The 224,853-nt window shown below is 41.9% G+C and overlaps 1 protein-coding gene and 2 long non-coding RNA genes across 7 annotated transcripts; all 3 read left to right on the top strand.

Annotated features, from left to right (window-relative positions):
* The first annotated feature begins 917 nt into the window (after window positions 1-917).
* On the top strand, window positions 918-151,116 carry CHCHD3 (coiled-coil-helix-coiled-coil-helix domain containing 3). Of its 5 annotated transcripts, none has more exons than XM_040546108.1 (9): window positions 918-1,100; window positions 3,367-3,442; window positions 27,023-27,107; window positions 49,369-49,513; window positions 94,220-94,234; window positions 95,570-95,653; window positions 122,953-123,023; window positions 144,950-145,085; window positions 150,394-151,116. In XM_040546108.1, exons 1-9 carry the CDS (start codon window positions 1,020-1,022, stop codon window positions 150,418-150,420), a joined length of 720 nt encoding a protein of 239 aa, XP_040402042.1. In that variant the 5' UTR covers window positions 918-1,019; the 3' UTR covers window positions 150,421-151,116. The 5 variants fall into 5 exon arrangements, with proteins under 5 accessions (XP_040402042.1, XP_040402050.1, XP_040402058.1 ...); XM_040546116.1 differs by having other exon boundaries at window positions 150,397-151,116; XM_040546124.1 differs by lacking the exon at window positions 94,220-94,234.
* Window positions 14,675-19,182, top strand: LOC121064518. Its single transcript, XR_005816531.1, has 2 exons — window positions 14,675-17,927; window positions 18,934-19,182. It is a non-coding gene; the product is annotated as an uncharacterized LOC121064518 (long non-coding RNA).
* A 24,468-nt stretch (window positions 151,117-175,584) lies between the features above and the next one.
* Window positions 175,585-179,429, top strand: LOC121064521. Its single transcript, XR_005816532.1, has 3 exons — window positions 175,585-175,630; window positions 176,580-176,928; window positions 179,286-179,429. It is a non-coding gene; the product is annotated as an uncharacterized LOC121064521 (long non-coding RNA).
* Window positions 179,430-224,853: the final 45,424 nt, after the last annotated feature.

A 224,853-nucleotide genomic window follows, 5' to 3' on the forward strand; every position in this document is an offset into this window, starting at 1 on the left:
TAACAAGATGTGGTAAGTGGGTAAAATAAGTGAAGAGGCCAGACGGTATGAAAGGAAAAACAATGTATATTCATATATATCAGCTGCGTAATGGTATTTCTTGTCTCATACCTAGGGACTCAGAGATGTCTCTGACACCACTGGGATCCAGAATGCGTTTCTTTTTCTAATGTCACCCACTAGAGAATACCTCTTTTCGGACCTCTGCCCAGCGCATACCTCTGCAACTCTGACAATTGGTAAAGGTAAGACATCGGACTCCCCCAACCTACAGAGCAGATTTTATCTGAACAGTTACATCCCAATGCAGTTTATCTTGTGGGCTGAAAAGAAAATGTATTCTGTGTTATTGACATTATTCAGCTCTTGGAAAAGAGACTACTCGACCACAGGTGCAATGTGAAGGGTAATTTTATGGCGTTATAAAGTGGAAAAGGGGCGGGGGTGTCAGCTCAGCCCCACATCCCCAGCTCAGCCCTGAGGCACCAACCCCACAGGGGCCCACTGATGCGCCATTACAGGGGCCTGGCTTTGCGAGGGCAGGAGCACAACCACGCTCCTCCACGCCCCCGGGAGAGGCTGTGAGGGGTCCAGAAGGCACCGGGAGGGCCCCAGCGGCATTTCTCCACACACTCAGCCCGGCCCCATAGCTAAAGGACGGCTCCTCCAGCGCGGGACTGCAGAGGACTACACTACCCAGCAGGTACTGCGCGGACGCCCCGCCCCCCGCCAGCCGCTCTTGGCGCTAAGCGTCTTGGGAATTGTAGTCTGCCCCCCTCGGGAAGTTTAAACCGCAAAAGTTTCCTCACTCTTTCCGGGTACCTCGCCCGCTCTTTCCCTGGTTTCCATGGCTACCACCGCGCAGCCAATGGCGTGCAGGCTTCAAAGCTCGGAGGGCGGGGCGAGGCGAGCGGCGGGCCAACGAGGGGCGGCCTTGTTGCGGGGCCGGCTGGCAGCGGGCACGGGCAGTCTCCTTGGGGCCGTCCCTTGGGCCGCGGCCTGGTGGCAGCCGGGCGAAGATGGGCGGCGGCGGCAGCACCCGGCGGGTCACCTTCGAGGCGGATGAGAACGAGAACATCACGGTGGTGAAGGGCGTGCGGGTGAGAGCGGGGCTCCCTGGGCACGGGGACCCTCTGAGGGGCCGCTGCGACCCGGCCCGGCCCGGCCCGGCCCTGCCCTGCCCTGCCCGGTCCTTCTCTCGTCACTGCCCCTTGGCGGTCGCTCCCCTCCCCCCCCGCCCCGTTAATTAGGGGTTTTGTCACTTAGGGCGCTCAGGGAACGGCTCTGCTTCCCCCGCCGGGCAGTGAGAGGCCTGCCCTGGCTGGCTGGCTGCTCTGGCCCCTCTCTGGTTTCCTGCAGGCAGGGAGCGTGAGGGTGGTGGGAGGGCTGGAGGAGCTGCTTGGAGTCCTACAGTCATTAAGGTTGGAAAAGGCCTCCAAGATCATCTGGTCCAACCATCCCCCTACCAATGTCACCCACTAAACCATGTCCCTAAGCACCACGTCCAACCTCTCCTTGAACACCCCTGGGGATGGTGACTCCACCACCTCCCTGGGCAACCCGTCCCAATGCCTGACTGCTCTTGCTGAGAAGAAATGTCTCCTCATTTCCAACCTGAACCTCCCCTGGCGCAACTTGAGGCCATTTCCTCTAGTCCTATCACTGGTTACCTGTGAGAAGAGGCCGACCCCCACCTCCCCACGCCTTCCTTTCAGGTAGCTGCAGAGAGCAATGAAGTCTCCCCTGAGCCTCCTCTTCTCCAGACCAAACATCCCCAGTTCCCTCAGCCGCACCTCCTAGGACTTGCTTTCATCTCCCCTGGTCTCTGCGTATCACAGCTCCTCCTGTCCCCGTGTTCTCTTACACACAGTGTATTCTGTGGTGTCCCAGCCTGTGGCAGTGGGTTGGAACTAGATGGTCTTTGAGGTCCCTTCCATCCCAAGCCATTCTGTGATTGTGCACCTACAGAAGCATTCCTGTTCTGTCCCTACGTAGGGCACGCTGTTACCTGTAACGTACCAGAAAGCTCCTGACACCGCACCACAAAACCTTGTGGCATAGAAATTTATCAGTGGCACGGCGCAGTTCCCAGCAGGAACGATAAGCAGCTGCCCTTTGTTGCTGCTCACAGGGAGAAGCGGTGAACAGCAGAGGACGGCAGTAACTCCTGCTTTTTTCAGCACGCTAATGTTTCCCTGTTCTGGTCATCAAAGGGTCTTGGGCAAATAGGTGACAGTAACATAGTGTGCACAGCAGAGTGAGTCCTCTTTGACACCTTGTGTTCTGTGATTCCTGCACAATATTTGCTACTTCATTGCTGGCTCCAGTTGCTTGAGTACTAGGAAGTGCTATTGAGATTTCTGTAAGGTATCCTAGCTCTTGAAATAGTGGGAGTGTAACCTGAATGATGTCACAGGTCCTAGGAAGATTTAGCTTCATTTAAATAACTGATGTTAATCAGTAGGGCATCTGTAAATGGGTCCGTTTACATACATAAAGCTGTGTCATGTTAAGTTCGGAGTTTTAGGATGGAGGTAAGGAACCTTACACTGGAGGAATTTTACACTAGAAGTTGTATGTTAGCCCGCAAATGTTAGCAAAATTTTTCTAAGGCGCATTTCTACCAGCGAGAGACATCATGCTGTAGTTTTAGTAAAGAATTCTCTAATGAAAATTAATTTTCATGGGCAGTGAAAAGCATATTTTTATAGAGTTGATGTTTGAAGAAACCAAAAGCAGGTTCAAAGTTGGAAAACAAGAAGTCTCATGTTATTCTTTTAACTTCTCTTATTTTTTATTGTGGGCAACGGTAGATCTGATACGGGCATGACTCGAATTCCCAGTTCGAGTCCCCATAATCAGCGCCAGAGCTTTAGGGTGTGCGTGTGTCAGCGTTAGGACAAGCTTAGTGGATGGCCTCCGTGCCGTGACCTGTATCGGGATGAAGCTCCTCTGCAACTGCACAGCGTGCTGGTCCTCTGGTACCCAGATAACAGAGGAGGGCAAAAAAGCTGATTTCTTACAAGCAGCGTGTCAAGGGGATGCTGTTTCCTTTACCGTTCCCTGTATCCTCTGTTTGGTCATAGCAGTTTCTTGTGGTACGAGAGCCAAAATGACCTTGTTCAGTCTCATTCTTTGCTCTCAGAGATAAGTGCTCACCCTACAAAGAAGAGGAAGGATGGTTGAAATAGTTTATTGCGTGTTGCTGATAACATTTTAGCTGCTGCCATATCTCATTTTGTGGCTTTATGCTCTCTTCTGTTTTTATTTTTAAGTTTTACTTCATTTTTGTGGGGGGAGAGGGGTAACGGAGTTGAAGGAAAGGTGCGGTCTGACTCAGTTTGGGCTGGGGGTTGTATTTTTCAGCTCTCTGACAGTGTCATTGATCGTATGAAGGAACCTTCTTCACCCAGTGGAAGACAGCACCGATCATCCAGTGCAGGTATGTCTGTATTTTCTGTGTTTTGGCGAGGGGAAGGAAATTTAATTTACCTTTCAGAGCCTTGTGACAAACCCGTCGCCATTTCACTGAGAGGATTTTTTTAACGTTAACTTTTGCTGATCCCTTTTTGAAGAAGGAAGCAGTTTCAGATGAGTTATATTACTCTTCCTTTTCTTCTGACAATAAAACGCGCAGCACAACTGCTTATTAGACTCGATTTTTTGAGTTATCATCTATAACTTATTATCTAAAGGCCTTTCTTTTCTAAAATTAGAAAAAAACAAATATGGAAGTAGTGCATTGAGTCCTGAAGTGAAAATTCTCGCGTATTTAATCGACGCTGAAGTTTAGCACAGTAAGCTCCAGCTGAAATATGGTTAACCCGAAGGTAAAAGAATGATGCGCTATTTCCCCATTATGGAATAGCGGAAACAAGTTGCGTGCAGTTCACACAGCTCGCCGGCTCAAAACGATGGCTTTCTTGCCTCTTTGTGTTTTCGTTCTTGAGGTCCGTTCGAATGCATCGAGTGGGCTCCGTGCCAGGCAGGCGCTGGGCTAATTTAAAATAGTTCAGCAGAGTGAACGTGACGCAGCTACCGAAGGAGTGAAAACGAATGGCAGGGCTCGGAGCTCGTGATTTATGGCTGTGGACTGGGTGAAACCTGAAAGGTTCGAGGAAGGCTTCTTTTCTTATCGGTGCTTCAGAAATATTCACGGTAACGATATTCCCAAGGGGCCTTCTGCATTGCTGTTTAAAACAAACAAACAAACAAAAACCCACGCTAAAATCCAGCCTCCTGATGCGAACTGTGGCAACAGTGGGCCTTGTAGCAGGATCTGAACGAGCAGAACATCTTTTTTTTATCTGAAGCATAGAAGGGTGGTTTCCTGCTGCATGGCTGAAGATGTTTATGGTGTAGGTGGCTGTGTCTGAGCTGGGTTCCCTGTGCAGTCCATGGGAAGAAAAAGATGTTCTGGGGGGACGATTCGTGCAGCTTACCTGGGAATTGTACTTGAGGAAGTGACAAATTGGGCTCCAGGAGAGCCAGGGTGAAGAGTTCAGATGCCAGTGTCTAAGGGGGCCAGGTGAATCCACCCCAGAATGTTTCACAAATATTCCAGCTCCCAAGTGCTGCTGCTTCAGAGGTTTGGCTCTCCCCTTTATGAAAGGGAAGACTGTGACACAGCGAAGACAAGGAAAACACCCGTGCTAAAATGGAGTCAAACTGGCTTGTAAACTTAGTTTGCCCGATAAAACTGCCTAGAATTTGGTGCTTGCTTAAGTAAAATGTGGATAGAGTAGGGCTGGCACACAAACTGCCAGATTGTCCATCTTTGCTTGTTGTTTAAGTAGTGTCCATCTGACAATGTACGTGCGTTTTGGTGTGGTGAAGAAATTATTCTAGGTAGAAGAAATTATTCTAGGTAAAGAATTTAAATTATTCTAGGTAAAGGATTTATATGAAACCGTACTTGTGCATTCTATCAGCTTTTATGGTGGTGCTCATTGCTTTTTCATCCTTAAACCTGGGTTATGGAAATTGCCTGGTGAACATCAACTGGGGTTTTGGGGATGCGGTCACCGGAGACGAAGGCTGCGATATCTCAAATTCTTTACTAATTCACAGTTTGCACATATGGGCCTAGTGAATCGCTCGACCCTTTGCAAGCTCGGGAAAGGTTACACATATTTTTGCTCTAAGAACTAGTAATTTAGGTGAAGTGCTTGTGTTTACACAGGATAATCAGGGTTATACGCCCGTTGCTCAATGATTTGTATTTAAGAAGATTAAATTATACCTAAGTACACGCTACCACTGCCATCCAGTTCTCTGCTGGATGTTTTTTGATGAAGAGTTGCAAACTAGTGAATTTCTTTGCTGTGAGAGCAGCCAACCTGCTGGTTTATTTTGTAGCTACACCTTAGCTTGTCAGGAGTCTGAATTTGGCTGATAAGGTGGCGTTGCAGGAGCGGCACTCGCGTCAAAGCTAGTGCTCTGATGACTAAACGTTCAACTTCTCTGCTGATGGCTGTGGGGGAGACTCGTTCTGCTGTGATGCAGGTGTGCTTGGTGTTGTTTCTTTTTCATTAAGCCTCTTGCACTGATAATAAGAGACCTGTTTCCAGGTGGCTCCTCCCCTCCCGCGTGTGAATCTGGGGACGGTGAGTTGTTTTTGGGACAGAGTGGATCTCTCGCTGCTTCTGAAGAGAGTTTTCCGAGGGTGGTGGTGTTTGGAGGCTGGTTCTGGCTTCTGGACCACCAGTTGGCCAACTTCAGAACTTGACAGTTTATCGGCCTGCATTTATATCTTTGTACATTCTAGACAAATAACGCTTGTCTACATAAAAAAAAAAGTCTAGAGGGAGAAAAGTTAAAGCTATTAAAAACAATCCTTTCCTTAAGTCTTTGATAGCTTTTGTTTGAGGAATAATGGATTAGATTACACGTGAAAGTGTGTGTCTTGTTGCTTGCTGATACATGATGTATTTATTGACTTCAGTTTGGGGTGGGAAAATGAAATTATATACACTTAGAACGAAATCTGGCATCTAAATACTGCATCTTAAAACATCCTAGCTTGCTTGGATCATTTTATGACTTTCGAGTAATATTAAACGCACTAAAATATTTAACAAGTGTAAAATCTTTAAAGCATGTCTGTAATTCGTAAAGCAATATTGAGGAAAAGTAATTTGGTTAGATGAGAGCTTTTTTTTTTTTTTTTTTTGAGGGTATATTCTACCTAAAGCTTCAGCTGTAGCAGACAAAGGGAATGGTTTAATTCATTTTAGCTTAGTGCATGTCAGGAAGGCTAATAGTCTGTCGTGGAGGCGGGGGGGAGAACAAATGCTTAAGTTATCAAGCTTCTGCATCTCAGCCAGACATTCTTTCTTCCTTTGCAGAAGCAGATTACACTGGGGATACAGAGGATTTTTTTTTTTAAACTGTGTTATTTATTATTGTTACTGTACCGTCCTCAAGAAAACAAATCAGTAGAGGACCTGTGTCACCCACTCCTACATGACACCTAATAGCAGCATCCCCATACCAGCGAGGGGCTTACTGAGAAGCTGGCAACAGGCACCTGGTGGTGCATTGTGTGAAGATGAGACAGCAGACACGAAAGCAGGAGAGATTCAGGCTGGAAACGAGGAATAACCGTGTCATGATGAGATGAGTAAAGCGTTGCTAGATGTTAGTGCGCTGGAAGCACCAGTGCAGTGCGCTCTGTCCATCCCTGGAGGTCTTCGAAGTGCCAGTTGATAAACCTCTGAGCAGCCTGCTCTGATCTCTAGGCTGACCCTGCTTTGAGCAGAGCATTTGGCAAAATCACCTCCTGAGCCCTCTTCCAATCCGAATGACTCTGCAGTCCTAAGATTTGGAGATAGCAAACTTATTTTCACACCCTAAATGCAACCAAGCATTTTATTCTTTAAAATGCAAGTGGGAGCCATTATGATCACCTGGGCAATGTGCAGCCCAGGGCATCGTATCTGAGGACTTTTTTACTTGGATCATTGCCCTTGTTCTTTGTCCAGCTTTTAGGAATATTTTTTTCCTCACTATTTGAAGAATTACAGCACGTATATATTCTCATTACTCCTACTGCTGGTACTAGTACTTCTGGAGAGTCAGATGCCGCATGAATAAAACTAGAACTGGAGAACCTCATGATAAATGTTGTGGGAGGCTCTGCTTTATTTCTTGTGACTTTGAATTGATTTGGATTTGCACTTTTTATGAGTATCTGGAAGTTTACAGGGTTTTGCTAAATTTATGCTAGTTAAGCAAGAACCCTCTGCAATAAATCCTGTTAGATCTGTGCCCTTTAATGTATTATTTTCATCCGCTTTTTTGTTGCAACAACACTTTTTCTATATATAAATTGAAAGATGAAGTAAAGTGACATTTCTGTGACGCTATTTTGTAAAATTCCTCTTATTTTTAGAAAAGGAAAAACAAACAAACAAGAAAACAGTAACAAAGCTTTAGCAAGACATTTTGGTGCCTGGGCTGATTGCCTGTTTTTTGTCTTGCTGTGAGACACCTGTACATCTCAGGCTGTTCCTTTTAGCCAGTAGCATGAATTTGCAACCTTTCCTCCTGCAGCAGCAACCAGGAGAGCATGGTCTCTCTGTTTGATAATGTTTATTTTCCCTTATTCTAGGTACAGGTCTGGGTACTGTTTAGTAGAAGTTCTTAAACTTAACTGGCACTGGAAGCCTCTGTGAAATCAGTCAAGTAGGAATCCCCAGCCAACAAACTGAGCTGGTCTGTGGACAGCTGGTAGCCTGGAAGGCCCCGGTTTGGATCTCCTAAAAACTGCTGTGTTTGTAGGTTTGGTTTAGTTTCTGACTTCTACAAAAGAAGCTTTTTGAAGGGGTTTAGAGAGGTTTGGGAGGAATACTTAAGACTTGGCTTTCAGTCTGAAAATCGTGGAAGCCTCTAAACTTCCCATCGTGGCAAGATAATATTGCAAACAACATTCAGCAGTTTTATTAAGGTACATCCTGCTGCCCTTGATGAGGTAAGTGGCTATACGGTGTAAAATATTGACACGTAGAGGGAGGGTAGCTTCATCAGAACATCTTTGCTTCTGATACCCAGGCTATAGTTTGCTCAGGGCATGTGTTTTTTGACACATGATCTAAATCTGAGCAGGCTGTCTTGGGTGTTCTTACATGTGGTGCTGCAGCGCTCACTCCTGCTCTCATGTGGCTTGCTATATTGCCACTTAGTTGTCACCGAGTTTCTTGGAGATAACTTTATTTTCAGTGATGTATATTGATATTCTTTGGGTTAAAGGTTCACTATTGATGGAAGTATTTTATTATCAAAAGGTGAAACGTCTTGTAACTCACTCGACTGCTAAAGATGCCTAACTTTTAGTGCTGTCACTCTAACAGCAAATCTTTACTCGAGCCTGACATTCATGTCACTGGATTGCAGGAGTATAGGGAATCTGGAATTATGCATGGGAGATGAAGTAAGTTTTGCATAAATTAAAGTTCTCACTGTCTGTGTGACATGCAAGGTGTTCTGTGAATGCTTTCAGATGGCTGGGTACGTCCTTTTAAAATTGGGCTAAAATTAGAAGGAAAAACTAGCAACTAATGCAGCTGGCACTTCTGGTTTCCTTTTTGCCCGTGGAAATTGGACAGGAGAGCTGTGGGAGGGCTTAGCTCACTCTGCATCCTGAAAGTACAGTATGAACCTCATCAGAAAGGTGGCACGTAGTTGGGGGAGGGTTGGGGAGGTGTGGTGGAGTGTTAGAGAGTAGGGGAAAAGTCCTAATGTAGTTGTTTAAAAGACTTGGGTTGTTGAATGCAGAAAAGTTACACAATTGTACACCTAGAGCCTTACAAATGTTGGTCTTGGTAACAGAATTTTTTAAGGTGGGAATGCAAAAAGCTGTCTGTGCTCAAAGTACTCTTGTGTACTATACTCCCTGTGTTTGTCCAGTTCAAACATGCTTTGATTCTTCACTGAAATACCATCTTTGAGATTTCATCGCGGCTGCGCCTTTGGGCTGCCCGCTGTAATTGCGTTGTGCGTGCTGATAAACCCGGGGAGCAGCAGACTTCTCAAGTGCCCAAAGGTAGAGCAAGAACTAACGGCAGAAGTTGTTGGAACTTCGCAAGCAAATTCCAGATATTTGAAGGTACGGTCTTACAGCTAACCTCATCTAATGGTCTCACGTCTGATCATGTCTCATCCTATAAGGTGGTGTGCAGGGACCTAAGCCATCAGGAAATGCCTACAAGAAGAGTTTTGTGCCAGTTTAGCTCCCTGAATTGAACCTCGTGTGCTCTGAGAAGTGTCTGCGGGAGGAGCAGGAGCACACGAAGGACCACCAGCGTCACTCTTCCTTCTTGGTGACAGCTGGCTTTTGGAACAGCTTTGCAGATCTTGTCAAACTTGGGTTTCTTTCCTAAATCAGCTGCTTAAGCAACTTCACCATTCGTGGCTTAAGTGCAAGTGGGAGGAAACAAGCATGAGCACACCTCTGGGAAATACACCGTCAGTTTAGGGAAAAGCAGGACGGGTGATTTGTAGCACAGGTTAGGATATGGAAATATTACATAGAAATTCTTCAGATGTCACTATTGAGTGGCACAAACATTATAATTGCTATATTCAGTACAACAGTCCTTATATTTTCAGGTATTAACTTTGATGGTGTTATCTCAGAAGTACGCTTAGTCCATTGCATGATAGTGCAAAAAATGGTTTGGATTATGTTTCAATGAAAAGCAACACAAATTATTTTAATGAAAAGAAAAATCTTCAAGTTTTCATAGACTAGATTTGTATTTTTTCCCTAAAACTGAAATAATACTGTTCAAGGGAAGATTCATTTTTTTAAATTAAAAAATAACCTTTAGTGGTAAAGTAATAATAACAATTTAAAAACAACCAAACAAAACCCAAGTAAGCCCCTAAAAAAAACTTACTCATCTCTCAGTATTGAAGTAGACTGCATGAAATGTGTGCTCTTAAATGTGCCCCGAGAAATGGCATTTGTGTTAGCATTAGCCCAGAGTTTGTCACGGTGCAGATTTGGATTCAGTTTGTGCTTGCAGTAGAAGGATGGGCCAAATGGAGATGTCTCTCCGCATCTCTTTCTCTCCCTGTTTCTTTGTTTCTCTCCCTGTAATGTAACAATCATGTTTAAGTTTGTATGGAAAAAGTGGCCGGTGTGTGGGAGGCATTTATGGCTGGAATTGAAGTAATTGATTCCCAGCCCCCCTTTCTCCTTCTGCTCCTGCTATTGCTTTATTTGTTGTTGCTCAGAGTTGTAAAGGGAGCTAAAGAAACGAATTCTGAAGCTTTCAGGGGTTCCGCAAATGGAAGAATTGAATTTTTGAGAGCTTGTGGAATTGAGTTTTTTTTTTTTCCTTCTTGTCTCCTACATGCAGGTCGGAGTGAGAAAGCAAATATATCCCATGGATATTGTCACGTTTCAGGTGGACATCTGATTGATGTAATTAGGGGATCTCATTTTGAAACCGATAGAGAACTTTTGATATGCCACATGAAATTTAAGGAAAGAGCAGTCCCTCAAATCCTGTCCCACTTGGAAGCATAATTAACTAGGTCTTAGGCTGAGTTAGATTCATTTGATGATGGCCAGCTTCTTTTATAGTTTTTCCTTTCACAAGTGGTTTTGTGTGTGTGCATCTCTTAGCGGATAGGCAGAATTTAGCTTTCAATGGCACTCATTTAGAAGTGTCATTTTTGTTTCCATATATTCTTTGAAACAGGTAATTCTTATGTACCGCATACTGTGTGCTTTTCTGGTCTCAAGTGGATTTGTCAAAATTAAATTTCATGCTATTCTGCTTTAGGCTGCGTGTGCTCTGTTAGGGTTTACTGAGTGCAGATGTTTGCTCTAAAAATCTTTGAGTAGTTGTGCGGTGCGCACACAAAGCAATTTTTGTCATAGCTAGTATAACAAGCATAGCCAAAGAATTTGCTTAGAAATGGCTTCTAAGTTAGAACTGCCTGCTTTTTGATGTGGAAGCACAAGATTTGTGCGTGCTAAAATACAATCTTCTAGTAGGTAGGAGAAAATCAGGCTTAAAGACAACTATTAGTTGTGGCGTGGGATTCTTGTATTAATTTCTAGTACTGCAACAAGCTGAATTAAGAAAGCCAGTGAAATTGTTCCTGAAAATATAGGAAAAAAATAACCTGGGAAAAAGAGATTGTAGGCATTTCATGGAGCTCTTCGCCAAATGCACGTAATAATGAATTTTAAGGACTAAATGCTTTTGCATTTATGCATGGAGTTGTTGCCATCGCCTTTTACTAGCTCTGAGCACTGAATGGTTTTACAGTTAAATCCTGGCAAAGTTTTAGGCCTCTGAGCATAGACGGTTGGAGCTCAGCCTTGGGATAAGCTTATGGAAAATGCAGCTAGAATCCATCGTATGGTTACAGGGCAAATTTGGGAAGAGGCAGAAATCACAGTTGATGTACGCTGAAGTTCTTGGTTCATACTGAGAGTTAAATGTGCTGGAGATTGCCGGCAGTGGATGTGCTCTGTACAATTGGATATTTCCTGTGAAATTTCAGCCTTTGACTTCTCTAGTCCGTGCTGTGTCAAGACACCGGAACAAAACCCAGGTCTTTCTCCTTCGGAGACCTTCCTGGGATTATAGGTTGAAAAGTCGAGATAGCTGACTGAGATAAAGGGGTATGTAATTTAAAGGACGGTTAGAATGAAAGTCATTTGAAGCAGCTTGAATAGTTCTGCTGTCTTAAAGAATACAATCAAAAATATTGATGGTTTTAATGAAGTAAAGCTGATAAGTAAATGGGAATTGTTTGCCTGTACCAGTATTTGTCTTGATAGCACTGTGCGAGGGAATTGTCATCCTGCCATAGAACATCCTCTCCAGTTTGAGAGTAAAATGTGTTCTTATCCAAGTTCTCTCTCCACTGACTACAACTGTCGCTAAAATGAAATGAGTGGGGACTGTTACGAGGGAAGGACATCTCCAAATGGTTCTAAACCAAGCCTCCAGTGAACTGGTAAGAGACCATTTCCAATCACACGAAGTGGGAGGGGGTTCTAAGTGCATTTTTTTTTCTTAGCATTACTTAAAAACACCGCTTGTTAGGTGTAATGTTACTCGGAGGTCTTGTTACCCTGCTGAAGTAATAAAACTTCGTGGGTTTAATAGATAATGCTACTTCGCTTTCCATCATGCTTTATATACAGGTTAGGGAATCTTCAGTGTGATATTAAAGAATGCTTTAGAGGCATGGTTTATCACATTAAGATGAAAAGAAAAGCTTTGTTTTATTCCTTCATCTTCAGGCTGCAACTGAGTGTTACTAAACCTCTTCATCACTTGTCAGATCAGACAGGTTAAGTATATTGTAAAGTGCTGCTTCTCGAAAGGTTTCCACCGCTTGTTTTTTTAGTTAAACAGGAGGTAACCATTCAGTCTTTTTTCTTTATGTTCCCTCCTACCTCGGGGAACCATTATGCACTTTCAGCTCCTGCTACAATTTTATTTTTTCCTGAGACTTTTGCGTGTTTGCATGTATACCAAATTCCTCCATTTTAAATGATCTCATGTGCAGATCTACTAGTAAAGTTTGAGGAACACCAGCCTGGAAATGGCAGCTTTCAGGTATTACTACCTGTTGTTTGAAGTCTAAATTTAAAACCGGAGGCAGGACATTCTTCTCTTCGCCCTCGAGGTTTTTTGTGTGTCTGTTGCAACAGCTGTGTATTTGTTGTAACACCTGACAGTGCTTCTTGAAGCCAGTTTATTGGATTCTCAATTTTAGCTTCATAACAACGTTTAATTTCCCCTACTGTAAATCATCTAAAAAATAAGCATCTAGTCTAAGCTAGTCGTTTAGACTAGGGGTGAGATACTGTGTTTCATCCAAGATGATTGGCTTTTTCTTCCTATTTTTCTTTTTCTTTCTGGTGAGAAGGGAACAGCTTAACTGAAGGGAAAGGACTCACTTATCCCTGATGTTGCCAAGTGGCATTGCTCAACAGGCAGAGATGGGACTGGATATTCTGAAATTTAAGCAGAAAAAGTAATATCTGCAGGAATCATTAGAATTACAAAGGCAGTGATTATTATTTAAGAGTGGCTTTAATGCTAATCAGAAACTTAAGGAAACTGATTTTTGAAGCAGCAGCACTGGATGTTGCCGTCGTGTCTCGTGGTCAGTTAAGTTTCGACTGAGGACCAACCTGGTTTTATGCCAAGCTGTTGAGGAGGGGGCTGAACACCGGCTCCTTTTAATCTTCACTGGCATTTGCACAGGAGGGGAGAGAGCGATTTACTCAAAGAAAAAGTGAGCCTCGTGTTCCTGGATTAAGGGGAAGCATCTGCTGACCAGCTACTCTTTGTCCTTAGGTTTTTTGTTTCTGACCTTTCGCCTGGCAGAACAGCCTTTTATTTATTTGTCCTCCCCTCCAACTTTTATTAGATTCCTGCCCTGTCTTTCTGGGATCTGAGGAGCAGCTAGCCCGTGAGTTTGCTCTTTCATGCTGGGCTAACCAGTGCTTGGTGACCAATAAAGGCAGCTCGATCTAGAATGGGACCCCATCTGCTTTTTTTTTTTTTTTGGCACTGCTGCTGTTCACTGCACCCTTCTGTAGGGTCTTGGTTTTTCTTCCAGCTAACAACTTCCTCCATTAAAAAGCTATCAGCGGTGGAGGCGGTACATCAATTTAGAGACCGGTCATTTAGAAAAGTTTTTTCTTGTTGCTGTATCTCATTAACACTGACATTTTTCATAATGAGTAGATTATGACTGCAAGAATTTTACACATTTCAGCATTTTTTCCTTTGCGATCGTTTCTGAATAATCAAAATAGTTATAAATGTCATGGCTTTGTCTTTAATTTTCATTTCTTATTAGAAGCAGTGATGTGGTGCAAAATACTGGGCTGAGAATACCTCAGCTCCCACATCTCAGAATTAACAATACCATAGCTGTCTGACGGTTAAATATAAAGCCAGATTTGCTGAAGCTGGAGGAAGACACACTACAGTGCTTGGGAGGAAACTGGAAGGGAACTCAACAGAAACAAGTCCTTGCTCCTGTGCACAACCTGGGCGTCCTCCATACCTTTGCAGTGCATATACTTGAAACATTAGCTATTTCTAATCTGGCTTCTCATGCCCTCTCATTGATATTACATGAAATAAGTGTTCTGTCACTTTTTTGTTATTAAAACTTATGTTTCAGACTATTCTTCAGACTAAACATGCTGCCGTGTGGGATGTAGGAAACTGGAAACGTTACCCTTGAGACCTAAGAAGATACTTAAGACGCTTGGTACTTCCACGCTTCCTTTTGTGAATCAGTGATTCTGATCTGTAGGACCTGGTTACAAACGCTGATTAAAGGTCCTTGTGCTTCGGATTTGGATTTAGATTCTTTCTAAATCCTAGTGATCTTCATCAGATTCTAGCCTCCTCACACTAGTGATGAGACCGAGTGCTGTAGTTTGCATCTGAGCTGAATAAACAAATTCTGGAATTACTGTTTTCTTTACGCTGATACAAAACATCCTTGTATCAGCCTGTTGTAACTTGAATGAATCAACTGGAGATTAGGTTTGAGAGCGCGACAACAGCTGTTAAAGATCCACTTATTTATCACTGCAGGCTTCTCTTTGTACCTAATTTTAAGTGAAGTGATTGCTTTCAGACTTTGTGCACAGTTTCAGCGCCCATGTCATTGATAAATAAAATCATGACTCGATGTGGAGATGGTTCCACTTTTTTTTTTTTTCTGAGTAGTCAGCTTCTGGAAAATTTTCCTACTCTTTAAAGTTTAGTGATAAATGCTAGATTGCTTTAATTGCACAAAGCAGAAGTTTGGCATCTTGATTTATTTTTGCACGCAGCTCCAACCACTGAGAAATTAGGTTAACTGGGTCAGCAGATGTATTGATGAATGATATCTCTGGGTGAAACGCTTTTCCTTTTTTTTTTTTCCCCTCTCCTTTCATTAACCTTTACAGGGTAAAGACCTACTTTTTCTGCAGTGTGATTGCATTATGGCCGCTTATGTAACTTGTTTTTATCCTCTCTCTTTCCCACAATAACTTTCAAGGTTGTGAACCAGTTTTATCCAAACTTGACAGGTAAACTTCTTGAGGGTGATTAACTTCTGTGCATGTTTTCTGAGCATTTACAAATGGGTGACAAGTGGTACTGTCAGAGTGTTTCCTGATAAGATGTCCTGATCAGGACATATATTATATATCATAGATTGTCTTCACGCTGCTGAACAGATTTGCAAAATGAAGATAACTACTTCTCTTTCCCACAAGCAGCATATTGTGACTTCCTTTATTTGACCATTAAGCCTTTTGTTGTGCTTCTAGAAATTTCCTCAAGAGGACACGTTCAGGACAGATGCTTCTTAATGAGCGATGTTGATCTGTGGTACAGCTGCTACAATGAAGATCTCTCTTATCAGCAAGCAGCCATACCTCACAAATAGTCTTTTTCTTTCACTAGTTTAATTATAGATTTCCCCCTGAATCCCATATCCCTTTCCTTCCACCTTATCAGTGCTTTGAAATTTCTTTTTCCTTTATTCATCTTTTTTTCTTTTTTTTTTTTCTTTTTTTTTAGAGGTCTTTAAAAATGTGTAGATGTAGAGCATAGTGACGTGGATTAATGGTGGGCATGGCAGTGCCAGGTTAAAGGCTACCAGATGATCTTAGAGGCCTTTTCCAACCTAACTGATTCTATGATACTGTGATCTTTCATCCTGCATCTTGCTGGACTTCTTCTCTTGCCCCTTCCCTTCAAAAGGACTAGTCTCAGTGGCTGGGAAGGGTAACTCTGCTGGGTTCACCGCTGTGGAACCCTGGCTAGAAAAATTCAGAGCATCACTGGCAAGAAAGGAAAGATGTTTCGATGCTAGGGATGTGCTTGGAGATGAGGCTCAGAGATGACGCGGAACGGAGGCTTGCTGATTCATAATGAAAGGCAGAGCCAGGGAAATCCTGGGGAGTTGCAAGGCTGCAGAAAAGCCTCGGCATCAGTGAGCTGAATAAACAAATTTGTTTGTTTATTGCTTTTTTTAATTGGGGTTGGGAGAGTGTGGGTAAAGATGAAGGGGGAGGATCCTCCTTTTTGGAAGGCCACAGAGTCTGGTGCTGCTCTTGGTGTGCTCTCTGATGCTCGGCTGTCGCACACATTTGAAATTCAGAAGCTGAAGGAACAAACTGGGTGCAGGAAGCTGCCATTTTTCAAAACCAGCACTGGGGTGGGACAAGCAAGCAGTTGCTTGCTCTGCTCTGTACCAAAATTCAAAGGTGACTTGTTAAATTTGACGTCTGGTGGTAGCTTTAGGTAACAGTAGCTGCAAGTTAGTGATGGATGCTCGTATCAGTGTGATCGTTTAAGTACAGGAGGGTCACTTGGAACCAGTTTTATGGCACTGCTTACCATGTGGCCCCTCGGAAGTCTGGGGGAATCTGTGAATTATGACCTAATACAGGAGAGGAGGCCAAACTCTTCAATAACACTGCATCTGATGAGTCAATACAGGCGTGCTGATGGGCAGTCAGCGTGTGTGAAGCTTTGGACGAGCCACAGAATTCATCTTCTTGGTTCAAACAGTATGGTGACGTTAGAGAAGGCAGGGTTATTGTGTATATAAGAGGAGTAGAACCTAAATCCACAAGAAGCCATGGCATCATTAATTTCGTTGCTCATGGAAAGGAAAATGCTGTGGGTTTTAAATTTTGCAAACCATAGGGAATTTCCTTTGGCATTTGGAGCTGTGATTGTGCAGCCAGGTTTGGAAATAGCGTAAGCAATAGCAAAGCGGTTGGAGGTCAGAAGGCTGGTGAAGCATCGTCGTCATGGAGTTGTATCCGCCAGCAAATATCGGTCTGTGGCTATCTTTCGTTTTGTTTGTTTGCCTCGTCCTCTTTCTCCTGATTGCTTGTTCAGATTGGTTTGGTTTGGAATCTCTTTGTGGCTGTTACAAAAAGCCAGACTATGTTACAGGGCGTGTTAAGATCATTGAAAGTTATCAATGCACGAGTATGAATGGAACACAAAAATACAGGGAACGTGTCAAGTTTAGGTTGGAAAGCTGAATGAATCTAAATTTATATCTTGCAGGCATTTATTTGAAGAAGAAAAATTCGGTTTCTTATTAATATATATAGTCACTTGTGCTGTGTATATGGGATGCACAACAACAGAAAATAACATTAGGCTTTCTTTATCCCCTTACGTATCCATGCTAACTCATCCTGTTCACTCACTAAAAGCCATCACTTAACCTTGTTTTGGCAGCAGTGCCCATTCCCAGCGCTTTCGTCCACATAGATATAAAAACAGGGGCTCCCCTGCCCCACAAACAGCTGGCACGTGGACATTTGACAATAAAATCCCATACCTGGAGCTGCGGGGAACTGCTGTTCCACCAGCGGAGAGGAACGTGAAATATTCTCAACAGCGGGCTTTTTGTCTGAATGATGAGCGGCTTTGTGAATCTTGTTGGGAGCTAGGGCAATCCAGAGCTGGAATTGGGGAAAATTGACTTTGCAGTGCCACGGATAGCGTGCAGTCACAGCTGGAGAGCCTTCCTAAAGGTGATGGCAGTAGATGGACTGAGCATCAAAATTCGCTGTTTGTGTAGCCTTGTCGATACAGAGAGTCCTAGTACGGAGAGCTGCCCTGTGCAATAGTCTAACTAATCCTTTGCAATTAGTGGTGGCTTCTAAATATAAAACTAAAGAATTGTTTTAGTTTAGAAACCTTTTTGACTGTTACACAGAAATAACTGGTAGTGCTCTGTCCCAGGTACAGGTAGAAGTCGCTTACTGAAGTATGCACAGTGAAATAATTTTTTTAATAGCAGGTGTTTTGTTTTCCCCAGCCTGCCCAAGTGAGAATTCAGGTGAGGCCGCCTATCACAGCTTCTATATCACGGACTTGATTGCATCTTATTACTTCTATGAAGTGAGCTTTTTTTTAAAATATAAGTTCGTTTGACATTGTGCGGATTCTGTACCACTTAAGCCATAATTTTCTAGTTTATTCTTTGTATGAAAACAGAAATTGTGGGTTCAGTTGTGCAAGTTTTGTAATATTAGAGTTATATTCAGACAGCATTGAATTTTACTGAAGAGGATCAGAATATCTTCAAGACAAGGAATTTGTTACGTCAAAAGGATATGTGTTTTTGCAAATAATTCAAAGTTTGTTTAGGAAAACTGTAAGCACAAACAACATCCGCTGACAGATTTTTTGGGGGTTCACTATACTGCATTGAAATTCTTGTAGCACATATATGTATATACATATAGCACATACATATACATATACACACACAGATATTCCTATATATATATATATATATATATATTTGAAATACCATGAAGTCTGATCGAAGAGCTGCAGCACCGCAGTTTTAACTGTGCTATAAGCACATCCGTCTGTTCAGCCATCACGATCATTGCCACTCAGTCCGAGCTGAGTTTGGGGAGAATTCAAGGAGTTTTCTGTGCGATGTGAAACCCCAGGTGGAGAACCAGACACGCATCTCGTGGTGGAAGAGCTCTTGCTCCTGCTGCCCCGCCGGCAGTGGGCAGAAGGGTGCTGCGTGCGCAGGCTGCGCGCTGCCGCACGGTAGCCCGCTTTCCTGTGCTCAATTTCTCCTTTGTGTGTCGGTTGAAAGATCTAATTTTTGCCTCAGGATTTTGTGATTTTAAATTTCTGGCTTTCTGTGGTCTTGATACATCCATTTTTGATTTGATTTTTCACTTGGCTTATTAGAAAGCAACCCTCAACCTGTTGGAAGTAATGGAAATTTTCGTCTTTTTTTCCCCATTACAGAATGAATCTCAGGAATGAGTTATTGTTAATTAAAGCTGTTAAGCACAGGCAGGTAGGGCCCAATTCAAAGAAATGTGAGGCAAAGCCTGGTAATCCCCCTCCCTCCTGTTTTTCCAGACCCCCTTTATAGGTCCGTATTAATTCAGTGTTGGGATTCTCTGCTGAAGTTACAGCAGTAGTGGGATACTGAGAAGATGATGTTCCAAATATAATATAACTAACTTTGCTTTCTTATTTCTAGCTCGTGTACCAGCTTATTGCTAACTTAAATTAGTATAAATTGATTGATATCCACATTTACATTGTAAAATAGATACTGTAATATATGCAAGAGCGCCTTCGGAAAGTAAAATATTAAATAATTTTAAATTATGCACACTTAATTGCATTGTTTTTGTATTTAATTATCCGATGAGCTTGCTTAAGTATCGCTGCGCATTACCAATATTTACCGGTTAATACCGAATCCTGTCCTTGGAGGCGCGCTGTGTGTTCATACCGAATCCGTGACTGCTGGAAGCGGCTGTAAATCTGAACTGAAGTGGAGGAGTCGCTCTCTGTGCTCCTAGTTAAAATCGTGTGAGGCTGAGAATTTATGCGTAAGGATGCTGTTGGAAAAAAAAATCATAAATAAAAGAAAAATCAGGTCAAGTGGTGACCGTACGCTGCTCCGTGGCTGATATTACGCGTTTCCTAAATGTTTTATTAAGGTCGCCCACCGAAGCGATGGCTCCTGCACCCTTCCCACCTCGGTTCTTGTTCCTGGCAGTTCACCTGGGCACACACCAGTGGCTTCCCAAGGGCCTCGCAGGCGTTCCTTTGTTGGGGAGGAAACAGACATCCTGTTCTTTAAGGCGAATAATTTATTTCTGCAGGTTTTCTAGCCCTGGTGGAACGAAGGGATAGTTATGTGTCGTCCCCCCCTCCCTGTGTAAGGCTAATTTGTACAATTATGGGGTTAAAGACTGGATATAGCAGTGTTGGAAAACCATTAATTTTTTAAGAAAGCGTCGTATGATGGGAATACTAATGCACTAACTGTTTACAGCACTGCCTTGTTTCCTCTCGTGTGCTGCCACCGGCAAATCCAGGCTCTTGCAAAAATAATAATAATTAAACATACTTTTTTTTCTTTAAACATTGCCATTGTTGTACCACCAAATTTAAGCACACTAAATAGATTTGCTGCTGCTTTAATCAGCATGGAAATCCTACAGGCTGGTTTTAAAACCAGCAGTCTTTCTATTTTCTTTAGTGTACAATGAATATCCGTATGGCTTTCTTAACAACTTACGTTTTTAGGAGGCCGAGATAAGAGTTCCTTGACAGCATCACTGACACCCAAACCAAGTGGGAGTGGATAATTTGGCCCCAATTTCACACTTGTAAGAAATGGACAGCTCTGATGGGCTGATGCTTCTGGGCACACACGGGCAGTGCGTGGAGGTGGAGCTGCCTCACACCAGTTCACCGGGGCTCTGCAACCTGGGTCAAAGCCCCTGAGACAACTTTGAGAGTACCGGTAAAGGAAGCGATATTTTCTTATTGTTTAATTGCACAAGAAATCCAGTATGTACTCTTCTTTTTTTTGTCTGGTCCAGCAAAAGTTGTTGTATGCTCCTCGAGTGCCTGCTTATGGCTCCCCTTTCGAAGTGGAGTCACAGATTAAATATTTCATCTTTGCCGTTCAACTTAAATCCCTGCTGTTGATATCGAAGGTTTATGTTTGGAATTTAGATATGGCCCAAACTGGCGTGTTTATTAAGTGGAAAGAATAATTTGAGGGGTTGTGCATAGTGTAATACTTGCACGTTATGAATTTGATGGGAGCGTGAGTGGGAAAATATTTTTTTAATTGTGAAGGACTCATGACATATTTATAACCCCATATCTTGACTCTGTGAGCCTACCAGGTTGCTACTGCTCTGCTTCCTGATTCAATACTTCTCGCTGTTAGTGTGCAGTTAGGGATTTTCCTTGTGACATCTTCATTAACTTCAATGTCCGCAAAGCTGCGGTTGTCCTGCTGGTTCCCGAGGCAGACGATGGGGCTGGAGGGAGCCCCGAGGTGCGTGGCCCCAAGGGTTGGTGTTGCTACCGAGGGAATTGCCCCGTTGGGTCAGATCGATGGCTTGCAGGGCCCGATGCTCTCTCTGTTGTCAATACCAGATGCTAGAGGTAAATGCAAGAAGCTCTGTAGTAATTGGGGAATATTTTTTCTAGGGGAAAAAAGTCTTGCTGTCTGTGGCAGTGGTTGGTACATGCATGTCCTCCCACTCCACTTCGTGCATTTTGTAGCCTGTGGTGCTCTTTAGTCTTCCCCCCCCTTGATTTTACTTGCTTTTGGCTTCAAGAATCATAGAATGGCTGAGGAAAGCGGTGCCCGTGGTGCATTTCAAATAATCCAAATAAAATCTTCTAAACGCTGCCCTGTCAGCTTTGCTGTATGGATGTATTTTTTGTAAAAGCAAATATTCCTCTCTGTAAGGAGGCCACTCGAATGACCTGGAGGACACCTGTATGATTCCGTTCTGGGCTTTGAGAGCTTGCTCTCCGAAGGACGTCCTGTTCTCTGCCTAACTTTTTGTTTTTAGCAGGGCTGAATGAAACAACAGCAGATCTGCTTACTCTCCTCTTTATGTAAATTCATTCTCTGAATATTGTTTAGCTAAGTACTGCCTAAAAGACGTTTGATTATATCGAACCTAAGTGTCTCTTCGTTAATAACTTAATGCACCTGCCCTTTCAAGAGGGATTGGTTAAGGTGCCTCCTAGTAAATGCTGTTTCCATTAATGATATTTGGCAATCCCAAGACTAATGAGCGGGCTTCCAGCTCTGCAGGCTCGAGGCTATTTCATTAATTTGTCCATACCTTATTTCTCATTTCTCACGCTAAACCTTTTGAGGCTGCAGGTGTCTGCTTTACCTAACGTATGTTGTTTTTAGCTTTGGGTGCTCCGTTGCCATCATTTTAGTAATTTGCTGAATGTTTTTTCGATAAAGCAGCTGCTTCAGAGTGACAACAAGTTCAGGATTTACATCTTGCGACTAGCGTGGACAGCAAGGGCAAAGAAAATTGGAGAAAATACGATCAAAGTAGCTGAATTGCATGTATCCTTATGTGCCAACCTGCAGTAGATACAGGAGATGTGGTTGTTGTTTTCTTCTCAAGAATTGTTGCTGTCACAAAGGTCTTGGCTTTGCATCCATCCTGCTGGTGTTTGGCTTTTGTGTGTTCCACAATGAAGCACGGGTTGCATCTCTGAAACCTCCACGGCTGTTGGTGACTGCTGAAGCTCTCCCGTACCCCTAATTCCTCGGTCCTCATTGCTTCCTCCCGTGATTATTCAAAGTCTTTTGGACCCTGGAAAACATATCAGCTGTATGCTTTCTTTTTCATCTGATTCTGAAGGATCAATACTGAGGGTTAATTAAATGGCTTTGCATGCTCTTTTAAATTTTTTTTTTTTAAGCAATTGCGTTAGTATTTATGGTGTGGATTACAAAAAACAGTTTCTGTATATGAATGGTTTCCCAAACCATTTAGATAGGTTTTGTGGCCTTTAAAAAAAAAAAAAAAATACAAAAAATCTGAGTGTCTTCCTTGCCTGGAAAGGCATTGAAATACAGCAGTGTGGAGGATGCTGTCACACTTGTGTAACTGCTGATCTGATCTGTGCTCTTTTCAAACTAAAACGCTGTTCCAGCGCAATGTGCCCTCACACCCTTTCCCTCCTGTTGTCTCCGTACCCATCTGAAGGTACGAAGTCAACTGGAACGATCTGATAGAAAATGTGAGCAACTGTGCCACAGCTTTTGTGTTGGAAGTTGCCTCCACTTCCCATTGGGCTTGCCTAGAGATTTTGGCCATTAGATAGGTATTGGATGTAATTTGTGGTTTCTTCAGATTTCTTAAAGCTTTGTTTAAAATGTTAAAGAAGCTGAATGTGTGTGGGGGGGTGTTACTTACCCAAATATACATGTATGTCCTTGGAGTAAATGGAAGTGGTTTAAATAAAAACTGGTTAACTTACCTGTACCTGTATTAAAGTTACATTTTCTACAAGAAGGGTAGAAAATGCCTTGTGCATTTGTGCTGTAACATTAGACATAAATATCCATATCTTGTATCTTTCAAACCTTTCCAGAAAAGTAGGTGGATGCGGAGGAAAGGTCACGTTCCTCCTCCTGCCGGCCATCCAAGTGGCAAAGTGTCCTTGTCCGCTGACACTCAGGGCTTGGTCTGTCAAGCTCCAGACAAGAGCTTTGGGTATTTTTTTATTTTATTTTTTTAAACAGGTATTCTCTGTCTGTGGTGGCATTAAAGGAACAGTTTGGTCGGTCCTTTAAGCAGCGTGTGACCTGCTGCTAGAGCCGGAGCTAGGTGTGAGCGGGGTAATGAGCCCATTGGCAATGCAGCCGGTGGCCCTCGATTTCCATTCTCCTGCAGAGAATGCTGCTTAGCAGACACCTATCAGCGTGCAGATGCTAAGAGGACGGAGTTATTTCTGGCTACAGCGCTGTGGCTTTTGGAGTGCAGTTGCCATTACTGACCATCTATCTAAATTGTCTTGTGATGTGAACTGTGCATTAACACATTCAGACTTGGGGAAAGGTAGAGCTGCATTTTATGCTCTAAGAAAGCACTGGGGTGCAAGTGTGGCCTTCCTCAGTGCAGTTGTCTGAAAATCTTCCAAGTTTCTCTGCTCTGAGATGCACTTCAAATGAGCTTGACGCTGATTTACAGGATCCTGAAGAACTTTTAAAATCCTTAGAGGGGTTGTGGGAACGGCTAAGTAATGTTTGGCAGCTGCCGTGTGCTTATTGTTTCCCGATCGCGCTTATTTCTGCAGTCATCCACCCACCAGGTTCTGATACTCTCTAGTAGTTTAATTGTCCGCTGTTTTTAACGCCCTGTTGTCTGAGCAGAGTTTGTCATCACAGGGAAATGCTATTGAGTTTTACCTAGAACAGTTCCATTTTTTCCGATCCTCTTTCTAATAAATTAACTTTCCTCATTTTAAATGCTTCTTCCCCCAGAACAAACCCCTCCTACTTATAGAACTGCAATTTTTTACTGAAACATCATAAACTTCCCATCTGGGAGCTACCTAATTATATCCTACAATAATTCTATTGAATGATCTATAGCTCCACTTGTATTCCCTATTAGTATCTGCCTGATCGATGCCTAACCTAATCGATTGTTAAGGTCAAACGTCTTTATTGGCTGATGCCTGAATCTCTTCTTATTATGACTTAAAAGACCATTCTCTGCTCTGTTAAACTTCTTGTATTTGTTTTTGCACGGCAGAATAATAAAACTCAAGGTAGAGCTGCTGGTGAACAATATCCTTACGCAACATTTCGTCTGTTCTCAGGTGCAGTATTAAAAGGACATGAAATATTGAGGTATCTGGGTTGAACAGAATGGCAGTAAGAAACACTTGATCATGGCTTTTCAGATTTGTTCTGTGAATAAGGTAGCTGTGATGTGAAATAAATTCCTTGCTTTTACGACAGCTTAATCGTTTCTAAGTGTACAAATGCAGAACCTTAACTGCTTTCATTTTGGCTTATGATGCTTACTGAGGTGTGGGGGAGATTAATGTGTGCTGCCGCACAAAGCCGGGATCCTTGTGCTTGCCTGGTATTTTGCTAAACTTTTTGTCTCCCTTTGACAAGGGAGTTGACTGTGGCTATCTGATCCTTGTTTGGGAACATACAGGTGTGATACAACAGCTCAGTGTCTGTGCAAACGGAGGGTGTGGGCATATCCTCGTGTAGCCTCGGATCCGAAAATGGTGGAAGAGTGATGGCAGTAAGAAGAGAATCCCAATAAATGAGTACTTGCTTTTTTCCTCCGGGGTTTGTGGTAGCAGTCTGTTAGAAGATCCGTGTTTACCTCTGGATTTTCACGCATGCAAGTCTGATTGCAGACTGGCTTCTCACTTGCCGCTCACAAGTGTCCCCTCACCCTTTCCCAGTGCAGCTCCCTCCTCCGAGCATGTGCTGCGTCTGGCAGGGTGGCTGTCGATTCGTCCTGCTTTCCTTGAGATGCCTCTAACTGAATTAGTTGCCCAAGATTCCCTTACAGCCGATGGAGCCGCTTCATTCATTCATAAAGCTCGCTGTTATAAAAGTCTACTTTAGATGGGAAGAATTGCACGCCGGGCTCTATTTAAAGGGAAGGGGCTAGTGATGCTGGGTGGGTAATGTTTGCAGATAAAGCCAGCTCCTGGGGACCAGGTCACTGAGATACGTGGCTGTTTGTCATTGGCTTTTTTTTGTGCATCTCCTTGTTTTATGAAATCGGATCGCTGCCGAATGCGAAATGATTAGCTGGCCCCACAGAGGGGATACAGGAGTGGGAGACTGCCCCGCTTTGTGGTGTGGTCATTAGGCACCTTCTAAAGCACTTCTTTAGATGAAAAGTTGTCCCCCCCCAAAACCCAACAGCGAAGTTGTCTCTGTGAAATGAGGCACCAGCTTGGTGATGGGGGCACTGGAGCATTTATGGCACAGGGGCTCAACCTGCCCATCCCAGGAGGTTAAAATCCCGATGTTCCACTTCTGGGCAAGAGCTTTAAGTATTAGCTTGCAATGGAAGAGGAGAGGCAGTCTCATTCTCCTTGGCCCCACTTTCTGGCTGCTGACAACTGAATGCCACCTCGGTGCCCAAACAATACAAATGCAACCTGTAAGCGGAGTGCTTTGCTAACTGCTTGCTGTCTCGCTGCTCGTTTTACGCTGTCTTAAAATGCAGTTGCTGTTTTTTCCGTACCAAAACAAGTGGTTTTGTTCCTGCTTCTGAGGGCAGATGAAAGGGTTGTATTACTTTTGTGAGTTTAACATCTATACCCTACCGAAATGATGGGCATTTTGGTGTGAGATTGCCTGTCCTGTAGCTCTGTGGTTCCATGAGTGGGATTGGAGCCAGATGCTTTGCAGAAATAATGAAGTTATCCTTGTGCCTGTACTGGAATACAAGAGGATGGCAGAGTTAGAGGTGTAGGTGACCTGGTATTCCGGAGATTTAAGATTAAGGTTTATATTGGTAAGAAACCTGGATACAATTTGATTTCTAATCTTGTTCTACAGCTCTACTGTATAGGAGCAGAACAAAACAACTACAGGAGAAGTCACTCTTATTTAATGCTACAAGTTGACATTTTATGCAAAGTTAGCAGCTGTTCTACTAAAGTTTGTGTAACTTTTACCAATCAAACACAGTTTCCCAAAATGGATGATATAGTTCTTTATTAGTGAGTAACTGGGATTTTGTCTGTTTTATTTCTGCTAGGTATGTGTCAGGTCGCGTTTGGATGGAGATAAAATGTAGGAAACCATTTCCGAAGTGTGCATTTGTGGTTTTTTTTTTTTGTTTGTCTTGGCTGCCACAACCTTTTGGTGTGGTTTCATCTGGAAGTCCAGTGAAACTTGCATGACTGAGAGCTTAAATATCGAAGAGTTACGTGTTCGTAAACAAAATCCTCATGGAAGGCTTTTGGTAGTCTTAGGTATCTTTCAAGCTTCTAAAACTTGGTGGATCTCCTTTCTACCTTTGCGTGGGAAAGTTTATTCATAGACTTGAAGAAGTTGCTTACCTGCTTAAGTCAGTTCTTAACCAGCCTTCTAACTAATTCATCTGATGGAGTCTAAATGAAGAAAATGTATTTTCCGTGTCTGCCAGCTTAGACGAAATTAGGAGAAATTTAGGTAAAAGCTTTTTCCAACAATAGGAACTAAAATATCAATATCTAGGGTGTTGTAAATGCTCTGTTGGGTGGAATATGCATGTGAAAATACTTGATTCATTACATGGGAAGATGTTTCCCTGGTTCCGTATGAATAAAAGCCATCGGTTTGATTTTACTCTTTAGGTCTAAGATTTTTTAGTTACCCCAGATTTTACTTTATAGCAGCATATTTCTTAAGAAAAATGTATTTAATTTAACATTTACCGTATGGTGCTGAATGTTTTTTTTTTAAATTTTCAGAAGGTACTGTTAATTGAAATGTTGTTTAATAAGGCTTAATAAAGCTTTCTAGTGTTGTATATTAAAATTTGAAAGGTGGTTAAACCACAAGAAAATGCTCTAACTGCTTTATAGGAGAAAAAGAAAATAAAATGGTGCACTGTATTCTGCTGTTGTTTCTGTAAGTAGGAATATATTGTGTTCTGTTAACACTTCATTTAATTTTCTTTTAATTGTAGTTAATGATGAAGAACTAAAGAAAAGAATAGCTGAAGAATTGGCGTTAGAACGAGCCAGGAGAGACTCGGAAGCTCAAAAGAGAAGGTTTGTTTGTTAATAACAGTATTTAAAGCAAACATGTACTTAAAGCTTTTATGACTGCTCTTTATCCGTTTATTATAAGCAGTTGAATTCTGTGCCTCAGGACAAAATGGTTGAGAAGACCTGTAGGCTATATTGCTAATTTTGATAGTAAATATATGTTAAAATCAACATATTTTAAAAATATATGTTAAAATAACTGAAATTCCCTGTAAAAGCTGATATAAAATGCTGATCTGAATCCCTTTTGGCCTTATGATCTGGACTTTTTTCTTCCCTAGTCTTTTAAGCTCAATTTTCATTGATTTCTCTTGAGTCCAAAAAGTCACTTTGCTATGTAGAGATAGAAATAGCTCAGGAGCGTTGTAGAGGTGGGTCACTTACAACCCCTCTGTTATATCAAAAGGTAAATTTTAACAGCAGTAGAAATAGTAATTCCTGTTATATCTGTGCATTTTAGATATTTCTCTGTGCTGCAGTGTTTTCAACTGCTTTAATACTCAATATTGCTTAGTGCTTTGAAGATGCAAAGTGCGGTAATAAAACAGTTTATTAGCAGAAAACCTTTTTGGTATCATTCTTGTATATCAATACTTTTTTTATGTGTGTTTTTTCAGAGCGTAGTTATTGCGAAAGAGTCGTGCAGAATGCAGCTGCAGAGCTTGGATGCAGCATTTTAAAAATATTCTCTGTGACGTTAAACGTGGTACTGTGTTAACATTGGCAATTACAAAGTTCCTGTTTGAATTTGACATCCTTTGGCTGGACAGTGAACTTGGTGGACTGGTGTGATAATTCATACTTTCTTTTAGCACTTTTCCTATAAAGGTAGTGTAACACGTAGGATATAAATATTAACCTACGCATTGGCCTGCCCTCTGAGAATGGGAAGAAAGGCTCATTATGATGGATTTTAAAAATTAGAATGTAATTAGTGCTGCTTAAACTGTCTGCATATAGATCAGTTGTTTCCTACACATCATTATATTATTATTTAATTGTGTTAGGTTGATGGAGTATATAATAAATAGGACTATATAAATGTCCCAGAAAATGAGTCAGGCTTTTTTAAAATCAGCAATAAAGGAAATCAATGGAATAGTGAAATCTCTCCTCTTTTGAACTGGGCTTTGACAGGGAAACTTGTGTTGTATCCGAACTGAATGTCAACTGCTCAGATTTCATCTAAACACGTTTACAGTGTGGAATTATTTGTTTTGTAACTTCACTGTTTTGTCACTTGACACTAAATTAATTTAAATTAATAATTCCATAATTTGGTTTTCATTGGATGTGCGTTGGTCTACAAAAGGAAGGAAGCAGGTTGACTTGTCATATACCTGATCTTCTATTTTGTTGTGACTTTGTTGGCTAAGGAAGATGTTACATATGAAAAGGATCGTGTAAAATCTTCCTGTTGTCCTAAAATTAGTTTGAAGAATCTGTGCTTTTGAAATACAAACTATCAAAATAAATTTAAAATAAAAATGCCAACAATAAAATGACAAAAAGTCTTGTTAGCAGCTTTTAAATCATTTCTAGTTTTGATTTTTAGAAATAACTTTACTTTCTACACAGTATACATAATTAAAAATACGCTTTAGCTGAAACGTAGAGGCTCTTTTTATGTTGGATAAAACAGTTTTAAAAGACGCAGGTGTTTACTTACCTATTACTTGGTGTTTTAAAGGTTGAATTCTGTTTGAGGTTTGTGTTTTAAAAGCATTTGAGAAGCATTGCAGCTCCTGCAGACCGTGTTGTTCTGAGAAGGAAGCGAGTGCTGCTCTGTCGACCACTTTAAGAACAGATTTATGTTTTTCAGGATCAGAAATATACCTACCCCTCCTGTTTTCTTCCAGTTCAGAAAGCAGTCTCTCCGTAATTCAGGCGCATGAGGAATGTCTGTGCAATGTTCCTCTTAAAGTCAGGATCCATGCTTTTAGGCCTGCAATTTTCTGTACACCTTCATGTCTCAGTCTTGTGGACGCTCATGTACTTTTAGAGTCAGTCTAATTTGTCATCATTACTGGACTTCAGTTTTGAAGCAAACACTTAAGAGCTAGGTGCATGTTGTTCAGGTGGGATGTTTTGTATCTTGCGTGTCTGCCCAATGCAGAGTACTCTAGGTATATAAACAAGACAAGGTAAAAAGACTACTTTAAATTGTAGTTACTTGTTGAAAGCATGCAAGCATATTGATGCAGTGTTGGAAAACAGAACAAAATCCAAGTTCTCAGCTATACTGTGCTTAAAACATGTATCAGAATAAAGCTATTAACAGAGAACAGTTGATAACATTTATATGTCAATAGTTACACATGAAAAAAGGAAGTAAACGTAGGTTCCATAACCTATATGGAGGATGCAGTGTACAAATGCACCGGTGTTGTTTAAGGCTGGCTGGACTGGGGAGTGGCGGTGTCCCATATCTGTGTTGATAGCATCTCGTAGAACTGTAATTCACAAGCTCTGTGGGTTTGTATTTCAGGCCCTTTGATAGGGAAATGAGGATAATGAAGTCTGACCCCTGAACCTTGACAAGAGATTTGTAACTTTTATCTGGGGAAAACCAAGTCAGAGTGCTCTACTTGTAGTTGAAGACTAGACCTTGCACTTCTGATCTGTTAAAAATGCAATTTGCTGACCTACTGCTTTTCTTTGTAGACTGTCTTTTAAATCCCTTACTGATGATATGTGACACTGAGATCCATAATTAAAGCTTCTGTGGTTCTGCATCCATTTATGATTTTTTTTTACCAAAGATGGTGCATTTTGAATGTTTGTTTTCATTCCTTTCTTGAAAACATTTTTTCTTATCTTTAAGTGTAAAGACATTTAAGCGTAAATATCTGAAACTTGCAACTGTTTGTCGTCTGATTGCAACTGCCTAATGGCTAATTTCAATACTGTTTGTATGCAGAGTATGACCACGTTTTGATCTGATTGCAAAGTGTGTTCTTCTCGTTTAAGGGAGAATTTTGTAACTTTAACTTTCTTTATAATTTATTTATTCACACATACATATATAGTAAGAGTACTTCAGCTCTACTTTTTAAAGTTAAGATCTGTCCTTATTTCTGGGATTAGAACCGAAGGCTGACTGTTCAGCTTGCATTATTGGTGGCATTAAAATACATTCATAATACATCAATTCCACAGTTCTTGTTCAAGGGGACTTTGAATAATAATAATTTAGACCCAACTTTAGACTATGTGCCTAAATGGCATGCCCACTGATCTTTCAGGTATTTGAGAATGCTGCTTCGTCTTTTTAATCTCTTTTGTGTGATTGAATATGGTTATAAACCTGTATGCTTCTTTGCTAGGGATATGGAGCTTGATGAAACCTTTGGCTCTGTGAGAATCGGATGAAAACCAGGAGGCACCTTAGGAACTTAAATTTCCCCACAAATAATGATGAATCTTTCCAGGATTTTCTTCCCTCAATTTGGAAGTTCAAATTAGCAGCAGTGGAAACATAACATAAAGGTTAATAACCACCATCAAGGTAATGTGTGGGGCTTTTGGTCTGTTGGTGGAAATTTGAGCACTACCAATGGCAGAACTTCCGTATATCTAACTTTACTGAGCCAGGACACCACCTCATCTCACTTACTGTTTATACAGTCCTGCTAATGGACGAACATTCCTGGAAGTGCTTTAATAAATCTGCCTTTTGGCAGAATTTCCCCAGGGAATACATCCACTTATTCTGATAGACTGGATGAGTACAGTCACTGTCCATAGAAGTCTCTTTTCTTTCCATCTTCTTAAGTGAAAACAATGTTTATCTTCTCAGAAATGAGCAGAGTTGTATGTGAAGGAATGATCTGCTGGGTGGTGTTGGAGAAGGGGTATTGGGATCTTTGGTTGGACTAGTAGGTTCTTGTGCTCTCTGGGCAGTTAGGACCATTCAGTCCTGAATTTCACTGCTCAGTCCTGAATTTCACAATAAAACCATATTAACTGCAAACCCTGCTGAAGAGTCAAAGTTGATGCTAATTTATTCGTTCTTTTACACAGCCTAGCTATTGTTTCTCACTTCAGTTTTTGAACATTAAAGAAGTTTTATCTTGAGTCTTTTCATTTCAAAAAGTTAAATTGATAATTATTCAAATGCAACAGAATTTGCAGTGACTGCATTAGTAGATGTGGCCAGTTAATGTGTCAGAGCTTCAATCTTATGATAATATTCAAGGTAGTTTACAGGTTGTAATACTTTGAGTATTAGAACAAAAGTAGAGTAATATTATTATTATAGTTGGAAATGATAGAGAACTTACATTCTGAACAGAAGAGGGAAGAGTAATGTGCCTTTTCCTCCTAGAGAAAATATATTCTCAGTCTGTTTTCCATTTTATGTCAATACCTACCAATACTATGTCCTATCCCTGTAGTGTTACAGAGAAACTCTGCTCTTTATAAGGTTTCTTATTCCTGAAATCAGAGTCCAGAGTCCAAGTCGGTACCTTAATGATGTGTGTGTGGCTTACTGGGCAATTACTTTTGGCACTTTAAAAAGGCTTTTTGGGTGTGATTTTTGTTGCTACCTCTGTTGTGTATGGATCCTTCAGACCAAATGAAAAAGCAGGCTTTTGGCCCCTGTGAAATACATGCCACAACCTCTGTTACACAGCTCTGGAAGAAAAGATTCCTAAAAATGAGAGAATAGGCACAAGAACCTGAGTTTGACATTCGTGACAGGTAAGAAAAGATAATTGTTGACATAGTTTCTTTTCCACTAAGTTCTTAACTTCTTTTCTCAAGTGTCATAATAGAAAGAGATGCCAAATTTGTGAAACTAGTTATTTGCCATGACACGAAATCATACAAAATATGACAACGAAACTTCCGAATCCTTTAGCTGTTTGGATTTCTTCCTGGGGTGTAGTCTTACAGACATGGATCATTATGCTATGTCTTGTCACAGCTGTTGTGCTTTATTTGAATCATTTTGTTAATGAGAGAGTCTTAAATAGCTTTGCCGTGTCAAAAGAGAAGTAATTAAGAGCATTTAGAGTAGAATAGCAGAGTTCAGTTGGAAGGGATCTACAAAGATCATTGAGTCCAATGGCCTGACCACTTCAGCAGGGCTGACAGAAAGTTAAAGAATGTTATTGAGGGCATTGTCCAAATGCCTCTTGAGTGCTGACAGGCACGGGGCATCAACCACTTCACTAGGAAGCCTCTTCCAGTGCTTGAGACTGAACGAGATGGTGCCGTGGCTCATGGACTTCAGCTACAAGAAGCTGCTTCTGGTCAGCAGATGCACCTGCTCCATCGAGATCTGCAGAGGGGTTTGCACAACTTACTGGGCCGGTAGATAGGGGACAACGTGACAGTAGTAAGTGAGCCCTAGGGATCACAAAATGCACATTTGCAATACAAAAAAAAAAGTGTTAGGATAAAGGCATTTATTTTATCAATCTTTATCAATCAAACTTTATCAATCATGAGATCTCCAGTTTTCACTGTTGTTGTGCCTCAGCCTTTGTGGCTTGCTCTGTTTGCCTTACTGCTAGAATGTGGTACTGCAACTGTTGGACTTTCCCTGTTAACCTAAGTATCTGAATCTAAATTAGATATATTACTATAATATAGATATTATAGATGGTATATATTATAGTAATATATAGTAACATATGTAGTATACATAGTAATATTATAGTAATAATAGGTTGCTTTTTGCCTTTTCTCTGCTTAATCTGGACAAGCTCAGCAAATATGTAGTATGTTTCCTAATTTCCCAAGAGGTCAATTTGTATGAGTAAAATATGAGTAAAAACTGTAAATGTTGTGGCTCTGGAGAACAAGCGTGGGGGAGGTAGCTGACTTTTTCTCCTCTGATCTTTAATGTGCAAATTGAAGTTTATCTGCCACATACTTTGTTCTTGAATATAGAACTAGAACTACTCATTTATCAGAATGTATGATGCCATGCTGATGGTGCCTGATAATTTTTTTATAAAGAGTTTGCATTACGAAAGGCGGAAGAAAAGATACCTTGAAAAAATGTTGTTCACTTTTACTATCATCAACATAATGATAAAAATTTTAGCTACTGTCAACCTTGTTAGACTACTAGATGCCTCCATTGAGATGTACATAAAAATACTTAAATAAGAGGCAAATGAAGTATGTGATTTCCCACAGAAACTTTTCATAAATGAATACTTAGCATTTTTCCCCCCTGAAAATCAAGGAGAATTCAGCCTTATTTATTTTGCAACTCATTTAGCGTGGGCTGATTATATTTGCGAGCTTTCAGTAGCTTTTGCTTGAGAAGTGTTTCCGGGCTTCCACTCTTTCTATATAATTTTGCACATGGTAAATATAGTTATATGTAGATCGAGGTGTTTTTGCAAAATGCTGGTGCTTGACAGTCCGTTTAGTATTGCAGAAAGTTTATTTTGTTCAGGTCTTCGATATATATCTGCATATAATTTTGTTATCATGCTAAGTGTATGTTCCTGTGCAGTTTGCTGATGTACGAGTGTCCCAAGAGCCCTTCCCTATGTTTAGTTGTGCTTGAATTGTCCTACATTAATCTCCCATGATTCCAGCATTTGTTTCATAGAGTAACAGTACCTGCTGTAAGTAGGAATTTTCAGGTAGGGAAGGGCTTAAAGTAGGCTTTTGTTTGGTCAGTGGCCCTTCAGTAACTGTTTCTAGGTCAGCTCTAAAATTGTTTATAAGACACGACGAAGATAGAAATTTAAAGGAACCAGCACTGAGCATTATGTAAACGTTGCTCAGAATCTTATTTAAAAGGATCCGATGTTTGTAGAAGTTACAGTAGTATATGAAATACCTTTTAAAATCTCTGTTTAGATGGTCTCAACCCTGAAAGCTCAGTTCTATTTAAATAAGGGTCATGGCCAGGGGAGTTCTACAGACAAACGTTTCTGGTGTAGCCTCCACCAAAGCCAGCTGCTCAGCAGGGATGAAGGTGGAAGTTCTTCAGCTAAGGTCCAACGGGGTTGACCTAAAGATCTGAAGCACATACTTGAGCTTCTCCATGGGACTTCATCTGAAACAGAGCAAGAAACGGTCCCCTGATCCCTTGTGGAGGGAATTGGGTGGGTGGTAGCTGTCAGCAGATGGGAAGTGGTGGTTGGAGACCAACAGTTCTCTGTCTGCAGTATGGAGAGTGTTTCAGTATCTCCTAACTACCTCGTACTATAGCTACAAGCCTGTATTCTGTTTTGTAGTCTTATTCAGTCTTTGCCCAGCTTCCTGGGCTTTCTAGTGAGTGCTTATTGCAATCCCTGTTCTCACTTCCCTGGAATGGCTTCTGCTTACTTTAGGTGAGGTCAAAAAAGCAATTAGTTGGTAATGGCTTTTTTAAAGTTTTGCTATGCTTTGACTATCTCATCTCCTATGACTTCTTTGGAAAGCTTTTGTCTTGAAAGCCACTTGAAAAATGTTTTTTGTTTCTTTTTTTTTTTTTTGAATAAAACAGATCATAGATTTTCAAACATTCCCTGGTAATGAATTGTTGGAGTCTGTTCTACTTGGCTAGCTGGGCTCCATATGGTGTGGTATTTTATCTGTCATTAGCCAGATAACTTATTGCAGCCTCTGTATTTCTAAACATCCTCATCTGTTTAAAGAAAATCTTTCTAAACTCTAAATCAGCTTTTAAAAATATGTACACAGTGGTGCACAAAGGTGGCTCTCAGTGGTAGGTTATCAGATTGCAGCCATTAGTTTCTTTTTTTTTTCTTTCTGTGCTTGGGGAGGGTCTCTGTAACTGCGATTCACTTACGGTTTAATTGATACTCTGATGTGTCTGAGTGCTTCCCCCCCGACCTTGTTTTGTCATGTCTCAGCAGTGCGTTGCATATATGACAGGCTCTTAGTAAACTTCATGGAGTGGACAGCTTTTGCAGAAAAGAACAACAAATCCTCCAGTGCAAATGCAAAGTGAAAGAAGGATGAAGAACAATATTAGAGGAGAACCCTTTGGGAAACTACTCACCAAAATGTTATATTAAAATCAATACTGGGGCTCGACCTTTTTGTGGTACTGTGTATTTTAAAGCTTACTATTGATTTCTGTTTTAATAACATGCTTATTATAGTTTACTGGCACAGGTCTGCAGAACATAAAGGAAAATAAAATGGTTTATTTAGAATATTCATTTTATATTTTACTGAGATTTTAATTTATGAAGAACACATTAATTTATTTTCAGTTCATATGGATAGTGCATTAAATGTGATGAAAAATTTTTGAAGTAGGTTTTTTTTTCTTCCTAAACGATTCTATTTTCTGAGGTAATTAGCTATGTCAAATTGGGAGAGTGGCTTTTTCTCCCAGTATTCTTCCCACAGGGGACAAAAAGCTACTTTGTTAGTCAGAAAATAGTTATAATCTAGTATTCTGCCACAGGGGCCTCTTGATAGTGTGAAAGTGTGAAAACAGTCAGGAAAATTGTCATATCCCTACTGCTGACAGTAGGATAGAAAGCTGGAAATACTTACATGAAACTGCAAAAGTGAATACAATTGTTTCAACTTCTGCTAGGTCAGGGATAAGAATTTTATATCGTCTGACATGAGTGACCATACTGTTTTTAAAAAGAGGCTAAAGTTGGTAATTGGGTTTAGGAACACAGGCGTCGTCACAACAGGGCCGTGCTGGAGGCTTGCCTCCTGTGGTAGGCCTTTCTCTGACAGGGTCTCCATGAAGTACTGCAGAGGTTCAAGAACTGTCTGAAAATACTGTTGAGAGAAATTATTTGTAGACCAAAGTTTCTTCATTACTGTTGTCATTCCTGGAGGAAAAAATAAAATTAAATTGCACACTAGTATAAGAAGGTCTACGTGTGAAGTAAAGCTCGGCTGTCAGCACTGCCACATTTATGTAGCCTATGGAAAATTGTTCTTTGTTCGTACACCTTCATACAGTGTGACTTGTCTTCCATGGATGCTTAGCCGTTTTCTAATATAATATTCAGTGTATTAGGAAAAAAAAACTGGCTACTGATTTGAGAGGACAAAACTTGGTCATTTATAGTTACAAACAGGACTTTGGAAGAGAAGCCCTAAATTGCATATAAACTGGAAAGGGAGACTAATGTGACAGCTAGAAGGGGCCTTCCGTCTCTGAATGCGACATGCACGTATGTGCGACTCACGTTCCACATTTGAAGGTGTATAGTTCGTTGCACACTAGAGAGAGGACTTAAAATAGCAGTTGGATAGAATTATCGAGTAAGCTTTTATGGAGCGGGACATCTGATAACACAGCGATGTGGTGAGGGCTGTTCACTTACCAGAACAAAATATACAAGTTTGATGTGTGTGGCTGTTTACAAAACAAAACAAAACAACAAACTGAACCAAAAAAATATTTGCTTTGACTGTCCAAAGGGGCAGTTCAGCCTCAGGGCTGGGAAGCATTCAAGGAAAAAGGGACAAATTTTGGCATTGCTTCCACAGGTTCAGTTTCTCCTATTCTCCCTTCCTGGCCATGCCCTTCACCCCTCTCACAGCAGAAGTATCCCACGTCCTGTCTGACACCCAGCAAAAGATTAAGATGTGAATTTATTCTTCGATGGCTGTAATGTTACTGAGGTCTGGAGGGTTATGGGATAACACTGCTATGCCAGAGGAAAAAAAGGAATGGGCAAGGTCAGGCTGGGTCAAGATCCTTTGCATGTGAGGGAAGTAACTAAAATTAAATGTGAAGATGTTTGAAGTTCTGGCACAGATTTTCCTGTAAAACACTACTACGGTCAGGTGAGGTATTGTAACTGATCCCTCTTCCAACAGCCAACTGTTGAAGAGAGAATTTTATAATGGGGGTGAAGTCACCTGAATGGGATCGCATTGCACCTTTTGTTTTTCATAATCTTAAAAGCGTAACACAATATCTTACCTGCAAAATGCTTAGGAAACAAAGATGTTTGCAGGCATGCTGCTTAGGAGGATGAAGGTTTGGAGATACCAGACTGTCAGAGGAGCCCGTATTGTTTTCTTTGTTGTTTTCTGGGAAGAAAAAACAATATTTGGCAATGGTCAGGTTACTCTCCAAGATTCTGTTATTGGTCTCGCTCCCTTTATACTGTTACGTCTGGTGCTCAGTATATGCAGGGATGAATCTTGGAGACAGGAAGTAGAAATTGGAGAAAGCAGTGCTATAATTCACTCCTACCTTTATAAACCCCCCATTTTCAAGGGATTATTTTTCACTTTGATTTTAAAACTTGGCATCTCAGCTGACAATGGTATACGAAGCTTCATCTTGATAAGTTTATTTCTCAGGGAGATTGGAAAATGACTTGAAGCCAGTGAGTTTATTTGGAGAGAGCATCAACAAAAATAACACTGCTTCATAGTTTTATAGTTTTAGATTCAAGGAGGGAGGAGGGAAACTATTCCCCCATGGCAATTTAAAACAAATCTTTGCTTTCAAACTGCTGAGCTCTTTCATTTTGAAAAGTAGCAAATAAGTAGACATAGCAGAGAAACACTTAAAAAAAAAAAAAAAAAAAAAAGGTAACTACCCCTTCACTTTAATGGAGAATTAATGTTGTCATAATTTCATGAGGGCTTTGCAGATCCCAAGAGGAGTGATATTAAATTGGAAAGTAATTTCAACTGGAGTTATGAGAATATCAAGAAAAGTCTCAACTAAATACTTACACAAATTATGTAAAACAGTTTTACTATTCTGGTTTAGGTTGTCTGCATGCCTCTGGCATAAAGGTAGAAATTTGTTCATCTATTCTGTCTTTACATAATACTGATTTATATGCACATATTTTAAAAAACAGTGGCCATATGAAGTATAATTACAACCCCCCTGTTTAAACAGCCTTCCCTTGTTCCTGCTTACTCTTCTTCTGCTCAACCACCTCTATCCTACCCTAGAAAAGGAAGACAACCGACAAAACACCAAGCACCCCAGAAAGAAAGTTAACCCAGCCAACTTCAGTAAGGTATCAGCACACCGACAGGAGTTAGTGTCCATTTTGCACTAGGTATTAAGAAGCTGTCTGTGGAAGTCTTGTTGATAAATTGAAGAGCTGTATATAATTACAAGTCTTGAAATTAGTGTCTTTGATCTCTTGATCAAGCACTGGCACGTAAAATAACATGGCCATTAGCAAAGATTTTCAATTGACAGATGTTATGCTGGGGCTGGAGGGCAGGGAAAATGAAATGAATGAAATGTTCAGCTGAATGTTATTGCTTGAACCTCATTGTTACGGGTGATTTTAGAAGTACAGCATTTGAAGCAGAGGATGATCGAGAGAACAGAGAAATGGTTAAGCAGGTAGGGTGGAACATAGTTTTGCTTTTACCAAGATAAATTGGGCAGAGTAGGTTGGTGTGTTCTCTTGGGTTGTATAACAGGCTAAAGAAGGACAGCAAACCAGACTTCCTACTGTAAAGCAAAACCCTTAGTATCTTGCTGTCTTGCATATTAATACCAGACACAAAAATCCCCCAAACTAATGCCAGAACTGTAAAATGATTTGGGACTGACCAAAGATGAGATTGTAATGGAATGTATTTGAGGGAGGAATTGGCATTGTATTGAAAGTTTGTGTTGCTTAGGGATCAGTTTTGTAATTACCGCCACTTTCCTACTTTCAGTATATTTTCTATATATTTTTTGAAAATGTATTTTCAATATATTTTCCAATGAGTGATCCACAAATCTCATGTTTGTGTATTGCCAGCATTAAGGAGGGACAGGTCATTGTGAGGAAGAAATGCCTATAGACTAGAGTAGTGGAGTTCTTGTTAAATATAATAATATGAAGTACAAGCACAGGAAAGTAACAGTAATTACTACAAGACCATGCTAAAATCTCCAAAAAGAAAAAGATGCGTGAAACAGATGATGATCACATTTGTTTTTGTTATATTAATTCCCAAGATCCAGAGCGGCTGCCAGCTCTCTTCGGAGGACAAAAAGACCTCCTAGTCCATATCCTGAGTGTGTAACGTGGCCTCTCTCATTTTCTCTTCTTCATTCTGTTTCTGCATTTTAACTTGGCTCTGAGCTATTGGAAGTTGCCTGGCTTCTATGGCCAGTCAGCTGGTATGGTTTCAGTGGTACTGGCAAGTGCCCGGATACCCTTTGCTTGTGTAGTCCAGGGGGAAGCCAGACACCAGGTCTGGAATATGTCGGGTTAGATGCAAAGGGCTCAAATTTTGCACCCTGCTGGTGTGTAGCACAAAGTGCCTTACTCAAAATTGTTTGGTGGGACAGGGAAGGGGAGCACTGCTGGCACCTTGGATCTCTCCTATCTCCCTCCACACACCGTCACCATTAGAGCTTTTGATGATTTGCAGCGAATTTGTGATAAGAATTTTGATTGTGAATATTGTGGTCTATAGAGAGTATAGCAATTCTGATCCACGTGTTCCCACTTGGATAGTTTTGGACTAAGCAGCCATCAAGTGATTGCAGATTGGGATTTGATGACCTGCATGTTTGCTTTCTTTGATTTTTATAATGCTGTGTTTTTTTAAAGCTTTAGCATTTTCACTTTGCCGTGCTTCATTTCTATTTTACCGGTCCTAATTGTCTCCTATTTAATAAAATCTGTTTAGTATGGAGAGGTCTCAAAAACCACTTGGGTGGAACATAATTTTGGGGAAGATGTATTCCAATCTTAAATTTAGAAGAGGTTTCTGTTCTCCTATGGATGTTTTTTAGTAATGGTTTCGGTTCTCCTCCCTTCCCACAACAGGGCAGTGCATAATTTATAATACAAGTCACTTGTAATGTCACCAAAAGAACACAGTCAAATAGAGAAAAAAACACTACATTTTGCCTATCTGTTACAAGTGGACAGTAGATAATGCAAAAATTGAAGGTAAAAGGTTTGCTTTATATAACATGGATGTGTGGTGCAGAGGAACGATGTTTTCTGTTAACTTTTGCATAAACTGAAATAGAGATGAGTTTTTTAAACTTGCAAATAATGCTGGGAAATCTCTTCAATTCAGCAGAACTTTTTTGTATTGTCATTCTGAGACTTTGCTAGAGAAAGAAGCATTGCCAGTGATTCTGTGATTCAGGTAATTTATTTTTCATATCTCTGGCCTTAACCATGTTTTGTAGAAGCAGATAAGCATTGGATAAGTAATGTATCTGAATTTGCAGCCTGATGAATTTGAGTAAGAGAAATATCCATTTCACACTTCCCAGTTTAAGTTTAGGTTAAAGGTTTTCCTGATTTCTCGAGCATCTTTTCAAATCCCTTGTCAGCAACAGTGATTTTCAACAACATTCGTATAGCACATTCAGTATGCATTCATTAAATATTGAAAGTCAGTACTGGGAAACATTATTCATTCATTAATACTGCATCGTGGCCTAAACAGCATTGTTCAAAACATTTTTGGATGTTATGCAAGTCTGTCAGAATGCATTAACATTCTTGGTTGCGTCAAACTAGGCAAAAAAAAAAAAAGATGAACGGTTTCCACTGTAAATACATTGTACTCTTATTTTTAGTCAGTGTAAGCTTTCTGAATTCTCAGTGTAAGGAATTATACAGATATACTTTTTCAATGATGAAGTGTTGGAGTTTTATATCTTTTTACATGGACTTCGTACGTCAGGATTGTTTCCAGCTTTTAAGACCAATACCTCTTTAGATTTTTCTACATTCTGTAGAGAAAAGGAGGGGATGACTCTGATTTTCCCAGTAGTGGACTTTGAAACAGGAAATATTTTGATTTTGGTTGGCTGGAGGTAATGAAAAATGACACGGGTCATGCTTTGGACTTGAGTGAGTTTATCTTGGATCACCACAAATCCATCAGATTGTGTAACTTGGAGCTGTAATAAAGATATAACAACTGGCAAGTAATCATTTCCCTGAAAAGTAACAAAAAGAAAATATTTAATCTTTGATAGCGTAATAAATTTTCAATATCTGGAAATAAGAAGGGCTGAAAATGATACATCGCTGTATTTGCTTTTAATATTGTATTGTTTGCCGGTTTTGGATTTCCCGTGCATTGTAGATTAGTTTGGATTAAAGCACGTAGTGGCCATCGAAGCTCAAGACTCACAAAGCTGTTGGTGTTTTTCTTTTCTTGTTTTGCTCTTTAGCATTTTCTCAGTGTTGTTGTTGTCCATGAATTAAAAGGTGCTTTTTCATTAGTGATAATGTTTAATGTCTGCAGGTGTTTTTCAAGAATGACAGAAATGGATATTTCGAAGTAAACAATTGAGCAAATTCTTCTGGATTGAGGCTTAAATTATTCATCTTATTAGTGTGGCTAACGTGGTTCATGCTGTGCAAGATTACAGTACCATGTCGTAAATTCAGATGGTATAATGAACAATTTTATTTTCCTGAACCCATTTTAAAAATGGATCTGAAAAGGATAAAAGGACGGAAGTTTTATTTCTTCTCAGAGTTTCTGTTTCTTAAAAAGAGATTACAGGAAATGTACCACTGGTCCCGTTAGAGAGGCTTTGGGCTTTGTTGTTTGTTTCTTAAATTCCTGATTCTGCTTCACAGTGACTGGAGAGTGGAGCTGGTTGGGAATTTTGACCTCATCTTTTTTTTTTTTTTTTTTTGGACTCTGTATGATAGCTGCCAGTTACTCATTTTAAGTCATTACTCAATTCTGTATTTTTTTTGCCAGTATACACCCACGAAATAGTTGCATTTAACCCTAGTTCCATCTGAGCACAAATAGCTAAGCTGATCTTTAAGGTCCCTTTCTATCCAAACCATTCTATGATACGTACAGGAAGTTTAAAAGTATGAGAACTAAAATAGCTGGTTTCTACATAAGATTTTAAATATACATTTATTCTATTTATTTCTTAATATGCCTCAATTTAGGCAAATTTGCTTTCCCTCTACTGTCAACTTCAGTAAATGGCCGAGATGCACAAAGCATTTGACATTTTATGTCCCGTGGTAGCTGTGATGGTCACCGATAACTGATGGTGTGGTTGGGTGCTAGCTGGGTGGTCCCACCTGCGGCCTGTTCTGGTGACAGAGTGGGACAGCATCACTGCCATGATATTCCAGTGGTTCTTCCTTAAGTTCTGGACAAGTCAGAACCTCTAGAAAGAGATTTTCCTTCTGGAGGAGTGAGGTAAGCGTTTCAGGCTGTCTTACTGTGCTCTGACAAGTCTGGTGTATTCACATGTGGGTTTTGTTACTTGCATGTAGCGTGTTCATAATTAGTTCAAAAGCCACATAATAAATGCCAGCCACCTGGAATATTACAATCACTGCTTTTATAGAAAACACTAAAGATTAATAAAAAAAGAGGAACGCAGAAGCCAGAAGATTATTCTGCTAAAACCAAGTATTTCCACTTTGGCTTTGGTCTGAAGATCTACTCAAAGGAGAGGGTTAGGACGGATGTTTTGGCCATGCGCAACTTTTGTTTTTTTCCCTCAATCCCTCCCGCCCAGCCCCACAAAATCTAAATGTAAGAACAAATTGGCTTGCATGTAGGTGAGCAGCTGTCAGATATCTTATTTATCTGTTGCCTGGTGGGTGCAAGATCGCTCCTTGAGAATAATGTGATAGGTTTAATGTTGGGCTTGAACAGAATCTGATTTAGATGGAGTGTCCTGTAAACAATGTTTTGATTAAAAAGACCTCAGGAATAAAGCAGTCAAAAATTATGGTAAGACCTAAATATGATAACTAAAAATATCCAAATTCTTATTATGCTTCTGTTTGTTCCATAAATCCATAAATCTTTGGTGAATGTTATATCACAACTTACCTAGCCTCCTGCAGTTTCTTCCATTTCTTTTCTTTTCATGTGTGTTTTTTCCCTTGTGTCAGGAATGCTCAATCATCCTCCTGTCTGTTTTTTGAGGAAAACCCAAACTTCACCTATTCAGGTCTGCTTCTTGTGTTCAGTAATTTTGATGCAGCGGTGTCCTGCTCAGAGTGGCTATGAGCGGTATTGTCTCCAATGAGATGGGAATTACTTGAATTTAGGAATTTACTCTAAAGGGATCTCAAATCAAGTGTTTCATTCAGATGGGTAAGCTTCGTAGCTGCCACAGTATTCATTTGCAAAGGAAATTCAATCATTTTTTCTCATCTAGCTAAGCTCCTAAGTCCAGTCTTTAAAAGCAATAAGAGCCTCAGGCAGAGCAGAGAATTTTTATTTTCTGCTTTGGGATAAGCAGGATGTTAGCAGCGCTGTCCATTGGTACAAAGGTGTGCCCAATTTTAGCCAGTACAGCTCCTTTTCTTCTGACAAAAGCTTTAGTTCATGGGGTTACGTAATTAAATACTTTATCTATCAGCAGATCTCTGGACAGATGGAAAAGTCTCTCTGATGGATACCAAAATGCAGTGTGAAAATCACCAGCAAAAGGAAGGCTAGGGGAAATGTGTACCCACTCACAGCTAAGTGGGGCAGAGTCCCGGTGACAAAGGACAGAGAATAGGCTGAGATACTCTGTGCTGCCTTCATCCTTCTGAAAGCCAGCTTCCAGGAATCCCAGCACCCTGAGACCAGTGGGAAGGGAGCACTGACGACTTACGTGAGAAGGAGGATCAGGTTAGGACACTTACTGGAAAGAAATACTGGACATAGATAAGTTCATGGGGGCTGGCAAGTTGCACCCACGGGTGTGAGGGAGCTGACTTACATCATTGCGAGGCCAGTTATTTTTGAAAGGTCGTGGTGGTCAGAAGAGGTTCCTGAAGAAGGTAGGAAAGCAAATGGCACTCCGATTTTCAAGAAGGATGAGCAAGGAGATCTGAGGACCATGCCAAAAGGCAATGGAAACAAACTGAAAAGCATGAAATTCCATCTAAACACAGGAAAATACAGGGCCAGTGGTCAAACTGTGGAGCAGGTTACCCAAAAACAATGTGAAGTCTCCATCTGTGGAGATAACCGAAACCCAACTGGAGTGTTCCTGGGCATCCTGCTCTGTCTGACCCTACTTGAGCAGGGAGTGTGGACAAGATGATTACAAAGGTCTGTCTGCCGTATTAAGGCAGGAACTTCTGGTTTCTGTGTATATAATCGTATGCAAGGAAATAGTTCAGAACATGAAATACTGCGAAGTGTTAATCCAAACCTTAGTATTTAGAGGTTCTTGTTAATACTCTACATACTTTCCGAAGCCCTATGGAAAAGAGCTAGCATTGCGTCCTTTATTTGATTAAATCAGTTACTGTAACTAGATAGCTGTACACTTGAAACAGTATTTCATAATTAGAGTATTTTGTTCAAACTATCAACTTCGCAGAAAAATGTATAGCAAGCAACCTCTGCTGTTTCAGCAGCTTTTTTTAAAGTACTTTCTGTGTAAATGATCAGTGTAATGCATAATGTCTTTTGTCTGTTAACTAGAGCTTTCCGCTTAAATGTGAGAACCATTATATTGAGCCTTTAATTTTGTTGTAATTAAAAATGTCATTTTAAGTGGTCTATTTATGTGGAATTCTTGGAATAGTGGACTGTACTGACAAGTTGTGCTATTTAATTGCTTATAAATTGCAGATATGGATTTATTTATTTATTTATTTATTTTTACTTTTGGCTAGGTAATAATATAATTTATTATTGTAGATTTAGCTGATGTTTGCCTTCACTCAGCAGCAGTACTTGCTGAATGCCAGCAAAATGAATTTGTAATGTCAAGGAAGGAAACTACTGTAAGTTGATGCAAGCAAATGTTTGAGATCAGAAGATAGCTGCCTTGTGTTTGTTTCATTAAGCTCCTATGAGCCACCCAATTATGTAACTCAAATAAATGAAAATTACTTCAAAATCCTACTTCTTCTTTTAAAACTCTGGTGAATTTAAATCAGTTGTGATGGGCATATAGGACATTTTTGTGGATAAAAGTTGCTCTAAGTGGAAAAAGTCTAGTGGGTGCTTCAGGAAGTTAACTAGTTATATTTTATTCTGTAGGTACAGTGAGATACATTTCAGATCACATGAATGAGGATTTGAGTAAATAGGAAGGACTTAATGTTTTTGCTTTAAGGTGCAGTTACGTGCAAGTCAGCCTTGGATGTTTTTGAAGAACATAAAATTAGTACCTTTTTGGCCTAAACTGTATAAAATTTCACCATGAAATACTATGTATTTCTTTTATAGTAGAGTGCCACCCCAACTAGGAAAAAATAATGGCAAAATATTTGCTGTGCTTCTTTCTTTCTCTGAGATAACTTGAGTGTCTTGATCTTAAAAACTAGATAGAACTCCTCCTAAATATGCAGAGGGGGTCATAATGAGAACTGCTAATTATCAAGTGGAAGTTTCTTTACTCTGGTATGTCTTAAACTAAATAGATTGTGTTTTTTTTTTTTTTTCTCCCCATTTGCAAAGAAAGGTGTTTTGGGGAGACCAGGAGGTAATCCAGACAGCTCTGGAACTGTTGAAGTAAAATTAGTGGCAAAGATATCACAAAGGTGGAAGAGAAGACCTGTTATTGATTGAGAAAGGAATGGAAAGTGAGACAAAGTCGTCTTTACTTAAGCGAAAAATTAATGATACATCATTTGATTTTTATTTTTTCCCCCCCTGTAACAGCATAGCTACAACATAGCTTTTAAACAACAGATTAAAAAGTAGGCATAATCTCTTCAATGCCTTAATTGTCAGTTTTAGAAAATTACTAGTTAAACTGGAGAAGGTGGAGGCTTGTGGACAATGACAGATAGAGATTATTAGGCTAGAAGGTGGTTTGTAATGGGATTTCTCAGAAAGCAGTCTAGGAACTGATGTTAATATTTTTATTTCTCAGATATGTTTATGGTACTACATTTAGCGATAATATTACAAAAGAAAGATTAAAGGATCATGTTGGGAAATAAATGACTGACAACTACTAACTAATAAGTGTTATGAAAGTGCAAGGTAGATCTGCTAACAAACTAACAAAGACGTTGGCATTGTAAATCTGCTAACTAGAAATAGCAGAGAGTAAAAAGCCTGCAAAGTATTAGTTAATCACCAAAGTGACTGTGCAATTTACGAAGCAAATAATTTGTCTAACACATTTCTGCTTTTGTACAGTAGGAGATGGAGAGAGAAATATCCTTGCCAGTGTAAGAGCCGTGCTGAGGTCTCCTCTGGAAATATAGCATGATGTTCTGGACCAGCTGCAGGGCTGATCAAGGAAGCTACATTTCTTATATAAGGCTAAAACGTGGACTTTATTTTCAGGGAACAGCAAGCCAAACTGTTGTCTTAAAAAGATCTTTGGTAAAACCTTGTTGGCCCCAAAATGAATGTGTTTAAATGGGGCAACCGTAAAGTCAGCTGGGAAATTGCAAAAATGTTCCTAGTCTCTGGAATCTGCAACAGTCTTTTAGGTGCAATAGGGGCAGTAATAAGTTTTTTTTATTATTATATTTTATTTTTTGATGAAGTTGATCAGCTTATGCAAAGCATTTCTGTGACTTAGCTGTAAAACTGGAAACTACCCGATTACCCAAGAAATACTTAGAGTTTTTTGCTTGGATATTTACCCTGATCATGTTAAACTTTTACAGCATTACGAGTGCATTTTTAAAGACATGAAGAAATTGCATTTCTAAGGAAAAAGGGTGGTCTGTAAATAACAAAACTGCATTTGTGTGAACTGTTAACAACCACCACAGAAAAGATCTTCACTTTTTGGTGTAGATATTTCATATCCTCGTTATTGGTATTAATGAGGTAGGCGATGTTTAATGTTCTTTTAATCTTCAGGTACTTGCAAAGAACACATCACTTATCTGTTTAGTAATAATGTCTTCACTTTACATGCCTAGTGGTGGAAAAGGAGGCAAGGGGGATAGTAATCTGTTGAAATCCTATAATGCATTACTGCTGGAGGTAGGAGTTGGAAGTCAGGGTCTCTCCCTATACTCCCACCACTTACCTTATTGCAGTAGGTTCCATGGCAGGTTGGTCTATTAATGATGGTGAGACATGATTGACAGCAAAGGATGGCACGGAATCCGTTTTTTGAGTTTCTAGTATGCTGTGGGCTTGGAAACCAGCAACTTGTGAGATCAGGTGGGTTGTACAGCTTTGGCAGGCATTTTTCTGGGAGCCAACTTTGGGTGTCCTGTCCCCAGCCATTCCAGCTATTCATGCCCAAGACTATTTTCAAGATGGAAATGGCTATGATACAGGATGAGATACCTGAACCGATTTTAAATTGGCTAGCTCAGGTCAAAGCAGTAAGTCTTGCAGTGAGTTCTCTGCTCGCATGAAACCAGCGTTACATATCCATCCCTCCTGTCTCTCGTGTGGACGTACCCACAGCTGTGTCATTGTCTGTTAATTCTGTGGGATGTCCGTTTCTGATGAAAAGCTCCTTAACAGCTCACGGTAAGGTGGGGAATCAGATGACATGTGTACATAGGCGAGATTCTGGGTCACCATCGTGGAGCAAGTGTGCAGCAAAGGGCGTGCGGAGTTTGGGCAAAAGCAGAAAAGAACAGCCCGTCCCTCTGTAGTGTACTTAGCAGGGAAGCTGAATGTAACAGCAGTCAGGTTAAGCCATCAAAGGGTTTATCTTGACATGGGGAACCTGTTATTTTTGAGTGTTAGGAAAGCTGACTTTCTTCTTTTTGCAAGGGAGGTTGAGAGGAGACCTCGCTGAGGTTCGTAAGGGCAAGACTCAATGAGCTCCTGAAAAAACAGGAATAATTTCTAAGAATTAGATGTAACCATCTAAGCACTTTAATTTTGGAGAGTTTGTAATGTGGAAGCCTCCAGCAGCTTTTTCAGATATTATCTGATTTCATATACTTTAATTACTCTGCTAGGTACAATATACATAAAGAAGAGATGGATTTTTAGGGGGAAAGCATCCGTGGGAAGTAAAATCCATAAAGGATGAGGAAGGAGCTTACTGCAGTCTCTGGAAACACAGAGTGCTTTCTCTGTTGTCTCTCACAAGAAAAAGCTGCCGAGACTTCTATTTTGACACTTTTTTCTTTTTAGACAAAACATTATTTCTCCAATGGAAAAGACAACCAGAATGTTTTGACTGCAGCATTGATTGTGTGAATGATTTGATATACCAATGCTGCTGGAATAATTTGGGGGACCTTGGGAAATCACTTAATGGAATTTGGTCCATGGCTGCATAATCTGACTTTTTGCTGGAGTAATTGAAGATGCTGCTTAATAAACTTTTTATAAAGACTCCCAGTTGGTTGCTGCATTTCAGAGGGTTGTGTCTGAGCACAGAAGTAATACATCTTGTAATTGTCTTTTTCCTCCCCACCCCACTCAAATATTTTCCCTGGGGAAGAATCTAATGTACTGTAATGCTAGTACCTTTTACAAAGTGACCCTACTCATTATGATTTGTTCTCTGAAGCTCCCTTGACAATGTATAAATGCACCGAGAATCCTTAAGCTTCCTTTCTTCCACTCTTTTGAAAGTGTATTTGAAAACCTGTGTGATAGTGCCATTACTATTCCGAGTTCCCTAATGCTGACGCTGTGCTCGATGTCACAACATGTGCTCAGTAGAAATGTTTTATTAGCTAACCAAGTTATGTCTATACATTTTCATGAAAATTGGATATGGTGTGCTTACATAGAGTGATCTAGTAAGGATTTACCTGCTCTAGGGAACCTGCTTTGGCAGGGGGGTTGGACCCAATGATCTCCTGAGGTCCCTTCCAACCCCTACAATTCTGTGATTTCTAATAAATTTGTGGTTTTGTGACATGCAAATGGTGAGAATTTTCTGCTTTAGCTGTGTTAACTCTGTTGCAACAAGTTCAGTAGCTCTTTCCATCTCATCCTCTCAAATTTCTGGGGAAGGTTTATTATGGTTGTTGGGTCTTTTTGCATCTTGGTAAATAGATGCAGTGTTTGGGTTTATGGTGTGGCCTGAGATCAAAAAACATTATCACGTTGCAGAAAAGAATGGAGATTTTACCTGGAAGTTAGGTGGTGGGGCGGGGAGAAGGAGTTTCCTTGAAAAAAAAATTCCTTAAAACAAACAAGACCAATACCCTCCTACAAACAGAGCTCTGTGCATATCCTTGGTACTTAAGAGAGAAATTTTCATAAACTTTTAAATGAGTTGTATTTTATATGATTTAATAAATAGTGATACTAAGATGTGTTGAATTTACATATTCTGTTTTTAACACTAATCTGAAATGAACTTCTGAAATTTTTACTGAATTCATATTCAGCTGTCTTAAGACTCCTGTAGTAACTTCAGTGACTACTTTTGAAGTGACTGTGCTTATATCCTTTTAAAATGCAATTGGAAAATAACCTTTCAATCTAAATTTCCCTCCCCCTCCTGTAGGTTGAAGCAAGAACAAGCATATGTACGTGATGAGTTTGGCAAAATTCTGGAACGAGAAAGGATTTCTTCAAATGAGCATTTGACTCGAGCCATTCTTCGAGAGAGAGCTGCGACAGAAGAGGAGCGTCAGAAGGCACAACGCTTTGTAAGTTCAAAAAGTTATGTAGAAAACTTACGTAGAAGTCTTGGATTTTTAAACAATCATAACTTCAGGCTCGTTTCAGACTATTAGTAGAAGAAGAAAGCGTATCTCATCTTGTGATTTTTTTTTCTTTTCCTTACTACTAAATTCTATCATTTTATTTTATTGTTCGCAAATTTCCCTATCTTAAGAACAGATGAGTAAAAAGAACCAAACGTTTCTGAAGGTTGCAAGTATAATACATCTCCTTGTTTTGAGGGGTAATATTAAAGCCTTCTTCTGTTTTCAGATGAAGAGTAATATGATTGTCTAGGTCTATTAGGTTATTGTATGTTAATATTAGGTTATTGTATGTTAATATTAGGTTATTGTATGTTAATGTATCTATTAGGTTATTGTATGTTAAGAAGTTACAACATATGAGATGCTCTTCTAGAAATTAATTACTTCACATTGGAAGGGAATCCACAATATTCCTGGCTAGAAGGCTGGCTAACAATAGGGATTGAAAAACTATAACTTTGAAGTCTCTTTTGTTCTAGAAAACAAAAAGAATTGCCTAACTTTTGATTGTCTCAAATCTTGGAACCAGCTTAGTGAAAAAATCTGTATCAAAGACTCCTATTTCATTAGAGCTGATGTATAAAGACTTGGTGACAAGGAAGTTGTAAAATGCAGCTGGCTGTTTTCTTTTTAAAATTGACAATATATATTTCAGCCCATTTCAAATGTCTGGCAGATTTATAGCTTCCTATATAACAGTTGCTTGGTGTATTGAGTCGTCTTTGTAAGAAGAATCATTCTCTGAGGTATGAATATCACTTCTTAGAAATTTTTTATTTATTTCTTTTTTTTTTTTAGAAATTAGCGGAGTGTAAATGGTAAACAAACTGATCTTCCCAAGAAAAGAGTTTCAAGTCACTTATGTGAGCATTCCTTTTAAAATAAATGGGGTTATTTATGACAACATCTATATAAATATGTTTGACCCTCTGTATCTGAAATGAACTCAAACCTTTCTAAGACTTACTGGTTGGTAACACAGCAAAGCAGTCCCTTCAGTAGCTTTATCTATGCTATGTAAATACAAATCGATTGCCTGCATTGTCACAGAATTGCAGAATGATTGAGATTGGAAGGGACCTCTGGAGATCATCTGGTCCAACCCCCTGCTCCAGCAGGGCCACCCAGAGCGTATCACTCAGGATTGCATCCAGATGGCTTTTGGGTATCTCCAGGGATGGAGAGTCAACAGCCTCTCTGGGCAACTTGTTCCAGTGCTCAATAAAATCATTTAGGTATACCTGAGTCTAAGTGTCTTCTGCAGACATTTCTCAATGGTTTTTCAGACTTCTACTGGTGGTGTTGTTGAAGAATAACTATGTGGCAGACAAATAGTTACTATTTTCTCATGTTTAAATATAGGAACAAAGGAAAACGGAGAGCAGTTATGACCAAGATACAGTCTTAGTCTTATGCCTTAAACCCTTGGCTTGTTAATGTCATGCAGTACGGATGAGGATTTTGTGGCCTCAGCCTAATGAAGTACTGAAGATTTATACTGGAGAATATTATTTGCATGAGTTACCAGGGTTTTTCCATCTTTCATTTACTACTGGGGCTAGCACTATGCTTTTGAGAATGTGTGATGCCTTTCTCATCAGCCAAATGCTCGATTTCCTATCGATATCAATATCATATTCATATCAATATCAATAGATTTCATATTATGACTATGAAACTGGTATATTTAGCCTTTAAATCAATTTTATTGATAATTCTCACGTATTCCAGAATATTTAAGCTAGAACTGTCTAAGTGAAGCAATCAGGAATTGCTGTTAACTAATTTTGGGCCTTATCTGCTTGTTTCAAGGTATGTGCTGTTAATGCATATGGAGGTGTGCTTGGAAAAAAGAACATACAAATGTTGCTAATGAAATGAAGCAAATGCCTTAAAATCTTACAGGATGTCCTCTTGCATGGAATTGTAGAGTGACTGGCTGCCTTTCAAGGTAGAAACACCACAGCCTGGCGTTTTAGGGAGCTGCCTGCCAAGACCGTGAATTTTCAATCTATGAAATTGTCTTGAGATTCTTTCATGAAGATCCCTATGTTCTTTTGCCTTTGTTACTGCATTTTTTTTTGTTTCTACCATAATTTATAAACAATAGTATATATTTTTTTCAATGTATCAGGCTTGAATTTATAAAATTTGTAACATGGGGATGTATCTGTGTGCACCATTTGTCAGGTAGGGTGAATAATCCCGTGTGCTGGTTAACTGCTGGAGTAGGTTGATATTTTATGTAGCCCGGATTTGACTGCGTCTGTCAGAGAAAAAGTATTGGAGAAAAAAGTAGTGTTTCGGAAATGTCAATAGCATTATCTACAGAGTTAATTCCTTTGCCACTAAATTGTTTAAACAGTGCACAGGAATATATATTATGGTTATAAAGGAAGAATATTTTTTTATAAGGGCTGCTAATTCAGTTTTAATAAACAGACATGACATTGTTAGATTGAAGGAATATTTCCCATTCTAAAACCATTTTAATACCAGCTGCTGCTTATAGGTTTGGACAGAGGAAACTTTTAAGTGTCAGCACACCAAAAGTTAATACTAACTTTTCATACAAATGAAGAAAATTGATACAAATGAAGCTAAAATGGACAGCTAAGACAGTAAAAGCTTTGCAGGTGACAAGAAGTAGAGAGAAATGTCATTTGTCTCTTTAAGCAAAAGTATTCCACTTGTCAAGAGAAAGAAATCTAAAGGAAGTCAGCAGAGCTTGAACAGCAAGGTAAGGCAAGGGAGTGCACCCTTAAGCAATCTGAAACAATTTTTAAGCGAGCAGAATGAGGAAGATCATGACATTTGCTAAGCTAAGTGTTAAAAAGCAACCCCCCAAACCCAAGTATGACAGGTAAGATTTTAAAGAACGCTTAAGAAAAGGTTTAAAAATTAACATGCACGTGTGTGTGTGCGCAATCCCACAGCCTCCGTGGAACAGAAATCCTACCAAAGACTGTAGGGCCAAGAGATGACTGGGCAATACTTGTAGTGATCAGAAGAGATGAAACCACAGCAGCAAAATACCATGAATTAATTCTTTCATGTGTCTCTTGAAAGTGGAGGAACATCGAAAAGTTCCCATGCTGGAACTTTTCTTTGCAGAGATCTCCTCAGATGAGGTCTCAGATCTGAAGATTCAGTAGAAAATGTTAAGGGAAGTTGACAGTTTTACCAATAACAGCTCTTCAGGCTTGGGTGATAGTCATAAAGGCTTTGAAAGAAACTCGGTGATGATAGATGAGCTAATGATAGCTGAACTGCTTATGTGCTGTGTAAGCTCTTACAGAGAGCTCCCTCAGTACAAGCGGACTGGAAAGTGGCTGATGGGATGTCAGCTTCTTTAAAAATGATTCTGGGGGAGATCCAGAGGTATACAAAACAGTATTTCTGATGTTTGTACTGACCAAGGTAGAAATTAAAATTTAGAGTAGAATTTCCAGACCCTCAAGTGCACCGTGTGCTTGAAGGTGTGCTTGAGAACTGTCTGTAGCAGTGTAGCACATCAAAAAATACTTCTTTCTTCCATACCCTTAACATGTATACTTACCGTGTGATATTTTTCTGGCCCATCCTTCTTGAAGGAGGACTTTATAATGACTTAAGGCTTTTATTTCAGTCTGACCATAAAGAATTTTGGTACCGGCGTGATCCTCTCTGGCAAGGATTGATGCAGCCAAGGGTCACATTCTTCTGAGTGCTCCAAGAGTACTGGTATTAAGTTTTACTCGTCCAGGCAGCAGACCAATCCTCCTTTACACTATTTATGATTGGAGATCTTTGCTGCACACCTGAAAGTTGTGGGTGGTTGAGCCGGGCAGAGTCTTGCTGAGTGGCTTTAAATGTGGGAGCTTTGCCATAAATAGCTTATTGATGTTCCATCACTTGAGTCATTATGAGAGTTGGGGTGAGACACAGAGAACACGGAGTGAAAAATCAATAGTTATCCAAAGTGCAGAGGACCTGTTGTATTTCCATCTCCTTATAATGACCTGGAGTTTACTGTTAACATGTTTACTTCACTGTCTGGACTGAAACGAGCTGTCATTAAGACCCTATATGTTAGAAAATGGTTTTATTGAGCTGCCAATGACATTAAAGTCTCATTTCCCTTTGAAGAGGCACAGAAATATCGTTCTGTTCATTTGCTGTAACCATAACATTAAAATTTGATTATTGCTATCATTAGAAATCTGTATCCATACTAATATAATTACATACACTTCCCCATGTATTGTTCCAGGCTTTCATTGAAAAGTACCTGTTAGAGAATGAAGTCTGTTGTTGCAGAGGTATTTTTTTGTTTTGTAAATCATTTTCTATACAAGAAAGTCTATTAATAAATTCTGTGATCAAAAAATCAATTTAGCAGAAGTATCCTTATATTAAAAAGCAGTTTTTGCACCTTAGGTGAATGTGGTAATCAGGTTATTGGAAATTTGAGATGTATAATTCTTCTTTTACTTTTCTGAGCACTGAGATCAATAGACAAAATACATTCCTTGATATATTAGAGCTGAAACATGTTGAGTTATGTTAGGAGTGAATTTGACCTATTGTCATAATTGAATACATATTGTTAAAATAGAGTGTTTCACTCTTCTGTGTCTCAACTGTTTAGATGTTTTCCCTATCACCCTTGGGTGGCTGGTCCAAATCACCAGGTACATGTGCTATGCACTGACCTTTCCTTTAGTGTTGCATTTATTTTTCCTGTCCTCAATTCATTAGCTTTGTCAAGAGGAGGTCCTCTGTTTTCCATAAGCAGATTATATACTGACCCTTCCTGCTCTTTCCAAACAGTCCTGTGCTAACCATATTTTAAGGATGACTTCACTAGAAAATACCAGGGGGAAAAATTACTAAACGAGTTAAGGCATTAGTTCTCAAGAGAAAAGAAGTCTGTTTACAAACCTGCAGTATTTATTACATACCTCATTTAGCTCATTCATCATTTTAATAGAAAAATGAATCTTTTTAGATGATTCTGAAATAATTTGAGGTAAACTACATAGCCTGAGGCAAAACATGATTGCTTACTGTAGAGAGGACCAAGCTGTTTCTGAAAAATACAGTATGATTGGTGACTCTAACTTACAATTTATCATTGTGAAAATATTAAAGGCTCACATTTGAAAATTAGACGTAAGGTTTGGAAACAACATGGTACAAAATTAAATCTAGCAGTAGTTCTTTTGTAGTTCTTTTGTTCTTCAGTTTTTATAATGTAGAAGTATCTGTACTCCTTGAAAGCAGGTATCTTTGCAGGTTTACTCATAAGGTTTCTTTCGGGTTTATGTACGTGGTTCTTTGTTGCCAAGTGCTGTTCTCCTTGCCATTTAGAAATCATTGTTTTGTTGCAGTAAATGGTCTTTTCGCATTAGTACTCTGTGGGCAAAAGTCATCTGTTCCGCTTTGTTCTTTCCTGCTGTAGAGGACAGGGTAAAATTAAAACAAGGAGGAAGAAGTTACTTGTGAATGTTGAGGGTGAGGTCCATTGGGTTTTGTTTGGCTTTGTTTTGGGGGAGAGGGGCTTGGTGGCTTTTTTGCAGAAGGAAGTGGGATACATTGAAAAAGTCATTTGCATTTTAAAAATATTAAACTCCGTTGCACTGTATGTGCTTACCTTCATTTGAATAAACATAACGTTGTGAATATGGCTTACATCTCTCTTGGCACACATTTATTCTCCCTCTCTTTCTGGCATTTCTACTGCAGCAGTAAGGTGTTTGGAATCTGGCTTTCTAACTGTTTTGGGATGTCAAACAGGTGATGTGAAACTGCTGTACGAACAAGAAGGTGTTGCTGTGCAAATACAGATCAATAGTGTTTGTTTCCAGTGATGCAGGAAATGGGACTTCCTGCCAAGTATTTGCAAACCATGAGTGATTTTCTTAGCTGGACAGATGTATGTGCCTGGAGGAAATGGTAAAGACCCATTTGCATGTCTAAAATTATTTTATTAATGAGAGAACAATCTTTTCCCCCTTGATTTAGTTAAACAGTAAAAAATAATTTAAAATAGCCTGTGGGTGATAGTACTGTTCTTGCTCTAGGTTGTAATCCCAGTATGACCTCTGTCACATCAACAGTTAAGCAATGTTTTATTTCATCTCTGAAACTGCCATTAAGTGCCTGCAAACTAGAATAAGAAATTGCTCACCTGTATCTCTCTTCTGTTCCTTTATAACATCCATTCTGACATTTAAAATAGTTGTTTTAATGGAACAATACAAATAATTTTCTCCTTCCTCCTGTTTTTGACTTGATGACATGTCGTAGACCTGTAATTTTTTATTTTTATAGCTAATGATCAATTGTTTTTTCTCAAAGTGAGGCATATAAGAAGAAAAATGCAGTAAAAATAGAAAATGTAAGGTACATAAAATGAATACTTATTCTCTTTAAAAGTTTCTTTTTGAGTGGTTAGAGGAATGTGTTTTGTTAGTCAAACAGCATTTAAAAGCATGCTGGTTTTTTAATTCTTATATAGCAAACCCCAAGATATTTGACAGAAGCAAAATTAATCACTGTGTTATCTCAGCATCCAGATGAAGATCTAGTGCTTTACAAAGCCTGCTGCTCCATCAATTTGTTCTTTTGGTTGAATTCAAATTGAGTTCATTTTTATAGATTCACTGCATAATACTCTCCTCTCTCCTCCCTCATTCATTAACCAATTTGTTCTTGCTACTCCCTTTTTATTGAATGGCTAACAAAATTGCTATGCTATCTTTTCAAATGAATATCATCATTCCTTGTCATGCATGGACAAAAAGTAAGCATATTCATTCTTTTTACATATACGTTTGCTTCTTCCAGAGAGAAGACCCATTTCTGCCCTCAAGATACTGTGAAAAGGATGCTTTAAATAACCTTCTCTTGAAGCTTTTGGCACAATGCTTGTGTATAAGTATTCCTATCCAGACTCCATTTGATTTCTTCTGGGCCTTTAGAGCATGTACGCCCTGCTGGTTGTATGGCACAACAAAAGCCGAATCAAAGAGTCGTCAAGACTTGTTGTTGTACACGATGTGGTACAAATGCATGCAGTGGATTAAAATGTGCTCCTTTGACAGAAGTCTTAAAAACGTAGCACACAGTCTCCCCATTTCTTCAAAACAATTTTTCTGGACTCTCATTCTGACTTCTATTTAATATTTATTTACTCTCAGGCTAGGTTAATTTTGACTGGGCAGATAGTCCTCATGTCTCTCCTTTCTAATACTTAGGTTGTCTAACTCCCTTTGGTTGAATTAGAGGACTTAAGAGAAGAAAGTTTAGGAGGTGGGGGGAATTAAGAGTAATTTGTTTTTACTAATGACCACTACCTTTAAGTCTTCCTGGGACTCTTCACTGCATAACATGGATATGTTGTTGGGGAAAAGAAGAAGAGAAGGGGACCGAACCATTGAAAGAGTATAGATTGAAGGTATCCAGCCACCTATCTTAAAAACGTTCATGAGACTGATCAGCGGTCTTTACGTTGCTGTTCCATGGTGTTTGGTCTGTGTGCTGGTGTAGTGTTTGCTGTAATCAGGACTCTGCATATCCTGTGGAAAGCAGGCTCTGAGACAAGAGCCATTCCTTTTAAAGAATGAAGCTACAAAAAGCCAAGGGGTTGTTGTGAATAGCAGTAAAATGAGAAACTGCTACATATAATATTCTTTATGGCTTAATTGGGTAGTTTTATTTAATGTAGCTCCCATCAATTTTGTATGGCTCCCCTTTTACTGAGAACAGTTGAAAATCTGGATACTGAGTTTTGTGGTAGAGCTTGGTTAGAAATATGTGAGATGTGTGCTTCTTACAAAATCTTGGATTTTGTGATATTTAAGGAGATTAAGAGACTACGTCATACTAATATTTATATTCACAACTATGCCCGAGACTGGGTTTCAAAATTGAGAGTAAATAAGGGTGAGAGACTGGTAGGTAAATAGTGAACTACATTTGTGTCCTCCTATTTTGAAGGAGCTGGCTTCCTTGGGGAACTCCAGTGGTAGATGTCCACTTTCATCTGTGGTCTACTCTTGGAGCTCTTTTTGTATTCAGGAGACCTGTTACTGCTTTATGTTACATCTATTTCCCATTTTGAAAATTACTTTCTTTACTATAAGGAGAAAAGGGTTTTCTTTTTCTTTTTTTTTTCCCTCTCCCCACTGAATGCTCATTTTGTAGTACCCTTAATTAGGCAATGGACCCAGCTGCGGTTTCCTCTGCCTCGAGTGCTATAAGGCATGGAGGTGACCTTCCAGCCTTAGTACCAAAAAGACAGTATTATCAAAGTATCATTCCTCAGACATTTCTGAAAGTTTAAGTCTGGTGCTGTATCAGGGAGAGAGAGAAGATATATTTTCGGAAAGCTCTGTTAAATATCTTCAAACAAACAAACAAGCTTGGATGTTTGGAAAGGCCAAAGTGAGCAGGAGAACTGTCTACATATCAGCATTTTCAACAGAGATGTCATATTCTGCTTAAACCAAAACGCAAACAGAAGTGATGCCTGGGATGTTTTTATTGGTTTTGCTCTTTAATATTTTCTCTGCTCTTTGTGCACTTTGACATATTCTTTATTTATTAGTACAAAATTGGATGACTTTTATTTCTGCTATGAGTTATTGAAGTAGTGAAACTTCAGTGTCTCCAGAGCAGAACTAAATGACGACTGTGAAATGCTGTTGAATGCCGTACTTATTTTATATTTTGGAGTTCAAATCCAGTTTTTAAGATTGAAAAGTTCTGTTGCTTCTCCTTGTCCATGAGTTTATGGTTTAGGTTCCCACATTTGGTTAGAAAGAAGGCTGCAATAGATGATGACTACTCTTCTTCAGGAATAAAAGACTTCACATCTCGTCAAAATAACACTTGTAATTTTATCAAAAGTTAGAATAAATCATAGAATCAATAAAATGTGATCAAAAAGTGCCATATAATACAATTGCTATTGGCATTATCATAATCATTGCCACAGATTCCCTTACACAATGCCCCCAGAATATGCTGGGTGATTTAAGGCAACTAATGTGAGCTAGGACTTATCCTGGTAGACCTGATGATAACAAAAGTTCTAGAAAACACATGGTGATAGGGAACGGTATTTGGGGAAGAAAGGAGAGAATTGACAAATTCCAAATATTCTCACTTTTTGATGTAATTTTAAGTTTCCAAGTCTTTTCACTGGATATCTAAAATATGTTGGGATATTTAGGTATTGAAGCAATAGGTGCAAATGTACCTAAAGTAAGTGTATGCAAATCCAATTTAAAAGGATCTGTCAGAGAGTGGGTGAGGAAAGAAAATGACAGGTCACAGTTAAATTTGATTTTTTTTATAAAGATATTCAAATAATTTTTGTCATATCCAGGTATTACTTGTATGAGATATTCTGCAACAGGTGCGCTAGCGTGTGCATGGAGAGAAATAGTCTGCCTCCTTTTTTTAAAGGAGGGAAGAGTTTTAAGTGTATGGGTTGATGAATTGGGAATGTTAATGCACCATTTTATTTTGGTAATAAAAATTATTCTCTTGATAGTACTGTCCTCTGAAGACTGGGGACTGTTTAATTTCCCTGCTCCCAATAGCATAGTGTGTCACTGCTGTCCAGCAAAGTGCAGTGGGGTTTGTAGCTGGGAATCTAGCCTCCTTCCAAGAAATGTATGGAGCGTGGTCTTCGTATGGGTGTGTTTCGGCCTCTTTTGCTCAAAAGCTGCGTATTTGGAGAATGTGACGTACAGGTGGCTGTGCTGCTCCCGACTAAAATCAAACATTGCTTTGTGCAAGTGATGTAGCGAGTTGAAGCCAAGCCATCCTCTGTTCAGGAAGTCCCTGCTATATGAGTTTGGAAAGCAAAAACTATTTTTAGTTGTAAAGTCTGCTGTTTAAGCAATTTCTTAAGAGCGTTATAGTAAAAGTGTGTCAACGCTCATTTTTGGGAAGCCGCGGCAAGAGGTGATACTACGTGCTTGTCACACTACTTTTTGATTCATATGGCTGATGCTTCTAACTTAGTTGTGAGCTTGGAAGATCCATCCACCTGTCTGCTCGCGTCGTAAGATGCTGCATTGTCTTTTTCTTACATGGTTGAATTCAAATCACGTCTGTAAATAAATAAATAACAAAATTTCATTACTTCTCATTTTCCTAATTATCATGCAGATAAACAGTGGGGATCGTGACATTAGGATAAGTAAGTGGCTTATGATTTTGCCTCGGAGAAAGAAACTCGTGCTGTTTCCCCTTTTCCCCCCTTGGGCTACGCAGGAGTAATAAACGAGCAAGTCCAGAGTACTTTATGATAGATAGTTAATGGTGCTGCGCCTGAGCCAACAGGCTTGTTTCCTCAGCAGCTGTCACAATTTATAGTCATTAGCATACCTTTAATGGTTGCATTTCAAAATAATTTCTACTAGGGCATTCAGCATACATAAAGGAAAAAAGCCATGACATTGAAAAAGGAGTTCGAGGTGTAGGTGGATGGTTTTGGCTGAGCCTGCTGTTGGAGCGCGTACATGTAGAGGGTGTGAGAGTGAACTGAAAATTGTTTAAAGCAATTTTGAAGGTGAATACAGGTTGACTGTATTTGGATGGTTGGACGAGATGATCTTGTAGGTCCTTTCCAACCTTGTGTTTCTATGATTCTGTGACTCTCAGTACCCGCTTCTGATCAGGTCTCTGCCTTTAAGCCTGTGAATAGCCCAACCAGGAGCCTTCTGCACTGTGTTGTGGGGTGGTTCTTGCATTTACATCTGCAGGAAGACTGATCTGCAGTCTTTTCAAAGGGAAAGGGTAGTTCTGTAGTAACACCAAGTCATTTCTAGTGTGTAAGGCAAAACTGAAGGGCTGCCAGATTTTCAAAATGAAGTCGTGATGGCGGACGTCACAGCGATGGCTTGGTATTCACGCTAATTTGGTGTAAAAGAAGAAATACTTGTGCATAGTATCTATCAAATTTTCTTTTAATGGTTTTGAAGGCAAGCAGGAGGGATGTTGGGAGGAAGGATGAGTGGGTGCCATGCCTACCGTAGTAACTGGGGACCTCAAAAAGCCATCGGATAAGTAGGTCAGTCGGATCTTTGTTTTACATTGTAGTAACTCTTGTAATACTTTCATTTGCCTTTGCATTTTTATCTGCCTGATGGGGAAGAAAAAATCCCAAAACATGTTGTTGTTTTTTTTTTTTGAAAGTAATGGTGTTGGAAGAAGATACTGAACTTGAGAAAATCTTTCTTTGAACATATTACCTGCAAGTGAGCTGTTGTACAGCAGAAACGTAGTGCCTGTCATTTTCCCTTGTGGTTTGCAATGCCTGAAAATTCATTTAAAATTTGAATATGGACAGATTTGACCTTAATGAACAGAAGGGGGTGGGGGGCATCAAGGCAAACCTTCGTTTTCCTTAAACAGATTTTCTATTTTACTTGCTGTTTTCCAGTGCTGCCAGTTTTACTCCCATATTCCTGCTAATTTTGGAGGCTCAAGGGAAAATTAAGCTGTCCTGTCTAGAAGCCTTGTTTTCCTGCAGTAAACCATTAAAAAGCTGGTGGTCAAGACCCATCAAGTATAAATGCCATTAATTAGTTGTAGCAGGAAGGGAGGGGGACTGCGTAATTACTGAGAGCTGTTGTGGCAGGGGTGTGAATTTGCCTCGAAGTGAGAGGGAGGTCGCAACCCTTGACAGATCTTTCAAAGTCTGCCGTGTGTTTGACTTCCCAATTTTGTTGATTTTTTTTTTTTTTGATGGTCAGTCCTCATATGGCAGGAGAGCAGCTCCACATAGCCTCGAGAGTACCGAGATACGCTGTCGAAGATGAGCACGAAGCATCCTGCAGGTACAGGAATCTGTGGCAATACAGACTATCAGATAGCGCTGATTCTGATCAACATTTCATTTCATGTACTATCACACAAAGCAGATTTTGAACAAATTTCAGTGCCTATTGCGGACAGCGGCTAAATTGTTGCTAGGGCAGATGCAATGCGATTCTGTCTTGTCATTATTACCCTGTTTGAAAAGTTGCTCATTGTAGTGTGCTCAGCCACTTGATAACTTTTAATTGGCTCTATGAATTTTGCAGTGTTTCTTGCAGTATTTTATTTTTTTACATTTATGACAGCGATTCTGGCTGCCCCAACAAGCAAATCTGTCGGTCTGCTAGGGACTATTAAGATGGCAAAATTAGTGCCATTGAAGTTAAGAAATGTTTTGCTCTCTTAGTGTTTTATTTTTTCATGTGCTTTTTAAGTAACAATAAAAAAGGAAAGAAAAAAAGACACGAGTATTGTTAAAAATTAGGCTCCAAGCAACTTTCAGTGAGGTCCCCAGACCCTATGAACTTGTACATGTTGATCTTGATTTCTTCACTCTGATGTCTCTTTCTAGGGATGTGATATGAAGCGGTAACTTACCTGAAAGCACTATAAATTCTCTGTTAATTCCGTATGTCATTTGGGTTGGTGTGTTTCTTTTTAGAGGCCTGTAGTAGCCCTTGCATGTGGAATATAATGGAAAAAGCAGTGTATAAGTACTAACTCAGAGAGTACTGACTGCCTGGTGCCCCAGAAAGGTAGTAAATATCTTGGATGTAAAGATTGTGTAAGCCCAGCACTTGGAACTGATGTTCAACAGACAAGGAACACGACATAAGATAGCTTCTGAAATCCTGATTTTGCTGTGTTACTCATGTCTTGATGTAGCTTATGAAACTGTAATTTTCTCTGTTTATTATTTAAAAGATAATAATAATAAGGTCTTCCTTCTCATCTTCATCTTTCCAAAGTCCCAAGACAGGAGAGATGTTTAAATTCACCTGAGACTTGTGTACTGGGGAGAGTGATATAACTGTATTATTGCATGTGAACTACATTGATTTTATCTTGGCTGCAAAAACCAACAAGTAGTCTTGACGATTGGGAATTCTGGGTTAATCCATATCTTGTGTAGGTTCGTATTCAGGTTTTTATTTCTTCCATTTTCTTTTTTCTTTTGGCTGTGCGTATTTTTTGATCAAATTCTTTTTCTGTTCAATTTTTCTCAGACATCTTTTTCTGTCTAATCCTTTCCCAATACGCCATTTCTTTCTCAAGTCTTCTGCTTCTTGCCCTTAGCCGCTCCAGTTCTTCAGTTCTTCTTTTCATTCTACTTTGTCATCTTCTTTCACTTCCTTCTCTCTCCCTTTCTACTTTCCCTCCGCAAGAACCTCCGAGTCCTTCAGTTCTTACCTTCAGGACAAACTACCGCTTCTCCTCTGTGATGCCTGGGAGCGAGTAGCCCTCTTCGCTTCTCTTGCCTGACGCTGCAGTGCCTTGGAGCTGCTGGAAGGAATAATTGCAGGAGAAATCTCCAGTAACCCCTGCAGTCCCGGGAGGGCACGTGTTCAGTGAGGCTGTGCAGGTAGCCAGGCTGCACGAAGTGGCCCGTGGGGGCTCTCGGGGATGGAGCCTGCATACGGCGCTGAAATCGTACAGAACCCTGTTGCCAGGCTCTGACAAAAATGTACTGAACTGGGGCTGTGGGTTGTTTTCTCTTTTTTTTTTTTTCTTTTTATCCCAGAGGCTTATGGACATGGCGAAGTTTAATTTGGTTTTATTGGAGGTGGAAGAAGGATGTGCCTTGAAATTGGTGTGATCGGCGCTGTTCCCCTGGCAGATATCAGATTCCTTTGGAAGCTCCGTGAATGCTGAAACTTCTCAGCAGAACAAAAAGAAATTTCATTTATTGTTAGCGGACAGTTTTCTCTCTCTTTAAACGGATGAAATGAATTTGGCTTAGGCCCTCAGAAAAGTTGGAGATGAAGTGTAACATCTTTAAATCTTTTCTTTCTCTTGCTTCTGACAGTCTGCAGCTTGAGGCTGTATGGAGTGGGAAATGGATGGAAAGCAATCTTCCTTTGTGGAGGGGATGACACAAGGCTTTTGTACAGGTGGTGGAACAGTAAGGAGAAAACTTTTTTTCCTGATAGCTTTCAGTGTAAGTCTGATCTGTAAGTTGGAAGAAGAATACAGGGAGGTTATTCACAATTATTCACAAAACAAGTTTTATGGTGAGTTCGGGTTTATTTTTGTGTGTGTGATGGTTAATGAAGCAGAGGATGACCCAACTGAAATAGGGGCATCGCCAAGCTGTGCTACCTTAGATGCTGAGTGTTTAGATTTTCCAGTGTGTAGTCGTCTTACCGTCGGCTGTCATCCAAGGTATTACTGCACAGGTCATTTGCAAGCAGAGGTTCGTTTTCTCTGCCTACATTTTCAGCTAGTTACAGGTCTAATCAGGTGTGCCAGAACTTGGCACCCTAGGATCTCTTCATAATTGAGGAGAAATAGGTTCTGTGAGTATTTGATTCTGATCTATTCAGATGTCAGCTTTATGATGATGAGGATTACCTTGTAGAAGTGTCTCTTCCACTGCACATGACCTTCTGGGGCTCAACATTAAGTGTGGATGTCTTCTTGTGTAAATTCCTTAAGTAAGGAAGGTGATTTGGACAAGAAATATATAAATATCGTAATGGTGCCTGCACCCATGTCATGCTAAATACACTGATAATAAATTAGAAAATGAGTCATAATGAAAATTATTCCCATGGCATGTGTTTTGTTATGACCTCTTCCTTGTCCTTAAATTGTTTTGGAAAACTTTGCCTAATGCACACGGAATTCTTCTGTTCTTCACAATCGTTTGTGAAGAATTGGTGGGAGCCACTGTTTTTTATTGGCTTCCCTTTTCCTTTGTGATGCACTGTATATTCTGCAGTTGTAGCTTTTTAAGGTTTTAACTATTTGGTGTTTAAATCCCTTTGGGTTTTGCCCATGAATGAGCACAAATTCCTACTCATTCACGCATTCCTGGAGACTTGAGCATGCTCCACAAGCTTGCAGAGTGAGTGACTGGGGTCACAGAGGGAAATGAAAATTGATCTTAGTGTATCTTCCCATCTTCCCACAACGATGATTTTGATGTTACAAAGTCAGGCCCTATGCAGGTTTTGATGCCAGGATTTCCCTAAAGTTCTGGAGGAACTGAGAACAGTCCTGTGATTTACTTGAAGTCCGTGCAGCTCAACAGTGCGTTCCCCGTAGGGTACTATGATAACACTTTAAGGTAATAATAAATAGGTGGGATAAGTATTTCCTCTAAGTTAGAGTTTATGTAGAAGAATTTTTAAAATTGTTGTGTCTGTCAAAATTGTAAATGGGTAGAGTATGTTGCTCAGTGTGGAGCTGACAACAACAACAAAAAAAAATCAGAACTTGTACTACTAGTGAGGAGAAAAAAAACATTTTATACTCCATTAAACTGTTACACATCATAAATAATTTATGCTCGGCTTGCTCTGTTCTGCAGCAAAGATGATAAACTAGTCATTTTAGGAGCATTTTAATGAATATAATAGTTTTCCCAACTTTCTCTGTAACAGCAACCATGTGCTTTCTGTATTCTCCTGGCCATTATATGTATGTGAGTGCATTAAATAAGAATACATTTAGAAATGAGTCCTTCGGTCTGAATTCCACAGGTACCTAGGATGGATCAAAATTATATGTAGTTTTCTTTTCATGTTGCTTACAATAATATGTTTATATTGGTTATTTCTGTCATTTCCAGAAGCGTGTTAGCACTTCATGCAACCTAATGAGGTTGCCTGAATTCCCAGACTGCAATATTAGTAATTTTTCTGGTTTGTACTAAACTTATAGATAATGCATACTTTTTCTCATATATTTTTCATGTTTCATTGCAGACAACCTTAGTTTTTTGAACTAATTTGTGTTTTTTGATGTTATTTGTCAGTGAAAGCTTCCTGCTTTTTAATTAAATAAAAAAATCAAATTAGCATTGAAAAAATAGAAATTGCTGTTAGATCTTGGAGATAAAAATCTTTTAGACTACAGCATTTTCTAATGTGGAATTTTAAAATCAGGTTTGACCGAATTTTTCAGAATTATAGACACTTAACTCTATATTCATAAAAGCTCCACATTCATAAAGTTACGTTCATCTTGTGTATGATATTTGGTGCTTCTGAACAGGCAACTTGTCTATTTTAGTGGAATGAGCTTGATGTTCTGAAAATCTAAATAGCTGAAATTGTATTTCACTTAGCATTGCCTCATTTCCTTTTGATAATGAAAGTATAAAATGTGATATTCCTAGCAGGTAACAATCTATTCAGGTGAGTGATTCAGGAGAAGGGACTTGTGCTTGGCTTTCAGTGTCACTCCTGGATGTAAGCATGAATCCAGAGAGTGTCGTTAGTAGAAATTACTGTTCGGGTTCACATTTCAATAGTATGAAGTCCTCCTTATACTTTGTAATGAAATAGTCTCAACTTTTTCCTCATTTTTGCATGATATGCAGTGCCCTCAAATCTCCTTCCCGAAGCTCTTGAATGTAATAACTGAAATCTCTTTGGAAAGAATATTCTTTCTGACAATTAATTTATATTGTTGTTTATACACCTACACAAATACAGTGCCTGAAACTTCATGGGTACTACTGATAGAACAACTGATGCTGTTCTAGTGTTCTCGAATTTGAAATAATGGCACAGATTGTCTGTGCTCTTCAAAATATTTCTGAATGGGGATTAATTGCTCTTGGTCTTAAAAGTATCACCTTAACCTGATTTAACATTAAAAGACAAATCAAGTGGTTTTGTCTCTTTGAGAAAGAATAGGTATGTAATTGTTTCTTTTTTTTTTTTTTTTGCTTTTATTTCCTGTTCCTTTAAAGCATTTTAAACTTTGCGGATTGGATAAACTATTGCAGAAAATAGTTTATGGAGAATTAAATTCATGGTACTCTGCCAGTAGATTACTTTGACTAGAAACTGTCCTCTGACAAATTAGTGATCGTTCTCTTTATATAGTACATTGCAGAAACAGCAACCTCCATATTAAATCTTAATCAATAACAATGCTTCGCTAATTACAGGAGCGAGTTTATATATTGGATAAATTGCTGTTTGTAAATGTTGTATTATATTAACTAAAACAGCTAATTACCAGCAGCAGAATAAACATAAGGTTTGCTAAAAGCTTCCATCCGTAGCTTGGAGCAGTCGCTGCTGCCTAATATTTCAGTCAATGTGGAAAATAAGGTAATGACATTATAAATACATTTATAATGCAGGACAATTTCTTCTAAAATGCATGTAAGTATTATTGCTTTACTATGAAATATGATTTATTTAATGCATTTCAGCCCCCATAATATTAAGATATAATTGAGATGGGGGAAAAAAATTGCATGCAGTCAGAGACTGCATGAAAGTGAATCATGGTCTAAATTGCTTGTAATTTTAACGGCACTTAGGGGAATCATGAAATTTATATAATGCTGTCTTTGGTTTAAAAAATGTGAAGAAAATAGTTGTCCGGTCTTTCAAGTTTTATTTGACTTTAAATATTTTTGTGTGCTAATCAAAGTCTGGAGCAGAGTGAATAAACAGAAATTCTAAAAGTGGTATCACGATTAAGAAATGGGTCCGGATCTGCTGAGAAGGGGGACCTTTATAGTGACGGTTGAGTAAAATAGCCAACAGTAGAGTGCAATTTGGGTAAAGCCATTAATACAGGCATATGAAGGGAATGAATGATAATGCAAATGTTACCAGTGATCTTAAATGGAAATCATTTAAATGGGGCTGGGAATTCTGCTGATTAGTGCTTTCAAAAGACTGAAAATCACAGGTCTCAGCTTTATAGTTTAATTACCTGCTAAACAATTGCTAGTGACTTCGCTAAATCACAAAGCTCCCAAACAAGTAACATCAGTAACTGCAGCTATGCCTGAGCAATTCCAATTTCCTTGATAAAGGCCACCAGCCTGTGTTTAGTCTAACATAAATTGTCAGTTTGAAAGAAACAGTAGTGTACTTTATCTTCAAGCATGTATTTTGGTCTAAAGATGTGATACAGAATTCTCAGTAACCCATACTTCTGTGGCAAGTTTCACTATATCTCAGTAGATGATAAAATTAGTACACGTAAAAATTAAGCTTTTTTATGATATGCAAGAATTAAACTTCTTTTGAAGAAATGACTTCATGCTTTTAAGACGTGTAATTTCTCCTTGTGTCAAATATTTTAATAACCCTGTGGAATATAAATCATATACCATTACACATCATTTCAGTTGGCAGCTAGAACGTCACAGGGCTGAAGTTGAAATGGGAGCTGTGTGTTCATCTCATCCGTATCATTTTCTGCCTACAAAGACTCTGGTCTCTTTGGCAAGCATCGTCTTCTAGATCCAGTAGTATTAAAAGAGGAAGTTAGAGGCTTCGGCAGCTCCTCATCATTTCCCCTTGCTAGAGGTGAGTGTCCCTCACCAACTGGCCTAGTAGCAGTTCACCTGAACTCTTCCCTAATTTGCTTTGGGCAAAATCTATTTGCTGAAATAGTTTAAATGAGTGTCTTGAGCTGAACTAATTCCCCCACCACCAGATTCACTTGCACAACTCTGCAGGCACGTCAGTGGGATCAGTAACCTTTTCAGTGGGAGCAGCTGCAACCTGGAAGATGATGTTGAGTTTCATTTGACCCAAATTAATTTAAATCTCTTTGAATGATTAGTTACGTTGTTAGTAGTACAGCCTGGAAAATTCTATGAGGCTTTTTAATATTACCTCCAAATTACTGGATGTAATCACTTTTTTAATAAATGAGAACTTTGAGGCTGGCAAGCCACATTTGGTTTTATTTTGTTTCATTAATTAAAAACCATGGTGGGGTTGAATAATAAACATAAAGAATTGGTAGCTTGACTGAAACGCCACAACTCCCTTGCCTCTGTATACTTCCTGCACGCTGTTGCCAAGAGATTTGGTGAGGATTGATTAAAAGAGTTTGAAATAAGGCACTGTCTGCAGAAGTTCAAAGTAATTGCTCTAAGTACTTTTATTAATAAAGAGAGCTTGCATAGAATGAATTCTATCTTGGGGGCTCTCTAAGGGCTTTTACAAGTTAAATATATAATTAACTATATTATCTCGCACTATTCATAGAAATATTTTTTGTATGATAGAACATACAGTAGCCATTTACTGTGTGTAGACCCACTATGGGAAGTTTCCTTTAAATGTGAATAATATAATACTTGTATTGTTGAAATTCAATGATACTAAGCTGACTTATGTGCTAGACAGACAGAAAGAGTAAGATGAATTTAAGCTCAGCCTAAAATGAATCAGCAACATGAGTTCAGACAGGCAAGGCAAATATTGGACAGGACATTATGGTCTGCGAGTTTGCATGGAGTTTTAATGCTGTCTAGCTAGGGCCTTAACTTTATTTAGAAGTAGTAATTGCAAGCCTACTGCTTTTTAACAAATGCCATACTTTTGTGCCATATTTGATCTGGGTTAGCAGTAGATAACTGCATTTATTTATTTATTTCAGACCAACTTTGTGCAGAAGCACCGTACTGAACACAGTCATTGTGTAGCCACAGAGTTCTTAACTTTAAGTTACTGGAAACAGCCGGAGCAGTGCATTAATGGTGGATGAAACAGAAAGTGGAGCCGCTTCTGGCAGCGAGCTGAGGTTGCAGCAGAAGAATCACAAAATGAAGTGTCCCTCAAAAATGCTCTGCTCTGACTTTGAGTGTTCAAATGTAGTGTTCAGGGCTGATATATGATGGGTAACACAGTACAGAAGCCCAAAAAGATGCATGTTTTTTTAGTCCATGGAATAAATAAAAGAACATGGATCGGCTTTAGTACTGTTACACAAGCATGTTGTAGAAGGCGATAATATTTTTTTTTGGATAGACTGATTTGGTTCTTTTTTCCATATTTTCTCTTTTTTCCACATTCTCTCCTTTTTCTCCTGTATCAGTGGCTTTTCCCTCTTTTGTTTGTCCTGGGGACACCAGGTTCTTCAGTAAGCAGCAGAAGCGATTGCCGCTGGCTGCTTCCCTCGCAGCCCTGCTGGGACCTGTCACTGCCTGGAGTAGTCTTGGGCTTTGTGATGCACTCAACGACATCATGATGCCTACCTGCCAGTGACAGAAGTGACCTCACTTAAGATGTCAGCAGTGGCACCTTTCTCTGCTTCCTCTCCTTCCCCCCGAGGTGCTGCAGCACATAATGGGGATGGTCCAGGGACGGCAGCGGGAGGCAGCAAATGCTGCAGGAGAACTGCAGTCGTGTGGTGCCAAGGCAGTTTTTCTTGGAAATTCCACCTAACGAAGCAAAGGTAGAGCCTATTTAAAAAGCATTGAAGACATGGTGTGTATCTCTACAGTGAAACAATTTTACTGGTAACTCTAATTTGAAAACTAAAGCTCTGTAGCTCAAAGATTTTTGTGCTCTTGAAACCTTCAGCAGGTTGTTTTCATGACTCCTTACATAGTGGGAAATGAGCTTCTTTTCTCACAACACCTACTCGCTCAGTAGGAATCTTGTTTTTGGAACCTACGAAAGCAGTTTAACGTGATGTGCCTTAGTGTATGGGTGTCTGTGTCTGAGCTTCTCACTTCGCCATCATTGATGCGATGCCTGAGTACACTGAGAAAACAGATTCCTCTTTGCTGAGAGGATTATGCTGGGTGAAAATGGTTTCTAAAAACAGGAGGTAGTTCTTACGCAAGTGCTAGGTTGTTACTACAGATAATTTGTTATATTCTCAGGCTTGGATCTAAAATGCTTTTTAGAATAACATTTATAGAAGCACATACTTTATAAAATTGTGGCCTTCAGAAAGTTCAATGTATCTTTATAACTGGTAAAATAGTAAAATGCCACTGATACGTGTGGTTTTACCCTGCTGGGCAGCTGAGCTCCACCACAACCACTCTCTTACTCCCTTTCCTCAAAGGAAAAAGGGGAGAAAATGCAATGAAAAGGGATCAAGGGTACAATTATCCACAATTATCATGATGGACAAAACAAACTCGGCATAGGGAGAACAGCTCCCCCCAGCCCCCCTGCTCCTGCGTGGGCTCCTCTCCACAGGCTGCAGCTCCGGCCCGGGGCCTGCTCCTGCGGGGGCTCTCCATGGGCCGCAGCCTCCTCCAGGCCACATCCACCTGCTCCACCGGGGGCTCCTCCACGGGCTGCAGCGTGGAGATCTGCTCCGTGTGGGACCCATGGGCTGCAGGGGGACAGCCTGCTCCACCAGGGGCCTCTCCACAGGCCGCAGGGGAACTGCTGCTGCGTGCCTGGAGCACCTCCTGCCCTCCTGCTGCGCTCACCTTGGGGCTGCAGGGCTGGTGCTCACTCCTCACTCACCCAGCTGCTGTAACACAGCATTTTTTTTTTCTCCTTAAATCTGCTCTCACAGAGGTGCAAACAACATTGCTTATTGACTTGGCTCTGGCCAGCAGCGGGTCCTTTTGGAGCAGCTGGATCTGGCTCTGATCTGCCATGGGGCAGCTGCTGGGCTCTGCTCACAGAGGCCACCCTTGTAGCCCCACTGCTACCAAAGCCTTGCCACGTAAACCCAATACAATATATAAAGATTTAAAAAATGATGGTTTTATCAGTGTCCTCTATCACTTACCATGTTCAATAAATGGTTTTGAACATTGCCATTTTGTTTATTGAATGGTTTGTCTTTTTCTCTCTGAGAAGCTGACACCTGCATGCTGAGCTCTGCTAAAATAGTAGTGGAAGTTAAAGGAATTGGGACAACAAAAAGCACAAATTAATAACCAAATTCCTAATGCTAATGGCAATTATGTAGAAACAAAAAAGTTATCCCCCAGCACTAGACAATCCCTAGCAGTAGTCAGTGAAAGAAATTTTAATTTGCTTAAAACATGAGGTCACTCATAATTTAGACCTCAGACTTAACTGCTAGGTGTGGCAGATGTGAGTTCTTGGATAATGCCAGAAATACTAAATGTGAGATAGGGATTTGTAATGTATGCTAACATGCATGTAAATGTATGTGCAGGGGTGTACTTACATGTATGTATTTTTTTTGCCAGTCGACATCTCTGTAAAATAGAAGTCTCAAAATACTGAAAATAGATTAGATTAACGCTTTATCATTTTACCCTTCTAGAAGCAATATGTAAATACAGATCTAGGTTCAGGGGAAAGAAAGGACAGTCTTATTTTATAGAGGAGAAAGTGAGAAATACACAGGGCATCTTTATAAATGCATGTAGTTTGAGCTGTCATTTTAAAGAGTAAAGGCTGTATTTTCTACCTTTTCTGTATCATCATCTCTTTTTATTTTTTTTTCTGACTTTTCTATGCAGCTCCTGTCAGTTTGGAATCCCCCATGTGGCAATTCCCTGCAGTGCAGCAACCTTACTGCTTTAATTTTCAGAATTCAGCACTAATATCTTTTGTCAGAAATGGCAATGAGAAGGGATCGAGGAGATATAAACTGACAGGTTTTACTTAGAGAAAAAAATATAACAGAAAACAAATGGAGAATGTTTTGTCCTTTTGCTATTTTTTATTTCTTTTTCTGCTTGTGAGGAGGGAGGGGAATTATTTTAAGGCTGTGGATGGTGTGATAATATACAAAATACCCAAACCTGTATATTTAATTATAATAAAGATTTACAAATAGAGGTATTTTAGCCATTAATTGTTGTTTAAAATACATATTTTTCATTTGGAAGTTCAAGTTGGGTGCAATAAAAATAGAGTAAAAGCGACTTAGACTAATGACAGCTTGTGCTTCAAAAGAAAAGGGTAGTTTTTAACAGTAAAAGTAATTTCGTCTGGCACTAAGGCACGTGTAAGGCATTAACTCAGTAATCGCAGTCCTATACTAATAGCTCTGTAGAATCACTTTTCGCCAGCAAAGGTATTTTATTTTCTACTGCCTCTTTTCATGTGCCCGTGAAGAACTCCACATCCATGCATGTTTACTTTCTGAGTCTGGAGCTCTTGTTTCTCACGCTGTGTCTCTTGTAGTGCTTTGCAGAGATGAGCAGAAGTGCTTGTAGCTGGCTTTTTTCAGGCTTATTGACTCAGTGGTTGGGGACAATGTTATGTACACAGAACTTTTATCATATTTTTTATTTTTTTCAGTATTATGTGTAATGAGAATTCATTTTAAAAAGTTTTTTTTCAGCTGTTTTCAGTTCTTGTTTGTTAGCTCAACTAAATTAACATTAAGGGCTGTATTTGATATTAAAGATTTCTTTGAGAAACAGACTGTAACCTTAAACTGGTGAGTGCAGATGATAGCTCAGATAGCAAGTAATTTTCAGAGACTAAGCTTCAGCAAACGAAGCCTTCCTTCCATCATCACGTCTCTTGTATTTAATTTCCGTTTACATGACCTTCCATTATCATTTGGGTATAATCCATATAACAGTTGTCCACAGGGTAGATAATCATCAAACACTAACTTCAGTATTTTGGAATAAAAAGAGAGAAATTACTATTTTCTGTACATATTGGACTTGTTACAGCCTGTGTTGCTTTACACTGGGTTCTGCAACGCTTTTCTGTACGGAAATAGCAAATGTAGTTGAGAGCTCGGCAGATTTCATCAATACTTCTTTTCATTTGGAGAAGAATCAAATAACCACGAGGAATCTCCATGTTATCTTGAAGTCAAAACTTCCGTGGGCTGAACTTAGAAATTTCCATCGATGTTGAGCTTTGAATATTAGGGTGGGGAGGAAGAGAGAAGGGAAGTTTAGATTTTAGCAGTAACTTGTGAAACTGGGAGTGCTCAGAGGGTTTCTTAAGCGGCAAACTTCTGCTGTAGAGAAAGCTACTCATGCCTGCTGAGATTTAGGCATCATTGTCACATTCAGTAAAAACTCTTAATTAAATTTTATTGCTAAAGCTGCTTGTTAGTTCCTGCATGCAGGTGGTGCCCCAAACTTCTCCCAGAACCTCCAAGCCACCAGGGAGTTCAGTTAACAGAAGCCGGCATGATAGAGACATTTCTCCTTTTTAGAGCTGATGTGGTCTTTAGTGGATAGCAGAATTATATCCACAAACGGTAATTAAAAAGCCCACACAACACATACCCGTGAAATGTGTGCGATGTTTCGCAGGGAAACCACTGAAATTGTGGTGTCCTGCCTGCAACATTCACATGAGAATTTTGTAGAGTTACAGATGCAGAAAAAAAACACCTATGTTGTGGCATAATTTAATAGTTAGGTTTCAAATAATGTGTTTTTTATCCTCCCTGTAGTTGGTCAGGCTCATGATATGTAAAAGTGAATTTTGGTAATGCCGTAAAGGAAGAAAATATGTTAGAAAACTACCATGCTGATAACTTCGGAGTAAATGCTAATGTTCTGAGGTCAGATGTAATTTGTTGACTAAGATATTTTTATTTAATTAAACTGATTTTCTTAACTTCTACTTGCAAGTACGAACTCAGATGTGGGGTTTTCTGCCACCAGAACTTGGAAATAGCGACGAGTTCCAGACAAAATAGAAGTTTCCACAATTATTCATAGTCAAAACTGGATAGTCTTATAAAAGCAAGGAAATCTGGAGCTGCTGCTGAAGCTTTCATTTTTACCAGACCCGAGCACAGGTCATTTCTCATGTGCTTGGGTTGCTCTTGTGATTCTGGGTTGTTCCGTAATACCTGTAGGGCTCGAGCCGAATGCTTTCATTGCGTTGGGGTGTGGGTGGAGAAACAACCGGTGATTTAAGTGCCTCAGCTCCTGCTCGGAGTGAACAATTTTTCAAGAGGGATACTTTTCGAGGGATGGCTACTGAAGCAGATAGCCTCAGAGTGCCCATTACTTTGTTTCTCTGTAAATGAGCCATGAACTTGAGGTTTGGAGGGTTACAACAACGTTACTGCAGCAAATTGGCGACCGGAGAATTCTGCCAAGATTGTTGCCACGTAGTTTAAACAGGTCTTTGTTTACACATGCAGATATTAGGAGTAAAATTATCTGTGGTTTGACTGTAGCATATGAGAGTTTTAAATTTCTTTTTAAAATTCTTTTCTGTAGGAGCAGCATCTGATAAATTGCTTTTCTGCAGGAACTGGTGCTTTGGCAGCTGCCAGTCACTGTAGCCAAGGCTGACCAAAGGGTCTGCAGTTAACGAAGCGGCATATACAGCGCAGTCCTGACAACTTCCAATCTGCCAGAAACGGATAAAAATGTCACTGGTAGGACTGCCAACTTTTTAGCAGCTAGTAGTTATTCAGAAAGAAAAGCAGGAATATTTCTGTGCGATCGCAGAGCAGCTGAGGCTGGATGGGGCCCCTGGAGGCGATGTGGTCCAGCCACCCTGCCGAAGGCTGGCTCGGCCAGAGCAGGTTGCTTTCTTTCCTCCAAATTCATCATTAGCAGCAATATTTTTAAGAAGATTAAAACAGACAAAAACTTAGTTCTGAAAAAAATACCATATTTTGAATTATGATGTTTTCATTGACTCATGATGGAGATCGTAACATAATCATCACTGAGATATTACTTGAAGCACACACAACTGAGTAAAAACACAAAGTCTGTAAGGTACCCTAAGGTCGAATTATCAATATAATTTCATTTTAATGTGTGTCATGTGATCTTGCTTGTGTATAAGAGTGAGTATTTGCTTTGCATTCGTAGCATCCTTTTGTAGCAGCCAGTGAAATGCTCCATTAAAACATCTAGAAATCGAGATTGAAATATGGAGAAATGAATTTAAATTCAAGCTGCAGCAGTAATAGAGGGGTAGAAAGATGAAACTCTTATTCTTCCCGTTTTTAATTTTACAACATAAAAATTCATGGTTCTGTTTCTAGTTTGATTTAGTTGTTTAATCACATGCAATTGAGTCAGTATGGAATGACATATTAGGTACGACCAATATTTTAATGTGCTTTCTTCTTTTCATTGTGGTTTTCATATATGTAGTAATTAAAGGTAATTTTGGGAAGCTGGAGCTGAACTTGAGTTTGAGAAAAGGATGTGAGATGGGAAAAGAGGGCTTGAGAAAATAGTAATTTTTATTTATTTTTCACCCACTGACTCTCCTAAACACATTTAATCCATGGAGCGCTCAGCCTTGCTTTCATCTATTATAAATGATTTTCATTTCAGCATGTCATTTTGCTTTTTCTGTTACAATGAAGATCAAAGTGACACAGGTTCACCACAAGTGTTCAGCAGCTCTTTTCAATCCTGGACCTTAAAGTAATAGGATTAAGTTAATTTGTTCCTGTCTTAGATCTCTCTCAAGACATGTGGCACTTGGATGGTTGGTTATTATTGCATGCTGAGTGTGTTGCATTTTTTTTTTCTTATTTATAAATAAAAATACACTCTATAGTTCTTAAAAAATGTTTAAAAGGGGGAAAAAGCTACGCTAACAAGAATCACTCAAAACTATTACATCAAGAGTGTTTGAAACTCAGTTCTTTGTCACAATTTTCTTTCTTCGTGAATCGTTTAGGGAAGGTTAGGTCCATCACTGGTGATTTCAGAAAGGATGATACCTGCACAACTTCATCACACCTAAAGCAGCCTTAGGGTCGTCTGTTCCCAAATGTAGGCAATGGCAGCATGTAGATTATTTTTCCTGTAGGTTTATACATAATTTTTTTTGGGGAAAAAGTAGTAGGGCAGAGTGGAATTGGGTTTTATGATGCTGAGTTTTATTGATTCGCTGCCATGTTATGTTATTGCGAAGGGTGTTTGCCTTAATCCATGAGCTCTAGTAGTAGGAATAGTTTAAAAATAAATGGGGAGACAGCTTCACTGTGTTTCTGATATGATACTATTAATAAGCAGATCCTCATTTTTTCAAAATCTAATGTTTAGAGCAGTGGTAAGGGTGTAGACATATTTCTCTTTTAACTCTAATTTTTCTTGCCATTATGGTTTTATGAATGTATAAACCTTAGTGATAAGATAATAGAAATTATTAACCTATTGCATTTAACTTAGTCTCTCAGATGTTTTTATTCCTTTTCATCCCAAGGTTTTTTTTTAATATTAAGGCAGTCTTTGAATTGCTTACAAATGTAATTATGAATTTGTGAACATTTCATGTATTTTTTTCCTAGCCCTGAAAATATTAGGAATAATTTTACTTCAACCATCATGAGGAAAATAGCAGTAAGATTGTATCTTTCACTCCTTCCTGCTGTGGGTGCATCTTAATTTAAGAAAATCCATCAAGAACATAGAAAAAATAAAAAATAAATTAAGAATACTCCAAGTAATGAAGCTCCAGGAAGCATGCCAGTGCAATTCAGAAACATGCTCTGGTAAACTGGCTTCCCAAACCGAAGTGCAGGGTTTTGTTACCGACGTCCTTTGTAGTGCCTCGTCTCATCCGCTGCTGTCAGCCTCCCGCAGACCCTCACCTAAAGCTTTGCTGCTGGCACTGTCATCGTCACTGTTTGATTTGCTCCTTGTGGGTGCTTTTCTCTGACGGCACGTCATAAATCTCGTTTGTAGGGCCATGGCTTGTGTCCGCTGCTGCTTGTCTCCTGTGTGCTCTCTGGGAGGGGGTCAGCTGCAGGTGCAGGAGGTCTGCAGGCCTTCCTCCTTACCTTGTCAGGTTCACAAGCTGTGTTACTATTTACAGTTAGTTTAACTTTAGAAAATGGCTTCCTGCTTTTTCTGCTGGTCTTGCCTTCTGGTACCTAAAGGGGGCTGCAGGAAAGCTGGGGAGGGACTCTTTGTCAGGGGACGTGGTGATAGGACAAGGGGGAATGGCTTTAAACTAAAAAAGGGTTGATTTAGATTAGATTTAAAGAAGGAATTCTTTACTCTGAGGGCGCTGAGGCCCTGGCCCAGGCTGCCCAGAGGAGCTGTGGCTGCCCCGTCCCAGGCAGTGCCCAAGGCCAGGCTGGATGGGGCTGGGGGCAGCCTGGGCTGCTGGGAGGTGTCCCTGCCATGGCAGGGGGTGGAATGAGATGGGCTTTGAGGTCCCTTCCAACCCAAACCAGTCCGTGTTAAAAAATGAGTTTTTAGCCAAGCTAAGTCAGATACGAAGAAGCTTCTCTCATCAGAGTGCCTTCTTGCATGATACTTCTAGCCCTGGTCTGCTGGTCTGGAGTGCTTCATGTTCGTGCCTGTGGGAATGGAGAGGAAATACTCGTGCTTGTCTTTGGCAGGAGTTTCCCCTGGTAGTGGTGGTCAGCAGTAGCTGGACACTGGTCTTGGTTCTTCTTCCAACCTGCATTTAGAGGACTCTGCCTTCTACCTCCTCACCCACCTTCCCAGCCAGACCAGGAAACTTAGCGCCTTGGGGGAGAGCGTTATACCGATCCTCCATGTTTTCCTGCAAGTACCCTCTGTTTTTCCCATTTTGCCCATAATAAATACTTCAGTTTTTCTGTCTTCTCTGCGTCTTCTTCATTTATCACAGTCTTGGTTTGCAAATAACATCAGAGAGTGTGTGGCTCAGGTCGCCCGGAGCAGATGAGCTGCGACTGCGATTTTACCGGCATCTTCCCCGGTCCTCAGCCTCAGATGTGACTGGCTTTTTGCTTGTTAAGCCCGTAAATGTCTACGAGCAGACAGAGGAATAAAATATTTGTCAGAATTATTCCTCCCATAAATTTTAGACAGAAAATCTAACTTATGTGGAGGGAATATGATGATAAAAGCCATTGCTCTTATAGAGCTCTAAAGAGCCCGGCTGTACCTGTGCTTGTGCTCACTGCTCTGTTAGTTTGTACTATTTTCACCTGCATTATCCTTTTGAACCTCTAACTACTAGGGGAGATCTTTGTCTGTGTGGCTTCTTATTTTGTTTTCTTTTGTTGTGCAAAAAAGACATTTAAAAAGGATACCGTTGGCACTTCTTTAGCAGTTTGGGAATGCTGGTGTTAAGGCTTTGAAATTTTTTTTGGGAGCTGAACAAAGAATATTAGTCAAATATTCAATGTCTTTGATTCCATGTTATATTAAAAACAAACAAAAAATCCCTGAAGAAGTATCTGGGCCTAGTCTTGGTCCCACTAAATTTGCTCATAGATGTGTAGATAAATGTTTTCGCAAAAATGCTGATCCTTTTGAAAATTTCATCCCCTGTTATTTATATATACCATTCCTGCTCTTTCTGTTTTTTGATTCAGATTCAATTCTGGTATCACTTGGAAGCCTTATGCATGGATAAAAGTGGAAACAGTTTCAGGCTTCAAAAAGGAGCTGTTTTTTGTTTGTTTGTTTGTTTTAAGAAAGTGCCAATTAGTGTTTTCATGTAGTATTTTGTAGAAGCCTCATATTTTCCTCTTAATCCATTCGTGTTTGCAAACACACAGGTAGGACAAACATGTAAGATCTTCACTGTCTATTGTAATTTTTGAGATCAAGGTATGGAATAAGAAAGGTTTTTCACGGAGTATACGTAGAAGTGTATACTTACATATTTGAGTGGCTATATATTTTTATATATATATATATATATATACATATATATATACATGTGAAGTAATATTCTTCACGTGGGTAAAAAAAAAAAAAAAAAAAAAAGCCTATATGCCCAAAGCAGGTATATTTGCTTTCCAGCTGTAGCATTTGAGGTGATTAAGAAGTCCAGATCCCTGCGTGCATTTCTTATGTCGCTTAGCCACAGCTACAATATTAGCTCTGTTTTAATTCGGGCATTCTGAATGTTAACTACTTCCAACGTTCCCTACTTGTTTGCTAGTAGAATATTTATTTTGGAGTAAAAACATCTTCTCTAGAATATTTCTCTAGTTGTTAGAGTAAGAAGGCCTTTGGTGTCTGTGCAGTTCATAAAGGGTAGGACCCAATTGCAGTGGAAACCCCAGGAATTTTGAGTGAACAGTCACTTGCAAGGACTTTTTCTTGGCCCTATATTGGGTACCAAGCCCGTGGGTCAGGAAGTGACACTCGGTGGCTGGCCAGGCTGGTTCCCGGTGGAGGAGGAGGCAATGTGTGACCACAAGGGCATCGGATCCGCTGAAGCTGGCATGGGCCAGCAGCCTAAGTAGAAAATAAAATTAAAAAATATCCAGAGTTTACCTGTTTGGTTTGATTTGAATAGGTGGATTCCAATCTGACAATGGCTCTCTTTATTTTATTTATATTTTTGTTTTTTTAGTCTTGGTTGATGAAGTGGCTCTGCTTGCATGGGCCATGGACTGTGTGTGTTTAGGTGTTTTTGTTACAGAACTGAAAAAAAGCTCAGGTTTGTCTTAAAATTAGCTTATTTTTTATTACAGTAGTAAAACCTTACAGCTTAAATTCCTAGGAAAACTGCTTAGGCCTTTTTTTACTGACTCCGCTTAAGTAAGAGGAGATATGAGGCCATTTCCCCACCATTAAAAAAAAAAATACTGCTTGCTGTATGTTACAGATGAAGATTGCATAAAAGCAAATAAGACTGTCTTTAATTTTAGTTTATAGGAGCAGAATTTATGCATCCGTGCTGGTACTCTGCGTAATGGAGATTCACGCTCATCTGTTCCACCTCTCCTCTGGAGTGTGTCTGAGCTGGGCTGGGGCTGTATGTCACCGCTGGTAATAATGTTTGTGCTTCTTCCACGGTTACCTTGTCAGGGTTTCAGTGCCCGAATACATTTTAACTTCGGCATGTAAATCTATTGCTTCCTCCACCTATAAATTGGGCTGCGAACGTAGAACGTGGCAGACGGCTAATAATGCTCAGTAGCATAAAAGAAAGAAGTGAAAAATAGTCATTGCCCGAGACTGCCTACTGCATTTTGAAAGGTAGGTTGCAGTTAACAAAGCTGATGGTCGGTTAGGGTAATGGGGGAACCCACTGTTTACAGGAGCCCTTCAGACATTTTTCTTATGGGAGGTGTTATGTCCCATTTAAAAGCAGTCTTGCGTTGCTGTAGCACCTTTTGGAGGCACAGATTCAGTAATAGGTTAAACATAACCATACCATTTGGTGCAGTGGTCAGTACTTTGCTGTGTTGTCTCAAAAACCAATTTGACCTCTTCTCCTTAAGACTTTAAAATGTACCAGGGTCATACTATGTGGTGATACATGTACCAAAGGGTGCCTGTGAGTATTTTTCTCCCATGTGAATAATTTTTACATATTTTTTGAATGTTCAGAGATTGCCACATGATGAGGTCTGTTGTGAGAAAGATGTGATTTCTGTTGGAAGTTCAGTTCTTTAGCCTCTCCATCTCCTTGCATGTGTATCAGTGTTAAATAAAAGTAGAACACCAGGTATGGCTTGGATAGCTGTGCTGTGATCTGATATCTTGCAAACACTAGCGGTTATAATGATTATTTCTTCTTTTTTTTTGATGCAATATTTTTCTTTTTTAATAATTTCTTTTTGAAAATAAATGTCTCTTAACCTATATTAAGTGTGTTCTTCTAGATCCAAAATTAAAAAAGGAGAATCTCTTTAGTGTGGCCGTAGATGCTTGCACTCATGAATGGGGAAGAATTCCAAAAATATTCCAAGAAGAGTGTAGAGAAAGTCAATTGTATTTATCTCTTATGTTATTTGTCTCTGAAACCTGATCTCCCATGCAATTCATAAGACAATGAGAGGGTGGAAAAGAGTGGATAAAATAAGTTTTCTTTTTGTTTCATTGCAGGGCCATACCCTATTTAGTAACCTGAAACTGGGTGTCATGTACTCTTTGTTATGAGGGATGAATTAACATTTTATTAATCTTTGCCTGTTTATGATCAGTCATGTTTTGTTCTGCAGAATCTTTTTTTCCTCCTCTTCTAAGGACAGAGAAAAGTTGCTACTTTTCTACCATTGCTGAATTAATCTAATTTAAACAATTCCTTGCTATTCTCAATTTCATGCAAATACCAGAGACGTTACTTCTGCGAGTAGTTGGTATGTCTCTCCACGTTTAGAAAATTAAGCACTAATTCTCTCTGTGGCCTAGAACAGTCTGTATTGCATGACAAATAAGGTTTAAGTATGTGGTAAAAAAAACACTTCACAAATTCAGAGAAGAGCTTTGCTTTCTAGCACTCTAAATGTTGGGCAGTACACAAAAGATTGCGTAAAATTGACATGTTTTAGCAACTCCCAAAATGCAGGAGGTTTTTTGTCCGTTATTATAAAAGTACTTGACAGCTTATATTTTCCTGAAGCAGTCTATTGACTGGGATGAAATCACTTTTCTGTAAAGCACTTTTAAGTGCTTGCTTTCACTCGCAGACTTGCTCACCCACAACATAAAACGGTCATGTTAAAATAATAGTATTCCTTTATCAAAATGTATGGATTGTAGATTCTCTGAGCACTGTACAGACAGCCCTGGAGTTCTTGCAAGCATCACCGATACCCAGGAGGAAAGAAACTCTTCCTGAGGTTGCACAGGCAGTCAAGCTCAGGGTGCAACTCACACACCCGCACCCCAGGACCACGCTTGCTCCATTTTAGGGTCACGTTGCTTGACGTGCAGGGCGCTATGTTGGACGTCATTTATTCGGGGTGCCCTTGAGCCAGAAGCTGTTTGCATTGGAGTCCTAATTCTCTTCTGCTTAAAACTACAAGCAAACAAAAAGTAGTAAATGTCAGGATAGTTCTGATCACTAAAAACATTTACAGCTTTGGAAATTATAATAAAAGGGAGCACAAGTTTAGCTTAATTGTTATTATGCCTTCTAGCACTCGTGTTCTCAGGAATGGAAGAATTCCTGAAATACCTCAAGGAATGGCTTATTGGATGTTAATTATTGTCTGCAGTATATTTTTCTACCCTCTTATCTCTTGAATATATATTACATTAAATCTTGCAGGTGTTCTTCCTTCCACTAATTGTCCATATTGCATTTGTGCAGTGCTGAACGCAGCAGAATCCTAATCGATGTCTAAGGTTGAGCTGCTCTATTTGTGTTACAGCAGTAAACGATAAGAAAAACCAACATCGTAATTAATAGCTTCTCTAGTGGTGGATCATAATGAGACATTCTCATCCATTCCTACCCAGCCCTTACAGTGATAATATTTGATTTTCAAGTGATTGACTCATTACTATTTCTATTGAAATTACAGGCCTAATTTATACTCGCCACAGATAGTTGTTTAGGCAGAGGGGTCGAAGAAGAGTGGAAACTATGGCTGTGACAGTTTTGCCTTTTCCATTGTGTGTTTGGGGAGGTGAAGAGGGAAAGGGGGAGAGCAGAGATGAGGAGGAGGAAGCTAGAGGAGACTTCAGTGTTGGTTTGCTTCTGTGAACTCAGAGCATGGACTCTCTGTCCTTCATTGTGCTTCTCAGCGCTTTTGCTCTTCTCCAGTCTGGAAAATTGTGCTTTTTGCTGTGTGCATTTCTCTGTCTTAAGAACAGTAAGGCTAATGGTAGGAAATTTGCTGAGCTGAGAAACTCTGCAGTCTTTCTTTCTGCAAAAGCCTTGTGAACCAGTTTGGCATTCTGGTTTCAGCAGTATTTAAATTTACTTGTTAGCTATTTGTTTCCTGCTGATGAGATATTTCGTGTTGCTTTATACCTTGAGTTTCATTTCAGGTTGGCTCCTTGTAGCATCTTAGCCCTTACTAACGCACAGATGAGAGGCAGCTCTGCAAGAAGACTTCCTGGAGCTTTATGGATGGATCTGCTTAATCCCTAGATAGGTTGTTATCCTAAAAGAAAAAAAGGACTTGGCAATGTGTATTTCAGGCTTTTTTTCTTTTTGGTTTTGTAACTACAGACTGACAGCAGCTGACTGAAATGGCCAAACTTTTGGACTCAAATAATGTTGTTTGTCATACACAACAGGGAAAGGCATAGTTGTCTGGAGGAACTTTGTAGCATCCAGGGAGTATGAAAAGGACAGGGAGTTTCCTCCTAATCTCTTATAATTCATGCTTGACAGACTTCAATATTTTTAATTGTTCTCAAAATGATGAGGTTTAGAGCCCTCGAAGGAATCCAGTCTCAACTACCTCATAGGTATAACTGTGGATGTTCTCAGGGTTAATACAAACATCTCAACTTTTTCTGGATTTTGCTAAGCGATTGGCTTCACTGATAACTTGTGGCAATGAGTTCTGCAGGTTAATTATGCATTTAATTGGTTCCAAATTTGTTGCTTTTCAATTTCACTGTTCACTGAGTATCTCCTCAGTCTGGTATACTGAGAAGGAGTAAATGAGAGAGCCTGACTTACCTTCTCTGAACAACTAATTATTTTGTATACCTCTATCATGTACCCTTCTATGCACAAGAGGCACTTCTGGTGGTTTTGGTATTTAGACATCTCCAGTTTCTTACTCCTCTGAAGCTTTTGGGTATAGTGACCAGAGCTCTGGGAAGATCTGCTTTTAGCCTACATCAAATAATGCGATCGCAGTGTGGTGCTGTCTTCTTTCCTCCTTCGTTCATAAATCTCTTTCTGCCCTAGCTCTGCTATTGTTACGCACTGGACAAGTTTTTATTGGCTTGCCTGCAGGAATATAAAGCCTTTCTCTTGGGGTTTACAATCAGATTAAAAATGCTTCACGTGGCTGGAACAGGCTTTTGCTTCCAAGCTGTATCGTTTTCTGTTCGTCCTCATTGGATCTCCCCTTTCTTCACGCTGCCTGTTCCTTGTAACTGAAATAGCTTTGGTTTTGTTCTACACGGTCTTCTCTGGTCTCTAATAACACAAAATGGTCTCCAGCTCTGGTTGTCTCCATGTAGCGTTTTTTCTAGATGACTGAAGTCATCTGAATTATAAACTGCCTGAAACGTGGGACACTGACCACATCATCTTGGGTTTGGTCTTTCTGGTCATTTTTATACCCGATTTTTCACTGAGCCCTTAAGAGTTTCCTTGGATTTTATGGTTATTTGGTTTTCATTTTTTTCCTGTAAGATATTGCTGAATTATTTTTGAATAACCCATTAGTCAACGGTTTTATGCTTTCTTACTGCCAAAAAAAAAGATACAGTAAAATGTAGCACCATGTTTTTATAACAGCCAGTCTCTGCCATGGTATGTTTCTCTCTCTCTAAATGTTCTGTCAACAAATTGACATGACAAGGAAGTCAAAATAAGATAAGGAATACAAATCAGACCATCTTTTAAATATATTTACTGCCTCCAATTAGTTATTGGTGTGCATAAGTTTTTTTAGTTGCTCTGTCCCATATTACTGGCATACTTAGAACTGGGCAAAGCTTTAAAAACCAAACCAAACCAAAACAAAACAAACAAACCTAAATTCTTTTAACTTGTTTTTCCAGCATGCTCTTTACAAAAATCAAGTGTTTGTCTTCCTTACTGTCTTGTATTAATTGTGCTTTTTCTATAATTTAAAAAACATGCTATAATTTTTCTGTGCTTAGAATATTTTTTATTTCTGATAGAATAATACCACCAGCAGAGTTTGAAGTCTAATTATGTTAAACATTGCACAGGTATGTAGTGAGTTCCAGGATCTGCCCTAGAGACTTAGCAATCAAATGAGATGAGAAATAAAAGTGCAGTGAATGGAAGTTGGACATAGAAATTCGATGGCACGTGTTATAGGATTTTACAAAAGGAAGATGCTCACCAATAATCAATGTATAAATCAATCCCTGCTTGTTTCAGAAGTATTCTACTCAGGGCAATGATTCTCTTGTGGTCTTGTTTCAGAATAATTTGCTAAAACTTTAAAGAAAATTCTTAAAGACCAGGATTGTCATTTGCTAATTAAAGGAAAAATAAACATTCACTCTTGCTGTGTATAAATATGCTTTTTGCCTTTTTTCCACCTGTTTCCCAAGATTTTGCTTTCTAGCTGTGCGGAATGTTAGTTTATATTTAATGTTTTAAACAGGTAACTTTTCTTATCACATAGGATTTTCAACCTTAAGAGAATACTTCAGAGAGATGATGAAAAGAGTGATGGAACAGTACTATAATTTGCTTACGTTGAGTTTTTGAAGTGTTACAGGGGATGAAACAAAAGAACTAAAAAGCAATGATGTATTCAGAGGGATAACATTTTGTATAGCCTTGGTATATATGACATACCTACTAGCTATAAATATTTTCTTTACCATGTTAGTTTTCTATGTGTCTTGATGGGAAAAGGTCTTCTGTGAAAGCTACAGCTATAGCTATATAACTGACCAAACTGATGTTCCTTTGGCAATGCTGACAATAAATACCTAAATATTTCCCTGTTACAGATCAATTAGTTCATGTGCACCATTTAAAAGATCAGCTTGTTGTTGAGTTGCAACTTCTATTTTAAATTATCTACAGATTGCAGCTCTTTTTTCTATCAAGCTGATTAAGAAAGTCTCTGTTTCAAGGTAATGGCAGACAGTATGGCTGAATTATTTGAAAGAGAGACAATGAATTCTGATGGTTTGTTTATTACTAAAGAGAAAAGTTCAATGTAACCGGATCTAATTTCCAAAAGATACAGATAATCTGTTGTCATAAAAATATTTTTAAATGGTAGCTACTTGAATATCAAAAAATGAAGGTGCTGCTTATATTGTATTTTTCAAATTGAGAAACACCTGAAGTAGTTACTAGTTACAAGTGCTTTTGTGTCTTAAGCAGAAATCAATAACTTGAATAGCTGAGGAGAAATAAATGTACTCTTATTTTGTATTCAAAAATGTGTTTACCTTTTTGGGCATCATCACTGTTTGCTTTTAATGGAAACTGGCTACCAGGATAACAAACCAAGCAGTCAGTTTCAATGATGCATCTCCTGTTTGAAGGAAATCACATCAACTTAGATATAGTTTTGATTATTTGATACAAGAAGTAGGATATTTGCAGATGGAAAATAATGCCGGAGAATGTGTGGTCCCTGATGCTTCTGGACCTCAAATATAGAGGTAGAGAGTAAGTTTTTGTGGGATTTCAGATGAGATTGACTTTGAAGTGGGCTTCAATGAGATGTTGAGTTTTCATTGCTTATATTAGTGCAGTGCCTATGAGAATTATTTCACTGTTTGCCTTCAGTCTACTGAATCTTCAGTTTACAAAGCTTCAAAAAATATAATAATGTAATATGAAAGTGTTAGCAAAAGACGTTGGATTCCTGAAGCAAGAATAAAACTTCCTAGATAGCTTAAAAGATGTCAAAATTACCTCTAGACTAAATAGTAGCTATTAGGTAACTGAGATGCAAATATGTTATTAACTTGGTTTTGGACTGTGGTCAAGCATGAGAATATCTTCTGAAAGGGCTGAGGTTCCTTGTGCTTTCCTTTGTCTTATGTGGTGTATTGTTTTACAGTACATCAAATTTTCAGTGCTTCTTTTTACCTTTTCTTTGTCTTTCTGTTGTTCATTTCAACTAGGAATTTCAAAGTACTTCTGTAAAATTATTGTTAGATCAATTTAGAACACAGTAAAAATAAAAATAAAAATAAATTAAAACACACAAAAGTTAGGAACGACTAGAATAGTGATATGATAGCACAGCTGGAAGTAGAACATAGTCCTAAATCAGTTTACTGACAGTTGTTCCTTCTGAATTTTACAGAATAACAGTTCTCTTGCTCCATTTTTATGTAGAGAAATCCAGTTTGGCACATATGGAACAGTCGATGACTGCTTCTTTAAGATTAGTGGAAACTGTAAATGTTTGACACATGACTGAAACATCAGAAGCTGTCAGAAAAGGTTATAGACATTATTTGAATTACTACAAATACCTGGCAGCAGTACAGATAGTCTTTGATATATTTGATCTTTTTGGACTGTATTAGTTAAATGAAAAGAACGTATACAGTTTTGGAAATAAGTCATGCTTTTCTTTTATTCCCGCTGGCATGCATATATGCAATACAGATTTGCTTGGTGTCTGTTGTTTCTTTGAACTATGATTGGATGGAAACATGAGGCTTTTCTGCATATTGCTAATGAATGTAATAGTCGTTAATGTATTTTAATTTTCATTTTCGAGGAAGTAAAATCTTCAAACCATGTTGATTTCACGCTGAACAAACCAGATGGTTTATCTAGTGAGGAAAAGAGTCTGGTGATGAGTGCAGGTTTTCTTTAGTCCTCATGTTGTTCACTTCATGGTAGTGTTGTACAATATGACTATTCTGTCTGTCGTTTTGGGGACAGAATCATAACATAATTGAGGCGGGGAGAAACCTGAAGTCTCTCAAGTGATCGCTGACTCAAACCCTATCTATGCTGTTGCTTCATCTCCTCTGTGAACTCGCCTGTACAGAGACCTTGTGGATGAAGGCACGGTATAGGTTGGGCTGTGCAGTCTCCATGCTTTGGGGTTTTCAAAACCCAACTGGGTGCAGCCCCAAGGAGCCCAGTCTGGTCTCTTAGTTGATCCTGCTCTGATCAGGAGCATGTGGTAGGTGGCCTTCCAACGGGGGCTATCCTCTGATCCCATTGAGTACCTAAGCTGTATTTGTCTATTCTCCCTGAATCATACTCGTGTTTTTTTAAACTCCATTGGTTTATAACTAGATGTAGTAAATGAAGCTTAATGTCGTGTCCTGTGTAGAATAGATCCTAACTTGTTCATAAATTCAATTTTTTAATTTTCTTCATTAGCCTCCTCTCAGAGTGATCTTTTCTACTACTCGTTCTTTTAGGACTTCATTATTTTTAGAAACTGTACTGTAGCACATTTACTGGTAATTACAAAAGCTTGTTTTAATTACAGTTGTCAAAGAATATGTTTTATGATGCATTATTGTTGCTGCTGTTTCTAATTCATAGCTATTTTCCACCTTTACAAGTGGAAATTAGCATAGCTTTTTTGTAAGTGATGTTTGGATCATTTTTTTTTGTGGTTAGGAATGATTTTATGAATAGTGATATCTTCAAAATAAGTTCTTTTGGGGGGTAAGGAAGAAGTATATACTCATAATAATATCGATAATTTACTTCTAGTGCCCATTCAGGATGGTGTGTATACATACTTGTCTGTGTGTGTATATGTATTACTATTTATATTATAAATTATTATTTATATTATAAATATATATATAGGTTGAAATAGAAGACAAATTCAAAGCTGTTGTAATCCAACATACATTAAATGCGGAAAATTAATCGTATTTATTGGGACGCTATATGCAGTGAATGAAGATGGTAGTTTTGCTGACCATAATAATGAATACAAGTAACTAATCCTTTTCATGTTAATCAGTGTGCAAATATGAATGCATGGGATTATTCATGATAGTTGAATGTAGTCCACTGCAAAAGTGTTTCTGTGCAGAACAGCCTGGTGGACATCAGAAGCAGAATACTTGTTTCACCAGCAGAATAGCTGTTTTACAACATGACAGTCACAGTTTGCACATGAGTGACACTAGTGTCAACGAGAATTCATGAGAATTCACACCCTGTTTTAATGCACAGGTACAGTCATCCAACAAACTTTAATTGTAAAACAAACAGAAAGTCTTTTGCTACATAAATGTGAAAGATGATTTTCGGAATGGCATTTGAGATCTGCTCTCCTGCAGTTCTGGTGCATCATATCCTCCCTGCCCTGTCAGCAGTTCTTCTGCCAGATCTTCCTCTTCTGGAGCTGCTGAAGGCCAGACCTCTACCGCTGCTTTCTTTGCCTGTTAATCCATTAACCTTTTCTTCAAACTACACAGGCCTGCCTGAAGGTCTATAGATATTTTCTGTGACCTTTCCCATTACTCAGTGGCAAAAAAGCCCTCGTTTTTTTAGTTAGCATTTCATAGGGCAAATCCCCATAGTCTTGTAAACTCGCTCTGACAGTCAGAGTGCTCTTTCAGCCCTTGGACCCAAAGCCACTTGCAGCCTTGAAAGTCACGTAGAAAACCTGGTCCCTTGGTCATCCACTTACCCCTTCCTCTGCCTTTTTTATTGTGGTGGTGGGGAAATCACCATGAAGCAGCTTGGCAAGACTAGGCAGATCACTCCACCCCTTTCAGATTGCTGATGATGCCTTATAAATTTAGCGTTGAACTCTTATTTTGAAGCAGATTATTATTCTCTAACTGAAAAATGCAAACTGAAGCGATCTCAGGGGTGTTCTTCTGTAAACTCGATGGATGTTAATGAATTTGGAGCTTGGAGCCCTCACTGAGGGGCAGCTGTAACCCTGGGACTGCTGAGTGCTTCAAGAGCTAATTTTGAAATCAGCCTATAAACTCCCTCCTAAACTACCTGGTATTGCTTTATCTGCTGAAGGTTTTTAAAGAAAAGCAATAATAAACTGTACACAGCTCCAACCTTGCTGCATACAGCTACGTGGGTTCCTTTATTCTTTTTTAAAATAACTGTTAATCATTTGTTTTCAACTGGCTGTCTGTTTGTGCTACGAAGGACAGAACAAATTTGTATGTTTTGTATCCTCAGAATCACAGTAGTTGAGGTTGGCAAGGACTTTTGGAGATCATCTGGTCCAACCCCCCTGCTCATGCAGGGCCACCCAGAGCAGGGTGCCCAGGACCACGTCCAGGTGGCTTTTGGAGTTCACTAAGGAGGAGGCACCACAACCTCTCTGGGCAACCTCTTAGATTATCCTCAGTTGGAAGGGACCCACAAGGGTCCCACTCCTGGCTCCACACAGGACCACCCAAAAACCAAACCCTGTGTCTGAGAGTGCTGTCCAAATGCTTCTTGAACTCTGTCAGGCTCGGTGCTGTGACCCTGTGCTGTGGGTCCCTGGGGAGCCTGTCCCAGCACCCAACCACCTGTGGGTGCGGAACCTGTCCCTGACACCCAGCCTGACCCTCCCCTGTCCCAGCTCCATGCTGTTCCCTCGGGTCCTGCCGCTGTCCCCAGAGAGCAGAGCTCAGAGCCTGCCCCTCCGCTCCCCTCGGGAGGGAGCTGCAGGCCGCCATGAGGCCTCCCCTCAGCCTGCTCTGCTCTGGGCTGAACAAACCAAGGGCCCTCAAACGCTCCTCATGTATCTTGCCCTACAGACCCTTCCCCATCTCTGTAGCCCTCCTTTGGGCACCCCCTAATACTTTTATGTCCTTCTTATGTTGTGGCACCCAAAACTACACACAGTGCTCGAGGTGAGGCCACAACAGTGCGGAGCAGAGTGGGACAATCCCTCCCCTTGTCCAGCTGACCATGCCGTGCTTGAGGCACCTCAGGGTGCCAGGGCATTCTGTTGACTCATGTCCAACTTGCTGTCAGCCGGAACCCCTAGATCCCTTTCTGTGAGGCTGCTCTCCAGCCTCTTGTCTGGTCTGTACATATAGCCAAGTGTCCCAGTGCTCCAGCACCCTCCCAGCACAGAAGTGCTTCCCGATGTTCAGAGGGAACCTCCTGTGCTCCAGGTTGTGCCCAGTGCCTCTTATCCTGGCGCTGGACACCACTGAACAGAGCCTGGCTCTGTCTTTGTATTTCTCTTCATGTATTTATAACCAGCATGAGAAGGGTCTGGCTTTGTCATGTGAGCACTCTGATGAGCGTAGACTGAATTTCCCTGCGGCTGTGTACGAGGCGACGTGCAGGAGTTTTCTGTAGGCATTCTTTTCTCTGATGATAGAAACTCATCCCGGTGCTGTGCCAGATCCAGGCGCTACTTCTGAAAATGAAAATCCAGCTTGGCCTTTAAGTCTTGGTCCAAGTTTCTAGTAATTCTAAAATGAAAGTAAAGAATTAATGTTAGTGATCTGGTTTTTTTTGGTTTTAATTTTGGATTATCTTGGGAAGGTGGGCTGCTTCTCAAAGGTGACCTTGTAGATTTCTTTTCTAAATAACACCCAAGTAAATGCTTTGTTTATTAAAGCCTCTTTGTGAAGAAGCAACGAACCTGTTACAATATCTCATTTACAACTAAAGTGCAGCATTCAGCTAATTGAATACATGGCTACTGTTAATTATTTTGTTACGGCTAATTGATATTCACTGGGATCATGTTGCTGCGGCCCCATAAATATAACATTACCTTACAAGTTTTTACTTCTGCAGTGAATTCTCTTCTGTTGGCATATTTATATTGTCTCCAGTATAAATGTGCGCGTAAATAAATATTTATGGTTTTTTGCTCTGTCTGCATTATTGTACAAATGCCAGGGGTGTTAGCTATATGGAAGACACTTCTATACTGAGTTTCTTACTGGCCTACCAAATCTTCCGGTTACTTTCACAAAAGGAAAGGAAGTAAGGAACTAAAAAGTTCCTTTAGTTCCTTTCACAAAAGGAACTAAACCTTTGGCTTAATGTATTTTTTTGTGTTCCTACAATCTAGTATTTCTATTTTGTCAGTGATATAAAAGCTCTGATAGGTTCAGGGCAAAAAAAGCACTGTGAATATATTCTGCTGCTTGGCCCCCATGTCCTTTAGTGCAGTAAAATCCAGCTGTTTTGATTGCTCTTTATCTTGGGGGAAAAAGAAAAATCAGAAACTTGCCAGGGCAAAAACTCGCATTCAGATACATGTTTTGGGAACAAACATTATTTGCATTCCCCTGCTCATTCTGTCTTCCACATATATAAACTTAGTGATCAGATGCAAATAAAATTTAAAAAAAAAAAAATCCAGTTCTCTATTTTGAATGGTTTTTGATCAGTAGGATCGATGTAGGTGAAAGGACTTTGGTCGCAGAGGCACATGGAGGTCCTCTGGAAAGTTTTGCCAATTTAAACCTGTCTCAGAATTAAGACATCTATTGTATCTATACAGGAGAAAATTACAGATCAGTAGATGTGAACCTGAAAAGCAGTATTTTCTAAGAGAATTTTAGTTTTTACCTATATGTACTCAAATTTTTGTTTAAATAGGAATGTTTCATGGCGCTTTAATTCTGTTTAATCCATTTTTCATCATTCTCTACCTTCCTTTATTTCTGCTGACCCATGTAATAGGATAATGCAGGTATATGACTTGGAGATGCAGTATCTTAAATGATCCAGTTTAAACATGCTTGTCTATGGTGTGAGACCTGAAGCATACTTTACTATCAAGCGTGTCTCATGGTAATTTAGTCAAAATCAACACTCCAGAGTTTTTAAAGTAATTTTTATATGAATGTGTTCTGTTTGAGTTCCTCAGTTACAGAGAGGTCCTGACCAATATACTGTGATCTGGAAACTTTTCATTAGTTCTTTTTCTTCAGCTTTCACGGCTTCCGTGCTCTATATTTCTGTTTTATGAAACACTTTGGGCAACTTGTGATGTCCTATTAAGGCTTTTGGGGGTGTTTTTCTAGGAATGTCATTTTCCTAGACGTCAGTCACTGAGAGCTTTTCTTCGTCCAGTTGAAATTTCTTGAGAGTTTTCAAACACTTTCAGAGCTAAGATCTAAGCTAGCCCTAACTTGCCTGCGAAGAGTTTTAATAAAAAGTAAAATTAAAAAATCACATGTTGGCATGTGTTTGTTTTTTAATAGACTAGATGTGCATGTGACCTGGTCACTATTAAATATGGAAACCAATAGGAACAATGACAGTATTAGGACATTAAACCATGGTTAATATGGATGGAGCCAGTCTGATATAAACTTTTACGATGAGTGGGTCTTAAATCCTTCAGCACTGCAAGGACTAACATGCAGAATATTGGGAATTGGGTTGAAAATAGTAGCCACATAACAAGGATAAAACATAATTTTGCTCTTATAAAAGATGCAAAAACTATGCAGAAGAGCTGCAAGCTCTTCTATAAATCAGAAATGCAGCTGTAGCATGGTGCAGTCTTTAGCTCTGCTCTGATGGCAGAGTGTTAAACATAATCAATGTTTTTATCATTGCTGTACAAGATGTTTGGATTTTTTGATTGAACCTAGTGGGATTTGTCTGCTTCATAAAATGGTCTGCAGCAGTTGCGAAGATTGCCTCTCATTCTTTCACTCCTCATCTTTATCTGCGAGAGGAAGGATCCGTTAATCTCCTGCTATTGTTTTCTTTCTGTGAGATGAGAGAATTGATTCTGATTGATCAGCTGGACCTGGAGGAGAGGACAGGTTTCTGACACAGGGACTTTTCATTTCCTTGGTTGTTACAGTGTACCCTTGACCTGTTGTGTTTTTAAACCCTGAACATTTCTGCTGTTGTGAATCGTCAGAAATGTGGCACGTGAATCAAATCACAGCACTCTTGCACGTTTTTTTATTGTATCTTACTGGTTTTCCAAAATCAATTTTATTGCTTGGTTTCAGGTCATCGATAGAATCGTGTGAAACACTTCTGAATTCTAAGATGTAAAACTTTACTAAGTTCTTGGGAGAGGAATGGAACATTAATTTTACAATTTCTTTGTCGCTGGCCTATTTAACTGCGCTTGAACAAAAGGCATGTTCTCGAATTTGCAGATATTTGAGGGATCATGAGGTGTTTATGCATAAAAAGACTGCATATGGGTAACCATGATGATGCATCGAAGCATAGGATTAAATATCTGAAAGGGGGGTGGTTTGGGGATGCGCAACCTGCAATGAATTTTCAGTTGTTTCCTTGTCTGAACCAGGACAAGATGCAGGTTTGAGAGGTGATACAGGGATTATCTGGGAAAAGCAGAACCATGATCAATACGAAGCGTGGTAGATTGTAGAATATTTAGTGTAATCAGCTTTGGAAAAACCTGTAATCAGTTTTCTGTAGTGAATAAAGGATTTAAATGATGGTGGTCAGGGCTGCAGCATGTGCTCCACGGTGTTATACTGAAGAAAGGATGGTGGAGGAATAGCAAGGTTTGACTCATCCAAGTAGCATTACAACTTGGTTGTGTGCTTTTCTGATGAGCAGGGACATTTTCTGTGAAGTTGCATATGAAAGACATCTTATGTATAGTTTTTAGCCTTGTTCTACATTCCAGATATGCCTGACAGGCATGTATTTTTCTGCATTCCTTCTCTTCACCATTATATAATAAATTTAACTTGAACATTTTGATTTTTTTTTTTGCATGCTTCAGGAGATACAAAAAAAGGTAAGTTTTTAAGTTAGGACTAACCCAAACCCCAAAGTTTTTATTTTATTCTTTATCTGTCTGCAGAAACAAATCTTGACAAAGGGAAGCCCTGTATCTAGACAGCAAGCATAGCACAATGTGTAGCATAAGTAAGTTTTCTGACATGCTTCTGTGAGCATGACTGGAAGTATCATCATTAGTAGTGAGAGTTTACACTTCACATTTTTCATGATGCTGCTAGAATGGGGAACTATTTGCAGTTAACTCTGTAGTATCAGTACCTGGGTGAAAGTATGTTGGAGATAAATGACTAATTTTGAGTAGGCAATTGTGGTAATGACCACTGATAGTTAATTTTTATTCACTGAACATGCTTTATTATTAAACATTATTTATCTGGAATGTGTTTGCACTCATACTTGAGGTGTATATGTATTTGGTCTGTATGTGTGTAGTTTTAATGTATTCTGTAATTCATAATGGGTCCCTATAATACTACATATTTGAGCATACTACAGATGAAAAGCCAAAAAAAAAGTTGACTTGCTCAATAGTGCTGAAAACAGTGTGTCTTACATGAATACTCGAGTCATAATGGTATTGAAAACACAGACATTCACAATGCTTCTGTATTATTTTAAGTTACTGGACACATGAGTAACCACACAGTAAAGGATTCCAGCTTACTCTAGTTGGGTACTTCAGCCAATGTAGGGGTTCCCAGAAGAGTAATTGTTAAGTACAGAGGACAGCAGAGTTTTAGATACACTTTTTAGATTTGCTTTTGCAAATATATAAGTATTTGGTTCTTCCAAACATTCGCATGTTCAGCATTAAGCACATGCTAAATGTATCCCCGAATACTTAAAAAAATAATAAAATATCTTCTTATCACAGCCTACAAATGTACAGATGCAAGTTTGGCTATTCTTGTGTCAGAATGTCCACCTAGTAACAATTAATTTACAAAGAAAGTTAAATAATCAAACTCTGCGTGTACTCTGTGCGGTAGCTGGAGTACATTTCCCTAAGTTCAGAAGTGATCTGCAAAGTTAATAAAAATTTCATCCCAGCATGGTACGCTTGGTTCTGTCTTTGTGACGTGTCCAAGTACATTTGAACAAACCATGGCACAGCTGTTGAGGAGGGAAGGAAAAAACAGTACAATAGACAATCTCTTTACATTTTCAATGCAGCAATCATCATCTTATTAATGTAGTGTTTGGCAAAAACTAATAGACTGCAGTTTTCAATCACTGTATATTCCTTGCTGGTACAATTTATAGTAGATGTTTTGCTTTGTGAGTGATGCTCTTTCTTGATCCAGTTTTATCTCTCTATTTCTTTTTTTAGGCCAAGCAGCTGGAAGAGAAAGACAGAGAACTGAAGAAGCATGATGCCTACTACAAAGAGCAGCTGGCTCGACTGGAAGAAAGGGTAAGCCTTCCTTCCCTTTTAATGAAGAGGTTTCCGTTCATTTCTGCTACTGACTTTCTGGTTATGTTTATTGTTAAACAAGATGACTTTTCTAAGGAGATAAAGATAAAACTGGCCAGAGGTTGTTTTTTTGTTCGTTTGTTTTGTTTTTGGTATTAACTGCTGCTATTTCTGGCTTAATATTGCCAAGATGGAGGCTTTCATGTTGAGAATGTTGTTTTCTTTACTAAGTTCTCACATTTGCAATGAGATTTCATCTGTCACAATAGTTATATACAGGGAAATAAACCTAACCAGATTACTTTTACAACAGTACAGATGAAGATCCGGTGCAAGGGAATGAGTATCACCAAGCAATCTTAAAATTGCACGTGAACTGTGAAGATACATACTGAATTTCTGCTTTTGCTGTGGCCCACAGTTGCCTTTGTTGGGCAGAGTTAGTGGTTCCTCCAAACCTACCTGCACATGAGAAGTTTGACATTAACTGCAAGTTGTTTACGACATGTTTAAAAAGCTTTTCTGCATCTTCTTTTTTTTTGCAGTAGGCTTGAGACTAAACTATATAAAACAGTTTGGTAAGCTGTGCGAAGTGCTTACAATGAATTTAATAAGAAGTGCTTTAACATACTGCTGTTAACATTCTCATTCTTTATAGGGTGCTATTTTATAGGATGTTATTTTCAAACTAATTGTTATTGTCATCATGTTCTAGATCCCAGGTTTGTTGTAACCTTCAGCCTGAATACATTTGCCTCCTTCTCTTTCCTTCTGCCTGAGCTTATTTATTGTTCAATTTTTTTTGTTAGTTTTGAAAACAGTATTAATGTGATATATATTCATTTATGCAGCTTAACAGGAGAGAGAGAAGAAAACCCCTTATTTTCCTGGATTAGAAAGAAGAGCATGTTGCATGAATTATCAGTGTGTATAATTGATCTTAATTAATATTTTAAATGGGGGCATACCAGATACCATCTCATTATTTTGATCAACCTTTTTGAATATCACTTTAATGAGGTCATGTTCTTGGCAATGAAAAATAGTTTGAAAGGAGGAGGTTAAATTATTTTAATGATTCTAAAACTGTATGTTATTTGTGCAGTTAAAATGAAGATCCTTCAGACAAAAACCCCACAAAATACCTTCCTTATTCTTTACTGAAGGGCTGGTATTAGAGGCAAAAGCATCTGCAGTAACTCACCCAAGCTGAGTCTTCATGGCATGGTTGTACCTGTACACTTTGTTATTGCTCTTCCATTTTATTGTTAAAGTAGTGCTGGAGTGACTGATGGCAAAGGACATGTAATAAACTATGACTCTTTGCTGGAAAGCTTTTGTTTTACCTTTTCAATGTGATATGCAGCAAATAAGGCTTTTATTCTTAGCTATTTTTAATATTACAGTAGGTCGCCGGTACAGTGCCTTCACTTACTACTGTTAAGTGACCACGTCCAGTGGTCACAATTTTATTTTAACATGCATGTGAATATATCATTGCTGCATACAAATGAGGTAATGAACTGTAGGTACCTGTGTCTGAGTCCTGCTGAAATATTGTCCCCTGGGTGATGTGAAATAATTGATCTTTGCCAGCTCTTGCTTTCTCTTCTTGGACTTCAAGTCTCCAGGACTACAGCGGGCAGTTCTGAATTGACTGTCTTATTCTATGGACGATGTTTGCTCCATCTTCAGAGTTGAGTTCCCGTGGTAATTAAGGCTAGTCTTTTCCTTCTGACATTTGATTTGTCAGGCAAGGAACTGTGGCTTTGCGAAGTTGTCATCAGGTTTGTTTTCAAAGTACATGTGCATATCTCTTCTACACAAGAAAGTTGTTCAAGCTCTGAGAGGAGCTGAACTCTGTGCTCCACATCTGGCTTTGAACTTTTCAGAGATGCAGAGATTACAGAATGAAAACCTACAAAAGCAGAGAGGTCGTACAGTTTGCAATCCTGGCTTCACTGAGGCTGGTGCCTGCAGCTATTATTTAGGTTGTTTGGAAGTTTCAGTATTGGTGATTTTTTGAGCATTGGGATGGAAATAGAGCTTTAAGAAAAAAAGAAGGCCTGGAAAAGCCTAATATTTTTGAAATTACAGAGCGCAATAACAGGTGGATATTTGTTCCTAAACTTGTCATATTTCAGTGAAATGTACGCAAAGTCAGAGTATGTGGTTCAACAGAGAGGAGATGAGAATGGAGGTAAGGTGGGAGCAGAGCAAGTGGAGCTCAGAGGAGTAATGTCAGTACGAGGAAATGTGCAATATTGGTCTGTCACCTGTGACAAAGAATGCTGATTACATTCTCAGATCATTCTTACATCAAATAAGCACACTTTAAAAATACTGCAGTTACGCATATGTGGTATTTCTGTCTGTTGCATCACTGAATGTCAGAGCTCATCTGTATGATTAATTGGCTTTTTGATTACCTAGCTTTTTTCAGTTAGAAGCTTCATATTTGTGTTCTTCAATGCTGCTGAAAAAACAATGCAGACATTGATAATAAAGGAAGACGACAACAGAACAGACTAGTGTCAGCACAGCGTGCTCCTTATGGAGAAAATTATTATACATATTCAGTGCCAGATGAAGTCTGTCAATTATAAAATATTTCAGTGACTGAGTGAAGATGCTCAACCTTTTCAGGGGATTAATACAGGACAAAGTAACTGTGCACAAGTGACGGCTGTGATACTAAAACATAAACAATTCTATTCTCCAGGGCAGTATCTGTTCATAAATTTGGTTTATGTGCTAAAAACCTTTTTATAGTTTCCCAAAACCCAGCGATTCCCCTAACAGCTGCTGGTGTTTCTAGGTCAAAAATGGCACATAAGCTGTGAGTTATTAGGTGCTCCATGGCAGCAAAACAAAATGAGATAGTTTCACAAAGGAGTTAAGGAACAACCTTCTCATACTGTATATCTGACTAGGGTGCAAAGCTGTTATTTAAGAGTTCACACGTTAAGCTTTGAGAAAAATTTGTCTGTGGTCTTTGTTGTCTGTTTATAGGCTAATGGTGCTTCTTGACTAAAGCAAATAAACAGAGGGTCAGATAGCAGTGTTCAAATTGTTTCGTATGTGTGTTTTATATTATTTCAATTATTTACTATAATAAGCTCGCTTTAGTGGTATTTTAAGCCATTAGATTTTCCTTTTAAAATAGTGGATCAAGAAAAGGGAGAACTAACGTCTCAGCTTCTTCAAGGTACTGAGCTGCACAGCAATGCTGTGGCCTTTCTCTAACATTGTCTCAAGTGCACGTGCACACACACACACACACACACACATTTCTGTCCTGTTGTGTTCATCATTTTTCTGTTCAGCTTCTCCACGTCCATCATCCTTCCACTATGTCACTCTTTTACATGTGAATTCCAAGCCCCAGTGGCCGTAGACTTTATAACTACCTCTGGATCCCTAGTGTCACTGTGATATGTAGGTTCCAGCCCACATCAACTGTTGCATTAATTTTGTCTGCAGAGCAGCTGACACCCTGTCATTCCTTCACCCGGTTGCTTTTGCTTTAGAGTGTTTTTAATGCATGGGAAATGCATTCTGCCTATGGTTCTGGCATTTTGCAGGCATTCACAACACGGTGTGCAGCTTCTCGAGAGTGATGCAACTCTCTAATTCAAGCTTTCTTCAGCAAAACCCAACTATTTGCATGTTACACTGCTTCATAATACTATTATGCGTCATTAGGAGAATCATGCCTCTAGTCATAGGAGCAGAAGGAAATTAATTTTAATAGGCTGCTGTATGACACACCTACTTAGTTTATCTATGTGAATGAGCAAGACGCGTATCCCAATATTAGGAAGGATATTTCTCACTCAGGCTAAGCTTCTATGCTTGCAAGTTTCCTAGAAATACTTTCAGTGAATATTGGTTAGTATGCATGTGAATATGCATACTGTGCAAGGAAATAAGAATTCTATTCTGTTAGCATTTGGAGGCTTCAGCATTATGTTAGGTACTCCCCAGGTTTAGTAGTCAACAGGTCATTGCTCCCAATAGTTCCTTCTTTGCCAATTCTGTAATTTCTGTGCATCCCCGTGCTGACTTCAGTGGCCGTTGTGGAGGGAGCCTCCTGCATTATGCAAGGCTCACTGCCAGATCAGAGCCTGAGAATATAGACATAAGTTCTGCAAATGTGATCCTCTTATCTGCATCCATTTTTTTCATGACTTAAATTTTGAGGAAGAATTTGCAAATCGTAGGTTCGGCACTTAATTTGGGGATTCTACTTACCATGTAGGCTGTCAAGGAGCATTAACCTTAAGGTAAGACGAGCACACAGAGCACGAAGCTGTGAGCTGATGGCACATACTATACCAGGTGTTAAATAGTATTATCCATCCTGCTTGCTACAGTAAATAGGATTTTGCTATTATGATGTGTCAGGATTTTCAGAGAAATCAAATTTACTAGACACTAAACTGCCATCCTCACTGCTGAGCGGCTTTATTCTGGGATCTTGTGTTCATGCTAATCCTGTTGGTAGGAAATGCTTATACCAATTGTGCAGGGAAAATTATAATTTAATGATCTCTTCCTTTTTTTCTATTCAAGGCTTAAAATGGACCAGTGTGCTTTGCAGTGATAGACCCAGTGCTCAGAAAAGGAGATAACATACAGTTCAGCTTCACAGCCAAGTATTGGCTTTTTGTATGTATTTATAATGAACATAAGTGCTGTGGTGCAAACAATGCGAGTTTCACATTTGTTCAGATGCTTCAGAATCTTGTTTACCTTTTCAAAGTCTCAACAACTAAATAATCAGAATCTGTTTACTGTGTTTTTTTGTAAACTGTGGTTTGCAAGATGTAGATAACAGAGGGGGACTGTTATAAAGCGGTAGAATAGCTCCAAACATTTTAATTTCCTACAATGTATTTCAGCAGTTTAAACATTTTTGTTTCTATTTGTTTTAAGTTATCAGTCTGTTTATTTTCTCGGATCTTGCATGACTGTATCGGCAAAAATTTCATAACCAGAAGTTGATTCTGCTCTCACCTCTTGTGTTTAGAAGTTTGTATTCAGCAGAGCAAACATGTTTACACTCCACACATTTGTACTGCATTCTTTCATGTCTTTCAAAATCAAATAGCAGTGATGTAGGTACAGTGTTTGAAGACTTCAGGCTGCATCTCGCAAAGCAGAAAAAGGTTTGGGCTGATGATACTTGGTACTGAGCTCTTAGGGGAGGCACAGAGAAAGCTCAGTAAACCTTTTGTCATTGTTCCCATGAAGAAATGGAATTACCTCTAGCACATTGCTGACAGACTTGCTAAGTTGTACTTGTTGATTAAATGCAATGCCTGCTTTCTTTGTTGGACACCCGGAATACCAGTAGGCTTTTCCAAATTGTCCATTGCAATGCAAAGTACTGGCCCAACAGACTTCTGTTCTAAACATAATGCATATGAATAACCACTATTGTTTATGTTCGCATTGTAATTGACATCCTTTTTACCACAGATGAGTAAAATAACCTCTTGGTAGAAGCTTTGATATAGGATGCCACTTTTTTTTTTTTGAGAGCATGTTCCATAAAGGAATCTCCTAGGACTTCCCCAGCTTGCAGAGTTTCTCCACAGTTTGCCCCTGTGGAGATGCTTCATAGTTCTCTGTCTAGAGAAGTGATTTTGGTAAATGTGGTATGGCTGAAAATGCCTGGTCTTTTTCTTGCCTCTGCTGGATTTAAACTGATGCTTCCAGTAATGCCTGTGTTGGCTTTGACCAAACCAAACCAGTATTTCTGAAAAAACTTGTTGCAAGGCAGTTAACAGACGTCTTTAAAATCAAAGTGGGCATTACCAATGCTGTATTGCTTAACAAAATTGAATTTTAACCTCAGTTTAGTTTCTTTTTCCCCCTCAAAGAGCCGTAAGGACACTTACCTAACAAAAATTATCCAGACCTGACAAGCTGGGGCTCTCTTTTAGAACTGCAGATATGGGGAAAAGCTTTCATTGGTATTTGTCTGAGTAGATGGTTCTGTCTGTGTAACAAAACCACCTACGCATCATGTTAATCTACCAGCTGTACTTGAGTTCAGTCTCCTCAACCGACTTCAAGAATAAGAGGAAAAGTAAAAGGTCAAACACTTACTTCCAAACACTTTTCAGGTAGATCAATAAAATATATTATGGCTTCCACTGGATGAATAGTACAGTATATCATACCATAACCCTGCAGAGATAATATAATTCATTAATAATGATTTTGGGATTTTGGTGTCTTTTTTTTTTTTTTTTTTTAAATGGATATTCAACTGCAACAGAGAGTTCTTGCAGTTTTGCCCGAATCAGTGCAGCAGGAGACCTGAGAGTAGAATCAAGGTACATTAATTTCTCATTTTGTGCTTGGGCCAGGAGACTTTCCTATGCCTGAGCTCATGTGCTGCACCAATGAGATAAAAGTAGGAGTTCGTGATAGTTTCCCGATGCTTTGTATTTCCATACTGCTCATGAATCCCCCCCCTTCTTAGTATTGACCAAAGCATAATGTTTTTGTCAGTTTAGCATAATAAAGCTGTCAACCCAACCTGTGATCTTGCTTCATGTTGCCAATATTAGAAAATTTCTCTCTTCAAATTTCATTATATTTTGGGGATGGAGCTTTTGTGGAGCGCTTCTTGCCTGGCAGGTTGAGATTAGGAAACTTGCTACCAATTACAATATCTGAAACCTCAACCTGATTGACAAAGACAGACGGAGCTGTAGCCTTGTGACTGGAGCTCTGCATTAATGCACTACCTCCGTATCTTGCTGAGCCACAATCATTATTCCAAATAATTGTTTTTAAGCCTTGATTTTTTTTTCTGCTCATTACCTTTTATTTACTGTTTTTGAATAAGCAGCTAATATGTATATTAGTTATTAAATACATACCCATCCTTTTTTTTCCCTAAAACCACTGAAAATGTTTGTTCAGAGACATTTTCCTATTAAAAAATGCCCCTTTCAGTCTCATCTTTCCCTATCACATCTCCAATCAATAGCAATGCTGAAATGCTGCTTAATAACAAACTAACGAGTTGTTCCACGCTGAATAGTAGGTATTAATGTTTCTCTAAATGTTTGTTTATAGATTATTTTTCCATTCTGCATGTGTGTCTTTAGATAAATGGAGACAGAAAACCAAGTGTGATAAGTAATATACCAGGCTTTTCTCCCTGTGCAGTAAGATGCTTGATAACCGTTAACATGTAGCCAGCAATTCCATATAGTTTGTTTGCAATCCTTTTTTGCTTATTCCACATGTGCAAAACCATGTTTGGGGATGGTTTCCCTTTTCCCTTTTCCCTTTTCCCTTTTCCCTTTTCCCTTTTCCCTTTTCCCTTTTCCCTTTTCCCTTTTCCCTTTTCCCTTTTCCCTTTTCCCTTTTCCCTTTTCCCTTTTCCCTTTTCCCTTTTCCCCTTTCCCCTTTTTTTCCTCTTACCTTTTTTTCCCTCTTCGCTTTTCCCTTTTTTTCCCTCTTCCCTTTTCCCTTTTTTTCCCTTTTCCCTTTTCTGTGGTACTCCAGACTTTCAGTTTGGAGCAAAAGGTGGATAGTTCCATGCTTACACATTTTGTAAAAATGTGTGGAAGACCTAGGGATTACAGTATGCTGGATGTAAAATCATAACTTCAATACATCGATGCTGCTGAGACTCTGTGTGAGCTTTCAAGACTTTTTTCAAATGCGCACTGCTCCTTGTAATGCAGTTGTGCTTTTTTCTTTATTTTATTTCCATTAGTGTATTTCTCTAAGCCATCATTGTTCTTGCAACTTTCTCCTGAGTAGTTTTTGGTTTAGAACATTTTTCTCGCATCGCTGGTCAGAGCTGACTTTGATATTGCACCTCTAGTCTCAGCTAGAGCTAACCTCATAAGAGTTACCGTCCTTTCATCTGATGCTGTTTATTTTTATAGGCAACCTCAAGCTTCCACTCTTTCTGCTTTATTTCATTGTGCTTTGGGGCCTACAGTGCTGTTTTAAAATCATGCTGAAGTCTCTCTCTTAGCCTACAGGCTACCCCAGTGTCCTTTCCTACAGAGTTTCTGCACTGACATTTCCTGAGGTAGGGAGGGTGGTGTTTCTTCCCAAGTGAAATTCCAGTTTTCAGATCCAAGGTAAAACCAAACTCTGTGTGTGTTTCACAGGTGTGTGCTTGGAGAGGTTGGGTAGAGCTTTCTGAATGGTTGAGCAGGGACTTTTATTGGAAATGTGGATGCTCAAAACCTCTAAAGTTCAAACTCTTAGAGGTTTTCATAATTAATATGGGATTTACTGACCTAAGAAACAGTGAAATACCGTTTTTCATGAAATGGCTATTTATGTAGTGCCCTATGTTTACCTGACTGTTGTGTAGCTTTGTAAAGATGATTTCTTTATAAACCCCGCTCTGGTCCTGCAGCTTTTACATCCTCAGTGCTTGAATCACACATGTTTGTTAACTCTTCCTCTGTTATACCATTATCATCGCTCTGGATCTCAGCATTTACTGGCCTCCTACCGTGTTTTAACGATAGGGATTTATTCGTGCTCCCATGATAACTGGTCATTGCTAATCAATGTTTTTCTCTGCGATTGTTTCAGTTTGTGTTAAAGCTGCTTGAATCTTGGTGCTTGCTGAGTCTGAACACATACGCGTGTGTTCATCCTATGAATAAAAAACGCAGATGAGGATAAAATATGAGACAGTGGGAGCATGCAGGGCAATACCAAAGAAACCAAAGCAGCATGTTGGGCAGCTCCTTTGGTCTCTCTCTTCATTCCCACGTGTGAAAGCATTGCATCAGGAGAACTGGAGAACACCTTTTCCCTTCCTTTTCGCTGGCTGTGTCTGATGTAAGGGCTGGAAAAGGCAGCGAGCGGGACCTGACCGCAGTGCGGTGGAGAGCGAGCGCATCTCTCCCCGGGATGGCTGTCCCCCACGAGCACATGCTGAGTCCTCGTCAGCCTAAGAGGTTTGTTCATCCAGCCCCGCTCTCTTTAATGAATACAAATCAGTGGATGCATACAGTTTAAGCGTAAACACGCCAGCATTGCCTAAGTCACCCTTAGTGATTGTGTCTGCATCTGTTTTTCTTGATAGTTTCAGCTGTGCTTTTCCCCTTCCCCTTCCTGAGGAGGAAAGAAAAGTGTCACGAGAGAGAATGTTTAAATAGGCAAAAGGGAACAAACCAAATAAATTTGTCATTTGAATGTCAAAAGGCAGTGTTTATCGCATTTCGTAGGGTATGGCAAAATGTTTTAACATATGTGTGGTTAATGAATAAGCGGCTTTCATTTTTCCCAGGTCTGTTCCCTCCTCCCACCCTCTTTCCTTCCAGAAGATGAAGATTTGGTACAAAAGCTGTACTAAGTTAACAATGGGTTTAAAACAACTTGGATTTCTTTGTCAGGGTAACATTTAGAAAATACCGCAACTGTAAATGGAATCATGTGACAGGCAAAATACTGAATTTTAGGATTTCTTTTAAAGGTTTTACTGGTTATACTATGAATAATTGAGCAATTCTTTAGTCTCTTTGTCTTACCTGGGAATCTAACAGATACGTATTCCCTTGAAAGTATTTAGCTTTCTAATATATTACATACTGGTTTCGAATGGCCCAGTGATTTTGCTTTTGGGCAAGCTGAGCAGGGATGTGAAGAAGCAGGATACAGATCAGTCCCTGTTTTCACTTGTTTTCTGTTCCCTCTCTTTTGTGCCTTTGAAAACAAGAAGTACTCTATTTAAATACACCTATTTAGAGGAGTATCAGTGACTTATATGCATTAAAACATTCTCTGAGCAGCCTTTCTTTTTTAAAACATTCACTTTTCTGCCTAAGCAGTAGTTAGTAATTTTTCTCATTACAAAGCAATAACGTTTATATGAAATGTTGCCCTGCGTTTTTTGTAAATCGTCTGGTAAAGCTGAAGGCTGAAATAGCCTTCCCAAGCACACACTGACTTCATTTTCACTGCTGTCACTCTGAGTGATATTTTAATTTTTCTGCCCCTAAAAATACTTCAGTCCCGTAACTGATAGATAAATGAGAGAATCCCCAGGAAATGCTGCAGAATGTTTCCATTTGCCAGCACAATAAATGCAGGAGCTAATAAATGTCCTCTTACATCAGGAGGAGGCGTATAATGAGTAAATGATGGGAAAAGGAATTTGGGAAATGAATGATCAATCCAATCTAAGGCAACAAACAATTTCTTAATAACTTGGCCTTCGGTTGGAGCGAGGGCTCGGCTCAGCACAGAGGCACCAAGGTGGAGCGCAAGGGAAGGGCCATTTACATCTGGCAGCTGATGGATTTCGGGAGGCTCTTTTAGGTTCGCTGAACAGTGAGCTGTGATTCAGACACATCCTTTCTCATGCGAAGTTTGGATGGTTCGCCATTTGTCTGTAAGTGCATGTAGGGAAAAGGGACAGCGAATTTAATTCTCGTTCCTAATTCTTTATGGTAAATAAGCACTGAGCGTGCTGTTCTTCAGGAAACCTTGGGGGAAAGGACACAGTTACACCACATCTGAGAAAATTGGGTTTTGGCTGGCGTTCTGCCCCTGCTGCAGGTATTATCGTCGTCCTCATCGGAGCTTCTTGTGTGCAAGGGATCAAGTCCTATCCAGGAGCACGCGTGGCAATATTCTTAGCATCAGGGAGAGTCCAGCCACAGGAGGAGCTGAACCAAACTCTTAGGGCATGGCCAGGATTTAATCCCACAGCAAACAGAGAGGGGAAGGTAAATGCATCGGATTTTGTGACGTGGATCTCAGCTTTGGCCAGGCTCTGTTGCAGGAGTGAAAGGTTAAGCACAGTTTTTTCTGCATTGCATTAACCCGCGAAGCTCCCTGCAACCAACCTGCGAGCTCTAAAGGTGGGAGAAGGAGCTCAAATTCAAGACGAGGAGGAGGGCTGTAGGAAAAAAATTGGAGAGAAGGGGAGAAAATCACAATAATGGACTCGGTGACAAGTCTGGTGACAACTTCTTTTCAGTTGAAGGTTTTGCTTTGAAGAGAGCAAAACCAATTTGTCTTGTGCATTACCCAGATTCCTTTAAAATCCCCAGCTCCCCATTCCTTCAAAAGAGAAGGAACAGACAGCTGGCATCGCAGCTCTGTAGCTCTGTATTTGTGAGAGCCTTCCTGCAAAAATATGTGTGATCTTTACACTGATATTTCAGAGGTGAAGGCTTCCTCTTTCTTCCTCTGTTCTGTTTTACAGAGCTGGTTTTTGGCCTGTTTGTGGGTCCCGTGGCTGATAACCTGTGCAGTGGGTCCAGTTGGGCTGCCTGCTTGTGGCTCTCATCGTCTTGAATCAGGACGGGCAGGCAGCTTGGCAAAAGTGGTGGAGAGCCTTTGGTTTGGAGAGGGGAAGGGATAGCCCAAGGCTGGTGGCACGCTCAGCGCTCTTTCAGCGTGTCAGAGGGAATCGAAAGTTCTCCCGTCTTACGCCTCTCTAACTGCAAAGCATTATACCTGAGAGCTGAGACTTTTCAGCGTGTTTCTATTCACATGCATATTTCTGCGCCCATAAAGGCCTTTCCTTTTGAAATCTGGGAAGATAATCATGTATTTGAAATGAGCAGATACTCTCCTGCCACTTTTGAAATCTTTATTTCTCCCCTTGTCAGAGAGTTTAACTGTTTGCATTACCGTGGGCCGTAATCACGTAGGAATATGTATTTATGCACACTAAAACACAAAAACATAGCTGGAGTAATTATGAAGCAAATTCAAATGAACCCTAGCGGAGGAGTTCAAACATATGTCTAATTCTCAGGGAAGACTTACCACTTTTTTAAAATGCCTTACCTTGGTAACATTTCAGTGTTTTCCATATCTGGTACCACTGTACTCCAGTTAGACATTCTTCCTGCAACGAATTTCGTTGCTCGTTTGTCTCTGTGTTTATTAAACATAAAGCCCAAAGATATTCCTCGTTCCTAATAAACTGTGGCAATAATACAATTTTTTTTTTTTTTTTTTTTTGCCGCTGAGGCCATATCCATTTTTAAAAGCATTGCAGATAATTGTTGCTACATGCCAGCTCAGATGTCTGTGTGCCAAGCTTGCCACTGGTTTCAGTAGTTAATCCTCACTGGCCTATAGTTCTCCAAAGTAAAAGCATCCTAGTGGTTGGCAGTGGTTAGCGTGATCCAGGCTGTAATTACTGCTTTCTACAGGTGCAAATACTTGCATGTTGAACCCATGCTACAGCAAATACCGCTAGGTTTTTTAAATAAATGTCAATTGTACCTTTGAATAGCAGGTAAATGTACAGAAAATCTGTTTGATAATCCTGTTTCTGTTTCACACCTTGGAAAAGTCACTGTTTTTCCTTTGCCTCAGTTTCTTCAAGTAGTGGAAGAACAATATAATCCTCAAAGTATTAGAATTAATTCTGATAAATTCTATAAGATGAGATACTGTATATTTATTGTCGACAAAAGTAAGCAAGTTAACATAGTAAGGTTTTGAGTTAACCATTTTAATCAGTACAATATCTAGAAATTTGTGGGCATGATTTTAAGTTGCCGTTTGCTCATTTCTTGTTTAACTTGTCTAGCTGGCTTTTAAAGCCTGCTTCATAGCTGCATTTTGGAACAGATTTTGTTTTTAAGACAGAAAATTTTTATTCTTCGTACCAGGTGGTTAGGGTGTTGCTCATGTGTTACTGCTCAGTGCCTTGAGGCAGCATCGTGCAAGTCACAGAAGTATGAATCAAGGGCTGTTCTAGATTGTAGTGAATGATAACTCAGGTTATTTTTCTGCAGCTCCTACTTAGTGGGATTTACAGTAGAGTTAGGTGATGGATGTGCGCATAACTTTGGTGATTATAACAGTAACGCAGAGATTTTCTCTGTTTTTCTTACTCCTACATCCCACTGCGTTTCGGTCGTGCAAGCTTTGCATTCAGCAGGTAACATTGGAAGTGAACACAACATGCCAAAGTGATCTTTTTTAGAATCTATATATTGTTCAATAGAGCATAAGGGAAAAAGAAAGGGTGTTTTGGAAGAAGAGGAGAGCCACATTCTTAAAGCAGGACTCCAGGCACCCCTGTTGCAGGGGATGCCGTGTCTAGCGCGTGTCCATCTGTCCTTACCGATGACACCATGAGATAGTTTTCTGCTTCTGTAGCTGAAGCTGTTCAATTTGGTGTGTTTATAGGAAAAACAATTCATATTTTTTGCTGTCTTGCCCCTTTTAATAACAGAAATAGGTACACTGATTTTATTTTATTTATTTATTTAACCCTGCCAAATGATGTGATGCAAGCATAAAATACACTTTGAAATGAATGCAAACCATGTTTTGTTCATTGCACATTTCAAACAGCTTTCATGATCTCTTTCCTTGTTATGAATTTACTGCTACTACCGTCACTTAATTTTTGGAAGCTTTCTTTAATTGTAGATGTCTAAGATAATGTGCAGAGTGTTGCAGACTTGAGAACCTGAGACACTTGTGCCTGTCCAGCAGGCTTTCAGCTGAGCAAAACAAAACATTGCTGTGTACAGGCAAGTTGAATTACTGCATCATAGTGCAGCTTGGACTTCCTTTTGTTAGAATAAGTGGGGAAGCTTTGTAAAAAAAAATGTGTTTTCAACAGCAGAAAATGACACTATTTCAATTCAGAAAACTTCAGTCAATTTTTTGTCATTGAATTGTTGCCATGAATTGACAAGAGATTTCAGATACTTGTCAAGTTGAAAGAAGTTATTTAAAAAACAACAAAAAAAAATGAGTCCTTCTAAGATTTTTATACTGGAAAATCAAGTGTAAAATGCTACACATGTTTGTATCATACTATGTGCGGAATATTTTTGAAGTGGGAGTTCTACTGATGGTTAACAGAACAAGGATTTATGGACAATATTTGTGGGGGCAGATGATACTTTTTATTTGACTACTTGCAACTTAAACAAGTTTTCAGGAACATGGAACCTGCCTTTCAGGTAGCCTTGAATTTAACAGCAATATTTTTAATGCAGTATTTTACTTCCCTTGGTCAGGCTTTAAGAAGTAATTTAAAAAAAGAGAGAAAGAAGAAAGCTTCAGTGTGCAGGTAGCATAAATGCAGTTCCTGGTGGCATGATCCGTAAGATACAGATGTAATAAAATGGGGTCATCCTTGGAGATATTCAGGACAATGTGCTGAGCCATCTGGCCTAGTTGGGCCTGCTCTGGATGAGATGACCTCTGAAGATTCATCCTAAATTACTCTGTGAGTTGGCGTGATAACATGAAGCTTGCTGATTCAGGGAATTTAACTTGCCACTTGTTACTTCTGGAGAATGGTTAAATAATTACAGTAATACATTCAGCACTGTAAAGAGTTACTGTAGTATTTGGTAAGCCTACAGTGATGTAGGTCCTACAAGGCATAATAACAAAAAGGATGCTTTTTCTATAGTAAATTTAAAATAGCTGGGTAAATAAAAAATACGAGGGGCTTTGTTGAGTAGTGTTGTTTGGTATTGTGGAGGGGAAGAGACGAGAACAAAATGAAGTATATAATTAAGTATATCAGAAGTGCATTCTGAATGCAGTATACATTATATTAATATGATGTCTTATTTAGAATAAGCTACAAGAATCAAAACTTGCAAATGTCTTTATCAGGAAAATTGATGAGTTAATTGAGTTAATTAATACAGAGGTACAATTTGACTAGCTAGACCTGTTACTGTAAGGAATGAAGAATTATAAACAGTGTGGTTAGGTTTCTGGTATTTTGCAGCCACTGTGTGTAACTCTTCTCTCAATTGTTATGTATTATTTTGTGATTATGTTGGCATAGCGCATGTGTAACAGACTCTTTGCCCCAGAGAAGTTGGTAAAAATCATGGTGTCTTTGTATGTCCTCCTTGGTGAGATGTGTGGCTGTGATGCATTTTCCCTGGCTTAGCTTAAAATGGGAACCTCTAGTCTATATTAAATACCTGGGGCCACTCAGCAGTTGCTGCTGAGAGATAGCTGCCACTGAAAGTTGATCAATCCATCCTCTCTTGGCGAGGGGATGACTTGCCCTGACACTGTTCCTGTGTCTTGCTGTTGATTATTGAGGAAGCGTAGTGTAACCGTCTATCTACAAGCAGCTGAGTTTGGGCATGACGAATCCCAGCCTCAGAGACAAGTGCTGTGGTCCATTGCCCACGGCATCAGCCCCCCATCCAGGGGGATGAGCAGACTTCCTCTGTAACAACAGCAGTGACCTGCAGAGACAAGTTTTGAGTTCATTTGCTAAAAGAAATGGGGGCTGTTTGGGACTATTACATAGTCCCCTGTGTAATAACACAGGTTGCATTATCAAGAGGCATCTAAAAATCTGTACAGACTACTGAGGAAGTCTGCGAAGGGCTGTGCATGTCCAGAGAAATACAGAGAGAATTTCCTTTCTTTGAAGGGAAAGAAACTATAAAGGGACCATTGGAAGAATACTCTTATGTAAGAGAGAACATACGCTAAATACCTGCAGGAAGGTTGCAAGGCTTGGCTTGAAAAATACGCTGAGCACTGCGGGAGGGAGAACTGAAATGGATGCTACGAATATACAGAACCTGCAAAGAATACAGGAAAAAGAAGCCCATTAAATAGTGGGAATCATCCTCAGAGATCACAAAACATAGCTATGAATTGTGAATATTTTAGGGGTCTGCATCTGAATTACTTGCCCTAACATATCTATTAGTGGTAAGTATTTTGCAGCGTGTTGCCTTACTGAGAGCAACAGAACCACATTTTTAACTTCCGAAACAGCATATTTGGTGCTAATTATTACACTGTGATATGCTGAAACACTTAATCAGTTTCTTTTTCATAGGTCCTGATCCTTTATTTAGCAGTTTTTTGAGTGAGAAGGCCACCTGCCTTAGTTTTGGCTGAGTTTCTTTCAGAAGACTGTTTCCAAACAGAATGGGTCTGCTGGGATACGCTGTTGTAAGAGCATTGAAAAATTCTCACATTAGCTTGATTTAAACATGCTCATAGCTCGTTTCATTTCTTGCTTCACCAATTATCAGCATAGCTCTCAATCTAGACTGAGTAGAAAACATAGTTTACTTGGATTCTGATACTAAAATTCATTTAAACAATCATCGTCATCGGTCATCAGACAAATACATACAACATTTTTTACCAAGCCATTTTTTTATATCTTCAGCATTTGTATTGTACCAGTTCTGATGTTTTCACACTGCTTACACACGGTATTCAAAGCAGCTGCAAGAAGCTGCCCTTGATGTACTTCAGTCACTTCATAATCACCAAAAGCTGTTACTTATACGCAGTTTTGTACAGTTTTGCTTTGTGATCAACAGACTTTCTGCCTTGATATCTTGTAGGTGGTTTGACATGGGTCATGAGCTTTGCACAGTGGTCTCTGCATATTCACCATATGCTCGGCACATTCAGATGGTGTCTGCATATTCACCTCCTCTTTACTGACCTGCTGATCCTGGTGTCATCAACATCTTTTCACCTGACAGTGATGTGAACAGAGAGGTACCAGCACATACAACACTTGAGCCATCAATATCCCCACAAGTTTTTTGGTCCGACCAAATGCAGATATTGAACTGGTTCTGGGTAATAAGCTGATTTTCTCCAGTTACGCCAGCAAGTATTTTCCATAATAGGAAGGCTTTGGTACTATCGTGGTTTATTGGGTGACATCGGTAGGAGGGTGATGGTTGGACCAGATGATCTTGAAGGTCTTTTCCAACCTTAATGATTCTAGGATTCTGTGATTCTGTCGGTCAAACTTGTTCCTCAGTCTTAATGCAGTGTCTGTGTTAGCTGTGCTGAGGAAAGTTAGCACAACTTGCCATCAGTTCAGCAAAAGAAACACAAAACTTTTAATATCTGTGATATAGGACAAGCATGTGAGGTGACATTGTTGCCGAGGCTGTTGGATTGAGAGAGACAGAATATTTTAGAATTTCTTTCAAGAACTTTATTCTTGATCTTCTGACGGTTGGTGCATAAGTGTTATTTGTGGCTGCATTGTGCTTTTCAAAAAATGGTAATTTTGCACTCATTATGCCCTTAGGCAACTGAGTAGTGATAGTGGTAGATCTAATAAACAAAGCTAAACCCAGCTACTTTCCATTCATTTGAAAGAAGATGTAGCCAATCCTTGATTCTTTATGTTGGGCTTCTGCCACAAGATGAATTTCACGTACAGCTGCAGAGCAGATTGCACATCTACAAGCCAAAATAGATTTCCATTCTGATACCAGATATATTGCTGAGAGTAGGTATACATATTCATAGAATTACTTGGTTTGGAAGGGGCCTTGGGAAGTACAACCTTCTGCTCCGAGCAGGATCAACGCTGAAGACAGATGAGGTTGTTCAGGGCTACGTGCAGTTGGATCTTTGTCAGCCGCACAGGCTGGAGATACCACAGCCTCTCACATCCCTGTCCCCTCCTAAGTTATACTTGGAAGGAAATATTTTTCCTTATACTCACTCAGAACCCCCATTGTTTCGATTTACAGACATTTTCTCTTGTTCTCCCACTGAGAACATCAGTAAAGAGCCCCTTTCCATCTTGTTGATACTCTTCTTTTAGGGCTTCTAAGGCTGCCAGGTCCCCCCAAAACTTGCTGTCCCCCAGGCTAAATGAGTCATGCTCCATTAGCTTCTCCTCACAGGGCACATGCACCCAGTTTGGGTCACCTGCAAAACTAGTGAGTGTTTTTGGGTCCTTGGTAAAGGTGTTAAACAGGGAGGGATGTGGTATAGACCCCTGGGGAACTCTGCATGTAACTGGCCTCCACGTAGAGCCTGATGAGCCAGCCCAATCCTCACCCGTAATTCACAGAAGGAATTTTCTGTTGTTCTTTTGACCACTTGAGTGGACTTTGTGAGAGTTACCCATGCAGCAGATACGCTACAACCATGCATGAGTATAATAGAAGCTTTAAACAAGGTGACTTTGTGCAGCTCCGTGTGTCCATACTGATGATGGAAACTGTCTGCAGAGCTGGACTGAGCCACGAGAGCCATGCTGCCATCCAAAAGGACCATGGCAGGCTGGAGACGTGGGCTGGCAAGGGTACCATGGAGCTCACCAAGGAGAAGTGCCAAGTCCTGCCCCTGGGGAGGAGCAGCCCCAGCCCCAGGACGTGCTGGGGGAGCCCAGGTGGGAAGCAGCTCTGCAGGAAAGAACTTGGTGGGCACCAAGTTGAACATGGGACAGCAACATGCCCATGGTGCTAAGAAGGCTAATGGTGTTTTTGGCTGCATTAGGCAGTGTGAGCCCAGAGCCAGGCCAAGAGGCACTGGGCACAAACCGGAGCCCAGGAGGTTCCATCCAAACACCAGGAAGCAATTCTGTGCTGTGTGGGTGATGAGACACATGTTGTGGAGTTTCCCACCTTGGAGACCTCCAAAAGCCACCTGGACATGGTCCTGGGCACCCTGCTCTGGGTGGCCCTGCTGGAGCAGGGGGCTTGGAGCAGATGACCTCCAGAGGTCCCTTCCAACCCCAACCACTCTGTGATTCTTTGATTTTGGGGACAGAGGCTGGGGACAAGTCTGCTTTAGGATGTGGAGAAATAACACCCAACGAGTACCCTTAGGGAGAATGCAGTTTATAATGTGTAATAGGGAAAAGGGGTGAGGCTGAGAAGAAAAGTTGTAAATAAGAATGATTTAGATTAGGCATCTTGTCATCAGCAGGAGATGTAAATATAGTTGTGCATTTACACATGCATCTCTAAGATTGAGAACAGTTGTATTAAAGACCGTACTACAATTACATGCAGATTAGATGCTTGGCTGAATAGCTGTAAGAATTTTGAATAGATTTGTCCTTTTCACAAAGGTTTTCATTTTCTTTGGCAGCTCTGAGTGTTAACAAATTAGAGATCAATGCTCTACTAGGGCAGAAACATGAAGTGCAGCGTATCTTGGGAGAAACTTTAGAGACGTTAATAGTTGCAGTTAAAGGTATTAGTGGTGCCTGAAAAACAGGAGTGGAAATTCAAAAGAAAAGGTCAAAGAATAAGCTATTTTCCCCATTTTCTGCTGATGACTGAGTTAAGTGCTGTACCCCACTTGCTGCACACCGACTGTATACTCTTTGACAAGCACATGTGTAAAGAAATCAAACAAATCACGTCGGGAAGCGAATTGTCTGCTGGCAGAATGTTTGCCAAGAAGCAGTATGTGTTTTTCCTTTGTTTGAGTAGGTCGCAGTACTCTTCAGTACTATTTTGGGTACCTGTTAGCCTTTTAATCCCTCTGTTGAAACAGTTATTTGATGGCTTTGGTGTCCAAAGTCCTCTTCAATAACTCAGACACCTGTTCCATTGGAGGAGCCAGTTTCTGGTCCAGAGCCAATTTCTTGCAGGACGTAAGAGGAAAATGACCACAGGTAAAGGCTTGGGGGTAAGGGGCAGAGGAGAGGGAATTTGCACTTGAATTTCAGCCAGCACAGGAAGTATGTATTTCTAGGCAAAATCCACCAAACTCCTGAAAATAGGTCTTGGCCTCACTGTCTGGATGTCCTCTGTAGGCTTAGTCCAAGACCCCAGACCTTACCTTAGCTTTTCAGAGTCATGGGGCTTCTCTTTCAGTTTGTCTTCTCCCTCCCTGCCTGGCAGCTACTTCTCCCCTTTCTTGAAGTTAAAGTTCTTGCCTGCTATGAAAGCTTGTCCCCTGATCTGTCCGTGTGTCTTTTGTTTCTGTGAGCATCTCTGAGTTGTCCTGAACATCATAACGTGGTTGTAGCCTCCCACCAAGGGAGCTATTGGGTGCTTCTGTGGAAGGTTTGCAGCTCTGGAATTTATCTTCATGCTGGAGCTCAGAATTGGAGACTCGTTTTTGTTTGGGGCAGGAGCATTCCCTTAGGGAAAGGTGCTCAATTTGGGTGGGTTTCCGTAAAAGCTGAATGTCTCGTATGGCCTGATCTGATGACATTTCAGAAGAAATTACTTCATCCGTGTATCATTTTAATAGCATTTGAGGTAGAAATAAGATGTAGTATTGTTTGGTAATCTGTATGATGTTATATGCTTGGCTTTCCATGGCTTATTAAAATCAATTCAGAGATAAATAGAGGTTTTTAATTCAAATAAAGATGCAATAAAAGTGGTCATATATTTATAAAGCAGTAATTTAATATAATTTGGAGCTTAGATATATGCACCCTGTTTAGCACTACAATAGATTGTCTTTTTGTCTTTTTGTCATTCTTGCTTCCCTAATTCTTCTTTTTGCACATTCGTTGCTTTTAGTGGCAGCTTCAAGGGTATTTCAGGGGCAAGGGTGTTTCTTGTAGCAGTTAATTTTGCCTTTTTCTTTATAATCCAGGGAGTCTACTTTACGTTATGGTTTGCATGACAGTGGGGCATGTTCATGCACCTTACACAATCAGTCCCTCCTGCTACTCAAAACGTTTTCTCCTTTTTTTACTCATTCTCCGTGGGTTTCCTTTGCACACCCCCTGGGATACATCTCTTTGGGCAGAAGATGCTGCACCTGGCTGCTTGTCCGTGCTTTGCAGAACCTCAACAAAATGGGGACTGTGGCGGTCCTGAGGCTGGGCTGAAATCCGTGAAGCATCTCTGTAGGCTTCAGAGCGATTCCTTCTTCCTGCCTTTGGAAATCTTCTCATTTAAATCCATACAGGTGCCAGGCTGCATGTCAACAGAATGAATAAAACAAAATGTTTCATATTATCCACAAATGAGTTTGTAAAAGACACTGAGATGAAACAGCCAGAAGTTCAATTAAGGGATAAGAGAAAGCTCAGCTTCAGCAGCGATGGATGAAAAAGAGGCAAAGAAAACTTTCCAATTTGCCATTCAGGGAACATGATAATCTGCCTGCCGATGCTTTGAGTCCTTCAGTGGGGGAGGATGACAAGGAAAAAGAAGTCTTTAAATTAAAAATTCTCCCCTGATTCTCAAAGGTGCCAAACAGCCCAAGCTCTTCATTCCTTTGGTGGGTGGAGCAGGTGCTGAGCTGCTCTGAAGTCAAGCTGTGCTCATTTTTGTCTTTCACAGCACTAACTTGAAGCAAAGGCCAGATTTGTCTCCTTTGTGTGGAAGTCACACGTCTTTTTCTTTGTCAAATAAACTGGTAACTACATAACTATTAAATTAAATTAAAAAAAAAAAAAAACTTAAATAGATTGCATGAATGTTATGTTCATACTGAATCTCTTCAGGGCTTTGAGAGCCAAAGGGCTTAAAAGGAAAATTTCAATGGCAAAAAGAAGTCATGGCATGTCTGCAGTAACAACAGTTCCAGCACGTTTGTTATAAAATAGTGCCTATAGGTGAGGTATCTTTAGTGAAATTAAATGAGGACTCTCAAGTTCTCTTGGTTCTTTTGACAACCTTTTATCAGCTTGGATGACACGAGATCTTTCAGAACTTTATCGGCCTTGAAATCTGAAGATTTTCAGCTGAGGGTAAAACATGCACTTCTGCTTTGAGGTCCCACATGCAGACAAAACAGCTGACCTTCCCCGGTTCTGTCGGACTTTATTTCCTTACACAGACTTTTGAAATCAGAGCTGTCTAGCTAAATAATAATTCTCTCCTATTCCTCCACAATATGTTCTTTAAGAAGTGTCTGCTCCTACATTTGTTCAGGAAAGTTTATTTTGGGGTCAAACATGATGAAAATGCTTCTTCCCATAGATCATACTTTTCTCTACCTGAATTACAACGTGGCATATCCTTGCAAAGGCCGTGTATTTATCAGGAAATTGGGTAGATTTAAAATTAAAATTTCAGGTCTCTTTTCCTTAGCTTCTCTTTCAGAATGCCAGCCTACACTTCCCTCTTTGGAGGTAGCTTTTAAAAGGCACCTCTACCACAGGAACAACAAATCCCGACCTTTCTTTGCAAAGAAGGGTACGGAAGGAGAGGCATAGCAAACACTGCTTATTACTCACTTTAATTTGGTTGAATCCTGTATTAGTCTTTGAGCTGTAAACATCTGAGTAACTTCACACGTGCTGGTCCTATTCAAGCAATTAGATTACAGGCATATGTTAAATTAGCCACTTCTACAAGTTTTTGCAGGCTTTTCAACTCCTCTGAATTGCTTAGTGCTTGTACAGTAACAACACAAAGTCACAATATTTGTAAAAGTGCTGATTAGGTAATTTTGGAGCTATAGGTAAAGAATTTTGAACCAAGAAGCTAAAATTGGGCAGATGTTGGATGATTTCTGCATTTTGTTTCCTGCCGTTCCTGGGGAAATGTGCCTAAAGTCCTGCTCCCGTTCAGCAGAACAACTGATATTCCTCTAAAAATATCAATTCATGTTTATTAAAAGTGTTCTCCCTCCTCCGGCTTAGAGTTTGTTTATCTAGCAAGAACCTTCAGCCGTACAGATCCAGGTGGATAAGCAGGGATAAAATAGCGTTGCCTACAGTGTTTGCCTGGTGCTAATACCCACGTGCTAGCAAAGGCTGGGGATGACTCGCACCTTGAGGAATGTCACCGTGTGCTGTCAAAATCCATGTTGGCTGGTCCAAAACCCCTTGGCTGTTAGAAGAACAGCCCCAGTACAACGTATCATGCCAGCATTGTGAGCCTAAAGGTACAAGAGACATGAGCCATGGACATCGGAGGCATGGCCTGAAAGAGGGAGTCTGGGTACAAAAACTAAAGAGGCTGTGAGAAGGTGGCTGTCACTTAACAGGGGAGGCTTCTCTTTCGGAGATGCAGGGTAGAAAATGCAGTTAAAAGGACACAGGTGGCAGAATAAACCTCTGGATTGAGGCAACCAAGCAGAGAGGTTGGCAGCTATTGGGAATATCAGAATGTCAAGCTCTCTTACAGAGAGCTTGGCCAACAGAAGTCGATGCTACCCTACTGCTTAGTTCAGGTAGAAAAGGACTGTACTAGGATCTTGCACATCATAATTTTCCAGGGGATGCAACCTCAGTGTCATTATGATTTTAAGTCATGGCATTTATGGAGTTTGATGGATTTTTTTCTCTCTCCCAGCTGGTTCTTAAATTTTTTTATTTTTTTATTTTTTTTAGCTTTCCCTGCTAAGAGTAACCATGTGCTAAGCTCAAATACTTGCAAGTTGGAAAATGTCAGCATAAAGGCAGTGGGCTTCTTCAGTTGTCTTGGGTCTCTGATGTACAGCTATGTGTGCTCATGTAATTGTCAAGGTTCTCCCATACGATCCGACTTATTCAATATACTCATTGCTCAGCGTGCAAGGCATCCATTATTTATTTCCCAGCATTCAAACTGCAAAATTGAAAGGGGCCTTTCTGTGTTACCATTTCTGTAATACCAGAGAAATGAAATTACCTGATTCCTGTGCGAGGTAATGAAGGCTAAAGCTTTTTACATGTGGAAAACGCGTGGTGACTAAACCCAAAATTGTCACAGGTCCTGTTTGCTTGTGTAAGAGGTGGGTAAGGCACGATGTCTTGGCAGCCTTAACTTTTTCTAGCACAAACTTTTTCCAGTGTTGGGAATAGGACTCTTCTTTTTCAGTTGTGGCGGTGTTAAGCTCTTCAAATCCAGCATGACACAGCTCAGCCCTGCTGGCAGGCTTGGTGTAACACTGGATTTGAGTCGCTGCATGTGCTGGAGGATCACCCAGCACCATCACGTGCCTGTTCTGCTCTTTTCTGTGTGTAAACGCTGCTAGTACTTGTCAGAGTCCTGGTGGGGAACTCGGTTTGCGTGGCACATTGATTTCTGTATGCAAGGTGAGCAGTGTTTCTTCGGCCAAGCAGACAGCAAACGAGGAGTGTGCACACAAATGGGTTAATTTCCACCAGCTTCAGCAGCCTTAAAGTTAAGTGACTATTTTGAGCTACTGACTGAGGCCCGCTTTGTGCAGTGAGCATAATTCAAGCCATTCTCAGTTCTCTGGGCGATGCGTGAGATCTGGTAGCCAGCAACCTCTGTGATTCTGGAGCAAACCTCCGGGATGAGTTTAGACTAGATACTTTGAACAAGCTGAAGTTTAGTCATCAAGAACCAAATTTGCCACTTTGTTTTGATATTAAAGTCAAGCAACATGCCCACATTATGTAAGAACTCCATAACAGATACAGAAATAGCATCTTCTACATAATCTGGGAAGATGATTAATTGCCATAACCCTGACACTTCTGTTCCCTTTTGGAAGTTCGTTGCATCTTTCATAACATGCTTCCTGCACTTTCATACTCCTTGCAACAAAGGAGACCGTAACAGAGGTCTGCAGAAAGCCATGTTTTTGTTAAGTAGTGATAGAAGAGTATAAATGAGAGGAAGCTGCTGTGTAAGATTGTTTTCTAATGCATGTGCCCAAAGGACCCAAATCAAAGATAGGAAGGAGCTCAGTTGCTGCCATTTTAGTGGCTTAGTTAAGAGGATGCTAGGGATGGATGGATGGATGGATAGATAGACAGATAGATAGATAGATTCCAGATATCTATAGAAGTTATGTTTATTACTTACTTTATTATTTATATCTGCTGGAACCTGTGAAGATCATGGGTCTGATCCAGAGCTACTTGCTGATAGTCTGCCGCTGCTGCCAATCTGCAAATTGGACTGTAGCTTTTATCCTCCACTTTGAGTTGAACAGTACGTGAATATGCAGACTACATACACAACACAAATACAGATACTTACTCATCTGGAGACTGAGGAACTTATATCAGCAGTGCTGTGTTACAGCACCCTTCCATCTCTATCTAGAGAAATGCCCACTGCATTCTTATCTTGAGGATTAGGGAGGACTTCTGAGATGATACTTCATCTCTGGATTATAGTGGGTATATCTCCTAAAGAGAGCCTGAGTGAGTTTCAAAGGAAGATCTGATCTGAGAAACATGGCACACTTTATCTAAAATAATGAATGATTTCTTGATAGCTTGAGTCTACTGTAGGATTAAAACTTCTGGGCATATATAGCAGCTCTGTTGATCACTTGAGCTGCAATTAAAAGGTAGAACAAGTACACTCAGAGTATTGTTTTTGTGTCAAAAATGCTCCTTCATGCTTGAAAATGATAAAAAATTGCAATCGATCCCTACAACTGTTGTGTTCATCTTTATTGATCAGGCAAAAGAAAGATAAATCGCAGCCCAAATAAGGTTATAGTAAATGTTAGCAGTGTAGGGGACTGGAGGGTGATAGAGAGCTATTCATCATCTCAAACGGTGACCTGTCTGCGCTTGCCCCATAGTCAGTCTGCTGTCTAATCACATACCTATTGATTTCATCTACGTCCAAGCAACCTGGATGTGACTGTCATTGGGCAGCTAAGATTGCTAAACACAAGGGGGTCACTGGTGTGAGGAGGATTTCATTTTCATTTTCTTACTGGCCAACCATGATTTATGGAAAAATAAATGACCCCAAGTCACATGTGTGGAAACCTTGATTTCAGTACAAATGAATTATTAGGTCTGAATCTCAGAAGCAAGAGTGCAGTAGACCACTGTGCTCTTTGTGATCCGTGCATGCCCTTTGACCCCAGGAGATGTTACACAATTCATTATAATTTGTGGTAAAATATTAGGCTTGCAATGCAATTTTACCCGCGTTTGGAGGTGATGTTCTTTTTGGTGATTCCTGTACTTTTCACGTTCATAATTCACGAGGAAGGACCTTGGAAGATGATCGCCTCAAATGGAAAGGATAAAAATTTTCCTTTTATTCTTCTGGATACCGCTGCCCGTTTTGGAGTTTCCATCAAATGTTTGTGCTGTAGTGTCCTTTCTTACCTGCGTTTCTCATAACATAATTTGGCACAGAGAAATGTTGTTTGGGACGTGTTTGCTAACCCACTGACCAAGGAGACAGTCACCTTTCACTCTTACAGAAGAGTGACCTTTCCAGTTATAGGGTTTCTTTGTTTGTTTTTTGGCAACGTTTTAGGCATATTGCTTTCTCAAGGTCTTAAGTAAGTGTAAGTGCTTATTTTACCCAAAATAAAATTGGAATGACACTTCTCATGGACTGCATTGTTCAAGCCATGTATGCTAAATGCTCTAAAGAAGCAAAATCATGTTGTGGCATGAATAACCTCAAACCACAGCATTAACCTACAACAGGTAGGTTGTTAAAAAAGGGATTCAAAAGGCTTTGTATGCAACCACGCCGTGTATAATTGTAAGAGTTTTGTTGCCATGTTAACGTGACTTCCTGGGATGCCAGATGACTTGAGAGTTATAAAGCTAAGGAGGAGTTGTTGCAAGTGCCAGCAAAACCTTCGTTCATCTCCACGAGATTGTTTTTCCTATTGACCTGACTATTCACGGAAAAAAAATGTTTTAGAGAACTTTTGAACTGCTTTAACTTTTCATTATTCCTCCAACTGTGAAGCCAGGTGCCTTAGTTATTACTTCTTAAGTCCGACTGTGCTACGGCTATAAAAATCTCTTTAAAAATACCAGGTATATATTATCTAGACATGAAGCATCACAACATTATAGTGATTTGTCTTTGAATATTGTATGTCCCACTGAGAAACTTTGCCATTTTTATGTATAGAAAAGTTTTATTGCTTGCTGACTCAATCTTGTCTGACCTGCATTGTGGAAATTAATGATTTGGTGGAACTGAGAGAAAGCTTTCCCTGGTTTAGGGGAGATGAAAATATGCTCCAAAGCTGCCAGGAAAAGAAAATAATATTAATAACTGATTGAAGCAATTTAGAAGTATGGAATATTAAAAGAAATCCCTGCAAGAGGCATTATCAAGGCAAAGAGCAAAAAAGAAAATCAAGCAATAGTTAATTTACTGTGCCACTTTGAAGCCTGACATGAATGTCACCTGCAGACGAGCTGGGGACATATGTGTAAGTAACACAAATACGCACATGCAAAGAAGTACGCCTTCAGTATTTTGGTTTATTTTCTTCGTGGAGAATTTTCACGGGCTCCAATATCACCTAGGGCTAAATGCGGGATTCTTACCCCAGGTCTCTCTGCAGTTTCCTTCTTGAGCAAGGAAAACATCTCTTTTTATGCCATTTTACATAACCATTCAGAGCAAACCATTAACCATAACCATTTTATGCCATTTTACATAACCTTTCAGAGCAAACGGGACACATTTGGCAAAAACGACACGCTTACCAAAATGTCTGTGCAACTTTGTAGAATATCTGATATGAGGGTTTTTGTTCTTTTGATGTTGTTGTGTCTTTGGTGGTTTTTTTGTTTGTTTGGTTTTGAGCAACTGAAATGTATAAAATATGTAAATTTATGTTACTTACCAGGTATTGACATATATATAATTGACAGTAGATGAAATTTGTATTATTAAGTTTTTTATTTTATTATTATTATTTTTTTAACTTTCCAGAGCGCCCAGTTCTACAAAGTAACCACAGAGCAATACCAAAAAGCTGCCGACGAAGTGTCAGCCCGGTTCAAGTAAGTCTTTTCTACCACTGTTTCTGAAGCTGGCAAATAAATGAATTTTTATCCATATTCAAATGCATAGTAACTCCCCTTTCTGCTATCGTAGATCCTATCAGTCTGTGTGGGAAAAAGCCCTGGCTATTCATATGAGAGAATTTTCAAGAATTTGGAGGCAGTGCATAGTAACCATAAGCTGCATAGAAATTAGATGCACAGTTAGTAATATACTAATTAATTTATATTTGATAAGATGCATGGAATATTCTAAAAATACACTCCTTAACATTTTTTCTCAAGTGGAACAACAAAAATGTAGTTCCAGCTTTGCATTACAATAGTATTCATCCTGTGCTTGCATGATGTGAAAGGATTTAAATTAGCAACTTCGCTTTGCCCCTACCAGTGAAGGTCAGATTAAATAATTTTTATTAGTCCTGAGGATGGTTAAATGAAGATACAGTAACTGATGGATCAAACTGACTCTGACCCTTAACCTTGGACTCTTCCCTTTCTGCTGGTTCATCCATTAGGCAGAAGGTTCCATTTATCATGTTAGTAAGGATACAAAGAGAACTTTTACAACCTTAGAGTCGCAGTGGTAACCAAGAAATGCTGTGTAAAGTCAATTATTCTGTGACCATTTTTAGGTTTGTGGAGGGGTTTAAAAGGAAACAAAAGAGTTTTGGGTTTTGTTTTGGTTTTTGGTGGGCAAGAGGAGGAAAGGCTTTTTGGAGCTGCTGATAATGATACCAACTTCTTAATTGTAAGATAAAAACATTTTATCTTTCAATATCAGGGGTTGTTAATACTCTCTAGTGTTTATATAAAATCTTCTGTGCTGGTTAACAGACAACGCAGAGTTTATATCACTGAGCACTGAACTCATCTGTCCCTTAAACAAGGGGGACAGAATGACCATTGACTCACGGAGTGATTTAAGAATAATTTGGAGGGCTTCACATTACTGATGGGAAGCCCGGTATGTTGTCATTCATTGTCATTATTCTCACCAGTGTAAGATTCCCATCGAGTATTTCTCCTTCCTTTGTTACATTAGGTTACTTTCCTGTTTTGAAATCTAATTATTGCCTAATCTGACTTTGCTTATTTCAAAATGAGACTTTATTGTGATTTGAAGTAGTATTTGATAGCCTAGGTGGTTATTGTGGCCAGAGGTGGGGAATGTTTTTTTTTTTTGTATATTTGTTTGTTTTTCCCTAGTATATAAACAATTTCCAAAATTCATGCTTTGGTGTTCTTTTTTTTTGCACAAACAGCTGGCTAAGGGGCCAGTACTCAGCATCAGGCAGTATCTACAAATTTTAAGAACACCGTTTTGAAGGATCTTTTATTCTGTCTGCATAAACCAAAGACTATTTAATAAAGAGGGATTTGGCCAGGGAATCAGAGATTCCTAACAGTTGATGAAAGTGGTTGCTTCTTAATTTTCTAGAGACTGAAATTATAAATAGAAATTAACTGTTTGACTAGTCTTCACTGCTGTGCCATTACTGAAGTTGCAGTGCTTCCTTTGCACTTCAAGCCATTTTTTCATGAAAATTATTTGGAGGTTTTTGATTAGTAGATCCAGTTTTGGTCCATTGTGTTAAAAACAAAAGGAAAACATTATCGGGAGGAAAAATGTATCTGAAGTATGCACATAAATTGGAATAGCTTTGATACAGCACATGAAATATCAATCTTACTGTATCATTTTAAATTCTTCCCGATATCAAATCCTTTGAAATGGCCTGTCTTTTTACTGAAGGTTTAAATTCAGCAGCCGTTATTTTAGCACTGCCTTTTGTATGCAGCTTGATGGATAAATTATGAATGATTTAGTGAAACCTGAAGATGATGCTCTTTTGGTGTCGCCAGGCACTTCTCATGTTCAGTTTAATTGCATGTGAGGATTGAGGACAGAGTTTCAAGCAATGGTGTTTAAAGAGCTTGTTTAATTGGCTGTAAAAGAAGAATTAAATAAGGTTGAACTGCTAAATTTTGTTAATGCATAAAGCAATGTGCTGCGTGTCAGTGTGATTTCAGGTTCTAAGTGAGAGATTAATAGATCTAATTGTGGGATTATTATAAAACAGTCTCACTTAATTTTAAACATGTCTAGAATGAGTTGATAAGTTTTATTGAGATAACTTGTATTTCCTAAACTTTTTAAACCATATCTCTTTCAAGAGCAAAGAGTAGTGGCTAATTACTTAAATATTTCCTGGGTTTTCCTTTCCTTCCTCCATTTAGTCCTTGAAATTACATCAGCTGTGGCTTCATCAGCCTTTAGGGATAATTCACCCCTTTGAAAGGGAAGAACCAAGTACCCCATATAGGCTCGTATCCGAGAACTGACAGCTCTTCTGTACTTTGTCTGCAGTCCTTATTGATGCCTGCTTATTACCTTCTTCAGTGCTGCCTGGATTAGACCGCTATTCCAAATGTTCATGATAAATGTTTTTATCTCCATGAGGTCCTGATTCACATTGATCAAATTCTGAATTATCAAATGGTTCATCTCTTTAAGACACTAATTCGCATTGATCAAATTCTAAATGACCAGGTTCAGTCAGTTCCTGCAGTACACAAATTACATTAAAACAACATTACTAGAGCATGCTGCCTTTTCTAATGTAGGAGTTATGTTACCCGCAGTTACATTATAACCAGAATTATTATATTATGAAGATGTCTCTGTTATAATCAGAAGTTGACACAAGAAGAAAAGAATGCGTTATTACAGGAAGAGCCAGGCTTTGGGCGAAGATTTGGGCTTTAAGTAATCAAATTGTACATTTATATTGTTTTTTTTTTTCCCTTAATTTGAAGGGCTGGTATCGGGAAATTTGGCAGCTGCAGTGGTGACATTTTATTCCCCCGCGGTGTTTGGAGCCAAGTAGCGGCTTGATTATTCATTTAGGAACAGAGTAAGCAGATAGGGCAAATCCTGCCTAAAATAAACATTTCTGCTTTATCTCCTGTGGGTTCTGATTCCTTGCAGTGGGTAACACTTACAGCTGTGCACTGGTGCTGTTTCAAAACGTTTAGCCCTTCCTCTCCCGCTCATGCGGAGCCAGCAGGCAGCAGCTTCTTGCTGCTCTTTTTGGGGCAAAAACGCTGAGCTGAGCAGGACCCGAGGTGCCACAGCCCCGAGCCTCATCCTGCTGTGTCACTTCGGTGTCACTTCTAAACTCCTACACCTCCAACGAAGCCGAATTCTGGATCAGGTACTTCACAGCGTTGAGACGTGTTGGCATGTTGGTAGCCTCCTGGGTGAATTTATCCCCTGCAAACAGCTTTAATCACGGAGGATCCTTTGGACCGCGAGACAATTGAGTGTTCATTCTGAGTTTCAGGTTCTGATGGCTTTATTCCCTGGCTCCGAGACAGCTGGTCGGGAGCCCTGCCGTCGGAAGGGATGCCTCTGGGGAGCTGCAGGGTTCGTTTGATTAAACGCAGCGAGGTGCGGGGCTTGCTCGGGCTGCTTCACACTGGTACCGTCTTCTGAGACTTTTATTAAAAACAGTTTCCCAGACCGAATCGATTTATTTCACGTGCTCCCAGATCATTTCAATTGCTCTGATAATATGATCATTGATGGAGGTGAGGCTTTAGCGTTAGCACGGCAACAGGCTGTTGGAGCCTTGAAAATAGTTCAGTGGAGGGTTGCTTTGGGACATAGTGAACAAGAGTATAAGGCAAAACCTCAATGCCATGCCTTCCTTTAGTTACTGACTTCTGTGTCATGGAGCTTGGTTTATTAACGCTTGTTGAAGGTAAAACATAAACCACAATAATTATGTTTTATGGTTATCAGTAAATATTATAGAAACATTAAGAAAATTTCCTTTAAGTTGTGTTTTAGCTAATATTTTTTGAACTGGAAAATGTAGCCGAGAATGTGATGAAGCCATGTTAAGTGAGTACCTGGCACTTTGGTGTAGTTGCCTCACAAAGCAGTGATGCCTGTTCTCTGAACATTAAAAATAGGCAGTTTAGAGAGAAAATAAGTTTTATAATGACACCACTGGACAGAGCCCAGGGAACTGTGGGTTTGTTTCGAGGCATAAGGTGATTTCCAGGGACTTTTTTGTGCTTTCTGTAAATTAGGAATATTGATAGCTCCTTAATGCAGACGTCTTCAGTAACTGCCATGTGATACTCACATGACAGTAGTGTAGAAATCCATGTTGAATACATACCCATGTCAATAGTTTGCTCTGTTCTCTCCACTTCTGCAGATCTGATGGTGAGAAACTTTCAGTTTTCCAGCAGCTCCTTCTGCCACCTTAATTAGCATCAGCTGCTTTTAAAAACTGAAGTTAAAAGAACGGATTATAAATTATTTATGAAATACCACATAATATTTTTCAGTAACAGAAAATAGAAATCTATTTAGAAGCCCTTGGACAGAGCCTGCAGGCTTGCCTCCTTCTAGTTGCGCTCCCTTTGCTCAGCCAAAGACAGTGGACTCTAAGTAGAAACATCTGAAATTCATCTTTACTCTTTCAAACATAGCATCCTTTGCAGTGCTTTGTCTTGAAACAGTTTTTTTTAATACTGTGGGTGATACCGTTGTTGGTAGTAGTCTTAAATTCTTTGTTCTTAACATTTGAAAAAATGACAAGAGAATTGCAAATGTTGTATTATTTTTTGTGTTTGTATGTAACTGATTATTTAATTTGCTAGTTATACGTAATGTAGTTATCCTTACAGCGTAACTCTGGCAGTAAGTCATGTCCTCTTTTCACATAGAACAAACAAGAATAAGCCCCAAACCCCACAGTTGGACTCGCTCAAATCTTAGTCAGCGAGTCAGTGAGAGAAGCACAACTTGGCACGATGCTGTTCTGAAAACAATGCCACGTGTTGCAACTGGGGACAACGGTCCCGAGTTACCCAAATGTCCCCCAGGTGAGCGTAGAACTGCTATGTTTGTGAGTTCTGCTAGAAGGAGTGCACAGCGTTAAATACCATCAACTCAGCTTAAACCACACAGCTTTTCTTAGTGGCAGAGGTACTTGAATAATCTTTCTTTGTACTCTTGCACCCTGTAGTGCCCCAAGGCTTCCTCGCTGTGTAGCTGCCCCAGCAGTGGTGGTCACACCATACAGAGCATGGTCCATGGCAGTGAGTTGCTTAAATAAATAACAAGTGCTGTTGTCTGATAGCTTAACGGCCTTGCACTGCTCAAGAGAAGTGTAAATGGTGTTTTGTGGGGTGGATGTGGCACTGTCACCCCTCTTAGCTGGGAAGCAGTCTGGATTCAGAAGGTGCAGAGCTGCTTCAGGTGGGAAGAGGAGCTGATAAAGAGGCTACAGATCTTTTCTGCCTCTGTTATTTATCTTGTACATCCCAAATTCTGTTCCTTTCGAATGCAAAGGGAACAAAACAGAATTTATTTTCTTTGCTCACCCCTTTCAGCCCGTACTCGGTCCTAATAGACTCGTCTCAGCCCTGCCACAGCAGAGCTCATTTGAGCAAAGTGCTTGACTTTCTACCACTTCTTTGTACCTGTGGTTTTGCTTCTTGGACAAACACAGTGCTCCTTGTCTGGACAAACACTTCACACCATGCACACCTAGGTATGCCTTTGAATTGGAGTGAGGAAGCAACAGTTATTATATTTTAATGTAATACTATATTTACAACTCAGTGATGTATTTCTGCCTTTTGGTTAGAATTGCCTGTTGCTTCAGCATCTTGGCTTGATGAAGGGACTTTGGTGGTCAGTATTATCTCTGTCTCCGTTTTTCCCCAACCTGTGAACATATAGATGAGGATTTCCTTTGAACAGCTTTAGAATATCAAAATCCTGTAGACCCTTCAGTGCATTTACCTATGAAATGATGATCACTTCATAAATGACAACTTTAGTTTTCCCTACAGCAACACAGATATTTAACTTTCTTCCTTCGATCGATTGAGTCCATTAGAAATGAGAGTACTCAACAGAGCTGGATGAAATATTAATTGTGCACTTTTGAGCTAGATGCAGATTCATCCTGAGCGAAGTGGGAGCGGGGGATTCTGGCGTAATATCTGTGTGTTTTCCTGGTAAGCCCAGGACCGTGAGTCTGTTTGCATGGGGACGTGTTTCATCGAGATATTCAAATTCAAATGTGAACTTTAAATGTGCTTCTTTGGGCAGGAGATAGTTTTGAAGCATTGAATATGTTAATATATTGAGAGTTATATTAACTTTTTTTTTTTAATCCATTATTCAAAATTTAGGTAGGACATTAGTTAAGAGAGCCAAGCCAATTCTTTCCCTATTTGCTCGTATCTTTTTTAGGAATCCTGGGTACATTCATTAAGTCTTTCCTCAGGCTATCACCAATTTTTCACACAGTTAGATACTTTATGGTCTGGAATAGGGAAAGCAATCGTAAAATTCATTTCAGTAAAGCCCAAAGTCATGACTAGGAATTTTTTATCTGATATGAATTAGTACTTGAAATAACAAAAGACTTGCTGGAAAGTAGTTATAATAGGATAAGCTTTCTAACAGATGTAGTCAAACACTCCTAGTTGTCTGAATGTCCCTTTCCTCTTCAGGTGCGTCTGGTCGATGTTAGAAGGAGAAGCACGTGCTCCTGCCTCAGCACACCACGGATTTTCTGTATTTGCTTACACAGATGCGTTAAGTCATTTTATAGACTTCCTCCTGAAAAGCGAGCGAGTGAAACTCTTCCTTCATGCATCAGTGGCCAACAGTTAAATTGGCGTGTTCCCTAGTTTTGCGTGCCGGTAATCAACCGAGTCCCCTGAAAATTGATGGATGCACTCATTAAGGGCAGTTCTTGCTGCTGGCTGCAGTTTCCTGAGCCACTCGTAACCAGGGAGGACCGAGTGCTCGCGGCGCACTTGGCACGTAGCGCTCTGCTGCGGTACATCTGGCTCCCCGCTCCCTTTCAAGGACTAAAGCCTCTTGTTTTAATACATTAAGCATCCTTTGTTGGGATTTGGTGTACACACAAGTAAATGATTTCCCAGTTACAGTGTCAAACTGAGGAAGGTTAAAACCCACAGTTTCTTCTTTTTATTATTAATTTGTTCTGTGCGTTGTAATCTTGTGTTGCTGAGATTTACCAATACCTTTTTTTAAGGACTTTTTTATGAGTCCAAGCCATCTGTAGAACCAAAGCCTACAAATCTCACAGCCCCCACTTCCGATCACACAGCAGCAAGCCTCCTTTTCTAGAAGGGAACAGGTTTTGCAGAGTTGATGGTAATGCTTTTTTTCTAAGAAGCATACACCTGTTTCTGGTTACAGGGTAAAGAATGAATGGCCAATTACCTCTACATGTTCGAACACGACACTTCACATGGCAGGAGCTTGTGCTTTCTGTTTGGTGAAGGCCCCCAACTACGTAACCATCCGTTCCAAAATCACGGGGTGGAAAGACAGCAATCCTTGATCAGCTGCTAATATTTGTGCGTGTGCAAGCTGCGGGGAGGGAGGTCAGTGCCACTGACCTTTGTTTTCCCAGCAGAGCTCTTGAACAAGATGAAGTGATCAAAGCAGGATGCCAGTACATCAGCACGATCTCATTACTTTGTAAGCTGCATGCACAGATGCTGCTGTTGCTGCATCAGGCGTCACTGATTTACATTCATAACACCTCCATTACAGCTCATTTGCTGCTACTTGTAATTAACCAGTTCTTCCTTTTTTTTTTTTCCCTCCCTTCCAGTAGTGTTGGGCTAAATCAGGGGAAAAAAAAATTGACTGCAGTCATTCTGCTTAGACTCCATCGAAGTGAAATCACGGTTGTAAAGCCAAAGTATACATTAAACATTTGGGGAAATAATATCAAATCATGTGCCTTGTTGCAAAGTGTGGTCATACTCAGAAAATAAGGTTTATAAAAATAGAATTAAGATGCCTTATAAAGCAGTTAAGCTGTCCTATTGGCTTCTAGTTCACATGAGGTTAAGTTCAAAAGTAAAACTTCCCCCTTTTATTGCCAGGAGTAAAAATGATTACCTGGACTTGAAAATCATACAGTTTCTTTGGTATCTGGCAAGCATATTCCACCTACCTTACCCTGTAGCTCTGAAAGACTAAATGGAATAAAAATATGTTATTTATTTTTCCTTTATGGGAAGTTGATAAAGACATTAGACATGCAGAGAGCAGGTATGCTGCAATAGCTCGTTCTCTGAGCAGAGCTACACTTTTAATTGCAGTTTATCTTCCAGTATTGCTTTTTATCTTTCTATTTACTTAGGGCAGTCCGAAATGAGATGAATCTTGGTGGAGAGTACCATGCAGATTTTGACCTGAGTTGGTAGTCAGGGCTTCAGCATAATGTGACAGCCAGGCCTGGAGCATTCAACAAGCTTCGTATCTTCCACCACTCACCCAGCAGCCGGGGAATCCTGCTGCCTCATTTACATTTTTTGAATAAAGCCCTCATTCTCAAGACGTCAGAGCAGCAGAGACATGCTGCTGGTACCAGAAGCAGATCGCGTTTGTTTAAGGCTGGTCCTCCTGTGTCTTTGGTGCATAGAACACGGAGCTGCAGCTGTCAGCATCTGGCAGCTGGATGGGTGGCACCTGGGGGTGGCACTGGATCGCCGTGTCACTCTGCTAGTCTGATGGAGGAGGAGGTTCATTCCTTTGCCGCTGGCAGGCTCCCACAAATAAATAAATAAAATTGTGCCAGGTCGCACTTGGTTAACCTGAATTTGTTGGGGAATAGAACAAAACTGCAGCAGGCAGCTGGCAACAGGTGTGCTGCATGGAGGTTGGGTCACAGAGAAGCCTTATACATTTGTGGAGGATTTGTGCTTTTTTATGTATTAGAATGCCTAGCAAATTGCTTCCTAATGTAGATTTCACTTTGATTAGTCCATTTAGGTTCAGCTGCAATAAAAATAATGAAAGCACCTGTGTATGTGTGACAGAAGTGCATTCAGTTATCCCTTACAGTTAGGGGACTGAACTGAGGTCAGAGGGGTAGTACGTACCAAATCTGAGTCTACAATTAAGAGGGCAGTGATTGTCATTTTTCACATAAACTTTATAGGCTGTTCTTCCTAAGACAGTATATTTTTTTCAGTGACCTAATTGATTCGTGTCTCATTTATAGGTAAGAGGGCAGAACAGTCCCCAGATTTCTTTTTTTCCATCTTAACTGGCATCAAACAGTGACATTTTGGCTTTCTTTGTTGATCCTCTTAGTAGCACATGCAGCATAAAATAATTGTGGTTTTGAAAAATTTTGATTCTTTTTTGATTTTTGATCCCCTAGGAGTTGACCACAGCATCGATGTGTACATTTTTGTACAGCTGTGAAAGGGGAACAGCATCAGTTCTGTCCTCATAGGCATTACTACTTCTTCACACCTCCAAACTCATATAGTTTAACAATTATTCTCCTTCAATCAGAGGAATTTTGACATTTAAATAACCAAATTTTAGACAGTAGCGGCCTTTTGTGAATACGGTCAATTTTATTTTTTTCCTAGGAGATGTGAACCTTCAAAAAAAAATTCCTACTCTTCTTAGTTTGAAATTTCCAGCAAGTTTTCCCGATGTGCATCTTTTTAAATGCAACTGTGTAAGTCGGTTAATTGATCAGAGTGTAGCTGTGTTGGCCGTGGAGCTACCGTTGTTAGATGGAAGCACTCAGGTCCAACAAGATGGTCTATGTCCTTATCAGAAAATTCAAGTTTTATTTGTTTCCCTTGAAATACTATTCTGTTATTTGATGTATATTCTATACAGGAAATTTTTGTGCTGATGTTCAGCCTGCATTTTCTTTAAATTTTGTTCTGTTATTCTCAGTACTCCTCATTGCAAACCACTAAGTTATTTTCTGAACATGCTTTTTGATTCTTTCAGTGGTTATCACTGCATCTTTAAATTATGAGTCCTGGCATCCACAGGAGAAAGTGTGTATATTGGTCATGAAATATCCTAACCAGTTTTTGGAATGTTTTTACAACTGCTGACTGCATTTTCTCACTTTCTTGAGCGTGAGCTTCATTTTTAAGCAAATCGTAACTCTTTTGCTGGCATTTCTGAAGAGGGGATTTCCTAAATATTTTTGTTTTACTTAGGGATTTTAAAACATTTGGCTTGTGTGGGTATGACCTGATATTTTTGTTCCATAGTGCACACTTAGAAGCATGAAGAGCACACCACTTTCTAACCCTAAAAGAACAGGAGAAGGCACACAGCTGTTCGGTAGGAGAGGTTTTGCCCTGTTACTATTTATGAACAGTTAAGCGTTAGAGGGGTTTGTCAATTCCAGTGCTGCGTGCCTCTTTGGAGGATCCATAACTCAAATTGGAAAACTTGTCAATATTTTAAAAAAAATTGTAAAAATGCACTCTCTTGCACTGTCTTCTGCATCTCCATTAATCTGCCTGCAATATAAAATCAAAGTAGAGTCCTGAAACATTTAAAGTACACATTTAAGCCTTGGGGAAAAGGACTGGGGAAAATAGATAAAACTAATATGTGGATCTTTAAGGAGACCACTCGAGTGCCTTGTCCGTGGCTATAAACGTTATAAAGATAGAGTCCCCTGTCAAGGATGTGTGAAGACGGATAGTGTTCCATAGCCAATGCTGCACTGTGCCATATGCATTACGGGAAGCACCAGAAGATCAGGATCGAAAGGTTTTGCGAGACAGGCTTTATAGATCCGTGCGTAATAGACTGCTGCTCTGTCTACACTGCTTTACTGTTAGTGAAATCTTGCTCTTGCATGGGCTGATGAAATGCAGCCCCTTTTGTTCCATCACATACATTCTTTTCCCTCTGCCGTGACTAGATGCAGTACTTTGGCAAAAAAAATTGCCATAACCTTCTCAATAAAAAGATGCCATAAGCACAGTCAGCGTGGAATTTAGAAACAAGTCCTTTATGGATAATTTCAGTGTCAAATGAATCTAGTTCACCAGCTCTTTTCTACTAAGTATTTTGGCTCCTTTAGGTAGAGATATTATGTGTTGTCTACAAAAGGGGTTTTGGTGGCTCTTCAAGAGAATTGATTAAGGATAAAGCTAATCTATGTAATGGCTCTGTCCCAAGTTGTCTTTATTTTAAACCTGGAGACCTGTTGGTCCTTCTCACCGGTCGCATAATGTGATGCTGTGTGGGACAGAAGTAGTCCTCAAGTTACTCAATACCTGGTAAACCTCGTGTTTAGGCAGATAAAGTTGTTGCTGCTCTTTGGATCCGCACATGATGGATGTGTGAAGGTCAAACTCCACCATCAGCCTCTTGTTCTGGGTATGCGTTGTAAACTGAGTTTTTTCAGGTAATATTCAAATACATCTTATTACAGATCAGACATTATCCCTTACTGCCCTTAATGGGATGTGTGTACTACTGAGAGTAAGTTTGTGTGATTCTGTTGAACTTTGTGTTCAGTGCTTGTGTATAAATCTTCCTTGGTCGCATAGATCTCTGCTAAAAGGATGTACTGAAATACTGCTCATTTGCACTTCTTACCATGGTTTCTTAACGTGATATGATTCAACGATAGGCATTCTCCTGAGGTCTTTATTTTGTCCGTGTAAATCCATATTATAGTACAATATTACCTTTCTTGAGCTAGGAAGGATAAAGCCATTGTAACAGACATTTTATTGAATAATGAAAGAAATGAGAAAAACAGTTATTTCTCTAAAACTTTCCTGGCCACTTAGCGTGGGTCCCAGTTTCAGGCCATTTAGGAGATCCATTAAGCCACTGGGTTGCTCCTCTGCATGCATTAGTAACAAACTCAGCGTAATATGGAACAGGCTTGCCGTATCATGGACACATTTATGAAGATTGATAACAGCCAGGGTTCAGTGTTAACTTTTATTGTCAAACAGGCTGCAGGAAAAACTGCCTAGTATTGCTTTTCCTTTGATTTATGAAAAGGTTGCTACATGAAAAAGACTTCACATAAAATAGCTCTGCTGGCAGTAGCATTATAAAATAGGGCCGTAAGTAGACCAAACAATAACTAACTACAATTATGTTCATTATTGTTTCTCTGAGCTCTCTGTACTTTTGCTAGGGTGCTTTCACTTGCTACCCTGGTAGTTTTAAGGTGGACCCACCTTTCCTGCTGAGTGGGATAAGCATAAATCCTGCCGTTTTAGATAGGCAGCGCCCCCAGAGGAGCCCTTCTGTGTTCGTGCCATCTTCAATCCCCAAAATGAAGGAAATGATCCAGAGTCAACCTGCTTTGGCATTCCACAAATGGTGCTCGGAGGAAGAGGAAAGGTGTTGAGAAAAAAATGCTGGTTTTGTTACAGTTTCCATCACTGAGGTGTTTTGCTCAAAATTATTACTCTTCTCTTGAATGGGTTGTTTCAGACCATGTTGTAGTCAGACCCCTTAAAATCAAGACCCAAACCCATCTGCTAATGGCAGAGATCGCCAGTTTCCAGCTCTGGGTGGCAAGAAGAATTGGTTTGTTTCTCGTAGCCTCTGTAACGAGATGTGCTGCAACAGCAGTGAGTCGAATTCTTCAGTTAGCAGCAATTAGCAGCAAAACCTCAGTGAGAACCAGTTAAACTCAAGGGGCACGACCTAACTGGGGAAAACTTTCCTGGTTGATCTGAAGTTTGTCCAACCTGAGATACTTAAAAAAGCACTCCACCACCCAGCAACTATTTGAGATGTTGGCGAAAAATGGGAACTTACAAATGGTACGTGATGAGGTTGTAAAACACGAGGCATCAAAATGACTTCCTGGGATCAGACCGAAGCTCCATCCAGTGATTTGGTGTCTCGTTAATGCTGCCAGCACACAGTGAATGCATAAGGAGAGACCTTTGTAAGCTCTTTCTGAGTTGGCGATGATGATTTTTGGAACACCCTTCAGGTGTTAAACTGCTTTCCAGGTACCGTCGTGTCCTGAAACAGTCTCAGGGACCTGTCCACCAGCAGGCAGTGAAAAACAACAAAGTGAATCATGAATGCCGTGCTTTACAACTCCTCTCTCTAAGTGCCATTTGTGATTTCTTCATGGTGAGAGGTGCATTTTCCCTACTGGGATGCTAAGAAGGGTGTTGAGGTCATTATGTTTTCCTTTATTTCTACAGCACGTTGTACAAACACATTTAAACTAAGATATATTATAACAAGGTCCAGTACCCACTTACTAGCAACATGTTTGCAGGGTGATTATTCCTCTGTGTGTGTGTTTCTTAACACGTTATTGTTATTGCAGCCCAGCTGATTATATTTTTTAAAGAGTGGCTTGCCACAGCCTGGTGCAAGGCTTGGGGAAGTGCACATAGTCTTTGTAGCTTATCAAAGTGAGTCCGAGCCTCTTTTTATTGAAAAACTTCATGCTCAAATGAAAAATTGGCATTTATTTTACTCTCTCTTAACTTTTAAGATTGCAACCTTCAGTTCCCTCCAGTAATCATCACCCATGGGAGCAGTGATGCTTGAAGTGTTTAACTGTTGATTGCTTTTCCTGCACGCTACTTCTGCTCGTAAAATCTCTTATTTTTTGTGGTCGGGAGCAGGCTTTTGGGCCTCTTACAGTCAAACAAAACAGTGAAACATATATTGCTCGAGAGAGTAATATTTGGATAATAATTTGCCACAAGGTAGTGTCGTGTGGTGCTTCATATTGTGTGCAGCAGTTGACCTTTGCTACAGATAAGAAAAATGTCTCCTTATTAGAGCACACTCTATGGCACCTCTATAAAGGGAAAGCTCTTTTTTAGAGTGAGGTGCTGTGAAGATTTTATTGTCACGAGTTTGGGATGATGATGATACTCGTGAGTTTACAAAGCCTGAAGTGAATTGTGTAGCTCTTGGGAAATATGCAGCAGTAATAAATCCACGCCGTGGTTGTGGTTTTGGTTTGTGCTGCTCATTTGGGTGGTTGGTCTTTGCTCGGGTCTGTCTGTGTTCCCTTTGTGTGTGCGTGTGCTTTACTCAAGCAGTGACATACCCTTACTGTGGAAAATTTAACACAGGGACATGAATAAAATTAAATGGATTAAATACCCATTAAAGTGGATAAAATTACCATGGTGTTGTTTTGCCGCTTTCCTATAGAAATAGATTTCATACTGTTGCAGAATGATCTTTTTCTTTAGAAATTATAAATACTTTATTGTATTTTACATAGTTTTAATGCTGATTAATGTACCCAAGTAGTCCTGGACCAGCGGTGGTTGCAGACCACTGGCATCACACACCTATCAGAAATATCAGCGAAAGCATCAATGAAATTTCCCAGACTATATCTGCCTTGACGTGAGCTCTAGCTAGATTGGAAGAGAGCAGTAGTTCCCTTGCTTGTTGCTGCAGCTCCTTCTGGAAGATGCACTGTCTAAACCTGGATCATGCCAAAAAAAACACCTAGGACTCATGATATTAAGACATGGTACCACCTGGTGTCATTGGCCGTGGTGGTCTTTGACTTGCCTGCTTGTAAACAGCTGAGCGAGTGGAATCTAGCTCATCCTCATTAAATAATGTTTTGGGAGGAGTAATGAGACAGAGTTCAAGTGATGCTACATGCAAACTAAAAATAATTTGTGATCCGAATTTACATTATGAGGTTTGAAATCAAGCGCTGATATGCTGATCATGCGTGCGTGGATGTGTGGGGTTTTGTTCAGTTCAGGCTGAGCATATTTATTTGACTCCTGTGGTTGGATTAGTTTGTTTCCCTTTCTGCCTAGTGGTCGGACAGGCTTACATACATCCAAGGTGATTGTTCTTCCTCTCTTAACTTGCCAAAGTAGGAACTGGTTTGGATCAGTGCAAGACCAAGAAATTCTTTCTATAATATATATATCATATATGTACATTACATAGATGCAGTATATTCCATGTGGATAAAACTGCACCTTTCAGAACTTTCTCTTATTTTCTTGTATATTTCTAACATAGTAGTTACTGTATTTTCTACACCATAAAGGCATGCATGCCCATTTTATAAGTGTAAAATTTGCATCATTGTCATCCATATGGCTGTTTATTTTAATATTTAAAGCCTACGTCCTAGTATTCAGTAAAAAACTGTTCTTTAAGCTGCAGGGTTAAAAATGTGCATCCTAAATTTGGGTAATTCCAGCATGCGGTTCCCTTTGCAGCTGCGAGGACCAGCTGTGTGGAAGGTACATTTGTATAATAATATGTTGGTGTACTTTGTATTTTAAGTTTTTTTTTTTTTTTTTTTTTTTCCAGGGAGGGGAATTTTATAAACAAGCAGTGATTTGGGATAATAACATTCATTAAATATCAATTTAAATAAAAGTATTGAACCTACTTGTGCCTGTCAGGGTGGACAGCAGTCTCATTCCATTGATGACTTGCCCTTCAAGGTGTTCAGAGCATCAACAGCCCCAGCGGGTCAGATCAGAAGTCCTCCTAGCTTGTCAGGCAACAGCGAGGAGTGGGTACTTGAGGGAAACCGTAAAAATAGGGGAATTAGACAGGGATGCCATTTTACCTTCAAACAGGCAGTGAAGTGGGGCTTTCCTGAGCCAAACACTGTGGTTTTGCTCATAATCCTTTGATGGACTTCTCTTACAGTACCTTGTAATTGGCTTTTGAACCCAGCTGTGCTTATGATACCCCCGGTATCCTCTAGCAGTGAGTTCCAGCTTTTCATTAGGTGTTGTCTAGAAAAGGCTTGAATTATGGTTTTGGTTGTAAACCTACTGCTAGAAGACTTCATTGGCTGTCTCTCTGAATAATTGCTCCTTATGCCATTGATGATATCATACATCTGCCACATGTTTACTTGAAATTGTCTTTCTCTAGGCTGAAGAGATCTAGTCTAGTTCATGTAACGTCCTCAGAGGCTGAGGACCTCAGCAATTAGTTCACCAGTCTAATTAGGATTCCCAACCAGGAAATCTTTCTGATCCACATCCCAATTTCATCCTGGTGTAAGTCCCAGCCCAACAGAGGGTTTAAGAATGTGCATAACTTTGCACATGCAAATGTGGAATTACTCACTTCGTGCAGTTACGCTTGTATTTATGTGCTTTGCCAGATTTGGGATCGTAAATTCTCTCTGTTAATCTTAGAGATGCTCTTTCCTCCCTGAATGCAATGAATGTGTTGTTGCATTATGAGGAATGGTTTCCACTTTGCTTATGCTAAAAGCTGAACCGCTCTCCTACCAACATACCAGGTGGTTCACCAGGTGGGAAACACTCATTGGGGGGAAAAAAAAAAAAAAATAAGGACCTAAAAAGGTCAATAGTGCTATCTGCCAGGCTTCTGTGTTAAACCAGGTTTTTGTCAACATATTGAACTTGACTTAGCGCACTCTAGACATAATTAAACGTCTGCCTCCAAGCAGTGCGTGTGCATGAATATGCTGGGATGTGTCTTTCCGCCTCTTCTCATCTCCATCCCTAAATTTCAGAGGTCAGGACGCTGGGAACAGATTTTAATTTGCTTCTGAGAGAGATGAAATAAATGAGAGAATGACAAACATTTGCCGAAGTTTTTGTCAGGGCTGGGATTGTGGACTCTAAAAATACCATGGGCAATATTAACACTGGAGCTGATCCCTCGTAGCACAAGAGATGCGTGTGTCAACAGGCAGAAGGGGTTGTGCTCAGACTTGGGCAGAAGTCATTTTTTTAGCATTACTGTGCACTTTTAGCGTTCTCGCTTGTAACAAAACAGGAACAACTGCGGCTCTCTTCCACCAGAGATTTGTTAGGAAAATTCTTTTCTTTTACAGCTTTTGGAAAAGTCACACTATATAGTCAAGTGTAAATAAAAGCAAGAATCAACTCTGCAGTACTTGATCTTTTGCTGGCAGCACTTCCCACATGGTAATTTTGAGGGCTCTGTGTAGGCACAGTTTGATTATGGACTGCTTCACAACGTCAGTTGTAGATACTCCGAAATCAGATCGTGGTATTACTTCCAAGTGATCTTTAGAAGAACAGAACCATTTGGTTTGTGCTTTACACGTTTGGTTTGTGCTTTACATGTTTCGTAATGCACTTACAAGTCATCACCTACTTAATGTGCGAAGACAATTTTTAAAAATAATTTAATATAAAGAGTAAATTAATTTAAAAGCTAAAAATACTGGTGCAGCAGTAAGGATCTTCATTACCATATGCCCTTTTGTGTTTTTTTCCCCCTGTTCTCTGTTTTGCAACTATTTTCTATACTGTAAACAAGTCCTGTGAATTCAGCGAGCAGTGATTCTGTGGAAGTGGCTCTTTTTGGATGAGGTAATCTTAAAAAAGAATAACCCCCTCAGCACCACCTTTTTGTGTCTTGGTGGAAAATACCCACTGTCTTGCTGCTGTTCGAGACTTGTCGCTTCCACCTCGTCTCTGACCCGACCTTCTCCCTAGGTCTTCTCAGCTAGGCTTACCTTTTGCTCTTGCTGACTCTTTATGCAAAACATCTAAAACATGGCCTTCCTTGTCCATCTGCTCAGCTAAATCCCTCGCAGCTCGTGGTATCAGTTATTGCAACATACGTTTTATTCCCCCTAGCCAAGAGAAGGGAAATCTTGCCTTGACGGCGTCTGTTGAGAGCGGTGCCATAGATCATTTGCCTCCCCAACATTCCCGTCATCTTTCGTCCTGCCACTGGCTTCCCTTAGCTGCATCATGTGCAAGTTGCACATCTTCCTTTTGAAGCCCTTTATGGCCCATTTCTGCTTTGCTGTCGCTTCCAGTACCCCTTTGCCTTCTCTCTGAAGCACTGCTAACAGTACCTTCCACCTCTCACTCACCCCTTTTACCAAACAAGCATCTGCTTTCACTGTTTCTCATTCTTACAAGAAAATTTCAATAGACGTAGGCAAAGGCAGTTGATTAACTTCTCCCAAGTCTCTTTAAGATTCCTCTTGGTTGCTCATAAAGCACATGAGAACAGTTAGGCTGTTGCCTATCGCGAGGGCACTGCCTCAGTTTCCTTTTTTTCACCATCTTTCTGCATCAATTTTTTGCTTCTTATCTTTCTGGGCATTATAAGCAGGTTGAGGAAAGACACATCTTTTTTTTTCCTTGCTTTGCGTGCTACGAAGTGCAGGTAGGGTCTGATCATGGCGTGGCTCCTACAGCAGCAGGAGCAAGTAAAGCAGCTCAGGACCTCGGCTCCAATGCTTCACCACACTGGCGCAATGGGTCTAAGGGGTAATGTGCTCCTTTTTGGGGATTGATTTTGAAACTGACACTTCCCTGGGCGGCACCTGGTATGGCTGGGGGAGCAGCACGTGCTGGGGACAGTCCCCTTTTTGTAGCTCAGACACGCAAACATGCTGAGCTGCTGGTTTGGAGGGGATTAATTTACATTTAGGGTTGCAGGCTGGGCTGTGCTGTCTGGCCTCGGACCCAGAGCATCATCTCTGCCTCTTTCACGGAGCACAAGGTAGCTGTAGATGCCAAGGGTTACACGGAGAAGAACAGATGCTTCTGATAAGTGTCAGCATTTTAATGAGGAATAAAATTGAGCCCTGGATACTTCTGGCCATCTAATGGCACAGGTTTTTGTAATCCATGCTGGTTTTTTGTTGCTTTTTTTTTTTTTCTCTATATTTTATGACAATTGCCTGAAGTCCTGATCTGGTGGGATTATGCCAGATACCTGCACAGTTGGAAACTCATCAGCGATTCAGATTCCTTCAGTCAGAGTGTCAGTTTTATCACAAAACTTACCATGGTGATTTCAGATTTCCTCTTTAGTAGACATTTTGTTTGAATGCCGTGAAGGGGCTCCTTTCTCGGAGCCCCCAGGAATACAATAAGCTATGCTCTTTCAGACAGGCTAGATGAGTACAAAGTTCCTCTCATTAAATTTTCTCTTCGTGCTTTCGCATAGAATATTTCTTTATAAAGCTCTCTCTTATTTTCTTTTGTGTCTTCATCCCATTACCTTTATGAGATTGCGGTGCATCAGCTTGATGGAAAAGGTGGGCGCACGGCTCCCTCCGAGGTTTATTCCGGCACGCAGAAATATTTGCTGGCATGCAAGGTGCTCGAGAAGCAGCTGGGAAAGCGAAAGCAGATCAAGTAATTGTAAACTTAATAAAAACACGTTAATAAAAGCATGCCGGGTGGTGCGCGGCGCAGATCGGGCTGCTGCTCATATCGACTTTTGGGAAGAAAGGCATTTTAAATTTCGCTTGTGTTGATTCAGTAAAGTAGTTATTGAGTCGCGCTGAATAGAGATGGGGTTCGGTCAGGGTTTCCTGTCAGTCCTTGTTGACTACTACAGTGTATATTTTTCCCATTGCTTTCTTCAGTTTAGTCATGAAATTCCCAAGTAATTAAAAAAATAAAAGGGGGGGGGGGGGGGGGGGGCGTTGGATGCTTTCCCTGCCACGTATCTCAAAATAAAGCTCTCGGGACACAGGGAAGGAACCTCGTGCTTGAATAGGGTCAGCTCTGACCAGACCAGGTTGGTTTATCCATTCAGCCTTTAAAATCTTCATGTTTCCCCTGCAGATTCCTCCTAACGACTGTTTTTGCACTGTTTCCCTTTTCTTACAAGCTTCTTCTTCAGTCAAGCCCCACCAGACCTTTAAATGTGTCTGTAAAATTACCGTTATTTACAGGAACATTAGCGAAGTTATCTTTTAGGGAGACGTTTCATTTCCCTTTTGAGGAGTTTCCTTGCCGGTGGCTGCCTCTGACTGTCCGTCTGAGAGTCCTGTCATCCATCACCAACCAGAAATCAATCGCAAACCCTCTGCTGGGTTTACCATAATGTGCACTGCAACGTCCTTTCCTGAGCGGGAGATCCTGCCCCGCATGCTTTATGGCCATCTAATGGTAGATAGTAATCTCATTTAGTGTTTTCCCCAAAGTGCAAATAGTGCATTAGGGGAGCATAACAAGCACAGCAGATCAATACGGAGCCCGTGCTCTCCTTGAAGAGATTAATCCAAGAAAATGGACTTGGTTGACTTCAAGGAAATGGCCCCGTTCGCATTGACCAGCGCCGGGGCTGGGTTGTGGTGGTGGGCTGAGAGCACGTTTGGAAAATTCACCATTGAGAAGTCGTAGGATGAGAAGAACTCGTGGTGAGGCAGGAGACGACGTGTCTGCCTGAGCTCCGGTGTTGTCGGCAAGGTGAAGTGTCCATTGAAGCATTCAGATAAGGAATAATATGTGATCTTTGAATGGCTAGTGGCACAACTCAGGGAAACAAGCAACCCACAAAGATCCTTGCTGCGGGTTAGCGACCCCCCCAGATGGCTTATTTAAAGAAATTACATTTACAGAATTTATGTAGCTGGTGTACAGAAGCCCGTTTCCTTCTCTCTTCGCCTTTAAGACACACTCAACGAAGTCACTTTAAAAACACCTGTGAATAAAGGCACAGCCAGGTTTGCTGTGTGGGGGTTTTGTTAACTCGTGGGCTATTGTATTGGATTATCAATCCAGACCAGGGTCTCAGGCGTTTGAAACGAGTGCTGGTTTAGTTGGACCTAAATCATCAGAGCTGAGTCATACAGCTACAAAGAGCGGATGCGATGCTTCAGCCTTTACTTTTATCCCATCCCGTCCAGCCCCAGCCCTTGCCATAGTCAGTTGGTGTACAGCATTTTATGGCCGTACATTTTAATGCCTAACACGCTCTTGAAACGCTTGCTGTTATCAGCAGAGGGGGGATTAAGGGAAAATCCTCATCCGTAAGAGTCTACAGAAGTTTGAACTTTCAGATCATAAAGTGGGTAAGCACCAGGGACTGCATTTAAATTCTGCTTTAGGTATTTCACAGATGTACGGTAATGAATGAAAAGAGTAAGAGGGCTGTTTTCTATAGGTATATATTGTAAAATCAAGGCGACTTAACAGTTCTTTTTTGGTACTACATCTTGAGTGATTGCCCAGAAGTCAGCTCCCCCAAGGAACCGCATTGTGCTTCATGTTTCGCCTTCTCACTGTAGTAAAACAGAGATCTGTCTTGGCCAATCAGCAAAATAGGAAGGAACAGAGGATTCATCTGAGGATGCTGTGGCTGATGAGTCTCGTTCTTTTTACGACCTTATTGAACTAAAAATAATGTGGGCTGCCGTGGATGTTAGAACAGCCATTGTTGGGCTTTCCCAGGAGGGTAAATGGGAAGGTGTATTAAGTATACAGTTCACACACATAAAGCAAATGGTAGTTTTAAAATTATATGAACCTTAAATGTTTTTTTTATAAAGTTTCATGGCTCTTTTTCTACTACTAAAATGGTTTATTTTTGCTGTGAAAGGGGTATAACAGTAACTAGATCTTGTATACCTTAAAAGATGTTTATAAAGCAAATGTCCAATTAACTTGAAATTACAGTGGACCTTTCATCTCTCTAACACTTTGCCATCCACTCGCTTTTGAATCAGGAAAGTATTGTGTTCCCATTTAAATTCTGTGCCACTATCAGTGTAGATAACATTATATAGATAAATGCAAATGACAAGATTTTTGTCCAAAAGGGGGGTTATTTTGCAGAACAGACTAGAGGAGTTTCCATTCCTTTGTGTATTGCATCGGCCAAAAAGATGACAGTACAGTATACATACAGTATACATACAGTACATAATATCCATACAGTACAGAAAATAGACAAAATTCTTAAATAACTTGCACATCTGGCGTCAGGGTTACAATTGAGGTGATGGGTAGAAGAAGGGAAGGAGGATGCGCCAAAAATAGAGGCTATCATCAGATCAGCAAAAGCAGATTGTGTAATTTGCTCATGCTAGCAAGTTTTTTGCATTCTCTAGGTCAGCCCAATGGGTGCTTTCTGCCTTATGCAGTAGCAATATTTAATAAGTAGCAAGACTGTATGGTCCTAGGACTATACAGCAATGAAGCTTAATGCGTCCTGCAGTTCTGTGACTGTTTTTGTGACTGCAGCCTTCCTTTTTAACTTTAAAGTGTTTTCCTTCACATCCATTATTTAAAGTTGCATCTTTCCTGAGACGTTTTTGAGAAGGAAATCAAAATGTTCTTTCTTCTTTCCCCAGGCGATACGAGTCTCATCCAGTCTGCGCTGATCTGCAGGGTAAAATTCTGCAGTGTTACCAGCAGCATGCTCAGGAGACCCTCAGCTGCTCTGCACTGGCTAGCCAGTACCTGCATTGTGTCAATCATGCCAAACAGGTGGGTGTAGAAATATTGCAACTGAAATATTCATGGAATAAAGAGAGGAAGACTGTTGGATTATCCAATTAGTCCCTCTTACATGTGAAAGCATTACTGTTCCCTGTATGTGTGGTCTCACAAGCTCCATGGAGTCCACTTTCAATTTACTTAAATGATAGGGTTTCCATCTCTTCCCTTGGGAAACTGTTGGTTAATGTAGAACTTATCACGGGTTGGCAGATGTTTCCTGGTATCTGCAGTTTTAGCAGTAAGACAAGGGGATTTAACTAAGTGGTACTATTTGTCATAAATATGGCAACTTTCAGTAACATGTGAATGGATGTCTCAAAACTAGATTGCTCACCAGTTGGAAGTCTTCATTTCTTTTGCGTACTCACAGTCTAATACCGTCATTTACCTCGTCTTTTCGCACTGCCATCCAATTTGCTACGGCATGGGTTGTTACTTTAGATTATAAACTTTTATTCTTTATTAGTGCAGCTTAAGGGAAATGACAGTACTGCATAAATGTTTCAGTTAAAAGACGCTACAAGTTCTAAATGTGATTCTTTTTCATCATCTTAAATCTTTCAAATACAGTGATGTATAAGTTGACCTCAACTGTGTTCTTAGCCAGTTGGAAATGTGCTTGCAGGCCATATATGCAGTGTATATAAAGGTGCTTAAATAAGTCTGTTGGTCTTTGTTTCTGCTAAAGTCTGAGTTAATCTCTGAGCATGTGAAAACGCATGCTGTAATGTGTTAGCAGAGACTGAGCAAGCACGTTTAGTACTCGGTAGTGGCAATCATCTCTAGAGTTAGTCCTGCCTGTACAGAAAAGCAGTAAGACTTTGACCATAATCCTTCCCTGTGACCTTTGTGCAGTTTTGCTGGTGCACTCCTGCTCTGGCACTGCTGAAGATCTTCCTGGAATCAGTGCTGCTTGTGGTTTAGCTCTGTGTAAATTTTGTGGGAGGCAACAGTTGCATGGCAGTGCTACAGCGGTTTCTGCAGGCCACAGCACTCAACACGTTTGTGGGGTGCTATTATTATAATTTGTTGTTTATACGGTTAGCGTGCTCCTTTTTGAATAGGCAGCCTGGCTGGAGGACAGACGCAGCCAGCAGCTGTAGCGTCCTTGTTCACTGAACGAGCCACTTGCAGGACCAGGACAGTCTGTGGGGCAGCTCTGAAATCTCTTTGTGATATTTAATGTTGTTATCATCACTGAAAACTTTGACTGAAGAGGGTACATGTGATGGAATATAAAAGTAAATGAGATCAACCTCTTCCTTTCAAAATTACCTCCTTCATTACACCCTTCAGTGTTTCTGCTGCCCACTTTTAATGCTCCTGTGCTCCTTCATTTCCTTTAAAACCCTACAGCCTACCAGGATCCCTGCTCATGAAAATTTTTCCTGATGGCATAGCCTGAGGCTCTCTTAAAATGCTTCATGCTCAGACACCCAAGCATGAGAAGTGCAGTAAGTTTTGTCCAGGTGCCTTCCTTGGGCACAGGACAAGTTTTGCTTGTCCCCCTTCTTCCCTAAACTGTAAGTTTTCTGTGGCTTTTTGAACTGGATTTTTTTTCTTTGAATTGGATTGCTATTATTTTAGTTAATTCCATTCCCTTCCTACTATAATGAGCAAGAATTGGTGTACGTATTTTTTTTTCTAAGATATCCCTTAGTATGGTTTTTGTATTCCAAAATCCATTTTGAAGTTACTAGACCAGGGATGTTGAGAAATTTTAGAAAAAAAAAAAAAGGCTAGTGAATAATATTAGATCGTTATGTAGTCAACATCACTGTGGCTTGCATCATCTGAAATGCTAATTTACTGTATTTATAATTCTATATTATTTTTAACAGTAACTACAAAATTTATCCTAATTATTCATATTTAAGCTATAACTAAAGTTAGTATCTGATAGTAATTTCTTCAGAAGGCTATGATGAGGATGAATTAATTCATGTTCAGAAGGTGCAGGAAAAGGAAATTGCATAAATATGAGCATTAGGTTTCTGAACCCTTTTTAAACACCTTTTTTGTCGAAGATCTTCAACCAAGCCTGTCAAGTAGTTAAAAGTGTTTCCTAAATGCTTCTTATTCTCTTTCACACATGCTTCAAGATGAGAATTCAGAGAGGTTTCTCTCTTATGATAACAGAGAAAGAGAAGCCTTTTATGATGGAAATATTTGCAAGCAGGAACGATTGTTTTTCATAATGAACATCAGTCCTCTAGAGCTCATCCTCCATGTGTTGCAGCTGTAATTGTAATTATTTTTTACTCGCTGATTGCCTGGAAGTCCAGACAAACAGTAGCTTTGAAATAATTGCTAAACACTGCTATAAAATACTGCAAAATTACCTACTGCATGTGCTTGCTTGGAAGACAGAAGAGTGGGATAAATAGTAGATTCAGAAATGAAAAAGTTAACTGACACCGGCTACAAGAAACAAACAAAGAAAATTTGCTAGAGGGAATAGACCAAGATATTGAAAACCAAATAAGTTAACTAATCCGATTTCCTGGCGGTGAGTCTGGGCACTTGTGCTCAGGCTGAGCACACTCTGTGCTTTTCATAAATTGAATTTATTGACTCCTCTTTCTTTCCTATCTTGCTTATAATTATCTCACCCTCTCTTCTGTATGCTCCTTATTTCTCATCCTGTCTGTAATCTCATGTCTCTATCTGTCCTTTTCTCCCCTTGTTAGAAAGGCCCAGAGAGCTGTTAATTCAGAGGAGTTTGACACATTGTTGTATCTTCAGTTTAAATCTTTTCCCAAAGTCAGGGGGAAGCTCGTGAGATAAATTAAGCTCTATTATTAATGTTTGTATTTTATTATAATGGAAACAGAGAGGAAAACTACTTAATGGAGCCATTAAAGGGAAGATATTAGGATTGTCTGTGCCATGGATTTGTGTTCCCAGTGCTGAAGTATCTCCAGCAATGCCATCCACTGACATTTTTATTGCTGGTCATAATGTACCACGCATTGATGTGGACAAGGTGGCTGTTGAAATACCCAATTTTTTTTTCTGGTCTACAGGGAGTCCTAATTCCTGTATGGAAACACAGCTATAGTATAGCGTAATGAAGTCTATGCAATAGTTCCCTGTTAGACCACTGAATTTCACCGGGATGCAAGTCTCTGCAGGTTAGGTTTGAAAGTACTTCAAAGAACGGTGCTGACAGCTGCTGGTGTCTGACAGCCTGGCTCCTAAATGCTGTCCTTCAGCCTCTCCAGCCTCTTTGTGCCCATTATTTTGAATTGGAGGATAGAGTGGTCCTCAGTCATGCATCCTAGTTGGCGAAAACCCATCTTGTTTAGCCTCATTCTCCAGTATTTTAGTAGGTGCCATCTCACAGTCTAATGGAAAAATATGTAAAATTAGTGTAGCTGGAAACACTGTGGGCTGAAATACAATAAAAAGACATTGTCTTTTAACACTATTTAACACCACCTTGACTGAAGAAAGTTCATTCTGGAAGGGTCGGATCAGGTTCCCTTCACGCCTACATTGGTATCATGGAGGAAACACAAGGAAAAAATGCTAAATACATGGAGTAAATGTCTAAGTGATAATAAATTACAAGAGTCAGTAAAGAACGTTAAAAAAAATGTAGACAAAAACAAAGCCCTGGTGCCCTCCCACTTTTCTGCAGATGAAATTTTGCAGGCAGAAATCTGCATGTGATGAACAAATACCTGCAATTGCTTTCCTTAGGACATTAAGTGAAAGAAAAGTAACAGAATTTTGCTCAGATCTTTTGGGAATTTCCCGTGTTAATTTATGCAGTGTTAAATTTACGCAAAGTTAATATTCAGTCCAGCAATGGCTTTGAGCAAGTTTCTGTAGTACAACTGCAAAAGGAGACTTCCCGTTGAAATAGGCTGCACCAGTTTTACCGAAATCTCTGCAGGGAGACTGTCAACTGAGATCGGAGATTTTGTTTACCAGTAAAAGTTTCCCTTATCTTTTTTTATAAAAGCAACTAGGGAGTGTAAAACGGATCCTTTTTATTTCATCAGCATGTACTTCTCTTCCATAAGTTCTATAGAACATTTGTGGTCATGAGGACATTTTCCATCTTTTCATGTGCTCACTGTCCTGCTCCTTGGTACGCATCTTCATCCTCCTGGCAGGAACACTGCTTGATCAAGTTGAGTGGTTCACCAGATAATTTTTAGAAAGACTAGGAGAATTTGGTTAAAGACATACATGACAACAGGTTTCTGTTCCCTTTATTTTTAATTTTCCTGAGCCCTAACTCTGTGTCTGACAGTACAGTCCAGACCTGCAAGAGCTTATGCCTGGTGTGGCCATGTACTGACCACGTATTTGAATCAGCTCTTCGTAGGTCTCCTGCAAAACTTCAAGGTTCACATCTGGGCCTGCTCCTGACATAAGCTCAAAAAATTGTCAAATCCCTTCCTGTTATTTTTTTACAAGGAGACTCATAATTACCAACTTTCCCATTTTCTGGATTTTGAAGGCAAGAACAATACATTGCCTTGGTCAACATCGTAGTCCATCAGTGAATGTAGGTGGTCTCCTGCACGCTAGAGCCTGTTTTCTGTTCGTTTTACTGATCTAGATAAGTAGTACACATGCATGTGCTTGTTTCTGCGGCCCCTTTATTTATGGATCATGGCAGTAGGAAGTTCTTGGTAGAGCCCTACATATTGTCCTTGCAAGTCTGCATTTTTCTGGTAGACTCTGAATAGAGTCAAGACCTCTATGGCAGAGCTTTCTGGTGTGGCAGTAGAAATAATTCTTGGAGGACTTGACAGATCTATACTTTTAGCTCTTGGTGGCCTGACTGCACACAGGAGGTGAATAATGAAGCGCAGGTTCAGTGCGACATGTTCAGACTATCAAGATTTCGATGATGACTTGGAATATAGGAAGAAGGTAGGTAGGGGAGATACTTATTGCTGTATGACTTCAGGATATATTTCCTCGAGTATGTAACTGCTGGGAACAGGATTTATCTTATTGTAAGGTCAGATGTTTTAATTTCCTTAATAGCCATAGCATGACTAGAGCTATGGTAGCTTTAAGATGGATGAATAGGAATTGTTCCTGCAGCTCTTCAGCCCTGCAGATGTCTGGCTTGTTGAGTCTTCAGATAGCTTCATTCTGCCTCTGTGGTGATGTGTGTGTTGACAGTGTTTCCTTTTCTGTATTTTAATTGAAAATACTGCAAATCCTACGAAGGAATTGTATCCAAACTTCAGTGTGTCTCTGGAATAACTTTGATTTATTGAAATATGTTTTTTCCCTCTCTCTTTCCCTCCCCCAACCATTTTCTTAGCAGAGCATGCTTGGGAGAGGAGGATAAAGGCATTGTCCAAATCAAGCACAAGACCATCAACTCTAATTTCAGCAGAAGAGCATTTTTTCCCAGGAATGATATGACAGCCCATTTACAGGGCAGACCAATAAAGAGAAGAACTGGAAGAGCCATTTCAAGAACAGCAGCCATCACGGCTCAATCAGTGTGACCATTTGAAAAGCCAAGACCTATATCTTATTACATCAGAAATCTTACATTCGAGGATACTGTTCAGTCTTAGTAAAATCCACTTATTGGTGATTGAAGGAAGGAAAAGAAAAGAACCTCTCACTGACCTTAGAAAGGGGAAATATCCTTCAAATGCTGCTATTTCATTGAATCTCCTCAAAAATTTCTCACTGTCAAAGGCACGGGTATGTAACACTTGCTGTGCCGGGATGTGGCAGTACTTTGTGAGCAAGCCAGCTGCTGCTCCTCACTGCACAGTCTGCGTTCATTGCTTACATGAAGTGTTTCTTACAATGGATGATGACGTAAATTTTCCTTTAACTTATTTCACAAATTATGTAATTAAATGAAGTCTCTCTTCAGGCCTTCTGCTGGAATGGTAATGATCCAACACTTGAGATGTAACATGGCCTTTATTTACATGGAATGATGCTGTTGTGCTCCTCACTCCTATCAAGTACTGACGAATATGCCTCACTCTGTACCAACAATAAATGTATTTTATGAACAAGATTAATGTCTCAGTCTGTCTCTCTTTCCACTTCTTGGAGGCTGATGGTGTTCCCTCTGCTGTGCTGTCACGTTTTTCCAGCAGATGTTATTGCTGAAGCTTTACAGCATAGACTTTTACGCATAACCAACCTTGGTTTCAGGAACAGTACTTACATATAACTGTTTTCCAACGCAGCAACCTAAAAGGATCCCATGTGATAGCATGTTGTGATTCATGCACCGCCAGAGTTTTCTTTCTCAGAAAGTATTTGGGAATGAAAGGGCACGTAGTGCCCCAAACTGCAAACCAGCTTCATGCAAGTAACATCATTTGGGTTAAATCATGTAATCCGTATGCCGATAATGTGGGGGTTAATTTCATTTAACTGTTTCTGTTCAGATAACCACTGCAGAATTCGTCTTACAAACAGTCTTAGAGAAGGCTTTTACACGGTAGTCCTAGTGTCAAATGAGCAATGGGTCTAGAGCCTTCTGCTGTCTGTTTACCTGTTCTGTTTCCCTAATGGGCTACGTTTGAACCGCATCACACTGTACAACTGCGAGTGCACCTGCAGGTCTCATTTGTATTCAAAATACTGCCAACATCTCTCCTGTCGTAATTATTGAGATGCTTTGTGAGTACTCTTTAATTAAGGTTTTTTGGTTTTGTTTTTAATGCTACAAAAAATAAAAATAATAAAAAAAATGAGCTAGGCTTTTTACATGCAAAGGAGCAGTAATAGCACAAGGTAAGGGAAATCCTGGCATTCAGTGTCAGGTGCCAGGTAAACTGCTTGAGAGAAATAATAGGGACATAAGCGACATGTTTACATGGTGACTTGCTGTAGTGTTTACAAATCAGCTAACTCTCAAATTCTCCTTTATAATGTTCTCTTTTGTAACAGAGAGCCAAGAAGCTGGCAGATCCGTCCTTGCCAGACTTCGAATTGGCAGCAAACTCCAGCATAGAGGAAAAGCAGACGTTTTTAAGGCCAGATGATTCTGTAAAATCAGGAGAAGAGCTATGTCGGGAAGGAGGTCTCTGTTATTGCCAAATGTTTATTGGTTTCCCATCCTGACAGCCTTGAGCAATGGGAGTCAGTCTTGCTTGCTTTCTTCCAACTGTGTTTCAGGCTTCATTTGAGATGATGTGTTCTTTAAACATCTTCTGTATCATCAGTCGTGTCATCTCTACCGTGTTTTGCTTGAGCTTGGAGGATGCTGATTGCCACAAATGGAGCGTAGACTTTAAAACGGTTCACTTGGTGGACAACTTTTGCCTTTAAAGTAGAGCAGCGGTTCTGAATGTTTCTGGAGTGAGCTTCAGTAAGCCACCTCTTCTGCATCCTTATCCCTTCATCAGTCTTCGGCTGCTTCCTTCCTCCCTTCTCCCCACTTGCTGGTGTAGAGCTCAAGCAGGACACGCTTCATTGAAACCAGAGCTGAGAGGTGGTGTTGGACACTTCTGTTCGAGGAAATAGTAGGTCTGTCTGGGATAGAGACACTTCCCACCGTTTGGATTAACAATATGAAAAAGAAAACAAGGTTCATAAGCAAGAGGAGCGTGTAGCCTACTGCTTCTGGTACTGGAGGGAAGGAGGAAAACTTGGGTGGGTCTGGTCTGGTCTGGACACTGTTCCTACAGCCAAGACTTACCTGGTAGCTACACTTCAAGATTGAAAACCATGAAAGTTACCAATTTAATTATTTATCTATTTATTTTTACAGAATGGAAGCCTGTGGGGAGGTCTCCCTCCTCCTCAGAAATCACCAGATCTCTCTAAGATTGCCCACTGCCAAACAGATTTTCAGCTCAACCTAATGGAACCTGATCTCAGAAGGGCTAATAGGAATGGCATTGTGTGGGGAGGACAGATGGAGGGCTGATGCTCTCTGCCCATGGTGGGGAAAAACTTCAGATAATCCTGTCGGTCACTTATAATCTCTGATCAGTTCTCCCCAAAGGGAAATTTTAGCCAGGGTTTTAAATGGACAAGCAGTATTGTAATAGCTAAAACAAAGCTTTTCATTGTTCCTTGCTCAGTTTCTGTGGAGCAAATCACACATCTTTCAACAGTATCAAAATAATCACTGCTGTCCAATTCCCATGTAATTTAGCAGTGTTCAACTCCTTCAGATACTCCTTCCCTTCCTTGGGAGTTGTGTGTCTGAGGCAGATCACAGAACCTTGCAAAGTTGGTTGTTTGGGGGTTTTTGGTTTTGGTTTTAGCCTCTTAAGCTATTCCCACATTACAATTTTAAACGGATATTTGGAAGTAGCTTTAATAGGCAAATTACTAAGGGGTGGGATAAATTTTACAGCTCCAACTGCCACTGCTCTGTTCAGTTTTAGATCTGCTCTTTTGGAGAGAGCCTAAAGAGGGGAAGGAGTCTCAGGTGGGCTCCATCTGATGGATTTCATGGCATCTCTCAAGCTGAAGCCTACTGGATGAGAGACCCTTTAGGGATCAGGTTTCAGCTTTATTGATTTATTTTTTTTTCTCCTTGTCATGCACACAAACATAACCTGCGCATGAAATTTGGAAATCTGCCCTATCCACCTGGCGTCTTTCCTGTCAGATCTATAAAACCGACAGCTCCTGGTGCTGAGAGCCCCAGCTGAAGCCCTGAGTCTTTGTCACACTGTCAGCCCGTGGTGCTCAAGGAAACTATTTACCACTGCGAAGTTTGCCGGCTGGCACAATTCAGTCTCCGGCTGGCATTTTGTCACATACGCTAATGATCATTCACAGAACAGCTTCTGGGAGTTAGTTCTCCTACCCCTTGGTTCAGTCTGAGTGATATTTATACCTCCTACATTGTCTGAATTGCTGAAAGGAGGCCCTTCGCTCTCCTACCCTTTTTGTTTTCCTTTCCAAAAAAAAGAAAAATCAGAAATTCTAGTCGATATTCTTCTCTGCAAGGTCTTCCCTCCACCTGCGAATGCTGCTCAGGGTTGGGCAAGGCAAAATGATTATTTCTTGTGTTTCCCTTATGCAACTTGCTGTTCTATTAGCACCTCGAGATCCCTAACCCAGCTCAGCTTTCCAGGAGGTGCCGCCAAGAGACGGAGCAGGGCAAGCCTCGCATCCCGCGTGGCAGGACACGAAGGAGGGAGCCGAATTCATTTGCCCCATGAGCCAAATCTCGTTTGCAGGACCCAGGGAGCGAAAGACATTTGTCCCGTGCCAGCTGGTTACACTCAGGCTCCCGTGTCGCCTCCTTCGAAGCCATCCCCGTGTCAGCATCAAGGAAACCATTCGTGCTTGTGCTGTAAGAACAACGAATCTTCCTTAGAAGAGCCGGGGGCTGGTTTTAGGGCTAAGCACCCCCTGCCACACTGCAGTTCGGCAGAGCCCTGACTCACAACCAGACCTGGGCTCTTGAGACCCCAGGGGGTCCAAGGGGGTGCTGAGCCCACAGCACGGTGCTGAGGGCATTCCCACCAGGGAAACTCACGCACAGTGAAGGTGCTGCAGTGCAAACCTGCCTACAGGAGCCGGGTCAGAATCCGTCCCTCCCTGAGGACAGGGAGAGGTCCTGAGCGTGGGGTGGGGGGGACCCGGACCTCGAGGCGCTGCGCCAGAGCTCCTCTGCAGGAACGTCAGCTCCCTGCGAACAAAGACGCTGGGTAATTAGAGAGGTAATTAGTTGGGTAATTGCTAAGGTAATTAGTTTGATTCTCTCTCAAACCAGTAGCTGCTGGGAAGAGGAGCGTGCTCAGCCCCTCTGCTGCAGGGAGCACCTTGGATGGCTGCGCTGCAGTAGCCCCGGGGGCAGCCCAGCTCTGTCTGATGTGAGAATGGGATGGTCTGGAGGAAAAATAACCCTAAATGCTTTTGGGGCACCTTGCAATGAAATCCACAAGTCTTTGGGCTATGGTCAGGAGAGGACCCAAGGCAGCAGAGGTTAACTGCAGGAGTGATGGGACATTTACTGCAGGGATTTCGCACACTGCCGAGCTGCTGGGGACACCTTTGGGGTAACCATTTTGAAGTTTATTGCTGTTCCTGGGAAATGAGGATTGTTCTACCCCTCGTATAAGATCCTGCATGTCCCTAATGCCTGTAGGCTGCCTTACTGGAGGCACTTCTACCGGCTTAGTTTGCAAGTCAGTGGCTGGAGCTGTCTTTTCTGTTCAGCTGTCACCTGAAACCTTGTTAATTTTCTGAGCACCCTACACAGGAAGACCATCCCTCCTTCCTTGGCAGGTCCTGACGTCGGCCGGGGGCAGAGCAGCTGTCCCCGTTACCCCCTGCCCAGCTCTGCCTGCCAGTGCTCATTTGGGAGGTGGGCTCGTTTTGGGGATCGAATTCCCAAAAACCCTCCAAGCTCAGCAGGCTCAACTTCGTGCTAATCTGTTGGTTGCATAAAAATAGCAGAGCTGGAAGGGACTTGGGAAATGCTGGAGCCCACTTCTCCGCTATTCCGTAAAACCTGATCTCGAGGAGTTGTTCTCACATTCCCTAAAAACCAGGTCCTTTTCTCCTTGCAAAGCTGTTCAGAGGTTTGTTTGGGTGGTTGCAGCAGAGGGATTTAGCTCTGCAGAGGGATCAGTGGGAGAAAAGTGTGTGGGGGGGGGGGGTCAAGGAGATGAACTGCTGAAGACCCCTTAATGGACAGGAACCTTTTTTGCCAGGCTGCCTGTGAAAATTTACTGGATCTCCCCCCCCCCCCCCCGTTTCTCGTGTCAAACGGGGAGGATTTTTTTTCCCCTCTCAGTTTTAATATTATTAACACTTGGGCTGTTTTGAAAAGGTCAAAGTCAGCTTGAATGTCTTCTAATGTCTCTTCTTAAAAACAAGCAAACAAGACATCTATATTCCACCGTAGCCTCCTTTAAATAGCAGGGCCTGATGCTTTGTAAAGGGGGTGAGGAGCCGGGGAGTGGGGTCTGGCTGATAACGAGGGAGTGCTCCAGGGTGGGAAGGGTCTCCAGATCTCCTCATATCGGCTGTTTTGCTTAAGGTTCCTGGAATCAAGCAAACAAATGAAAATCTCTGCGTTTGCCTGAAAAACACGGGATCCGCATACGGCTCCAGGAGCACAGAAAAGGCAGAAGGAGCAGAGCGTGGATGCATTTTGTGGTTTTGCACCTTACACACTGATCCCTTCTGTGCAAAGTGCCGCAGAAATGCTGGGCATGGGGCACGGGAGCTGTGGCTGGAGCAGATAGGTGGTAACACACCGGCTCGGTGGGCAATATCCTTCATCCTTTAGCATGGTGCAGGAGGGAAATCTCCCAGCTCCTGCTCCTTGGTCCCAGTTTGCCATCCTGGAGGAGCAGCGAAGGAGCGCTGCAGCAAGTGTGCGTGCATTATTTGTTCTTGCAGGTTTGGGGGAAAGCAGCAGAAGAGAGGAGGCGGGGGAGAGGCAGGGCGTCAACAGCGAGAGAATATTAAATAGCCTCCAGTAAAACAAGAAGTGGTTGAGAACCCACTCTAGGCTCTCCGAATGGGTAATGTGCGGCTGCTGCTAACGTTACGGTAAGCAGAGAGTGTTCTGGGATCTGCCTATCGACCCGGGCGCGCTGCCTTCGTGGCACGGAGTCTAGCGAAATCATTCACTCCCTGCACGGCGCCTTTTCCTTCAATGGAGAGTGCACCCATTAGGGAGCCTGGAGAGCAGCAGCGTTATGAATCACTATCGAGTCTCGCCTTGTAATTTTTTTTTTTTTTCCCCTTTAAATGGAAGCTTTTTAATCTGACGTCGTGGCACTTTTGGGGGTTTAGAACGAAGCTGATTGCTGCTGCTGCTGCAGCTTGGTCTGCTGTTACCAAGAAACCAAATATCACAATAAAGCTGCGAGTATCAGCCCGCGGTGACTCAGGGCTCCCCAGAGAGGCAGTGCCTCTTGCTGGGCCGTGTTTCCTCCTACCTGGTGTCAGCTAGTGGTCTTGCATGTCCTCTTCCTCATGCTTTTAGCTAGGTTTGAGGCTCCTCTGGGTCCGATGGGACCTAGTGCACAAGGTGAGGTGGTGGGCGTCAAGGCAAGGAGGCCAGAGGATGTTCTCACTCACCTTGCTTCCCCAGGAGGCCATGGGCTGAACCAACCCGAGCATTATTTTTGGGCCATGCACGGGATGCCAAGAGCTCCATGTCAGGGTCTGTGGTTTCTATTTTGAGTATTGCTGGGTGTATCATTCAGCCTTTCCACGCCTTTATTTCCCCTGCCTGGCCAAAATAACTACGTTAGGCTGGGAAATGCTCTGTAGACACGGGGGCAGAGAAAGTGTGGGCATGCAGTTTTTAATCTATCCACCAAGAGTGGGCTCTGTGTGCGTTACTCTCCTTCCTTTATTGAGTTTTGCTTCAGACAAACAGAACTAAGGGACTGTGTTGGATGTGGCCTGTGGACATGAGATGTGTGGTCCCCATCTCCTCCCCAGGACACCGTGCTTTCCAACCCGTGGTGTCCTGGGCAGGAGATGGGGACCATGCACCCTGTGCCCACAGGCTTGGCAGGTGTGAAACAGCAGCACCCGAATAGTTACTTTCTCCCACAGGGTTTAAAAATATAAAAATAGGAAAAAAATCAGTTCTCACTGCCGTCCCTGATGCCCTGTGGCACCACGTGCTACCCATTTTTTTTCCCAGACCTCAGCCTGTACAAGGCTTGCTGAAGATTATGAGGTGTCGAGGGCACGCAAGCTTCCCGCCCAGAAAAGACCCAAAAAATGTCTATGGGAAATTCATGTCTGTCAAGCAGAGCCAACCATTTATTAAATGTTTAATACGGTAGATATTTCTCTTAGTTTTTCTTTTTTTTTGGAGAATGATGTACAACTTGCCGAGCCTTGATGCCCGACATCTTAAACAGCAAAAATGCCCATCACGACGTCCTGACACGGTGCCTCTCGGGGTATCTTCAGCCCCTCCGTGCTCTTCCCCCAGTGCCCACTATTTGCCTCTGCCTCCGGTCTTTAAGCGATCCCTTCCCCCAGACAGGAGTTACTTGCCGCTGATTTACGGGATTACCCAGACATTCGTTTTGCCCAAGTCCATCTCGGCTCTCTCTGGGGAAGGCTCATTTCCTCCCGCTCGCAGGAGAGGAGGGGGAAGGAGAGGGCTCTGGGCTCCCAGGCAGCCTCAAAGCGAGCTCCTTCATTTTTTAAATTGGGTTTGTGCTTGGAGGTTAATAATTTCAGCTCTGATCCTCCTTAAAAGGGGTGATTAATCCCCTACGCATACAGGAGGCGCACGAACAGAAAATGCCAACATGGTACCAGGCATTTTTCCCCCCAGTAATGAGAGCTATTCATAACCCAGCTTCCTTTAAAGATCCCAGTTACCGTGCAGAAGACAGCATTGTTCATAAAAACAATTCAAAGGTATTTTGTTCCCCGGTTCCTGGTGGGGAAGAAGTCTTCAGAGAAAAGTAATTGTTGGCTTAAAACTTCAGCCTGCATTCAGCAGCAATCCATCACCTCCACGTGTGTTTTGAAGCTTTGGTTACTCAATATTCAGGCCGGGAATACTCGGTAGGAAAGAACAGAGTAGGGGGCAGCATGAAATATTGCCAGCAAAATTCTGTGTAACCTGCTTTCATTTCATGCCCTTCTCCTTGCTGAGACTCAGTGGAGGGGAAAGGAACAAGCCCAGATCCTTTTCTTTTATGTTCCTGTCCTAGGAAAAGCAATAGGAACGTGGTGATGTGGGAACCCACTGTCTGGTTTCCCGATGCCTCCCCTGATGCCAAGATATCCCATGTCCCTGCAGTGTTTGTGATTCTGCGGCAAGGACCAAAATGGCCTTGATGTTACTGCAGGAAACACAGAGGAGCAGTTTTGGAGGGGAACGAGTTCTTTGTTCCTAGCCTTTGGGGACAATCCCATTTCTGTGCACTGCCTTTGGGGCCATTGCTAAGGGGCAACAGTAACACGTTTAGATTGAGGCTTATTAGTTAAGTACGTAATTACCAGTGCCACTGGTCTCAGCTGCCCTGTCTGAGGGCTTTCCCAGCCCTGTGTCCTGGTCACCCAGGACCCTTTAGGGTGAAGGATTTCTGATGCTCCTGGAGGCATCCGCCAAAGTTTGGTGCAGGGAACGTGCTGCAGAGAGTGATGCCTGCTTGGGAAGAGGGGTATGGAAAGGAGGAGGAGATCACATCCCAGAATTGGTTCCCTGACCTTGACCATTATTTTTGCTCCACAGCTTAAAAAAACAACAAGAACAATAACAACAACAACAAACACTGTAAACCATGATGTTTTCCCATCTTGCAACTTACAGTAGGAGCTGGGCAGGATCCTCCTAGGGACACAGAGGCAACCCCTACAGCTCTCCTCTTCACCAAAGGGAAAGGGACATGGTTCTTACCCACAAAACATTTCTCTCTCTCTCTCTCTCTTTTTTTTTTTTTTTTTTTTTTCCCTTTCTTGTCCTCCACTAGTCAAATTAGAGGAGACCTGCAACTGAGCTCATTTTGGCAGTGTTGATTATCTGGGAGTCCAGCATCTACCAGCTTCCAGTCCATGGAAGTTTGTGTCTCTCTCTTCTTGATGGAAGAGGAGGTTTTATCCAGAGGAGGTTTTATCCAGCCCGCCTGCTGTGGGCACCCATTTCGGATAGGTACAAACTTCCTGTGACTGTTCTCCCTCTTTCTATTGATCTTGAGGGGAGCCTGGACGATCTCTTATGCAGGTTAGGGGAATCCCATCCCACTACAGTTGTCAAAAGCCATTTCAGAAGAAGCAGTAACACAATCCCGGGAGGGCCAGAAGGGACTGCAGCAGTCTTCTAGGTAAGAGGTCCTGTGCTGGACCATTCCCAGACCATTCCATTTGCCCAGGCTGGCAAATAAAGTGCTGCACTCCCTCTGCCAAGGCAGGGTTACCCCGGGACCTCTGCTGCCAGCACCTTGCTCCAGCAGAAATTAAGGTCTGCGTGATACTTGGCTGATCCTGCACCATGGTTAGGACCGATCCAAATCCTGCTTATATTGCTTATATTGCTGGGCACCTTCAGGCAGGGTTTCCTCTGCCTGACTATTGCAAGGAGCGGCTGGAGATGCGGGGAAGAAAGGCTCAACATGGGGATAGCAGCAAAAGGGATGTAGTAAGGCTGGGAGCTTAGAGCTGCAGTCCTTGTGCTTTCTCTGTCCCCACAGCATTTCTCTGATGGATCTTTTGGTTTTTCAAGTCCATACAAAGCAGCTGGTCAGGAGAGCAGAGGTCCATCAGACCCCACCTGGGCCACTCATAACAGGGACCACGGTCCCCAGCCCAGGCAGTGGGAGCAGAGAGATTTCCAACCCAAACCCTGAGCACACTCACAGCTGTTAAACAAGCCTAGTCTGTAGTTTCAGCTGACCATCAATGTCCTCGGAAAGTGTAAATAGAAAAGTGACTGACAGCAGCTTTGTCCCCGTGTCTAAGAAATCTCCCGCTAAAATAGGCTCGGAAAGGAGCCAACTGAAAGTGAAATGCTAAAGAAGGAAGCACAGAGATTGCTGGTACTTAATATAAATTTACATCATAAAGGCCATTTCAGGCTCCAGTGTCTCAGAGATGTGCCTTCATTTGGGACTGACTTCAGTTTCATGTTAATTTGCTGTAGTTAAAGCTACCTAAGTGGATGTGCAATGCCAAGCCTTTCATTTCTTGATGATAATTTCTAAAAGCTATTATTGATCCATTTGGTTTGAAAGCTTGCTGCAGCTCGAGGAAGCCGGGGAGATGTCTGCTCTGCAGCACAGATGAGACATAAGTGGTTTCTAAAACAATTTTGACCTTTCTTAGCCACGGTGGGTGTGAGGATAACAAGGGCAAATCTTCAGGCTTCAGACCCATTTTGGGTTGGAGGCTTCACGTTACCTAAAAGCTGAGGAAGGCTGCTTGGTCCTGGAGTTAACGCTGTTGTTCAACGTGGGCGCACACACGTGCACACAGCGCTCCTTAAACTCTGCCTCTCTCTTGTTTTCTGCTTTCCATCCCACAGGGGAAAAACAAACCAGGTCCTCACTAAGCAGAAAAGGCTTTTTTATTTATTTACCTATTTTTCTGTGTGTGGAGAAAGTTTAAAATCTGTTTCTCTTCTTCCTTGCCTATATATATATATATTTTTTTTTTTTTTCCTGTGTCTGCAGAGACATGGAGATGAATGACTTGCTGCCTGAAAGCAAAGGTGTGCTCAGAGTTCTTGGAAGAGTGTGATGGGGTGGAGGGGGAGTTGGAGGAAGAAGCAGAATTGACCCCAGGGCTCCCAGATATCAGTGTTAAGAGGGGGGTGTCACATCCATAAAACAAAGTTATCCGGATGTTTTCCTTTCCTGGGGTGTCTCTGTATTTGTGTCTGTGTCTCCGCAGTCTCAGTAGTCTGGTGTGAGCAGAGTAGCTGATGGGTGATGGTACCTGCGGCTTTCAGGGCAATCTGCCCTCAAAACAAGCAGGTTTGTAATAGTCATTACAAGGAGAAACACCAAATAAGAGGCCTTCTCCTGGGTAAGGGAGTTCTTTGAGCCCTCTGTTAACGGCAGCACAAGGGCTGGGTTCAATGGCTCTTGAAGCAACAACCATGGGTTGACAGAGCTTGAATGGGCAGTGGCTGGGCAGTGACCTCTCTTGTCTCCATCTCATATTTTTGGCTGGGCCGACCACGTTTTGTGGAAAAAGAGGAAGGAGAAAGAGAGAATTTGGTGGCTTTTTACGGGTTTTGTAGTCACAGCCTTGTATTGCCACCCCCAGACAACCTTCTCCCACCTCTGCCAGGAGGCTGCGACTGGGCCTCCACCAGCTCATCACTCGGTGGCCCATTGGGTTGGGGATATTTGGTTGGGGGAGATACTGGCCCAAGGTACCTTTCTGGGCTCTGAGGTGCAGCATTGCCTGTGTTTGTTTGGCCAGGCCTGGGCAAAAACAAATCCCATCTCTCCGTCCCACACAAGGCGCAGACCTCAACAAAGTTTTGTGGGCAGCATGATGAGAAGGGGAGGTAAAAGCCGTGTGAGCCAAAGGGTTGTATGACTTCAGAGATGGCCAACAGGAGCCATGAGGAGTTGATCCCATCTCTGGCTGCCACGTGTGGCAATTCACATCTCTTTGAGCCAAACCTCAGCACCCCATGAGAGCCAACCCCAAAACGTGGCTGCTAGGACAGGCACTGAGGTGCCGAAGCATGGCCAGAGGAAGCTGGAGTCGAGTCGTTCTCCTCTGCTCTTGGTTTCAAATGTAGAAATGATGTTGGACTATTAATAAAACCTCCATAATAATAATGTCTCCATTTAGATCCCCTGGGAATGGCATACACCAGGTGCAGGACCACTTACACCCACATAAGGCGTCCGGCTCCACTTTTCCTGCTGGCTGAGCAGGGGTTGGCATCGCCGGCTCTGCTGCAACCTGAGCCAGGTAATTGATCGATCATCTGTGGCATAAAGCTGGCCCGTAAATCTGAGTTATAGGGTGGATCACAGCGCGGCGTGATTGAGCGGGCTGTCACTTGGGGCATTATAACGGTTTATGTCTAGTAATATCTTGTAGAATAAAGATAAAATCCGACATAACATCCTGAATTATCATCTGATCGAGAGCTGGAGTCTTGGCTGGGTGCAGGCTGGTCTGCGATGATGTCCACATCGTTACTATTGGCCATAATTAGCTCCCTTGTTGGCAGTCTGAGGAAAGAGGATGAGCATTGAATTTGCTTTAGACACTCGACTGCTCTTGTGCCTTCAGCAACAGGAGCAAGGCAAGCAGACAGGGACGTTTCCAGCCTTTTGTTGCTGTTAACTACAAGCCCTCTCACCAGGATTAAATAGCAACAACAAAAGTTTTGCTCGGCTCTTTGTGATGGAAAGGAAGGAACAAAGCAGTGCTTCTTACACCCCCACAAACTGTTTATTGGATTAGATTGATGCTTCTGGGAACAACCTGTTTGCATATGAGCTAAATTCTAGTCTTGCTAAACATCTTCATTAATTAACTCCATCTGGCTTGCCTGCTTTTAGATATAAAAGATATATTGCTTTGATCATTTGCTGTTTACATATTTCTTGCAGTTTGGTAAAACACAGCAGCAAACACACAATAAATACTGTGCAGAACAAAACAAACACAAAAAATGAAACGTTGAGGAGACTGCCAAACACCTACAAAGCACAAATCCTGCTCAAGTCTGGGTTCAGGTTCCCTTGGGGACTCCTGGGTACTACTCTAAACCCATGTGCATGGTTTAAGGTGGGTTTTGCCATCTCCAGGCATTTCTGAAGCACCTCCAAAAGCCGATGGGGTTGCCTCAGGAATCCTTTCCCTGCAGACCTCATCCTGCAAGGACTTTTATTAGTAGGGTGAAGTGGTGGAGGGGAGAATGTGAACGTGGGATCTAAACCCTGCATCCATCCTTCCTGCACCACCTTCCTGGGAGACAGAAAAGGGGGATTTGGGATGCTGCCTCTGACTGACCTTGGGGTTTTGGGTCTTTCCTATGACCAGGCTGGTGGTGGCATGAGCATGGGGTGGGCAGAAGGGACCGATGGCCCTCAGATGGGCACTATGATGGGAAGATGCATGAAGAAAACTGACATGGATTTACATGATGCCGTGCTAAGCAGGACATTTTATATGGATGTTTTAGTGATATTTTAGGGGTACTGCTTGCTTTACTGTCACCTGTGACCAGCAGAACTCCTGGTCACCTCTCTCCAGGAGCAAGTACCCCCTGCTGGGTAACTCCAGACTAAATGACCAAAGGGAGGTTTATTATGAATTTTCATCATTTGGAAGCATCCTTACCTGGTGCCCTGCCACCTCCTGCCTCCCAGGATGGCCTCGCAGGCTCTCAGGAGGCTCCACAGCCTTCCTGCTAAGTGCCAGGGGTAACTCAGGGCTGGGGCTGCAATTCCCTGTGGCCGAGGTGTGCAGAGCCTGAGCCTGTCCCTTATGGGAAGCCTTGAGTGCCAGGGGCACCCTGTCTCTACTGCTCCTCCCCTGGGGCCCTACAGCCCCCCATGATGTGAGTGTGCCCCGGTGGGTGCAGGGATGCTGGGGAAGGGGTTTCCATGGTGACAAGCCGCACATCCACCATCTCTCAGCGTGCTCTTCTCCCCAGTCCAGCCAGCTCGGATGGCAGGAGGAGATAAGAGAGTCAGGATATGGCCTCAGCCCCTTCTGCACCCTCCCAATCACCCCATCCACCCCTCTGGGGGCTGCCGGACAGCTCTCCCACCCCAGAGATGTCCCCTGGTCCTCGGTCACCCTGCTTCCCTGGCAATCCCTGTGCCCCAATCCCCCCTGGGCACAATTGCTGCTTTCCTTGCCATGTGCTGGCTTGGCCCCCTGAGCCACTCTCAGCCCTGCTGGTGGACAGAGCCATGTCCTCCACCCCACAGCTGTGGGCAAAATGCCCATGGGACTTCTTGCTTTCCCTCCATCCGTCTTCTCCCCAGTGCGCCCTCTCGTCTGTGTACGTTGTGCATGTCCTGAAGGAAAACACGGCTCATAGGGGATTTCTGAGTTTGCGGGCAAAGATTTAATGAAGATAACTCTCAGAGGTGGGTACATGGCTGTGTGTTGGAGCAGCCAAGACCTTCAGTCCAGCAGGACATTTGGTGGCATGGAGGTTGGTGGCCACCCGCAGATACGGTGGTCCACATCCCACCTGAGCCATCCCAGCAGCAATGATCTCTGCAACCCCAAGCCACGAAGGGACCACTATTTTCTTCCCAATATTGCTAAGAGACTAAATGGACTGTACAAATGCATCAGGCACTAAAGATGGGAAGGTTTTGGCTTGGCTTGGTGTGCAAGGGGGGACAGGCGAGCAGGATTTGTTCTAGCTCTTGCCAAACGGTCCTGAGGGTGAGCAAGGCTTTGCCATCAGCCAGGAGGTGTGCAGCCACCATCCGACCTCTGCTCAGAGCAGTAGGATGGCACTCAGGGACCATGCACTTGTCAGTCCATGGTGCACAGCCTGGGGGTCTGTTTTCCATGCAGAAGGCAGCATTTCTCCTTTGACTTCCTCTTCTCCCTTCTCTATTTATTGCAAACGCAGTTGGATGACTTCCACACTTGGTGCAAGGAGACCTACAGCAAGGTGGCATTTTCAAAGGACAGGTTGCAGAAGAGATCAGTCTCTGCCCCAGGCTGTCTGGCTGTGTCATTATTATACATGACATGAGACAGAGGTCACTCACCAGCCCTGAGACACAGCATCATTGTGTTCACATGCCTAAATTTTCTTGCTCTCCAAAATGGGGTGACCAAACACAGTCCTTGGCCAACGTAGACCTACAGGGTCTAGCCAGTCTGGGAGGCCGCTAGCTGCAGTCTGAGCTGTGACAGATAGCCCGCCAGCAGCTTAAAAGTATGCGTAATTGTGTGCTGGAGTATGATTCCGTGCCCTGACCTCGTCTAGTTTACTATAACAGATGTAGGTTCGTATATCTGCTCCTGTCAGGGCAGCGGCGGGTCGCAGTGGTGAATGACAATAGGGTTTGCATTGACCTAAGGACACATCTGCTCTCAGCCCCTGGGCTCTCCCCAGCGGTGAATCCTCAGGTGTGCTCTTATGAAAAAGGCCAATATTTATTCTAGGGTGAGAGGGATTGAAGGTTTTAGGATATATATTTAAAACCTGGCACTGGGGTGTCCCATAATGAAGGTGCAGGTTAGAGGCATCCTGGGGTCATAGACATCAGAGGATCAGAACTCAGGTTTTGGGGTGAGGAGGGCAGCACAGGGGGCTCTGGGGAAGTTTGGAGGTGCGTTTGTGCCCACCTCCTTCTTAATCAGCTATTATCAAACAGATATTTGGCCTCTGCTCAGGCTCTAATTTTGCCCATTAATGGCGAATTATTTGCTATTACCAAACCATTTCTGGGCTTCGTGAGCTTGGGGAATGTTCTGAAGGAACTGCAGGATTAGAAATGACTTTGTCATTTTAGATCTGAGTTTGATTCTGAGCTCCTCTCGGTCTCCTCATCTGGAGAGCCTCAGGGATGCTCAGGAGCTTGCTTCCTACCGATTTTAGTGGATCTCTGCTTTAGTGGTTCTGGCCGAGATTCAGAGCAGCTAAGCAGGGAGTGTGAAGCTGGCCCAGGTGCTCTTCTCTCCAGCATCACCAAAATCTGAATGCCTACTTCTGCATTATTCCAGGTGAAGATGGTTGAAATCATGCCAAGAGCGATTTAAGAGTATCCACTGGGAGCCTGAAACAAGTGCTCTTCCACTTGATTTTTTTTTTTTTTCACAGTTAAGTACCTCCTCCTTAAATCTGTTTATTTTTTAGAAATTCCTTCCTTTAATTTAGGCTTTTAGAAATGCTTAGAACTCTCTGATAGCCAAGGTCTTAATAAACTTGCTAAACTGGTGCAACAGCTGCTTCTTAGGATGGATGATTTGTGAATTTTCAATTAGAAGGGGATGGATAAGCTTGGATGTACTAGCAGGCTGTAAAACACCCTTGCATTTCAGATGTTTAGGCTGGGGAGAAGACAACTGCCTCCTTCAGTATTGCAGAATTGCCCAGAATCTGGCAAAAATGAGCAGCCGACCTTGCTGAATCCAGGTTAATGCCTAATTTGTATGCTCACCAAAAAAAAAATAAATAATAATTTGTTACTCACAGAATAGAATGACTCAAAAGAGAAACAATATTAAAAAAACCTAATAAACCTATAGTACCACATGGGCTTCAGTGCAGTCCACCTCCTTAATAAGGTGGTGACACAAGAGAGAGGGACAGAAAGTCCCTGAGCACCTCCTTCCTACCCCATCAGAGCTGGAAAGAAAGCGAGGATATATGGTTACCTGCTCTCCATCCCCATCTGTAAGAGAATATTTGGAGACTGGGGGTGCCTGACTGATCACAGTCCCAAGGACCCATTTCCTTCTCCAGCAAGACCAGTTTGCCACAGCTGGATCCCAGGGAGCGTGCTGGGACAAGACCCCATATAATCTCTAAGAGCAGAGCTTGTGCCTGGCAGATGTTGGTATAGCCTTCTCCTGTTTTATCTATCCTGTAGCACTGTTTCCATTTTTTTTTTAATTATTTATTTATTTTATTTTTTCCCTGTCAAGTGCTCATCTTATTTCTTCAATAGTGTAACGTGGACTTTGTCTTCATCCTCAAACCTTAGCCATGGAGGCTGATTACCCCCCCCCCCCCCCCCCCCCCCCCCCCCCCCACTTTCCCTTTTGTAAATTTGGAATAAATCCTTTCATTTAAGGTGCATTGGAAAAATTCATGTGTCCCAGATGGAGAGCTGCCCAGTGATGAAGCTGGGGGGTATTTTTGTCTTTTAGGGAAGGGATCTCGTGTCCTGATGTGTGTACAGCCCAGCCTGTATTAATCCAGCTGCTACCATTGATAAAAAGTGCTGCCAGCATTCGGACTCAAACAGACGGGTGTCTGAGTGTGATAGATGTGTTGATTTTTTCTTTCTTTCTGGAGTTCAAATGCTTTGCATTGATTTGTGTCTTCGTTTGTATATTGTATGAGAGGCTCAGACTGGAGGCAGCGCTGCCTGTCATCCATCAAAACCTCCGAGAGCTTTGTCTTCATTTCAACTTGGCTGCTCCTTTGTGGGCTTGTGGCCGGGCTTCTGCCAGACGGTGGTGGGTCTAAATCTGTTGCTGGGAACACTTCACTGCAGGCTTGCAAAACAGGGACAAAAAACATGATGTTAAAGGAAACCCTCTGCTTACCTGGGGATTTGGGGCTGCTTGTCTCCCATGGAGGGTGGTGGGTGAGTTCCCTGGGGTGAGCTCCCCTTGGATCAGCCCTTTGCAGCCTGAACACAGGGAGGTTCATCTCTTCCCTCTTCAGTTCTAGAGTGTTGCTGCAGCTTGCGATCTCTGGTTATCCCCTTCCCCACTATAATAAATGCAGTAAAGGCATGTTGATCATTGATGCTCATTCTAATGGTACCCCTAATAACTGGCCTGGAAGGATGAGATGCTGGGGTGAGAATTTGCTGGGGCAAATGAGCCCTTCCTTATCTTCTTTGCTGATGCCTGGTCTTTCGTGAAGGCAGTGATTTTCTTCCACAAGCTAGATTTTGGTTTCTTTTCTTTCTCTTCTGGACAGGGAGAACCTGGAGCACATGGCACTCATTGAATGTCGTATCACTTGCTGTCCCAGCAGCTTTCTGGGTTACGTGGATATTTCAACCTAAAAAAATACCCCATTGTTCCATAAACCAAAAATGTTGTCAAATTCCCCTTCTTTGGAAGAAGGTGCATGGCGTCCATCGCCACGTGCTCTGCAGAGCCTGTGCCCAGCTTAGGAGATCAGTACCCAACACGGTCCTTGTGTGGGCTCAGGACACTGTCACCTTCTGCATCACTGCACAGAAATGCGATTCATATTCAGCCCTGACATGTTTCCCTACAGCTCCACCAGTTGCTGCACCAGCAATACAAGAAGTGTCCAGTAGAGGAATGCCTTTGGACAAGGTCCCCTGGGCAGTCCCTAAAGCACCCCCAGCTGCTCCCAGCTCAGTCTGGAAGAAACCTTATCCCCACCCCAGGCCAGCGATGCTGTACTGAAACACTGAGCTGAGAAACAAAGCTGACTGCAGGCAGAGTGGTGTACGTGTGTGTGTGCTCAGACAACTTTCCTCCACCCAACACCAGACTTCTTCAAACACAGTAAGTGTCATTGAAATGCCACCACTCCTCTGTGTACCGCAGCCAGCAGACCTCTTGCTGGTGTTACTCATTCTGGATCCAACCGAGAGCAGTTTGCACAGTGGCACTAATTGCTCCCAGGGTTGGTGGCTGTGGCAGAAGAGGCAGGAGCCCAATTCTCCTTCCCCTGCTGTGATGCACTGAGGCTCTGTGTGATCCGTGCTGATGTAGCAGTGTTGGTCTGGAGATGGAAGACACTTGCTGTAAATCCCTGTGCGATGAAAATGATCTCCAGTGAGAAATACCCCCAGATCCCCTGCTTGGAGGCCCTACGATAAACCTTCCCCAGTGAGGCCAGTATGAAATCTATTCCTCGGTCTTCCAAGCCCTGGTTTTGGAAGCACCTACCAAGAGATGGTGTGGGTTTATTTAACATTAACAATGCCAGCTTCAAGGGAAGATTATGTGGGGCACCAGCATGATGGAGGACTTGCTCAGGCTGCAGATGGCAAGGTTTTGGGGCTGTCTGCCTTGGTTCGTGCTCTGCCTATAACTGGATGGTGTCTGCAGGATCGGGGCCATGAGCTGGCAGGACATGTGTTCATGTCAGATTTGTGAGCTGAAGACCAAGGCTCTCAGAGCTGAGTTACTGGAGGGAGAATCAATCCTCCCATTATGATAATTTTGAGCTGCCTCTTTCCCTCCTACTGCCTAGGAAGCTTTATTCCGAGTATTGATTAAGCTTTATTCATTAAGTACCAGTGGTGGGAAAAGAAAAAGTCAGGAAATGGCCCCCCACTGCGAGGAAGTTGCAGGCAAAACACCCATGGGTCTGTCCTGATGTTGGGGGGGGCTCCAAACTATGACATTTGGGGAGGCACCGGTGAGGGGTGGGAGGTGAAGGGTCTCAGCTCTGCCATGGTACATGCTGCCTCCATTCAGGGTGTGTTTTCTATTTGCTTTGCTTGAAATTCTCTTTTGTTTGTTTGTTTTAAAGTGAATTAATTTGATGGTTGAGGGGTTTTCCAGATTAAAATCTTTCCTTTCCTTTTTTTTTTTTTTTTTTTTTTTTTTTTTTTAATTTCAAGGGATAGGTCTGAAGCTTTAGACGGGTTTGGACTTACATAACAGCATTTCATGCTGTTTTTACAGCAGGATGATAAGCTCTTTAAAGACCTCGCCCCCTTAAAAGACACATCTTCCAGCATCCTCGCTTGCTTTCTCATGCTGCCCATCCCTGGGGTAACTCTGGCTTTTATGCCCAGCAGCATGATGCAGCTGTTGGTGTTTGCAACCTCATCCATGATGCGAGCAGCACGTCCTGGGGCTGATCGGCTGACAGACAACCATGGACACAGGACCTGAGCTTGCACAGCCCCATGTTTGACATTGCTTCGACCAGCCCCACGTAGCTCAGCAACAGGCAAATCCTCCTTTGCCAACATTTACATGGAGGAGGTGGGGCTGGCTTGGTGTCCTGATGACTCCGGTGAAGCTCCAGCAAGTGCATGGGCAATGAAATGCCCTGGCCATGGCCTCCACCCTGGACATTTTGGGTTTTGCTGGTTGGATTGAATCCTGCAGAGCAAACTCCAGTGTATTGAAGTGATACAATTTTGGATAAGCAGCCGGGTAAGCTGGCAGCGCCACGAAGCATGCAGGTGGATGCTCGACCCCCAGAGAAGCCCCCAGTTCAGCTTCCTGGGATACGATGGAGGGTTTTTCCAGCATAAGGAGCAATTTCCCCCCGAACCTTAGGGGGAAACAAGATCTGACCTATTTTTATCTCAGGAATCGACTAGAGATGAATACTTGATTCCCCAGAGAAAAGCAAATTTTCCAGGCCAAAAGTAACATGTCACGTGGGGGAGGATGTGATTTTCCACCCTGAAGTGTAAAACTTGTGTGTCTCTGACAGCACGAAGCTGACTTGGTGGTCACAAAAAAAATATAAAGATATTTATCTTTGAAATTCAGACCCAGGGCCAAACTGAGCAGACACGGACCAGCTTAGCCTGGGCTCAAACTGTCCTGAGCTCTCCAACGTGACAAATGTCTGGGTGGCTGAGCTCAGCGCGTGGTGCCTGCACGAGGCCTTGGGCAGTGAGCTGATGGCCACAAATGAATACGAAATGAGACGATATTTTTGTTAGGTGACAGCCATGGTGCAGAATAAGAAAGTAGAAAAGTTAAGCGCATGCAGCTCATATTCTGCTACAATTTGAAATCAGTAATCATTGCAATGAGTAAATGTTGGGGTAATCAACTCTCCTGTGTTGGGGTCTCATTGTAACCACAGGGAGCAGGAGGAAATCATCCTTTCGGTCCATGCATTGCAACCCAGATGCTATTTTTTCAGTCTTTCAAAGCAATGATAGCCATCGTCTTGTCTGTGAGAATGCCACAGCTGGAGGGGTCAGTGCTTGGCTCTGTAAAATCGCAGAATCCTGGAGCACTGCCCGTAACTCACCTTGGTGGTGGTGCACCTCCATCAAGCCCTTGGTGAGGACCTGATCGGGTCCATCCTCATCAGCTGGTCCGGGATTCTGATAAGGAGATGCAAGATCAGAGCAGATCTCTTATTTTCAGAGCAAGCTCATCCTCTCGAGGTCTGGAAGGGGATCTGATCACCATAACCCTTGACCGTGCATCTTCCCAGCCCAGTTTTAGCCAATGTTGATCCTCCTGGCCATGAGGACATTTCAGGTGTCTCTTCCCCTGCGTGGGCTGTGAGCGAGTGCTGCCCAGTGATGGATGGGCGAGCACTGCTGTTGCAGTATTGCACAGAATCACAGAATCGTCTAGGTTGGAAGAGACCTCCAAGACCACCGAGTCCAACCTCTGACCTAACACTAACAAGTCCTCCACTAAACCATATCACTAAGCTCAACATCTAAATGTCTTTTAAAGACCTCCAGGGATGGTGACTCAACCACTTCCCTGGGCAGCCCATTCCAATGCCTAACAACCCTTTCGGTAAAGAAGTTCCTCCTAATATCCAACCTAAACCTCTCCTGGCGCAACTTTAGCCCAGTCCCCCTTGTCCTGTCACCAGGCATGTGGGAGAATAGACCAACCCCCACCTCGCTACAGCATCCTTTAAGGCATCTATAGAGAGCAATAAGGTCACCCCTGAGCCTTCTCTTCTCCAGGCTGGACGAATTTCCCATTATTGTGTCAATATGCTGCATTATGAACTGCATTCACACTGCCGTGACAGCGGCCGTGAGTCTCTCGTGGCTCTGCCTGCAGACCAGGGCTTGCTTTTGCCTTGCAAAAGGCTGCCTTTGGCTTTGCAGGGACCTGACATAGTGCCAGCCTGGGGGTCCACACTCTGGTGGCCTTCTGCTGCCAGCACAGAGCCTCTGCAAACCCTCTCGGCAGATTTTTGTTCCATACCATCCCTTTGCTCCCACTGCAAAGAAGGGATCTGCTCAGCAGCCAGCCTGGGATTGTTTTGCTCAGGGACTTTCAATTAAAAATTTTCCTGGGTTTACTTTACCCAGGTAGGAAAGGAAAAGCAGCAAAAACAGCATGGAGGCCAGAGTTCATTTCCCTCACTGCCCTGCAGCTCAGCCTCTCCTCCTCCTCTCCCATGCACCTTTAAGTCCACTCCGATGACTCTTGCAACCCCAAACTGTCAATGCTTCATCTTTGCTGGGCATTTAAAGGGTTTGTGCTACTGGCTATCTCAGGGCTGTGCTTGCCCATGGGCTTATGTCTTTGTGAGCTGTTTTATCGTCACAAGGACTTTGCTCTGACCTCTAATGCTCTTCCTAATGACATGGGAGAAAAGGAAGGACAACAAGCTGCTGACGCTTAGTCCACGTTTTGGAGTTATTCTGGATTTCTGGGAAGTAAGACAGTGAGTAAAGGGGAATGCAGTTTTCCTTTGTTTTCTACTATGTCTATTTATTAAACCTTTTCTCAGCCTTTTTTCTTTAAAAGAGAACAAACAAGTGAGAGGTACCAGCATGCATCTTGAGTACTGAAGTGCTCTATGCCAGGAAATGACCAAGATATTTATTACTCGGCTGGGTACTGAAGTTTTCTAAGTGCACAGAGATTTCCCGGGCACATATCAAAGCAAAATAACACAAAGAAGTAGTAGGAAGGGCAAAGATGAAGAGGGGAGGCAGGGAGGAGGTTATGGACTCCTTTCATGCCTTTCGTCTGGGTCTCACAAGTGTTTTGTGGTCAACCAGAAACTACCCCACATAGCTTAAATGTGTGCCTTCCTTTAGAAACCAGGTCCCTTAGTCAAGATGATGTTTGGAAGTTCTTTCCTATGAGGGTGGTGAGGATGTGGAACAGGCTGCCCAGAGGAGCTGTGGCTGCCCCATCCCTGGCAGTGCCCAAGACCAGGCTGGATGGGGCTGGGGGCAGCCTGGGCTGGTGGGAGGTATCCCTGCCCGTGGCAGGGGCTGGGATTAGATGGGCCCTGCCAACCCAAAACCAGTCTGTGATTCTATGATATGGCTTTTGGGAGTGTTTGTTGATACAGCTCCTCTGCCTTGCAACCCACAGCACTCCAGTTGGCCATTGACTTTAATGTGCCTCTCACCACCGTTTGACAGATGCAACATAATCCAAACCGCTTCAGACCACTGCGACTGTGTTTCGCTACCAGAGCAATTTGCTTGGAATACAAGGGCACAGCCAAAGCATGTGTACAAACACAAGTCTCCAGTGGCTGCTGCTTTAGTAACCATCACTTGGGGTAGGGGGGGACCACAGCTTTAATTTCATGTAGGTTGGTGTACTTTAATATTGTTCTTCCTGTTGTTCCATAAGACATGGCCAAAGGTCCAAGGACGTTTCTTTAATTGCTTTATTCCACAGTGGGCAAGGTATTTACTGTCAATTCTTTATCCCATTTATGCTTCATTACACTCAGATTAACTCTTTGGTGGGTCATTAGGAAATCACACAGGAAAGCAGACAATCTAGGAAAATGTTAAAGCACTATGAAATAGGAGAGATTCTGACTGTGAGCGTTTCCTGGCTAAACACTGGAGTCAGGAAAGGAAGGGTTTGAATGCTCATTTATTGGCAGCACTTCCTAATGTGTATTGCAGTTTGGCAGACGTAAATGCTAGGATTTGTAATCACTGGATATATAAAAACTGTATCAGATTTCATCTGTTTTTCTTCTCATGTACATCCATTCCCAAACTGAGGCCTGGGATTCCCATGAATGGAGAAGTCTGGATTTTAGGCTGGCAAAATAAATGGACTGAGATGAGACAGCTTGGGAGATACTGGAGATTAGGTCGTCTGGGAACCACCTGTATCCTACACCTAAAAATGAGTGTGGGTAGAAAAATACTACTATTACAGTTTTTTCCTGAATCTTATCCAATCTTATAAGTATCTTATGTCTTTTACCCATCCCATGGTTTTAGTTACAGTAATGTTTTTGTGCTGCTTCCTCAGATTTGGAAATCTAAACTCCAGTAGTTCATTTGACAAATTAAGCTTCTCACGGGAGATACCTGGCATTCCTTGTCCACCACCATTTGCATTTCATAATTAATTTAGCAAACTAGATCTGAGTATCTTGGGGCATGCAGCAAACATTTGCAAGATCTTTTTCATTAGACCAAAACCAAAGCCGTTAATCATCTACTTTTTTTTCCTTTTTTCCTTCTTTTTTCTTTTTCTTCTTTTTTCTTTTTATAAATGAAATATTAGACTGTGACCATGACCGAGATGAAAGGCAGAGAGCAAGAAGATGGGACCGGAAATAACTAATTGCCGTCTAGTTAAAGTATTCAACAGGAATGTGCCCAGCCATGGAAAATTGGCTATTCTTGGGTGAATATAGCTTTGGAGGCTGAACATGAAGATAGGAAAGTTGTTGCTGAAAGTTTCATTGAAACCTTTCTGTGAAAACTCCTTGTTTTGAAATAGTGGCATGAATAACAATGCCATTGGAAAAGCCCTACCGTAATATTTGCAGTGAAGTCCCCAGAGCCTGTGTATTAATCCAGGTAGCATGTTCATTTTTATCAGGTTTATTCTTCCCTAGAGGCTGAGCCAAAGAGCTTCCAATTTACCCAGGTCATTAGTGATTTATATGATAATTGGATCTAAGTTGATTTTAACTATTTGCTTTAAATCTCTGGGGATTTGTATTCTTAGACATTTTAATGCCATTGGAAATTTCACTGATTAAGCAAAGCCGAGTATATGTACTTAATTAGTCCTGAAACCAATTAGTCCTTTGTCGGTCAAATTAATCTTGTATCTGGACCTTTAAATGAGTTCTAATAATCTGGGCATTGACCTTTGTGGGCTGGAGAGTGGAGGCAGAGCACTGCCTATATCCAGCCTGGGGGACAACACCCCCCCCTCCACTCTCAGGCTGGGCGCATGCTCAGCTTTGTCTTCCCTTGTTCCTTTTGCCACTGAAAGCAGTCGTCTGAAATGCAATTGTGGGTGATTGTCTCAAAAGGAAGGTAATTATGGGGCTGGTGGTGAAGCAACGGGCAAGCCCTGGTGTCTCCTGGAGGCAGGAAGGCAATAATCCTGGTAGACACCACCAAAGAGTCTTGCTGCTTTAATGTCAGTGCCTTGAAGGCTCTTTCTAGCACTAGGACAGACTGGATCCATGGGTTTTTGCCTGTGGTTGTCTGTCCAAAGCTTAGATGTAGAAAATGTGACACCCTTTTCATGCATAATTCAAGTAAATGCACTTTACCAGTCTTGTACAACAGGGTTTGTATGCACATCCTTCCCATCCCTGCAGCACCTCAGGGTGGTGATGACTCGCAGTGACAGCCTCCCCATTCTGCTGGAGGTGACCGATGCCTTCAACAGTAGTGCCTAGGAGGATTCTGGCAGGGTGAACATCACACATGCACTAATAATGCGCTATTGTGAAGTCCCTGTGACAACACAGGAGTGTCAGCCTCCAGCCAGAGGAAATGGAGGTTGGCTTTCTTGCCATCTGAATAGGGCTGCAGGTATTTAGGAGGTGGTTTGCAAACTCTGTTCATTGATAAAATGTTGAAAAAGAACTTTCCATCTCTGTGAAGGTGAAAAACTTTGCAGAGAGTAGTACATCAGTAGTACATTAGTACATCTCTACAGATAGTGCACTTAGAGTTGTCATCTGGGTGATACTATTTGTGTGTTGCCTGAAGAGCTGCACAGATCTCCTGAGTGGAGGTTTCACACCAGAGTATTTCCTGATACTCTCTGTCACAAATCCAGCCCAAGATGGGATCATTTTGTGATTTGGGAAACTGGATTGGCATGGCTCTAGGGACTGGAAATGTTCTCATCTAGTCCTGCTCCAGCATGGGTCAGCTGTACAAGTTTCCCATCACACGGTTATGTCAGCTTTTTGTTTTAAGTAGATTGAATTCCGCACCCTCACCCCTCATGTTAATGGATTATTTAACTTGTCCCTATTCCAGGAGACACAATTAATAGCACTGGAAACACTGACTGGAATGGTAAAGCAATACCTTGGCTTTCTGTAAGAGAGGGCTCCTGCAGGGACTGGAATAAGGGGAGGACTCCAGGTTTTTGGGACAGTTGAGATCTGGAGAGGGCAAGAGTTTGAGAGGTTGTGGGACTTGATAGCTCTTTAGAAATTGACTAAGTCTGCTGCTTCTTAATCCACAGATGAGAGGAGAGAAAAGGGGACAGGGAGGGAAGGGGACCCACTGGAGGGTGGGAGGTGGACAGGAGATAGGCAGAGATGGTGGCAGGAAGGCGTGCAGGAGCAATAAGCCAAGGGACAGCAATAAGATTGATGTCCCCAGGGATGAGGAGGGAGGCACAGATGTGGGATCTGGATTTACCCTGTGAAGAGGAGGAGGAGGAGGAAGCTGTGCTGGGGAGAGCTATGCTGTGATCATGAAGGTATGGCAGTAAAACTGCACAGTTACTCCCATTTCCTTCCAGTCCCAGGGATCTGAGATGCTGGAAAGCCCTGAATTGGATTTTAGGCTCAGTGCAGCAACACAGGCTCCAGCCAAATTGCATCGTCCACCCTTTGATCCTCCTACTGCTATGAGCACTTCCAGTGGATATTCATCACAGCAGGGTATGACCCTACACAACCCAGGAATAGACAGAGTAGCTCATTTTGCCGAGGGTCGGGGAGGAAGTCTGCAATGGAGCCAAGAATAGAGCCCTGCTCCGGCAGCTCCTGGTCGCGTGCCTTCTCCCCTCTCCTATTCTTCCTCCCGGCAAGTGGCAAGACAAATAGCCGGACACATCAAATCCACTGAGATCAGGAGCTGAGTCAAAGGTCAGTGCTTGGGCACAAAGATGCTTCTATTTACAAGGCACTAATCTGGGCCGCCACTGAGCATCAAAGCTGGTTTCGCCATACAGATGAGGCCCGGGGCAGGGGGTCATGGCAGCACGATGATTAGCTGCTTTGGGGAAAAGAAACTTAGAGAGATGGGAGCGTGCAGAGCTGAATGGGTGGAAATTGGCTAAGTTAGGTGTCCATTCATGGGGCAGGGTGTCTCACTGCCTAACTTTCTGGGAAAAGTGATGAACAGCTCAAGTCTCCATTCTTATGCTGCCTCTTGGTGTAACCTTGCACCACCTCAGCAATGCAGGCATCCTGATGACCATCACCCAGGGGACGCATGCACCTCCACAACCTGAGCTTCCATCCCTGGAGATGTGTACACCATGATTCTCATTATTTTCAGGAGAAGGTTGGCAGGACTTTGCTAGATTGCAGCCATATGGAGGAACCCTGTGGTTCCTTGTCAGCTCCAGGACTGCGGCCTACCCTTGCCCTTCCTCTGTGCCTGGAGGCCTTTGTCACTGAGGAGAGGCATGGGGTTGTTCTTCTGACCAGAGGTTTTAGAGGGTCCCCGGTCATTAGTATAATCATTTCTGATTTTGATTAATCAGCTGCCCAGTGTAGAGCTGACAGAGGGAAAGGCAGGGAGGGCAGATAGAGGAAGGAGGTAGGGTTAAATCTACAGCAACACACTGCAATACTCTGCTGGCCTTGAGGTTTAACTCAGAGTCTTTCTCTGTGGCATTTCTTTAGTTAGCCCATGCACTGGTGTAATGCTTCTTGCTGGTATTCACACTGATTTTTCACCATCTTGACGTGTTACCTCCACAGAGGGCTTTTTGAGGGTCTGTAGAGGCCAGATTTACAGGCCAGTGCCAAAGGATGGCCTACATCAGCGTGGCTTTTTGAGCCCCTCTGCACCTTTTGGAGCTCTTCAGCCACTGTAGAGAAAACAGAAGCACAGGATGGTTGAGACTGGGAGAGATTTCTGGAGGTCTTCTGGTCCTACCCCCTGCTCAAGCAGAACAACCTACAGCAGGCTGCCCAGGTCCACACCCAGGGGACTCTTAAAGATCTTCAAGGAGGAGACACCACAACCTCTGGGCAATGCCCTGGAGCTTCAAATTTTGCACTCAGACTTTAGCATTTGATGCCTCCACAGGTTTAGCTACCTTTAAACTGCTGAAGGCCCTTAAAACATGTGTGTAAAAATGTATGACACCTCTTATTCCTCCCCTGATAACTATCCTCACTGTACAGGTTAGGAGAACAGGGAACCCTTCCAGAAACCTTCATTCCTGCAGCCTCAACCTCTTCCCAGACCTAATCCCACATCACAGCCCATCGTTGTCTCATCCTGCATGATGCTTTGAACTCCACATTACAGAACAGAATTTGGCAGGAGCTGTCTGGTCAGGGGCTTCTGTAACCAGACAGTGACCACCTCTTAGGACAAGCCCTCCATGGGCTTGGCACCAGCACAGAAGCATTTGAGCTTGTTTTCGGACTCAGTGATGGAGGAACACAGCCTGTCTGGCCCAACAGCCAGCTGCACCGTCTATGAAAGCTACAGGTGGAAAAGTGTTGGATTTATGCTTGCAGACTGTGCAGGTTGTTGGTCAGTGTGGAAGGAGCCATATCACGAAATGCTGCCCATGAATACATTATCCAGCACACAGCCTGTTGTCCTGCGTCCAACTGGACAAGAGCTGTCTGCAGAGTGCTCAGCTTCTGCTCACTCCCAAGTCTGGATGTGCTGCCCGCTCCCACGTGTTCGTTGCCATTAGAAAGGCTGTTCTAGGATGTCAGTCATTTATTATACATAGGAAGCTATAAGATGAAATCTATATTTGCAGCTTCATTAAACGATAATTCACAAGGCCTTGCCTGGTGGAGCTGGGAGCTAGTGTTGTTAAAACACGACTCTTCCTGCAAAAAGCAACCCCTTAATGACTCAGATGCAGCTTATACAACTACCACACCACTTGCCTCCTGTCCAAAGATCCAGACTCTGCTAAAGGGATTAACTTCTTAGTGAGCTCTCCCAGCATGGTGGCCAAGCTCAGACCTCATAATGGACCAGTTAAAAGGTCATCCTTACTTATGGCTGCAGCTTCCTTACACGAGAGCTTCCACACTTCCATCTGGCACTGCAGGGCACTGAAGGCAAATATTGGAATTTTAATGTGTTATTAATGCAGCAATAAATGAATCTTTCTGATGCCTCTCTGTTTTCTGGAAGGCACTGAAGAGTTAACACAAGAGATGCTTGCAAAGCCAGGAAATGAAGGCAGCAATAAAATCTTATTGCCAATGTTTTTTAACTAACAAAACTCTCCTTGCAGGAGGATGCCCAGGGAGATACCTTGTCAACTGGTCCAGCGCTGAGCAGAGCCAGGCTGGATTCACACTAGGTAGCTCCTGCACCCGCCAAGCTGGTGCCACCCTTCAACTTGCCAGCTAATAAAGGTATTTTGTGTGGTTCCTGAGCAGCATGAAGCAAAAATGTCGTGTCGGGCCTTCTCTGTGGAGGCTGCTACACCCTGGCCCTGACCCAGTGGGAAGGTTCACAAAGACTTGCATGCATGGTATTCCTCAATCAATAGTTAGATCTTGATGTCAACTGGCAGGAGAGCCCAAGGCATTTTGCTGTGTTACAGCTCTTTACAACAAGCCACCCAGACGGCTGATTTCAGGGACGCCTGTTGTCCTCCAGGCTGCTTCAAGAAACCTTGCTGAACACGAGAGATGAAACCTTTCCTGTCTCTATGGGACTCTCCCATCCTCTTTTCTTTTTTCATTTGGCAAGACACGGGAGGGTTAATTCCTAGCAGAAATATTGCAATCCTTCTGATGTCCCCTGCCTGTCTGGTCCCTAACCTTGAATGATGCACCCTTGGCGTCCCAAGGGGCCTCCTCTGATTGATTGATCCCTATCTAAGTTGGTGGATAGGGGAGAATATTTACTACTCAGCAGAGAGCCCTTCAGAAAGATGTTTTATTAAAGCTGCTCAGAAAACAGGAAATGCAATAAACAACTGAGAGACAAACGAAGAGAGGTAAATATACCATCCCGCCTATCAGGCCTGCCTAACAGCTATAATATACCGGCCTGCACGCTCACATAGGTCACTCTTTGGCCATCACCTGAAGAAAGGAATAGCTTCTGTTTTCCAGCTGATGTATTGACCCAATAAAAGGTATTATTACATTGCCTATCACTGCTGACTACAGGAGAGTGTTTTGAAGAGAGTGATGGCTCCCTTTGGAGAGTCACGGAGCAGGAATAAGCGTGTATGTATGTGAGCATGTCAGCAAGAGCGAGAGATATTCCTCCTTCTGGAGAGAGCAGGGCTCTCTGAAGACCTTTGGCTGGTTTGGCTACAGTGTAATTGGAGCAGCTCCTCTTTCCTGAGGTGGATTTTGGGGCTGAAGTGGTTGGGGAAAGGGGAATGAGGCCCTTTGCCTTTTTTAATTGAGGTCTCTGGACCTCCTTAATTGGGATCTAAACCAGCAGAGCAAGTTTAGATCCCAAGAAGGGATGCTCACTGATCCTGAGTGCTTGGTTCACCCAGGCAGCTCCGAGCCTGTTTTTATCTGCAAATTTACTCTGCAGATGATGCGGGGTGAGCCACTGGGTCAGAAACATGCTTGTTGCCAGCCACAGGCATGCATGTGTGCACATACACCCCTTCTCATCTTGCCCTGCACTCCTTCCATAGCAATAAGGGGGTAGGGGGTTGTGAGCTTCTGAGATTATCCCACGTTTTGCTGTTTGTTTGATACAGTGATTCCCTATATGAAATTCGTGAGCAGCCCAGACCCCTGTAGTGCTCCTCTCCCTCCCAGCTGATACTCTGAGAGCAAGGCTACAGCCTCAGCTGCATCTTTTATTTTTCTCTTGTCCTACAACTCTTGGCATAAGGACCTGGTGTTCCCTATGGGCTGGAAAGTGACTTCACCTCTTGGCCAGCATATAAAATGATGGATAAGACTTTTTGCCAAGGAGGAGATGACAGTCTTGTGGATGACACAGAGCAACCATGTTGTCCCACCTGCAGGGCACAGGACTCTGGTGCATGGGGCAATGGGTGCTTTCCCACGTGGTTGTTGCATTGCTGCTGCCACCAGTGTAAGGACCCAAAATATGCCAAATATCTCACTGCCACACAGCCTCGCTCTCTGCATTCATTACCTGGAATTATGCATATCAAGGTCCTGGCTGATGTAAGTGTACAGACGTAGGTCTGCTCTCGACAGCGTAATCCTCCCCACCTCCTCTCCTGCCACCCGGCCCGTGACACGCTTCAAGGCATGACCCGCGGGGATTAGCTGGACGTGGCTTTGTTCCCTCCGCTCTCTCGAGGTGTATGGATTACACCAAGGGGCACAGGGACGATTAGTCGTCGCTGATTAACTCATTCACCAAAAATGGTCGTTTTGAAACTTCAAATGGTGCTTCTGAGCTTTGTGATGCAAGGAGGGGTGCAGGGAGACAGAGAGGGATGCTAAGCAATTCAATTCAGAGCTTTTGTGGCCAAACGCACTGGAAATGCTACGGTAATTATAAGCTTGCTGCACATTTCCAGCGCTTTGTGCCTGCAAGGCTAGAAAACACCCCTTCCCCCCCTCTTTTTATTATGTTTTATTTTTTTATAAGGGTTTATATTCTATATATATTTTATATACATGCAGACACATGCACACTGAAATGAGCTAATAGCAGCTTTAAATTCGAAATGGATTTTCCTTTCCCATAAATCACGGAGTAAATTTGCTACAACAGCCCGAAGCAACCCCCCCCCTTCCCCAGCCCACTGGCTGCAGGGAGAAGCGGGCCGGGGTGTGTGGCTCCCACTCATCAGCCACGGCTCTCCAGCCAGCCCCCGCGCCCCAAAACTATTTGCAGCAGAGGTCAGAGCTGGTTCAGCAACAGCCCGGGGTAATTCCAGTCGAGATGCTGGCCGTAACCTAGAGGTGAAATAGAGAAGGAAACGAGAAGAGCTGGCAGGGAGGGAGTGCTAATGGAAGAGCTTCCAATGTTTGCATTCTGGATGAAAACTCCTGGTGGTCTTTAGTTACCTCTAAGTCCCCCTGTGGCTGTGTACAAAAGCGAGTGCCAAGTGTGTTACAAATGCATGGCCTGATGCTTGGGGCCTGAGGCGTTCCCAGTTCACGTGGTCATGCAAGTTCTCTTTCCCCCCTAATTTTCCATTTTCATCCATTCTCACTGCACCCTGTCTCTCCAGCTCTGTCCCTCCTCCCACGGGTGCTGGGAAGGTGCAGAGCAGGAGCCACCCACTGCTGGACTGGGTCATGGTCTCAAGTTGCACCAGAAGAGGTTTAAATTGGAAATTAGGAAGAATTTCTTGAAGAATGGGAGAAGATGGTCAGCCACTGGAATAGGCTGCTCGGGGTAGTGGTGGAGGCCACATTCCTGGAGGTATTGAAGAGGCATGTGGACTTGCCATCAAGGGATGTGGTTTAGTGATAGGACTCAGTAGGTCAGGTTGACTGTTGGACTTGGTGATATTGAAGGTCTTTTCCAACCTAAATTATTCTGTGCTTCTGTGGCTTGACCAGAGCTGGAGCACTCCCATGCTCCCACACATCCCTTGAAAAAGTCTATGGTGAAACCAGCCCCTTGCTTCTCATGTCTCCAGCCTGCAGGAGCCAATCTCTGCTTCACCGGTCTCTGTCTGGGCTCCTCACTGCCTGGAGACCCTCCGGCATTTTCCTCTTAGGATGTCACACACAATGAACTGTTTGGGAGTTTTTGCATTGAGATTCTGCTTCTCCATTCTATGCATCTCATGTGGAAGATTCATCTAATGGAAATTGTAGCTAGAATAACCTGGTCCTTTCTGAACATGTTGGGTTATGTAGCTTAAGACCATGGCCACATGATGGGGGTTGGGATATGTAAATTAATTTTCTGGGGTCCTTGGAGGTGCAGGTTTGTGTATATATGCCAGATGGGCTGAGGACTGCTAAGCAATGTGTGCACCATAGTTTCAACACTATGGGCCGTAGGAAAGGAGTCTCTTTTTGTTCAAGCAGTAACTCTCCACAAGAGCAAAAAGATCTGAGGTCTGTTTCCATGCCCACAGACTCATGAGTATTCATGAGGGCAGCTGGACTCTTCTGGATAGCTATGAGTTATGAACTAGAAATGAAGGATTCATATCCTCTGCCCAGACCCCTGGAACAGTTTGGGCTTGAAGGTTTCCTCTCTGTTTTGCTTTTCTCCTCTTCTCTTTGCATCTGAACTGGTTCACATAGCTTTGTCCTTTGCTTACTGGTTTGAATTTCCTATCCATGCACAACTCTCTCTGACCCAGGCCAGTAGGCCACAGCCCACAAACCCAGCAGAAAGCAGTGGGAGAAGGTGGATGCCAAGATGAAAACTGCTGCTGGGTCACTCTAAGCCAGAACTGCCTGCAGGTATAAGGAAAACATGGACAGGGAGAACCAAGACGAGCCTTGCACTCTGCTCATCTCATTCTCTGCCACCTCTCTGCCCTGCAAAAACCTCACTTACCTCAATTTCCCTGCAGACAGAGAGGGCAAGGATGATAAAAAAGGCAGAGCCATGAGCTAGAAAACTATGAGAACAGGCTGAAATTCAACCATTCAAGGGATACAACTGAGAATCAACCAGGACATCTTTGAAATTGCTGCTGGTGACTTCATGGTTGTTCTGTAGACCACCAGTGACTGTAAAAGAGATGCAAAATGAGTCAGGGTTTGTCCTGGTGAAGAAGCATGGTGGAAATGGCAGGGAAGAGCTGGAAGGGTGCACTTGGGTGGAAATGAGTCACAAGTTATGCTTGGGAGGATTGCCAGGTCCCAGCAAAGGGGAAGTGTGGGACATTAGGAACTCAGAGCTACCTCCAGGCTCACCTAGTCAGAAGAAATAGCCATGCTCTTGTGTAGACATTGTCCTACTAAAAAGACTATTGGGCTTGGAGGAACAGGAGGGACTCAGGAAACTGCAGGTCAACTTTCAGTTTAGCTGGTTTTCGCTTATCATTTTGAGGAAGGGCTGTAGAGTTGGGGGCTAGAATTAACATGGAAAGCTCATAGATAGTATTTTCATGGCTATGTGTAGGAGAAATTGGTTGAAACCAAACCAAAACACAGAGCACTGGAACATCTTAATGTAGAAATGGGATGATCATGCCACTAATTTCAGCCTGTCCCGCCAGCACTGGGGTTTATTGGAGTGCCACCTGCAAGACCTTTTGGGGTGATGTATAATGAGCAGTATCGGGCACAGATGAAAGAGTCTGCAGGTAGGGGTTGGGTGCTATGGAAACTCCCCAAGCTTTGTTGTCCAAGTCATCCTGTGAAGGCAGCATTTTCAGCTCTGCTCTCAGAAAGCACAAAGCCAATGTGCCATCGTGGTGCTGCTGGAGCAGGATCTTTCCAGCAGCGCCAGGTCCCAACAGTGTGTGGTTATTAAAGATCCCATGCCAGTTTCAAAAGGTAACTTCCAGCTTTGATCTTGGCTCACTTCCCTTTTACTGGATTTTATTTTATTTTATTTTTTCTTAGAGGAATCCCCGCCATCTCTTCTAAAGTATCATTTGGATGTGGCATTTACTCTTAAACTTCTCCCACATTGTACCACTGAGGAAGCCATTTCAGTAATGACATATCAGTGCCCATAAGTGATCTAAAGTGTTTTAAAAACCAGCCCTAAGTGCTTGGTTTACCTTAACGCACCCCATGCCTCCCCCCAACAGATTAGAGATCTTTGTCTTTCTTCTAGATACCCAACAATCAGAATTGTCGTGTACATTTTGCCCATAATGCCCAGCATGATTAAAAAGCCTTTTTTTTTTTTCGGTCTTTTTCTTTCTTTCTTTCTCTCTCTCTCTCTCTTTTTTTTTTTTTTTTTTTTTTTTTTTTTTGTAGTGGCTTGATGATTTATAGACAATGAGATTTTATCGGTAGAGCACCACATTAAGAAAATGCTTGTTAATTATCTGCTGGTTAATATGATAATTTAGCAAAAAAACAACACTTATTAAGAGCTTCTCATTAGGTGAAATGCTTCTCATTTTTAACACACAAAGTGTCCAAGTTAATGAGGTTCACCTTCGATTTGTAGTTTGCTCAGAGATTAAAAGCTCCCTCCATTTATAACTCTTCACATTGCTCCATTTGTAAAAACCGACACAAGCCAAGCTTGAATACCCGACTGCTGCACTGTCTCTTCAAAGGCGAGATGACAAAAACCCATCTCCCTTCATGAAAGCCTTCCCAACCCAATGCACCTCTCCGTCAGTCCCCTGCTGTTTCTATTTTTGCAGAGCTGGCGCTACTGTGGTGGAAGTTAGACAGAACCAGAAGCAAACCATATGCCCACAGCGTTAGGGACAATTTGAGGACTACTCTGCCAGCTCTGTGTCACCGAGCCCAACCTCTGATCTCACTGACATCAGTGCAAACCTGACTAAGTCCCCTGAGTTCATCACTTCCAGAAAATTCAGACTTTGGCTGCACAGATGGGAAAGAATTCCTTCCTTTCATTCTCCATTAAAAAACCAGTCAATCAAAAAACCAAACCAAACCAACCAAACAAACCCACAAACAATTTATGGTGGGTAAAGCTGGAATATGCAACATTTTGGGGCAGCTTTGCTCTAGGGACTGTGGTGGGGTGGGGGTTATTTAGAAGGAAACATCTCGCTTGCTGGAAAACTGGCCCCTTCAAGAGGTGTCCCCAGTGAGCATCATGATTGCAAATATCAAGCCTTGCAGAACATGATCAAATGTAGTTTTATCCTTTTCTCCCCTTTCAGGGCATTTTCTCTGGGATAATGGCTTGTGGCTGTGCTGATGCTTTTTTGCTGCAGGACCACAGAGTTTTCACAAAGTGTATTTGAGAGCCTGACCTTTACAGGTAGGGATAGGAACCAGCTACTGTTCTTCAGGAGTCATTTTGCAATTCAGAGGTCCACCTTATCCATGCTGTCCAGCTGGGAAATGCTCTTAAGTCCCAGCAAATACTCTTAAATTTCACCTCTGTTTCTTCCTCTCTCATTTTGGAGCAGATAGCAAGTTCCTGTGAGGGGAAAAATGTCATCTGCATGCTAAAAGCAAGTACTGCCCAGGGCATGCTTGTGAACAAACACTGGTAAGGTTTAGGGAAAATATTCACGATCAGACTCCTTTCCCCAAATTAAGACTTCCTATTGCTGTATTTTTTTTCCATCACCACTCCTACCAATCTTTGCCACCCACAATGAATATTCAGGCTGACTTTATACAAACCAAGCAATGAAAAGAAATTCCTTCATCTTTCCCCTTTACATCCTTCCTTTTCATCCTCTAGCTATTCAACCCTTGCCTCTATCTGAACAGATCAGCCAGTTTAATTTCATAGTGGCCTGCGGATTAAAGATTGTATCAAGCCTACGAAATGACTGTGATAATCAGATTGTGAGGGCCCACGTTTATCTCACTTGGCAAGTTGCAGCTCAGATAAGCTCCACGCTCAAGTGAAGAGCTCTTTTTGTTTTGGTTTGTGTTTTTTTCTTCTATCAGTCTTGCAAACTCATCCTGAAATCTGAGATGCAAGTTGGGTCCTCTCCGTCTTACAGCACGTCACTAGTAATAAAGGCTCAGCAGCCCAAATGAAGAACTTCTTGACAGCTCTGTAAAAAATATTGTCTTCAAATTATGCCTTTGGGGACCCATCTCCCACCATGCTGCTGTCAAGAGGCTGGTGAAGGTGTAGCTGCCTGGAAATGAGTCAACAATTTGAGCGGGCCACTGGAAGGAGTAAAATCCAGAGCATGCTGAATGCGATTACTGCCAAGCCGATGAGAAGAAAAAGAAAGAAGAACTTCCTTTTGTCATTGTAGTTAACAAATCTGTCTGTGAACACAAACAGCAGCTGCAGCATGCAGGAAGAGGGCACTTAACGCGTTGCCCTTTTTTAGGACAGATCGCTTTAAACACTTTAGTCACGCTGCTTTAATCATCTTCTGCAAAGCCTGAATAATCACAGTCATCTCACACAACCCTCGTAAGTGAGCCCCTCTAGGCTGCACGGTCATGTAAATAAATAATTACATCCAAAATTCTACATTAAAAGGACATTAGGGCTACAAAGACGAGCTCTCAAAAGTTGGGAAAGGGCAAGATGTTGGTTGCCGGTGCCCACGTGGGTGCACGCATTATGATAAAGACTCTCATTGCACAATAGTAGGGGACAGGAGGCTATCATGTAGGCTGTATCTCATGAGATGCTCCCGTGGCCTGCTGGATCACCTTTCTAACATATCTGGCTGGTTACGCTCTTGGTATTTGTTTCTCTGGCATCGCATTATATTGAGCACACTAATGAATGCAATTTAACATTTGAGTTTTAGACAGAGAGTGTGCAAAGTTCTTTAGAGAGAGGAGGAAACGTGGTTTACAGTTATCCCGCTTGCAAAGTAAAGCAGGTTTGGTAGTAGTTCATAAAACTTAGCCATTTTTAAAATAGGGCAATGGATGGAGAGATGCATACCTTACAGATGAGACGTGGACAAGGCAAATTATTGCACTGTTGCAACTCAGAAACCTCCTGAGAAGAAACAGCAGAGCCTGTGGCGACAAGCGCCTGCCCATGGCTGGTGAGCCCTTACAAGGAAATACTTGGATTACTTCTCTGCTAGAGCCTCAGCTCAAGATGAGCTTGAGCAACCTCATCTAAATCCAACACTGGATCTGATTTTGTAGTTGGCTATGAGTGGGGAGCTGGACCAGAGACCTCCAGAGACCCCTACCAAGCTCTGTTATTGTGGTTGTGTACATTCTCCTGTTTACAATGTTGTATTTTCTCCAAAAACTTAGAGGTTTACCAAATCTTGAATATCTTGAATCACTAAGTGAAGCAAAACTCTCAGAAAGACCCCATTTTCTCAAATGAGTCCTGTCTCCTTTGCTGCAGAGATGTGAAGGGTGTGGTTGGCAGCAGGGGTCCACTGCACTGCTGTGGCACCATGTGGAAATGATGAAGTGGATGAAATACCAAAGGAGAGAAAAGCTGTTACTAAGGTTTAGACAGGGAAATGTAGAGCTAGTTTGAAATGTTGTTATAAAATCTTTTCCTAACAGAAAGGCATGATGGAGGAGGAAGGCATTTAATAGGATAGAGTTTTAAATGACAGAGGGCTGTGTTTGGATGCTCATTTGAAGATGGCAAAACCCAGAGGCTCAAAGGTGTGGACAACCTCATACCTTTGGGTTGTTTGCCATCTTCAAATGAGCATCCAAATTTAGTTAATCCCATTAGTCTGCCTCTTACCATGTGAATATTTTACTTATTTCTTTGTTTTGCTAAAACTAGGAACAATTTTAGGAGAGCTTGCTTCTGCTTGGTTCAGAGCAGTGACTAAAACTTGGCTTAACCTTATCCCAAAATTCAACCTAACCACAACTCTGCTCCTTTTTGCCCCCTCATCTGTTGAAGATCCCAGAGTCATTACAAAAGATCACTGTAGTTTTTTATAATTGAAGCCTTGATTATTCATTTCTCCTCCTTCAAAAAAACATTTTTGTTTTGTGGCAGCCCTGACTCCACTAGGAAAGTCCCTTAGTTATGCACACAAGTGAAGTAATTTTAGAGTAAAATCTTTGTTGGCCATTCATTGAGACTGAAAAATCTACTTTGTAGAAATGTTGAATAGTTAAAACTGCAACTAAAATGAATGGTACCTAAGACATCTAACAATGAAAGCTCTAAAAAAGGCTAACCTCTTGGAAAAAAATGGGTCACGGCAAGCTCAAATCAAACAGTACTAATGGATAAATGTTTTTTTTTAATCTCTCTTTCTCACCTCCTGGCATTTACTGTGAGGATCATGCTGGAGCTTCATCTCACAGGAGTGTTTTGAAAATAAATTCATTCACACTAATAGAACTTCTGGCATGGAGGATCAGCAGAGAAAAACATTTGTAATTTATAAGACAGTCTTTGGAGCAAGGCTCATATAGTGTGCAGAAAAATTAGGGATGGGTTTGTCCACTGAATGACAAGGAGAAACCTAGTGCCCGATTCAATAAGCATGTTGTATCCTGGGAGGCATGTTCTGTAGGCAAAACTGAGGCAACCATGTAATTAAGATTATGATATAATGAGTATATACGGAAAAGGTTGAGTTAAAGTATGTACACTGGCAATTTTGGAATTTCCTAGCTTTAATTTTAAAATTCCAGTGTTCTTTTGTCTTGGCATTGTAAATAGCTTCCTCATTTTCTCTTTTCTCGTTTTTTTAAGGAAAAGGCTACATTTCCATCAATTCCTCCTTCTCACCTTCTTTGTTGGTTATCACTAGGATTTGTCACTCACATTCATCCCATGGTGGTCCTTTGTTTGTGCTAACTCTGATGGGATGACCCTGTGCTCTGTGCTGATCAGCATACAGGGAGTACAGAAACCTGCTTTATGCTTGCTGACAACAGAGAAAGTGTGAGATGGGACCACCAGGCTACACCTGTGCTGGAGATCTAGGACAGGCCAGGTTTTGGGTTGGCAGCACCAACATGTGGTCATCCAGGCTCTTATCATAATTCTTGGTGAGGTTTTGATCCAAGTCCCCTGGCATTGTCCCACAATAATGTCTTGGCATGGCTTGGGACGCAGCAAATATCTGTGCATCTATCCTCAACCCAGATCCTCTTGTCCAGCATCTCTGCTTTATAAAGCTCTTCTCCCACTCCTTTTCCAGGTCTTTACTCTCCTTCTTCAGTCATTGCCTGGGAAACAAAAAGGACCACTGCTGAGTTTATGGAGAAATTTTTCCTTGCTCCCAGTTCTTGCCCTAAATAAGAGGGAACGTCCCTGGATTGTTGAGGGGAAGGAATATGGTCAGTGCAAACAAATTGCTCAGGGGATGTAACCACCAAGTACTAACTAGCCTTTCTAGAGTAAATGAAAAAACAAAGTTTTTTTTTTATTTGTTTTTTATTTTTATTTTTTTTACTTAGCAAATATGCAACCCTCAGGGAACGGGAAAAGCCATTCCCCAGATATCAGAATGACTCCGACTCTCTTTCTCATGTCAAATCCATATTCCAAAGCAGGGAAGATGTGGTGCTTCTCCCCCCCAAAAAAATGTAAGATTCTTTCCTAATGTTTTGTTTGATGCATTTTTGCCTTGGAAAAAGCCACACTCATTTCTTATTGAAACCGGAGTTTCCTTCCCTCCTCCCTGTTTCTACCTCCTCTGGCAAATAATAACACAAATAACTAACCCGTCTGCAGCAGACACCCAGCTTGGGAAGCATCAGCTGGGCCAATTAAACTTTGGCAAAGTAATAAAGATCAGAAAAGAGGGTGTGAGCAGACAGCTTTAAGCAGCAGCTGAGAATGATGCTTGGCATCAGGGAAAGCTGGAGCAAATGAGTCTTGCCCTGACTATCTAACGGTCATTAGCTGAACCTGCTGTTGCCCTCACCTGCTTCTCCCGTTGACCTCCAGAGGAGATCTGACCCTGAGACATTATGTTACTTCACTGTACAATGGCAAAAGACAGTAAATGTTGATTTTGTCAGTAAGTCTAGATCATATTCCTTTGTGTTACTGACTCAGTGCCATTTCAAACGCACTTTTACTTGGAGCCTGCTCTTACCCCCATGCATCACTTCACGCTTAGCCACATTAAATTCCATATCCTACCTCTGTGCCCACTCACCTCCTCTATTATGATCAGCCTGCAAAATGGCTATGTCCTTCTGAGTTTTAACCACTGCCTTTATTTCATTATCTCCAGCAAATTCAATGATCTCCCATGTCTAAATCATTAGTAAAAAGCATTACAGGGTACCAGCCCAAACAAAGATCCTCATATGATTGGATTCTTTGCTAGCTCTGTAGAGCATACGTGCTTCAAAACCACCTTTGTACAAGACCAAATACAAAAAATATATACATAAAAAGGAAAAAAAAAATACAGTCACGGTTGCATTTAGGTTCTATCTGTATAAACGGACAATGTTGCATAAAAGCTTCATCTTTCGCTGGCCAAAGGAAGTCTTCTCATCACAGCATGTTGCAGTCGTGGAGGGTTGTATGAACTGTAAGCTTTTATCAAGCGATGACGTAGAACTTTGGCTAAAAATGTTGGCAGTGTTGGGCTGGAATCAGGTGTTTATGGGTCCCAAATGAGGTCAGAGGTATTGTTTTAACCTCTATAAATCCACAGTGAGAGACGGTCTGTATCTCAAAGACAGACACAGCTGATCCCATTGTATCTGATGAGAACAAGCTGTCAAGCTGGTGCCTTGCTTTAAATTGACCCAGCTTTGCCCCATCTCTGTTACTTTGCCAAGTGATCTGTAAGGTGTCTATGCCACCAGAAAAGTGATGGCCCAGCTTCTGGGGGAAAACACTGCTATCTGCAGTGACCCTCAGATAAGAGGTGTTCTCCTTTGTGCAACTGTCTCCAAAGGGCTGCCGTGCTAGTGCTGGTAAGTTGGTGTGGTAGCAACCTGTATGTCTTTGACAAATCAGGGTGAGTTCAGGAAAGAGTGGCAGGAGGGTCAGACTTGCAGTTTTTGAAGACAATGACAGGTGGGGACACAGCCTAAGGGACTAAAGATCTCTTAAAATGTGTAAAAAACAGTGGACAGAAAACTATGTTGTGCAGTAAAATCAATTATATCTAGGAGAGAATAGCACTTGAGGCTAAATATTAAAGATATTTATTTCTGATGGTCAGGGTGCAGGACAGTCTACAAGCAAAATGATAGATATTTAACACTTAAAGTGTATAAATTTATTACTGAAGAGACAACCCCACCATGCTGTAGGCTTCCTGCCTTTGGCTGGAGACCGTGGTGGTATCCTCAGCTCTGAAAGTAATTTCTAGTATGGTCTTGGAAAGTCAGCTCACCTCTCTGTGTCTCTTCTTCCCTTCACACCTTGTCTCAACTATTTATATTTTAAGCTCTGCAGAGCAGAGATAATCTACTTAATCTCTGTTGTCTCTAGCATAAGAAGGTCTTGATTTTTGGTACTGTTGAAATGAAAACTGCATTTTTAAAGAAGCTGTGTGGGGCAGACCCACCACGGGGATACAGTCTGGTTGAGAGGAGAGATGACTTTATGAATACAATATAAAGTTTGCCCTTGGGAATCCTTCTGTATCTTGTTGCTAATGATCAGTGATTTCCCTGTTCACATACAGTGAGAGCAACAGGGAAAAAGAAGTGAATGGCCTGGCTGAATTATGAATGAGGTGGGTACAGAGCTGGGATTAAGACAGGCTTCCCTATGTCCCCACCATGTTTCTCCCTCTGCTTGCCCACCTCTGGGGAGCTGGAGCAGTTACTGGCACCCAGTAGCCATCCCTTCTTGCTAGTTGGCTCGGTCGTAGCTGTTTGCTGGCACAAGTACTGAATGTGCAGACTGTGGGTCCCCTTCTGAAAGAGCCCCTCTGGGAGGAGTGACGGAGCAGGGCTGGAAGGAAGGCTGTCCATCGCCAGAAGGAGCAAAGCCAGCCTCTAGGCTTGGTTTGACTTCAGGGAAAGGTGTATTTGCAGAGGTTTGAAGCTTTATTATAGATCAGCACCTTAAAGGATCTGAGAAACAAAGGCTTCCTCCCCTTTAAAGTTCACTTGCAGCAAAGGGCATCACTTGTTCCTTGGGAGGCTGCTTCCCAGGGAAAGGTTGATGTGCCTCCTGTTTCCACTTTGCACAGACTTTGCAAGACTGGGAGCACCACTTTGTAGTGTGGAGGAGGAAGCATTTTAAAAGGAGAAAGATTTCTCTCTACAGCCCCTTTCTCCACCTGAGTTGAGAGGGAGGGCCAGGGTTGGTCTGGGAGTGAGAGATCATTTCTGTCTAATCAACTTCACTGAGCATCTGTCGCAGAAATCCTCCATAGTGGTGGTGGCTTCCTTTGCAGAAACTCCCTTTGGGCAAATCACTTGGGCAACTTGCATTTAATTTCTTCATTGATAAACCATTATTATTTTTGCAATGCTGATTCCAAATTCTGCATAAGACTTAGAAGTAAGGTTGCAAATGCAAATACTGTAATGAAAACAAGCCACCTAGACTTTATCTCTGTTACAATGTGGGCTATTGGAAGCCAAGCTAGCTCTCCTCTGGACAGGAGACAGTGCTGGAGATCCCCAAATGATGAATATTGTTGCTCAAAGGGCAAGCAGTGGCATGGTTGGAGTTAACTGGAGGGTGACAATGCCATGGGGGTACCGTGCACCAAAATCACCATGCTCAGAAAGGGGTCTGAGAAAGTTGTGAGCAACACTGAACCACTTCAGGTGACTGGTCAAGGACAGAGACCAGGAGCAGAAGAGGGCTAGATCAGTGCACAAGAGAGATGGGCTGGGTTCAGGGCAAGGATTCAAGGTGCAGCACAGGGCTTCAAAGCAGTTCACTACAGCATGGAGATGCTTCTCACAAGCACCTGCTTGCTGGCTGGCTGCTGAATACATACATACATACATACATATATATATATATATAAAATATATCTGGTGGAGTCTGTTTTGGGCTCAGTTGGCAAGCAATGGTTGCCTGCCTGTGGAAGGACTCATCCCTGTTCTGCAGCATCTCGTTATATTATTTAAACACCAAACAAGTAGCCAATGTGGCATGAGACAGATCATGCCCCAGGAAGCCTTCAGTGCAGTTGTTTCTCTGCTTCCCTTGGCAGAAGGAAAATTCCCGACCCTTCCACCCCAAAAGCTCTGCTGCTAGAGCTATAGGAAATCTTGTTTACTGACTGCTGCATGGACTGTGATAAAGCTGTATCGTTACACAGTTTGGATTCCATCTCCTAGTGGGGTTTTAGTGTGTATTTTTTAGAGCTGGTTTGTTACAGTTCTGTGGTCATTTCCTTTTTAGAAGTCATTGGTAATTTTTCATAATTCACCATGCCTCGGCTGAGCCTCTCTTTGAGATTTCTGTCTGGTTTAAGAGAGGATTTTTCTCCATAACAACACCTTCTCCCCTTCTGCCACTGATCCTGGGGTTTCCCTCAATGGATTTAATAAAAATACTCTTCAGGCTTTTTATCAGCTGAGAAAAATGAGCCTGCCTGCCTTGCTGCGGCTCTGCAAACTTTCCAGCTGATTTCGTGACACTGCGACCAATTCTCTCCTAACACCCTGTGATGTTGGGGGCGCAGCTTTGAATTCACAGCATGCTGAGAGCAACCAGGGGACAGAGGGAAAGTTCCCGTGTAGATCCTCATCACCAAGCTGAGGACATGCAAGTAAATCGCAAGCGTGGCACTCCAACGAGCTGGCTGGAGCAGATGGAGTCCCCACCGGCTTTCTGCTGGACAGAGCTGAAACTGCTCCAAAGTGCGCCGCGTGCCCTGCGCCGATGACTTCTGATGGATTTTTTCCTTTAGCCCAGATAATAGGTCTGTAATTCTGTGCCTGAGCTCTGGCTCAAGGCAACTGTACAGGTCAAGCTCCGGATTTGCCGGCTGTTTCTCTAAATGGGCCGTGTTCCAGAATTTGCCCTTGTGATGCACAGGTTTCCTGATAGTCATGTTTTCCTATTTGGCTGGTTTTAGAAGGGGATTTGATGTGGCTCCACTAGCTGAAGTCCAGTCAATGATTTAGTCCCAGAAAGGATACATAAAAAGCCAGTTCACTCATGGATCTTGTCCATCATCTTGGAGAGACGTCCCCTGGGGGAACAGAGGTGCTCAAGCTGCGTGGCTGCTAGCAGCCTTGGCCTTTTTGGTGAGGTGGCTGCCTGGAGATGGGATGGTCAATGTGCTCCTTGTTCCCTACAAGATTTGAGTTCTCTGTCAGTGTCCTGTAACTCCACATCTAAACCGATTGACAACATCCAGCGTGTTGTTTCTACCATGGTGTGCCAGCTGAGCTGGTGGTGTGTGGGGTCTCTGCCCCATTTTTCACCAGGAATCTGCAGGATCTCAGCGAAGATCTCATACTAAAAATCCTGGAGGTCATAGCATTAGAATCAGCACAAGGGGAAGGACTCAAGGCTGATTCAGGCAACATTCAACCCTTGAGAAATAATTGGGGCTGTACCAGACTTGCATGCTCATAGGGAAGGAACATGAGACACCCACCGAAGTGCAGGTCACACCAAGATGGGGAACAGGAGTGCTGATGGAGCAAGGACTGCAAAACCTGGTTGAGAGCCAACCCCATTTCCTCTTACCAGGTCTCCGATCCTGTGCAGCTCTGGCTGTGACAGTGACACGCAGTCATGACCACTGAATCCTCCCTGCTAATGACAGCCGCGCAGCAGTGCATCTCACCCCGAGCTGAACCGCGTTAACAATCTGTTCCCAGTGAGCCAAGATGTGCCTGCTTATTTACCAGACTTCAAGTCTCTGGCAAGCTGCCTGCTCAACATGTAGTTGGAGCTGTATTAACTCCATCATTGCCACCAACGGGGTGCACAAGCAGTGCTTGGCAATGCCCCTAGTCCTCCTGTCACGCACTATGGCTACGGTTCATCCTAAGTGCCTGAGGCTGGCTCTGGAGAGTTGAAAGTACTTTTTGGCTGTGGGGTGAGGACAAGGAATTTATTTTGTACAGAATTTCATGAAATGAAGGCTATATTTACACTGAGATTCTCAAGATGGACTTAGCCTGCTGCGTACCACAGCTGGTGCCTTTCTTATAGGGCTGGGCAGCTCAGATCATGTTGTGTAGGGTCACTGCATTCTGGTTCCCTATAGTCAAAGGAGGGATGTAGGCTTCATATCCAGTTTATGTGCAGTAAGGTGGTTGCTCCAACAGCCTGCCCACCTCTTCGTATTGACAGTAGGAAAGGAGACCCTTACAGCCTTAGAAGGTGGGAAGTCAGAATCACTTCTTTCTTGAATTAAAACACTGTGGTATGGCCCTAAATTAAACCCACTCACCGCAATAGGCAGCTTAATTGCATTTTGGCATGTCCATCACCTTTTTGCTTGTACTTGTGGCTGAATGGTCTCTACAGACAGAGTGTTGTGTCCAGATCTACCAAGGTAATGAGTGGCAGGACCTCTGCAGCTCCTGGGCTTAGAGCATCAAAATCTTTCCACACCTTGCTTGTCTGACCTTCTGAGCTGACTCCATACCTCCAACCCTCCTCATTCATGATTTCCTCTCTCCAGACTAGTTATCCTACAATGCAAAGAAAATTTGTTACATCTGAATTTCAGTCTGTATCTCTTTGAATCTTTCTTCTTGAATTTATGATACCTTCTGTGCACACCTAAACTGGAAAACATTGTGGCTCCACCCAAACCGTCTGCTGGAGACAGCCTATGGATTGAAGAGTCCTCTGGACTGAACTTGAGTGTTCTCACACAAAGGGCATCTTTTTTTTTTTCTTGAAACTTGAATCTAATATCTGAGCTCGAGGTTTCTGAAAGTACTGAACCAACGCTGAAGGGCAGAGTCTTGGATTTCTGTTCTGTGCTGTTTGGAGGAGGAGATTAACTAGGATTTGAATTGCCTGCTCATGCTTTGCTCCCAGGAAAGTCACTCAGGGAAATGCTCAGTGCTGTCCCTTTTTTATAGCAGCAGTGAGCTGAACTGCTTGCAAACAGCACTTCTCCTGCCCCTCCGAGCTGGGAACTCAGGAGCAGCAGCAGCAGGGTGTTAAACCACTTGCAAATAGCAATTCATCCCTGAGAGCCCAAGCCTGGGACAAACACTGAGTAAAATTGTAATTAATGCAGTTCCACATCACTTGACTCCGTGCTCTGCAACAGCGTGTCGGAAACAGTGATTCTTCTCCCCAGTAGGGTGTTGCTTGTTTGAAAATATTTCATATGCATTTGTGTGTGTGCATATACATATATTTTTGTATAATATCTCTTCTGCTCTTTAAGGCTATGAACCAAGGTTTGAGTATCTTGTGCCCTTGGCCATATGAAGGTCTTGGTACAAGCTTGTAAGATTTTATATTTTACTTTTAAGGTACACAGACAATGTCTTTTGTATATGCTTTAGCATTCCCCTGTTCAAAAAAGGAATATAGCAATTCTAATGTACAAGTAAAGCCAAAAGTGGCTTTCTTTTGCTCATCCCTGAAAAATCAAAAGGAAGTAGTACACTCGACACTCCCATTCTGTGCAAATCTTTCCTCATTTTTCTGTCTGTTTCTAAGAAGTGTGTTATTATGTAAAACCCACTTGAGACTCACAGCAGACCCTCCCATGGTCTGGCTGATTACTTTCCAGAGGGGAGCAGTGTTCTGTATGTGTATATCCACCAGAAGAGGCTGGTTACTGCCCTCCTTCATTACAGGTTCAAACCTGCTGTTCTCTGGCACGAGCTTCTCATTCCTCCGAGTGCGCTTTGTCTTTCATCTCATCTGTGCTTTCAAGAACTAAGAGTGATGCTGTTCTTAGGCTTACGAAGCTCTGTTCATACAGCAAAGTACCAGCTAACAGAGCGTGGATTTGCTGTACGACACACAGGTGAAGCCTATGCCTAAGACAATGACTCTCAGAAATGATCTACTGAATTGTAGCCACCCACAAAGGCAGAGCTTAGGGCAGGAAATGAAGAAATATCCAGGGAAAGCTGTGATATGAATTTGGACAGCAACAGTTGTAGTGATTGCTTGGATAGGAGTCTGTCCAGCCTGGTATAAATACTTCTGTCACCCCCTTTAGTGACTGTAAGTGCTGTCCAGCTGAAGGATGACCATGGAGAAAATGGATGGGGCAACTCCTGATGTCATCTGGATGCTGTCCTGGACAGACAAACCTGCAGAGTTGGGTGTCAGCAGGACTGAGCACCTCTGGCTTCACCCTGTGGTGGCTGGTTACGTGCCAGCTCCCAGAAACTGTTGACTTTCAGGGCATCCTGTGCTGAGCTGGTATGATCAACCTTCCTCATACAGCTCTCGTGATGCTGGAGCTTTGCATTTGGCCCACAGAGGGGAGGGCTGGTGGACCTCAGGTCTGTCTGCATCCATCTCCTGAGTGCTGCCTATGGAAAGTGACTGAGAAAAAAAAAAAGAAAAAAAAGAAAAAAGGAAAGGGAAGAAAGGGGAATGTTTCTTATAATGGAAGCTCTTCTCCCCTCCCCCTGGAAGAGCAACTATTTCCAGTAAGTGAGAAGGAAGACTAGTCCTTGCCACCAGAGAGTGTTTAGAAGTAATTGAATCACTGGATTAGCTAATGCAGCATCCATTAGGAGTCCATACCATTCCCAGAGGACTCTTGCAGCCATAAAGGAAAGCAAGGAAGCCCTGAGTATTTCATGAATGCACATAAACCTCCTGCTTCCAGGCTATAAATTGCTTCCCGTGTGACATCATGGAGGTGCTGCTGGCGCTCCTCCATTTCCCTTAGCATGAGGTCTGAGGTTCTCCAGATGGGCCCGAAAGGTAAGAGAAGCCAAAGCAGTTGCTCACTCCTGTTACAGCTGATGTGGGGGTAGGGGAAATGACAGCAGAGCTCCCAACTTGGCTCTTTTCAGGGTTGAGAAGAGCAGTTGGAGCGTGCGGAAGCACTTGGGCATATCTGGGCTGGGGAGGCTGGTGCAGGGAGAAGCAGCCGGCACCAGACTTGGCCCGGGGCACGGTGCGCCTGGCAGATGGCAGGAAGGAGTGGGTGTGCAATGCGATGAAAGATTTAAACACAGAAGGCCAAGTCCTCAGCCAGTGGAAATGCCGCTTGCTGAGGATCCACTGACAGCTATTTCCATTCGGTGGCCGAAGCCTGTGCTAGCCACAGTGTTGTTTCAGCTGGTTTCTGGCACAATATCTGCAGTGGATATTGTATTCTGTGTTTTGTAGCTGGTTCTCTTCTCTAAGGAGCAGCACCGTCCCCCAGATGCTACAGACTTAGCCTGTGCCTTGAATCCTGGTGGAGGCTAAAGGAGGAGCAGGCTCAGGCGATGGGGCAGAGATCTGGGCACCATAGGTAGGTCTGAAGCTTCTCCTGCTTCCAAATGTGTCCTCTGTGTTCAAGGTGGGTAAAACAGCTTTCAGCAGCATTGCCTTCCTGCCGAGGCCATGCTTTCCAGAAAGAGCAATGCAAGACCAGCTACGTAAGAGGTTTAAACCTCAGCTAAAGAATCCGTGGGACCGTTAATCCTAATTCAATTACTCAAACCACTCTATGCTTTCTTCCACTTTTAAGCGTTCTTACTTAAGTGAAATAACTGAAAGTTTGCATCACTGAGTCTTTCTCCAAAGGGGGAGATGATGAACCACTCCTCCGTCTCTCTTTCTCCCATGGTGACCCATTCACACGTGCAATGATGGTTGCCTTGTGTTGCTGTGGGAAGGGGAGGCCCACTGGCAATCTAAATATAGATGCACATAAGGAAACAAATGCTACCCTTGTAAATTTTGCCATCAGCAGCTGTGATGGGACATACTATTGCTTAGCAGGAGATTAGTTTTGTAGGCTTTGTGTGTCTAAAGGGAGAATCATCTATTGTTTCCCATTTAAGATTTATTGCATCTCTGTTTAGACTGAATAATTTATCCTGAATGAGCCCTGAAACCCGTTGCCAGTTAAAGGGAGAAAAACAGTCCCCAGAAAAGAGTTTCACCCTAATAGGAAAAAATCAGCAGGCGGCAGACAGAGTGGAGGGGGTAGGTGATGGGTGGCGGCTGGTTGCACTGCTGGAGACCTCAATGGTTATGTATCTTTTGTCATTACTTTATAATGATGAACTCCGTCGTTAGGAGCCATTCATTACCGCTTAGCCTGTGTGATCTGATGCTGATTTGATAGGATCCAATTTAGCATTTTACTCTGGGCTCCATTCCATAGCCATTTGGATTTGGATGTAAAAGGCAGTTTGATGCTGCCTTGATAGTGTTTTAAACTGCCGTAAAAAGTGCTGGCGCGGCAGATCAATAGTCATCTGACTAGGGGCAACATTGTGGGCTAGCATGTTGAGGCAGCTGCTTTTCTTTGTCCAAAAACACAGGCACAAAGTGGTGGGGGGGTAGCTTGTGGCTGGTTTTGGAGCATCCACGTGGTGAAGTACTTGCAGGAAACTCTTCTCTGCCACTGAGGTGTGTGTGGGTATGGCTTCTAGCTTCAACCCAGTTCAAAAAAGGAAAAAAAAAATATTGAAATTTCCTTTTTTTATTTTTTTGAAAGAACATGAAAGGTTCAAGGCCTGTCTCAATTGTTTCCCATTTCTTGGTGACTCTTGAGATCAAGCTGTTTTCATTGCTGAATCACTGGGGATGATTCAGTGTGTGGATTTTTAAAAGAGCAAGACCTGTCCTAAACCCCATCATCAAACTGATTTCATTTCCCTTCTCCCGCCACCCTTTTTTTTCCCTCTTGTTATCTGACTTTAATGAGGCTTTTGAACTTTCTTGTTCTTGAATCAAATGCATCAAAACACTCTTGTTCTCATTCAAGTGGAAGCAAGGATAGGCATAATTCTAGGTACTCAGAGTTACCAGACATATGGACTCAAGTGTTTGAGGGCAACATTTCTCTAGATCACCCCTTGAACCTCTCCTGGGTTACCTCAGTCCAAAAGCATAATCTAGATTCAGCTGATATTTCTAAACAATGAATGTCACTCTGTATGACTACATTTTACATATTTAAAAGACACTTAACTTCATTAAGCCAATGGCTTCAGAATTCAAGTGTCCTCCAGATTTTCTAGGATGATGTGAATCAGAGTTAGAATAAGATATTTGAACATATGTCTTCACTGAAGCTACCTACCCACCATGTGTGCCATTCCATTGAAGAGGCATAGTTACGATGGAAAGAAGACAAGGCCTTGGATGGATAAATTGGGGAATGAATCATTTTATAATTGCCTGGTTTTGTATACTTTCTCTCTAGGTATTTGCACATGTCCATTATTGGAAACAGGCAAGTAGGCAGGTGGAGGGATATCCAGACTGGCCTAATGCAGCCTGGTTTATTTTATATTATTATCTGGGATGATATGAGGAACAGTGGATGAGGAAGGCTCTGCAAAGGGGTGTGAGTTTGCCTTTCCATCTCCTGCCAAACGCAGGCTGCAGGTACTGTGAAAGGTGTGATGGGTCTACCAGCAGCATCTACAGTATACTGCAGATGAAGCTAGTAGTGTGCTCTCTTCTTTCCTGGTAACCATAGTAAGCATCTGCTCTGTAATGAAAGGCCAAGTGGTTAGAATGAAAACTAATGGTAACATTATTGTTCTGCAGATTGGAGAAGGAAGTCAGCCTCAGAGCAGCAACTAAAGCAATAGCGTTGGATAAAATGGATGGCTCAAGGGACCAAGGGCTAGAAACGAGAGACAGAAAGACCTACTAGATCATCTTGTGGCCAGTACAAGATTGTTTCTGTACTCACTGAAGCCAATGCACTTTCAAATAATTCTAGTGAACATGGTATTTACTCACCCTTTGGGGAGAGTAGTCCAGAGTGCCTCCCAAGATATATGTCAGTATAAAGCTTACATTTTCCTTTCCTTAGTTGATTCAAAACACACAATCTTCAGAGTTATTCTCAATAGACTTAGAGGCTCCTTGGTGTTCAGGACTCAAAATACTTGTTAAAGCACTTTGCTATCCACTAGGATTCTGTAATTGTGTTCTGCAAGTTCCTTTGGCTTGACCACAACTAGTATGGGAATGCCAAAGGCTTTCACCTCGAGATCACTGTCAATCCAAGCTAGATCAATGGCCAACTGAAGGATATTAATATTTGACAGCTGTGGGATGAGTTAAAATGCAGGCACTGTTGTCTGGGTCAGACGGTCACTTGTCCAAAGCTGTTTGGATCTCTTTTCAACTGTTTTGGCAGAGAAAAGCAGAAATGACAGAGCAAGAAGAGGAGAAATTGCATCACTCAATTGATCCAGTATCTTTTCTGGCATTCAGAGGTGGGATCCCAAGTTAGTAGGCTTCATAAGAGCTAACATTAAAGAAACTATGAAAGACAGTAGGATTTATTTTTTATTTTTAGAGGATTACCATTACATTTATGAAGAAGTTTTTATCTCTATTTTTAAACATTTTCGGAAGGAGTTCAGTGAAAATACTAATTTTGGGAAAGAAAAGCTGGGAAATAATAAACATTAGTTCCAATATACTACTCTGGTGCCTAGAGATTTGCTTCTTTTTTCTAGATGTTCTAGTTAGTCATTATTTTCCTCTATTATCCTAGTCTTCCTGAAAAAGTTAGCGTTACATTGTTAGGGATGTATTCCAGGCAGGGAGTCTCACACTTTGGGAAAATGGGCCTAAAGGCAACTGAGCAGTACTCCCATCCAAAAATTTCAAGTTTGAGGCACTAAGCTGTTGGTTTTGGCATTGAAGACACTGCTGGAAAAGCAATATGGTTTGGAAAAGAATATAATTTCTTTGAGAAATAATTTGTGATGGAATATTTGCTTTTATTCCTAAATGCATTGCTGAAAAAGGAACAAGATGTATGTAACAATTAAATACTCAACAGCCTCATCAGAACAACAAGATGCAAAGCCACTGGCAGGACTTAGAAGATGGTAGCACGAGGGCTTGGTATGCCATAGGTCCCTAGAGCACTTTGAATAAGTTATGGTACAAGATTTTCAAAAATTTTCAGATTTTCAAAAATATCTGTCCCTTGAGAGCTCCTGGATTTTCATATAATCTCAATACCCAGCCTGCTGAGCCGTCCTGAAAATGGCTTCCTTTGCAAAGCCTCTTTGAAAATCTAGCAGATCTCTTCTCAGATAGGGTGATATTGTCTCATGTCAACCGATTATCTGGAAAAAGTGGCAGCACAAACTTTATTTGAAGTCAAGCACAAGAGGAAGTGGTGGGAAGAACATGGTCCATGCAGTCCAACACTTTGCAGGCACAAAGGGGCTACTCAACAGGTATTAGGGTGACGTCAACTTCCAGTTGACAACTTCAAAAACAATTGTTACCTTTGTTTCCAAACATTGTCTTCTTTTTTGACTATATAAATGATTTGGACATGTACAGTACCATGCACTAGAGTCTACATCAAAACTGAAAGCAGTGGGGTGTCTTGCAATGCAAATACTATCTGTGTTAAGGCACAGACTCCAGTTATGTGGTAACGTCCTTGGGGATGGAAAGAATGCTTGTGTCCTCTTGGAGGTAAAATCACAACTATTTTGGTGTTGGGATGGTAACTTTCTGGAGTGTTTCAGAGTTGTAACAGCACTGCTCTAAGCTGGGGAAAAGCAAAGCATTTTGAAGGGCTAAGATAGCTATTTGTGGATGAAAATGGCTATCACCAGTGAAGGTTGTTTTGCAAGCAAAGGTGTTTGGGACTGAAATCAAACCCTGCAGAGACTGAGGGAGGGCACTAATGATTATGTGGCGCTCTCTCAATCAATTTTATCAAGGGTCAGTTTAACCATTTGAGGAAGAATTTTTCCCTTATTGACCAGATGATCTCCCAGGGAACATCAATGCAGGTGTGTGCCAAAGCAGTGCATCCGCTGCTGGAATTTGGTGAAGAAGGATTTGTCTAGCAAAATGTAGTTTTGTTCCAGCCCAGGCATATAAGTGGATGGGCAAAAATGGGGAAGAAAAGATTCTTTTTGTTTGTTTGGCAGGGGATTTCTGTTTAATCAGCATTTGTTTTCAAAACCAAACACTGGCTGCCATGAGCCAAGGTCCAGGAACGTAAATATCTGGGCCCTCTTCCAGGCCATGGCTGAGCTCCAAACTTCTCATGAAGAGGGAGGAGGTGGGAAAGTGTCTCCTGATGCTCTGCAGTTGGCAGGACTGGTGTTTGCAGCAGCACGGTGACAATATTTAGCTTGCCTGGCCCATCGTGTAGGATTGGGGTTGCTTTATAAAGCTCTTCAGCTATTCCCAAGTGATGCAGACCCTATACGGGCCACCCAAAATCTAATCACAGTACCTTACGTCCCAAGAAGAGGACAAAATAGAAAGACTCCAGTGAGTTTTGGTTGAGTCCCTGCAAAAATCCAGGTGTAGCTTCTGATGACTGTAGATTTTGTGGTACAAATTGGGGTTCCCACAAGCTGGACATTCTGGGAAATCTGGCTTCCTCATACAGATCAGGAGCCTGTTAGGGCCTTTTCACAAGGGGTTCTTGGATTTGTTTGCTTGATTTCCATTGCCCATGTTATTTTGGGTGGAAAAAAAAGAAAAATAGAGAGATTTTTTCTGGAAGTACAATTTTTTCATCACAAATAATTTGCAACAAAAAGGAAGTGAGAGTTTTCCTTAACTGAAAAATACAGCTTCCAAGTGTAAGCTTTTTTTTTTTCTCCAAGAAAACCCCAACATCTTCTACAGGAAAGACAGATAAACAAATAAAATTGTTTTGCAACTAGCTCAGAAGCTCATTTTTTGGGGGGAAATCTAGCTGTAAGCAAGTGGTCAGGTTCAGAAAAAACTAGAGTGGAGCCACAATTGACATCTATGCTTTCTGAGCTGCTTACAAGAGTTGAAACCAAAAGACTGTCTCTCCACTCATAGGTTTTCAGCTTCTGTCATGCTCTACATGCTTTTGTAACAGCAGAAATGGAGTAACTCTATGAAGTATTATAAAGGTTCTGCAACTTTTGTTATCTTTAGGGTTGTACTTCATTCCACTTCAAGTCTTAATGTCTCTCCTCCTATCTGTGCTTATTATAATAGTCCAAGCATCTGCTTTCTCCTTGCTTCCATCCAAGCTTAGCACAAGTGGCTTGAGTATGTATCAGTTTTGGATATCTGGTGGACTGCTTCCTTTGCCAGGTCTTTTCACACAAAACCCCACAATTTTACCCCATTGTTTATACTCTGTTCTTGGCATTGTTGCTGTCTGCTGTCTCATACAATACTTTTGTGTCTTTCCCTATTCAGATGTTGTTGCTGTGTTCTCTGCATCTGGTTTGAGGCACCAGCTGAAGTCAAAAGCTGGTTGAAGTGGGAACTGTTGGGCACCTCAGTGGGACACATCACTGCTTGGAAGGCACTGGACATGTAAAGACCAGAATAGGTTACAGTGAAGAATTAGATTGCCTGAGATGCTACATAAGAGCTGAATAAAGTTGAGAGGGAACTGGGCCTCCAAATTGCACCTTGGCCTGTGTATATGCCAATTCGTGTTTATCTCTGGAAAAATACATGATACTACTGGCATGGAAGGTCCCACCCATCTAAACCCCTACCATATTTTTGCCTTTGTAAAATCCATGTTCTAAAAAGCCCATCACAATCAAACTGAAAAAAAAAAGGCACAAACACTAGTACATAGAGCAGGTAGGACCAAACTAAGCTTCACCATCAGCAGTGAGAATTCTGCCTGATCATCCAGGAGGATTTTTTTCCTTTCTTCTATCTGATGAAAACTTCAAGGCTTCAACAGCTGTTGCTCTAAGTGTGTGTGGCTCTTTTTTTTTTTCTTATTTTTTTTTGTCTTCCCAGTCTGTTCTTTTTGTTTTGTAATTTCTCTGAAAGACTTGAAAAATGTCAATTTTCCATCATTTCACAAAGGAGGAGACGATGTGGCGGATTCAGATTCGGATGCCATGGTAGCCATTGTCCCAGGAGACTTGAAAACATGATTCTAAGAGATGTAGGTTGACAAGTACATTTTAAATCTTACTGTATCTTTTCCCTATTAATAAATAAACAAACCGAAATCTCAAGAGTAACACAGATGAGAGAATTGAGTTTAAGAATACAAAGATTTTTTTTCTTCTTTGCAGGACAGAGGCAAAACTACTGGGTAATAAGCGCCCCAGCCACTGACATTTCAGGTGACTTGGGTGATTCTCTTTCATTTTCTTCCTTTTTTCTGCTTAGACCATGTGTCCTTCAAAGACAAAGATGAACCTTTCTGCCTGGTGTGCACCCTGGTTGCAGCCCAGCTGTATGTTGGAAGAAGCTCCAAATTTCCACCTTTCGTTCTCCAGCACCTCACCCTGGTCTCACCTTCCCTATGGGAAGAATTCCTGGCTGCATTGACCACTGGACAGCAGTGATGAAGAGTGAGAGGTCCTTTGGTGTTATCCATAAGGATGCAAGACTGGGATTTTAATTTTTTGTATATATATTTCTTTTTTTCTCCCAGCAAAACAAGTGAAGCAATGAGTGTTTTGGCCTGACTTTTCCAGTCCAGCTGCCTGCAGATTTCAGCATTGCTAATGGCAATGCAGGGAGTGGGAATTTGTTGGGGAAAAATACAATAATTTTCTGGTAGCTTATCCAAGCTCACTCAGAAAATCAGCAGCAGAAGCAGACATGCTCATCTTGTCCACTCTTTGGAGCTGATTGCAAATAAGTGAAGAAGAAGCCAAGGAACCAGCATGGATAATGCTCACAAGGAGGCGGCTGGGCAAACAGCCTTGTTGAAAACTATTTGTAGGGCAAACGGAGGTGGGAGAAAGGGCAGGGAAGTTGCACTTGTATATTCTCTGTTTTCTCCACCCCCGTTTCTGTGCATCTCAGCTAGAAGGAGAGGATGGAAGCCAGAGAAATTTGCTTTGAATTGACTGACGCTTTATTTAAAATAAAATAAAAAATCTGTTCTGTTTTGTTTTTCCTCCAGATGAATATTAGAAGGTGGCATAACTGACAATCCAGCCCACTACAACTTCGCCTCCTGTTTGGAGCTAAAATGGAATGAATTTAAGTCATTTTCTTTTTGTGGGCATAAAAGGGACTGTGGGCCTCTAATCGCTGCCTGGGGGGTTGACTCAGCCACCCATAAACTGCAATATCCACTCATTTACTCCTTTTCTTTCAGTTGCTTCCAAATTGCTTCAAACAAGCTCCATGGCTGCTGGGGAAGGAGAAACTCTGCTTGCTCCTCATTAGAAAAGGAGTGAGGAGGGGAGAAACAGGAGCTTGGTGCCATCCATCTGCCTCCTTCCTCCCTTTCTTTCCTTTGCTCTGAGGAGTGAGGGTGAGTGAGGACATTTCCAGCCAGCGTGCAAAGCTGGTGATAACCCACTCTTTGCTGCTCTGGGTCTTGTACAACCAAATAAATACATTGCTGGTCGCATCTGAATGTTGCATGGGGTATAAAAACTGCTTTCTGTGTCTTTGGACCGGGAGCAGAGTAGTAATAGGGTACTGCTGCTGTGGGACCAAGCTTTGTAGGTTTGGCTGGAAATTGGGAGACAGGTTTCTACGTAAAGGCAGGAAACCACAGCTCATTTCATGTACTTTCCTAATTCCTGTGTGCACACAAAAAGCAGCAGGGATGAGTTTCTGCCAGAAGTCGTTGCAGCAGCAACCTGTTTATTTTTTTTTCCAGAGGCTACCCTTGCATTTGGGGTTGCAGCTTCTGCCTAGAAAGCCAAAAAGGTACACAGAACCATAGAATAGAATCACAGAATCATTTGGGTTGGAAAAGACTTTGAAGATCACCACGTGTGCCTTTGAGACAAAGCCCAAACACCTTTTTGGGGACAGATTTTACATTTCAAGCATTCTGGAGAGAAAAACCCACCAAAACTTAATTATTATATCTAAAAGTTATGGATGAGCCATGGGTCCAGCACTCTGCAGTGTGGAAATGGTCAACCCACCATAAAGGAACTAGCCCTGAGCTGGTGCACATGGGTCTTTCCTTATTACTGGCCAGCAAAAATCTGAATTTATCGTGCTGTTTTTTCTTCATCCTAGATGTGACAAGCTGTGTCCTATTGGTGTCTTCCCGAATCCAACAATTTACATCAGCCAACACAAGGAGAAACATCTTGAGATGTGCTCTGGGCTGCAAGCTGCTGCTGCTCTGGATGCAAATTTCCCAGAAATCGTGTTCCTCCACTGGATGTCTTCAACGATCCCCCCTTCCCAGCCTTCACTTTGCAGAGGGCGGGTCACACAACGAGGTCATAAAATGTCCCCTTTACACCCCTGCCTGATGGCTGGGCTGAGCGTGGCCCCACCAAAAGCAGGAGCTGTGGCTGTGTGCAGGGGAGGCTCCGCAAAGCAACCCCCTCATTTTCTCCAGCACTCACAGGGCTCCAGTGAGCGAAGCAGCTCGAGCAGAAAATACTGCATTGCACCAAAGGCACAGAGACAGGGAGAGAGAGAGAGAGAGAGAGAGAGAGAGAAATCCCACAGTCTGACAGGCAAAGGCTTGACTGTCCCACTCCTGACAGGCTGCTGCGCGGCGCGGCGGCGGAAGGCAGGAAGCATGCGCGATGCTCAGAAAAGCACTGCTCCAACCCTGAGAGCATTTTACTGCGGTGCGTTTTGTGATGAGCCACCCCGAAAGCTTCTGTCTCGGCTCAGGCACCTTTGGCATCTGTAGATGGAGAAGGAAACGTTTCCAGTTTGCTGCCTGGAAATGAAAACTGCGATGTTGGCTCAGCGGAGGGAAGGGGTCAGCGGAGACAATGACAGCCCATTTTCTGCAAACATTTCTCTGGCGAGTTTTCCCGTTTCTGTGCGCTTGGCTCTGCTGTGGCTGTGAGACCCTTTTGCTCTCTGCCCTTGGGACCCTGCAATAAGCTTGGGCAGCCTCCCCTTTTTCCATCCACTACTGCAAGAAGTCTCTTTAGATACTAGCAGCTAATCCAACGTAGGGGCACGGTGGTAGTGGCAGGGACCTGCTGCTCGCCAGCTGCCTTCCCCTCAGCTCCCTCTTCCTCAGCATCCTCAGGCTGTCTCTGGTTTTACATTCACATTGTCCTCATTGAACCTGGGATGAGCTCCTGGCACAGCAACAGCCAAATGCCAAAGGAGGAGGAGGAGAGCAGGCGCAGCCTGGCCTAACAGCCTTGGCCATGAACCCCGCCTCCAGGACTGACCCTAGGAAGCCTGCAAAGCCAGGAGTGCTTCCTAGGTGCAAGCCCAGGGCAGGGAAAACAAAAAAACCAAATGAATAAGAAAGCATAATGCTCTTAATAATGCTCTTATAATATCAGCATTCAATCACTGTTTATTTCCTTTCCTTCTCACACCAGGCTCTTCTACGTTGCGAAGTCTCGACAGCACGTAGGCAGCTCTACCTTTCTCCAGGAAAGGCAGTCATGATCCCCTTCCTTCACAGCTGGCAGAGAGAGAGAAGAAAGCCTATCTCCATTTTACATGTGTGGAAAAACAGCAAAGGCCCATAGGTGCCCATGGAAATGATGGTCCCAAGCAAATTAGGCCAATCAGGTCTTCTGTCCACTGTCCAGGGCTGCTGACCATTACCTCCCTGCTGGAAGACCTTCTGGTCTAACCAAAATCAATCACTGCTGTCACTGGGAGACAAATCAGGTCTCATATTCAGGCTGGTGGTTCAAATTGCAGGTGGTTAAATTTGGGGTTACACTTTTTTCTCCTATTGATTCTATAGGGTACAGTGGCCTGGATAACACTGAATAGCCCTTGAGTGGCAATGAACCCTCATTGTGGTACCAAAGCAAGGCACCCAGGGTAGGCTATCTGATCTTGAACTCATGCTTAATTTCCTTGAATAGGAAGGATAATTAGTAAGGTTTATCTCAAAAATAGTTTGAATATTCAGGCTGTCTCCAACTAGGAAGTGGAGACAAGAAGGAAGACTGGAACTGGAAACAAACAAGCAAACAAACAAACAGAAAAAAAAAGATTCATGGATTTAAGCTGTGAGAGGCAATAATATCTCCTGCAGAGACAGTAAATACAGAGGAGCTGTTTCCAACGAGCACCCAGTAACAGATCCTTGAATCAGTGAAAGCTCAGAGGTAGGGGAGGGGGAGGCAGGCGTGCAAACAGGTATCTTATTAACAGAGAAAATAAAGTGAATCTTTCTCTTCTTATCTTCCTCGCTGTCATTGTTCATCTCAAAATCAAAATGACACAATATTGGGCATCTCAGGAAAGAGAAATGAGAGCATCGACAGAAAATGGGGTGGGGGGAGCGTTCATAACCTGTTTTGGGGTGGATTCCCCAGCAAAGCAGCAAGGGTTTGATGCTGCACACACATGGGATGGCTCCGGCTTTGGGGTACTCCACAGGCAGCTGCTGCTGGGTGTGTGCTGGGTGCATGTGCAACCGTCAGGCCTTGCCCAAAGAGCTCAGCACTCCAAGAGGGATAGGAATAGTGAGCTAACCCATGGCTATTGCAGTCAGTGTCATAAGGAGAGGTCAGAACCTGTCAGGAAGACCTACAAGCTGCTGGCTGCCTGTAAGCTTCAGAGAAATGGTGGAGGAACCCAGACCAAGGACAGGAGTGCTGCCTGGTGTAACATCTATGGTCCTGATGCAGGAGACACTTCTTTGTCTCTGCAAACTCTTTTGAGATGTTCTCAGACATTCTTTGGACTTTTTTCCTGCTTTCACTTTGGAGACCAGGGAATTAATTCTAGCCCACTTCATGTAGGGCTCCCAAAACCTCCCAAAACCTCCACTTGAGACACAGCAGGCAAATCTTGAAAAGGATTAGGCCCTGTAGGTGATAGTACATATGGAAGAACCAGGTGGAGGCTAGACCACAGAGACTGCAGTTTCACTGATAGGGAATTTGGAGGATTTAATATTTGGGTGGCCAGTAGGAAGCACCCCAGAGAAATCTGACATCCAAAAGACCAAGCTGTGTTTCCTGAAGCTTCTTCTCCTTAAAGGTACCTGAAAGTGGTCCTGAGAAGAAGAAGCACACACAAATCTCTAGTTACTTTTGCTAATTTGAGAGCTCCTTTTCCATAAAAGGGCCAAAACACAAAGAAATGAGGCATTATATTGTCCTTCCATGTAGGGTAATGCATTTCTCAGTGCTCTCCATCCATTTGGGCAGGGACTCCATATTGCTATCAGTAGTGGACTTCTCTTTCAGTACCATCTGTATTTGTCATCTTTATCAATCATCTTATCATCATCTCATGGTTTCTGATCCATATTTTTTCCAGAGTGTGATTTTCTGAGCTATCTAAATGGCTTCAGGCTCCCTTTTCATGAGACATAACTCCAACTTTACTTCAGCTTTTTTAGGGTCTTACGGTGGGATGTTACAGATACTTGCAGCTAATTGTCATCATTAGAGAATGACAAGCATTTCTAGAGTTCAAGTTGAATGATTTGTTTACCATGTCAATTTAAGACAAGCTGCACTCACTCGAGCTTATTTGTCTTGAAGAAGGACCAGATGGTCAGTTGAGATATGGCTGGTGGGATGGAAACTCACCCTTAGCATCTACGGGTTGAAGCACAGCAACAATTGAGGGTCTGTGCCAAGGGTGGCTTTAAACTGCTCAGATTTTGGGGGGGGTGGATGCTGTGTGGGGAAACCCTCAATTCGGTCTTAGGCTCATGGAAAGGCAGACAATGCCAACAGGTTAATGTGGAGTTGCTCTTGTGTGTGCCTGTTGTTAGTCATGAATGTCTGGCTGGAGACTCAGGGTTCAGACCTCTTTGTTAGCAAAAGGGATGGGTCAGACATGCAGGTGACATCCTCTTTCATGCAGACCACAGAGATTTGTGCTTCCAGTGTTGGAAGTGCCAGGTTAAGATCCCTCTATCAGCCAGCTCAGGGGCAATTAGATTTGAAAGGCGAGCGCTAGGTACCAGGAGCTTCCTCACTTTTTCTGCTGCCTTCCCTTATGGCCCATTAACATCTGTGCTGTGTTATCCATCTTCCATGAACTTCCCAGAGCTGGGACCTTGCTCATCTGTGTCAGTGCCTGTGGATAAATCAGCCAGAGGTGCCCAACCTTTCCAGCCCGAGGGCTGAGCATACTTTTTCACAAAGGCCACAGGGTCATCATCGATGCTGTAACTAAGCCAAGGCTCGGCCAGCTGAGCTCTGGCCCTTCTCTCCCTGAGGTCTGTGTTCCCAATGGGAAAGATAACATCCAAAGCTGTCCCCTCCCTGCCATGTCACAGCAGGCCACCTGCAGAAGCATGGCCTGGACTCCTTCACAGTGTGGGATGTAAAGGTTCAATCCTCTGCTCTGAAACCTGCGCTGCCCTGAGGTCAGATCAATCCCATTAAAGGTGGGAGCTGCGATGCCTTGTGCTCCTGCTTCCAGGACCACCTCTCCTTCCTCAAGCAGCTGAGTTGGGGGAGAGGGCAGGAGAAGTTTGGGCTCAGATGCAAGAAGCAAAATGCCTGCCAGCAGCCGCAGTGCCGTTCTCTGAAGCTGTGCACATCCAGCAACCCTCCGTCAACATCTGATGCACTGGGCATGGCACGGGTGGACATGGCGCTGTGTGTTCAGTGGATTGCTCTGTGTGCACCCAGGGTTAGTGGTGGGGGATTTCTAGATGCCAAGGAGTTTTCTCTGTATCCACTGGACAGCTTGGCACTTGGCCACTGTGCATCTAAAAGCACGGTGCTGCTGCGCTTGCTGCTGTTTACAAGCGCTCTGTGTGAGCTCGCCCTGTTTTCCTGCAGGAATTAGTTGCCTTGGTAGTGAGTAAAGAAAACTCGAAATGTTTTAAGGAAAGATGAATGTGAATATGTGATGCAGTTACCATAAACCAGCCTTTAACTGACTCCCACTCAAATACATTCATTGTACAGGCACTGTTCTCAGCTCCTTTTTTGCGCCTCTCTCCCTACCCCCAGCTCACCACCACCCCTTAAATCCCACGCCTGCACTTTTCCACACAGCCAGAGGACAGATGTGTTTATTTGCACAGTACCAGGCTGTGATTCCTGACTCTGTTGCTGACTTTTTGAAGCACTGGGCAACTTTTTTTGCCCGACACCTTGTATGTCAAGTCCTGCTCCTGTAATACAAGCAGGGGACGATGCTGGGAAAATAAATACGGCACTGGCTGGCTGTACATAAAAATAACGGTGATGTTGGGGAAATCTAAGTGCCAAGCTGTGTGCTTGCCTTGTTAAGGACTTGCAATGAATTGTGCTCATTTCATTCAGATTCTGTGAAGCTTTGTGGGAAATCATCCTGGGGCTATCGTCATCCATCCTGGCCTTTAGAAAGGCATCAAGTGTGCGCTGGTTTATGTCAGCTGAGGAAATATTCCCCTGTTAAAACGGATATCCTCTCTTCCACACACTACCCAGAGCTAGGACAACACAGGATATCCCCATCCTATGGGTGGAGACTGCTGTTACCTGGAGTCTTTGCACATCATTAGTTCGAGAGTTGTAATTGCAATCAGGGGTCCCCTCTCTCTCCATGCAAAAGGAACCCAGATTTCATGTTGCTCTCCCAGCACAGTGAAAGACAAAGGGAGAAGAGGCTGAGGGTGCAAAGGATTGGCTTTAGAGGCTGAGAAAGTCTTGAAATCTGGGCAAGAAAAAACAGAGCCAGGCCTACGGGGGAAGGAGGGAGGTGGCTGCTGCCTGCTGTCACCCCAATGCCTCATGACATGATTTAGGAGGCAAGCAAGAAAAAGCCTCAGATGTGGAGGCTGCGTGCTTCTGGGTATGAATGCACTCCCCATGGCTTTGCTTCTGACCATCGGTATAAATAACTTTTTATCCCCATTTCTCCCTCCCTTTCCTTTGATTTTTCTAAAGCAAAGCTCTCTTGGTGTGCTTAGGGGGATGTAGGTGCTTTCTCAGTGGGATGGGGATGGTAGCGATGCTTTCCTGAGAGCTCTTCCTGCCCTCATCAGCAGCACTCCAGGCATTGCCGGCAGGTTTTGGAGGGGAATTGTAAAGTCAGGGCAGATTTCTTTTTCTTGCTGCCACTATTAATTTTTATAGCCTTTTTGGGACTGCAGGGACTGATCTGGGAGTAAAGGAATAAGGGTGAATAGACTTGGGTTTAGATATTGTTCCATCACAAGCTTGATTTTTGGAGTGGGGGTGATTCTGAAAAGCTGCAAAGTGACCTCAGTTGAAAATAACTCTCACAACTCTCCTCTCCCCTCTAAAAAACAAACAAACAAACAAACACAAAGAAAAACAAACCACCAAAACACCCACTGTCTCCAAAAGATCCTCTTTTACCCAGATGTTTCAGTGCCATGGTTTTCAGCGTGGTCTCACAAGCAGCTCTCCTGGACCACACTGTGGAGATGAGAAGAAGGCACCGGCAGCGCAATACCCAAATTTTGGTGTGGCTTTTGGAGGAAGAGGTGGCTGGTGCTGCTGAGAAGCTGCACTCATGGGACCATCCCCTTCAGGGAGCCGGGCCCATCTGCGGAGCTGCCATCATCTGGGATGCTACCATTAGAGATCATAAATAAAATGGGACACATGGACCTCTGGGGAAATAATCCCTGGTTCCAAGCACAATGCAAGAAGACAGACGCTTTCTTTTTATTTATAACAATGCTGCATGCCCATCTGACCCCTGCTCACATATGCATACGCATGCTGATGCATGTGCGCTGTTTCGGGGCAGATTTTCACCTCAAGCAATGGAAAATAAACATCAAGTTCAAAGCAGCAAGAACCAAGCACATCCCTTTTTTCTTGGGAGACACTGATCTGGAGCCATTTCATACCTCATAATGTACATGGAGAGTTGTGAATCCACCCCTTTGCTCCAAAACTGGAGGTGTAGATACTATATCCAGGTCTCATTTATGAGTAAAGGAGAATAACCATAATGACTTGGATATTTCCTCTAAGCAATTCCTTCAGAGAACCCAGGAAATCTGTTTTGCAGTCTACCAAGATCTGCAGGCAGCACAAGAGCAAATTCATCTCCTTTTATGTTTTCTCACAGTGAAATGTAGACTTTCACTCCCAGCACTGCCGAGAGTCATTGCAGTAACATCACTGTCTGTCTGTCTGTCTTAATCATCGCAGTGCCATTATTTCACATCCTCTCTCTGCTCTGCTTTTTTATGCCTTTAACATTTCACTATTGATATTTCCCTTCCACTTTTAGGTGGGATGATGCTATAGCTGATAACTCCCACCTTAGCCAAGCTTACAGTCAATAGCAATAGATCCAGCAGGCTCCAGCTGTCATTCTCTCTGCTGTCTGCTCTATTTCATCTTCCGTATTTTGCATCCCCCAAGGAAGATTTCTTTCCTCTTCCTCCCCCACTACAAGCCCCAGCCCCGGGCCAGGCAAAAAGGGCAGCATTCCTGTTTTGCATTTCACTGAAGTAACTACTAACTCAGCACCAATATTCTGCCCCGTGGTACAAACCATTTTCTGGTGCCAATGTCCCATCATTGCAAGAGCTGAGGTCCAAAGTTAGATTCATCTCACCACCAGACTGAGCTTGTGCCCCTGTCCATACACCACTGACATGAACCATCTCATCCCAAAGCAGACATCAATGTCGGACCAATTAACTTCAGGCTGTGAGTGCCTACTTCTGGTCCTTGACCGTGAAGGCAGCCAGGGAGGATTTGCTCAGCTAGAAATGCCTCTGTGGCTGATTCCCGATTGTATGTGGGATAGATCCCAGGTTGCTTTCAGCTGTGTGTGGATGTGCATTTTTCTGTCAGGAAACTGCCCCTGGGTAAGGTATGGACCATGAACAACTGCTTCCTGAAGTGTCTACCGTAGGTAGCAGCCTTAGCTCTTTCCTCTGGCTGTGGAGCCAGTCTCTGCTGTCCCTCATCTTTCTTAGAGGATTTGCATGAATATTCTTCTTGTGGTCCCATACAGACTGTTATTGGTGACAGTGGGTACCTGTCTGTAGTTGTGGACTCGTAGTGCCCAGGAGCTTGGAACTGCATGGACAGACAGAGCCATGGAGCTTGGAGTCTGCCAAAAACCAGGTGCAGAATAATTTCAAGAAGAGACTTGGAACGATTTATTTGGTCAAAGCACCCGCTTCAGGAACCAACAAAATACATTTTCACACTCATCCCTTCACTTTCAGGATCCTCTTTGGAGTTTGTCACACCCCTGCTTTTCCGTAGTTTTATATATTTTCCCCACCACTCGCTTTACTCTGGAAAAGCTGTATTTCCACAATAACCTCACATTTGATTTTTGACCAGCTGAGCATCCACTTTGTTTTTTTATTCCCTTATTCCTGAAGGAAGATCCGTTCATTCAGATTAGACAGAGAGTGCAGGAGATTGACTGCTTCCATTTAGATATAAAAGTACTGCAACCCAAGGTATCAGGAACATAAAATTGCTGCTGTCACCAAATAAATAAATAATCAAACAAGCAAACAAATAAACAGCCCTTTGCTTCTGTTTGGGCTCGGGCTGTTTGTGAGAAAGCAGAAGAAAAATAAAGCCCAGACACGTAACTCATCTCATCAGATGTAGTCTATCTACCTGTTGGGTGTCCAGGCTGAACAAACCTTGGGTTTCTCTCCAGAAAAAGAGTTTCATCCCAACCTCAGGTTAACATCTGGGATGAAACATCCCCTGGGGCTATCCGTCTCTTTCCATTGTCTATCTGGGAAATCAATCTGAGATTTTATTCAAATAAAACTGGGTTCTGAGTTTAAAATCCTTTCCATCTTTTTTCTGGGAGCTCCCTGTGAAAGTTGACTCAAAGCTGTGGTTGATTTAGAGTCCCATGATAACCACCAGCGGCAGGCAATATACAACAGCTTAGATATCAGCATAACTCCTGAGGACCTACCCAGAACCCAGGGAAGGTTCGCACAGCCCGAGCAGGTTGAGACACCAAGAGCAGTTAGATTAAAACTCAATATTCCTTCCAGCACGTTCATGCTAGTGGGGAAAAGCATCACACAGGCTGAAGAAGCAGCATGCAGAAAAGCTTGATGAAAGAATTTCTCAGGACTCTTTGCTGAGAGAGGGTTTGTGTTCAGATCAAGGAAACCCCCTCTAGTAGTTTGATTACTTTTTTAATCAGCAAAATAGGTTGAAGGAATTGTATTTCTTTAGCCAAGAAAAAAAAAGCCAAGTGGAGATGGAATAATAGTCGTCCAGGAGACAAAAGATACTTGAAAAAGTGATGAGAGCAATTCTTCTGGTCTACAGGGAGAAAAATAAGAAGAAATGAGCTTAATTTTCAGCAAAGTAGGTTCAGTTTGGATACTAGGGGAGAACAGAAGTTGTGTTCTCAACAAAATGCTAAAACAGGTTAGAAATAGGTTAGCAAGGGAGGATGTAAGAACTCCTTAATTAGGGTTTTTATTGTTGCTGTTTTGATTTTTTTTTTTTTTTTTTTTTTGGACAAACTTCTGTTGAGCATGATTTAGGTGCTCCTGGTTCAGCTTTCATCCAAGGGACTCAAATATATTTCTCTCATTCTTTGACTTCATACATTCCTTGCAAAAAGAGAGAAGATGACCACAAAGAAATACTGATTCCACTGTTAATTTCTCCTAATAGTAGGAACTGTGGGGTTTTAGCTGGCTGCTCACTTGGGGTAGCAGTAGCACACTCCATTTCCCTTTGGGGAATGTAGGGATTTATCATCCTTACACATCTAGACTACAGGATGATAAGGCTGACTTTAGGCTGAAACTCCCCAATTTAGGGCTACATTCCAATTCTACGTCTCTTTACTCGTTACCTCTTATGGGCAAATTTGAAGTTATTCTCTGCACTTCTCCTAACCAGAGCTCTCTGAGGTGCTCTCCAAAGGCACTACCCATTTCTGCTGGGAAAGAGTGACAGATTTAGAAGCAATTTAGTCCACTTTAATGTGCCCTTAAGTGCAAATAGTCTCCAAAGGGTAAAACTGGACTAGTACAGGAAAGGCTGACTTGAGGGCAAAAGGTTCCGGTGTCTGCTCCCAAACTTGTGGTTCTTGCTTCCATAATCATGTGTCTTTTTAATGACTTGGCTACAGATATTGCCTGCAAGGCAGTCTTGGGAATTCTTCCCGTTTTGAAAGGCTGGGTTAGGAAGATAAAGATGTACAATGATCAGTACGTGCTAATGCTAACCTATCAAGTTACTGACAATTGTCAGGTTACTTCCCTTCAGACTGGTTGTATCTGATGTTTCTCTACAGTGTATTATAGGCTAATTAATGCTGTTAATGATAATGGTTCTACTGCAAGAAGCCTAGAGTATTATCTCTATCTATCTTCTTGTCACCTTCCTTTTATCAAACCATTAAAGGAAAGTAGGCTATCTAATGGGGCTATCAGCCCCTGCCATACTAATTCACTTACGTCCATATGGAAATAGAAAGCACTCTACAGATGTAGGATGGATGTTTATGCTAATTGTGGAGACTACGTATTGGTCTTCTGGCTTTAATTTCAGGCCCTTCCCCGTGTACTTTGAGCCATGATCCAACTCTTCTCAAAGTTGGGGGGCAATTTGTCATCTGCAGTGCACATCTTCGGCTGCTCAGATTTCAATCTGTCATCTTTAATATCAGTTGGAGACACATATATTGTACATTCTTCCAAACCACAAATCAGCAAAGCTGCTCCTTCTTTTTTTCAATCTACCGCGAAGCAATTATAGTGGTTGGAGACCATTCGTATTACTGGCACTGCAAAGAAGAGGGTAAGTGATATTTCATTTGGGGAAACTGTATACTCAATTGAGATGTTCTTTCCAGGTCAGTCACTACCCCCAGGTGAGAGAGCAGGAAATTCTCGACATTGGCTTCTTGACAAAAGGAGCTGGGGTCTTTTGTGATTCTGTGGTGGTGGAAAGAGCCACAGACACCTTTCCCAGGGGAGAAAGGATCACAGAAGCAGAAATCCATTGGACAGATAAAAGCAAACTATCCTTATGCTCAAAAGCAGCATAAACAGAAGCTAGGGAGGCCTGAGACACATGCTACAGAAAGAGCCCCTTTCTGATATGTGCCTCTTCTCTGACAAAACAGCTTAATATTGTTCTCAAATGCTGGGTTGAAAGCTGGCTTTGTAAAGGCAATGTTTAAATAGAAAGATTTTGAAGAAGATGTAGGGATAATCTTCAGGGATCAGACATTATCGCAAGAAACTTTGGAGAACACAGACACGATCCAGCCATTAATCTCACCATTGCCAATCCTAAGTGAAAAAAGAAAACAGTTTAGGATTTGAAAAGCAGTGACATCTGGGGCTCCTTCTACAGCCCTCTGGTTTCACACCCTCGAGGGCTCACTTGTCCTAGCTATGCTCCATAGTGACAATTACAGGCTGTTTGCTTTTGAGTGTTTTCACTAGTTTAAGACACTACTAATATCATGAGGCTGTCTGTAAAATCGCAAATGCTGGCAGAGCAGCACTAGTGTCTTCCACCAGTTCTCTGCAAATTGCGAGCCTGTTATTTATTTTTTTTTTCATACTTTTACACCTGGGGAACTGTGATTCCTGTGGCTTTCCTTCTGGCTGCCATGCAAGCGAGAGCCAAGTCTCATCTGTATGCAACATAGAGGACTTGCTTCATGCGACAGCAGTGAAAGACAGATGCACGACCTCAGTTCTCATCAGCAGAGGACAGGGAGTTAGGAGCAGCAAAGTGCTGTGAGATGTGAACCGACACTATAAAATAATAGTAATAAAAAAACTAATTAAAATTATTCAGTGTGAAGCAGTGCACGGAGGGCACCCTCTTCTTGGATGTGGTTTCACCATATATATGCTGAGGAGATATCTGGGGACTTTTACAGCTACTCCACCTCATCTTGGTGGAGTAGCTGTAAAAGTCCCAGAGCTTCCCCATGGCTTTGTGCAGGGGCTGCAACATTACAGCAAATGAAGGAGATGCTTCTCCTTTGGCAGCATAACTCCCTTGAGCCTGTCTCTTCCTGCCCACCTGATTCTGCAGCAGAAAAATAGCTTACACTTCCACTAGGAGACATCAAATCCATAAGAAATTCATAATGTTTTATACCCCTTATCTAGCTATCAGTTTGTGTACCATGGGAAAAAAAGGAATTTTCCCAAGAAACATTTAGATCTGATCAAGCAAAACACCTCTGGAGAATTAATGGACCAAGAAATGTGCACAAACCCAGTTCCCACTGTCTCTAAAATACCCAGCATCCCTGGTGACCCCTGTCTGGAGCCTGACCCTGGCAAAAAGCACCCACAATCTGTTATTTTGGGGAAATTCTAAGCAGAACAATAAATGTGGTAGAGCCCATCAGATCCAAAGCAATGCTTCTTTCTGAAAGAAGAAACAAACCCCACTGTGACTCAGAGTTAGTGGGAAAAGAAAAAATATGGCTAAAAACTACGGATAGCCTGAAAAACTTGATTTGAGAGAAGTTTTTCAAAGCTTGGGCTGTGTTAGGGTATAATTCGTAGAATCATTGAATGGTTTGGGTTGGAAGGGACCTTAAACCCACTTAATTCCAACCTCCCCTGCCATGTGCAGGGACTTCTCCCACCAGACCATGTTGCCCAAACCTGGGTTCAAGCCTGGGTAACGCCAAACAGGGACACAGCTGAGAGGTGATTCTGTAGAGCCACAGCTGTGGGTCTGATTCAGACTTCTGGCTGCTCCATCCATTACCCTGGATGAGCCACAGATCCAACTGTGCTCGTATCTAAGCCCTATGGCTGAAGGGCTGTGACACTGGCGTCCTACGTACCACCAAGGATGTGGAGAAATTGTTCTCATTAGTGAGCGGTTGTAAGACTATAGAAATAGAAAATATAAATCTGCACACAACTTCCTACCCTGAGGCTGAGAAAGTGCCAGACAAAATGGTTCAGCTTCCTTCTAGATCTAGTTTTGGATGGCTGTAAATCATCTTGAGTAACATTTAATCTTCATTTCAGTCAAAACACCCCTGGTCTGGCCACGAGTTTTGATGCCAATCTGATTGAAGTGTGCCTATGAAATGATATGAAACATAAACACTAGGGATGGCAAAAATCATCTGAACATGCCTAGTCATCTTACATCTGAAAACATCCCTGGAGATAAAGTCTGATTTTGTTCCACAAATGAGGAATAATGAGAACGAGAACATTGGCCAATGGCTGCCATTTTTGTCAACACCATCCGCGGACTCAACATTTGTCCCCATTTATTTCATGGAAGAATTTGTTTTTTTCAGACCTCACACATCAGATCACTCTATTAACTCTCTCTCTGCTTTTTCCTTGCTGGCATTCTTGCTCCAGCTCTGAAATGCAAAAAGTTTTTCAGAGGGGTGAAATAGTTTGGTCTGTAGGATGCTGTAAACAACAGAAGACTCTGATTTGGGATCTCCAGCAGACTTTGAGGCCATGCTGGCAGGAAAGGGATTGATGACAGTACTCTACATTTAATTAATACTTATAATAATAATAGTAATAAAAGATGAGGTCATGATTATTACTCCTTGCTGGGTTATTACATATACCCTGATGTGCTCCTAGATAACCCATGCAAACTTCCCTCAATGCCTGTCACATGTTTGTCACCTCGTTCTCTCCTCCACTTTCCTGATGATTTGTTTTCCCTGCTGGGTATATTTGAGATACATTTGCATTGCAAACGAAATACATTATTACAGCATGTGTGGGAATACCAGAGCTGGCCTTGCACTAGATTTCTTGGTGCAGCATCCCTGTCCTGGGCCTGGATGCAAGGAATAGAAGGGGTCCCGTGAGCCAACAGCACTTGTCACTCCTTTTTTTCTATCTAGCCAGCCCATTGAGTCCATTAGACCCTACACAATGTGCTGTCTCTGGTTTTAATAGCTGTGATATTGTAAATTGGTACCAGCTTACTTTCTGACAAGCTGGGAAGTATCACGGTACCCAAGCAAGTACACAAAACCCCATGATATGTAACCTACAACATATTCCTTTCTCACAGTACCATCCAACAGCAGGATGATGCACCCTTTGACTGTCTCTAATAAAGTGGATATGCAGCAAATGAATGAGAACTGTCGAGCACAATGGTGTTGTATCTCGATGTTGTATCTAAACACATACCCCCTAAAAGCCAGAAAAAAAAAATAATAATTGCATATTTGTCCAGTGTTCTACAAAAGAGTAGAAACATGTTTTCTTTATCAAAGATCTTTAAATCAAAACCTTGAGGCTTCTCCAATAGACCCTTACAGTTTTCATGGACTGGAGGAGTGGAACAAACACATGGTGTATGACTGGAGAGGAGCAGAAGAACACAGAAATTACTCAGTGGAAGGAGAAGGAAGGAAGGGTTTGAGGAGGGGTGGGTTTAAAGGTGGAAGAGTCCTCTTTAGTAAAGACACAAAGCATTGGTTTTTACATTTTGAAAGATTTTTTGCATGAAAAAAAATAAAGAAAATTTCTTTGGTGGACTTATTTCCTTGCCTTTATGAGGAAGCTGGATCTGATTCTCATTTGTACAAAAGGTCTCGTTACATCATGCATCCCTAACAAAGCAGTTTTTTTGTGTGTTTACCTTCACTTCGGTACCCCCAAAAAGGCTTTCATACAAGAATCAAGTCAATCTTTCCATTTTCTCCACACTTTTAATTTCCCCTTTCACTCTCAAAAACCTCTCCAAATTAATTTATTGGGAAGAAAAATAAAAGAGAAGAACTATCTTAATGGAACACTGAATTATGATTCAAACCCACAAGAGCCAGAAAATGCGGAGTTAAAGCTCTCAAAGCCCAGTGTTCTATTCTCAAGTAATGAAAGCCCTTGTGTCCTAACAGAATGATTTGGAGAAGGGGTCAAAATTACAGTGGTCCAGGAAGCTCTAAGTCTTCTGCCTTGAATCAAAACCTGGTACTTCTGTTAATGCACTTCTTGCTTTCAAATGCTTTTTAAGCATTTTGAAGAGAAACCAACCCCAATCTCTAACATTCTAAATACATTTTATGTGTTAAATACTACTCAGTTTAATAGCACACACTTTGCTAATATCATTCGTGGTCCAATTTTTGAAAAAATATCCCAGAAAAACACACTCAGTGGGTCTTGTCCATTCACCTGAAACTATGATAGAAACATGAGCATACACAGATATATAAAGAAAGAGAGCAGACAGACTTTAATAGATGGGGCAGGTCATTTTTGAACAGATAGCATCCAGAAGGTTAGAGAAATTTGATTTTAAAAGGAAAGAAAGATGGGCTCAGAGAGAACAAAAACTGGGAGAAGGAAGAACAGACCCATAACTGTGGATATTTCACTGTGTAAGATGTTTGGGGTGTTTTAGAGATGTGAGGTCCTTCCTCCCATCACCTGATTTGTATTTCTTTTCTTGTTCTAAATGGAGCAGGGTTCAGATCAAACCTTCTCCAAGCTTTCACCTCTGCCATTTCCCAGGGTCCCATCAGTCTTTGGAAATCTCCAGTGATTCCCTGTAGATGGTGCTGGATGCCATGGACCAGTGCAGGCACAAAGGGTTCAGGCTAAATGAAAGAACCGACAGAACTGTTTGGTCTCCAGGGCTATACAGTAATTATATGAAGGATATTTGTGCAAGTCACAGTTGGGTTGAACTGCTGGATGAAACCTTGGCTCTGGAGAAGGCACTGGGGGTTCTCCTTGTGCCTTGGGTGGGACCAGTTCCCTCCCATGCCTGTAAGCACGTACACACTCACACATGCGCCATCGTTTTCCTGGATCTAGTCCCAAATCCAGAACTGATCCCATGTAGTCTGAGACGTGTCATGTCTCTGCTGCCCTCATATTTCTCTCCATGCTCCAAACGGAGCAAATGCTATTCCTCCACACTCCCTGGTGTGCTTTGAGATCCACCCCAACACCAGACTCTTGGTCAGCCTTTCAGAGGTAGCCTGACTTGTGTGGGCACTGGAGGGCACAAATGGTGCTTCCCATTAAACAGAGCTTCCAAGGGGCCCTATAATCCTGGTGTTTCTCCTTAGCACCAGCAAATTTTATGTGCAGTGTTTGCTGTGATGTGCTGCTTGTGGTCCTTGTGCTTCAGATACTGGACTGACACAGGGGATTTTAGCTCCCCGGTAGATACAGAGCTTGTCCTCTCTGTTGCATGAAAGGAAGTGCAGGACATACTGCATGGTCAGGAGCTGCAGAGAATGAAGGTCTCATGTCTTCCAGGTGAAGATAGAAGGCAATGTTCACATTGCTGGAGGCATCATTGACTGCGGTGGGCCCTCTCACTGATGGACCCATGGCACAACCCTCTTGAAGGTGCAGTAACAGAGGTTGGAGGGATGCTGGTTGTGGCGAAACCCACACTGCTTCTGCCACAGATCCCAGTCTGCTAGACCTCAGCTTTCTCATCAAAGTAAAGGGGGGGGGTGAAAATATCATTGATCTCACTGTGTCTGGGACTGAAGCTATCATTAAACATCCCTACACAAGGATGAAGATTTTCCTGGCTTTCAATTTAGTGGAAGGGACACCACAGGCACAAGAATAGTGATATTTGTTTTGGGGAGGCCTTATAAGTGCAGCACTGGTGCTACCTGACCAGGATTGAAGGGATTTGGGGTGATGTTGGCCAGGGACACCAGATAGGAACAGTGACAACCTTCAGCTTCCCTAAGGCACAGAAGAAAACAGCATCATACAAATGCAAAGAACAGAAGGGAATGAGGTAGGATCAGAATCTTAGTGGACTGTTGCCTCCCAACATCATGACCCACAAAGCCAGTGCTATTTATTGATGTAAGCTGGTCTACATCTACCCAGAATGAATAAATAAATAAATAAAAAATCCCTATATGGACAACACATACATACAGTTTTTGGAGCTGCTGGAATGCTTTTGACCTATCAATGCCTGTGAAATCAGAATTAACCTACCTTTAACCTATCTGGGCTGTTCATTTAAAACCTTTGACCAATCCCATGAGGCACGATAATAGTCGTATTGACCTTCGGCCAAGCGCAGTCTTACATGCTGCTTCTGCATCTCACCGTGACACTTGCTGGCTGGCCCCATGATGTGAAAATATCCATGTGCCTGCCTCTCTCCCCTGCAAGAAAAGAGCTTGAATTACAGTACTGAGAAGGCAATGATCTTCATGAATTAATCCACCAACACATCACACAAATTTAGCCGTGTCCATAAAATTGGATTTCCTGATAGCTGGGGGGATTTGCACTGTGCTCAGCCCTTACTCAGGTATTACAGGCATTCAGCTGTGCAAACAGCAGAGATGACGGCACGCAGCTACCTGCAGAAAAAGCTCAAAGAAGTCGTAAGTACTGCGTGCGTTCAGCACTAGTTGCTGACGCCGGTTGGGCTTGCAGCAAGGGAAAGGGCCATGGGGCAAAAGCACAGCCAAAAATGCATTGGAGGGAGGTTTTCACCTCTCTGACATGACTCACAAAACATCACTAATAGAGTTAATGCTCCTTTCCACTCCTTTAT

Source organism: Cygnus olor, chromosome 1 (assembly GCF_009769625.2).
Source record: "Cygnus olor isolate bCygOlo1 chromosome 1, bCygOlo1.pri.v2, whole genome shotgun sequence".
Classification (NCBI taxonomy): Eukaryota; Metazoa; Chordata; class Aves; order Anseriformes; family Anatidae; genus Cygnus; species Cygnus olor.

Bases quoted from the DNA above. Each gene is read 5' to 3' on its own strand.
- CHCHD3 (XM_040546108.1), top strand. From the start codon at position 1,020: ATGGGCGGCGGCGGCAGCACCCGGCGGGTCACCTTCGAGGCGGATGAG. The intron at 3,443-27,022 runs GTATGTCTGTAT...TTTTAATTGTAG, and splicing joins GCACCGATCATCCAGTGCAG to TTAATGATGAAGAACTAAAG. The intron at 123,024-144,949 runs GTAAGTCTTTTC...TTCTTTCCCCAG, and splicing joins GAAGTGTCAGCCCGGTTCAA to GCGATACGAGTCTCATCCAG.